The following is a 288,358-nucleotide window of genomic DNA, read 5'->3' on the forward strand; positions in this document are numbered from 1 at the left end:
GAGAGTTAGATTTGGGTGGGGTGTGTTCAAACTGAAATCTAAATTGCAGTGTAAAAATAAAGCAGCCATTATTTACCCTGCACAGAAACAATATAACCCCCCAAATCTAACTCTCTCTGCACATGTTATAACTGCCCCACCTGCAGTGCACATGGTTTTGCCCATCTGCTAACAAATTTGCTGCTACGATCAGATCTGCGTGCGTAGACCCGATGGACGGCTATGTCCATCTCTGAATAAGGCCCTAAGTGTCAACTTTTTAGATACAATTTTGCTGTTACTAAAATACCTTAATACTCTCCGACACCACAATTTAAAAAATAATGTATGGTAATGGTTCCTAATAAACACTTTCTGACCGGCATTCATTATGGTTTGCTTTCATTTGGAAAGTTGCCTGCAGCATTCTCAAGCACTGACACTTGCTAAAATATAATTGCGTATGATGGAAGAACATCAGTACATAACTATGCTGCAGGAAAGCTATGAGAACATGATTTCAATGAACTGATAAACTGTACAGTGTAATGTCACTATCGGATGCTACTGTGCTGTGTAATATGTATAAAGACCACTACTGTGTTGCGTAATGTGAATGACAGACGCTACTGTGCTGTATAAGGTGAATGACGCACGCTATTGTGCAGTGTAATGTGAATGACGCACACTATTATGCAGTGTAATGTGAATGACGGACACTAATGTGCAGTGTAATGTGAATGACGGACATCACTGTGCAGTGTAATGTGAATAATGGACACTAATGTGTGGTGTAATGTGACTAACAGACACTACCATGCTGTGTAATCTGACTACCGGATACTATCGCGTGGTGTAATGTGACTAACGGACACTACCTTGTGGTGTAATGTGACAAACGGACACTACCGTGTGGTGTAATGTGACTAATGGACACTACCGTGTGGTGTAATGTGACTAACGGACACTACCGTGTGGTGTAATGTGACTAACGGACACTACCGTGTGGTGTAATGTGACTAACGGACACTACCGTGTGGTGTAATGTGACTAACGGACACTACCGTGTGGTGTAATGTGACTAACAGACACTACCGTGTGGTGTAATGTGACTAACGGACACTACCGTGTGGTGTAATGTGACTAACGGACACTACCGTGTGGTGTAATGTGACTATCGGACACCACCGTGTGGTGTAATGTGACTAACGGACACTACCGTGTGGTGTAATGTGACTAACGGACACCACCGTGTGGTGTAATGTGACTAACGGACACTACCGTGTGGTGTAATGTGACTAACGGACACTACCGTGTGGTGTAATGTGACTAACGGACACTACCGTGTGGTGTAATGTGACTAACGGACACTACCGTGTGGTGTAATGTGACTAACAGACACTACCGTGTGGTGTAATGTGACTAACAGACACTACCGTGTGGTGTAATGTGACTAACGGACACTACCGTGTGGTGTAATGTGACTATCGGACACCACCATGTGGTGTAATGTGAATAACGGACACTACTGTGCTGTGTAATGTGAGTAACGGACATTACATTGCTGTGTAATGTGACTAATGGACACTACCGTGCTGTGTAATCTGACTAACGGATACTACCGTGTGGTGTAATTAGACTAACGGACACTACCATGTGGTGTAATGTAACTAATGGACACTATCGTGTGGTGTAATGTGACTAACGGATACTACCATGCTGTGTAATGTGACTAACGGACACTACCATGCTGTGTAATGTGACTAACGGACACTACCATGTGGTGTAATGTGACTAACGGACACTACCATGTGGTGTAATGTGAATAATGGACACTACTGTGCTGTGTAATGTGAATAATGGACACTACTGTGCTGTGTAATGTGAGTAACGGACACTACCGTGCTGTGTAATCTAACTGATACTACCGCGTGGTGTAATGTGACTAATGAGCACTACCATGTGGTGTAATGTGACTACCGGACACTACCATGTGGTGTAATGGGACTACCGGACACTACTGTGCTGTGTAATGTGACTAACGGACACTACATTGCTGTGTAATGTGACTAATGGACACTGCCGTGTGGTTGAATGTGACTAACGGACACTACTGTGCAGTGTAATGTGAGTAACGGACACTACATTGCTGTGCAATGTGACTAACGGACACTACCGTGTGGTGTAATGTGACTAGTGGACACTGCCGTACAGTGTATTGTGAATAACAGACACTACTGTGCTCTGTACTGTGAAGGACGGACACTACTGTGCTGTGTAACGTGACGGAAACTATTGTGGTGTAATGTGACCACTACCGTCGAGAGTGTGTGTGTGTGTGTGTGTGTGTGTGTGTGTGTGTGTGTGTGTATGTGTGTGTGGGGTGGGGGCATACTAATTACCTGGCCCCGATAGAGGGGACCAGGGGGCCCAGGTCCGCCTCTATCCCTCCTCCCCTTAACCTGTCAGCAGCAGCAGCTACATTCTGCAGCCAGCACAAGTGTGTGCTGGCTGGGCTGTGGTGATGCAGAGAGGCTGCTGCAACTTAGCAGCAGTCTCCTTTGTCTGTGCGAGGGGTAGGGGGAAGAGTGATCACATTGATCACGCCCCCTTCTGGATTTGCCTCTGGCTGATAGTGCCCCTCAAATCTGCGCTGGGTGCTGAAAATCCTTTTTTTTTTTTTAAACGAATTGAAAAAGGGGGTGTGGCCACACCTCATGCAATTAGGCCACACCCCTGAAAAATTACTTGGGCCCACCACAGCTCTCTCTCTACACCCCTGAATGTGACTATTGGACACTAATGTGCGGTGTAATGTATGTTTTTTACGTGCGCCTTCTACACGCACTGTCCCTATTTTAGACATGGGAAACTTCTGCCATGAGCTCCACAAGGTCTACAACCGGCCCTGTCACCAATTTAGGATTTTTAAATATTATTTTCTATTGAAATGTAACATGCCCCCACATATTGGCCATGCACCTAATTCAGTACGGAAGGGGGGGGGGGGGGGGGGGCAAAATATACCCTTTCTTCGGTCACCATGCACCCGGCTACTACACTGACTAGAACAGTGGTTCTCAAACTCGGCCTTCAGGACCCCAAACAGTTTTTGTTTTCCGGGTCACCTAGCAGGAACACAGGTGTATTCATTACTCACGGACACATTTTAAAAGATCCACAGTTGGAGCTAATTATTTCACTTGTGATTCTGTGCAAGACCTGGAAAACATGTACTGTTCGGGTTCTTGAGATCCGATTTTGAGAAACCTATGGTCAGGGCTGGCCCAAGCCTATTTATTTTAGTAAGCAAATACATTTTTTGGCGCCCTTTGATGGGATAAACTTCTTAAAGGGACAGCGCACACCAAAGGCGTGTGCAACAAAATTAGGTGTGGTCTCACAAGAGGTAGGTCAGACAATTTTACCACAGTCTGCAGTGCCAGATATACATGGGCATGGCCAGACAATCTGCAGTGCCAGATACATATATGCCCCCACAGTGCCAGATACACATATGCCCCCACAGTGCCAGGTACACATATGCCTCCAGTTTATCTTTTGATGTATTACTTATATCTTCTATATTATGTGATTTGTTTTTGATGTCTGTAAAGCGCCTTGAGCCCTGCTGGCGAAAGAGCGCTATATGAATAAAAAGGAGATTTATGGTAAGACTTACCATGGTTAAATCTCTTTCTGAGAGGTACACTGGATTCCACAGGGAATAACATCGGGGTGTAGAATTGGATCTTGATCCGAGGCACCAACAGGCTAAAGCTTTGAATGTTCCCAGGATGCACTGCACCACCTCCTCTATATCACTGCCTCCAGGCACTGGAGCTCAGTTTTGCTAACCAGTCCAATGCAGTAGCAGGTAAAAGAGACGATAGTAGTTAGTCACGTAGAACCACATTCTCACGACAGAAGGTACCAGCGGCTAATGCCATACAAACCCAAAAAAGCTATGTGCGTCAGGGTGGGCGCCCTGTGGAATCTAGTGTACCTCACAGAAAGAGATTTAACCATGGTAAGTCTTACCATAAATCTCCTTTTCTGCAGCAGGGTACACTGGTATTCCACAGGGAATAACATCGGTAATGTCCTACAGCAGTTCCTCATGGGAGGGGACACACTGTAGCGAGCACAAGAACCCGGCATCCAAAGGAGGCATAGGTATCAAAGGCATAGAACCTGAGGACCACGTAGCCGCCTTGCACAATTGTTATAGGGATGCGCCACAGTGGGCCGCCCAAGAAGGTCCAACAGACCGAGCAGAATGGGCCTTGATAGCAGCAGGAGCTGGAAGTCCAGCCTGCGCATAAGCTTGTGCAATCGCCATTCTAATCCATCTGGCCAAAGTTTGCTTATTCGCAGGCCAGCCACGTTTGTGAAAACCAAAAAGGACAAAGAGAGAATCAGTTCTCCTAAGGGAGGCGGTTCTCTTCACATAGATACGGAGAGCCAATACCACATCCAAAGACCGCTCTTTGGAGGACAAACCAAGAGAGTTAAAAGGCCGGAACCACAATCTCTTGGTTAAGGTGGAAAGATGACACCACCTTAGGTAGATAACCAGGGCTAGTTCTAAGAACCGCATGGTCACAATGAAAAATCAGAGAGGGTGACAGACACGAAAAAGTCTGAAACCCATCATTAAATCCGTAAAATACCCTGAGTGAAACCACACCGACAAGGCAGATATATGAACCTTGAGGGAGGACAGACGAAGGCCTACGTCAGGCCTGGCCAACCTGTGGCTCTCCAGATGTTGTGAAACTACACATCCCAGCATGCCCTGCCAGAGTTTTAGCATTCCCTAATAGAAAAACTGTTGCAAAGCGTGATGGGACTTGCAGTTTTACAATAGCTGGAGAGCCACAGGTTGGCCAGGCCTGGCCTAAGTCTAGGCCCTGTTGCAGAAAAGCCAAAAGTTTGGTAGTACTGGACTAATATACATCATAATTCTTAGCCAAGGAATGCTTAGCCTTAGAGAAAGGAAGCATCTTATCCTGTCCTGAAGCTTCAGGACATTCTCTGGCGACAAGAACAAACGTTGGTTGTGTGTGTCCAGTAATGCCCCCAGGTGTACCATGCTCTGAGCAGGGACCAGTGAGGACTTTTCCCAATTGATGAGCCACCTGTGTGCTTGGAGGACTTGGCTGTCAGCTCCAGATGACGGATGAGAACCTCCAGGGAGTTCGCCAGGATCAGCAAATCGTCCAGATACTGCAGGATCCCGAGACCTTGCCGACGTAGAAGGGCCGTAATGACTGCCATGACCTTTGTGAAGATCCGAGGAGCTGTAGTCAGTCCAAAGGGCAAGCCTTGGAATTGATAATGTAGTTTGCCAATAGCAAACCACAGAAACTGCTTATGTGACACGGCAATAGGTATGTGTAGCAGGGACGTGCAGTCAGGGGAGGCAGGGGAGGCAGTGCCTCCCCTGTCATCAGTGATTCAAATAATACAAAGAAGATACTTATGACACATATTCTGTGCCATAAGTATCTGCTTTAGCCTTTGTATTATGTTGATCATTTTTTACCAAGTAAAATCCAGTGTCAATGTGTTCTGGAGGCACCGCTCTCGGTGCCTCCTGCTGTCAGTGATGAAGGGCTGGAAGCAAGGGGCGGGGCCAGGTATCGGTCAGTCATAGCCCATTGAAAAAAAACCCTGTAAGCGGCACCTCCAGAAGTGCCGCTTTGACAGGGGCGTGCTGACAGCCCTTATCATGCAAGCACGCCCCTGTCACTGATCTGATGTGATTGGCCAATTCCGGGGCCAGCGGGGCGGGAGGGGGGGGGGGCACTAATTATTATTATTTACATTACTATGCGCCTGCCCGTCCCCCAGTAACGCATAGCGGCTGCCAAGTGATGTCCGACCTGAGGGGGAAGAACGGCCGCGATTCCCTCTCCTCTCACATGCAACTGACATACCTGCGGTGACAGAAGAGGACAACGATGGGTGCCGGGATGTCTGCGCTGTACTCCCCCAGTGACCCGGAGCACAGAACCAGCAGCAGCCTCTCAGCCTCCCTGGGGCAGATGTGCCCCGGCTCTGAGATCCCAGCTCCCCCAATCTGCAGCAGGCGGCTGGGGATCAAAGACAGCGGGTAGGCAGGAGTCCTCCGGCTCTTAGCATCAGACTTCAGCCGCAGCACCAGTGCCGGATTTAAAGCAGGTTCTGTGGGGATGAATGTACTCGGCACTCTACTCCCATGCCTGGGGGCTCTGCTCCATAATCTTCTAGCCCAGCCCAGGCTGCTAGCTGACTGCTGCTCCGTCAGAATGAAGATGGTGGCTGAGGGCATGATCCTCCACATCACAACAGGGGGCACTGACAGGTAAGGCACTAGCTTCTGGCCCTCTACAGTGTGTTTATGTAAGTTGTTACTGTGTGTGCACACTTTGCCCTCCCCTACCTGTTACAATGACAGCGGCTGTGATGGGGTGCTCCAGCTGGCCTGGCCTTTCAAGATGGCACATGGCTTCACAGAGGCCACCCTCCCTTGTCCCACTGCCCAATGTACCCCGCAAATCATGCCTGCCATGTTTATTTTTGCGCTTCCCACTTCCATGTCATTAAACTAGAACACAACTCCAGGGAGCCGTAGACAGAATATGATAGGGACCCTGAGGGCGGCAGCCTGATCACCCACAGTGAGGACACCATCTGCGACAGCGGCCTGGGTGCCACAGGGTCCTCCATGGTGCATGTAGTTTACAGTGTCGACTCGGTGATCAGGCAGCCCACCCTTAGCAATTTATCACGGAGCATCAGCAGCCCATAGATGGAGAGGCAGCAGTGGTGGTGCCTGAGAGTGCCGACAATCCATGTATCCTGCAGTCCCCATCCCAGCTGCTGCAGCAGGGCCTGTCCTATATACCCACATAGTGTTCTGCAGAGTGGGCATAATTGCCCTGTGCCCATTGCCCTATCACCTATGTCTACCAGCAGGGCCACATTGGTCATCTGACAGTCTGATCCAGTCAAGCAGGAGATACACCTCCTGGCGATGCGTTCTGTGTGCGCGGATTTTGTAGAATTTGGCTGTGTCATGACGTCACTTTGCACAGCAACATATTTGGTGACACATTGGGACGAGGAGCTGAGGAGTTGTGAGTGGCATTACAGCTCTCCTGGTGCTGCCTTCTCCTGCTCTCCCGTCCCCCACTATTTCTCCTCTCTACCTCTCCCACTATTCCTCCTCTCTACCTCTCCCATCTCCCACTACTTCTTCTCTCTACCTCTCCCACTATTCCTCCTCTCTACCTCTCCCATCTCCCACTACTTCTTCTCTCTACCTCTCCCACTATTCCTCCTCTCTACCTCTCCCATCTCCCACTACTTCTTCTCTCTACCTCTCCCACTATTCCTCCTCTCTACCTCTCCCATCTCCCACTACTTCTTCTCTCTACCTCTCCCATCTCCCACTATTCCTCCTCTCTACCTCTCCCACTATTCCTCCTCTCTACCTCTCCCATCTCCCACTATCCTCCTCTCTACCTCTCCCACTATTCCTCCTCTCTACCTCTCCCACTATTCCTCCTCTCTACCTCTCCCATCTCCCACTATTCCTCCTCTCTACCTCTCCCATCTCCCACTATTCCTCCTCTCTACCTCTCCCATCTCCCACTATCCTCCTCTCTCACTCTCCCACTATTCCTCCTCTCTACCTCTCCCACTATTCCTCCTCTCTACCTCTCCCATCTCCCACTATTCCTCCTCTCTACCTCTCCCACTATTCCTCCTCTCTACCTCTCCAATCTCCCACTATTCCTCCTCTCTACCTCTCCCATCTCCCACTATTCCTCCTCTCTACCTCTCCCATCTCCCACTATTCCTCCTCTCTACCTCTCCCATCTCCCACTATTCCTCCTCTCTACCTCTCCCATCTCCCACTATTCCTCCTCTCTACCTCTCCCACTATTCCTCCTCTCTACCTCTCCCATGTCCCACTATTCCTCCTCTCTACCTCTCCAATCTCCCACTATTCCTCCTCTCTACCTCTCCCATCTCCCACTATTCCTCCTCTCTACCTCTCCCATCTCCCACTATTCCTCCTCTCTACCTCTCCCATCTCCCACTATTCCTCCTCTCTACCTCTCCCACTATTCCTCCTCTCTACCTCTCCCACTATTCCTCCTCTCTACCTCTCCCATCTTCCACTATTTCTCCTCTCTACCTCTCCCATGTCCCACTATTCCTCCTCTCTACCTCTCCCATCTCCCACTATCCTCCTCTCTACCTCTCCCACTATTCCTCACCTCTACCTCTCCCACTATTCCTCACCTCTACCACTCCCATCTCCAACTATTCCTCCTCTCTACCTCTCCCACTATTCCTCCTCTCTACCTCTCCCATCTCCCACTATTCCTCCTCTCTACCTCTCCCATCTCCCACTATCCTCCTCTCTACTTCTCCCATCTCCCACTATTCCTCCTCTCTACCTCTCCCATCTCCCACTATTCCTCCTCTCTACCTCTCCCCTCTCCCACTATTCCTCCTCTCTACCTCTCCCCTCTCCCACTATTCCTCCTCTCTACCTCTCCCACTATTCCTCCTCTCTACCTCTCCCACTATTCCTCCTCTCTACCTCTCCCATCTCCCACTATTTCTCCTCTCTACCTCTCCCATGTCCCACTATTCCTCCTCTCTACCTCTCCCATCTCCCACTATTCCTCCTCTCTACCTCTCCCACTATTCCTCCTCTCTACCTCTCCCACTATTCCTCACCTCTACCACTCCCATCTCCCACTATTCCTCCTCTCTACCTCTCCCACTATTCCTCCTCTCTACCTCTCCCATCTCCCACTATTCCTCCTCTCTACCTCTCCCATCTCCCACTATCCTCCTCTCTACCTCTCCCATCTCCCACTATCCTCCTCTCTACTTCTCCCATCTCCCACTATTCCTCCTCTCTACCTCTCCCATCTCCCACTATCCTCATCTCTACCTCTCCCACTATTCCTCCTCTCTACCTCTCCCACTATTCCTCCTCTCTACCTCTCCCACTATTCCTCCTCTCTACCTCTCCCACTATTCATCACCTCTACCACTCCCATCTCCCACTATTCCTCCTCTCTACCTCTCCCACTATTCCTCCTCTCTACCTCTCCCATCTCCCACTATTCCTCCTCTCTACCTCTCCCATCTCCCACTATTCCTCCTCTCTACCTCTCCCATCTCCCACTATTCCTCCTCTCTACCTCTCCCATCTCCCACTATCCTCCTCTCTACCTCTCCCACTATTCCTCCTCTCTACCTCTCCCACTATTCCTCCTCTCTACCTCTCCCATCTCCCACTATTCCTCCTCTCTACCACTCCCATCTCCCACTATTCCTCCTCTCTACCTCTCCCATCTCCCACTATCCTCCTCTCTACCTCTCCCATCTCCCACTATTCCTCCTCTCTACCTCTCCCATCTCCCACTATCCTCATCTCTACCTCTCCCACTATTCCTCCTCTCTACCTCTCCCACTATTCCTCTCTACCTCTCCCACTATTCCTCCTCTCTACCTCTCCCATCTCCCACTATTCCTCCTCTCTACCTCTCCCATCTCCCACTATTCCTCCTCTCTACCTCTCCCACTATTCCTCCTCTCTACCTCTCCCACTATTCCTCCTCTCTACCTCTCCAATCTCCCACTATTCCTCCTCTCTACCTCTCCCATCTCCCACTATTCCTCCTCTCTACCTCTCCCACTATTCCTCCTCTCTACCTCTCCAATCTCCCACTATTCCTCCTCTCTACCTCTCCCATCTCCCACTATTCCTCCTCTCTACCTCTCCCATCTCCCATCTCCCACTATTCCTCCTCTCTACCTCTCCCACTATTCCTCCTCTCTACCTCTCCCATCTCCCACTATTTCTCCTCTCTACCTCTCCCATGTCCCACTATTCCTCCTCTCTACCTCTCCCATCTCCCACTATCCTCCTCTCTACCTCTCCCACTATTCCTCACCTCTACCACTCCCATCTCCCACTATTCCTCCTCTCTACCTCTCCCACTCTTCCTCCTCTCTCCCGTCTCCACTATTCCTCCTCTCTCCTGCTCTCCTGTCTCCCGCTATTTCTCCTCTCTACTTTAATTTTACATACCAGCACTTCTGTTTACTAACGTCAATGACTGATTTACCCCAAAAATGAGTGGGATGTGCATTTGCTATAGCATTTGGCATAACAACTTTATTTGGAGACAGTGTGTATTTACAGCAGACATGTGGGACCATATCCCCACTCCCCTATCTCACCGCACCAGCAACTGAGCTTCCCTAGCTGCAGTGCCTCACCAGCTACTGACCTCACCGCACGCCACTGATGTGTAGGTAAGAATCCTGTATGTCCAGGGATACCATATAATCCTTGGGCTCCAAAGCCAGAACAATAGAGCAAAGAGTTTCCATATGGGATTTGGAAACCATCACAAATTTGTTCAGAGATTTAAGGTTGAGAATGGGATGGGAGAATCCATTCGGCTTCGGAACTAGGAACAGCATTGAATAGTAACCCCTGCCCCTCTGAGACAGAGGCACCGGCATTATCACTCTTGTGTTCAGGAGGGATTGCACAACAAAATGAAGAGTGTTTGCTTTTAACATCTCTGAAGGTATAACCGTCGAGCAAAACCGGCGCGGGGGACGTGTCTTGAAAGAGATGTCGTATCCGTGACGACTTTCCTCACCCAGGCGTCTGAAGTGGTCTGTAACCATACCTGGGTGAACTGCAGAAGTCGCCCTCCCATCCTAGGGTCCCCCAGGGGGAGGCCCACCCCGTCATGCAGCAGGCTTGTCTGGTTTGGAAGCAGGCTGACAGGCAGCCCACGAATGCTTAGGCTTGGGCTCAGAGATTTTGGAAGTGCAAGCCTGTTTCAGGTACACCTGACCCTTTGCTTTACTTGGAGGCCGAAAGGAACAAAAGGAGGTACTTTTAGCCTTCGGAGCCGAAGGATTTGTACTTGGTAGACATGCAGTCTTAGCAGACGCTAAGTCAGCAACAATCTTGTTCAAATCTTCCCCGAATAGTATGTCACCCTTAAAAGGGATCACCTCCAAGGTCTTTTTAGAGTCCAGGGCCACCAACCAGGACCGCAACCACAGAGTCTGGCGAGCCAGACTGGACGTAGTAGATGCTTTGGCCGTCACAACGCCGGCATCACAGGCCGCCTCCTGAATGTAATGTGAGGCTGTGGTAATACATGGTAGACACTGTCGGGCATTATCAGAAACATTAAGAGTTAGCTCTGCCTCTCCATTATACCATGGAAACCGAATATATGCCCTACTCCTCCTCTGCTTCCTCTCCTATTATGAAATGGTTCCATTGGCATGAATACGTTATGGAGGGGGAAGGTTCAGCCCTCATATCGCACCCGGGGAAGACATCCCCTTTACAATTTAGCCTGAATGAGGAACCTTCTACTTCTTGAGTGCTCCATCTCTCAAGCTTTCCCCTTAGGGTTATATTAGGTATTACACTTATAATGCTATCAACTACTTTCCCCCTGAAGCTAGAGACGGAGTAGAATAAACCCTATCGAATTAGCTCTGCACACTTCCAACTGTTAACGTGACTAGGATATCTGAATACCTGCTTAGTGCTATGTTATCTGTTTCATATGTATGTTTCATTTCACTGACGTGTACATCCCACCCCACCCTGTCTTTTTTTTCTGTACCCCCCCCCCTTTCTTTTTGTATTCGACATAAAACCCAATAAAAATTATTGATGTTAAAAAAAAGAGTTAGCTCTGTCTCAACAGTTTGAACCCAAGCTTCAATACTTTTTGCAGCCCAAGAAGCTGCTATAGTGGGTCTATGTATGGCACCCGCTAGAGTGTAAATAGACTTCAAGCAACCCTCCACACGCTTATCCGTAGGTTCCTTCAGAGAGGGGACGGTAGGGACAGGCAGAGTAGAAGAGACCACAAAACGCGCTACATGTGAGTCCACCGGTGGTGGTGTTTCCCAATTCTTACTCAACTCTGCAGAGAGGGGATAACGAGCTAGTATCTTTTTAGACAGGGAGAATTTCTTTGCTGGAGACTCCCAGGATTCCTGATGTATGTCAACTAAATGGTCAGAATGTGGCAAAACTAATTTAGTAACCTTCTGACGTTTGAACTTATCAGGTTTCTTAGACGTATCTGCAGGTTCAGTTTCATCATCAATCTGAAGAATCAGTTTGATGGCCTCCAATGGGTCAGGAACATCAACCTGCATTGTAGATTCCTCATCAGAAGCATCTGCATCAATGTCTGATGGGTCAGTATATACCCCATCTTCATCGGATGAAGTATCCGAAACATGAGTGGATTGTGAGGAAGAAATGGCCTGCTTAGATGACCTTTTCATCCTAGGAGGGCGAGGGTTAGGTTTTTGTTTAACCAAAGACTGGTTTAATTGCTGTAACTGAGTTGACAGAGTATCCACCCATGGCAAATTAACTACAGGGACAATGTAACATAGTAACATAGTATCTAAAGTTGAAAAAAGACAATTGTCCATCGATTTCAACTTATTTGTGGTCTCCTATGCAGGATTATTTTGTAGAAAATTTTGACTGAAGTTGATGACTGCCGTTACGTTTTACCCCTCTTTTTTATAATAACCATAGTGCGTGACTATGCCCCGTAACCCTGGATATCCTTATCCATTAGGAATTTATCTAACCCATTCTTAAAGGTGTTGACTGAGTCGGCCATTACAACTCCCTCAGGCAGAGAATTCCAAACACATATCGTCCTTACCGTAAAAAAGCCTTTACGCCGTATTGTGCAGAATCTTCTCTCCTCTAACCTGAACGAGTGTCCACAAGTTCTCTGTGTTGATCTAACTAAAAACGGGTCCTGCGCAAGATCTGTATAATGTCCCCCTATATATTTGTAAATGTTGATCATGTCCCCTCTTAATCTCCTCTTTTCCAGTGTAAACATGCCTAGTCTTGCAAGCCTTTCCTCGTATATCAGCGTCTCCATAACCTTAATAAGTTTGGTCGCCCGCCTTTGAACCTTTTCTAGCTCCAGGATATCCTTTTTGTAGTAAGGTGCCCAGAATTGTACACAGTATTCAAGGTGTGGCCTCACAAGTGATTTATATAACGGGAGTATAATACTCTCGTCCCTAGCATCAATTCCCCGTTTTATGCATGCTAATATCTTATTAGCCTTCTTTGCTGCAGTCCTACTTTAGGTACTACTGCTTAGTTTGCTATCTATGAGGACACCTAAGTTCTTTTCCAGTACAGAATCCCCTAATTTTACCCCATTTAGTAGGTAGGTGTTATTTTTGTTCTTGTTACCACAGTGCATTACCTTACACTTGTCTGTATTGAAGCGCATTCTCCATTTCGCTGCCCAAGCTTCTAATTTAACTAAGTTGTTCTGAAGCGACTCAACATCCCCCTCCGCATTTATAACTTTACACAATTTGGTATCATCTGCAAAAATTTACACCATGCTCTCTAGACCTTCTGTTAGGTCGTTAATGAAAATATTGAACAATAGCGGTCCTAATACTGAGCCTTGCAGCACACCACTTAGCACTTCAGTCCAAGTTGAAAAAGATCCATTAACCACAACGCGCTGCTGCCTATTATCTAACCAGTTTTTGACCCAAGAGCATATTGTGCTTCCTAGCCCTGATTCTTGTAGCTTGTAGATAAGTCTCATGTGTGGTACAGTGTCGAATGCTTTGGCAAAATCTAAAAAAATTACATCCACCTCTTTACCCTGATCTAGGTTTGCGCTTACAGTTTCATAAAACCCAAGTAAATTGGTTTGACATGATCTGTCCTTCCTAAACCCATGTTGATTCCTTTTAATGACCTTATTGACTTCAAGGAACTTCTGAATACTATCTCTTAGAATACCTTCCAATACTTTCCCCACTATAGATGTAAGACTAACTGGTCTATAATTACCTGGTTCAGCTTTACTTCCCTTTTTGAATATAGGCACTACTTCCGCTATACGCCAGTCTTTGGGAACCATACCTGATATTACTGAATCCTTAAAGATCAAAAATAGCGGTTTTGCAAGTTCAGAGTGAAGCTCCATTAGAACCCTTGGGTGAATACCATCGGGACCTGGTGACTTATTAATCTTTAAATGTTTTAATCGGTCACAGACTACTTCCTCGCTTAAATAAATATCAGTGGGATATTCTCATTATTGAGATTATGTGTTATGCTAGCCATACATCAGACCAACTTTTCTCCAACTCTCCAAACTTCCAACCATCCAACTTGTCTTTTCAACTAAAACAGTGCCCCACACATCTAAACAACTTTTCATCAGTGCTCCACACATTTAACCAACTTTTCATCAGACCAACCAACCTGCCAACTTCTGTCCAACTTGTGATGTCACTGAAGTAAGTGGACAGTGCCTGCCTACAGTACTTCAGTTTTGGGGTTTGCGAGACAGTGAGCCAGCAATTCCCCACGATTCAAAACGGTCTCCCACTCGATGGGCTGGATCCAGCTCCTGGTGAATAACAAAAGAAAACAAAGAGCAACTTGCCCTAAAGTGGTGCACTAATTATATATAATATTAAAATATAACTTTTAATTCTTTATTTTATAAACTTTAGCGAAATATTAAAAACAAGAATAGTGAAAGTTAAGAAATTGAGATTAAAAATGTATTTGCTGCTACATACTGATATTTATTATACATTCTGACTGAGTATTTCTGAGTGCCGTTATTTATCAGCAGAACATAAAGATGTCATTATCTAACCCCCTCGGGATTGCAGCATCATTTGTATTGACAATGGCCCTCATTCCGAGTTGATCGCTCGTTGACGTTTTTCGCAGCGCAGTGATCAGGCTAAAATTCGGCTGTTCTGCACATGCGTATGGGCCGCAGTCCACACGCGCTAAGTACTTTCACACAAAACTTTGCAGTTTTACACATGGCTGAACGACTGTTTTATATCGCTCGAGTGATCGGTGAGTGATTGACAGGAAAGGGGCGTTTCTGGGTGGTAACTGACCGTTTTCCGGGAGTGTGCTAAAAAACGCAGGCGTGTCAGGTAAAAACGCAGGCGTGCCAGTGGAAAACGGGGGAGTGGCTGGCCGAACGCAGGGCGTGTTTGTGATGTCAAACCAGGAACCAAACAGTCTGAAGTGATCGCAAGGAAGGAGTAGGTCTGGAGCTACTCAAACTGCTCGAAAAAAAACCCAGCACTATTCTGCTAACCTTTTGGTCGCACTTCTGCTAAGCTAAAATACACTCCCAGAGGGCGGCAGCCTAGCGTTTGCAATGCTGCTAAAAGCAGCTAGCGAGCGAACAACTCGGAATGAGGGCCTATGTCACTGTGTGATACTCGTTAGTAGCAGATATTAATGCCAATAGTAGTGACAAATTAACTAATACATGCACATGCAGGGTTTTATGAATTTATTCTTCACAGGGTAATATAATATATAATATATAATTAGTGCGAACAGGGTTCATATATAATAAAGGAGAGAGAACATATATGACACAAAGTGAGATATTATTAATAATATTATTTGATCTGATCTAACTGCATTTGATAATAAAATCAATACTTGCAGAAGTAAAAAACAACTTGGAGATGTATGAAATGGTTACATATTTGTAACTGATACAAATCAGTACACCCTGATTTCATATAACTAAATAGAATGGATACATAGTTGCAACACTTGAGCAGTGTATACACACAGAGTACATGTACATGAAACTGGTTCTTTGACAAGCAGGAGACAATCAAGGGGCAAATTCTGACAGCCCATAGGAACTAATAGAAATTGAAAACTCAGATGCAACTTTTGGCTTATCACAGCAAATTTATTGACGGAAAAATACAGTGATACTCAGTGCACAGCAAATACATTTTTAATCACAATTTCTTATCTTTTACCATTATTGTTTTTAATATTCTGCTAAAGTTTATAAAATAAAGAATTAAAAGTTATATTTTAATATTATATATAATTAGTGCACCACTTTAGAGCGAGTTCCTCTTTGCTTTCTTTTGTTATTTGCTATATATAGACTATATTGCCTGTGGTAGCACCCCCTGAATTACAAAATAAATATTCCTAGAATTAAATATTGGGGATTTTGAAGTGATATACACTCACTTGTGTGATTGGTATATGTGCAAACGATTCCAGCTCCTGGTGGCCACTCCTGTTCATCTTCTTCATCCCCAGGGGAGCAGCTCAGGGGGTGCTTTATGTCATGCAGGGACTTCTGCCTGGAGGAGGGCAAGGACTTTGGAGTACTTGAGCCTAACATGACCAGAGGAGATTCTCCTACAAAGGATGGTCTGCTCTCAGTAACCGGGGGCCATTGGCACAGAGCCCGTTGCTTACAGGAGGGTGGGAGAAAACGGGGAGCGGTGACTAAAAATCAGCAGCACCCTCACATCTAGCGATCCCGGTGGTATGTGCAGCAGCTATATGGTAAGGTGCAGATCCTGCCCCCTCTACATCACCTGCAGCCTATCTCCCCACCGTCCTCACATGTACCCCGGTCTACCTGATGTACAGACTCTGAGGGTAACTATCCCGGGTCCGTGTAGCCAGCGCCCCTCTCCCCGTTACAGTAATATTAGTATTCTCATTGCAGGTGGTATGTAGGGGGGGCGCGATCACGCGTGCAGGGGGGAAATGCAGGATTTATAAAGGGGGGTTTCCAGATACAGATATGTGATACATATATATATATATATATATATATATATGTATGAGATGGATAGATAGATAGAGGAACATGACACACAGTTTATATATATCTGCATTGTGACAATCTCTATTACCCGTCTGCTGCCGATGGATGGACTATATTATTGGATCCCTGGCTTGGGAGACCTACAGAGAGCACTGGGGAATTGCAATTCGGCTAATATGTGCCACCCAGACTAATGTGTGTATATATATATATATATATGACAAGAATTACTCTCCCACTGCGCTATTTCAAATAAAACACTAAAATTAATTAATTATATGGCTGCCTGTATCCTCTAAGTTCCCTGTTAGGAGGAACTAAATGTGGAAATATGAAACGAAATAGAGGAGATGGCGCCAAGGGAGTTATATCAACGCCCTACCTAAAAACGGACCCTTACAGTACTCTCCGGATAAATTACATCAGATAACAAATACTAACATAAAAATTTATTAAAACAACATATAAACCCGACACAAATGTTCATAAGTATACAGAGTTGATACATTTACATTTGTCGCACAATTTGAACAATCAGTTTGTAGTGATGAGGAAAAAGCGTAGATATATCACTACGATTTCCTCCTTCTCCTTATTGTAGATTCGGAGGTAACATCAGATAATAGATAGATAAATAACCCAACGCGTTTCGTCTTGTTCCAAGACTTCATCAGGGGTAAAATCTCTTCATTTCAGAACATATTGTCAGCACATAAAAGGTCATTCAAAGATGTATGAACAACGTTTTAATATTTCAATGGGACTTGATTGATACAGCGGGGACCATACCTCATATATCATCAGCTTGAGTCTGACATTCAGATATTCGAATATGGGGAAGATTCATATGTGTATAGAATCTAACTGGTTCGCAAGCATAAATATATATATCATTATACAGAGACTTGGCTGTCAGCACTGCACCACTGGAGGGTCTACCACGTGTTCTAAATTGGTTAGACATTATTCCCATTTGAATTGCCTTCACTCCTGAGTCTCTGAGTGTCAGGTTCAAGCTGCTGACCGACGAGGTTCCTTATGCTTGCGAACCAGTTAGATTCTATACACATATGAATCTTCCCCATATTCGAATATCTGAATGTCAGACTCAAGCTGATGATATATGAGGTATGGTCCCCGCTGTATCAATCAAGTCCCATTGAAATATTAAAACGTTGTTCATACATCTTTGAATGACCTTTTATGTGCTGACAATATGTTCTGAAATGAAGAGATTTTACCCCTGATGAAGTCTTGGAACAAGACGAAACGCGTTGGGTTATTTATCTATCTATTATCTGATGTTACCTCCGAATCTACAATAAGGAGAAGGAGGAAATCGTAGTGATATATCTACGCTTTTTCCTCATCACTACAAACTGATTGTTCAAATTGTGCGACAAATGTAAATGTATCAACTCTGTATACTTATGAACATTTGTGTCGGGTTTATATGTTGTTTTAATAAATTTTTATGTTAGTATTTGTTATCTGATGTAATTTATCCGGAGAGTACTGTAAGGGTCCGTTTTTAGGTAGGGCGTTGATATAACTCCCTTGGCGCCATCTCCTCTATTTCGTTTCATATATATATATATATATATATATATATATATATATATATATATATATATATATATATATATACATATATATATATATATATATATATATATATACACACACACACACACGGGAAGTCCCACACTCTCACCCAACACGGATAGCGGCTGGGGTGCCCATCAAAGCCTGGCTCCGTAAAGGGTCAGACTTATAGTGCAATGCAGAGTTCCTCCACAGTCCGTGGAGGAATGATAGCACTCTCCAGACTTGTATAATAAGCATAAACACAAATTTAATCAAGAGATTGGTTCCAACAGAATTCAAATCTCAAAATTGGAAAGGGCTCACCAACGTTTCGGTCCCATGCTAGGACCTTTCTCAAGGTAGTTTGCCAGTCAACAAATAGTCCAGTGCGACAGCGACAAATCAGCAGCATAGAATTGGAACCAGAAACCCTTTCTGGTTCCAATTCTATGCTGCTGATTTGTCGCTGTCGCACTGGACTAAAATTATCAATGGAAATCAAATTTATTAACCCATGGAGGTCTGGATTTGGAGTCACCCTCAAAATTAAAGTGGAAAAACACACTACAGGCTGATCCAACTTTGATGTAATGTCCTTAAAACAAGTCAAAATGAGGCTCAGTAGTGTGTGTGGCCTCCACGTGCCTGTATGACCTCCCTACAACCCACACAAGTGGATCAGGTAGTGCAGCTCATCCAGGATGGCACATCAATGCGAGCTGTGGTAAGGTTTGCTGTGTCTGTCAGCGTAGTGTCCAGAGCATGGAGGCGCTACCAGGAGACAGGCCAGTACATCAGGAGACGTGAAGGAGGCCGTAGGAGGGCAACAACCCAGCAGCAGGACCGCTACCTCCGCCTTTGTGCAAGGAGGAACAGGAGGAGCACTGCCAGAGCCCTGCAAAATGACCTGCAGCAAGCCACAAATGTGCATGTGTCTACTCAAACGATCAGAAACAGACTCCATGAGGGTGGTATGAGGGCCCGACGTCCACAGGTGGGGGTTGTGCTTACAGCCCAACACCGTGCAGGACGTTTGGCATTTGCCAGAGAACACCAAGATTGGCAAATTCGCCACTGGCGCCCTGTGCTCTTCACAGATGAAAGCAGGTCCTCACTGAGCACATGTGACAGACGTAACAGAGTCTGGAGACGCCAAGGAGAACGTTCTGCTGCCTGCAACATCCTCCAGCATGACCGGTTAGGCAGTGGGTCAGTAATGGTGTGGGGTGGCATTTCTTTGGGGGGCCGCACAGCCCTCCATGTGCTCGCCAGAGGTAGCCTGACTGCCATTAGGTACCGAGATGAGATCCTCAGACCCCTTGTGAGACCATATCCTGGTGCGGTTGGCCCTGGGTTCCTCCTAATGCAAGACAATGCTAGACCTCATGTGGCTGGAGTGTGTCAGCAGTTCCTGCAAGACGAAGGCATTGATGCTATGGACTGGCCCGCCCGTTCCCCAGACCTGAATCCAATTGAGCACATCTGGGACATCATGTCTCGCTCCATCCACCAATGCTACATTGCACCACAGACTGTCCAGGAGTTGGCGGATGCTTTTATCCAGGTCTGGGAGGAGATCCCTCAGGAGACCATCCGCCACCTCATCAGGAGCATGCCCAGGCATTGTAGGGAGGTCATACTGGCACGTGGAGGCCACACACACTACTGAGCCTCATTTTGACTTGTTTTTAGGACATTACATCAAAGGTGGATCAGCCTGTAGTGTGTTTTTCCACTTTAATTTTGAGGGTGACTCCAAATCCAGACCTCCATGGGTTAATAAATTTGATTTCAATTGATAATTTTTGTGTGATTTTGTTGTCAGCACATTCAACTATGTAAAGAACAAAGTATTTAATAAGAATATTTCATTAATTCAGATCTAGGATGTGTTATTTTAGTGTTCCCTTTATTTTTTTGAGCATCGTATATATATATATATATATATATATATATATATATATATATATATATATATATATATATATATATATATATATATAAACATAGAAACATAGAATTTGACGGCATATATATATATATACATACACACACTATATATAGTATATTAGACATATATAAATAAAATATATACACTTATATATATATATATATATATATATATATATAAAACTACATCCCCATCACTGCTGGCAGTACTCCTGGGACTTTTCATAGTCAGTCATTGATAAACTGAGCCACAGCTTGCTCTATATATAGTATATACTGTACTCACATACAGTATGTAGGAATGCATACACAGAGGCATCTCCCTCCTGCCACTGCTACCGCTGCTGAGGATCTGCAGCTCCTGGTACCTGCCTCGTCCGCAGCTGCCTCCACTGCCACAGTCCCGCAGGTCCCGCCTGTGCCTGCCTTAACCCCAGCCGCTGGCCGCCGCCACTGCCGATGAGATCCCGGTGTGACTCCTGAGCGGGGAGCGGTGACTAAACATCAGTGGCACCCTCACATCTAGCAATCCCGGTGGTATGTGCAGCAGCTATATGGTAAGGTGCAGTGACCGCGGGTGGGGTGCCGCGATCGTGGGGGTGGGCGGCAGTGATCTCAGGTGGGATGCCAATGCTGGGGTCCCGGTGTGACCCCTGAACCTGCTCCACAGTACCGCCGCCGCTGCCGGGGATCCTGGGATGACAAAGTCAGCCCAGCCGGCAGTGAGGGTGACAGGAGTAGGTGAACGCTGCTGGCCAGTGTCCGCCTACTTATCGTTCAGTTGGGGGGACAGTTCCCCCTACACCTGAACGATTAGTTGGGAAAATCAAACAGGTTTGATTTTCCCAACTAGTTGGACAGACCGTTTCTGGACGTTTTTTAGCGTGTGGGAGCAAACGGCTGATAATCGTTTGCTCCCACACACTGCCAGATTATCGTTCCAACCAGCCAACTAGTTGGCTGGTTGGAACGATATCCCCCTGATGTATGGCTACCATTACTCCCTGAATTGGATCCTCTCTAGTAAATACTGTTGAAAAAAACTCATTTAGTGTGTCCGCTATGTCATTATCATTTTTGCTTAAGACTCCCAACTTGTCTTTTAAAGGGCCTATACTCTCCTTCTTTAATCTCTTGCTATTAATGTATTTAAATAATTTTTTGGGATTCGCTTTGCTTTCCTTTGCTACTTGTTTTTCAGTTTCTACTTTAGCCGCTCTTATTTCCTTTTTGCTTATTTTGTTACATTCCTTATAGTGCTGAAATGACTCTGCTTCCCCATCAGATTTGTATTTTTTAAATGCTCTCCTTTTCTTGCCCATAAATGCCTTTATCTTTTTGTTAAGCCACATCGGTTTATGATTTTTATTCCTTTTTTTGCTGCTTGTAGGAATAAATTTGAGTGTATTTTAAGCTAGCAGGAATTTTAGTACCTCCCAAACAAACCTTCCCATTCAGTATCCCTGAAAAATACCCTCCTCAGTCACGTGCAATCCGTCACGACAAAAGAGATGGCGCCTGACTGAGAAGTCCGCCCAGTGTTCCAGGAACACAAACCCCTCTTTCCTGCACCAATCCCTAACCCACACATTTACCTCCCTAATCTCCCTCTGCCTCCCTGGACTAGCGCGTGGCACGGGTAATTTTTCGGAGAATATTACCTTAGATGTCCTTGCCTTAAGTTTCTTTCCTATGTCCCTATAGTCTTTCTTAAGGAAATCCCACCTTCTGCTAACTTTGTCATTGGTGCCAACGTGCACCAAGACCGCTGGGTCTTTCCCAGCCCCTCCCAACAATCTGTCTACCCGGTCCGCGATGTGCCGTACACGAGCCCCCGGGAGACAACAGACTGTACGGCGATCACGGTCCCGGTAGCAGATTGCCCTATCTGCCTTCCTGATGATAGAATCCCCTGCCACCACCATCTGAATAGGTACCTCACTATCTTTTATCTCAACTGCGCCAGAGGGACCGCTCCTCTGGATGCTAGAGGGAGCAGTCTCCTCTGGCACCGTCATTTCTTCACTATCATCCTCCGATTCCTCGTCAAGTTGGGCAAATTTGTTCGGGTTTGATAGTTCGGAGATGTCGAGCCGTCCCCTCTTTTTCTTCCTTCTAACTGTGACCAAGCTGGCTACCTGATCATCATCCTCTTCTACCAGTGACCCCTCCCGCAACTCCTCCACCGTTCTGTCTAAACTTCGCTCGAGATTGTGAATCTCCCTCAGTCGCGTAATGGTTTGCTCTAGATCAGTTACCTGGGCTTCCAGGGCAACCGTTCGCATACACCTCATGCAGATGTAATCACACTGGGCCGGTAGCTCCAGGTGTGCATACATCTTGCACGACATGCACTGAGGGAGGTCCCCAATCACAGCCCCTCCCATATTGTTTGTAAGGTCTAACTCCCTGTTACTCTCAAAGAAAAAGAAGCAAAAAGAAAAAGTAGAAGACAAACAATCTCACTTATACAATCATTAAGCTGGTTTATACTTATCTATCTTGTGCGGTTCTTGGTCTTTCACTTTTATGCAGCCGTAGTACTCTCTCCTGCGGCACCGATACTCCACTTAGCAGTTGCAGTTGTTCCAGCTCACTGCACCTCCTTTTCACTCGGCTTACAGCTCCTGCTAAAAAAAGAAAAAAAAAATTGCCCCTCACCCACGCACAAATACAGCCCCTCTGCTACTCCAAGTAAGAGACCCTCTCACTCACTCACAAGGTCACCTTTTTCTGTATTCTAACTCACCTTTTGCTGTTATCAACTCACATACACTTACAAATCCAAGCAGCACTTTAAAATACAAGCCCTTACAATGAGCAAGCTCCAATGAGTCTAATCACTGATTATATAGGCTCAGCCAGCTGCTTTAGTCAGCCCCTCCTCCTCCTGATTACTCACACCTGATTCAACCCCCTCACTCTGGCTTTCTCCTCACACTTTTTTTTCCTTTCAAACCCCCCCCCCCCCCCCCCCAGTACAGATACAAACAAAAAAAACAGTATAGATACAAACAGATTCAGATTAACTTTCTCTCACAATATTACTATACCTATATGGATAGACAGAGAATAATCAGAACCCACCTTTTGCTGTTATCAACTCACATACACTTACAAATCCAAGCAGCGCTTTAAAATACAAGCCCTTACAATGAGCCAATGTGTGGCTGTAATGACACAGGAGGTCCCACAGGGGGCGTAAGTCTCGTTACTAGCGTAGTCAGTAAATTAGAAAAAGCAGCCCAAGGTGGGTTTGGTGTGCCACCGGTGCTGCAGACTGACTGAGGGGTACAGAACCCTGACACCTGGACCCTCAACTGGAATATTTTCCTCAGATAAATCCGTCTCGTCAGCATTGCATGATGCAGGCTCAGCCACGGATCTCCCGCCCTGTGTAGCAGACATTATATGGAAATGTAGCCTTAGGGCGTAACAGTACGATATAGCCAGACACAGTACCTGACAAAAAACCCTGTGGAGTGTGACTGCAAATGCAGAACACAGAGGATTTAAGTGGTATATTTTGAATGAAATACACAGAGAAAAATACAACAGTATATCCTGTGAAACACTATAAATATATAAGACCCTAACACAACTAGCCCCCTCAGGGTACAGAATAATAAGATTTTACTTACCGGTAAATCTATTTCTCGTAGTCCGTAGAGGATGCTGGGACTCAGTAAGGACCATGGGGAATAGCCTGGCTCCGCAGGAGATAGGGCACTTTAAGAAAGCTTTGGATTCTGGGTGTGCACTGGCTCCTCCCTCTATGCCCCTCCTCCAGACCTCAGTTAGGGAAACTGTGCCCAGAGAAGATGGACAGTACGAGGAAGGATTTTTGTAAATCTAAGGGCGAGATCCATACCAGCCACACCAATCACACCGTATAACTTGTGATAAACTACCCAGTTAACAGTATGAACAACAACATAGCCTCGGTTCAACCGATAAACTATAACATAACCCTTATGTAAGCAATAACTATATACAAGTCTTGCAGAAGTAGTCCGCACTTGGGACGGGCGCCCAGCATCCTCTACGGACTACGAGAAATAGATTTACCGGTAAGTAAAATCTTATTTTCTCTAACGTCCTTGAGGATGCTGGGACTCCGTAAGGACCATGGGGATTATACCAAAGCTCCCAAACGGGCGGGAGAGTGCGGATGACTCTGCAGCACCGAATTGAGCAAACAGGAGGTCCTCCTCAGCCAGGGTATCAAACTAACAGAACTTTGCAAAGGTATTTGACCCCGACCAAGTAGCAGCTCGGCACAGCTGTAGTGCCGAGACCCCTCGGGTAGCCGCCCAAGAAGAGCCCACCTTCCTAGTGGAATCGGCCTAAACCGATTTAGGAAACGGCAATCCTGCCGTAGAATGCGCCAGCTGAATCGTGTTACAGATCCAGCGAGCAATAGTCTGCTTTGAAGCAGGGCCGCCAACCTTGTTGGCTGTATACAGGACAAACAGTGCTTCTGTTTTGCAGATCCTAGCCGTTCTGGCCACGTAAATTTTCAAAGCCCTGACCACATCAAGGGACTCGGAATCCTCCAAGTCACGCGTAGCCACAGGCACGACAATAGGTTGGTTCATATGAAAGGATGAGACCACCTTTGGCAGGAATTGAGGACGGGTCCGCAATTTCGCTCTATCCATATGGACAATCAGATACGGCTTTTAGTGATAAAAGCCTCCAATTCCGAAACTCGCCTAGCTGAAGCCAAGGCTAACAACATGACCACCTTCCAGGTGAAATATTTAAACACCACTGACTTAAGTGGTTCAAACCAATGTGACTTAAGGAACCGTAACACCATGTTAAGGTCCCAAGGCGCCACCGGCGGTACAAAAAGAGGCTAAAAATGCAGTACTCCCTACACAAACGTTTGTACTTCAGGAAGCGAAGCCAATTCTTTTTGGAAGAAAATGGATAAGGATGAAATTTGAACCTTTACCGATCCTAATTTCAGGCCCAAGTTCACTCCAGTTTGAAGGAAGTGAAGCAGACGGCCCAAAAGGAATTCCTCCGTAGGAGCATTCCTGGCCTCACATCAGGAAACATATTTTCGCCATATTCGGTGATAATGTTTCAATGTCACTTCCTTCCTAGCCTTAATTAGGGTAGGAATGACCTCCTCCGGAATACCCATTACCGCTAGGATCCTGCGTTGAACCGCCATGCCGTCAAACGCAGCCGCGGTAAGTCTTGGAACAGACAGGGCCCCTGCTGCAGCAGGTCCTGTCTTAGAGGGAGAGGCCACGGATTCTCTGTCAGCATTTCCTGCAGATCTGGATACCAGATCCTCCGTGTCCAATCTGGAACAATGAGAATTAGTCTCACTCCTCTTTTTCTTATTATCCTCAACATCATGGGTATGAGAGGAAGAGGAGTAAACACAGAGACCGACCGGAACACCCACGGTGTCACTAGGGCGTCCACAGCTTACTGCCTGAGGGTCTCCTGACCTGGCGCAATAACTGTGCGGCTTTGTGTTGAGGCGGGACGCCATCATGTCTATCAGTGGCAGTCTCCACCGAATTGCAATCTGTGCTAAGACTTCCTGATGAAGTCCCCACTCTCCAGGACGTAGGTCGTGTCTGCTGAGGAAGTCTGCTTCCCAGTCGTCCACTCCCAGAATGAACACTGCGCTTACATGATTCTCCGCCCAGCGAAGAATTCTGGTGGCTTCCGCCATCGCCACTCTACTCCTTGTGCCGCCTTGGCGGTTTACATGAGATACTGTGGTGACGTTGTCTGACTGGATCAGAACCGGTTGGTCGCGAAGTAGGGTCTCCGCCTGACGGAGGGCGTTGTATATGGCCCTTAGTTCCAAGAAGTGAAGACAAGTCTCATGACTTGACCAAAGACCTTGGACATTTTATTTTCCCCTGTGTGACTGCTCCCCAACCTCGGAGGCTCGCATCTGTGGTCACCAGGATCCAGTCCTGAATGCCGAACCTGCGGCCCTATAGAAGGTGAGCACCCTGCAGCCACCACAGGAGAGATACCCTGACCCTGGGGGAGAGGGTGATCAACTGATGAATCCGTAGATGTGACCCGCACCACTTGTCCAGTAGGTCCCATTTGAAAGACCTCGCATGGAACCTGCCGAAGGGAATGATTTTCCCCGGACTCGGGTGCAGTGATGCCGACACCTGTCTTGGTTTCAATAAGTTCCTGAGCCTTCTCTATCGTAGGTAAACCCCTTTCTGGTCCGTATCCAGAATCATACCCAAGAAGGGCAGACTAGTCATAGGAACCAACTGTGGACTTCGGGATATCGAGAAACTAGCCGTGTTGCTGTGACACCTTCAGCGAAAGTGACACGCTGTTCAACAACTGCTCTTTTGATCTCGCCTTATAGGAGATCGTCCAAGCATGGGATAACTGCGACTCCTTGCTTGCGTAGGAGCACCATCATTTCCGCCAATTACCCTGAAATTGATAATGACAATACTGTACCGCAATTCTCAGGTACGCCTGATGGGGTGGATAAATGGGAACATGAAGGTATGCAGCCTTTATGTCTAGATACACCATCAAATCCCCCCTTTCCAGGCTGGCCATGATCGCTCTGAGCGATTCCACTTTAAATTTGAACCTTTTCCAGTATAGGTTCAGAGGTTTTAATTTTAAAAAGGTCTGACCGAACCGTACGTATTCGGGACTACAGCCAAGGTTGAGTAATAGCCCCTTCCTTGTTGCAGGAGGAGAACCTTGAGCACCACCTGTTGGAGATACAATGTGTGAATTGTATTTAATATAACTCCCCTTCTGGGGGAGAAGCCGGTAGGTCCGATAAGGAAAACCGGCGAGGAGGCACCTTTCGAATAACTTTGTAACCCTGAGAACAATTTTTATTGCCCCGGGATCCACCTGTGAGTGAACTCAGATGTGGCTGAAGAGTCGAAGACGTGCTCCCCCTGGGACGGACTCCCTTAGCGGAGCTCCAGCATCCTGCGGTGGATGTAGTAGAGGCCGGGGAGGACTTCTGTTCCTGGGAACTAGCTGTGCCCCGTGCCCTTACCTCTGGTAAGAAAGGACGCTCCTCATACTTTCTTGTTATTCTGCGACTGAAAGGACTGCATTTGATAATGTCGTGCTTTCTTAGTCTGAGGGAATATAAGGCAAAAGATCAGAATTACCAGCTATAGCTGTGGAGACTAGGTCTGAGAGCCCTTCTCCACACAATTCCTCAGCCTTGTGAGGTAAACCCTCCATATGCCTCTTTTAGTCGGCATCACCTGTCTATTGCATGTTCCACAGGACAAGTCTAGCAGAAATCGACATAGCGTTGACTCTAGAACCCAGTAGACTAACGTCTCTTTGGGCATGTCTTATATATATATATATATATATATATATATACACACACACATACTAGGGTCAATAACATGGCATCCTTATCTAGGGTTTCAACCTCCGCTGATAAGGTATCCGACAACGCTGCTAGAGCGCCAACACCATCGCCGGTCTGAGTAGTGTACCCGAATGTGTGTAAATGGACTTCAAAGTACTTTTACTGCATGCTATCTGCAGGATCCCTGAGGATAGCTGTTAAGTCAGCGCTACCTTTTTGGGTAAACGTGTCAATGCCTTGTACACCCTAGGGGAAGATTCCCATTGTATCCTGGCCCCATTAGGGAAAGGATACTCCCTGAGAATTCTTTTTGGGAAGCTGCAGCTTCTTGTCTGGAGATTCCCGCTCTTTTTCTTCATGAGAGGAGGGAAATTTACCTCAGCTTTCTTCCCCTTAAACATGTGTACCCTTGTGTCAGGGACAGATGAGTCATCAGTGATATGCAAAACATCTTTTATTACAATAATCATATATTGAATACTTTTCTGCCAGTCTTGGCTGTACTTTGCATTATCGTAGTCGACACTGGAGTCAGACTCCGTGTCGATAACAGTGTCTATTATTTTGGATAGTGAGCGTTGTGAGACTCTGAAGGTCTCTGTGACATAGGGGCAGACATGGGTATATTCCCTGTCTGTTCTCTAATATTTTGTAATAAGTTCATCTTAGCACTTAATTTCACATATCCAATCAGGTGTCGGCGTTGTCGACGGAGACACCACATACCCACACAGATTTGCTCCATCTCTTCCTTAGGAGAGCCTTTTACCGCAGACATGTCGACACACACGTACCGACACACTCCACACACAGGGAATCTCTTATCTGAAGACAGGTTCCCCCCTAGGCCCTTTGGAGAGACAGAGAGCGAGAATGCCAGCACACACCCCAGCGCTATATAACCCAGGAAAAAACACAGAATGTTTACCCAGTAGTGCTGCTGTATTGTATAATCGCCAAATATGTGCCTTCCCTCTACTTTAAAACCCTCTTCACCGTGTGTCAAGCAGGGGAGATCGGGGAGCTTCCTCTCAGCGGTGCTGTGGAGAGAAAATGGCGCTGGTGAGTGCTGAGGGAGAAGCCCCGCCCCCTCGTGGCGGGCTTCTGTCCTGCTCAAACTTACTAAAATATGGCGGGGGCTCTTTTATATACATGTACAGTGCCCACCTGTACATGTATATATACTTTTTGCCATAAGAGAGGTGTTATATTGCTGCCCAGGGCGCCCCCCCCTGCGCCCTGCACCCTTACAGTGACCGGAGTATGTGAGGTGTATGGGAGCAATGACGCACAGCAGCGGTGCTGTGCGTTACCTCAGTGAAGCTCTGAAGGCTTCTGCCGCCTGAGACGTCTTCTGACTTCGTTTCTTCTGGCTCTGTGAGGAGAACGGCGGCGCGGCTCTGGGGGTGGACGCCCAGTATGAACCTGTGTTCACACCCTCTGGAGCTAATGGTGTCCAGTAGCCGAGGAAGCAGAGCCTATCTTAGACAAGAAGGTCTGCCCCTCTCTCCTCAGTCCCTCGATGCAGGGAGCCTGTTGCCAGCAGTGCTCCCTGTAAAAATGTAGAAAAAATCCAAACAAAAATGCTTTCTAGGCAGAGAACTCAGGGAGCTCCCTGCAGTGCACCCATCTCACTCTGGGCACAGTGTAAAACTGAGGTCTGGAGGAGGGGCATAGAGGGAGGAGCCAGTGCAAACCCAGAATCCAAAGCTTTCTTAAAGTGCCCTATCTCCTGCGGAGCCCGTCTATTCCCCATGGTCCTTACGGAGTCCCAGCATCCTCAAGGACGTTAGAGAAATAGTGATAGCAAAATGTGATACGCGAAATGGAAACCACACAGCAGCAACATGCACACACAGTCACATGTACAATGCAGAAATTATTACACACAATAATAAGACTGCACTGGACTAGTAATACTACATAAAGCTATGTATGTATACAGATATAACAATGCACAGTAAACACTGGATTTATATCACAGAATACTTGTACTAAATATTCTTGTAGTTATGCACTTGTTCTCAGGGTCGTAACTAGGTGTGTGCTAGCGGTGCCTGGCACTCAGCGCATGTGCACTGTGGGCGCAGGACCGTCAGCAACACCTGCAGCCAGGGTCGGAATAACAGGGGTGTCACAGAGGCAGCCGTATTGGCAGTAGCGGCTTTACCGCTGTGTGGGGAAAGCAGTCGGCAGCTCATAGGGCTATTTAATGAAAGAATCACTTACTTTCCGGCACTGGCAGGCTGTCAGTGCTTAGATTCCGGACAGCTGCCGGGTGCCGCTCTGTCTTCTCTCCTCGCCCGCTCTCTACTCTGCGTTGTGCTGCCGTGCCTGCGCATGACGTCTCACGGCCACACGCTCAAGGAGAGGAGCTGATCAGCACGATGATGGCTTGCAGCGGGCGGCCAGTGGACTGAAGGATACATGGTGATATGCTCCTATGGAAGGCTCAGGGAAGGTGGAGGAGGTCTGGTTGTGGAGCCTGGGGTTCTGGCCTGTGGTAGTAACAGCAGGTGGTCATACACAGCATCCTGCAGCTCTCTCTTCTCTCCTGTCCTGCTCCATTACTATTGCAGTAGCTTTTGTATGTGTATTTGTATATGTGTATTGGTGTATGTGTATCTATATGTGTACTGGTGCATTCAGGGCCGTAACTAGCAGTGCCTGGCACACAGTGCATATGCACTGTGGACGCAGGACCGCCTGCAACACCGTAGTTCCGTGCCACAATATGTGTCCTTGCGGTACAGCCGGGCAGTGCTGTACGCCGGGTGCACTCTGTGCTCCTCTTTCCACACCTTCCCTCTACCACCTGACCACCCCTGAGCGGAGGTTAGTGAGCCTGATCCCATCCCAGCAGCCGGCGCTTACAGCGCAGCCTGGCCCGGACCACCCCTTACCACCCCGCACATGGAGGTTACAGTGTGAGCAGCGGCACGGACAGCAATGCCCGATACCACCACCCGCCCTCACCATGCAGCCTGAGCACCGCCCGGAGTTTACAGTGCAGCCCAACAGGGGATGTGGCTGCTATAGGGCCTGGCCTGTTTCCAGGTTCCGCTGCTCCCCTGCACCCAGAAACCTGTAGTGTCTTCCAGCACTGGATTTTAAACCCCACCAGCTCTCCCCAGAGCTCAGTGCTCTACAGTGCACGCTGCCTGAGCCTGGAATCCCGGGTCTCCAGCCCCGTAGATGACCCGTGCCTGCTCAGGACCAAGGTGATTGTAAAAGGGGACTCTACCTGCCGTAATGTGTAAAAGGGGACTCTACCTGCTGTAATGTGTAAAAAGGGGACTCTACCTGCTGTAATGTGTAAAAAGGGGACTCTACCTGCCGTCATGTGTAAAAAGGGGACTCTGCTTGCCGTAATGTGTGTGACGCTACTGTGAAGCGTAATTTGAATTGGTATTATTTTGTGGCCACGCCCCTATTTTTGATGCACGCGTACTGGCCCTGTTTTAAATAGGGGGGGGGGGGGCGATGCGGTTTCTTGCACACAGCACTGAAATATCTAGTTATGGCACTGCTTGTTCCTAACTAACACTGTCTAAACGACATGTAGAATACTTAAGTGTCCTGTAAATGCACAGCGCTGATGAGGCAGGCGGCTTTACAGAGGAGACAGTGCCCAGTAGTCCCAGATTCAGCGCAGCTCTGTGTAATGGCGCCCAAATGCTGACAGGGAGTGAGGGAGAGAGAGAGATGCAGCTATACTTGCCTACCTGACCCTCTCCATGAGGGAGAAAATGCTCTGCTCCTGGACTTTCCTGGTAATGTTTGATTGCCATCACCTGTGGTGAGCTAGTTAATTGATAAGAAAGGCGTTTCACCACAGGTGATGGCAATCATACATTACCAGGAAAGTCCAGGAACAGAGCATTTTCTCCCTCATGGAGAGGGTCAGGTAGGCAAGTATGCCCGATGTTATTCCCTGTGGAATACCAGTGTACCCCACTGTAGAAATTATTATTATTAGCACAGCACCAGCATCTCCCTGTGCTGATTCCTCCGGTGGCGGCAGCAGCGGGGTAGGAGGCTGTAATGTCTCCCCGCTCACAGCAGCGCACAGACCCCTTCGCTGTGTGTGACCATCTCCCGGAGCAGCAGCTACAGCTTCATGGAGGAGACGGCTCTAAACTCTCGCTCCTCGGTCTCCCAACTGACGCGCATATAGAGTTCCTCAGCGGCAGGTGTCGCTGCTAGGAGCGGGTATCGTCCGGCGTTTCGGATTCTGGTCCGGTCTGGCTTTCACAGAATCCCCACAATTAGAAGCAACCAGCAGCGACTATTCCCTTTCCATTCCCTGCTGCACTCCCTAGCTGCGGACATACACGGCCACGTACTTTGCCAGTTTAATCTCCTTGTAATACCGGCTATGTCTTCAGGGAGAGGGGAGCTGCAGCTTTACTGAGGAATGCAGAGTAGTGTGTGTGTGTATGTGTATCATCATCCTCTCCCACAGCACACACAGCCCCTCCTCCGTCCCACATCAGTCCCTGGGCGCTGCACAGCTCTGCTACTTAGTACTTACCAAACAACAATGTGCCCGACACGCTAGGCTCTGCACGGACCGGGCTCCTACTCTCCTCTCTGCCAGGTTACCTCAGTTGGATTAATAGGTCCGGAGAGAAGCTGCGCCTCCCGAGCCCAACACCCTGCAACTTCATCGGTCTTTGCATCGGAGCGTCCAGGTCCCGCTCTCCCTCCCTTCCTGCACAGCCGCTACCCAGAGCCTGTTACACGGAGTAACTTACAGCCCACACCATGGCCTTTATCAGCGATGAAACGGCGCTGGAGCTGGATGAGATGTCAGAGGATGGGGAGATGATAGGTGAGTTTACTGCAGTCTTTTCACTGCTTCAGGTATAGCCCCCACTGTGTGTATAACTTCCCTTCTGAGTTGTGTGGATGATCCGTGACCGGGGTAGTAGCTGCTTCCCAACACCAGCCGTCAGGGAGTAGTAACTCCTCTAGTAGTAAGAGTAGTTGTAGTTACTATAGTGCAGTTTAGTTTCTTTAGAGTTCTTATCTGCAGCTGTCATACTGTATGCTCCTAGTGTAGTGAGGGTGATACAGATCACACACTGATGGCTGTTGTTAGGAAGTAGTTAAATTTTCAGTAGTTTTAAGACTAAGGGGGACATTTACTAAGCAGTGATAAGAGCTGAGAAGTGAGCCAGTGGAGAAGTTGCCCATGCCAGCCAATCAGCACTGAAGTAACATCTACAATTTGCATACTGTAAAATTATAGAGAGCTGCTGATTGGTTGATGGGGCAACTTCTCCACTGGCTCACTTCTCCACTCATCACTGCTTAGTAAATATCCCCCTTACGGCCCCATTTATCAACGAAGAATAACTCCGGAGGCATATTTTGTTTAGTATCGGTGTGATACAAAGGAAAATGTAGCTGGTATTCATCAATACTCACCAGTGGCGTCCTCTGCTCTCCTGTTTGCAGCCCAATGCTGCCAGCGACAGGCTGCTGAGTCATGCGCTATGTGTGACAACCATTCTGTGCATGTACATGACTCCTTCACCCAGCAGGGACCTGACAATGGGGGGTCATTCCGAGGTGATCACACGTAACAACATTTTGCTGCTCGTGCGATCAACCTGACCCCGTCTTTGGGGGAAGTGTATTTTAGCATAGCAGAGCTGCGATCGCTTGTTCTGCCCTGCTATGCTTAAAAAGTTTCTAGCAAAATATGACCAGCCCTATACCTACTTACCATTTGCAAAGGATCCAGCGATGCAGGTCCCAGATTTGACGTCAGACATCCGCCCTCAAAACGCCTGGGCACACCTGCGTTCGCTGGACCACTCCCGGAAAATGGTCAGTTGACGCCTCTCCTGTCAATCTTCTTGCGGTCGTCGCTGCGACCGCTTTCCTCGTTCCCAGCGTCGGTCCGCCAGGCAACGACGCGCGTGTGCAGTTCTGACCCGAATGCACCGCTGTGAAGAAGTGCAGTGTGCGATCGGGTCGGAATGACCCCCCCCCCCCCCATATGCCCGGAAGGCTTCGCTGAAGCTAGAAAGACTGCTGATCTTTAGATGACGATACCAGTACTGGGGCAAACAGCAGTCATCTTAGTTTAACTCTTTTTGATGACTTCTGAAAGTAGGACATAACCACCTTTGGCTCTCACTAAAGGGGTTATGTATTGGTGATAAATGGGGCCCTTTATTTGTCTATGTATTAAGCCTAGAGAGCTAAGCTTTAGAGATAGAGAGATAAAGTGGATGGAGATAAAGTCCCAGCCAGTCAGCTCCTGTTATTTTTCAAGCACAGCCTGCAATAACATGACAGTTAGGAGTTGATTGGTACTTTATCTCCATCCACTTAGTCCCTTTGGAAAGGCTTAGTACATCTACCCCTGAAGCCAATTATTGGAAGAGCGATCAGAATGTGTTTTTTTTTTAGATTTCTCATTATCTAAGGTTGAGCATGTGCACTACCACCAGGCCCGGATTGGCCATTGCTTCCACCGGGGAGGACCCCGGTGGGCCAATCGGAGTGCGGGGCCGCCTGTCTTGTGTGGCTCCGCCTCCCCCCCCCCCCGCACATGTATGTATGTATGTATGCCACGGCCATCGGCCACTGGGAGAACAGGCTCCGCCCCCATCCCTGCCAGCAGTGTATGTGCGCCGCAGTCACTGGCTGCTGGGACAGCAAGCTCCACCCATCATACTCAGGTGACCCAGCAGAGCAGACAGTGTATGTGTGCTGCGGCCGTCATCATCTGGGAGAACAGGCTGACAGGAAGAGGAGGTCGGCGCGTCAGACCTCAGGGGAAGAGACGCTGCGGCGGCGGTGAGTGCGTGTACAGCAAGAGAGGTGAGTAGTATAAGTCTACTCCAACCTCTGCCTGCACTGTGCTCCTGGGCCACCACTGTAATGTGATGCAGGCCTGTCTCCAGGGAGGGAGGAAGCAGCCAGGGCTCGAGAAATGGGGTCATTAAGTCTGTCCTGATTGCTCCAATTGCACAGATCTCCATGTACCACTGGCACTGCAGCTTGCAGGACATTTTTTTTAAAAACTGACATGCTGCCTGCAGAGCTGCAGTGCCAGTGGTACATAGAGATCTGTCTGGGTAAATAAATGGAGATCTGATTGGGGGCGAGGGGAGCATATGCGCACGCAGGGGGGTTCCGAGTACCTAGAAACCCCCCTGGCCTCAGATCTATCGTGCCGCAGCTTACTGTTTTTTTTATTTTATTTTGTAAAGTCTGCCGTAGCTCTGAGCATCCCTGCGCTGCTGCAGCAGTTGTCTCACAAACGCACTGGGAGGGAGCCGAGGCTAGCTGCTGTCATGAAGGTGGAGCACTGAGCAGGCTCCTCTCAGACTGATCACGTGGTGAGGATAAAGTGTTGGGAGCCTGGCTGAAGCTAGCAGTGCTGTCTCCAGATCAGCGAGGTGATGTGTCTATATGCTGGGGGCGGGCAGATACACATATACCACCATAGTGTATTTAATAATAAATTAAGTTGTCCTTGGCTAACAGGAGTGCGGGGACGCAGCGGGCAGGGGAGGAGAAAGTGAGGAATAAACAAGGTGCCTGTGTGCTATCTATGGAGGTGGGAGGGAAGGAATAGTGCCTGTGCTGTCAGTCTATGGTACTTACACGGACTGACAGCACAGGCACTATTCCTTCCCTCCCACCTCCATAGATAGAACACAGGCACCATGATTTTTTATATATTTACGTAAATTATATATACTGTATATATATAGTAATTGGAGGTTGCACTCACACGGACTTCCAAACACATAACGTTAACTGTTAAAAGTTCCGAAACGTTAAAATCAAACTGTGGCTGCAATTAACGTTATTTGCCTTTTGTTGGTGTAACTCCATGTACATTACATTTTCAAGTATTAATCCGGCCTACTTTGGTATTGGCCCCGCCTACAGTTGATTTGGTGCCGCCCACATGAGGCCACTTTTAGAATTTTTTCCAGGGCCACTTTTGTTTCCCAATCCGCCCCTGACTACCACTTCTGGGAATGAGCTCAACATTGTAAATGTTTTACGTTATTTGCGGCAAAAGACAAACGTTTAAGTTGTATTTTCTTCTAGTCTCAAAAGTCTCGGAAGAAGGGTTGTTAATTAGCCGCCTTTTATTTGAAACATTGACAAACAGGCCCCTTAATATATTGGTTATATTATTAAATTATTACTCCTTTACTTATTCTCTACTAGTAAGCATTGGACCCATCGTACCTCCGGACTGCTGCTACTTCCAGTGTAATTAATCTCCACAAGGGCGTAAGTTCATCCCAGTTGCACTGAGGCAAGTTGGAGTTTGGGTGCCCCCCGCTCCCCTCCCCCTTTAAAAAACAAAAAGGGAAAACAAATCTGGTATGTGTGTTAGTGTTTGTGTGTATAAACACACATGACATACATAATTATAAAGATAGCGCTCTCAGCAGTGAATTGGCAGGACTCCAGCTACGCTATGTTAGTGTCCGGTGGGTCAGAGTCAGACTCACGAGATTCAGCCGCCTGCAGCATACAGAATCGGCATTCTCCTGCAGGTCCCAACTCACAATCCAGCAGCAGCGGCTGGTGCACCGTCACTTGCTGCAGCACAGGCTAAGCGGCACCAGGGAGGGGCCGTCCTGTCCCCTATTGCAGGTGTTAGCAGGGCTCCTGGGGCAGAGATGATTAACTGTGCAGCAGCGGGTGTGCTGCAGAGCTCCACTGGAAGAGCAGCGGCTACACTTGGATAATGTTGTGAACCACACAGGTGCTGCTGTGTATTTGTACCTGTGCTGTAGCAGGTGCAATGTATACACCTACTAATAGGTGTATGTGTGTGTGTGTGTGTTACTGCAGGTCTGCATGAGTTCTATGTTTATGAACTTGTCTCTTCTATACACGATTTGCATTTGCATGACCCTCCCCTCCACTGTTCTGCTTTACTTCATAAGAACACACAGGTGTAAATTCCCTGAGTAACGCCGTTCTGTACTGGCTAGTAGAGGTTAAACTAAAACTAAACTAAAACGTCTCATTATCGTCAGGTTGATGATGTTGTCCCAAGTATTCTGCAGCTTGAGATACAAAGCATATGTTTTTATGATTTACAGTTATGTTCATTTGGATAATATGCGTGTTTATTTTTAAATAGCGCATATAGCAAGATATATACAACTCGAAATAAACCTTTTAATGTGTTTTTATAACACTCACTATACGTTGGTGCTTTTGGTATAATGCGCTCTAATAACTCCTGCAAAGGATTTGTACATTTTAGATTTTTGGTTTGTTTACACTTTTAGTAATAAGGAATAGCCCATGGCAGAGTAATGTCATTAAAATCCATGTCTGCCAATAGCTATCTTTAACTGAATATTATTCATCAGTGTGGAATTCTGGGCTGGACTCCACCTTGGTAATAAGAGCAGAGCTAGAATCTTTACCAAGATCCCGTTATACTGAATCCTAGGATTGTGCTTCAGAAGTTTTATTATTGTTAAGGGCTAAAGCACAATATGTGTGGTTCAGTATGCCAGTTGTTGTTCGGGCATGCCTGTGATTAGTGGTGTAGCATTTGAGTTGTTCAGAGCTTGAAGCCTCATATACTTCCTGTAACTGTTACAGTGTAACATGATAAAATCAGTGTGGTGGAGCTTGCAACATAGCATCATAAAGGTCAGAATGCCTCGCTGAGAGATGGAGGCTGGATGTTTTCAGTTCTGCTCCCATTTAACATCTGGGTTACATTATTATATATACGAAAGTCTTTTGTTTCATGTTCATGAAATATTACAAAATAGCTGATTTTCAATCTCTGATTAAAGTTTGAGATCAATTCTTAAGAAAACACAATGTGATTTTATGTTCTAGTGTATTAATCTCGTCATATCCTATACTCTTTTTGTGAGCATTTCCTGCCATGTATTGCATTAAACCTTCTCAATGAGCTTATCCTATTGAACTCTGCAGATGAGATTAATCATCTGAGGGTGATTAACTTGTGCGTTGTGCGACTGAATATACTATCACTAAAATGCACTAAAAAAAATGTGTAGCAGGCAGGAAAAATGAATTGTAAAATGAGTAAGACAGTGTCACTAAACTCATCTGTGATCTAGCCCTTTGGCGAATTGTTGCTATCTTAACTCCTTGGGGGGAAATGTAATAGGGTGTGACAATCAGAAAGTGAGAGATTTTGTGAGAGTTCTCCTTGTTGTTCTTTTTATTTTTTTAAGTGGCAATCCTTTACATGGCAAAATCAACCCGGTTTTGCCATGTGAAAGGATTGCCACTTAAAAAAAAATACAAAAGAACTCTCACAAAATCTCTCACTTTTTGATTCTCGCATCCTGTTACATTCCCCCCTTGTGTTTACCTAGGGCAGGTTAATCTGGCCATCGTTTCACATTTGTTTGTTATAGGACAAGATACTGCTACAACATTATGGGGTATATGCAATTCCGGGTGAATTGCGGCACTTTTTCGCCCGTTTTTAAATTCGACACAATTCGACCGTCGAATTCCGGCAGGTGGGTGCAGGAATTCAACATATTCAATAAAAAACGAATTCTACAGTCCCGCTGTCGAACAACAGCCGATTTGATGGATTTTGATTAGATTTTTAAAAATGTTTAAAAAACGGTAAAAAAAAACCAAAAAATTTGCGTGGGGTCCCCCCTCCTAAGCATAACCAGCCTCTGGCTCTTTGAGCCGGTCCTGGTTGCCAAAATACGGGGGAAAAAATGACAGTGGATCCCCCGTATTTTAACAACCAGCACCGGGCTCTGCGCCTGGTCCTGGTGCAAAAAATACGGGGGACAAAAAGAGTAGGGGTCCCCCGTATTTTTTGTACCAGCACCGGGCTCCACTAGCTGGACAGATAATGCCACAGCCGGGGGACACTTTTATACCGCTCCCTGCGGCCGTGGCATTAAATTACCAACTAGTCACCCCTGGCTGGGGTACCCTGGAGGAGTGGGGAACCCTTCAATCAAGGGGTCCCCCCCCCCGGCCACCCAAGGGCCAGGGGTGAATTCCAAGGCTGTCCCCCCCCATCCAAGGGCTGCGGATGGGGGGCTGATAACCATGTGTAAAAATGAAAGTATTGTTTTTTGCAGAAGAACTAAAAGTCCCAGCAAGCCTCCACCGCAAGCTGGTACTTGGAGAACCACAAGTACCAGCATGCAGAGGAAAAATGGGCCCGCTGGTACCTGTAGTTCTTCAGCAAAAAAATACCCAAATAAAAACAGGACACGCACACCGTGAAAATACAATTTTATTTCACACATGCCAACACATACATACTTACCTATGTTGACACGCCGACTGCCACGTCTCCAATGTCGACGAATCTGGGGTACCTGAAAATAAAATTATACTCACCTGATCCAGTGTCCGGTTCTTTTATTGTAATCGACATACTTGGCAAAACAAAAAAACGCATTTACCCGAACCAGACGGACTGAAAGGGGTCCCATGTTTACACATGGGACCCCTTTCCCCGAATGCAGAGACCCCCCGTGACTCCTGTCACAGAAGGTCCCTTCAGCCAATCAGGAAGCGCCACATCGTGGCACTCTCCTGATTGGCTGTATGCGCGTCGGAGCTGTCAGACGCGCATCGCACAGCCCCCTCCATTATCTTCAATGGTGGGAACTTTGCCGTCAGCGGTGAGGTCACCCGCGGTCAGCGGCTGACCGCAAAGTTCCCACCATTGAAACTAATGGAGGGAGCTGTGCGATGCGCTGTCTGCCAGCTCAGACGCGCAAAGCCAATCAGGAGAGTGCCACGAAGTGGCGCTTCCTGATTGGCTGAAGGGACCTTCTGTGACAGGAGTCACGGGGGGTCTCTGCATTCGGGGAAAGAGGTCCCATGTGTGAACATGGGACCCCTTTCAGTCCGTCTGGTTCGGGTAAATGCGTTTTTTTGTTTTGCCAAGTACGTGGATTACAATAAAAGAACCGGACACTGGATCAGGTGAGTATCATTTTATTTTCAGGTACCCTGGACGTCGACATTGGAGACGTGGCCAGAGTCGGCATGTCAACATAGGTAAGTATGTGTGTCGGCATGTATGTAATAAAGTTATACTTTCACGGTGTCTGTGTCCTGTTTTTATTTGGGTATTTTTTTTCCAGTAGAACTACAGGTACCAGCGGGCCCGTTTCCCCCGCATGCTGGTACTTGTGGTTCTCCAAGTACCGGTTTGCGGGGGAGGCTTGCTGGGACTTGTAGTTCTTCTGCAAAAAAACAATATTCTTACATTTTCAACAAGGCTATCAGCCCCCCATCCGCAGCCCATGGATTGGGGGGACAGCCTCGGGCTTCACCCCTGGCCCTTGGGTGGCTGGGGGGGACCCCTTGATTGAAGGGGTCCCCACTCCTCCAGGGTACCCTGGCCAGGGGTGACTAGTTGGGTATTTAATGCCACGGCCGCAGGGAGCGGTATAAAAGTGTCCCCCGGCTGTGGCATTATCTGTCCAGCTAGTGGAGCCCCGGTGCTGGTACAAAAAATACGGGGGACCCCTACTCTTTTTGTCCCCCGTATTTTTTGCACCAGGAGCAGGCGCAGAGCCCGGTGCTGGTTGTTAAAATACGGGGGATCCCCTGTCATTATTTTTCCCGTATTTTGGCAACCAGGACCGGCTCAAAGAGCCCGAGGCTGGTTATGCTTAGGAGGGGAGACCCCACGTATTTTTTTTATTATTTTTACCCCATTCCATTAAAAAATAAATAAAAAAATATATATATTTTAAAAATATATAAATAATACTTGTGCCTCCTAAATAGACAAACCAAGTACCTAATCCCTTCTAATATAAATAGATATGCTATTACCAATAAAAAAAAAACACCAAAAAAAACATGTTTTTAATTTTTTTTTATTAGATTCCGCCAGCAAAGTGTGGCGGATTGAAAATGACGAATTTACTGTCTAAAAGCACTGTTGTCGAATTTACAATCTTCAATTGAATATACTTTTGTCGAAATGCCGCATTTGTACCATTGCAGAAGTGTCGAATTTGACAAATGTCGAATTTCAAAAAGTTGAATTTGGAATGGCCGTTTTTTTTGACGAAAAGTACTGAATTGCATTGTCGATTTTTATTTTTTATTTTTTTTTAGGCGCAAATGTCCCGTTTTTCAACATTTTCGGGAATTCTACCGCAATTGCATATACCCCTATGTCATCATAATGATGTGAGATACAGTAAAAGACTGCATTAATAAATAGTTGCTTGTTATGTGTATTTAAAGCATTTGGAAATATTGTCATTTTCATGAACTCTCTCGTGTCATCAAAGTATTAGTTTTTGATAATTTTGTATGGAAAGTCCAAATAATGAACTTTCATTAAATAGTTATTAAAAGCTTATTTTCTTGTGAAATCTCTTTATATATAATATATATAATTTTTTTTTTTTTTAAGTTAAACAAATTTCTATTCTCATTTCCATTCTACTTGCCAGTCCATATATTGGAGGCTTCTGCAGAGGCATTAAAAAATAAGTGCTAAAGAAGACACTGGATGCGTTTGGCATCCCGGCGGTTGGGGTGTTGGGGGTCATGTGACCGACGCTGGAATCCCAACGCCGCTGAAGAGATCTGTGCCGGTTGTGAAGGTTAGGCCAGGGGTGGGAAATTATTTCAGCTGGGGGGGGGCTGCTTAACACTTTCAGTGAATATTTGAGGGCCACACACAAAATATCTTGTATATACAAGATAATTTTACACATAACGACAGCGGAGTCCCCCTTTTTTACACATTAGGCAGGTGGAGTCCCCCTTTTTTACACATTAGGCAGGTGGAGTCCCCCTTTTTTACACATTAGGCAGGTGGAGTCCCCCTTTTTTACACATTAGGCAGGTGGAGTCCCCCTTTTTTACACATTAGGCAGGTGGAGTCCCCCTTTTTTACACATTAGGCAGGTGGAGTCCCCCTTTTTTACACATTAGGCAGGTGGAGTCCCCCTTTTTTACACATTAGGCAGGTGGAGTCCCCCTTTTTTACACATTAGGCAGGTGGAGTCCCCCTTTTTTACACATTAGGCAGGTGGAGGAGTCTCCCTTTTTACACATTACGGCAGCAGAGTCTCTCTTTTTGCACATTACAACAGCAGAGTCCCCCTTTTTTGCACATTATGGCGGCAGAGCCCCCCTTTTTACACATTATGGCAGGCAGAGCCCCCTTTTTACACATTATGGCAGGCAGAGTCCCCCTTTTTACACATTATGGCAGGCAGAGTCCCCCTTTTTACACATTATGGCAGGCAGAGTCCGAGAGAGAGAGGGAGCAAGCAGTTCAAGGCTGGGTGACATCCAGTTGGGCCGCTTGTCATTGCACACTGGTGGAGAACAGCGGTCCAGGCAGCATCGGTTCGCGGGCCGCTTGTTGCCCACCCCTAGTCTACTCTCTGGTCACAGGATTTAAAAGAGAAAATAGTCTCTTCACATATGCAGTATTGATGTCCTCTTCCTGCACTGGTAGCAGACTGATGTATTGTTGTTGAGCTCATCAAGAGGACTGATTAGTCCTCAATGAGACGTGCTCCACATAAATGGATAGTAGTGGGGGACTAAAGCAACAGTGGTACAACAGTGGTATCTGTGGCCACTGGTGGGGAGGTGTGTGACGGGTTTATATTTTGAGGGGATTTATTACCATGTGGGGGGGGGGGTAATGCTACAGTAGAGATCTATGGTCACTGGAAAGGAAGGATAATACTATAGGGGTGATGGGAAAATGCAACAGGAGTGGGGGGATTTTGCTAAAGGGGCATCAAAACTACAGTGGGGTCAATCAATTGCTACATTATAGAGTATTGTTTAGTATTTTTCACTATAATGGTGATGAGGAAGTGCTACAGAGGTAAAGAGATAATGCTACACAGGTCTGCTTGACTGACATGCCCCCAGGGTGACACACACAATCTTACTTTATCTTTACAAAAATAGGGTTGAATACATTTTTAAATGCATATTAAATTCATTCATTAAAAAATGCACAATTTCTAATGAAGTTTTGTAAAAAATATTCGCCAGTTAAGGGGTGCATAAAAACAAGATTGTCACAACTGAGGGTTTAGGCTGACGGGAGGAAGCCTCAGTTGTAGGGGCGGAGATGAAATTAAACCTGGGAGGTTTAATCAGACCCCTGGACATGCAAGTGCAGAATGATTACCCGAAGGTGTGACCATGACAACCAGTTTTAAATTCAAAATAAAAGTTTATTAACAGACTCCGTGTGATAACAAGCAGTATTCAAGGTTTAGCAAAGACAGTGGCAAATAACACAGTTCCTGGAACACATAACCATAGAAGGTTTCTCAGAGCACTGGTAGGTTTAGAACAGATGTAAAAGTCCTTTGATGGAATCACCTTACCAGGCCTGGTTGTAGTAGTAGAAATAGCCGAGGAACATGCCAGTAGTTGTAGCAGGTGAATCTGTAACTTGAGTATGCTGCTGTATCAGCTGGATGGAACCAGCCAGGTGGTAAGACACGGAGTGGATGCTGAGTGGAATCAGCCAGGTGATGAAACACAGGGTGGATGCTGAATGGAATCAGCCAGGTACTAAAGTCACGGAATGGATGCTGGATGGAAACAGCCAGGTGATGAACACAGAGTGAATGATGTGAGATGCTAGTGAGCGTAGAAACAGAATAGCTGATAGATGATTACCGGTGGTAGTGGATACTGCTGGTAAGATAGGATCCGCTGGATCAGCACCGGTGTTTGGTAGAAGCTGGAATCAGTTGAAAGCTGGCTGCTTGGAAGCAGATAGTAGATAGCTGGAAACTGGACAGCCACGGAAGGCTGTAGAGTCAGGCTGCACCTGCAGGATGGAAAGCAGGTGCGGGTCTCTTTGTGGATGCTGGAGACAGGAACTGGAACCTGGAGAAACAAGCCACAGGAGAGAGAGAGACTGGAACAAGGTATGACATTCAAAGCACTGACATCTATCTGGCCCAGACACAGGATACTTATACCTGCTGCTATGCAGGCATTGGCTGGGCAATTATGCAGATTCCAGAGACGGTGGATTGGAGGAATTGGAGCATATGATCAAATCCAACATGGCTGCGCCCATGCTGGAACCTGGAGGGAAAACTGGTTTGAAATTAAATGTGCAAACATAATGATAATGGCGGCGCCGGCCGCGGAGGACAGGAGACGCCAGATGACAGTTATATGCTGAGACACTTGGAGGGATGTGCAGAGTGTTGACACAGATGAGATCCGGACTTGGAACGCTGGGCCAGTCTCAGAAGACACCTAAACGGCAGGTAATGGCGTCCAGATACCCGGATCGTGACAAAGATGAACCTACTTTTCTGTATTTGCTAAACTTTAACAAAAAAAGTGTTGTGAAAATTGTAAAAACGTCTACCCTGTTTCCATCTTAGTGCTATCTTCTTCATTAACTTCCAGCTTTAAAATTCTCTTCCAAAATTTTCTTTACCTTAATTTAATTTAATGTCTTAAATTATCATGAGAGTGAGTGATATCTGGACTCTCTTTGTTTCCGTGTTACCTTTTGTGTTGGATATTTTCATTTCGACTAGTTATGTGTTGTCTAGCAAATGTGCTAGTATGTGTAAAATGTCTCCCATTAAAGTAAAGGGATGAGTTTGGACTTAGCAGAATATTTGGTCAACCAGAGAACTCAAGTCCTGTTGTTGGCAGGGAAGGCTGTTGTAGTACCATAACTAATGAAGTTTTTATTTAAATACCAAACTGTAAAGTCGATCTATCAAATTCCTCTCTTCATGCAGTTCAAACATTTACTCCATTGATGGTGTCAGCTTGAACCACAAAAGAAGGCGTGCGATACCACAACAGAGTGTTTGCACTGTACTTTTGCATTTTTGTAAATTAGCTTTACTGTGTCCTTTCATGCTCAACACCTGGCCCTGGTGTATGATAAACCAGAACATCCTCAGTGCTGGTATGCACCTACACAGAAGATGTTCAAGTTAACTATCTGTATATTACATTTTATTTTTACTTGTTTAATCTTGCAGTGGTCCTGCTGTCATACATTTTAGTTTATTATCTCAAGAACCTACTATAAAGGCTGATTTGCAGAAATAGTGTTAAAAATTGATTTATTTGGGTTCTAGATTTCAGAGATCAGTATAGCAGGTTACTTTTTGTAAGTTATTGTGGAAATTGCCGCAGATGTTTTTCACTGGTTTTACTCGATAAATTCAAAATGAGACAAAGGAGGGAAAAAGTTTTTATGTAGGAACAAGTATAGAAATGAGTAGGCCTATTTACGGAAATATGGTTTCATCTGGTGCATTATTCACTTAATTTCAGTGGACTGGCTCATTAAATGTGAACACTTTTGTCCTAGCTATTAATTGCAATGTGTGAAATGTTGGGACGTACAATAGTGGTGTGTGAGTAAGGTGACATTGCCTTTCTCTAGTCTTCGGGCTGTCTCTATGATTAAACTTGGAATTACTGCATACGTTTACATTGCTTCAATAGACCATGTTTGAACTCCACCTGCTTGTTACATAGCTAGTTTTGTTATAAATCTCAGTACCAGCACAAGGTTTGCATTAGTAATATCAAAGTAACTATTCCCACCTAGAAGCCAAATAAAGGGATCTTTTTGCATAATCTAGTTACATTGAATAAACATACTGTGTAATCTACAGTCTAATCCAAAATGTCCTCCCTGATTGTCCTATTCAAAAGACAATAGTGCACACTGGTGGTGCCATTAGTACCAGCTGCGTAGAGCCCACCATGTACACAGTGCCAAGGCATGAGTCACACACATCATTCTCTCCCAGTGGCTTCAGGCCTGCTGCTGCTGGTGCTGGACTTGTTGATTGGTTATTCTAACACAAGCACATTATTTGACTATTGCCCCCCCCCCCCCCCCCCCCCTGCAATGTCTTATGTTATTACTGGCCAAAGATTTCTACCCACTTGATGCAGATTTTATTAGAGTTTATATAAAGCAAACATGTGTATTAAAGTCAGTCTGCCACCATGATTATTTCATACGCACTCCATAAGCAGCTTTACCCCTTCCTTGCCTAATGTCTCCCAACTGATCTCTTTCTATTAAGCCTTTCAAAGTCATTACGCTTTTACGGTCTCACCTGCTATTTTTTTATTAATTTCTTAGATTGTTTGTTTTTTGGTATATACTTTTTTATTATATGTTATATTATATTATATTTTTATTTTTATATGTACTAAGCCTTGTAGAGTGAATGGAGATAAATCACCAGCCAACAAGCTTCCAACTGACATGTCACAGGCTGTGTTTAAAAAATGACAGTTAAGCTGGATGCACACTGGAGCGACAGGCATTCGTTCCAACATTGCCCGTACAGATTACAATGAGTTTAATGAAGGATTAAATGATCATGTTCCATCCTTCAATAGCATAAACAAGGTCGCAGCACATTAAACCTAGACACCGTCGCTAGCGACCGCAGGAGCACGCAATCTCCCATACACACTGAGCAATGTAGACAATTTGTTGTTACGAAACGCCAAATTCGTCCAACATCGATCCAGTGTGTACCCAATTTTAGGAGCTGGTCAGTTGGTACTTTATCTCTGTCCACTTTATCTCTCTCCAAGGCTTAGTACATAGACCCCATAATGCACTATGGGGAGATTCAGAGATGGATGCAGCTGCGCGTCTGTACGCAGCGTCCGTGTCCATCTGATCTGTGCACTGGCAATAGTGCACGAGCAATCATTACCATGCAATTGCATCCCGGAAGGATGTGTTTGCTTAGTGATTGACAGCCGCGGGTGTCGGGGTGGGGGGTGCCATGGCATTAATAGGCACGGTCTTGACAAAGCAGGTGTGTCCAGACCATTTTTTCGGGGCGGCTGCTTGAGAAAAAAACAGCCTGCCAGCACAGCCAGGCTGTACAGGCAGGGGTTGACCTCAAATCTATGCATTTGCAATTAAATTGCGAACACATTGTGGGGCGGCGCCACACACCTGCTGGGCGGCCTTGCCCTGTGCTTGTCGACCCCTAGGATGTGAGCAAATGGACGCAGATCTTGCCTCGGGAAGCAAGATCTGTGTCCATCTCTGAATAACCCCCAGTGCCCACATAAGCAAAAACCTACAGTCCCCTATGCCACAGTAGGGTCACAACACATTAGCACACAGTGTATGTAAATGCTCTGCTTCCAGGTCATGCCACATACTGTGTTATGCTTGCTCCCAGGTGACGCTCGTCACACACGTATGTGCACATGAGGCAGGGGAGCTGTGACTTAGGGAATTGGTCAGGTCACACACTCATAGCACATGCTAATCTGTTTTGCTCAGTAAGGAGACTGCCTTTATTTTTTTTATTTATCTTTTTCACATATAACTGGCACTATATAGAAAGTGCATTCACTTAAAGGTGAAGTGTTCCCTTTAATTACTAATTCATATTTATGCCAGATTTTAGAAAAACATAACTACTTGTAAAGTCTTTCATCGGTTTCTGTTGATCCTGCGCTTAAAGTTATTGTTCCTCTTGATGTTTACTCCGGAGTTTGAAATTTTGTTGCAAAAACCATACATGCTCAATGCAAAACATTTTTATTGAGGTATCATCAGATAAGTTACAGAAAAGACAAAAGAGGATAAGAAGAAAAAAAAAAACAATGGTACAACAGCTAATATCTTCTTTCACATATACATAGTAGTAATAGGCAACAAATTAAATATATTGAGATCACAAATAAGGTATTCTCTCTTAGCATTACAACTCAAAATTTGTGTCAGAGTGATAAATGGAAAGCGACATACCAGATACGTAGAACACATTTCAGCTCGGACTACTCATTTGAAGCCTGGGAGACATTAAGAAAGAGTAATCGGTGGTTCACCCACAGCAGTTTTTGTCAGGTAGCACGCAGTATTTTTTAAGCTATAGTGGAGTTGTTGTTTGACAAAGATGTAATTTGTCTATATACAAGTCCCACATTGTAAAGAACCGTTCTACCTTCTTTTCTTCTTGCAAAAGCGTGTCTATCCAATCCATCTTAAATATAAAGTTAAGCTTGGATAGAAATAGGGGTATTTGCGGAGGTGTACTATCCAACCAACCCTGGAGTATAGTTTTTCTGCCCGCAGCATTCAGTGCGAGTAGGAGTTTTTTACTTTCGGGAGTTGTTCGTTGGGCAGGATCGATTTATTCCGGAGTGAATGGGACATGGTTAATAAGTTTGGTTTCCGCGTATCTGCGGACAAGGTGCCAAAAATATTTAACCAAGGGGCAAGCCCATAAACAATGAAAAATAGTAAAGAAAGTTAGATGAGGTTGCACAGACTCTTATTATCTTTAAATATGCTCTTTTATGTCATACATAAGTCTCCCATTTCTTAATCCATATAGTGTGTGTGTGTGTGTGTGTGTGTGTGTGTGTGTGTGTGTGTGTGTGTGTGTGTATATATAAAATATAATATAATTTATTTATTAACAGTTTCTTATATAGCGCAGCACATTCCGTTGCACTTTACAATTGGAAATGACAATGATATAACAGCACTGGGTAATAACAAACAGTCATAGAGGTAGGGAGGCCCTGCTCGCAAGCTTACAATCTATAGGGAAATAGGCATGTATACACAAGGATAGATGCTACCTATTGCATAGTTGTTCGCCAGATTGCAAAGGTTCTTGGTGGACTGTATGATATGGTCATACAGCAATAATGAACCGGGGTCGAGAGGAAGGGAAAGTGAAGAATGAGAAGACATGTGAGGATATGTGTGGACTGTACAGAGTGGATGCAATTTGATAGGAAGATTTATGATTGTATCAATGGGAGTTATTTGTAGCATTTATATGTGCTATGTCTGTGGCTTGGTTAAAACCTAGTGTTGTTTTCCAGGTCTCATTTTCATTATTTAATTATGCTCTTTCTGTGCTAGCGGCGTGCGCATCACTGCCTAATAAAGCACCTTCGGTTGTTTTAATCAAAATAAGACCATTTTGATTAAAAACAACCGAAGGTGCTTTATCAGGCAGTGATGCTCACGCCGCCAGCACAGAAAGAGCATAATTAAATAATAAAAATGAGACCAGGAAAACAACACTAGGTTTTATATAAATACTACAAATAACTCCCATTGCTACAATTGTGTCTGACCCAGGAATTAAAGGAGTTTATGTAGCAAATATTTAGTTACAACTTTGAAACACTTGAAATAGTCATATCAACAACAGTGGTTCAGCATTTTAACTCACTTTTAATTTGTTTATACACTATTTTCACTTGCACCATTTTTCGCACTTCTTTTTTACATAATAAAATTAATAAAAGTTATGTTTTATAATTAGTGGTCACTTATCTAACCGGTATTTGACTTCAAGTAAATTTTGTATACAACTGTCCATGTGTGCCCAGAATAGGGAATACTTCCTCTCTTTGGTTCACACTACAAGGAAAAATGTCAGCTGCCTCTTAGTGGCAACGCAAACAAGCGTGGCTTTCCGAGGATCCCATATGATAACGTCTGAGCGGTGACAGGTAAGTATAGTGGTATGTGTTTATGGATAACTCCATATACATGCTGGCCAACAGGGTCTTTTTTGGAAAATAGTAGAGCCTTCTCCAGGGTTGGTATCGATAGGGTCGGGAAGTGGTCTAACCATTTCGGCATTCCTCCTGGTAATTTAGCATTATCCAAAATATCCCTTAAAATATTATAAAGAATTGATATAGCCCTGCGTTAATGTGGCAGAATGGTCAGGAGGGAATCCAGAGAGTTATTCCAGTCTGTTTTAGAGAAATGGTGCAGTACATGTGATACATAACACTGTAATTGCATAAATGCCAGTGGGTAGGAACTCATCTCAGGGTTGGTTAGAGGTCAATTCAGTAAATGTTAGGAGGCGTTCTTGGTCGGTAGAGACAAATGATCGCAGAGTATGGTAACCCGCTGAACTCCAAATATTGAAAGGGTGAGCAGCCTTTCAAGGAAGTTGGGATTACAAAGCAAGGGTAAGTGTAGGGAGTGATATGCATTAAGGTTTTGTTTGTGGTGCAATATATGCCACAGCTACCTGGTTGACCACAATAACGGATTCAATCTTATCGGATTCCGATTATTTCTTGATCATGTAAATGAAGGAAACAACTTAGGTCATAGTTTGGTAAAAAAAAAATAGTTCTAAGGATGTGTCAGTGTAAATCGATGATTCAAGAATCCAATCACACAGGTGGCGTAATATCGCTGCATGATTATAGGTAACTACATAAGAAAAATGTATTCCGCCATTATGTTTTGATTGATGGAGTTTTTTTTTAAGTGATTCTAGCTCTGGCATTTTTCCAGATAAATTTGCAAATTATCATGTTAATAAGGAGGGAGTCGGCTTTAGTCAAAAGTATTGGTAATGATTTGATAGGGTACAATAAACGTGGGATTGCCACCATCTTTAGGAGATAAGCTTTTCCCAAAAAAGATAGCATTAATCAATTCCAAGATTTTACATCCTCGGTGAGCACGAAGATCGCCTTCTTAATATTAAGGCTGTATAATAAATTCAAATTACGAGGCAGTAATATACCCAAGTAAGGAATATGACTTACTGCCCATATGAAAGGGAACTGCCTAGCCCATCGGGTATGTCCAACCATATGTCCCAATGCCATCGTGGTAGATTTGTCCATATTAATATATAGGCCCGAGATCGAGCTAAAGAGACCAATTTTGTCTAAAATGAAGTGGAGGGATATTTTTGGATTGCCAACGTAAAGGAGAATATCATCAGCAAATGCTGAAAGTTTAATTTATTGATGTCCTGATTTAATGCTTTGAAAGGATTGGTCATTCTGAAGAGATCGTAGTAAGGGATCTAGGGCAAGATTGAATAGTAAGGGGGATAACGGGCAGCCCTGTCGAGTGCCTCTCCCCAACTGAAAACGAGGTACCACAACACCATTAATAAATAAGGATGCTGAGGGATTGTGGTAAAGATAATGAATTAAGCCAGTGAACCCTGTGTCACAGTCTCATTTTGCTAATACCGCAAACAAATGCGGCCAGAAGACCATATCAAATGCTTTATGTAATTGTATTGTAACATCGGGTATGTTATGTGCCATTGCAACAGCTGCTATTGCTGTCCTAATTGCTTTAATCGCATGGCGACCCTGAAAAAATCCCACCTATTGGTCTGTCAGTAAGTGGGGGAGAATTGTTTGGAGATGCAAGGACATGATTTTAGCTAGAAGTTTATAGTCCACATTCAATAAACTGATTGCTCTTTATGACGTGACTAGAGTAGGGTCTCTGTTAGGCTTGGGTAAAAGCATCACATGGGCATCGTTGAAAGTAGGGAGTGACACATCGTGGTCCTGAATATTTCTGAATAACTGCAATATAGCGGGAGCAATATGGGGTTGAGGCATGCGGTAGTATTCTCCAGGGAAGCCATTGGGACCAGGCAATATACCATGGGGAAGGTTGGATATGGCCATATTAAGCTCCTCCATGGTAATGTTACCTGCTAAAACATCCCTTTGTTCCGGGGTCAGTTTTGGTAATAAGAGACATTATAAAAAGTGTCTTGTAATGTAGCATCTATAGGTGAAGAGTGGAAGAGAACCTCAAAATGTGATTGGAATTGCGAGACAATATCCTTGGATCATGGGGGTAATTCCAAGTTGATCGCAGCAGGAATTTGGTTAGCAGTTGGGCAAAACCATGTGCACTGCAGGGGAGGCAGATATAACATGTGCAGAGAGAGTTAGATTTGGGTGGGGTGTGTTCAATCTGCAATCTAAATTGCAGTGTAAATATAAAGCAGCCAGTATTTACCCTGCACAGAAACAAAATAACCCACCCAAATCTAACTCTCTCTGCACATGTTATATCTGCCTCTCCTGCAGTGCACATGGTTTTGCCCAATTGCTAACAAAGATCCTGCTGCGATCAACTCAGAATTACCCCCCTAGTGAGCACAACGCCAGTAGATGGGTGTTTTTAAAGCGGTGATGGTGATCTCGATTTAACTGGTTTGGAGAGAGAGGCTAATAGTTTACCCGCCTTATTCCCCCAGTGATAAAACTTGTGTTTCGTATATATTCCAAGGAATGCCGAGCTTGGGTAGCCAGGTGTGTTTCAAGGAGCTGTCTGGTTTCTTTGTAAATGGCTAAAGTCTCCTCAGAAGGATTCAATGTGTATTGTAAAAATGAGTCCTGTATTGTTGTTAGGAGATTGTTATATTCAGTTGCGGCTTCTTTCCTTTTTCTGGAAACATAACTAATGATGTGTCCCAGCATCACCGCTTTGGAAGTTTCCCAAAAAAGGGCCGGGCAGTCCCAATGTTCAAGGTTATCATCTACAAAGTTAGTCCAGTGTTGTATGAGATATGCTTTGAAATCATCTGATTGAGCTAGATAATAGGGAGATCACCAAATAAGTTTGGTAGGATGCATTTGAGGATGGGAAAGGGCCAAAGACATAGGAGCGTGATCCGATATAAGGATATCATGGATATCAAGATGCTGAATGGCCATCATCAGGTCATCTGATATACAAAGTTATCTATTCTTGAGAGAGAGCCATGGGCTAATGATAAGTGCGTATGAGTCCTGGCCGACGGGTTTAGTAAATGCCAAGGGTCTGAGAGGTTTAAATCCTGTCTGAAGGAAGTAAGGTGGTGGTGTAATGGGCCTACTAGTCGTAGAGGTGAGGGAGCTTTGTCCAGGGAAGGATCTTCCACCAAGTATTAAAGGGTAATTGTGTCGGCTTTGCAAAAGGTGTCCTAGGTCCTGAAATGGTGTGTGTTCAAGTTTGGGGCATAGATATTGAGAAGGCTATATTTAGTAAAGATATAAGTCAACATCCATGATAATGTAACAGCCTTCAAAATCTATAGTTTGTGAAAGGATGGATAGTGGATTTTAAAGAGAACAGCTACCCCCCTTGCCTTACGTCTAAATGGGGCAGGGACACACGTGCCAATCCAGGCAGCTATTAATGAGTTCTGCTCAGATGAGATCCAATGTGTCTCCTGAAGGTAGACTGGGGGTCATTCCGAGTTGATTGTAGCTGTGCTAAATTAAGCACATCTACGATCATCTTCCCAGACATGCGGGGAGACGCCCACTCCTGTGGCTGGCTGGGAGTTGCTCGTCGCTGCCCAGGGTCGCAGCGGCTGTGTGTGATGTCATGCAGCCGCTGCGGCCTGCCCCCCACACGGTCCGGCCACGCCTGTGTTGGCCGTACCGAGCCCCGAAAACGGCGGCCAATTGCCGCCCGCGATCGCTAGGTAATGACGACCTTCGGCCGTCTGGCATGCGACGGCTCATGTGCAGTTCTGACCCGATCGCTGCGAACTGTAGCGTGTGATCGGGGCAGTATGACCCCCTATGTCGGGGTGGAAACGCTTAAGGTGGGTAACAACTCTTCTGCGCTTATTAGGCATATTGAGCCCACATACGTTTCAGAACAGGATTTGTAAAGGATTCGGAGGGAGGGAGGTAATAGGATTAGGGGATGGGGATGACATGGCTACTCACCCTCTCTGAGGGGGAGATCAGGCTGCAGATGAGATCCAATACATTGAAAGGGCAGTGAAGAAGTGTAGTGGGTACCATTTCTCCCAGACTTCAGAGCAGAATAAAAAGACATCAAAATTAACATATACAAGTTAAAGAAACAGGACAAAGATAACAAAGAATTAAAGAGTTTGTGGTGACAAACTCGATTTATAAGTAAATACCTCAATACAACATTTTCTACAATTTTTCCAACCATCAAATGATACATTTTATTTAATTTATCCAGAGTTGTAGAAGTGCCTCTAACGGTTGGTACACACTATGCCATACGCTCCATGAGCGATATCGCATAATTTTTCCCCTCCCGGACTGGGCCACCGACATCATAGGGCCTAATTCAGAGTTGATCGCAGCAGCAAATTTGCTAGCAGTTGGGCAAAACCATGTGCACTGCAGGGGTGGGGGGCAGATATAACATGTGCAGAGAGAGTTAGATTTGGGTGGGGTGGGTTCAAACTGAAATCTAAATTGCAGTGCAAAAATAAAGCAGACAGTATTTACCCTGCACAGAAACAAAATAACCCACCCAAATCTAACTCTCTGCACATGTTATATCTGCCTCCCCGCAGTGCACATGGGGGGTCATTCCGACCCGTTCGCTCGCTGCGTTTTAATGCAGCAGAGCTAACGAGTCCCTGCTGCGTATGCGCCAGCGCCGTAGTGCACCTGCGCATGCGGGATGGCCAAAGGCCGTAGCAGGATAGCGATTGCCTCTGCCTGATTGACAGGCAGAGGCGATCGATGAGCGGGAGGGTGCGAAACGGCGGCGTTTGGCCGCTGTTTTGTAGGTGCGGTCCGGCCACGTCTACGGGGGGCGGGCCGCAGTGGCTACGTGACGTCACACGCAGCCGCTGCGGGCCAGGGAGCGAGGAGTGGCTCCGGGCCAGCACGCTAAAGCTGCGCTGGCCGGGAGTTACTCCTGAAATGCAAAGGCATCGCCGCTGTGCGATGCCTTTGCACTTCTGCGAGTGGGACCGGATTGACATGCGGGGCGGACTAGCCCCGTGCTGGGCGTCCCCCCGCATGTCAGGAAAGATGATCGTAGCTGTGCAGAATTTTGCACAGCTACGATCAACTCAAAATGACCCCCATGGTTTTGCCCAACTGCTAACAAATTTGCTGCTGCGATCAACTATGAATTAACCCCATAGTGCATACACACTATGCAATAACGCACGTGATATTGCACAGTGACGTCATGCGGTGGCCGGCCCGAACATGCAGCATCTGACGATATAGTCCGATTGAGCTGCATGTTCTGACCCTGGGAGCGTGCATCAGCCATCGCTGGCAGCATACACACTGGGCAATATTGTAAACAATATCGCTCAGAAGGGTAAAAATTAGCGATATTGTTTATAAAATCGCCTAGTGTGTACCCGCCATAAGTATACTTTTATTATCTATTAATGTAAACATTTTCTTTATATATTTTGTCAGTTCATGAAATGAATATGTTACAATGTAATACAGTACATCTTATTAGTAATCCATTAAAATCACTGGTATAAGGAGAAAGTAATAATATTTCATAAATGCAGCTCATTGGTTTGTTTTTTTGCAACTTTCCCATGTATTTTCATAATAATATAATTTTATGTAAACAATGTAATTTACTTGTGACATGCCGTTCGCTCCAGGGAATACAACTGCATATATTACTTATGCTTTTAGAGCCAACTTTATTGCAACAGCAAAGGTGCATGTCTAGTTAGCGCTTTGCATTACTATTGGGAGGACTATAGACCAACCATCATTTAGACATGATGCCTCTCTGTGTAACATGCTTATGGAACTGCTTATGCATATGGAAAAAACGGTTTCATAATTAGTTTAAGTGAAAGAAACCACAGTATTTGATATATGCTGTCCTTGCTACAGCCCAGAGTGGAGAACTGGAAGCTGGCATAACCTATTATATATGTATATCTTTCTATTCGTATTTCACTGTAGAGAAGTATTTGATAATGCAAATATATTGAGTGGAATTCCTGCCTTAAAAAGAATGGCAGCTATGTGTAAGGGACACATTAGTAGCCAATAGTCAACATGACAGCTTGCTTCGGAGCTCCATGGAATGTGTGTAGATCTCTAGAACTCCGTTTTACAAAAGTGATTTTAAAGGCTAACAATTTTAGTTTTGAGTGGAATTGGGTGATTTGAAAAATACATTGTGTAATATTTTACCTGCTAGTATCTATATATCTGGCAATGCATTCTGTTCTCTTGCTTGGACAGTCCTACAGTATGTCAGGTTATCAAGCCAAACCAGAAACAAGACCTGTTGGAGTAGGTAGAGGAGGAATAATCTCTTAATTGGATCCACAAGGGGCACAGAAGCTCTAACCGCACTACTAAGTAAACTTTGTGTTTTATTTTAGGACACCTAATTTCATGCAAATCTAAAAATGAACTTTTGGGTAATATTAGCTCTTAATATTTTAAAGATTTTTATTATAGTTTGTTATTGTTGGGTTTCCGGGATGTGTTTCCCACACTTGAAAGACACACTGGTAGGTTAATTGCTGCTAATTAAATTAAACCTAGCAATATGGTTAAATATCATTTGGCAAACTACTTTTTGTGGTATATTGTTAAGAATCATAACTGTTAAAAAAAAACAAGTGCTTTATATAAAAAGTCACAAATTACATAAAGAAAAAACAGTTAAAACGTATTAAGAAGTGGTGGGTTGGCGCAGTGGATGTTAGGCAAATGCCGGTACCATGGTGTGGAGGGGCACGACTTCCAGATGCAATGTCTAACCCAGAGGTTCCCAAACTGTGTGCCGTGGCTCCCTGGGGTGCCTCGGGACACTTGCAGGGGTGCCCTGGGTTGGTGGTCCAGGACCAATTCAAATTATTCATGGTCAATGTAATAGGCAAAACCAGTGCTGGTGGCTGCTAGTCATAAAATATGTGGCCAAACAGAAGCAAATCCTGTCCCTCACCTCACAACTGACCCTAAGGATGACCTATAAACGTGATCTGCTTAATGTAATATTTCTTTCTAAATTTCTCAATAAGAAATTTTTGGCCTAGGGATGCTGTGAAAAAAAATTCTGATATTCTAGGGCGCCGTGATTCAAAAAGTTTGGAAACCACTGGTCTAACCCTAACTGACCACGCCTAGTCCTCCTGAATCTACTGTACACGCTTCTTCTTAATAAGCCTTTTAAGACTATAAACATTTTAAGTGTTTGTTCCTCGTCATTTGGACCTTTGTAGATATAGCACTTGTTTTTTTAACATTTCTCAAATTACCCTATTCTAACTGAGCAGCTCATATCACGGTAAACTTCTAGCAGGGGTCATAATATTGTATTGCATATTGGTAAGTATATTTAAGATTCACTGCATTCTTCTTCTGATATTAATTAGTTGTGATAGGAGACAGTAAGGGTCAAACCAATTGTGGGGGTGATGTTTCTGCCCCTGCAAGTAAGTGCGCTTCATGGCAGCATGGACTCGCACAAGGGCTGTATACAAAATTGTGCAAATTCGGGGTGAGATAAGCAACTTTTACCCATCTCCCCATATACATTTAATCAGGTTTTTACGATATAACTGAGGAGTGATCATAGGGACCATTTCCCACAAGTGAAATTGCTTAGTTTTAACTTGTAGAAATTGGTATTGTGCCTTGCAGTATATCTCTTTCCAGTGTTTTCAGTATTATGGGAGTAAATGTTCTTCACTCATACCATCCTCCCTTTTTAGAATATGAGTAATGGAAACATTCTAGACTCTGAATTCATTGTAATTGGATCAGATAGGAGATGTCCAGGACAATGTTTGGGAGAATTACGGCATATAAATGTCAGTTAGAAGATGACTGCAGAGCAACAGATGATACACATGCTGCTCAATTATTGCAGCATATTTGACTTTTGAAATGGAAATACAAATATTTGCATTTGTCCTTAAGGATGTAACTATACAAAGTGACACGAAACTGAACGCATTGTATATAGTGAGATTGTGAGAGGTCTCCGATCCTTACGGAATCCTACACTTCAAGGTATATTACACCCCCTAGATTGTAAGCTCTCTCAAGCTGGGGCCCTCTTTCCTTCTATTCTCTGCTCCCACCCAGGCGCCTTTATGTTTCTTGTACTATAATTTTCTTGGTATTATTGCTTTCATGCTTCTTGAATGCTCAGTATTCTGCTGTTGCATGTTGTGTATTTTGCTACTTGGATATGTACATGTTATTTACTATGCTATGCTTCACTATAGCATTTTTGAATTTTGTGCTGCCTTTAATTTAATAATGAGGATAACAACAAAAAATCAACAAAATAAACCTGAGCCACCAACCTATGTATGTCCACCAAATTTAAATAGATGCAGCTCCTATCTTGGCAATACTATTTTGCCAAATGCACTAAGGAATAAATAAGATAGGTAAAGAGATATTCACCCAGGGAGGGCAATTAATACATTTATTAAAATGTACAATTAAATAATTAAATACAGAGAGCAAAATACACATGAATAAATAAACACAATTTCTGTATCTCCAGTACTATTAATTGATGAAAATATATACATAAAAACATAAGTCCATGTAGTAAACCGTGAGTAAAGCACTTAAATCCTTAAGTTCGCTCACCAATACAAGGTGCACAGTGCTGTATTGTAAACAAACTTGTTAGTATGTCCCGTAGTACGTGTCAGAAAATGGCAGGAGGGCTCTTGAATTTGTTGTTAGTATTGGTCTCTGCACTACGCTCGACCTCCAAATTATAGGCTGTCAGTACGGGTAGGGAGAGTGGCGGGACCACAAGCATACTAGAACCTCATGCAGTCTTGTATAATGAAATAAGCCAGAAAGAGGGAAGGGATGATCAAATCCTCTCTTACCCTCCTCTTTCAAGCCTGCGTTCTCGTGATATGCAGCCACGGCAGTCCCAGTGTGGTAGGTATAGCGCTTGGTCTCAGTGTTTTAAAGGACAGATCAAAGTACCAGTTGCTAGAATCCTGGAGGTTAATAGTCCTTATTGGATTCTCTGCCAATGTTCAAAAGAACGCTGTGATAAATGGGAATGGCTACTACTGTACTAATATCATCACTGGACATTGGGTGGCCAACTTGTTTATAGTATGTTTTCTTTGTTTTGCATCTGCTGCGCGACAGCCCTATAAAACAAGTATTTCAGGAACTAATAATTAGAAGTAGCGTAGTGCTTGTGTTTAACAGTGTTGTTGAAAGATATTAAAGTTACCTAAGAATATATGGATGCATTCCTTTAAGACATTTTGGAAGTGTTATGTCTAAATGTTTTATTGCAAAATAAAAATATTGTTATTGTGGCAATAAAAGGTATGCATAGGTGCATTGTGTTCTTTTACATTAAATTTGCTCGCTTTATCTGCTTGTGAGATGGAGATATAGGCCAATCACCCACCAGCTGTTGAATTTGATTTAGAAAGAAAAACAGAAAGCAAGTGTAGACAGCATATGTAAACTCATAAACATGCAGTATAGCTACTGCTGATATACGGTGGACATGTTTGCATTGTCACAGCAAAGCCAGTGCAGGCTGTTCAGTGCAGCGTTGGAGACTCTGGCCTGATTCAGAAGCGGATGCCGTGCCAATGTTTTCACAGTGTGAGTCACTTTTTGTAAAACCCTAACAGTATTTGCTGACCTTAGCATGGACTTTCTCACTGTTTTAGATGTTCTTTTCCCACGCCACAGCAGAGAGGCAGACGGTTTCCCAAAACTCAGTAACTGACACAATATAAAGTTATAGGGGGTAATTCAGATCTGATCGCTGCCCTGATTTGCTGCCCTGCAATCAGATAGTCGCCGCCTGCAGGGGGAGGGGGAAAATCGCTGTGCAAGTGTGTGATCGCTTCATTGTCCAATATGTTGTCCAATACCAAACTATTTCAACTTTTTATAAACTTGTATAAAAACACTGAAATATAATACCCCTTTCATATCTCCAATGCCGGATCCCACCCGGGAATTGGAAATGGGTCCTTCCCGGGTGGGATCCGGCATTGGAGACTCTCTTACCCCTTTTGCTGGCTTCCAGACCTGGCAATATGCCGAGTCTGTTGCCATAGCAGCGGGGGTCTGAGCTGGCAGCAGGGGTGGAGGTGGAGGCGGCGCTGGGAGATGAGCTCATCTCCGTGCCACCTCTCCCTATCTAGTAAACAGGTCCCGGATTGCATCAACCCGGGAATCCGTTTATGCAGCCAATGACCCAGTATTCAACCTGGGAATAACACTGCTTATAACCCGGGCTGAATTACCGGGTCAGGCGATCCGGGAATTCGGACTTGGCGCATAGTTATACCCCTTTCACATCGCACACTGACCCGTGTTGACCCGGGTTATTTGTGCGGTGTGAAAGGGGTATAAATATACCAACAATGTTCTGTGCCTCAAAATGCTGTAAAGACTTTAATTTGTTAAAAAAAAACATTTGCTAGCATTTCATAAGCATTATTAAATAGAGTAAAATCATCCATTTGACATCTATTCAAAACCTTGTACTTTCTTTATTACCACTAACAGCAACAGACTGGCCCAGAGGGGTACAGGGGAAATCGGCAGTGGACCCCACTGAGTATGGATTCCACCTATAACTTCTAATATCATGTTTCAGACTCTAAAATGAATTATTGTTACTTTATTATATGGTCAATTACCTGGTAGAGCAGGAACATAGATGAATAGACCATGAACTGTAGTATTCATGTTGTCTACTGGCTGTGTCCTCTATAATAGTAGGCCAAGCCTCTGTGGTGGTTGGCCACACCCCCTAAGCATGGGCCCCTACAACTACCTTCCCCCGGTGTGCCCTGTCTTCATGCCCTAGTCCAACACTGGCCACTAATGGCCTTCTACATACCCTCCAACATGACCCGCCCCACTAGGTACAAAATGCTCTGTTTCTGGACTTCCCTCTTAATTTATTATTGCCATCACCTGTGAAGAAACCGCTTTCTTATCATTTAACTAGTTCAACACAGGTGATGGAAATCATAAATTAAGAGGGAAGTCCAGAAACAGAGCATTTTGTACCTAGTGGGGCGGGTCATGTTGGAGGGTCTGCCTCTATATGGTCGTGTTATTTCAGTTGTCACTTTTTGGCGGTCCAAGATGGTTTCCCCACTTTTTCATGCATTCTTCCAGGTCGTAATTTGTAGAAAAGTTGCTGAACCTTGATGCAACTACCACAAATATTACATATTGGCATTTCTATTTGGATTTTGCATTTCTCCGGTACGTGCATTCGTTAAGTGTATGCAAGTTTCATGAAACAAACACCCTTTTACAAACTCTCACCTAATTAGACTGATCCCCCTAAGATTGCACCAATGGAAAAATCTTGTTTTGTTGCATTCAAATTTATTTTCTTTAAGACAAAATTGATATGTATTTACCAAGCGTCAGGTTTTGCTTTTAATAATATTGTCCATTTAAGTTCCCCTTGTAGATGTATTGAAAATCATGTATTATTTGTGATTTATATTTCCTATTAGAAAGCATAATGCACTTAGTGACCTCCCTTATGGTCCTTTCTAAACAAATAATTTCCTAATCTTTTAGCACCTGGCTGGGTAATGAACCTTATTTGACTGGTCATATGTGACACCACATATCTCTGTATAAACACTTAATGCTGAGACAAAAGCAGGAGTCTTGTAGGAGCCATGTTTTCTAAAATAACTCCTATTTCTGGCATTTCTTGTTTGAAACCAGTCTGGTTGGTATTGACTCCCCTCAGCCATGAATTTCCTACATGGGCAATTACATTCTAAAGCCTATAGCGTAATGATATATATATATATATATATATATATATATATATATATATATATATATATATTATAGCAATCGAAATCAGCCGGCACTCCAAGGAATCAATCCTTTACCTGCTCCGGTGCCCTCCCTCAGTCAGCAAGACCGTATGTAGTAGGAAATCACAGCGGCACTCGGCTACTACTAGCAAAAAAGTCTCCTGAGTGCCGCTGTGATTTCCTACTATATATATATATATATATATATATATATATATATATATATATATATATATATTTCTCTAACGTCCTAGTGGATGCTGGGGACTCCGTAAGGACCATGGGGAATAGACGGGCTCCGCAGGAGACTGGGCACTCTAAAGAAAGATTTAGTACTACTGGTGTGCACTGGCTCCTCCCTCTATGCCCCTCCTCCAGACCTCAGTTAGAATCTGTGCCCGGCCAGAGCTGGGTGCTTTTAGTGGGCTCTCCTGAGCTTGCTAAAAAGAAAGTATTTTAGTTTAGGTTTTTTATTTTCAGAGAGCTTCTGCTGGCAACAGACTCTCTGCTACGTGGGACTGAGGGTAGAGAAGCAAACCTACTAACTGCGGCTAGGTTGCGCTTCTTAGGCTACTGGACACCATTAGCTCCAGAGGGATCGAACACAGGTACCTAACCTTGATCGTCCGTTCCCGGAGCCGCGCCGCCGTCCCCCTCGCAGAGCCAGAAGTACAGAAGCAGCAGAAGCATGAAGACATCGAAATCGGCGGCAGAAGACTCCTGTCTTCACTTAAGGTAGCGCACAGCACTGCAGCTGTGCGCCATTGCTCCCGCAGCACACCCGCACACTCCGGTCACTGTAGGGTGCAGGGCGCAGGGGGGGGGGGGGGCGCCCTGGGCAGCAATTAAGGTACCTTTTGGCAAAATAATACATATATACAGTCAGGCACTGTATATATGTTCGAGCCCCCGCCATTTTGTACACATAGAAGCGGGACAGAAGCCTGCCGCTGAGGGGGCGGGGCCTTCTTCCTCAGCACACCAGCGCCATTTTCTCTTCACAGCTCCGCTGGAAAGACGCTCCCCAGGCTCTCCCCTGCAGTATCCAGGTGCAAAAAGGGTAAAAAAAGAGAGGGGGGGGGGCACATAAATTTAGGCGCAAACGATCACAAACAGCAGCTACTGGGTAATCACTAAATTACAGTGTAATCCCTGGGTTATATAGCGCTGGGGTGTGTGCTGGCATACTCTCTCTCTGTCTCCCCAAAAGCCTTTGTGGGGTCCTGTCCCCAGTCAGAGCATTCCCTGTGTGTGTGCGGTGTGTCGGTACGTCAGTGTCGATATGTTTGATGAGGAAGGATATGTGGAGGCAGAACAAGTGCAGATGAATGTGGTGTCACCGCCGACGGTGCCGACACCTGATTGGTTGGATATGTGGAAGGTGTTAAATGATAATGTAAGCTCCTTGCATAACAGGTTGGATAAAGCTGTAGCCTTGGGACAGTCAGGGTCTCAACCCATGCCTGATCCTACAATGCAGAGGCCGTCAGGGTCTCACAAGCGCCCACTATCCCAGATGGTTGACACAGATGCCGACACGGAGTCTGACTCCAGTGTCGATGACGATGATGCAAAGTTGCAGCCTAAAATGACTAAAGCCATCCGCTACATGATTATAGCAATGAAGGATATATTGCACATATCAGAGGAAAACCCTGTCCCTGACAAGAGGGTTTATATGTATGGGGAGAGAAAGCAAGAAGTGACTTTTCCCCCTTCACATGAATTAAATGAATTATGTGAAAAAGCGTGGGATTCCCCTGATAGGAAAGTAGTAATTTCCAAGAGATTACTGACGGCGTATCCTTTCCCGCCAACGGACAGGTTACGCTGGGAATCCTCCCCTAGGGGTAGACAAGGCGTTGACGCGCTTATCTAAGAGGGTGGCCCTGCCGTCTCACGATACGGCCGCCCTAAAGGATCCTGCGGATAGAAAGCAGGAAGCTATCCTGAAGTCTGTTTATACACATTCTGGTACTCTACTGAGGCCAGCAATTGCTTCGGCCTGGATGTGTAGTGCTATAGCAGCATGGACTGATAATCTCTCGGAGGAGATAGATACCCTGGACAGGGTCCAGATTTCGGCCCTATCCATTTTCTTTCAAAAGGAACTGGCTTCACTGCCTGAGGTTCAGACGTTTGTTAAGGGAGTGCTGCATATTCAGCCCCCTTTTGTGCCACCAGTGGCACCTTGGGATCTTAACGTGGTCTTGGGTTTCCTGAAATCCCACTGGTTTGAGCCACTTAAGACCGTGGAGCTAAAGTATCTCACATGGAAAGTGGTCATGCTGTTGGCCTTAGCGTCGGCTAGGCGTGTGTCAGAATTGGCGGCTTTGTCATGTAAAAGCCCCTATCTGGTTTTCCATATGGACAGGGCAGAATTGCGGACTCATCTGCAATTTCTACCAAAGGTTGTGTCTTCGTTTCATTTGAACCAACCTATTGTGGTGCCTGCGGCTACTCGTGACTTGGAGGATTCAAAGTTGCTGGACGTGGTCCGGGCTTTGAAGATTTTTGTTAACAGAACGGCTGGAGTCAGGAAGACTGACTCGCTGTTTATCCTGTATGCATCCAACAAGCTGGGTGCTCCTGCTTCAAAGCAAACTATTGCACGCTGGATCTGTAACACGATTCAGCAGGCTCATTCTGCGGCAGGATTGCCGCATCCAAAATCAGTGAAAGCCCACTCCACAAGGAAGGTGGGCTCTTCTTGGGCGGCTGCCCGAGGGGTCTCGGCATTACAGCTTTGCCGAGCTGCTACTTGGTCGGGTTCAAACACTTTTGCAAAATTCTACAAGTTTGATACCCTGGCTGAGGAGGACCTTGTGTTTGCCCATTCGGTGCTGCAGAGTCATCCGCACTCTCCCGTCCATTTGGAGGCTTTGGTATAATCCCCATGGTCCTTACGGAGTCCCCAGCATCCACTAGGACGTTAGAGAAAATAAGATTTTACTCACCGGTAAATCTATTTCTCGTAGTCCGTAGTGGATGCTGGGCGCCCGTCCCAAGTGCGGACTTTCTGCAATACGTGTATATAGTTATTGCTTAATAAAGGGTTATGTTATGTTGGCATCCATTGGTTGATGCTATGTTGTTTGTTCATACTGTTAACTGGGTAAGGTTATCACAAGTTATACGGTGTGATTGGTGTGGCTGGTATGAGTCATACCCTGGATTCCAAAATCCTTTCCTTGTAATGTCAGCTCTTCCGGGCACAGTTTCCTTAACTGAGGTCTGGAGGAGGGGCATAGAGGGAGGAGCCAGTGCACACCAGTAGTACTAAATCTTTCTTTAGAGTGCCCAGTCTCCTGCAGAGCCCGTCTATTCCCCATGGTCCTTACGGAGTCCCCAGCATCCACTAGGACGTTAGAGAAATATATATATATATATAGTAGGAAATCACAGCGGCACTCAGGAGACTTTTTTGCTAGTAGTAGCTTTTTATTGCCAAACGTGCACGTTTGGCAATAAAAAGCTACTACTAGCAAAAAAGTCTCCTGAGTGCCGCTTTGATTTCCTACTACATACGGTCTTGCTGACTGAGGGAGGGCACCGGAGCAGGTAAAGGATTGATTCCTTGGAGTGCCGGCTGATTTTGATATATATATATATATATATATATATATATATATATATATATATATATATATATATATATATATATATATATATATATATATATATATATATATATATAATTACGCTATAGGCTTTAGAATGTAATTGCCCATGTAGGAAATTCATGGCTGAGGGGAGTCAATACCAACCAGACTGGTTTCAAACAAGAAATGCCAGAAATAGGAGTTATTTTAGAAAACATGGCTCCTACAAGACTCCTGCTTTTGTCTCAGCTTTAAGTGTTTATACAGAGATATGTGGTGTCACATATGACCAGTCAAATAAGGTTCATTACCCAGACAGGTGCTAAAAGATTAGGAAATTATTTGTTTAGAAAGGACCATAAGGGAGGTCACTAAGTGCATTATGCTTTCTAATAGGAAATATAAATCACAAATAATACATGATTTTCAATACATCTACAAGGGGAACTTAAATGGACAATATTATTAAAAGCAAAACTTGACGCTTGGTAAATACATATCAATTTTGTCTTAAAGAAAATAAATTTGAATGCAACAAAACAAGATTTTTCCATTGGTGCAATCTTAGGGGGATCAGTCTAATTAGGTGAGAGTTTGTAAAAGCGTATTTGTTTCATGAAACTTGCATACACTTAACGAATGCACGTACCGGAGAAATGCAAAATCCAAATAGAAATGCCAATATGTAATATTTGTGGTAATTGCATCAAGGTTCAGCAACTTTTCTACAAATTACGACCTGGAAGAACGCATGAAAAAGTGGGGAAACCATCTTGGACCGCCAAAAAGTGACAACTGAAATAACACGACCATATAGAGGCAGACCCTCCAACATGACCCGCCCCACTAGGTACAAAATGCTCTGTTTCTGGACTAGATTTACCGGTGAGTAAAATCTTATTTTATATATATATATATATATATATATATATATATATATATATATATATATATATATATATATATATATATATATATATATTCCCAAATGGACTGGCACTCTCCTGGCTTGTATCTCTAACCTCGGTGCCTTCTGAAGTGATGATGTAGAATTCCAAATAAGACAGCGGCACTCGAGGGTTTGAAAAAGGAAAAATGTATTCAAAAGCGTTTACATGAAGCCGACGTTTCGGGGCTCACATGCCCCTTTGTCAAGGTGTTACACACCTTGACAAAGGGGCATGTGAGCCCCGAAACGTCGGCTTCATGTAAACGCTTTTGAATACATTTTTCCTTTTTCAAACCCTCGAGTGCCGCTGTCTTATTTGGAATTCTATATATATATATATATGCAAAGGAGAAACGGCACTCACGGCTGGATTCAAATGAAGACAATACCACAGCAGTACGTATCTAACGTTTCAATTCTGGAGAATTTTCGTCAGGATACAGATAAACATTGCAAAAGACTCGCCTTATAACCCTCACCAATTGTGTCCAGGTGTGCACGCTGATCGGCCCGGCGGTCCGGAAGCGGCACCCGAAAGTGACGTCACCGCAAATGCGGCTGACATCCGTGCGTCCCATCACCATGGTAACCCGGGAGTGTATACACGGGGAGCTGGGGAGTATAAGAAGTAGCGCCTAACCACACGATGTAAAGCTCATAATGTATTACATAGTGCACTACATATTAATCTATCATATTGTAAACCAATTGACATAAGAAAGGAGTATATATTGAAAGCCTACGGAAACATAAAGTCAGAGCTATACGCAAATGACCATATACAATTAACCCATATACATAGACCTCACTAATTCAAAAGAATTGTATGGGAAAACTGATGATTACTTAAAGCAAGATAAAGGGATCATGTCATTAAGACCGTGAGGGCTGACAGTGTCCAGACGCAGAATCCAACGTGATTCGCATCTTAACAGTGCAGTCCCCCGATCACCCCCCCTCTTCGAAAGGGGAATGTGATCTATCATCCTATATTTTAGGCTAACAAGATTGTGTCTGGCAGTTAAAAAATTACGGGCGACTGGTTGATTACTAAAGCCGTTGGTGAGAGCTAGTCCAATTGAAGAACGGTGAGCTGTCATACGTTCCTTAAATTTACGAGTAGTTTTCCCAATATACGAAAGACCGCAGGGGCACAAGATTTGATATACAACAAAAGTTGAATCACAAGTCAAGTGATGTTTAATGGAAAACTTGGCACCAGAACGGGGATGAAAAAAAGTGTCTACTAGCAAAAAAGTCTCCTGAGTGCCGCTGTAATTTCCTACTATATATATATATATATATATATATATATATATATATATATATATATACAATAAAGCGCTGTGCGGCACTCAGGTTTTGAAGGAATAGTCACCACACTCTGCCTTTCTTCAACGTTTCAATTTTTACTCAAAAAATTGTCATCAGGAAGCAAACAAATAAAAGAAACCACTCACCTTATATCCCCCACCATTGTGCTCGTGTGTCACGCCCGCCCGGCGAGGTCCGTCCGGTGCCTGCGGCGCTGTGTGATGACGTCATCGCGTATTGCGTGATGCACGTCCAAGTGAACCCATCACCATGACAACCCGGTGACACTCTCCTGTAAGCGTATAGACAATACCATATGCTAATAACAGCATGTTAAATACAGTAAAAGACATAACAACAAGAACATGATTATGAGCTGCAAGAGAAAGGAGTGTGAGAGGAAGGAGATATGTTAGTGATCATAATGCCCGGCATGAACAGCTAATAACGTTCATCGCCCATGTCACTGATAGAGATAGTGGGGCTAACAATGCCCAATTACAGATAACTGGAAGTCTAATCCTGGATAATGGATGCACTGTACAAAGAGCTATCCAATAACAAGTACGGGCCCTAATTGGCTCAATATTAATGTATTAATGGCTACCCCTTAGTGATCCTTAATGAAAAAGAATCAGAAAAAATAAGGAGTATTGTTAATATGTGATGAAATGTAAAATATGTACACTATGAATATAGCTGAACATAGAGAGAGAGACACACACTTAAGTAGCTCCGTATGCAGGGTATGCATAATAGACCAATAATCACTAAATTAGAGAAAGATCAAAAAAAGCATGCTAGTGGTAAAGCTTCATTCAGTCCTCTTGGTATGATCACATCCAGTTTCTTGATCCATCTGGTCTCACATCTGAGTAAAGCCTTGTGTCTATCCCCTCCTCTGGTCCTCATTGGTATGTGGTCAATCATTCGATACCGTAGGCTGGCTAAAGAATGCTTCATAGTGGCAAAGTGGCGTGCCACTGGTTGATCACTGGTTCCTTTAGTTAGGGCCGCTCTGATCGCTGATCTGTGTGCCGTCATTCTTTCCTTAAATTTCCTCATTGTTTTACCAATATAACTTAAGCCACATGGGCAGATTATTTGGTAAATCACATATGTCGATTCACATGTTAAATGATGTTGAATACGGATTTTGTAGCCCAAGTGTGGATGACAAAAGGTATCACCAGTGATAAGGTGTTGACACGTCGTACATGTACATCGAAAGCAGCCCATCTTGTGTGTTGGTAAAAAGCTGATACTGGACGGTTTCGTTTTCTAGGAGATATCCGTTTTGACCAAGATATCTCTGAGGTTTCTAGAGCGCTGATAGCAGGGCATGATGTCAGTGTTCTGCAGATTGAGTTTCTTGTCTGTTTGGATAAGGTTCCAATGTTTTTTTGGTCACTTTATTCGCCTCTTCTGAGGCAATATTAAAGACACTCTTCCATGGGAATTTAGATCTTGATATATCTGAGGTCTTCTTCTGTAAGAGTTGGCTTCTCTCCATTGATAACACCTTGGACTTGGTGATGCTGAGAGATTTAAGACCGTAACCTCTCAGAATGAAACGATGGATCAGCTCATCCATTTGGGCTGCTGCTATAGAGGCATCTGTGTTAATTCTATGAATCCTGATCATTTGTGAGTAAGGAAGACCTCGTTTTAACCCTTTAGGGTGGCAGCTCATGTTATGGAGAAATGTATTACGGTCTGTTGATTTTGTAAAGACTGTAGTATTGACGTATGAGTCAATAATGGATATCTTGACGTCCAAGAAGTCAATGGTGTGCTGGTCCATTTTATAAGTAAGTTTCACAGGACTACTTGATGCATTATGCGTGTCAAGCGTATTTTGTAATAGCTTTGATGGTCCTCTCCAGATGATCAAGAGATAATCTATAAATCTTTTGTACAGAATAATGTTAGATGAGATGTTCACGTCTGAAAAGAAAATATCCTGCTCCACATCGAACATGTATATGTTCGCGTATGTAGGGGCCACGGCGGATCCCATGGCACAGCCTCTGTTTTGGAGGAAAAATGCATTATCAAAGAGAAAGAAGTTCCTGGTTAGTACCAGTTCCAGTAAATGCGACAGAATGTCTACATGAGCTGCATCCATGTTCATCGTGTTGGAGAGTACATTGCTTACGGATTTCAGACCCTCATCGTGTGGGATTACCGTATATAGGCTAGACACATCTGCCGTCACTAGCCATACATCCGGGGGTAATTGACCCAACTTGTTTAATTCATTGAGGAGGTCTGTGGTGTCCATCAAGGCATGCGGGTGTTGTTGGACATGAGGTTGCAGCAGAGAGTCTAATAGCACCGAGGTAGGCTGAAACAGTGACCCCCGGGCCAAAATGATCGGTCTTCCTGGGGGGGGGGGGGGGTTTAGCCCCTTGTGAATTTTAGGGACCGTATACAGGATAGGCACCACGGGATGTTCTGGGAGTAGCAGTGCTAAAACTTCTTCAATGATGATGCCAGATTCATTAGCCATCACTAAAGCTTCCTTGAGGTCTTTGGTAAATATTGCAGTTGGATTACCAGTTACTTTGCTGTATACTCCCGGTTCTTCTAGTTGGCGGTAGATTTCGTTCCGATAATCAGTAATGTCCTGATGGACGATTGCTCCGCCCTTGTCTGCAGGACGTATAATTAATTGGGTGTTATTCGACAAGTTCTGAAGAGCAGCACGTTCTGATTTGGTTAAATTATGTTTATAGGTTTTGTTCATTGTAGAGAGATGTTCTGTTTCCTGATCCAATAAACGTATGTAGGTCTTAATGCTGGCATTGTTTGATAATGGATCAAAGACAGACGGTTGTTTAAATTGTAGTAGTTTTTTCGGTATTGTGCTGCTGGTCGCACTCGGATTGTCTATGAAAAATTCTTTGTATTTTAATTTGCGATGCAACTGGTTTTTCGCTACCTGCCATTTTAAGTCATCAAATGGAGCTGATGGTATAAAGGATAGTCCCTTAGATAAAACTTAGATATATATTAGTCTTGGTTTCACCCTGATTTCTGTCTTTATTCCTATTACCATTCTGGTATTCAGCAGAACTGAGTATAGTCTTTGCTTTTCTTCTTGCTTTTTGTAATGGCAGCGCCTTAAGATGATTACACAAGATCACGGCCTGCATTTCCCGCAAAGTAATAATGGGTCTCCTTGTTTTGTTAGTGCAGTGTCACAACACTGAGCGTCAGCTGCTGAGATGGAAGCGCAGAAGCTTCTTACCTGTTAAACTGTCCGCTGCTGATCCTCCATGTTTGCAGTGGGGTGGAGGTGTAGTCCCACTATCCCAAGAGAAGAAGTTTCTGCCTGCCCCTGCTACATACTACATAAAAAGCATTAGAAGGGTCCATCAGCGCGGAGCCTGGAACTCATGTGCTCAGAGCCGGCGCTACCCGCTCAGCAAGGGGATGCAGTGCAGGGAGGCGCCGTGCTGAAGGGAGGCGCCGTCCTGCTCTGCAACCCCGCTGATGCTGGCAGCGTGTAGCGTGGCTCTGTCCCCGCATCCTTCCCAAGAGAGTGGCCTCAGGCCGACGGGTATCATTTTGGGGGCGTGGTCTAATCGCGGGAGGCGTGGCCACGCCCCCTTGTGAAAAAAGCTGTTTTTTCTTTATAACTTTGGCGTGCCGAGCAGGGTGTAGGGTTCGGGGGGAGGAGAACTGATCCCTGAGCCAATTTGAGGGGGGAGTGTGATCACTTCCCCCCCACTACCCAAATAGGCATTGGCTCAGCAGTAGCAGCAGCCGCACAGCAGCACAGCACACTGCAGCATGTGCTGTGCTGCCAAGATGCGTGCTTATGCTGCTGTCCAGTAAGGAGGGAGGGGGTAGGGAGTGCAGTGGACCAGGGCCCCACCGGGCCCTCCATCAGTCCGTGGCCCGAGAAATTAGTACCCGTTCCCTCCCTCTCGGCATAACTGCCGACATCCTACAGAGCCGCTGCTGCGGGGGTAACGGCGCCTCCGAGAGACATGAGGAGAAGGCAGAGGAGGAGCAGCGCCGGAGTTGGGGACCTCCTGCAGGTACTGGGGCAGTGCTGTGGAGGGAATGAAGGATGTACCTGGCATAATATGTATAATAGGCTCTACCTGGCCGCATGTGTATAAGGTGCTCTCCTGTGTGGACACTACTGTGCGGTGTAATGTGACTGACGGACACTACTGTGCGGTGTAATGTGACTGACGGACACTACTGTGTGGTGTAATGTGACTAACGGACACTACTGTGTGGTGTAATGTGACTGACGGATACTACTGTGCGGTGTAATGTGACTGACGGACACTACTGTGTGGTGTAATGTGACTGACGGACTCTACTGTGTGGTGTAATGTGACTGACGGATACTACTGTGCGGTGTAATGTGACTAACGGACACTACTGTGTGGTGTAATGTGATTGACGGACACTACTGTGCAGTCTAATGTGACTGACGACACTACTGTGCGGTGTAATGTGACTGACGGACTCTACTGTGTGGTGTAATGTGACTGACGGATACTACTGTGCGGTGTAATGTGACTGACGGACTATACTGTGTGGTGTAATGTGACTGACGGACACTACTGTGCGGTGTAATGTGACTAACGGACACTACTGTGCAGTGTAATGTGATTAACGGACACTACTGTGCAGTGTAATGTGACTGACGACACTACTGTGCAGTGTAATGTGAATAACGGACGCTACTGTGCGGTATTATGTGAATAATGGACGCTACTGTGCGGTGTAATGTGAATAACGGACACTACTGTGCAGTGTAATGTGACTGACGGACACTACTGTGCAGTGTAATGTGACTGACAGACACTACTGTGCAGTGTAATGTGACAAACGGACAGTACTGTGCAGTGTAATGTGACAAACGGTCAGTACTGTGCACTGTAATGTGACTAACGGACACTACTGTGCAGTGTAATGTGACTAACGGACACCACTGTGCAGTGTAATGTAACTAACCGACATTACTATGCTGTGTAATGTGACTAGCGAACACTACTGTGCAGTGTAATGTGACTTAAGGGCATACTATGCGGTGTAATGTGATGAGCGAACAACACTGAGCAGTGTAATGTGACTAGCGAACACTACTATGGGGTGTAATGTGACTAACGGACACTACTGTGCAGTGTAATGTGACTAATGGACACTACTATGAGGTGTAATGTGACTAGCGAACACTATTGTGCAGTGTAATGTGAATTGGTACTATTGTGTGGCCCCTATATTTTTGGCGCTTCCCCCTGCTGGGGGAAGCTCCATGTGTAAAAGGGTGCTCTACCTGGCGCAAAGTGTAGAAGGGTGCTCTACCTGGAATAATGTGTGACTGGCTCTACCTGGTGCAATATGTAAAAGGGGGCTGTATCTGGCGTAATGTATATAAGGGGCACTACCTGGCGTAATGTATATAAGTGGTAATACGGTGTGGCGTAATTTTGAATAATGTTGACTACTATGTGTCATAATATTTTACAGAGAAAAAAAGGAGGGGAGTATGCTTTGCGCTTGAAACAATATATCAAAAATTAGATGTGCAGTCGGACAAAGAAGATAGACTCAGTACAACTTCAAAATGATAATAAAAAAACACTTTTATGGTATCAATTAAAGCAGAGTATGCCACATATAGAATGAATTAAAATAATGACAGTTTTACAATTTGTTAGATAAACTAAACTGAAAATAAAAATAAACATAAGAATAAAAATAAAACAGTTAAATGATTATATTCAAATGGTGATAATAAAAAAATCACAACACTGGCGTCCCAGTGTATTATTTTGGGTTTGTAATTCCCGCAGGGATAATTGACAGTCTCACAGTCTCAGATATTAATATAGTTCTTTAAAGGAAAGGTGCAATCTGTAATTAATGCTCCCGTGCTGGTTCCTGCGTTAGTGTAGAAACAGGGTCCTCATTAAATGAAATACACGAGGAGTAATAATGTGTGCTTTATTTCCTGTTATAATTACAGCTGGTAGTTGCCGTCTTTCCCGGTAAGGTTTTGTTAATTATAAATATAGCAGCAATGTTCAATTTAGATGGATTTAGCCGCCGTGAACAAACTACTGGGAACGGTTGTTAGGCCCCACAGCGGGGGTCACACAGAACTCACCCGACCAGTGTTTGTACAGCCGTGCGGCAATGATGAATCCAGCGTGCGGCAAAAAGCTGTGACCGAAGCTGTCACGGTTATGCTGAGCTGCGGACTGGGTCCTTTCGGCGGGTATCACCAAGTGAGAAGTGTATCGAGAGTGGGCGTCAACGCGTTTCGTCTCCTAGCAACGGAGACTTCCTCAAGACGGATACTTCCCCTCTCCATGATCACAAATATATACCTGTCTGATTGCTTTCATGGCAATCAGTTGTGGTTAATTGATACTTAAAGTTATTATAAACGATTAAACACAAAATAAGAAACATACTGGAGGTATAAATGTAATAAAATTCATATACAAGTAATATTCTAAGATACTAACCATATGTACTGAGTCAATCTTGTATAGTTTACTAAAATGTAGACTTAATGATTTAATTAGGATCAATTTGGACTTCAATTGTCAAAGTCCATCTGGGTTTTTGTATCACTTAGTATCTGCATGCTTTGTAGCTTCTGATAGTAAACCCACGGATCATGTGTAGATGTTTGTTTTATATTGATATATCAATATAAAACAAACATCTACACATGATCCGTGGGTTTACTATCAGAAGCTACAAAGCATGCAGATACTAAGTGATACAAAAACCCAGATGGACTTTGACAATTGAAGTCCAAATTGATCCTAATTAAATCATTAAGTCTACATTTTAGTAAACTATACAAGATTGACTCAGTACATATGGTTAGTATCTTAGAATATTACTTGTATATGAATTTTATTACATTTATACCTCCAGTATGTTTCTTATTTTGTGTTTAATCGTTTATAATAACTTTAAGTATCAATTAACCACAACTGATTGCCATGAAAGCAATCAGACAGGTATATATTTGTGATCATGGAGAGGGGAAGTATCCGTCTTGAGGAAGTCTCCGTTGCTAGGAGACGAAACGCGTTGACGCCCACTCTCGATACACTTCTCACTTGGTGATACCCGCCGAAAGGACCCAGTCCGCAGCTCAGCATAACCGTGACAGCTTCGGTCACAGCTTTTTGCCGCACGCTGGATTCATCATTGCCGCACGGCTGTACAAACACTGGTCGGGTGAGTTCTGTGTGACCCCCGCTGTGGGGCCTAACAACCGTTCCCAGTAGTTTGTTCACGGCGGCTAAATCCATCTAAATTGAACATTGCTGCTATATTTATAATTAACAAAACCTTACCGGGAAAGACGGCAACTACCAGCTGTAATTATAACAGGAAATAAAGCACACATTATTACTCCTCGTGTATTTCATTTAATGAGGACCCTGTTTCTACACTAACGCAGGAACCAGCACGGGAGCATTAATTACAGATTGCACCTTTCCTTTAAAGAACTATATTAATATCTGAGACTGTGAGACTGTCAATTATCCCTGCGGGAATTACAAACCCAAAATAATACACTGGGACGCCAGTGTTGTGATTTTTTTATTATCACCATTTGAATATAATCATTTAACTGTTTTATTTTTATTCTTATGTTTATTTTTATTTTCAGTTTAGTTTATCTAACAAATTGTAAAACTGTCATTATTTTAATTCATTCTATATGTGGCATACTCTGCTTTAATTGATACCATAAAAGTGTTTTTTTATTATCATTTTGAAGTTGTACTGAGTCTATCTTCTTTGTCCGACTGCACATCTAATTTTTGATATATTGTTTCAAGCGCAAAGCATACTCCCCTCCTTTTTTTCTCTCTAGATTTTAACGTTGCAACCTGGCAAGTTGTTTATGCTTAGCTGCTGAAACATCTCAAATATATAACTATTTACACTATTACAGCGCCGGGTTATCACAAACGGTCTCCGTTTTGTGATCTCTTTCTTTTCATAATATTTTACGCCCATATATTTTATGTCATTTTTTTATGACCCTATATTTATGGATCTTGAGGGGGGGGGGCACCAAAATGTCTAGTTACAGCTCTGAGGATGAGATCGGTCACATTTGTATTTGTAGAAAGGCGCTAAATTGATAGTTTGCAGGAGGGCGCCGAACACCCTAGCACCGGCCCTGCATGTGCTGGCCTTGCGCTATGTTACACAACTTGTGCTTCATCAAAATCCTTTTTTTTTTTTCAATCAAATATCAAACAAGCAAATAATATGACAGAAGTAACTGAAAGTTCAATCTTTATATAATTAATAAGGTTAGATAATTATGTGCATTTGTTTTCACAGCATAGTTTTAGGTCTTTGCTACTAGTTTTCCACATATACAGATCGTATGTGATCCTGGCAGATGGGATGCCGGCGGTTACAATACGGATGCTGGCATCCCGATGTTCACGATCCCAACAGGGGTAAGGTAAGTAGTCTACCTACCCTCTAACCCTAACCCTCCGTTACCACAGCCTATCCCTAACCTCCCACTTAGTGCCTAAATCCACTACCCCCCCCCCCCCCCCCCCCGTGGTGCCTCCTAGCCCTAACCTTCCTTCCCCTCAGCATAACCCTATCCTCCCCTACCCTGCAGCCTACCACTAACCCCCCTCCTCCCACCCGCCCGGGTGGCACCTAAACCTAACCACCCCCTTCCCCGCAGCCAAGTCCTAACCCTCCTGGCTATACTTTCCTTCAGGTTCCCGGCTGGCGGTGTCCCGGCATCGGAATGCTGTGCTGGATCTGGATATTTCAGCTGCCTGGGTCCCGGCAGCAAGGATCCTTAACGTATACTTTACAGACTTCTAATGTATGATAATTAACAGAACTATGTAGAAAACTTCATCTTAAAACTGCAATAGAAAGCATGGGGTGAATTCTGTATGAGCAGTATGTGTACTTGATTGGCCCAGAAAGCCTTACCATGGAAACTCTATTTTAGATTAAGCCTTGCATACAAAACACTTGCCATAGAATATAACAGACACAAGTGGCAAACATATATTGAAACTGGAAGAATTACCTGGGGAATCATGTATGGTTAATAACCCAGAACGTTTTTATGAAAATGCAGATTGAAGCATTCACAATGTGAGGTGAATTTGACCTTGTGTTTATTTATTGTTTCCAGGGAAATAAGTTAGCAGTACCTAATGAAAAGGTTTCCAAGTTCTGTGACTATGGTATACATGTAGTGTATGCACATAGTAGGCATATTTGAGAAAGAACACAAACCCTAATCTATCTATATAATTAAAGAGTCATTCAATTATTCTTGTTTTACATTTTAGTTTCTGATGAAATGGAGCAAACCATATATCCAACATATGGGACTGTCCAAGAAAATGCACCCAGAATTCATACTGCAGAAATGGTAAGTAAATCTATGCATTTATTCAGAGCTAAGCTGCAGAAATATCAGGTGATTCTAAATTAATAGTAAATCAAATACCATAAAAATATTCAGATGCAAAATTCCAGTATCAAATAACCTGATGGTCTCTAGTCGGGATCAGTACTAAATCCCGCTGGACGGGATCTCGGCGGCCGAAATCCCGACCACACAATCCCGACAGGGGTGGCGAGCGGAACGCAGCCCCTTGCGGGCACGGTGCCTCGCTACGCTCGGCACACTAATTTATTCTCCCTCTATGGGTGTCGTGGACACCCACGGAGGGAGAATATGTCGGGATTGTGGCGGTCAGGATTGTGGCGGTCGGGATTCCGGCATCTGTATTTTGACCGCCGGGATCCCGTCCAGCAGGATCTTAACCGCATCCCCTCTAGTCTGCCCCTGTATACACTTACACACTAGGGTTAATTTTTGACAGGAGCCAGTGAATCTACCAGTATATTTTTAGATTGTGGGAGGAAACTGGAGACTTTTAACCAAACAGCCCCGTTCCAGCCACTTAACACCCATTCTCTACTCCCTTCGCTGGCTACCTGTAAAATGGCGACTCGTTTTCAAGATTAACTTACTCACTTTTAGAGCCCTACATGACCAGGGCCCAAGGTATTTGAAGCAGCTTCTGATTCCTTACTGTTCCATTTGATTACTACGATCTGTAGATGAAGGACTACTAAGAGTACCTAGAAGCTTCCTGAATTCATCTGGGGGTCGAGCTTTCAACTTTGTGGCTCTGACTCTATTGAACTCTCTTCCCCGCACAGTCAGAGAAGCCTCCACTCTAGAATCCTTCGAAAATAGACTACATACTTACCTATTTACTCAAGCATTTCACTAATATCTACTGTTATGCTTGTTTTGTATTTTGAGCTGTAAAGACAATTGTAAAGCACTTTGAGGCCTACTATGAGAAAAGTCCAGGTGAGTTTACAGTTAATTTATAAAGTGCTGAACAATGTGAATCCAGAGTAACTGGAAATGCATAGACACTTACGGATTGAATGACACCCACATACATTTGCAGCACTTATATAGCTAAAGGCGTAGATGCAGTTAATAACAGTATCTAGGCTGCACTATGCTCAACCTCCCCCTTTAAATTCTTGTTAATAAGCAGCAGAAGTCGTGAAGTTACTAGCAAACCAGGGCCTTACCCCTGATGAAGACCAACACTGCCTGTTGTCTGTGGCGCTTCCAACGACAGTACCTGGGCCCTCATTCCGAGTTGATCGCTCGCTAGCTGCTTTTAGCAGCAGTGCAAACGCTAAGCCGCCGCCCTCTGGGAGTGTATCTTTGCTTAGCAGAAGTGCGACCGAAAGAATTGCAGAACAGCACCAAAAATATTTCATGCAGTTTCTGAGTAGCTGTAGACCTACGATCACTGCAGATTGTTTGGTTCCTGGTTTGACGTCACAAACACGCCCTGCGTTCTGCCAGCCACTCCCCCGTTTCCCCAGGCAGCCTGCGTTTTTATCTGGCACGCTTGCGTTTTTTAGCACACTCCCGGAAAACGGTCAGTTACCTCCCAGAAACGCCCCGTTCCTGTCAATCACTCACCGATCAGCAGTGCGACTGAAAAGAGTCTTTCGACCTTGTGTGAAACTGCAGCCAATCAGCTCCTAACTGTTAATTTACATATTGGAGCTGATTGGCTGGTTCGTTTATCACCTTCCACATATCACTGGTTTACCACTTCCTTATGCCTTCTCCAGGTTGATACATCTTCCCCAATGTTTGTTATCCCGGCTGAAAACCGTTTGACTAGTATGGTATGAAAAGAGACGCTTCCTCACCTCCTTCGGGCACAGGCACAAATACCATGTTTTATAGCAGGGCAGTTGTTTATAGAATGCTGAGATGTTAACAATTGAATGTATTTGCCTTGCTCATTTCTTAGAGCCAGTGTCAATTACTAGCCTATCACTAGCGGTATAGCATGAACTTTGTGGGCCCCATACCAACAATTTGATGGGGCTCCTATCCCAATACTTCTAGAGAGACACCCGTCTGCAAGAAGTTGTTACTTGTATGCCCCATAATAGTGCCCTAGTTCATTTTCTTAACCACAGTAGTGCCTTAGTTAATGCTTAATGCCAGTACACATTATGCAACACAGTACCCCCAATTCATGTTATGTCACATTACAGTGCCCCCAGTATATTATGCCACACTAGTGCCTCTACTGCATACTGTGCCACATTACTGTGCCCTATAGGGTTGCCACCTCATCCCTTTAATTCTGGACACATATTAATTACACAGGTTCTGTGGCTGATTAAAACCAGGTGAAATGGAGTCTTGAAGTCAGCCTGCCACAGAACCTGTGTAATTAATGTGTCCAGAATTAAAGGGATGAGGTGGTAACCCTAGTGCCCCAGTTCATATCATGTAACATTATAATGCCCTCCAGTTCAATTTATACCACATTACAATGTACAGATCCAGGGGCATAAAGGCAAAAGTTTGTAAGGACTCCTATGTACCACCTAATGGTGAAAAAATGTATATAACACACAACTTTGCCATGGAATGTGGGGCCCTCTCAGCTCTGGGCCCCATTACAGCTGCACTCTCCCTGCACCTATGGCAGTGATGTCCTTGCCTGCCAGCTTTAGGATCCTAGGTTGTGTAAACAGCCAGGTTGTGTAAAACAGTCAATTCTATTTACATATGTATTTGTTAAAGAAATGGCTATCATTGATATTTAACTGAATAAGACAGAATATGAAACTGCACAGAATTAGCAATGTTACAGTATATCTATTGCTTTACCATTACCATGGTTAATATAATTAGTAGCATTTGTACAGTTTTAATAGGACTTTAAATAGTACTGAAAATAGTTTTTAGTTTGCAAATGTCGGGAAGTGATCTCTATGCCAGCACTTTGTAGGTTTCCTGTTTTTTGTCTCTTTTCTGGCTGTTTCATACAATCAGGACGTAACTCCAGTGGAAAATTGTGAGGATTTATGTGAGGATTTACAGCACAATATTGAGCCATGCGTGCTGTAAGTTAAATAAGCAAACTTGTCATTTAAATATGTGTTACTTGTGTACCCTTTTATCTATCACAATAAGAGCTTGTTTTTCTCTCCTCTGTTTTAACAATCCCAGGTAGAATTTAATCAAAACTCTGAATCCTTATACTTTAATGATGATCAAAGGCGGATTGATTACATATTAGTATATGAAGATGAGACGCTGAAGGAGCAAACCAAGAATACAAAGAAATTCTTCTATCTTAAGCAACAGGTATGATAACTATAGTTTTATTTTACTTACATTTTTAATTGACAATAATAATTAACCTAAATAATCTGTTTGACAATGGAAACAGTTTGGGGAAAAAAGAGTGCTGCTGTAATTACTAAATCCAATCTAACAGATATAAGCCAAAGTAAAAATCTTAGATCCCTTTTAAACCACTGCAGATCACACAATGTTGTTTTGTGTGTGTGTGTGTGTGTGTGTGTGTGTGTGTGTGTGTGTGTGTGTGTGTGTGTGTGTGTGTGTGTGTGTGTGTGTGTGTGTGTGTGTTTTGTGGTATCAACACTTATAGAAAGTTTGAAAGAATACTGCTAATTAAATTGGGTGTTTCCTGATGGTATGTCTGGCTTATTTCATACGGTATGCTGTACACTGATCTTGGAGGTTTAGTAGTGGGCTACAAATACTATATACTAATCACTTATTAGGGTATGTAAGTTATTCACATCCCATGGGATTTGTTTGTTATAATATTTCACTACACTTTTTATCACTTATTAAGGATTAATACATTTGGGCCAAAGTGGAGATAGATAAGGAGTGATACAGTACCAGCCAGCCAGCTCCTGTCATTTTTCAAACACAGCCTGTGACATGGTAGATAGTAGCTGATTTGCTGGTCTCTTAATCAATCTCCACTTCATCACTTTTTATGGCTTAATACATCTGGGCCTTCTTATGAGGCAGACTATGGCTTGTAATGTGCTAATTATGCCCTATTCATTGGCTGGCTGCACTCGCTCTGAAATCAAGCATTTGGAAACCCCCTCTGCATTTAGGTAATTTCCTGCATTCCTTAATGTGTTTTAAGGTCACTAGATTTTCCATGTAATTTGTTTTGTCACATCCTGAATCGTTTACACGGCCCATATCAGGGCCGAAACTAGGATTTTCGTCACCCGGGGCAAGGCAGTAATTTGACGTCCGCCCCCAAAAACAACCCCCCCCCCCCCTTCCAAAAAAAAAAAACCCTTGTCAGACTAACATACTTAGATTATGAAAAATTCTGAAGGAAAAAAAAAAGGTGGGGGGAAACTATTGTACAATATTCCCCTATGTGCCTCAAATGCCCTATGCGTCACATGCCCCACTACATGCTCCCCTGTGTGTCCCCATACATTGCACTATATCACTGCGCTATATCATAACACTTCATCACTGCTCTACATTCCCCTATCCACTGCACTGTTTCGATATACTACATCCCCTACAAGCTGAACTACATCACTACACTACATACCCTATATACTACACCAAATCCTCCCATCTGGGAGACAAACGGGAGGTTGACACTGCTACCTGGGAGCACAGTGCCGATAATAAAGTCTGTCTTTAAACTCACCACAAAGCTGCTGTAGTGATACTCGGTGAGAGTTGGAGGTTGTCCAGGCTCTAAGTTTCCACTGTTAAGTGGACAGCTAGCAAAGTGAACCTTTGATTTTTGTAACATCGGTGACTGCACCTGTTAACAAGCATAAGCCTGGGGCAGTGTCTTGTAGTCTGCAGCTTGTTATCGGTTGGTGCTGGGCAGGCAGCCGGGATCATAGCCTGCTGAAAAACACAGCACCAACAGCTCACTTCTATAGCGTGTACGGTGCACCGCACATTAGTCGCAGCACTGCATGGCAAAGACAAGAGTTTAAGACAGTAGCCGGCATAGGAGAGATCCCAGGTACTGAAGCTCACCTGCACAGCATCGGAGGCAGCTGCAGGCAGACAGGTGGGACAGAGACATTGCCCCGGGAGCCATCTGCTGTCTCATTTGAGCAGCACAACACTGCCGGTTAAAAAAAAAAAAAAACCTGTTACTCTGTAACTCCCCAGCGCCACCTCAAATCCTGCACCTGGGGCGCATGCCCCCTTAGGGGCCCCCCCTTAGTTACGGCCCTGCCCATATCATTGTTACACCTAACTAGAGATGAGCGGGTACTCTGATTTACATGGATCTTCTTATTGGCTCTCGGATGTCACGTGTTTTGGTTAGCCAATAAGAAAAATCAAGAAAATCTGAACTGGCGTTAATTCTTGCATTAAGAACCGAGTAAATCCGAACCCTCTCATCTCTACACCTAACACATGGAGACAAAATGTTAATTTTTTGTATTTATTTTACAATTAATTTGATGTGAATGTGAAATAACTACAGCACAATTATTTAACATAGACTGATATGTTTTGCAAATGTTACCTTCTGTGTATAGTGAGTCATTGTTTGATGGGAATCTTTATGGGATTTTCACATATTGTACTTTCCCAGAAAGCTGGGAAACCATTCTTTTAATTGTGGTCTTTGCAGCCAAAAAATATATAAATTGTTATTATTTGCAAGCTTATCAGTAGATTTATGGAATACAGGGAAGGAATGCAAAGAAAAGACAAAACATGGCTGTGGAAAACACTAAGGGGTATATGCAATTAGCGGCAAATCGCGACAATTTTTCGCCCATTTTTTAATTCGACACAATTCGACCGTCGAATTCCGACAAGTGGGTGCCGGAATTCAACATATTCAATAAAAAACGGATTCTACAGTCCCGGCCGATTTGACGGATTTTGATCCGTTTTTAAAAAAAACTGAAAAAACGGTAAAAAAAACCCCAAAAAATTGCGTGGGGTCCCCCCTCCAAAGCATAACCAGCCTCGGGCTCTTCGAGCCGGTCCTGGCTCTAAAAATCCGGGGGGGGGAAATGATAGGGGATCCTCCGTATTTTTAAAACCAGCACCGGGCTCTGCGCCTGGTGCTGGTGCAAAAAATACGGGGGACAAAAAGAGTAGGGGTCCCTCGTATTTTTTACACCAGCATCGGGCTCCACTAGCTGGACAGATAATGCCACAGCCGGGGGTCGCTTTTATACAGCGCCCTGCGGCCGTGGCATTAAATATCCAACTAGTCACCCCTGGCCGGGGTACCCTGGGGGAGTGGGGACCCCTTCAATCAAGGGGTCCCCCCCAACCACCCAAGGGCCAGGGGTGATAGCCTTGAGAAAATTGCAAGAATATTTTTTCCAGTAGTACTACAAGTCCCAGCAAGCCTCTCCCGCAAGCTGGTACTTGGAGAACCACAAGTACCAGCATGCGGGAGAAAAACGGGCCCGCTGGTACCTGTAGTACTACTGGAAAAAAAATACCCAAATAAAAACAGGAGACACACACCGTGAGAGTAAAAGTTTATTTCACACATGTCGACACACACACATACTTACCTATGTTCACACGCCGACCTACGATCAGGTCTGAATCACCCCCCTAGATGGCTATAGCCCTGACAAAGCTTTAGGAAAGCGAAATGCGCATGGGTAGCATTGTACCCGTTCTAGGATCTTAATTATGATTTAGACGTCTCTGAAATTGTTACAGGCTTAATGTAAATTTGTATATCATTATACCACTACCGTTACTGTAGGTGTTGATGGCTGGAGCACCTGTTATTTAACACAATACCCGTGAACATAGTCCAAACAGCTCTCGTGCAAGTGGGGACGCCCACCCGTACCAGAGCAGTTGATATACAAAGCCTGTTAGTGATATATTAAGTATTACATGCAGCAAAAGTGTGGAGGTAGTGCAGAGTTAATCATCTATGTTCGCAAAAGATAATAAACACACATAAAGGGGACTGTGCTTAAAATTTGTGTGCATAAAATCCTGTGTGTTTAACAGGCTAATAAAAGCATTGTACATGATGTAATTACTTGTGTAATAACATTCCATTAACGTCAAACATCAAGAGAACTGTCAGTTATTATCATAGACAGCCGGTATAGCACAGCCCTTTATTTGCTAAAAAAAAGCACCTTACTATTATAAATCATGGTTTAACATGTATACACTTAATCCATCATTTGCTTTCTGAAATAGAGTATCCTTATGATTGATACAAGTAAAGCTATATTTCTCCTAGAGTGCTGATAAAGGAGAGTTAAACTCCCTATAATAAGGCACACTTCTGGATACATGGTTTCACATACAAGCTATTAAAGCAATTATTGAGACAAATGTATCAATCAATAAGAGAACATTCTGCATGTAAACATTTGGCTCTAGGCTTTTAAGCATTAATAGCAAGAGCCTGAAACCGTCACCAGGACCAGTCTCCACAAGATAGAACGGGATACAAACAATAATTGTAATACTTTATTCACTAACACATATACAGTTTTCATCACACTATTCTTGTCACTTTTTTTCTTTCTATTTTCTTTAATACTTCGCTTCACTCAGCCCAATATGAGGCTGAATAGATATTAATATATACAGCCCTACAGGTTTTCAGATAAGGGTGGCATGTTTATACCTAAATTTTAATAAATATAATAAAATTTATTTTAAACAATAAAATTTAAAGGAACGGAGTGCACTCATTCCAATCCGATTCTCTCTTTCTTTGTAAAAATTTCCTAACTTGTTGTTTAATCGGAAAGTAGCACCCACAAAAGTGGTCAAAATTATTTAAGCATTATAGCTTTTCAAAAAAGGACCAACATTCCCTGAAGTCTTACTTGGTTTTTGTCTCTGGTGCGGATTAAAACTTATCTTTCTATTCCAATGTCTGCATACCATGCCACCTTGTAATAGTGAATCCTATTTAAAATTGTGTGGTACAATTTAATACAAGATCTCAGCACATAACGTGTTCCTGTCGGAAAAGAATCTACATAGGGATGACCGCATCTACAGCATCTACATGTGTTGAAAGATTAGTGAAGTGTGTAATGTGAAAAGATGGTAATATATTGGAACAATTGGATAAGTGAGTAGATTTTTCTTGCTTGGATATTGCTCCCATGGTCAGAGCTATATCTTATAAAGGCCAAGGGATTTATTTTACTAGGCAATGCTGTCGTGGGTGATATCAATCGATTTAAATAATAATAACAATAATACTGATCCAGGTACAGTATGTTTTGTGTTTAGTATTATTGCGCCTTTAAATCCAGTGGTCAAAACAACCAAAGATGTAATAGATTTGGAAATTGCCATTGGTAAATTTAAGTTCTGTCTCATACTAAATAGTTTGAATACAAAGTAACTTTTTATAAAACTTAACCGTTCGCCTCAGTAATTAATTACTAATATCATGAATGACCGTTTTTAACACGCATGCCTAGCAATGCTACAATCAAATACAAACTCCATTTGCTCTTATTCTGGCATAATAGCGAATATTACATTTTAGCCATAGCTGCAGCATTGTAGCCAACCAGCAGCTTGCTGGTAGATCATCTTATATTATACTACCTTCAGAGCAGATATTTATGAAGCCAGTGCTCTAGAGCTAAACATTAAATCTGATTTTCACTCTATTCTGTTTGTGATATCCTGTTACTGTATCTGTGTCACCATACCACTGATCTACAGACCTAATTAACTGGTATACTGTGTTGATTCATTCTTGTCCCAATCAGCAACAGAAGTGAAACTAGTCTCGTTCTTAAATATTATTCAGCATTTCTGTAATATCCCTTTTAACCCGGGTTATTGCTGGGTCGACCAGGGTCGAGGTGCAGTGTAAAAGCACCACCTAAAAATACCCCGGGTAGAGCAACCGGGCATTTCCACCTTGGCCACAACCAGTGTTAGACTCTGCTCTGGCCTGGGTCTAAATGCAGTGTGAATGATCCCTGACCGGGTTATCCAACCCAACTTGGCAAACACATCTTATTGTATGTTCCTGTGTCTCCGCTGATGATGTCAGCAGCCAGAGCCCAGGACACACAGGCAGCACACTGCCGACATCAGCAGAGGCAGCATTCTTGCAGTATATGGGTTAATATCACTACAGCCATGTCCAATTGGAGTGAGGAATTGATCAACATCAGGGGAGTGGTAGAAATCTGCAGACAAATGATGGGCACAGTCAAAGACACTGTTTTGTACAAACATATTGCGAAGATGCTGGAATCCTGCGGCTTCCACAGGACCCAGAAGCAGGTGGTTAATAAACTTAAGGCACTGGGGGGAAAAAGAGCTTACGGTCATTATTTCGACAAGACTTAGGTCGACCAATATTGGTCTACATGGTCATTAGGTCGACATGAACAAGGTCGACGTGGAAAAAGGTCGACATGAGTTTTTCAAAAATGTTTATTTCATTATTTGTACTTTTTCTTACTTTACGATCCACGTGGACTACAGTTGGGAACGGTAACCTGTGAGGGGGCACGGTGCACTAATTGGGGTCCTCCGTCACTTTACGGAGAAAACGACACCAAAAAAAGTTTTAAAAAAAAACTCATGTCGACCTTTTCCCATGTCGACCTTTGTTGATGTCGACCTAATGACCATGTTGACCTAGTGCATGTCGACCAATAGTGGTCCACCTAATGACTGTCGACCTAATGACCCATACCAGGAAAAAAGCACAAACACTTATGAACTCAGGGCTACACACTGGTAATCCGTCTGCCATGATTGCTGCAGTACTGTGAGCAGTCCCCACCCCTCCCTTTAGTGACCTTATCTTTGTAAGCCATCCTTAGGGATTTACAGGGCTGACCTGGGTTCTGTGTGAATGAAGCTGACCCGGGAATATGCCGGGTCTAAGTGCTGTGTGAATGGGGTCGGCTCTGGGGCGCAGAAGTGTTTGACGCATATTCAAAATCCCGGTATTGCAGCATGAAAGGGGTATTATTGAGAGTTGTAGCATATCTGTCTATCGGCTTTAACATCTGTGGAGTTTATATAGGTCTGTACCATGATTTCTGGATACTTGAGTTCGCACCATGTGTCCGTTTTAGTGTTTTCTTTATGATATGCAACTACTATTACAGTAAGTCATTCTTGTCTTTTAATATTTTTTGCTTTTTTATTAAAAAATTAAGTTTTGTGATTTGTATAAAGTTGGCTAATGTTTGTTTATTTATTTTAGCCAATTTAATTAAATATTCAGCACTGGTAGATTTTCTATATATTTTTAATGTTAAGTGTAAATTATACATTTCGTTCAGGCTCAATACTATCCTGTTTTAAATATGCTTTCTCACAACATGAGAAAAACTTCTCATTGAAAGATGTGGTTGCTGAACATGGATATATTTAGCTTTAATTATATCATTGTCTTGTATTGCGGTGTACAGTGAAATACCTCTGGGAGTTTTGTAAGTTGTTTTTTTTTTTGTCTCAGTAGTATAATTATCTGAAGGGTACTGCCTTTACCACCATGTAAAGCAAAATGTATCCTATTGCCACCTGTCATCATCTCAAGAGTATTGCTTGAATATACTGTATGTAACGTTATTTTGTAGTTTGAGCATTTTTAAATATACCTTCTTTCAACATGCATGATTTAAAAACACATGTATTTAAATATATAGTCATATGGTTTCCCTGGACTTTGATACACACTAGCACATGTTGAAGTTGGCTTACTAGACAAAGTAACATTTTGCTTAACAGTAGTTGCAGTGTGCATTCACATTTCAGAGTTCTGGTTTGTATGCTTAAACAAGAGCTTGTTTTGAGTAAAATTATCATTTTTATCTGCAGTTCTGACAAATTGTTTTTTTTTTATGTGATATCTAAAAAGGTTTAATTTCAGTGGCACAGAATTGTTTAAAATCATGGCTCCCAGCCTGCCTCCACAGTAGCTTCGTGAACAAGAGTAGTTAACAATATAAATTCCTGATAACAGTCCGATTAATGGAGGCATGATTTGTGTGAAGGTTGTTTGTGAAAACACTAGATGTACAGCATGGTATGCTCAATGTTTCAAGTATTTAATCATACCTTGGGTAATCTTGAATCTGGTACCTGCCAGTGGTCATGATATGCTCTCTAAAACTTGATTGTAAAGTTGTCATACAGTTTATACAAGGTAATGGGAAAAGTACATTGTGTTTACAGAGAACTAGAGGAGCACCCCACCAGGTTTGCCAGGCACCTGGTTTTCAGTAGTCTAAAGATAGATTCAAGGGCTGCCAAGAGAAATCCTGTGCCCCGGAACAACAACTTTTCACTCCCCCTTTCCCCCCCGAGCGGGTGTGGCCACAGCATGTAAATGTATCAATTACTATGTATTGGTAGATGTATATATCTACACAGAAATATTTATATATATATATATATATATATATATGCATATATACACACACACATGCTAACACTAAACACTAATGGTAATGTATGGATGCATGTATTACAGAATATTTATATTGAATTTAAAAGTTGTTAGCAGCTGCACAGTGCTGTGTCTGTTACTCAGTCACAGTTCTCAGCTCAGTGTCGCAGCCTAACTGGTTAGCTCCCGACGAGGTGACCAGCCCTGCTGCTGATTCTTACAACTGAGCTGAGCTGCACCACTTCTTAAACCCACAGGCCACGCCCAACCACCTGCATGCCTGTCCCTCCCAAGTCCCTGCCCGCCTCCCGGAGCCTGCTGATTCTGAAGATGCCGTCCAGAGCCGGCTGCAGAGATGGACTAGCAAGATGATGATGTCATCATCACACGAGATACTAGCAGCAATGCGGCGGCTGAAAGTGGCTGTGAGGGACGTCCACAACAAGGGACAAACGGCCAAGTGACACACAAATTCATCCCCTCCCAGTGGCATGATCCACCGCTTGCACGCCTGCCTGCCCACTGATTTATAATAAAGAAAAAAAAAATTACCCCACCAAAAAAAAAATGGCTACTGGTGTGCTCTGTCCCAGGTCCCCTGGCATGCCGGAGCCCAGGTAATCTGTACCCTCCTCTCTCGACATCACTGCGTGCCATTATAACACTTCCTGCTTTGCCTCATTACCAAGGTAAAGCAGGAAGCAGCTCCCCCCTCCAGTGATGTCCCACAGCTCATCAGCACAGCCATGATGCACTGTGTCTCCTTCCCGGCCGGCTCCTCTGCAGATGCGAGGGATCTCGCTACTCACGTGAGATCCCCCAGCGCAGTCTGGAGCCAGCACCACCACAGCTAGGGACAGCTCTGGAGAGGAAACCTTGGCGAAAGATAAAGTACCAACCAACCAGCTCCTAATTTCCATGTTACAGGCTATGTTTGAAAAATTACAGGAGCTGATTGGCATGTACTTTATCTCTGTCCGCTTTACCGCCATCCAAGGCTTAGTACATTAACTGGATGGAGATAAAAAGGTCTATCTCTCTCCAAGACTTATTACATAGACCCTATAGTTGTTGTATGTGTCTCATATTTACTCTCAGCAGGAGTCTGACTGTGTATCTTGGTAAAGTGTGAGTTGTATTAGGACCTGTGCCGGAGAGTGGTGCCAGCCAGCCAGCTCTACAATTTAGTGGATTATTTCCTTTCCATTTTATTTAATAGAAAGAGATGGTAATAAAGGAGTAGCATATTGTGTTTTATTTTGTTTCAAATCGTCTATGACAAAGATACATAAAAATGTTCTCAATTCAGTATAACAAGTATAACAAGATCGCAGTTAATAACCCAATGCGTTTCATCCTCAGGACTTCATCAGGGGTTCACAATCAGAATCCTGCATAAAGAGTATTCATCATAGAAAATCCTCAGTATAGCAAATAGAGTATTATGAAGATGTCAAATAACAGTTCACTATATGGAATATCAGTGAGACTGAGAATTCTGATTTGTTTCTAATAAATATTTAAAATGCCAGCGTTAATATATGCTGCGGACGCAAGGCTCATCTTATTACCATATACAATAAAAATGCGCTATACGTCGCAAACACTACATCCCTTAAGAGAAAACAAGTACTCACACACATTGTCGGCTGAGGTCCAATGCTCAGAGATGTATATATTTGATACTAAAAGGTTATGCATACAATATAACACATGTACAGTATATATATGGTTACAGAGTTACAATTACACAAGAAGCAGTAGTTTCATAAGGATCAATTACAGCCAGCATACTTCACCCTGTCCCTCAATGCACAGTCCACTCCATCTTTGAATCTGCCCCAACAGCAACAAAAACAAACGGCAAACAGACCTTCTTGGGTGAAGGGTGTCTTCTGTTATTGGTCCAGGGGAGGGTGATCTCTCATTCATGATGTATTATTGGTCAGTTCATATGCAAGCAACGTCCAGCCTTGTAGAGGGGTTAGCCACTAGTTTTTCAGGAAGTTCTTTGTTCACTTTAGAATTGTGGCTTCATATTCCTAGATTTAATCATAACTAAACGTTGCAATGTGCTACAATCTAACCACAGCTATCAAATTAACACATTCATTCCCCTGATCATTTTGACACTAAGCATGATATGTTTATCTTGTTCCGTTCCAATAATATATATATATATATATATAATGATATACTCTATTATATAATTTAATACATTATAATGTCTGGTGCTTGACATGTTTAATTTATGTGTTGTATGAAATATGTGTTGAATATATCTTTGTGGCTTGTCTGTGCGAATGCATATGGTACCGTATATCGCTGTGCACGCTGCGTGTATGCTCACGCACAGCGACCCATCTATTTGGAGTTTGTATTTGCTGTATCTGTAATATTTTTGACTTCGACAAGACTTAATCGGAAAAAAACATATAATTAAAAACAATGCGGTTTGCTGTAGTGGCGCTTCTCTGCAAGTCCAACACTACTTACTGCAGTAAGAAGTGTTAGATTTGCAGAGAAGCGCCACTACAGCACCTGATGAAGTCCTGAAGATGAAACGCTTTGGGTTATTAACAGCGATCTTGTCATACTTCAGAGAAGAATATTTGTCAGAAATTACTATTACCGTACCTCAATTGAATAATGTCAATATGAACTGTTGTATGAATTGAGAAAATTTTTATGTATCTTCGTCATAGACTATTTGAAACAGTATACATTCACTGTCTATTTTATGAATAAAAAATTATTTTATATAATGCAGACCGACCAATGATAAGTTGAGTCTTAAACATACCAGATACCATATAGCTCCCATGGGATTGTTCTACTAATTATATATATATATATATATATATATATATATATATATATATATAATATACAGTGCATCCGGAAAGTGTTTACAGCACTTCACTTTTTTCACACTTATTCTACACACAATACCCCATAATGACAATGTGGAGAAAGCTATTTTGTGATTTTTGCAATAAAAAACTAAGAAATCACATGTACATAAGTATTAATAGCCTTTGCCATTGAGCTCAGGAGCATCATGTTTCTACTGATCATCCTTGAGATGTTCCTACAGCTTATTTGGAGTCCACCTGTGGTAAATCCAGTTGACTGGACATGATTTGGAGAGGCACACACTTGTCTATATAAGGTCCCACACTTGACAGTGCATGTCTGAGCACTAACCAAGCATGAAATCAAAGAAATTGTCTGTAGACCTCTAAGATGGGATTGTCTTGAGGCACAAATCTGGCACAGTGGCATCCATCATCCGTAAATGGAAGAAGTCCAGAACCACCAGGACTCTTCCTAGAGCAGGCCGGTCGTCTAAACTGAGCAATCAGGGGAGAAGGGCCCTAGTCAGGGAGGTGACCAAGAACCCAATGGTCACTCTATCAGAGCTACAGCAGTCCTCTGTGGAGAGAGGAGAACCTTCCAGAAGGACAACCAACTCTGCAGCAATTCACCAATCAGGCTTGTATGGTAGAGTGGCCAGACAGAAGCCACTCCTTAGTAAAAAGCACATGGCAGGCCGCCTGGAATTTGAAAAATGCACCTGAGGAAACAAAGATTGGTCTGATGAGACAAAGATTTAACTCTTGGCGTGAATGCCATACGTCATGCTTGGAGGAAACCAGGCACCGCTCTTCACCAGGCCAATACCATCCCTACAGTCAAGCATGGTGGTGGCAGCATCAATGTACAGAGACCTCCTGGATGAAATCCTGCTCCAGAGTGCTCTTGACATCAGACTGGGGCGACGGTTCATCTTTCAGCAGGACAACGACCCTAAGCACACAGCTAAGATATCAAAGGAGTGGCTTCAGGACAACTCTGTGAATGTCCTTGAGTGGCCCAGCCAGAACCCAGACTTGAATCCGATTAAACATCACTGGAGAGATCTGAAAATGGCTGTGCACCGATGCTTCCCATCAAACCTGATGGAGCTTGAGAGGTGCTTCAAAGAGGAATGGGCGAAACTGCCCAAAGATAGGTGTGCCAAGCTTGTGGCATCATATTCAAAAAGACTTGAGGCTGTAATTGGTGCCAAAGGTGCATCAACAAAGTATTGAACAAAGACTGTGAATACTTATGTGCATGTGATTTCTTAGTTTTTTTTTTTTTTTTTTTTAAATTTGCAAAAACCTAAAAAAAAACTTTTTTCACATTGTCATTATAGGGTATTGTGTGTAGAATATTGAGGGGAAAAAATACATGTATTCCAATCTGGAACAAGGTTGTAACATAACAGAATGTGGAAAAAGTGAAGCACTGTGAATACTTTCCGGATGGTATGTATGTGTGTGTGTATATGTGTATGTATGTATATATGTATATGTATATACACACACACACACACACACACTCATAGATATATAGATAGATGTGTGGCGACGGTGGCACTCCCATGGCAATAATTTGCAAGATGAACAAAGTTGCTTTTACGTTTTGTTTTTATTACAAAGCCATCATCAGGTATTATATATAGATACACACACACACACACACTGGGGGTTTGTTTGTTTTTTCAATTTCAGCATATAACAATAGATACATTATTACAATCCATAATATCAAATATATCACTAATCAAGCAGTAAAACCGGCCACCTCAGCGCAGTATCAGTAAGCCAGCTGCAGTCCATGACTGCTCTGACTACATTGGGACTGGAAGTGGTTTTCTATTGAAGGTGCTACCTGACAGTCATCCACAGGACAATGGGAAGTGTTTTCTTCCTCTGGGATATCCAGACCAGGCTGTGATTAGTAGACAGTGTGCTTCCAGTAGGAAGCTACTCCTTGCCTTTCAGGCAGCCCTATCTGGCTTCTATGGGCTGCAGCCTCTTCTGCGAATGTGCTTGTCCCGGCGCCTGCCAGTTCCATTGCTCAGGCTCCAGGACCCAGCTGCCTCTCTTCTCCAAGCATGGCACGGGTCACGGCAGCCCCCTCCTACCAGAAGGTAGGAGCCGAAACTAACCCCAATTACTGAAAACCTATGTGTTTGTGTCCATTTGCCAGGCAGATTTTATCCATTCCATGTGGAATATGTGGAAGAGCTTCTATCTGGACAGTGAATAAAAGATTGTATTCCGAGCCCATACATGGAGAATGCCACCGCTGAGACTACCTGCATAATATTAATTAATTATTTATTTATTAATTTACGTATGTATTTTTATTTATTTATTTTGCATCCTTTCAGGATTCTAACGTATGTGGCAAGATTGCTCACACGGGCCATAGTGGGAGAAATGAACTAGGTAATTGTTACAAAAAAAAATCCCCATCTAGGCCCAGAGTCTGTTGATTAACAAACAATCCCATATCATCTTTATGATGTTCATAAACCTCTCCACATAAATCATGGTTGGACTCTAATATCCGAAAAGTTGCAGTAGAAATTCAATTAACAGTGGTGGGAAATGTTCCATTCAGTACATTATTCCCATGTTCAATATTTCATGATCAAAGTAATATCGTAAAAAGGTATAAGGAAATGAAACAGCTTTGCGCCTTGGGATCCAGCCATAAAGCAGTTTGGCAATAGGATTATCCCAATGATGCTGCGTTCACCTCTGGATTTTACTGCTAATATAATGCTATGTTAAATTGGGGTGTGGTTCATCAAATCGACAGTGTCTAGGTCGACAATGTTTAGGTCGACCACTATAGGTCGACAGTCACTAGGTCGACATGGATGGAAGGTCGACAGGGTTTCTAGGTCGACATGTGCTAGGTCGACAGGTCTAAAGGTCGACATGAGGTGTTTTTTTTTGTGTCGTTTTCTTCGTAGAGTGACCGGGATCCCAAATTAGTGCACCGCGTCCCCTCGCATGGTGCCTTCACTCCGCTACCGCTTCGCTCGGCACACTTTACCGTTCCAATCGTAGTCCACGTGGATCGTTAAGTATGAAAAAATCCACAAAAATAAAATGTGAAAAACTCATGTCGACCTTTAGACCTAGCACATGTCGACCTATAAACCCTGTCGACCTTCCATCCATGTCGACCTAGTGACTGTCGACCTATAGTGGTCGACCTAAACATTGTCGTCCTAGACACTGTCGATCTTCAGACCGGATCCCGTTAAATTGTACAGTGAGGTCTGTTGCAAATATCATATAGGGAAAAAAAGTATTTGCATATAGGTTTGAAAAATCTTAAATAATTAATAAACCCAGCATTGGTATTGGCATCTAGGTTGACTGTAAAATAGTTTTAAGGCACCATAAAGTATGAAAATAAACTAGTTTAGCTGGAATGTAAACTCAATTAATAAAGGTCAGGAGGAAACATCAAACTAAGGTACATTGGTAAAATGAAATGACATATAGCATACCCCATATTCTCCTGCCTCAATATATAATTGATGTGTGTAAGTTTAGAATATTTCTGAAAATAAGGAGCCACACTACTTTTGACGTATGCTGGGTTATGTGGTCTGTGTGGTATGAAGCAATGTGATACTTCTGCTATTTGCAACACAAAGCACATGTATGAAATCAGGGAAAACCGGTTTGCCTACCTCCGTAATGCTTCTGTGTTTTTACTTTAGACCACTTTGTTACTGTTTTTCTTTATGCCCTAAAACCTGTATAAGGATGTGTTAATTTTCACTCAAGGCAAGTCATACCTGGGTTGCATTATAGCAGTGGTTTCCAAACTTTTTTGAATCACGGCGCCCTAGAATATCAGAATTTTTTTCACGGCACCCCTAGCCCAAAAATTTCTTATAGAGAAATTTAGAAAGAAATATTACATTAGGTAGATCGCGTTTATATGTCATTCTTAGGGTCAGTTGTGTGGTGAGGGACAAGATTTGCTTCTGTTTGGCCACATATTTTATGACTAGCAGCCACCAGCACTGGTTTTGCCTATTATATTGTCCATGAATAATTTGAATTGGTGCTGGACCACCAACCCAGGGCACCCCTGCAAGTGTCCCGAGGTACCCCTGGGAGCCACGGCACACCGTTTGGGACCTCTGCATTATAGTTTAATAACTGAGGTAATATGTATGCTTTTCTGTGGCTTTGTGTATTGGCCTGTAGTTCTAGAACATTTTGTTTAATAAAAAATTTTTTTTATTGTATTGGTCACTTGTACAGGAGCAATGTAGTCCATAATCCAATATGGTGGATCATAAAAGAACAGAGTAAAAACTGCAATAAATATAAAACAAAAAACAGTCTCAGGCATTGTGGCGAGTGGGGTTCTCTTTAGTAAGTATATCAGCAGCCGCCCAGAATAGGGGTATGCCAGCCCCTAAAAGTGAACAAATTGTAAGAATGATCTGGGTTGCACTTAATAATACATAAGTTAACCAATATTAAAATAAAAGATATTTATTAAACTAAAATGGCAATCTAAATAAACCTCCAAAGGGTTATATCAAGAATTAAATCACATTATAATGTACATATTAAACATTAGATGTTCATTTTAAAACACAATTTAAATGTTTAGAATAAATTACCCAGATATGCAATCCAAATGTTCGAGGGTGTTTCTTGATAGTGTGATTGCCACAAGGTTGGTTGGAAACACGGAGTGACCAGTATACCAATGGTGTTATATGAAATTATTAGCCCCGATGTAGTTGCAGCAACAAATTGAATAATTTCGGAGAAAACTAGAAAACCAATACTTGATTGATTTATGGCTGACTGTGCGGCCAGCTGGGTGGTCGGCTATCATCATGCTGCCATTATGATGGACCTTTTGTTTTATGTGGCGGCTTGGAGCTCCATCCACCCCATTGTTAATCTGGCCCTGATCACAAGTCGCATAGGTTGTGCCGTTGCGTCTCTAAAAAAAAAAAAAAAGCCTCGGAAACCAACAGGACATTTCCATTGCCACAAAAATTAAGGCAACACATCTGTGAGAACAATATTACTTTAGGGTTCAGAGTTATGGATAATCCTTAAAAACAACCTAACAAGGCTGGAACGTTTCCAGATGAGGTGCTTATAAAACATACTACAAGTAAAACTAACAGACCGCTGGGGAAATTAAAACATCCAAAAACTATGCCAAGATCAAACCCAATTGCATACTGTACTAAAAGACAGCATTTAAAGTAGTTCAGACATGTCTACATAATGGAGCCTAAAAGAATACCATACCACCTTCTAAATGTCACACGCCTGGAACGATGGAAAATAGCACATGATGCATCAAAGAAAACACGGCTAAAGCATATTGTCCAAGACCTTCAACTATTGCACATCGATGATACAAAGCAAATCGCCCAAAACCAATCCCAGTGGCGTGAGGATATTAGAGATTCCCTGCCTTCTGCTGCCACAGTGGCGGCAAGCTGTCACTACTGGCAATAACGACTATTACGTTTAGGTGATTTGAGGGCTTGATATTCCACTTATCATTGGCAATTAATTACTCTGATCTGCACTAGCATATTCAGACTATTCAATGCAGCTTCAATTTACTAAGACTTAGATTCCAATATCTTTTTATTTTATTCTGAACATGCAGAATCCCACAGTTGCTTATTATCTGGACATACCTGAGACTGCACTGCTGTTCTTTTAGCCATTTATTTTGACAAATATACAAACATACCTGCATTGTGGATGAGTGAGTCACTATGACCAGTGTTTACACTGAGGCTGAATCTGTTTATAGAAAAATATAGCTGTACTAATATTAAACATTTTCCTTTTGTCAGAAATAGGCGTTGAGCTGAATTACAAAGAAGACCTTTCTTTTTGTTGTGAAAATTGGACTAACAAACACACAAGCAAAGCAACTCTACTTTTCATAGCTTGCTCTAATGCATTAAATCTAATAATATTCATTCACAGGTAATTGTCTCAGGCTGATTCACCCCTAATAGCATTTACAAATATCTCAGCATAGTAGTGTGGAGTATATGAACCAACATCCCACCATGCCGAGTATTGAATAGTGCTTGGACGAACGCCAGATTCTTAAAATTATTGCATACAATGTAGCAAGGGCCCCTTTTCAGGGGTATCCGGTCTATAGAGCTACACTAAAAAGGTCTACATTCAATAGGTCGGCCAGTAATGGTCGACATGGTCTTTTTTTTACATTTTTACAACTTTTGCTGCATTTGCTATCCATGTCACAAACTATTACCTTTAGTAACCAGGAAAAAAAAATTGTGTCAACATTTTGACCCTGTCGACCTTTTACTGTTGACCCAATGACTGTCTATCTTTTTAATGTCTGTCTTGTGTATCACACCCCTTTTCCGGCATGTAAGTTGATAAGAGGCACAGAGAGATGCTAATAAAGTTTTTAGCTTTATTGAGAAATATCTCCTGAATTAAGTTATACAACAAATAAGCAAAACACACAATTATGGTATGCACAGTCAACTTTGAGTAAATAAAAATAAAAAGTCAGAAAAACCTAACACATCTTACGCTGTGGTCAGGTCTGAGTGGACCCATGGAAAGCAGAAGATGGAGCACTCCTAGCCTGAAACCTCTCCCTTGAAGAGTGAAATCTGAATGCTGCCTTCCATTCCTTCTCTCTTCTTGTTTTGCTTATTTATTTATGTACTCTGTAAGTGAGCACTGGAAAACCCTTGTTGCGCTATACAAATAAAGACAATCAGAGGTGTAACTAGCGTTTTTGGAGCCCAGGGCAAGTTGTCAAACGATGCCCCCCCCCACACACACACACACATACACATAAAAAAAGAGTATCCCTGTGCGCGCCTCCACAACTGCCACATGCAGAACGTGATGGGAGAGGGTGACGCCAGGGAGAGGGCGACAGTAGTGGGTGATGTCAGGGAGAGGGTGAAGCGGTGGGTGACGCTAGAGAGAGGGTGACAGCGGTGAGTGACAGGAAGAGGGTGACAGCAGTGAGTGACACCAAGGAGAGGGTGACAGCAGTGGGTGACACCAAGGAGAGGGTGACAGCAGTGGGTGACACCTAGGAGAGGGTAACAGCAGTGGTTGACGCCAGGGAGTGGATGACAGCTGTAGATGACGCCAGGGACAGGGTGACTCTAGGGAGAGGGTGATAGCAGTGGGTGACTCCAGGGAGAGGGTGATAGCAGTGGGTGATGCCAGGGAGAGGGTGACAGCAGTGGGTGACACCAGGTACAGGTTGAGTCAGGGAGAGGGTGATAGCAGTGGGTGACACCAGGGAGACGGTGACAGCAGTGGGTGATGCCAGTGAGAGGGTGATAGCAGTGGGTAATACCAGGGAGAGGGGGTGACAGCAGTGGGTGATGCCAGGGAGAGGGTGACAGCAGTGGGTGATGCCAGGGAGGGGGTGACAGCAGTGCGTGACACCAGGGAGAGGGTGACAGCAGTGGGTAATGTCAGGGAGAGGGTGACAGCAGTGGGTGATGCCAGGGAGAGGGTGATATCGGCGGCTGACACGGTGAGGATGACCATGGTGGGTGACGCCAAGGAGAGGGTGACAGCAGTAGTACTGGGTGACATGAAGAGGCTGACGCCAGGGAGAGGGTGACAGCAGTGGGTGACGATGCCAGGTAGAGGATGACAGAAGTAGCATTGGGTGACAGGGAGAGGCTGACTCCAGAGAGACTGTTACAGCAGTGGGTGACGCCAGGGAGAAGGTGACAGCAGTGGGTAACGCCAGGGAGAGGGTGATAGCAGTGGGTGACACTAGGGAGAGGGTGATAGCTGTGGGTGATGCCAGGGGGAGCGTGACAGCAGTGGATGATGCATGGGAGAGGGTTACAGCAGTAGCACTGGTTGACAGGGAGATGGTGGCAGTGAGAAGGAGAGGGTGACAGGAGCAGTCAGTGAATGACCATTATATTGCAATTTAATTTCCTGGGCCCAGAACTGCAGAGCAGATCCTTCTTTGGTATTAACGCTGAGGATCGTGGCGTCAGATCCCTGGCAGCAAGAACAGCCTCAACAGGAACCAGGGTCAGAGGAGAGGGGAGGAGCGGGGATAGTGGCCCTCCTTTAGCCGGACTGTGACAGTAGCAGCTGCTCAAACTACTTGCTACTGGCAGCGCAGAGCAGGCCAGAGATGGGCGGGCGGGCGGTGCAATGGTGTCGGGCAGGTTTCGCCACTAGAGGGCAGCAAGAAAGAGAGAGGGGGGACAAGTAGGAGAGAGGGGGGAGAGGGCCACCATGTACCCCAGATAACACGCTACTAGTGTCATCATAACCCCCATTATCTGTCTGCCATGGACTCATCGGGGTGACAAATGGGCAACAGCAGCCTGGCATTGGCTTAAAGGGCATCTCCTGCCAGCAGCATTTAGCACACAATGTAGCAGGGCCGGGCATTACATTACACATACACTGCTCCATCTGACCCACCGCATCCCTTATCCCCCCCTCCATAACAGACCTGGATGTGCAGTTGGCAGCTCGTTCCCAATTCATATCGATGTCAAGCAGGACCTGCCGACCTCTTGGATTCTCATCCTTGAGCAGCTGCACCACATTCCTAAGTCAGTGATTTTCAACCTTTTTCAATTCGCGGCACACCGAACAAGATCTGAAAATTGCCAAGGCACACCATCCGTACCCCACGGAAAAACAACACACACAAGGGGAAATAAAACAAACCTATATTGGTCCTCAAGGGGAAAAACACACACCCATTGTCCCCAGCAGTAATTAAAATAATGCACTGGTCCCCACAGTAATTCCACACATTGTCCGCCTGTGGTAATGCCACACACACACACACACACACACACACACACACACACACACACACACACACACAGTCCCCCTGTAGTAATGCCACCACACACTGCCCTCCAGTAGTAAAGCCACCACACACTGCCCCCTGTAGTAAAGCCACCACACACTGCCCTCCAGTAGTAAAGCCACTACACACTTCCCCCCTGTAGTAATGCCACCACACACTGCCCCCCTGTAGTAATGCCACCACACACTGTCCCCCTGCAGTAATGCCACCACACACTGCCCCCCTGTAGTAATGCCACCACACACTGTCCCCCTGCAGTAATTCCACCACACACTGCCCCCCTGTAGTAATGCCACCACACACACACACTTTCTGCCATATTGAAAAAGCACTGGCTAGTAAAAAAAAAAAAAAACACTGGTCCACACCTTTTAATGTTCTTTTTCCCCCTCAGCGGTGGGAGCGGCGGGAGGAGTGAGGAGCGGATTCAGTGGAGCGAGATGGCGGCGCGGTGTATATGACCTATGAGTCACACCACTTCGTAGGAGTCACTGGCCGGGCCGCGGAAGAGCATAGTATCACTATTGGGCAGCTCAGGCAGCTCTTCAGCGGGCACGTCACAGTGTATATAGTGCAGACGGCAGCAGCCGGGTCCGGGCAGAAGGCATCTCTGGCGGCGGCGGCACAAAGTGTGCTGCGGCACACTGGTTGAAAAACACTGCTCTAAGCACATTGTCCTCCCCGGGGTCCCACTATGCCGCGGAGGGTGAGCGGAGAAGAAAGACAGGCGCAGGGTGCAGGGATACGCGCTGAATCTCGGGAGCTGGTCTGTGAGAAGCACCCACACTCAGCCGACGGGCGCATCTCCGTGCTGTACGGGGGCAGGGGGGGGGGGTGGTTTCTGGCTCGGACCCAACTGCTTCCTCCTTGTTAACGCGATGTACTACAATGAGTCATTCTAATGATAATGTTGCCTGCCACGGCATACCCTGATAGGCCTGTTATTGCGCCCAGGGCACGCACCCCGCTCGCCCCGCCTTTGTTACGCCTTTGAAGACAATACTAATGATGACAATGTAATTCTGTGTAAAGATATTTTTCCTACACAAATTAGACTTTGGGTCCTGTTTTATTTACTTCTCACCTCTTTGTGGTGAAAATAATTTGTTTATTTATGCTTATTATAGTGGTAAATCACTTTACATCACTATTTAACCATGTTTTGTCACTGTGGCAAAAGCTGTCTACAGGGATAGGAAAGTAATATCTTCAGATTTCCCCTCTCTCCTGCAGACTTGAGCTTTCAGTTTCACTGCTATTTAGGGGAAAATCCTTCAAAATATAGCACTAGATATGGTAATTTATATCATATCTACACTTTATCCTCTCAGAAATATTTTTTGGAGTGTGGAATACAATTATACAGGACCACATGGACCTGGGGCTGAATAAGGTCCAGTACTGAGAAGAGAATGAGCTGTGTGGGTGTGGTCAATGCCATGTGGGTGTGTACACCCCCTACACTCAAAGGCATTACTATAGAGGTGCAGATTGCACCCGGGTGTCACGCTCTGAGGGGGTGAAATTCCAATGTATAGAGAGACAGTGTCTAGGTCAACAGTCATTAGGTTTACCCATATGGTTGACACTGACAAAAAGGTTGACACTGGAAAAGGTTGACAGGTTCAAATGGCCGACATGGCAATGGCTGACACACGTATGGTCAACACAAATTTTTAAGGTTTGTTTTTTCACATTTTTACACCTTTTTCATACTTTACCATCCACTTGAACTATGATTGGGAATAGTAACTGAGGGAGGAGAGCCATACAAGAGGACGTGGTGCACTAATTGGCATTCCCTGAGCTCTGAAGGTGAAAACAACACCAAAAAACAAACTGTGGTGTCAACCATTTCCGTGTTGACCGTTTCATGTGTTGACATTTTGTACCTGTCGACCTTTTCCTGTGTTGACTTTTTGTCAGTGTCTACCTAATACATGTTGACCTTTTTAGTCTATGTTGACCTATTGACTGTCAACCTGCCAACATCAAACTGCCAACTGGGAGCTGGGTGGTGCACTGTTACATTACCCTGCAGCGCCCGGCCTCTGTCATGAGGGGAAGTTGGCAGTACATGGAGAGTCTCCGGGGGCTGTCCAGCATCTTTGGGAATGCCCCCCTACCCCCGTCCGATGTAATGCAAATGAGGGAGTGCCATGAGGTTAAGGCCCCTTCTCATGAGGTCACTCTTTTCAGTCAAATGTGTGGGGGTCTCTGTTTGCCACACCGGGTATCAAGAGTAACAATAACACCACTGTTTCCCTAAATACATAAAAGTAGAAAAAAATGCATAGAAATACAATTTTAATACTATGATTAATGGCCAGCCAGGCATTCTGATGGGCCTGTTTTTATGTGGGGGGCTGGGGCTCTATCCTCCCCTTTGTTAATCTGGCCCTGCAGCTATGATTATTAAAAAAAAAATGACCTGCACAGTTTTCACCATCTCCTTTAGTATGTAGGGCTTTATCTGTGAGTATAAAATATCTGCCAATTTTATGTGCAGATACTGTGGCAAGCATCTCAGCTGTTTGTAAATGTTATTAGCAGATCTAATAAAGTACTATATACAGCTAAGATACAGTTAATAAATTCATAATTAAGATACATGTATCCTACTGGGTGACTATGTGAATCCCCCCCCCCTCCTCCCTCCCCATTTATTTATTTATTTATTTTTCCCAATGTTTCTGATTATAAATGTAATGTAACTATGTGTTCCCTGCAGTGGCGTCGGGACAGGGGGGAAGCATGGGGGTAGCATGACCCCCAAACATGAAAGAGGGGCATGCGCTGGGGAGGGGGAGCACTTACCTCCGGATCCCCACTGAGACTCCCACTTTAAAAGTCTGCCGCCGGCTCCGCAGCGTGCTGCCCCCTGTCCTGTCCTAGACGGTTCTTCACTGTTGCATTACCGGGAGGAGGCAGAGATGTCCCAGCAGGCCCAGCATGGCCATGCGTCCTCCCAGTAATGCATCCCTGAAGAGTGAAGAGCCGACCAGGATAGGAGAGAGCATGTGGCAGCAGGCTGTGGCGCCGATAGCAGCCTTTAATACAGTAGGAGTCTCCGCGGGGATCCACATGGGGAGGAGGGGGTGAATCGGGGGAGCACCAAGATTTATATTCTACTATGCCCCCCCAACCACAAAACTTTTCTGTGCCCCTGGTTCCCTGCAGTGTTAGGTTGGGTTGCTATGCAGTAATTGCCTAGCTAATATCTCAACAGACTTTTTTTAAATGCTTCATGTATGACTACACTGCAAAATGACCGTCTGCTGCCTGACAAAGTGCATTTGAAGTACTTGCTAGTAAGGCTTCCAAAGAATCTCCTTAAATGAAGAAGGACCAAAGAGGCAACAAGCAGTTTACTTTTATATACAGAATACTAAAATATCCTTAATACCTTTTAATATCTTTATTTATATATTGTTTATTTTTTTCTATTTTTTTTTCTAATATACAATCCATTTCTAGCCAGCATGCAGTTATAATAATTATGCACCTGTGTACCTTTGCTATATAGCATAAGTGTCCAGTCTAGTTGGAACCCACAGTCCTCAACAAGGCACGGCACTACAGGATTTCAATAGATTCACTTATATATACTGTCAAAGTCAGAAAAATGTCTCAATGCACGTTGCCATATTTGCACCGCACACTGGTCCGCGCTGCGCGTGCATGCGCTCTCCCGTGGATTCGCATACCCGCAATAACGTGCACTCGCAGGCGCGGGATGCGTATTTACGGTAGAGTTTATGTAGTCGTAGCGTGCGACTCATTCGTTACAAATGTTCACAATTAATGTAGTTTATAGATCATGGTCCCTTTGATAGATTCTGAAAGTTTGGTTAAAATACAATGTCCCAGAGCTGAGGAATCCCTCTTTATATCGTACAAAGGGTCTAACAGGAATCATACAGCAGTGTTTGGTACCCATCGGAAGAGTATTTAATTAGCAATATTCCGGTGTTGGTTTGGAGCGTATTAATCGCTCGTGCGAATAGTTATGGACATAAGAAGTTTATGTCCATTTCTATTAATTACACATACTCAGGTATGCGGCGGGAAACCCAGTTTCCCACCCACCTGAGCTGTTGGAAATCGTCACAGCCCACCTGTATGAATCACCCTATGACCTTTTGTTATGATGCAGGGCCGAATTCCTTCGGCCAATGGACAATGGGATTGTAGGACCAGGAGATTGCATTGTGTGTGGGGCATAAATAGGCAGGCCGACCACATCCAGCTCACTCTCTCATCAACGGTTATCTGCTGATAGCCGGGAGCTGGATATCGAGGCGCAGGCGATCATACCCTTTGTGCGTAAGTTTCTCTCCGTAATCATTGTCTTTCTGTGAGCCAATTTCTCTCATCTCATCTCTCTCTCTCTCTCTCTCTCTCTCTCTATCTCTCTCTGTTCTGTTCTCTCATATCTCCCCTAGACTAGGCTAGTATTGTATTGTATTAGATAGTATTGTACTGTATTGCATTTAGGTCAGTGTAGTATTGTCTTTTTGTATTTATTGTTTAGTTCTGTGGTTAGGAAGTCTCTGTTATATTGTAGTGTATCATTTGTACTGTTATCCCCTTTTACAAGTATATTAGATATAATACAGTTAATAGGCCTTGGAACCTAAACCAGCATCTGTGTATTTTCTATAGTGATAAGTGTTCACTTGAGCGTCGGTGACGCTCAAGCAGCTTTGTAGTTAGTCAGGTTACACAAGGTTGCACTTACACCCTGTACTCACATTAAGGTATTCAGTGTATTTCATTGGTATAAGGTTTTATCATAAAGGTATAGTGTTGTGAGCGTCTGCATCGCTGGTGACCTCCTCGTGGTCTCGAGCGTAAGCTACGCCATAGCGAATCATTACCCTAGACATAACCAATAACGTGTCCTGTGATCGCTGGGCCGTGAGCGAACGTGACGCTTGAGCGTCTCGCCTACGGCTGAGCGATCGTTACGCAACTAGCGTACCATTACGGTACTTCTTAAGTAAACAGCGTACAGTGTTCTTAGCTTCATAAAGGGTTGTTTATACGACAAAGGAATTTAGCATTGTCAATTGCGGGCTCGTCCTATCCTTCTCATATCTGCACTAGGTAGATCAGCAGACATTATCCCTCCAGCAAAGGGTGGGAGGTTGTCTCATAGTGCTGGCGGGATAAGCGTCTGCTTCGCTTAGATAAAGAGTGCTGAAGGAACCCGGTAACCGGAAGTAAGAACAAAACGCTTGTGTCTTTTAAAACTTTTATTTCTCTTCTGTCTTGCGTATACACGCACGCATACATATATCTGCATTTCTGTTTCATTTTTCGTATATCACTATTCCTGTTTGCCAATTTTATAGTTGATAGAAAGTGCTAAAAAGAGATTTGCTGTTATTTCATAGTAGAGGTGATAGTTAAAGTATAGAACAAACACACGGTTTGTCTGAGATACAAGGCAGTCAGTGTGGATTGCGGTAGATGATCAGGGATCATTTACATTGATAAAAATATATTGTGTTACGGTGGATCCTTTGCATTGCGTACACGTGTCGCTAACAAAGACTAGCGTACGCAATCCAAAGGCAGACGCACGCAGCGTTCATTACGCAACGTAGCGTCCGGTTACGCTCACGTAGCTCAAGTCACGAAAAAGTTGAATTAGCGCAAAGCGATAATTAGCGCAAGGCGATAATTAACGCACAGCGGTAGATAACGCGAAGCGGTAAATAACGCAAATCTATTTTTTGGAAAATCTGAAATTTAGTTTAACAGATCCTGCTCTTAATTGGTAACACTTTTGGCCTAAAGACAATTTCTGCGCAGAAATAGATATAGAAACAAAAGTGTACATGTGTTGAGTGAGTGTGTTTTGTATACAAAAGTTTATATAACTTTAAGGTGGAACCAAAAGGAAAGCCGGGTACTCGTCAAGGGACATACGTGTAAGTGACATATACGGTGGCCAGGGAGGCATCCCTGGTTAAATAATATTTGAGCATTAGAGTATAGCGGACCATAAGGTAACAAGACCAGGAGGTCATAAGGTTAACAAGACCAGGAGGTCGTAAGGTAAAAGGTCCGCTATAAAAGTCCAGTGGCACAACGCCTGGGGTGTTGGTGCAGAACCCATATAGGCCATACAAGCTCTGGCTGAAGGAATCGCAGCCGGAAACATAGATTCCATTGATCTTTCAGTACATGACAAGTAGTGCTCGTATACTGAACGATTGGACCGCACGTTATTGTGTGCAGTAGTTAGTAATCTGACCTAATACCATTAGAGTAAAGTGGTCACAAACGCTATCTGTACATTCTGACGTGATTTGTGTAATTTTTTATTTTTGGAAGGGAAGTTCGCTGGTCACTCAGGAACTATCTAACAACCCCAACTTTACTGGAAAGAGTAAGTGTCCTGCGGGTAACCCTCATATGTTCCAGTAAACTAAAGGTTCACAGGGGCCCTAGGTTGGGTCCAGCAGCTCTGGCTACAGTGATTGCAGCACAGGCCAACGTGGGCGAGAAGTAAGTGGGGTACTTGATAAACCACCACCGCCGGCCTGCCCAAGGACATCTTGGTTTGTTTGTAAGGGTTCGCTGAAAGCCTTGATATTCAAGGAGGAATAAGCAACGCCTGCAGATTATGGGGGCCATTTGTTCAGGTAGGGGGCGATCAACCCTGGTTCAGGTTGATTCTGTGAACCGACCAGTTGGGTCGGCACGATATGTAATGTGTGAAAAATATGGAATTCACACCGAATCTTTATGTGATGAATGGGAGAGAATGACTGTACAAGACAGGGACAAATTCCCAAGAATAGGTAGCTTTAGTCCAGAAGTGTTACAAAATTTAAGGAGGAGGATATGTCTCGTAAAATCAACAAAGAGACGAATTCAACATCATGATTGTTTACAGTTATGGCACCAGGAAGGTGAGATACAGAGAGGTTTGGCTCTGGCGGCAGGATCTGGGGCAGTCAGGAAGTTGATTGCCACAGCTCCTCCTCCACCATACATTGCAGGAGAGAAGTTGATTGCGGAGAGAAACGCACTGGGTTGTAAAACACAAACTCTTAGTAACCCTGTAAATGTTAATGATGTTAACCAAATAACTCATGCAAGTATTAACCCGTGCAAGATGTACCCTGTTTTGAACCTTCCTCAGGAGTGTGATCAAGAAGACGATTCAGCAACAATTTCAGCTCTCTCTCTTGCAGCCACCATAGCAGAGACCACAGTAGGCACAGCGACACCCACGAGATTAGTGAAAGCCCCTAGCGGAGGGATAGGTGAGGTCGTGTCAACGGGTAAGTACGGCACCATGCACTACACTGAAACAATTGTACCACAACAAGCAGTAGAATCTACACAGGAAGAGGCTGTTAGAATTGCTCCTGTAAGGGTAATAGCAGTTCCCAATGGAAAAACAGATGTGTCTGGAGCCACTCCCATAAGGAACATTGCCATGTACACTCCATTTTCCAGAATGGAATTAAGAACAATAGTGTCCGAATTTCCTGACCCCAGGAAGGATTTAGTTGCTAGCCAAAAATACATCAGGGATCTAGGTAACACTGTAGAACCCAACAACAAGGATTGGCAGATACTGCTAAGAGCTTGTTTACCTTCCAATGTTGATGCAACTCAGTTTTTAGCTGATTGTGCATTGGATAAAGATGTACCGCTTACAGACGTGTACAACAAGGATAATGTAAAAAGGATAAATTTACAGCTAAAAGAGTATTTCCCAGCCGTTGTTAAATGGAATAAAATATTTTCCATTAAGCAAAAGGAGTCCGAAACGGCAACAGAATATTTTCACCGGGCACTATTAGAAATGGCAAAGTACACTGGTATAGAAGACATTAAGACCAACCCAAACCATCGGGAAGTAGCAGTATCTGTACTGATGGATGGTTTAAAGGAAACATTAAAGACTAGGGTTCAGACCACGCAACCATGCTGGCGAGGTCTGTCAGTGTCCGGCTTGAGAGAGGCTGCTATTGATCACGACAGAAACATCACTAGGCACAGAGAGTCGCAAAGTGATAAGTTGATGTCCGTAAGTATACAGGCGCTGACCACAAGGCAGCCTGCGTATGTACCACCGAATCCTGTGGGTAAGGCAAGTGTAATAACATGTTTTTCTTGTAACAGACCGGGACACTTTGCACGAGAATGTAGAACAAAGAATGTACAAAGATCTTTTCAACCCCCTAGACAACAACACAACACACGACATTGGGAGCAGGGTCCACAGAGGCGGAGTTTTGAGCCACATACAGGGGAAACAAAAAGATATCCCCCAAACAGAGACTGGCATGCCTCTGGTAGTTCCCAGCTAACTCCCTCACAAGTAGTTGCTGCCAGCGGGATTCAGGGAGGTCAGCATACCCAATAGGGGTGTGGCCATACCTGTAATCTGCACCCAGTTAAGTTGATTGCTAGTCTTGGAAACGAACCAGAAATTGCAATCAATGTGGCTGGTAAAACTTTAAACTTTCTTGTAGACACAGGGGCGGCCAAGTCAGTGATAAATTCGACAGTGGGCATGAGAACCACTGGTAGGACAATTCCAGCCATGGGAGTAACAGGAGTAGTCCAGCACTACCCTGTTAGCAAACCAGCCGAGATTACAATAGGGCCTTTGCATACCAAGCATTCCTTTTTGCTGGCTGCATCTGCACCAACTAATCTCCTGGGAAGAGACTTACTATGTAAAATGGGTTGCGTCATTTATTGTACCCCTGAAGGTGTATTCTTGGACATTCCTGAGAATCACGCTCAGGAAGTACGAGACATGTTAGACTCCCCATCAAAATTAATGTCACATTCCATTATGACAAATAGGAATCCATCCCAAGTAGAAGAGATGATATCTCAGATACCAGAGTCACTTTGGACAAAAGATGGACAGGACACTGGATTAATGGCAAACGTAGCTCCAGTAGTTGTGCAAGTAAAAGATGGTAGGATAGCTCCAAAAATCCCACAGTATCCTCTGAAGCCAGAGGTGGAGCTAGGAGTTTTTCCCGTAATAGAGCGCTTGCTACAACAGGGCATTCTAGTAAGAACGTCCAGCACCGCAAATAGTCCCATCTTCCCTGTTAAAAAGAGTGGGGGGAGGGGTTACAGGCTAGTGCAGGATCTAAGGGGGATTAACAAAATAGTTGAGAGTCAGTTCCCCGTAGTGCCTAATCCAGCTGTCATCCTAATGCAAATTCCTCCCACTGCCAAATTTTTCACTGTTATTGACCTCTGCTCCGCTTTCTTTTCGGTACCTCTGCACCCTGACAGCCAATATTTGTTTGCATTCACATACAGAGGAGTCCAATACACGTGGACTCGGTTACCCCAAGGTTTCATAGATAGTCCAAGTATATTTTCTCAGGCTTTGCATGATTGTTTACAGTCTTTCCAACCAGACAGTGGATCAGTATTGATACAGTATGTGGACGATTTATTACTGTGTTCAGATTCACTGGAAGCATCTCTGAAGGATACGAAACAGCTCCTGTTTCATCTTTCAGACACAGGTCACAAGGTTTCCAAAGACAAGTTACAATTATGCCAAACTAAGGTAAAATATTTGGGACACTGTCTAACACAAGGACTGAGACACCTGACCGCTGATAGAATCCAAGCCATTAGAGACATGACACTGCCACAAACCCAGCAACAGATCAGGACGTTTTTAGGAATGTGTGGGTATTGCCGTAATTGGATCCCAGGGTTTTCCATATTGGCGCTACCTTTGCAGGAAATGGTCTCTTCAAACAAACCTGATCGGATTTCGCATACAGACGAATCTGAAACAGCATTTGAGAGACTCAAACAGTGCCTAACGCAGGCACCAGCACTAGGTGTGCCAGACTATGGGAAACCCTTTGAACTATACGGAACAGAAAGTGCTGGGTGCGCAGCAGGTGTACTAACACAAAAACACGGTGATGCCAGCAGGCCAATTGCATACTACAGCGCCCAGCTAGATACGGTAGCGCGATCCCTCCCCACATGCGTAGCGTTGCGGCAATAGCATTGCTAGTGACAAAAAGCGAAGATGTCGTGCTAGGCCACAACCTCACAATCCATACACCGCATGCGGTATCTGCCTTATTGAATTCTGCCCAAACCAGACACGTCTCATCTGCAAGGTTTACAAGATGGGAATTGGCATTAATGGCCCCCGTAAACATCACCATAAGGAGATGCAGCGCATTAAATCCTGCAACATTTCTCCCAGGTGTGCCTGGTCAGACACAAAGGGTGGAAGGTGAGAGTGATGGGGAAGGAGGATTTAATGCAAAGGAAGATACACATGATTGTATGGAATATTTGACCCAAAATTTTACCGCAAGGCCTGACATCAGTGACAATCCACTGGAAGATGCAGAACTCACGTTCTACACGGATGGTAGTTGTCACAGACAGTCAGACTCGGGAGACTTGTGTACTGGATACGCAGTCGTAGATGACCAAGACACCATAGAAGCGGAACCGCTAGGCCCACCTCACTCAGCCCAGGTTGCTGAACTGGTCGCCCTAACCAGAGCATGTGAATTGGCTAAGGGTAAGTCAGCCAATATCTACACCGATTCCAGATACGCGTTCGGGGTAGTCCATGATTTCGGAGCCCTATGGCGGCTCAGAAATTTCATGACGGCAGCTGGTACACCGATAGCGCATGCAGCTCACATAAAAAGGCTTCTAACAGCGATACAGGAACCCGACAGAGTGGCTGTTATCAAATGTAAAGCACATACATATAGCCAAGACCCAGTATCCCTTGGTAACAGCCGAGCAGACGAAGCCGCAAAGCTTGCAGCTGCTACCCCCACACGGACAGACACCACACAGTTGATGGTATTTAATACCATCAACACACAGAAGTTGTGTGAGATGCAGAATCTGTGTTCCACACAGGAAAGAGCAGTCTGGAAGGCAAAGGGATATGGCCAGGAGTCCTCAGGGCTCTGGACGGATGGACATGGTAAACCAGTGGCCCCCAGGGCATACCTTCCATGTCTGGCTGAAGCAGCTCACGGGCTGACTCATCTAGGCAAGGAGGGGATGTGCAAATTGGTAAGAGCATACTGGTGCGCCCCAGGATTCTCCTCTCATGCGAGTAAAAGAGCAATGTCATGCCTTACCTGTCTGAGAAAGAATATTGGAAAAGCAATACCTACAGAACCATCCCATATCCCACCTGCCGGCGGCCCTTTCCAGGTAATACAAATTGACTTCATTCAATTACCCCCATGTCGAAATTTGAAATATGTACTTGTCTGTATAGATGTTTTCTCGAATTGGGTCGAGGCTTTTCCAGCAGCTACAAATACCGCTATGTTTACAGCTAAGAAAATTGTGCAGGAATTTGTATGTAGATATGGTATCCCTAGAATCATTGAAAGTGATAGGGGTACCCATTTTACAGGTGATGTCTTTCAAGGAATGTGTAAGTTGATGGGAATTGATAGTAAGCTGCACACTCCGTACCGTCCACAGGCGAGTGCGAAGGTCGAAAGAGTGAACAGCACTATTAAAAATAAATTGAGTAAAGTAATGGCAGAGACAGGATTGACGTGGCCAGAAGCTTTACCCATTGTTTTGTATAGCATCAGAACCACTCCCAGGTCCCCTCTTAATCTGTCTCCTTTTGAAATCTTGTTTGGTCGACAACCGCATGTCATGATTAACCCTCAGGATGATTTGAAATGTAACAATGAAGTAACTGTAAAGTACTTGATTAACATGAGTAAACAGTTGAGGAATCAAAATGATAATCTGAAGGTGGTGATTCCTGATTTACCAGATAGTAATTGTCATGACATTGAACCTGGGGATTATGTAATGATACGAAATTTTCTACGCTCAGGTTGTCTTATTGATAGATGGGAAGGACCATACCAGGTCTTATTGACTAGCACCACAGCATTGAAGGTTGCTGAGAGAGAGACTTGGGTCCATTCATCCCACTGCAAAAAGGTTGCTGATCCAGAGAAGTCCCGCGATAAGGAACAGACGGTAGAGGTTGTATCACTGGAGTGTCTGTTCCAGGAGGATTGAGGCGGCACCTGAGCCTTGAAAATCGAAAGCAGCTGTCGACTCCCCTCTCCCTTTTTATTGTTTTTCTCCACTTCCCAGCCCCTCTCCCTTAAAATTTCTTTTTCCCCCTCCTCATTCTTCTCTATTTCCTCCTCAAAGATGGACTTGCCCCAAGAGACTGTGATCCGGATTTTGATGTTAACCATGATGTTGACCAGAGCAGTCTGTTCCGGCGAGAGTACCATAGAGGTCGAAAGAGGTTCTGGAATGGGTTCCGATTATGATGATGGAGGTGTAGTTTTCCAAGATCAACCAAACCAACAAGCAAAGGCGAGTATCAGAAAACGATCCGATAGAAGAAATTGTGATGGATTGTTAGCTGAAGAAAATTGTATCTGTAGGCTCTGTGATAATCTGGTTGAAGATGGATGCATAAAGAAATGCCAATCTAGTTTTAATATCCATATAGACCGGCATCCATTGAGTGACTATCACTCCTTAGTGGGTAACGTATTAAACCAAACAGATTGTTGGGTATGCTCTCAAGTACCTCAGGGTCACAGCAAATCAGGGCTAGTACCATTTCCTTTAACGTTAGGGGAGGTACTTGAGCTAAGTGGTGGGAGACCGGTGGACCGGAGGTTTAACATCTCCAGCCCTCCTAGTTTGAAGCTCCACCAATACCATGTGGATAGGTCCCTCTTATGTTTTAACATCTCCAATCCCAGAAAACCGGGAAATTGGGAAGTGTCATGGAGCAACCTTACCATGACCTTTTCACACAGAGCAGATAGAATGCCTACAGATACAGAGCTCGTACGCCACATAGCCAGTAGAGGAAAATCTTTCCGGTATCGATATACCTTAGGAAATAGGATTACTAGAGTTGGAGAGGTATCACCAGGATACTGTGCACATATCGTACAAACCGATACGTGCATTAAGCAGATGGAAGAATTAGGGTCAGGAGATTTCACCTGGAAGGTTTGTAACATGGTCATGTCCTTCTCCGTCCCTTATGTTCTCCCCGATGATGCATATTTCATATGCGGGAGAAAGGCGTACAAGTGGCTTGCCCCAAACTCTGAAGGATTGTGTTACATTGGGAAAGTATTGCCTGAAGTGATGACTGTTACACATGACAAAATGAAGGACATACACCGTGGTGCCCAAGCTCCTTATACTCACACTCATTACGAGCACCGAGTTAAAAGACAACTGTCAGAAAGGTTAGAGCATCCGGCCTCTGATCTTATCCATGAATCCACCGGGATTCAGGTTCTGGTAGCGTTAGATTTCACTCGTACCGCTCGGGGAGTGATGAATTATAAATACATTTCCGCACTCGCCAATTTGTTAGATAATATCACTGAAATGTATGATGACACGTTTAGATACACTGGAAGAGAACTTCAAGCTTACAAAACAGAACTAGTTCAGCATAGGATGGTTCTTAATTACCTTACAGCAGTAACAGGCGGATATTGTGTTACATTGGCAACACAGTACGGCATAAAGTGTTGCACGTATATCACAAATAGCACCGAGGATCCGGTAGAGGTCATAGACCAAAAGATGGACGATATTCTCCAACTAAAGTGGGAATTTCGTCGAAAACACAATCTCACCCTTGCTGCTGTAGGTAATGAGCTGACTGGTTGGGTGTCATGGTTGAACCCGCGAAATTGGTTCTCCGGTTTAGGAGAGTGGGCTCAAGGAGTCATAATGGATGTTGGAAAGTTTCTACTATGTATCTTGGGTGTCGTTATATCGATTGGATTGATATTTAGATGCGGGCAGGCTTTAATGAGGTGCAAACAAAGTACAAAAGTGATGAGCTTGAGGAGTGAGGAAACTGTAATTAACCTGGATTTGATTTATGACCCAATGATAGAAACCAGGATGTGATGAAAATGCGATTATACGGTCCGTTTCTTTCACCTGTTTTTCTGCTTTTCTCCAAGATACAAAGACCCCCTTGGACGAGGAAGCTGACGAGACGAGATGTATACAGACAACGGATTGACCAAAGAAGAAGATTTGACAACTTTAAATATGGACACTTGATGAACTTTGCCATGGATCCCCAGTTTCCCTAGTATTTTTAAACTCACGCTAGCCCAACATTTTTGTAAATCTGATGGCACTGACAAAGCTTGTTGCTCATGCCTAAGGAGCAAAACAGCGCAAAGAAGACGACTCTCAACAGATACCGAACACAACTTCGACGACAGATGTACATTTCCCTGACATAGAATATCATTGCATTTTTCGTAAGTGTTCTTTATCTTCATCTCTACAACCCTCAGGTAACGACACACATAGACGATAGGGAATTCAGGCACAGATATCAGCAACCACATACCTCCCCCATTCATGTATCATCAACTAAAATGTGCATCCCCATTTTGTTACAACCACAGCCGAAATGAGCTCGGTAAAGTTTGACAGCCCATCCACAGACCTGTACCACAGGATAAGAAGGAATTCAAATGTATACTTCGCAATACCTCGAAGCTTGATTTACCACACGTACGGCACGATGATACATGACCCTCCAAACATGGACTCATACACACATGCTTCTGCTTTCTCACTAGGTCATACCCTCTTCACACCTTCTCCTCTCTCCTCCCCTACCCAACCATGGAAATCAATTAACCCCTGACTTACATTTTTCTCCTTAAATGTTTTGTGGCAGTTATTATTGACTGCCAAAGGGTGGACTGTCAAAGTCAGAAAAATGTCTCAATGCACGTTGCCATATTTGCACCGCACACTGGTCCGCGCTGCGCGTGCATGCGCTCTCCCGTGGATTCGCATACCCGCAATAACGTGCACTCGCAGGCGCGCTATGCGTATTTACGGTAGAGTTTATGTAGTCGTAGCGTGCGACTCATTCGTTACAAATGTTCACAATTAATGTAGTTTATAGATCATGGTCCCTTTGATAGATTCTGAAAGTTTGGTTAAAATACAATGTCCCAGAGCTGAGGAATCCCTCTTTATATCGTACAAAGGGTCTAACAGGAATCATACAGCAGTGTTTGGTACCCATCGGAAGAGTATTTAATTAGCAATATTCCGGTGTTGGTTTGGAGCGTATTAATCGCTCGTGCGAATAGTTATGGACATAAGAAGTTTATGTCCATTTCTATTAATTACACATACTCAGGTATGCGGCGGGAAACCCAGTTTCCCACCCACCTGAGCTGTTGGAAATCGTCACAGCCCACCTGTATGAATCACCCTATGACCTTTTGTTATGATGCAGGGCCGAATTCCTTCGGCCAATGGACAATGGGATTGTAGGACCAGGAGATTGCATTGTGTGTGGGGCATAAATAGGCAGGCCGACCACATCCAGCTCACTCTCTCATCAACGGTTATCTGCTGATAGCCGGGAGCTGGATATCGAGGCGCAGGCGATCATACCCTTTGTGCGTAAGTTTCTCTCCGTAATCATTGTCTTTCTGTGAGCCAATTTCTCTCATCTCATCTCTCTCTCTCTCTCTCTCTCTCTCTCTCTCTATCTCTCTCTGTTCTGTTCTCTCATATCTCCCCTAGACTAGGCTAGTATTGTATTGTATTAGATAGTATTGTACTGTATTGCATTTAGGTCAGTGTAGTATTGTCTTTTTGTATTTATTGTTTAGTTCTGTGGTTAGGAAGTCTCTGTTATATTGTAGTGTATCATTTGTACTGTTATCCCCTTTTACAAGTATATTAGATATAATACAGTTAATAGGCCTTGGAACCTAAACCAGCATCTGTGTATTTTCTATAGTGATAAGTGTTCACTTGAGCGTCGGTGACGCTCAAGCAGCTTTGTAGTTAGTCAGGTTACACAAGGTTGCACTTACACCCTGTACTCACATTAAGGTATTCAGTGTATTTCATTGGTATAAGGTTTTATCATAAAGGTATAGTGTTGTGAGCGTCTGCATCGCTGGTGACCTCCTCGTGGTCTCGAGCGTAAGCTACGCCATAGCGAATCATTACCCTAGACATAACCAATAACGTGTCCTGTGATCGCTGGGCCGTGAGCGAACGTGACGCTTGAGCGTCTCGCCTACGGCTGAGCGATCGTTACGCAACTAGCGTACCATTACGGTACTTCTTAAGTAAACAGCGTACAGTGTTCTTAGCTTCATAAAGGGTTGTTTATACGACAAAGGAATTTAGCATTGTCAATACAAATGTATCTACCTTTTTCTATTTAAATGAATCTATTGAAATCCTGTAGTGCAGTGAATTGTTGATGACTGTGGCTTCCAACTAGACTGGACATATATATATATATATATATATATATATATATATATGTGTGTGTGTGTGTCTAGTGGCAATACAATATGACGGTAAATGGCATTAATGAAAAGAAATTGGAAAGGACCAACCTTCTGGAGACGTTTAAAGTTTCTGACATTGCTTCTGTCCTCCCAAAAAGTGTAAAAAGATGAATAGTATCACATCTTGCCATTTGATGTGGGGAAAGTTTCTGACATTCTAAAATATAGCCAAAAAGATATGAATGCGGTTATACAGACTGTCAGACAAAAGGATCAAAGAAAAGTTTGGAAATGGTGGAGGAAGCATAAAAGGCTTTATCTGGAATGTGTTAAAGTGGAAAAGAATGTTGTAATGTTTGAAAACCCCATCAAAAACTGCTTGGCAATTCGTAGAAACCTATAAAGTGCCATAGAGTCAGGAAGAAAAGACGAGACGAAGGGACTTGGATGATGAGACAGCCAGATGACAGACAAGTTTGGATGATGTTTTGGAATGTGGCCCTAATAAAAAAGAATAAAGGGGAATTTCATCATGGAAATGTTTCATCCCATGTTGCTCAACCCAGCAGTTTTGAGCTGGAGAGGGGTGTGTGTGGCAGTATGAAGGTAAATAGCGTAAGTGAGCCATGGATTCGGTGTGGAGAAGGAGAGAACCGCCCACACAGGGAAGAAAAGAGAGGTGGGGGTACACCTAAGTGCTGGAGAGTGCAAACTGTCTGGGTGAGACTGTAACAGCCAGGAGAGGCCGCTGCCTGTGTGTCCAGCCCAGGTGGGGTTGCAAAAGCCAGTCAGGCTGCGGTGGCAGCCAGTGGAGACCAGCGTCTAAACCTACAGGAAGCAAGAAAGACCACCAATCTCTGTGACTGTGCTTATGTTGCTGAGAAGAAGCCAGGCCAGTAGGCCTTGAGTGTGAGTAGACCAGGAAGCACCTTACCTATCAGAGAGAGGACTCATACTGTATGTTAGTAGTTATGTCAGCCAAGCCAGGTCGAAGACTGTGGATATATCTGCAAGAAGCAGGCAAGATTTTGAGAGAGACTTAGGCCCAAATGTATTAAGCCTTAAAAAGCATACCTCCCAACATGACCCTCTCCAGGAGAGACAGAATGCTCTGTTCCTGGACTTAATTCAGAATTGCCATCATCCGTAGTGAAACACTTTTCTCATCCATTAACCTGTTCAAAACAGGTTTTGGTAATCATAAATTAAGAGGAAAGTCCAGGAGCAGTGCATTTTATCCCTCCTGAAGAGGGTCATGTTGGGAGGTATGACAAAGCAGAGATGGATAAAGAATGATAAATAACCAGCCAATCCGCTTCCTAACTGCCATGTAACAGGCTGAGGGGCAGATGTAGAAAGCCTGGAGAAGTGATAAAGTGCAAGGTGATAACACACCAGCCAATTAGCTCCTAACTGTCACGTTACAGGCTGGGTTTTTAAAAATGACAGGAGCTGACTGGTTAGTGCATTATCACCTTCCATTGTATCACTTCTCCAGGCTTCATCTGCCCCTATGCCCCTATGTATGAAAAAGGACAGGAGCTGGTTAGCTGGTACTTTATCACTCTTTATCTCCATTGTATCACTTTTTAAGGCTTAATACATTTGGGCCAAAATTTGTTTGCATACTCTCTTCCCAGTGTAGTGAGGGGTGAAGAAGTGAGAGCATGCTATACATGGGGGCTAGACTGAATGTTATTTTCTGTTTAATTTATGCTGACACTAAAGTTCAATTAATTTATTTTCTTAAAAAGCTGTGTGTGGACCCTGATTAAGCACCTAGACCAGAGGTTCCCATACGCGCTCCTCAAGGCACCCCAACAGTCCAGGTTTTAAATATATGCATGGCTCAGCACTGACTGCAAAATCTAATTGACTGAGGTACTAATTAAGCCACCTGGGGTCAAGCATGCCTATATTTAAAACCTGGACCGTTAGGGTGCCTCGAAGACCGTATCTGGGAACCTCTGACTTAGGTTTATTGTCTCCCCCCCACTGAGTTAATTTCCCCAGATTATAACTATACACGTGTGTGTGTGTGTGTGTGTGTGTGTGTGTGTGTGTGTGTGTGTGTATATATAATTTTTATTTTAATATATATTTACAGTGCATCCGGAAAGTATTCACAGCGCTTCACTTTTTCCACATTTTGTTATGTTACAGCCTTATTCCAAAATGAGATAAATTCTCTTTCCCCTCAAAATTCTACACACAATTCCCCATAATGACAATGTGAAGAAAGGTTTTTGTGATTTTTGCAAGTTTATAAAAAAAAAAACAACTAAGAAATCACATGTACATAAGTATTTACAGCCTTTGCCATGAAGCTCACAATTGAGCTCAGGTGCATCCTGTTTCCACTGATCATCCTTGAGATGTTCCTACAGCTTAACTGGAGACCACCAGTGGTAAATTCAGTTGATTGGACATGATTTGGAAAGGCACACACCTGTCTATATAAGGTCGCACACTTGACAGTGCAAGTCAAAGGAATGGTCTGTAGACCTCCGAGACAGGATTGTCTCGAGACACAAATCTAGGTAAGGGTACAGAAAAATATCTGCTGCTTTGAAGGTCTAAATGAGCACAGTGGTCTCCATCATCCATAAATGGAAGAAGTTCAGAACCAGCAGGACTTTTCCTAGAGCTGGTCAGCCATCTAAACTGAGCGATCGGGGGAGAAGGGCCCTAGTCAGGGAGGTGACCAAGAACCCGATGGTCTCTCTGTCAGAGCTACAGCATTCCTCTGTGGAGAGAGGAGAACCTTCCAGAAGGACAACCATCTCTGCAGCACTCCACCAATCAGGCCTGTATGGTAGAGTGGCCAAACGGATGCCACTCATTAGTAAAAATAACATGGCAGCCCACCTGGAGTTTCCCAAAATGCACCTGAAGAACTCTCAGACCATTAGAAACAAAATTCTCTGGTCTGATGAGACAAAATTTAACTATTTGGCATGAATGCCAGGCGTCATGTTTGGAGGAAACCAGGCACCGCTCATCACCAGGCCAATACCATCCCTAAAGTGAAGCACGGTGGTGGCAGCATCATGCGGTGGGGATACTTTTCAGCGGCAGGAACTGGGAGACTAGTCAGGATAGAGGGAAAGATGAATGCAGCAATGTACAGAGACATCCTGGGTGAAAACCTGCTCCAGAGCTCTCTTGACCTCAGAGTGGGGCGACGGTTCATCTTTCAGCAGGACAACGACACAGCCAAGATATCAAAGGAGTGGCTTCAGGACAACTCTGTGAATGTCCTTGGGTGGCCCAGCCAGAGCCCAGACTTGAATCCGATTGAACATCTCTGGAGAGATCTGAAAGAGGGGCTGTGCCCCGACACTTCCCATCCAACCTGATGGAGCTTGAGAGGTGCTGCAAAGAGGAATGGGCGAAACTTCCCAAAGATAGGTGTGCCAAGCTTGTGGCATCATATTCAAAAATACTTGTGGATGTAATTGCTTCCAAAGGTGCATCAACAAAGTATTGAGTAAAGGCTGTGAATACTTAGTTTTTTATTTTTAAAAAATCTGCAAAAATCACAAAAAAAAACTTTTTTCACATTGTGATTATGGGGTATTGCGTGTAGAATTTTGAGGGGAAAAATTAAATTATTCCATTTTGGAATAAGGCTGTAACATAACAAAATGTGAAAAAAGTGAAGTGCTGTGAATACTTTCCGGATGCCCTGTACTATAATACATACATCCACAAACACTGGCAACTAAAGCAATGTTTAGCATTGTAATCTAAGGAAGATATGTTTGTATTAGTTCTGTATTTTCTTTTTCATAAGCCTATATAGCAGGGCTGGCCAAACCGGTCCTCGAGATCTACCAACAGTTCATGTTTTCCAGGCCTACTGGAGATCTGTAGAATTGTCAGTTAGGAATGAATGCAGCACATCTTAATTAGTAATGACTACACCTGTGCACCAGCTAGGTGGTCTGGAAAATGTGAACCGTTGGTAGATCTCGAGGACCGGTTTGGCCAGCCCTGCTATATAGGATGATGATATCGCTGTGGTGGATACAAATTCTCAGCTATTCAAATACTAAAACATATTATTGTAATAGAAATTAATGTTATAAATACGCACTAAAGTGAAACCTCCTTTTGCGATGGTTACTTGGGGTCTATTTATATTAAGGAGAAAAAGCTATAAATCCTGTGAAAACAGGAGCAAGGTTTTGTCTGTATTTAAGAAGCAAGCTAATATCTCCGCAACACTTTTCATCTTAGGGTGGCGGTAGCAGGTGTTTAGTAAAAGAAAACTGTTTTGTTATGAAAAGTAAAATTTTCTAACATAGATTATTACACTTTTTTGTTTTAATTCCTATTAGTAATGTTCCACAAAAATTCCAGATTCACTACACATACACTTTCTGGTACCAAGATTGGCAAGCGGAGCATTAGAGTCCTCTTGTATGCAGGGTTGGCTGGGTTAATGTAACCACCTCGTTTTAAACCAAAACATTTTTTTTAAATAAACACTCTGGTTTTTTTTTATTATACGGTGACTTAAAAAGCCTACTATATTAAAAAATATTGTGTTTGTATTCAAAATGTTTAACGGGACATGCCCAGTTCTAATACTTAACCGTGTGTCTGTGTGTTTCTCTGAAAAGTGTTTTTACACTTTCCGTTTTGTATTACTATTTACAATTTACTTAATTATAAGTAAATTGTAAATATAATACTATATTAAATTATAAGTAATAAGTAGAACTAAGGGATTACCGAATTAGGCACAATGGGGGTCATTCCGAGTTGATCGCTCGCTAGCTAGGTTTAGCAGCCGTGCAAACGCTATGCCACCACCCACTGGGGAGTGTATTTTAGCTTAGCAGATGTGCGAACGCTTGTGCAGCCGAGCTCTACAAAAACAGTTTGTGCAGTTTCTGAGTAGCTCTGTACCTACTCAGCGCTTGCGATCACTTCAGCCTATTCGTGTCCGGATTTGATGTCATACACCCGCCCAGCGAACGCCCAGCCACGCCTGCATTTTTTCAGACACGTACGTCGCGCGTGCGCATTGCGGGGCATACGCATGCGCAGAAATGCCATTTTTTCACCTGAACACTGCGCTGCGAAAATCTGCAGCGAGCGATCAACTCGGAATGACCCCCAATAAGTAGTGCAAAATCCCTATTTTAAGGTAAAAATGTCGGGATTTGGTTTGGAACCACTGGGCCACCCTCCCCCCCCCCCCCCCCCCTTCCTGAATGACTAATTAGGCACTTAGATGTTTTTAATCATTTTTTTATTGGCCAATAATGACATGTCATTTTTGGGGTCAAGAAATAACTGATAGAAATTGGGGTACAAGGTATAGAAAAAGTATATTGGGGTGCTTAGACTTGCAGGTGGGAGTAATCTGTCCGTTTCCACTTTTTTTTTTAAGTCCCCTAAAATGACCCAAATATGTACTTATACCCATTTGTCTGTACCCGAAATTACAATGAGAGCACTTATTTTGCAGAAAAAAAAGCTTTCTAAAATCTTTCCACATTTAATAAAAAAAAATGCTTATAGCAGCCATTTGACCTGAATTAATTACACCAAATAGTTTTATTATGCCCACTAATAGACTTCTATAATGTTTTCATATAGTCGTTTGGCTTTTTTGGGGGAACAGGCATATTTCCCATTTTCTCCTATATACTTACCTCTTGGGGTGTAGTATGGTATGCCGGCGGCTGGGCTCCCGGCGACCAGCATACCGGCGCCGGAAGCCCGACCGCTGGCATACCGACAGCATGGCGAGCGCAAATGAGCCCCTTGCGGGCTCGCTGCGCTCTCCACGTAGCGCGCCACGCTATTTATTCTCCCTCCGGGGGGGTCGTGGACCCCCAAGAGGGAGAAAATTCTCAGTATGCCGGCTGTCGGGATTCCGTCGCTGGTATACTGTGCGCCGGGATCCCAACAGCCGGCAATCTCTTGCTTTTGGCGGCTAAAATTATCGCACAAATCCAGTTTTCGCCATTTTGGAATAGGATAGGTGCAAAAAATGGGAGTGCTCAGGCTGACAAATTTATTTTCAGGAGAAAGGTGCGATACATTTTGCTGTTATCACGGCTAAGTGAATACTCCCCTAATGCTTAACATTAACTTGTTCTTTTTTTAATTTCATCAATATCTTTGTGTAGTTTGTATGTTTTAATATGTTTACTCTGTTTACATATATTCAGATGTATAGTCAAACAACAAAGAGAAAAGAGGGTTCTTGTGTTGGGGAATATTTAGATGTAATAGGAAAAAACTGGTTTTATTAGAAGATTTAAAAGAAATCAAATCAAAGCCTATTAACTTTGGATTGTTAATGTTAGAAAGCATTCAAATATGGTTGATCAAGGTTTCTAATACTTAGCAATGTGTCAAAGTATTAATATAATAAGCAGCATTAAAAACATTCATCTAAAAAAATGGTTAAAAAAAAGGTTAAAAAAAAAACACAAAACTGTTTATTTGTTGTTGTTGTATTTTGTTTTTAAACTGTTTTGGGTTTTTTTTCCCAATCCTGCTTGTATGTCATATGTAAAATATATATTGTTTTGGTGCTTGTTGAACGAAATATCATAATTTATGAAAAAATTGTCAGCCGGTAGAACGATCTTTTTTTGTTCTATCAAATAGAAAAAGGTTAAAAATCACACAACACTTTAAGACAAAGTAAGTATTTTATTTATAAATAACTAGTTAACTGATTTACAGTATCACTAAGAAGCATAGTATTAAATATGGTATACAAAATTGTAAATGTAAAATTCTTCATATCCACACACAAAACCGAATGCCTCATTTGTACTGAAAACATTTTGAAGGTTTGTAGATGTATTGTAATATATAATTGTAAGATTATGTTTTTTAATGTTAGCTTTTTATTCAGACATGAAGCTCTTTTTTTACCACAGCTTAACAGTTCCATAACTAATATCAAAAGGCTATTGTCCCCATGTACTGATCTATTCCCTCTCTGATGTCACATTGCAGAAAAAGCGACAAGCCTATGAGTCCAATCTTATGAGGAATGGCTTACAGCTAGAGGCTACACGATCTGTGAGTGTCCATATTATTTCTTGACATAAAATGGTGTCAGTGGCATAACTGTGTGTGGTATAATATGTAAGACATTACAGTGTGTGGCATAATGTGTAAGGGGCATTACGGTGCATGGCATAATGTGTCCATACCCCTATTGTCATGTAGCCACTCTTAGTTTTGTGTGACCACGCCCCCTCATGACACTGGACCACGCCCATTCTTTATATCCGTACCACTAAGAAAACATTTCTACTTGCACCACTGCCTAAACAGAAATATAATTGTATGCAGAGCAAATCATTATGAGGATATGTTTTTGATATTTCCTCTATGTGTGTGTGTGTGTGTGTGTGTGTGTGTGTGTGTGTGTATATATATATATATATATATATATATATATATATTGACAGGGATCACGTACACCAATGTAAAAGTTACAGCTGGCAGGTTGGTTTATTCACAGCTTCCAAAACAGGCAGACCTTAGCACAATGTCAGCAGGTTACAGGCAAATCACAGGTTATAGCACATGTCTCACAAAGCCACTCAAACTGTAGATTCAGGACTCCTTACACTAGCCACCCCCTGGCCTATCATTTGGGCAACTAATTCACCATCAGGAGCCCTGTTTCTTGTGACTGAAACCTTTTTAAAACAAACTGACAGGTGTCTGTAATCATGCCTACTGCTGCTCAGACTTGAACACACAAAATACCTGGACTGGATCTCACCTCCAGTAGTTCTATAAGCATGTCAGATTTGTGCTGACCCTGTTTTATATTTTTATATATATATATATATATACATATACAGTGTGTGTGTGTGTGTGTGCATATATATATATGTGCGTGTGTGTGTGTGTGTGTGTGTGTGTGTGCATATATATTTATATATGCGTGTGTGTGTGTGCATATATATATATATATATATATATGTGTGTGTGTGCATATATATATATATATATAATATGAGGCTAGCAGCATACATTTAGGTCCAACAGACGGAGTGCAAGGCTCATACAGGTTACAATACGAACAAACATAGCCAGCAACATCCACTTTGAATAGAAAAAAATACTTTGTATTTATTGCATATAGCAATGAAATAGTGCAATGCATTGCACTTTCTCATATGTCCTAGAGGATGCTGGGGTCCACTTCAGTACCATGGGTTATAGACGGTTCCGCAGGAGCCATGGGCACTTTAAGACTTCTCAAGGGTGTGGACTGGCTCCTCCCTCTATACCCGTCCTCCAGACCTCAGTTTAGAAAATGTGACCAGGCAGACTGGATGCACTCCAGGGGAGCTCTACTGAGTTTCTCTGAAAACACTTATGTTAGGTTTTTTATTTTCAGGGAGAACTGCTGGCAACAGTCTCCCTGCTTTGTGGGACTTAGGGGTCAGAGAAGTAGGAACCAACTTCCTGAATAGTTTCATGGCTCTGCTTCTGGCTGACAGGACACCATTAGCTCCTGAAGGGAACTGAACGCTAGCTGCGGCTATGTGCTCACTCCCACAGCCCGCCGTCACCCCCCTTACAGAGCCAGAAGTAAGAAGACAGGTGAGTGTAAGAAGAAATCTTCAGACATCGTGACGGCTAAAAGGTACCGAGCAGCAGGCAGGAAGGCTGCGCGCCATGCTACCCACACATACACAGGCACTGCAGGGTGCAGGGCGTGGGGGGGGGGGGAGGGCGCACCCTGGGCAGCATGAAACCTAGTAAAACTGGCAAATAAAGGGGCATAAAATGCTGAGGCACAGTCCTACTCCTGCCAGTATAAAAAATTACCTCATAAATGCTGAGGAGAAACGCGCCATTACGGGGGCGGGCCTTCCTCCTCAGTCAGCCAGCACACTGCTCAGCGCCTTTTTCTCTCCTTCCAGGCTGCAGAGAAGAACACTGGTCCTCCTCCACTGCTGAACCAAGTATCAGGGTGCAAAACAGGGGGGGCACAGTGAAATTTGGTACTATATATTGTGTGATTACCATTATAAAAGCGCTGCATGTCAGTGGGCATTTTGTGTTTCACAGACAATTTATTACTGGCGCTGGGTTGTGAACTGGCAAATCCTATCTGTGTCCTTCTGACAGATTTTATTGTGGGTCTGTCCCCTATAAGTCCCGGAGTGTGTGTGGTGTGGTTGTGCATGTGTGTGACATGTCTGAGGCAAGGAGCTCTTCCCCTGAGGGAGACATTTTAGGGACACAGAGTTGTAATGTGGTGGCACTGCCGGCACACCACGAGCCTGAATGGGTGAAAGAATTACGTGATCGTGTGAATCATATCGGTAAGAGATTAGATAAGTCTGAGTCTCCTGCAGAGAGCTTGAGAAAATCATTGGAAGATGTGATTTTTCATAGTTCTGCCTTTTCATCCGCAGGCGACCCCTCTGGGTCACATAAGAGACCATTTGCACAAATAGTACATACTGATGCCGACACGGACTCTGATTCCTGTGTCGACGATAGTGATTCCAGGGGGATAGATCCTAAATTGGCAAAAAGCATTCAATATATAATTGTTGCTATAAAGGAAGTTTTGGAAGTTACGGAAGCTCCTCCTGTACTTCAGGAGAAGGCTTATTTTTATAAAGAAAGAAAAATGAATGTAACTTTCCCTCCTTCTCATGAGCTTAATACTCTATTTGTGGGAGTTTGGGTAAACTCTGAAAAGAAATTTCAGATTCCCAAAAGGATTCAGGTTGCTTATCCTTTCCCGGCAGAGGACAGGAAAAGATGGGAGTCACCCCCCCATATTAGACAGTGCCCTGTCAAGGTTAACTAAAAAGGTGATTCTCCCTGCACCTGGGACGGCTTCACTGAAGGAGCCGGCAGACTGCAAGTTGGAGACTACGTTAAAATCTATTTATGTGCCCAATGGTACGTTGCTCAAGCCCACCATTGCTTGCGCGTGGGTGAGTAGGGCTATCGAAAAATGGTCAGATAACTTGTCATCGGAAATTAACTCGATAGATAGAGACGAGATACTCCTAACGTTAGGTCATATCAAAGACTCTGCTGCATACATGCTAGAAGCCATGAAAGATATTGGACTCTTGGGTTCAAAAGCCGCTACCATGGCAGTATCAGCTCGGAGGGCGTTGTGGATTCGCCAGTGGAATGCTGATGCAGATTCCAAAAGAAATATGGAGGCTCTCCCGTATAAAGGTGATGCCTTGTTTGGAGATGGGCTGGATGCGTTAGTCTCTGCGGCTTCCGCAGGTAAGTCGACATTATTACCTTATGCCCCTGCACCGGCGAAAAAGACACAGCACTCTCACATGCAGTCCTTTCGGCCTAACAATACAAAAAGGCCAAAGGTTCCCCCTTCTTTGCAGGTAGAAGAAGGGGAAGAGGAAAGAATTCCGCAGCATCTTCAGGATCCCAGGAGCAGAAATCAACCCCTGCTTTTGCCAAATCTGCAGCATGACGCTGGTGCTCCCTTGTGGGAGTCCGCTCGGGTGGGAGCACGTCTGAAACTTTTCAGTCAGATTTGGCTTCAATCTGGCCTGGACCCATGGGTCTTACAAATAGTGTCCCATGGATACAAACTGGAGTTTCAAGACGTCCCCCCATGCCGATTTTTCAAATCGATCTTGCCAGCTTCTCTTCCAGACAGAGAAGTCGTAACAGCTGCAATTCAAAAATTATGTCAGGATCAAGTTATTGTCCTGGTACCCTTGTCACAGCAAGGAGAAGGTTTTTATTCAAGCCTTTTCGTAGTTCCGAAGCCGGACGGCTCGGTCAGACCAATTTTAAACCTGAAAAATCTGAATCTCTACCTCAAAAGGTTCAAGTTCAAGATAGAATCTCTGAGGGCAGTGATTTTCAGTCTGGAGGAAGGGGAATTCATGGTGTCAGTAGACATAAAAGATGCTTACTTGCATGTTCCCATTTATCCTCCTCACCAAGCTTATCTGAGAGTCGCAGTACAGGATTGCCATTACCAGTTCCAGACGTTGCCGTTCGGGCTCTCCACGGCACCGAGGGTATTCACCAAGGTGATGGGAGAGAGATGATGGTCCTCCTTCGACAACAAGGAGTCAATATAATTCCTTACCTGGACGATCTCCTGATAAAAGCGAGATCCAAGGAACGGTTGGTGCAGAATATTGCACTCTCCCTGTCAGAACTCCAACACATTTGGATCATGAATTTTCCGAAGTCACAATTGGAACCGACGACAACATTGTCCTTTCTGGGGATGATACTGGACACAGCAGTACAGAGAGTATTTCTTCCAGTAGAAAGGCTCTGGAAATCCAGAGAATGGTCAAACAGATTTTGAAACCAACAAGAGTGTCAATACATCAATGCATTCGGTTGTTGGGGAAAATGGTAGCGGCCTACGAGGCCATACAGTTTGTCCGATTCCATGCCAGAGTATTCCAGTGGGACCTGTTGGACAAGTGGTCCAGATCCCACCTACACATGCACCAGAAGATAATCCTGTCCTCCAAAAACAGGATTTCGCTCCTGTGGTGGCTACACAGTTCTCACCTACTAGAGGGACGCAGGTTCTTGATTCAGGACTGGGTCCTAGTATCCACGGATGCAAGTCTCCGAGGCTGGGGAGCAGTCACATGGGGGAAAGCTTCCAAGGAAAATGGTCAAGTCAGGAAACCTGCCTTCACATAAACGTTCTGGAATTGAGAGTCATTTACAACGGTCTTCTACAAGCGGTACATCTTCTTCAAGATCATCCCGTGCAGATCCAGTCGGACAATGTAACAGCAGTCGTGTACATAAACCGTCAAGGCGGAACGAAAAGCAGAGCGGCAATGGCAGAGGTGACAAAGATCCTCCTCTGGGTTGAAAGGCATGCAAGAGCTATATCAGCAATTTTCATTCCGGGAGTGGACAACTGGGAAGCAGACTTCCTCAGCAGACACGATCTCCATCCAGGAGAATGGGGCCTCAACCAAGAAGTCTTCACAGAGGTGACAAGTCTTTGGGGAGTTCCTCAAGTAGACATGATGGCATCTCATCTCAACAAGAAGCTTCAGAGATATTGTTCCAGGTAGAGAGACCCTCAAGCAATAGCAGTGGATGCACTGGTGACCCAGTGGGTGTTTCGGTCGGTATATGTCTTCCCTCCACTTCCACTGAAACCAAAAGTTCTCAAAATCATAAGTAGAACAAGGGTTCGGGCAATCCTCATTGCCCCAGACTGGCCAAGGAGGGCTTGGTATCCAGAACTTCAGGAGTTTCTTATAGAAGATTCTCTGCCTCTTCCTCCTCGCGAGGACCTGCTGCAGCAGGGGCCGTGTGTGTATCAAGACTTACTGCGGCTACGTTTGACGGCATGGCTGTTGAGCGCCGGATCCTAGCCCGAAAGGGTATTCCCAAAGAAGTCATCCCCACTCTTATTCAGGCCAGGAAAGGAGTAACGTCTAAACATTACCACCGTGTTTGGAGAAAATATGTGTCTTGGTGTGAATCCAAGAAGGCTCCTACGGAGGAGTTTCAGTTGGGACGTTTTCTCCATTTTCTGCAGGCTGATGTGGATGCGAGCATAAGATTGGGTTCAATCAAGGTCCAGATTTCGGCCTTGTCAGTTTTCTTTCAAAAACAATTGGCCTCCTTTTCAGAAGTTCAGACATTCGTGAAAGGGGTGTTGCACATCCAGCCTTCGTTTGTGCCTCCAGTGGCACCATGGGACCTTAATGTGGTGTTGCAGTTCCTTCAATCAGATTGGTTTGAACCTCTACAGGAGATATAATTGAAGTTTCTCACTTGGAAAGTGGTGATGCTTTTGGCCTTGGCATCCGCAAGGCGGGTGTCTGAGTTGGGGGTCTTGTCTCACAAGAGCCTTTACCTGATCTTCCATGAAGATAGGACAGAGTTGAGAACTCGCCAACAATTTCTTCCAAAGGTGGTTTCGTCTTTCCATATGAACCAACGGAGTCAAAGTCTCTTGATGTGGTCAGAGCTTTGAAAATTTATGTCGCAAGAACAGCTCGGATAAGGAAAACAGAGGCTCTGTTTGTCCTGTATGCTCCCAACAAGATTGAGTGTTCTGCTTCTAAGCAGACTATTGCGCGCTGGATCAGAGGGACGATTCAGCACGCTCATTCCATGGCAGGATTGCCGATACCAAAGTCGGTAAATGCCCATTCTAGTAGAAAGGTGGGCTCATCCTGGGTGGCTGCCCGGGGGGTCTCGGCATTACAACTTTGCCGAGCAGCTACTTGGTCAGGGTCAAACACGTTTGCAAAGTTCTTCAAGTTTGACACCTTGGCCGATGAGGACCTCAAGTTTGGTCAATTGGTGCTGCAGGGTCATCCGCACTCTCCCGCCCGTACTGGAGCTTTGCTATAACCCCATGGTACTGAAGTGGACCCCAGCATCCTCTAGGACGTATGAGAAAATAGGATTTTAGTAAATCCTTTTCTCCTAGTCCATAGAGGATGTTGGGCACCCGACCCAGTGCGTACTTTACCTGCAGTAGTTACTTTGTTGTAATTGCACAAGTGTTGTGTTACAATTATTTTCAGCATGTTGCTGCAAATGGTTCATGTCTGTTGGCGTGTGTTATGTTGAATGCCATGTTGTGCGGCATGGTTGAGGTGTGAGCTGGTATGAATCTCACCGTTAAATTAAAAATAAATCCTTTCCTCGAAATGTCCGTCTCCCTGGGCACAGTTCCTATACTGAGGTCTGAAGGAGGGGCAAAGAGGGAGGAGCCAGTTCACACCCTTGAAAAGTCTTAAAGTGCCCATGGCTCCTGCGGAACCGTCTATACCCCATGGTACTGAAGTGGACCCCAGCATCCTCTACGGACTAGGAGAAAAGGATTTACCGGTAGGTATTAAAATCCTATTTCTTCATTGCTATATGCAATAAATACAAAGTATTTTTTTCTATTCAAAGTGGATGTTGCTGGCTATATATATATATATATATATATATATATATATATATATATATACATGCAACATTATGACAGGGACAGTTTGAATTACCTCTGGAAAATAGGTATGTGCCTAAAGGTATGGGACCTTTTACAGCCTTTTAAAACAAAGAGCTGCCATTTATTGTGGCCATTTAGATGTGCTCCTTGATGTACAATTTCTATATGAGGGGTGTGCAATATTTCTTTGGATGCACAAAACGTATTATATTTACAAACAGAGTGAACATTAAATTTTTTCAACATATTCGCCAGAGGAATATATGCAAAATTGCATGCACTCCAACCACTGAAGCGGCTGGACCAGTCCGAAGCAGCTATGTCTTCTACATGCTGAATTAAGGTCTCCACTGCAGCTTCCCGTGACTCAATACAAATCCCACGCATCTTGCGCTTGATTTGTGGGAACATGAAGAAGTCGCGTGGGGCTAGGTCTGAATTGTATGACCAAGCGCCCGGATGCGTTCATGGACCAGAAAATCCACCACTTTCCTGGACTTGTGGGCAAGTGCATTGTTGCGATGGAGAAGGGCACCACGATTGTTTTCAGCAATTGCTGCAGGCATTGGTTGGTGTACCAGTCCCCAGTGACGTCTGCTGCACGAGTGGTACGGTAGCTACATGACCAAACATAGCCACAAAAACAGCCACCATCTGCTTGGCCATGCTGCGCTCATGTTGGAACTTCTGTGGTGTGCTGGGGTTCACTGAGCCGACTATTGTTTGGTCTCGGGGTCGAAAATATAGATCCAGAATACATCGCCACTGATGATCTCCCAGTCAGAGTTTGAGCGACCACCATCAAACCTGGCCAGCATGTTGCAGCACCTAGTCACCCAAGCCTCCTTCTGCTCTCAAGTCAGCTGATGAGGCGCCCAGTGCGCAGAAACCTTGCTCCGGCCAGGCTTTTCATGGAGTATCAAGCAGATTGATCCCAATGAGATGCCTATCTCCTTCTCTAACTGGGCAACGGTCACCCTGGCATCCACATCAACTATGGCTCGCATTGCAGCAATCTTGTCCTCTGTGATGGTGGACACAGGTCAGCCACAGCACTCCTCATCTTCTAGGGGCCATCTCCTACAACAAATTCTGCAAACCACTCACACGCAGTGGCTTGGGACGGTGCTTCCTCCACAAAAGCAGCTTGCAATCGGTCAAAACTCTCCTACTGCCGCAGACCACTCTTGTAGTCATAGAAGTTCATGGCTCTCCAGCAGCCTCCGTTGGGCTCCATAATGAGTGTGTGAAGGAAGTGAACAAGCGGACTTCTTTGGGATGTAGTGCTGCTTATATATGATTCTGAGCCCTAAAATTTTATAAGAACTTTATTTAGAGATTACAGTTCACAACCAGTTAGATTGTGTTTACTCTACCAATGCGCTGCACATCCGGAAACTTATTGTATAGAGAGAGAGATTGATTTTATGGAAAATGCATTGCATTTTGGAGCTGTAAGAGCTGCGTTATGTGCTATAGATCTACGTGGGTACTATTAAGCCCAATGTAAGATGTAGACCTTGCCTCAGAAGTTTCCTGACTGACACTCTATATCTTTCTGTAGGTGGCTGATGACAGACTCGTGTTTGTGAAGGTGCATGCACCATGGGAGGTGCTGTGTACATATGCAGAAGTGATGCACATCAAGCTGCCGTTACAACCCAATGATCTGAGGCAGAAGAAATCCGCTTTTAATTGGTTTAGAAAAATCTTTAGCGTAAGTGAAGCTGTAATTAAACCAGAACAAGAATTCTTCACTGCACCTTTTGAAAAGGATCGTATGGATGAGTTTTATATCCAGGACAGAGAAATCTTTTTCACTCCCGCAACAAGAAGCCGAATTGTAAGTAACCAGAAGCTTTGAACTCTCCCCTTTGTCTTCCCTCCAACAAATATCTTTTCTCCCATGACCTTTGGTGAAGAATTAGCTTTGTTGAAAAAGAGAATATTACTAAAGACCACTGACTGAACATACTATTAAACTGGACCAATCGCGAAGAAATTTTATTTTCTTATATAGTAACATAGTATTTGAGGTTGAATAGAGGCAAATTGCCCATCGTGTTCAACCTGTTTTAAGTTGTGATGATTCTACAAACTTGCTGAATAATGTTTTATGACTAGTTAGCTACTATAACTCATGTTACCCCCGGATTAACCACGTTGATATTTTAAGTATTATGATAGTGCAATTTTTCTCTTAGGCCCGTGGCATTTTTTGTCATCATAAATTGTTGTACCTATATCTGATAAATGAAATAGGGAATTATGAAGCCTTTGTTTGTAAGACCACCTATTCTGGATATTTTCACCATTGAAGATTTCTGACTCTGTAGGTGCACTTCATTCTGTCCCGGGTTGAGTATGCAGTTAAAGATAATGTGAAAAAATTTGGCATTAACAAACTCCTGGACTCGGGCATTTACAAGGCAGCATATCCTCTTCATGATGTAAGGAATTTTCAATGTTTATTATTTCTTTGAACACCATGCACAGTAGTACAGAGATAGTGCTTTTTTCCAGGACTGCTTTGGACTTTTCGGATGTTTCTAGAAGCTATAAGTGCATAGTTTTTCTCAAGGTCTGATTTATTGATTTTTCTTTTCTGTAGTGTAGGTTTAACGTTCCAGCGGAAGACCCCAGATGTCCCAATGAGAGAAATCTGTTGTACAGAGAGTGGGTGCACCCCTGGAGTTTTTACAAGTTACAGCCTATGGATCTTATAAGGTAGGAACAATAGGTTATTGCATTTGCAATTATACAATAGTTATTTCAATTAATTTTTCATCATGTTGGCATGTATACATGGGATATTTTCTAATTGTTGCAGTTAAGCTTAAATATTTTGGCCTTATCAAGAAGTAACTGTGTTGATTTAATCCCTCACATTTGGGGGTCATTCCGAGTTGATCGCTAGCTGCCGTTGTTCGCAGCGCAGCGATCAGGCTAAAAATCAGCATTTCTGCACATGCGTATGCACCGTAGTGCGCACGCGCGACGTACGGGTACAAAGGCATTTGTTGTTTTGCACAGGTTCTAGCGAAGTTTTCAGTCGCACTGACAGTCGCAAGAAGATTGACAGGAAGGGGGTGTTTCTGGGTGTCAACTGATCGCTTTCAGGGAGTGTTTGCAAAAATGCAGGCGTGGCTGGGCGTCCGCTGGGCGGGTGTATGACGTGAAATCCGGACACGAATAGGCTAAAGTGATCGCAAGCGCTGAGTAGGTTCAGAGCTACTCGGAAACTGCACAAACTGTTTTTGCAGAGCTCGGCTGCACAAGCTTTCGCATTTCTGCTAAGCTAAAGTAAACTCCCCAGTGAGCGGCGGCATAGCGTTTGCACGGCTGCTAAACCTAGCTAGCGAGCGATCAACTCGGAATGACCCCCATTGGGCTATGTCTGCCATTGTACAACTAATACGTTAGTTTCACTTCAGGCACTAATATACTGTATAATGCTATAAAAAAATGATTATTTTTGTAAAAACTGCTAGCTGCATGAATTTCCATATTTCATATTATGATACATTAAGAGTTCATTAAAATTACTATGCAAGCTGTGAAAGTGTGCTATATTACATATTGATCAATCATTAATCAGTCGACCGTGTAAATGCATTGTCTGGTTGCTATAGATTACAGCATATTTGTCACATGTACTGTTCAAGTACTTGCAAGTTGACATTGGAATGGCTTCACTTTGTGTCTATTGACCTCTTCTGTTCGCAGCCCATGGAGGACCGAACAGATATAAGCTACTGTAATTATGTTATGTGCGCAGCGCACCCAAATCTACATCTCTCTGCATGTTAGTGCAACATGGTTTTGCCCAATTGCTAACGTTTTTTTTTTTGTTAACAACTCTGCGCAGCTGAGCACATGTAATGAATCTACCCCAGTGTTGTTAAATATGCCCTTTTAGTGTTGCTCCAATATCATACAAAAAAGGAACAGTGGTCTCCTCAGATTCCTCTAATTGCACGTGTTGCTGGTCTCAACGGACAAGTAGAGTGCTGGAGGAAAATATATGAAAGTGTGATTTTCAGCAAATTGGAAAGTGCCAATCAGGGCCGTAACTAGGTGTGTGCGGAGGGTGCACCGCACATAGTGCTGCAGGGTAGGGTGTGCTGTTGGCAGCACTTGTCAATTACCTGTTTTAATTACTTTCACTTTCAGCTTCCCCGCTTTTTGAAGCCCAGCATCTCCTGACCGTCCCTATCTCCTACCCTGACCCCTTCTATGGCTAATACCTATACAGCAAGGCTGTTAAACTCGCGACCCACAAGCCGCATGCTGCCCCTACCGTATCCTTTTGTGGCCCCTGGCCAGGGGTCTTTATGTGGACCGTTGGCAGGGAATTGAGCCAGAACGCTGACCAGGTTAGCGGTGCCTGGCTCCGGCCTCCACCGCGGAATGTAGCCCACCTCGTCCGAGCTCCGTAGGATGACCAGGGGCCGGCTCAGCAGCTGCCACCCCCTAGCCCCAGTGGTGGCAGCAGCAACACCACGGGCAGAAACGGGCTTTGGACAGCAGCAGAGAGCGAGCAGGGGAGTGGGCTGGAGCAGGGGCAGTAGGCTGTGAGAAAGAGGCTCCCGACACAGACCAGCAGCACGGCCCCCAGCACACAAAGCACGGCCAGCGAGCAGGTGAGCGACTCCATCACCTCCTGCCCAGCATCTCACCTGCAGCAGGGTGCAGCTCTGCTCACCTGCCCGGCCTCTTATATCGCCCGGTCCCGCACTTGGCAACCCAATGGTGTCCCTATTAATAATAAAGCGCTTGTTTGTATGTGAACACACACCTATAGGGGGAAAAATTGTTAGATAATACTGTCTACAGCTCTTTTAAGTGTGATGATTAGAGAGTCCACAGATTAAAAGCTTTAAAGGTTCCAATGTATTACCATTGGTGGATGAGTGGGAGTGGAAGCGGGTACTTACAGCCGTTATCTCTCCCTAACACTAGTACCTGTATAGTCATCGGTTCCCGGCTGGTTCCCTCTTGCGGCTTCTCCCCTGCGCCCGTCGGCGGTAAATGCTGGACGCTTGTATGGTAAGCTGTTACCAGCTGGTTCCCTTCTTGCGGCTTCTCCCGTGTGCCCGTCGACGGCAGATATTGGACTTGTGTCCTCCGGGGGCTGTGGCTGGTGTCTCTAATGTGCGCTAATCAACGCGTTTCAGGCGGCATGCCCTTTCTTAAGAATACTTATGTATAAATATCTCTTTCTTGCGACCCACACAAGACTTGGACCTTAATAATTCAGCCCAGTTGGGATTTTGAGTTTGACATGTCTGCTATACAGCATTCATGGACTTAAGATGATAGCTCTTTGTTGTTCAGTCACACTGTCCTTTATTACATTTCGGGATGCTAATGTGCCCGGGATTTGAACCCGTTGCCTATGGCATTGCAGTTGGACATTTTCATTGAGCTATCTGCCCTTGCATAGAAAGCTAGAGAATTCTAAGCTAGAGAGTTCTAACTATTTGAAGCTCACCTTGTACTCTGTGAAGGGGTCATCAGCGTTGCGGCTGAGCAGATCTATGTAGTGTGTGACTGCAAGGGATTTGATGTGTGGCTGCACACTGTATGGATCTGCTCGATGTATGGTTCTGGTTATTTTTTATGGGTTACAGGTAGCTTCATGTAGTTAGAAATTACATGCGGGATCAAGTGGCTCGGTGGGTGGGGTGTTTGGCTGGGATGCATCAGGTTGTGGGTTGGAGTACCTGGTGTGGCAGTATATTGGAATGTATTATTTAATGAGGGGTATCGTGACTGAATGGCGGCGAGCTCTCAGGTCAAGTGCATGAATGTGGTATAAAGAGGATTTGTGTCCAAATCCATTTTCTTACAGTGTTCTATGTGTGTGTGTGTATATTATATATATATATTCACTGAACTCTGAGAGGAGCACATCACCCTTGTTATGGTGATAAACAGCCCAAGTGATAGGCCTTGATACAAGCCGCTCTCTGGTACGCATACTACTTTATGTGTGTTGAAACGCACTTTGTAAAATCATACTACACCATAAGGCGCTTGTTCTTCTCCCCCTGTTACACCTACAGAAATACTGCTATATACCATATAGCACCTTGAAGAACTGAGCAGCCGTCCAGAAGATTAGAAGGTATCTACAAAGGACTAAGCAGCCCGGAATCCCTTTGATCTCTGCCCTGTGGACTGCACCAGGGCAATACAGATATACTGTTTGAGACTTAGCCTGTGAACTATTCCTGATTATAAAATATCCTCACAATTTGACCGAGTGGTAAATACAACTGTCGAACTATAGACGAGCGCACAGATCTATACAATATATATATATATATATATTCAATGTAATGATCTGGCACTCACTGGTATGGCTGGTTATTTGGTCCGGTGCCCTTACTGTTCCTCCGCATGCAGGGGGATGTAAATAGAAGCTGTGTAGTACGGCACTCAGACGCTGGTAGATGAATTGAGTTCAAGCCCTGGATAGCTGTCAACGTTTCAATTTAATAGAAATTTTTTTCTTTTTAATAGAAATTTTTTTCTTTTTTTTTTCAAGACATACACATATGTCTTGAAAAAAATTTCTATTAAATTGAAACGTTGACAGCTATCCAGGGCTTGAACTCAATTCATCTACCAGCGTCTGAGTGCCGTACTACACAGCTTCTATATATATATATATATATATATATTAAGAGAGGAGGGGACCCCTGTGCAGATTCCGCGTGCGCCTCCTCTTCTCCACGGCACCGTAGGCTCCGGCATCGTGCCCGCCATGGTCTGGAGACAAATTTACTACTGCGCATGCGCAGCAGCCATTTTGGAAGTGATTTTTTTCGCAGCTGCAGTGCCTGTCGCTGTACTCCCTGAAAGGTAAGTATAAACAACATGTGTGTGGTGTGGGCCCCTGGACCCAGGGGCCCGTGTGCACCGTGCTCATTGCACCCATGATAGAAATGCCTATGTATATATATTGGGGTTTTTCCAATAGAAATTTCATCAGTACTGTGCCAAATGCCTCTTTCAATGATGTCTCATATTTTTCTAGTACATGCAAGAAAGAGTGAAAAAATACATAGCATAATACTTTTTTTATGAAAAAAAGCACACATCATACAATAAAATAAGGCCAAAGGTACATGTATACAACACTCAAGAATGGGATCAGACAGGCAGTGATTGCAAATGGGTAATTACCAGAAATCTTGGAACTGGGTTTTAATCAATTCCAAATGGGCATAGGAACGATGATATATCCCGGGTAGACTCGCAGGCACTCTGCTCCTTAAGGTAATGTCCTCCTTGCACACTCCAGTCGCCTGATACCACTAATGCGTTTTAACCCCTTTTGGGGTCTTTTTCAAGGTAATGAGTGTTGCTAGTCCATCCAAACAATCCTTACATACCCATAATATCCAATCCCTTCACTTCCCCCTACTGAAAAATACATAGCAGCTGAGGCTGGTCTTGCTCCGATCATAGATCTCCTCTAAATCATGTGACCGTAAACCGTTCCCATCTCCAGGGCAACAGTGTGTTTTTTCTATTAACACTGATGTCACTTGATATTGGTTACGTGTTCCGGCACGGCGTCTATCAGGTGCCATCTTTTATGCTTCCGTAATCTCCATCACTGCATTACCATTCCAATGGAGTTGGCACTGTGACTGCTTCATTTCCTACCCACCTGCTGTCTTGGTGACTTGTATTTCCGTATTCCGGATAGATGTGTGCATGTTGTTATGGCAACAGAAGCAGCCTGTCATTGCTTCCTTTAAACTTGGGATTTTATATGTATTTTATCTGGGCATATATTATATTTGCAGAATTGCTGACATTGGCCCTCATTCCGAGTTGTTCGCTCGCTAGCCGCTTTTCGCAGCAGTGCACACGCTAAGCCGCCGCCCTCTGGGAGTGAATCTTAGCTTAGCAGAATTGCGAACGAAGTTTTCGCAATATTGCGAAAAGATTTTTCTTTGCAGTTTCTGAGTAGCTCGAGACTTACTCTTCCAGTGCGATCAGTTCAGTGCTTGTCGTTCCTGGTTTGACGTCACAAACACACCCAGCGTTCGCCCAGACACTCCCCCGTTTCTCCATCCACTCCCGCGTTTTTCCCAGAAACGGCAGCGTTTTTTGACACACTCCCATAAAACGGCCAGTTTCCGCCCAGAAACACCCACTTCCTGTCAATCACACTAGGATCAGCAGAACGAAGAAAAAACCTCGTAATGCCGTGAGTAAAATACCAAACTTCTTAGCAAATTTACTTGGCGCAGCCGCAGTGCGAACATTGCGCATGCGCAGTTAGCGGAAAATTGCACCTATGCGAAGGAAAAGAACGAGCAAACAACTCGGAATGAGGGCCATTGTTCATTTTATCTGTTTTCTTTCTTTTATTGCATGTTGCAGTTACCTCTCTATCTGTCTCTGCTGCTTCTCTATCTGTCACTGCTGCCTCTCCTCTGTTTCTGTGCCCCTGCTGCCTATCTCTGTCCCTCTGTCTTTGCCGGCACATTCTCTCTATGTCCCTGCTTGCCACTCTCTGTTTCTGTGTCCCTGCTGCCACTCTCTCTGTTTCTATGTTCCTGCTGCCTCTCTCTTTGTCCCAACTGTGTCTCCCTAAGTCCCTGCTGCCTCTCTATATGTCCCTACATTCCTGCTGCCTCTTTGTTTTTATGCCCCTGCTGCCTCTTTCTGTCCCTACGTCTCTTCTGCCTCTCTCTCTGTTTCTATGCCCCAGCTGCCTCTTTCTGTCCCTAAGTCCCCGCTGCATATCTCTGTCCCTATGTCTTTGCCGGAACCCTCTCTCTGTGTACATGCCGCCACCCTCCCTGTCTCTATGTCCCTGCTGCCATTCTCACTCTGGAGACCTGTGTTGAGGGGAGGGGGGGGGGGGGGGGTGCCTTAAAAATGTTGCTATGGGGCCCACAAAGTGCTAGTTACGCCCCTGCCTCTATATAAATATGGGCTCATTCAGAGGTGAACGCTAATGGCATCTCTGCAGTTGTGTAGAATTATGCAAAAGCTACATGAGGTGTATTAAGTAAAAAAAATTTTTTAAAAAAGTAGCCCAAGATTCTGTAATGCGCTGCTGCATCTGAGGGGCAGCACGGGATCATCTGCGTGCATATAGGACATCTAGTAACCCTGAGGTTACTCAGGATGTCGCGGGACCAGATCTGCACGTGTGCAGTGCGGTGTCTGCTCTTGTGCAGATCATTAAACAACAGAGATTTATGTAAATCTATAATCAGGCCCTATATGTGTAACCAATATCTCCCCCTATTAGCTAATAACACTGTTCTGTAACATAACTTTTTTTCTTTTATCTTTGGCCTAATCTGAGCCAGAAACGGCCATGCCATTTCAGGGGCTCCAACGGCACATCATGTCCTACCGGCATTACAACATGGAGGGGCGAGAGAAAACCTGAGATTTGGTTACTACTATAAGTGGGCTCAGCTGGGCATGGGAGAGATGTAGCAAACATTCTAAAGAGTTTGTTGCCCATAGCAACCAATTAGCTTCTAGCTATCATTTATCAAATATATTCTATAAAATGATAGCTAGAACCTGGTTGGTTGCTATGGGCACTGCATGGTGGTCACTGGGATGCTCCTTGGGCATTGTATGGTGGTCACTGGGATACTCCTTGTAATGAATATCTCTCACTGGAATGGTAGACCGAGGCATTGTGACTTATTTATTCTTTTACACCGCAAGGAAAAATGTGAGACCAGTGGGTGTTTAACAATGGATGAGACCCCAGTAAGAATGATCTTTTTTCTAATTACCTTTTACCAAATCATTGCTAATCTTTGGAATTCCCTGCTGTTGGATTAAGTAGTAGTAATCATTTAATGTTTGTACTTGTCACCCTTGTCTGCTGCCTACCAGTGCACTACCTCACCTACTGGTGTGATCTCCACCTACTGTGACAGGATCCTCCTGCTGGTGCTGTGAATGCCTACCATGCTGCATTGGCCTTGCTTACTACCATTGTGGCTAATGCTAACAATTTGCTATTCCCCAATTTGTATTGGACCCTGCTTATAGCTGACTACACATTTGGCGATCCACTGCCGAGCTGCCCGACAGCGGATACGGCCGACGGGCGACCCGGCGGTGGGGGGGGGGGGGGGGCAGTGACGTGGGGAGTGAAGTTTTTTCACTCCCCCCGTCACCCGGCTCCATAGCACAGCATGCTAATATGGACGAGATTGTCCATATTGGCCTGCATGCATAAGCGACCCGGCACCAACGATGAACGAGCGCGGGGGCGGCGCATCGTTCATCGTTGGTGCCTACACACTGAACGATAAGAACGAGTTCTCGTTCATTAATGAATGAGAACATTCATATCGTTCAGTGTTATCTGCCAGTGTGTAGGGCCCATTACTCCAACCTACATGAGGCCACTTTTCATATTTTTCCAGGTCCACGTTAAGTTCCTAATCCGCCCTTGTCTGGCATGGAAGAAACGTGAATGTTAACTCAAAGTAAATGTACCAGTAGGGTATTGACAAGCCATTAGAAAATTATCGGAAGATGGAAACCCTTTTTAACATTATCTTATACTGTGAATTTCTTACTCTGTTTCCAAGACACAGAGATTGTTATTAATTTAACCTGTTAATTAAGTGACACGGAGACATGATATTTTCCAGAAGATGCATCACCCGTGGAGAGAGGTTAATTTCAGTATTTGCCCAAAGTAAATGATGCTTCTAACTACAGGTATCATTTAATGTACTGTGCTAGATAAGTGATTGGATGCTTTGGACATCTCTACTTTATCTCTCTCCAGGCTTGATACATATCCCCAAGAGTGCTATATAAAATATGTCTAGCTGCTGAACAGCAGGTCAGGAGCACCAATCAGGACAGTAGAGTAACAGTCATATCAGTAATAATTTGCGGACCCTGTGAAATTAGCATTCAGTAAAGACGGGAGACTCAGTCAATGAATACATAAAACATTTTTTCATTTGTTACATATAAAAATTTTATTATGTGGAATATTTAAATAATATTTGCAAGACATCTCCAAAAACAGTCAGTTTTGGGGGCTGCCCACAAATATTAGACAGCCCCTGAATGTATGTATTGGGGACTGCAATGGATATTCTAGATATCTGTTGCGTTCCTCCTATTTTGATCACAAAGGCAGCCACCAAAAGTTTCTACGGCAGTTGCTAAACTGCAAAACTCGCCAAGCTCCATAATGCAAAGCATTTCTGAGCTTGGCCCGGCAGCTAATGCCATTTCTAAATGGCGTTTGTAGCCCGTGGGTTACATTATGCAATTCTTCCCAGGATAAGGATCCTTGGGATCCCTCTGCATTACTGTCTGTTCCCACATACGCAGTCTGACGAATGCACGTGTGAAGTAGCGCAGCCTGGGTCTAAACCCAGAAGTAAAGTGATCGCATTAGCGATTATTTTACTACTTATACATTGCAGGGATGGGTATGAGACTGATTATGGTATAAAAACTAGAGATGAGCGGATTCGGTTTTACTCGGTTTTACTCGGTTCTCAAAACCGAATCTTATTGGCTATCCAAAACACGTGACATCCGTGAGCCAATAAGATTCGGTTTTGAGAACCGAGTAAAACCGAATCCGCTCATCTCTAATAAAAACTACACCTCGGGACTCACGAAGAGTCATCCTTCAGCACTCAGGAGAGAAAAACCCCCTTGGGGGGAAACCTCTGAGGAACCATGGCCTCAGGATCGCCCTTCCCTCTGGGCATTAAGAGGTGTACTAATAGGGGGATCAAAATTATATCCCGGCGCATGGGATCCTGGTGATCGTAATACCGATGTCGGGATCCCGATTCCAAAAAGACCGACAGGGGTGAGTAAGTGGTATTTTCCACTCTCCCCACCCCCGAACCCTCCCTGTCTGCAGCCTAACACTAACCTTCCCCTTTGTGCCTAACTCTAACCCTTCCGTGGAGGTGCCAAATCATAACCTCCGTCCCCACTGTCTAAACCTAACCCTCCCCTGCAGCCTAACCACCCCCAGGGGTGCCTAACCCGCCCTACCCTCAGCCAAACCCTAACCTCTCCCCACCCGCAGCCTAAATCTAATCCACCCCTGCCCTTCCCCGGGAGCTATAGGTAATGGGAGGGGTACAATACTTGCCTATACCTACCTCTACTTGCCAAAGGTCAACTGATATGTAGACTAAGAGGAAAAGATGAAAAAACATTGTTAGTGGATGAACAAGCAGAGAGATAAACTAAGAACAGTGGTGTGGTTGTGTAGAGAGAAAAATCTCTCTATGTAAATATGTTACTCTAACGATTAAGGGAGAATGCCTAAGATAAGGATAGTTAACCCAATGGGCCTATTGTTTTTATACAATACACACAATGAGGGAGGATAAGTTCTTTCTTATAGTAATAAGTGGGTACCTTCAGAAAAGAAATTTGACTAGTAAATAATAAAAGCTATAAATTTCTAAAATTTACGGGTCAATCCAATTAGGTATGAATTGCCATTGCTGTGACGTTTCAGCACTGGCAACGGCAGCCAAACTCACACCCTTTGTGGCCAGATAGGGCTGCGGGCACTTTTGAGCGAGTTTGGGCTGCTGGAAAGTGCGGCTGTTGTAAGACAAACTCACGCCTAATTAAATTGACCCCTTAGTTGTTAAATGCGATAAAATAGTGAAATATAATGATGTCATTGTCGGCCTGATTCAGTTGTTAACGCAATTGTTGATTCAATCTTTTGCCATTCGCAATTGCATTGCAGTCCACCCTGAGTGAGTCTGAGCAGTCGTAGGCTGAGCAAGTCTATTAGACACAGAGGACTCTTCAGCAGAACCACAGGTCACAATGACAGTGGGTAATACAGTATATGCATGCTCACGGAAAGGTGTTTGAACAGAACTGACATGCCTGTGTACAGTTAGCCACCCCTGTTACCACCCCACATGTCGACTTACTATAAATCACTTTGCGATGGGATTCTCTATGTGAGCTTGATCGCATCTTGTGCGCAGTGCAGCTTACACGCATGCGCAGTTAAAAAGCATTGAGCCACTTGCGCGTGCAACAGCAGCTTTGCGTCCGCATCTGAATCAGGCCACCTGTGCAGTAAGGAAAAGGACTCTAGGACAAAAAGGCTATGTCACCTATAGTATATGCAATGGGGGAGATGTATTAAGCCCTGCAGAGTGATCAAGTGGAGAGAGATAAAGTACCAGCCAATCCGCTCTTAACTGTCATATTTGAAAAATGACAGACAGTAACGGATTGATTGTTATTTTTTTCGGGCAGCTCGCTGTCACTTTACAAAGTATGGGAGGGCTCAAATTTATAGTTTGCAAGGGTGCGCCGAACACCCTAGAACCGCCCCTGCCCCCACACCATCTGTTTGTCCTATACTGAGCTGCTCCCTTCTGAATGTTCTGTATTGTCCGCTCTCCCCCACCATAGTCTCTGTTTTGTACTGTGCGCTCAATACCCCCCCAGCACACACACACAATTACACAAGTATGGTAACTTACCTTTTGCATGTTATCCTCCAGTCCTTGCTGCCTCTGCGAACCCTCCCGTCGTCTTCAACTGACACTTTGCCGGTCACCCGACACTCTGCAAATCTCTTTTCCAGCACTTTTCCAGATGATTAGCTAAACAACCAGAATTTATTGGTCAAACATACTTTGTGTATAATTGTACTACTACATTTTGTTACATACTTCCAATTTTATTAGAAATGTATCTATTTTATTGACTTTTTAATCCAAAACAAAGATCCTGCCTCATAGAGAACCAAGTTATCTGCTCCAGGTTTTATCTTCACTAGTGCTAGGACCATGTTAGTATCATACAATACCCACACTGTGCAGGTTACAGTCTAAATGATAGAGCTGTTGTAACTATCCTTTATATTAGAGATTATATTATGTGTATAAGGAGCACTATTACTGTTGGCATTATGTGTATAAGGGGCACTACTGCTGTGGGCTTATGTGTAAGGGGCACTACTACTGTGGTAATTATGTATAAGAGGCACTACTTTGTGCATTATGTATAAAGCATTATGTATAAAGGGCACTATTGTGTGGCATTATGTGTATAAGGGCCGCTACTACTATGTATAATATGTGTATAGTGGCACTACTACTGTAGGTATTATGTATATAAGCAGCACTACTACTGTGCGCATCATGTTTATAAGAGGCATTACTATTGTTGACATTATGCATGTAAGGGGCACTACTGTGGGCATAATGTGTATAAGCAGCACTACTAATGTGGGCATTATGTGTATAATGGGCACTACTGTGTAGCAGAACGTGACAGATGCTACTGTGTGATGTAATGTGAATAAGGGACACCACTATGTGTGGTGTAATGAGAATTTTGTGTGGTGTAATTTGAATTGGGAGTACTATTGTGTGGTGACGCCCCTTCTTTGTAAGACCACACTCCTTTTTTCAGGCAGCTCGCTGTCACTTTACAAAGTTAGGGAGGGCTCACATTTATAATTTGTAGGGGGCGCCAAACACACTAGCAGCGCCCTGCCCCCACACCATCTGTTTATCCCATACTGAGCTGCCCCCTTCTGCATGTTTTGTATTGTCTGCTGTCCCCCTCCATAGTCTCTGTTTAGTACTGTGCTCTCAATACCCCCCACCACACACACAATTACACAAGTATTGTAACTTACCTCCTGCATGTTGTCCTCCGGTCCTTGCTGCCTCAGCGACCCCTCCCGTCTTCAACTGACACTTTGCAGATCTCTTTGCCGGTCACCCGACACTCTGCAAATCTCTTTGCCAGAACTTTGCCAAATGATGAAAAAACACACAAGACTATCCTTTAGTATACTACAGGTTGAGTATCCCTTATCCAAAATGCTTGGGACCAGAGGTATTTTGGATATCGGATTTTTCCGTATTTTGGAATAATTGCATACCATAATGAGATATCATGGTGATGGGACCTAAATCTAAGCACAGGATGCATTTATATTACATATACACCTTATACACACAGCCTGAAGGTAATTTTAGCCAATATTTTTATAACTTTGTGCATTAAACAAAGTGTGTCTACATTCACACAATTCATTTATGTTTCATATACACCTTATATACACAGCCTGAAGGTCATTTAATACAGTATTTTTAATAACTTTGTGTATTAAACAAAGTTTGTGTACATTGAGCCATCAAAAAACAAAGGTTTCTCTATCTCACTCAAAAAAGTCTGTATTTCGGAATATTCCGTATTTCGGAATATATGGATATGGGATACTCAACCTGTACTAGTTTAAGTACACTAGAAATAGAAGTACAATCAAATGTCCATGAGTCAACCACTTCTCCAATCTTCCTTAAACCAAACATACTTTAAAATTTTTCAATTTGCTATTTATTTTATTTAGTTTTCATCCCAAAGCAAGATCCTGCCTCATTGAGACTTATCTGGATCCCCTGTATGTGTGCTTGTCCTCCATACTGCCTCGTTATTTCTGTAACGCTACATTTTTATTCCTAAATATGTCATTCCTTCCTGAGCTTCTCCTAATTATGTGCCCTTGTACCTATATTCCCTGTTCTGTCTATTGTGTCTTGCCTTTCAGTTGACTATACTGCACTCTGTCTTCCTTACCATCATACCCTGCTATGTAGGACTCACCTCCTCCTACCTGTCTTCCTGCATGGTGACTGGAAACTTCAGCCGCTGTAGATAGAATGTTACAGGATGAAGCATTGTGACGTCACAGGCTAGTGATGTCACAGGCTAGGTGTCACAGTAACCCGCAGCAAAGCTACCAAGTTACAGCTATCTTACATATACATTTTATGCATCAATTATAACTGGATTTACATGAATTTCTAGTTTAAAAAAAACGAGACTAGTGTAGAAATTGAACTGTATAAGGCAATGTAGTACAGAGTGCCTCAATATATAGGTAAAGGGAAAATATAAGTGAGAGAAATTTCTAGACTAAATCAACACTTATGTTTTATAAGGAAATAAAGCTCTTTATCTAACAGGCTGTATTAATCATTTTCCGTTATAGGTTTGCGTGTGTGTGTGTGTGTGTGTGTGTGTGTGTGTGTGTGTGTGTGTGTGTGTGTATATATATATATATATATATATATATATATGTAAAAGCTACCAACTTTCCTGATTTTTTGGGAGTCTTCTGTCAATCGCTGTTCTGCTGTAGAGCAGCAGTGAATAGACGCTGTGCGTATGCGCGTACAGTGTCTATTCATGGAGACAGAGGGACCGGGGCATGCCAGCAGCTCAGAGAGTGCTACATACTGTACATAATACTTCCGCTGTCTCCGGCGTCCGGCGTCCGGCCTCTCCTGTTATCCTTAGAAGCTAAGCCGTGTGACGTGGCAGCTGCTTCTGGTATCTCCTCAGTGAGAGGCCAGGCAGAGAAGCTTCCTGCAGCCGCAGCGTGCGGCCAGTTCCTCTGGGACTCTGAGGACTGTCCCGCAATGCACTCTTCTTCAGTCCCCCAGAAAGGCTTCTGTAACAAGCTGCACTGTATGTATGGCAAAAGTGCCGCAGTGTAGTGTGGTGGTGCTGCACTGCAGAGGGCTATTTAGTACATGATGGTAGCGGTGTGTGTCAGCCGGGCCGTAACCAGGTGTGTGCCATGTGTGCTCAGCCCACAGCGCATAGGCACGGGCCCAAGTTTAGGTATGGGGAGGGGGATGCGCACACCTTTTTTCTTTCTGGCACAGGGCACCAAAATGTCTAGTTATAGCTCTGGTGCCAATGTATCTTTTTTTCTGCGTTTTACCCTTGTCTTACTATCCAGTGAAAACTGTGCAATCCTTAGCTTTACTTCTTCTACGATACGAAACATTGTCAGGTTGCCAACTACAACACTATTAAACTCCAGTTCATGAGAATTGTTAAAATGGTCTGTTCTGTGGGATCTGACTGGATTGCTAGTAAGTGTTTATGAAAATATAGCTAGCGAATACTTTCATCTGGTCTCCCAGAAACAGTTATTTTCTATTAGTTTTCATCTATAAAATTGTAGAGCTTGAGAGCGCTATACAGGATGTTCTGGTAAATCTTTGAATCACAATATAAGAACCCTGTACTGAGCAGATGAACAGACAATGTGCTTATTTTATTTCCTCCACAGAAAATACTATGGTGAGAAAATTGGAATCTATTTTGCTTGGCTTGGTTTCTACACTCGCATGTTGCTACTGGCAGCTGTAGTGGGACTTGGATGTTTCTTATATGGCTACAAGTCTCAGGAATCCTGCACCTGGAGGTAATCACACAGTATTCACGCAAGGAAACTAAAGCTGGAAATATGAAATGCTCTGCAGAAGGAGATCAAGTTGGCTCATATTTCTTTACTCCTAACCCCCCCCCCCCCTTCCCCCAATCTATATCATAACTAGCACGTTCTTGTTCCCCGGCTACTCAGACAATACAACTCAAGGCACTGGCTAGTATCAGAGCCAGACTTACACACATATATATTAACTTGAGTTTTGACAGTAAAAATGATTAGAATAATACAAAGATTATTAAGTTGTAAATATCTTCTTTGTATTATACTGATCTTGTTTATTGTCAAAACTGTGGAGTATACTGGTGCTTGAAAGATGAGGCTCTGCCTGCCCTGCAGGACAACCATCAGAATTGTGGGACATGGGACTGACAAAATAGACAGGGCCCCACCTGGGGAGTCGGAGCTGTGATTAATGTGGGTGGAGCTACAGCAGGGTTGGGGCATCAATTTGTGCGTAAACCAGTTTTAATTATCAAAGTTTGGATTGGAGGTGGCTGTTATTATTACATATCAATCTATCATATAAATTATATTATATCTAGCCCTGCCTCGGCCACCTCAGTATGATTCACCTCCCTCTCTCTCACACACACACACACACACACACACACACACACACACACACACACACACACACACACACACACACACACACACACACACACACACACATACCCAGCCAGCTACCTCTCACACACATATAGTACCCCATCCACCTCCCTCTCACACACATACCCAGCCACCTCCCTCTCACAAATAAAGATACCCTAGTCCTGCCTCAGCCACATTAGAATGATACATAAATACCCTCATAGCAGCTCCACCTAACTCACACACACACATACACACCAGCCACCTCTCTCTCTCACACATATACCCTATCCATACCTCACTGCTATCAGTCAGAGTTTTTAGAGTGTGCTTGTTCGGTCTGCCACTATCCTGCAGACATAAAGTTTCCTTCTCTTTGGCTACTGTTAAACATGATGCCTCCTTGTTTTCCTATGTATTTGTTAGTCCATATTGTTGGATGTTTTGTCTATTGCATGGTGCATCCATTTTATTGAGGTCATTTCTATACAGATACTCTCATCTGCAGTGACAGAGGCAGGCCCCTTTATCTGTCCGGGCCATGGACAAAGGTCCCGGCATCCCCCTTCCCACTTATTGCGGCCCTGTTTATCTGCCTACCCTGACTGAACATCACTGCTGCACTGAGAATATTTTGTCATTCACATTTGTATGTTTTTGGAGACATCATTTACAGATTTCATTTATTTAGTTTTTTGGGCTGTTAGCTGTAATTATTTTTGGGCTTTGCCCAAAAGCTTTATATATGACGATGTATAAACTTAATTAGGCAACTCTTAGCACAAACCACTTGATAATTAAATGCATAATATGTAACAACTATAATATATTGTTTCAGCAAAGAAGTCTGTGACCCTAGTATTGGAGGAAACATCATTATGTGTCCACAGTGTGACAAGGAGTGTACATATTGGTACCTTAATATCACATGTGAATCATCAAAGGTAATGTTTCCAAAATGTACTGTGGATTTGTTCTATTTACTATTTATCTAGGAATCTGATTTATATGGGAGTTTCAGCTTTATTACATGTGTATAGGGCTGTATGTTATTTCACCCACTTACTGTAACAGTATTTTTGCCAACGTTATGATAATTATGTTTTTTTTCTATTATAATAAAAATCAAGCGCTGTCTTTTTGTAAACTTTCATTTCTCTTACGTCCTAGAGGATGCTGGGGACTCCGTAAGGACCATGGGGTATAGACGTGCTCCGCTGGAGACATGGGCACTCTAAAGACTTTAGATGGGTGTGCACTGGCTCCTCCCTCTATGCCCCTCCTCCAGACCTCAGTTAGATCCTGTGCCCAGAGGAGACTGGATGCACTGCAGGGGAGCTCTACTGAGTTTCTCTGAAAAAGACTTTTGTTAGGTTTTTTATTTTCACGGAGCACTGCTGGCAACAGGCTCCCTGTATCGTGGGACTGAGGGAAGAGAAGCAGACCTACTTAAATGATAGGCTCTGCTTCTTAGGCTACTGGACACCATTAGCTCTAGAAGGTCGGAACACAGGTCTCACCCTCGTTGTTCGTCCCGGAGCCGCGCCGCCGTCCTCCTCACAGAGCCGGAAGATAGAAGCCGGGTGAGTATAAGAAGAAAGAAGACTTCAAAGGCGGCAGAAGACTTCTGATCTTCACTGAGGTACCGCGCAGCGGTAACGCTGCGCGCCATTGCTCCCACACATTCACACACTGATGGCACTGTAAGGGTGCAGGGCGCAGGGGGGGGGTGCCCTGGGCAGCAAAATTAACCTCTAGGGACACTGGCATAGATATATATATACTGCGGAGGCAGTATATTACACAAACCCCCCGCCAGTATAAAGATTTGAGCGGGACCGAAGCCCGCCGTTGAGGGGGCGGAGCTTGATCCTCCAGCACTAACCAGCGCCATTTTTTCCACAGCACGCTGCAAAGAAGCTGGTTCCCCGGACTCTCCCCTGATGAACACAAGTACAGAGGGCACAAAAGAGGGGGGGGGGGGGGCACATTTATTTGGCGCAGTGAGTGTATTATATATATATATATATATATATATATATATATATATATATAGAAAAGCGCTGTACTGACTGGATTTATATTCCAGTGTCCGGTGGCGCTGGGTGTGTGCTGGCATACTCTCTCTCTGTCTCTCCAAAGGGCCTTATTGGGGGACTGTCTCCATATAGATACATATCTCTGGGTGTGTGGGGGTGATGGTACGTGTGTGTCGGCATGTCTGTAGCGGAAGGCTCATCTAAGGAGGAGGTAGAGCAGATGATTGTGGTGTCTCCGTTGGCGACCCCGACACCTGATTGGTTGGATATGTGGAATGTTTTAAATGCAAATGTGTCTTTATGTGTCTTTATTACATAAGAGATTGGACAAAGCAGAGTCCAGGGAAGGAACAGGGAGTCAATCCATGGCTTTGGCTGTGTCACAGGGCCCTTCAGGGTCTCAGAAACGTCCCCTGTCCCACGTAGCAGACACTGATACCGACACGGATTCTGACTCCAGTGTCAACTACGATGATGCGAGGTTACACCCTAGGGTGGCCAAAAGTATTCATTATATGATTATTGCTATAAAAGATGTTTTGCATATTACAGATGACCCCGCTGTCCCTGACACGAGGGTATGCATGTTTAAGGAAAAGAAACTTGAGGTAACCTTTCCCCCGACTCATGAGCTGAACGCTTTATTTGAAAAGGCTTGGGAGACTCCAGACAAGAAACTGCAGATTCCCAAGAGATTTCTTATGGCGTACCCTTTCCCCGCGCAGGACAGGGTACGGTGGGAATCCTCGCCCAGGGTGGACAAGGCTTTAACACGCTTGTCCAAAAAGGTGGCGCTACCATCTCAAGACACAGCAGCCCTCAAGGATCCTGCTGATCGCAGACAGGAGACTACCTTAAATCGATTTATACACATACGGGTGCCTTGCTCAGACCGGCGCAGTAGCAGCTTGGGCAGATATCTTGTCATCTGACATTGACACCCTAGATAGGGATACCATTTTATTGACCTTGGGTCACATTAAAGACGCAGTCTTATATATGAGAGAAGTTCGGCTGTTAGGTTCAAGAGCCAACGCCATGGCTGTTTCTGCTAGGCGAGCCCTGTGGACCCGCCAATGGACGGGGGATGCCGATTCAAAGAGACCTATGGAAGTTTTACCATACAAGGGTGAGGTCTTATTTGGGGAGGGTCTAGAGGACCTGGGCCCTCATTCCGAGTTGTTCGCTCGGTAAAAATCTTCGCATCGCAGCGATTTTCCGCTTAATGCGCATGCGCAATGTCCGCACTGCGACTGCGCCAAGTAAATTTGCTATGCACTTAGTAATTTTACTCACGGCTTTTTCATTGGTCTGGCGATCGTAATGTGATTGACAGGAAATGGGTGTTACTGGGCGGAAACAGACCGTTTTATGTGCGTGTGGGAAAAAACGCTACCGTTTCCGGAAAAAACGCAGGAGTGGCCGGAGAAACGGAGGAGTGTCTGGGCGAATGCTGGGTGTGTTTGTGACGTCAAACCAGGGACGACAAGCACTGAACTGATCGCAGATGCCGAGTAAGTCTGAAGCTACTCAGAAACTGCTACGAGGTGTGTAATCGCAATATTGCGATTACTTCGTTCGCAATTTTAAGATGCTAAGATTCACTCCCAGTAGGCGGCGGCTTAGCGTGAGCAACTCTGCTAAAATCGCCTTGCGAGCGAACAACTCGGAATGACCCCCCTGGTTTCCACGGCTACCGCGGGTAAATCGTCTTTTTTGCCTTATGTTCCCCCACAGCAAAAGAAAACACCACAATATCAGATGCAGTCCTTTCGGTCGCATAAGTCCAGAAGAGGTCGGGGCTCTTCCTTCCTCGCCAGAGGTAAGGGTAGAAGGAAAAGAATGCCTGCGACGGCTAGTTCCCAGGAGCAGAAGTCCTCCCCGGCTTCTACTAAATCCACCGCATGACGCTGGGGCTCCGCTGAGGGAGTCCGCGCCGGTGGGGGCACGTCTTAGACTCTTCAGCCAGGTCTGGGTTCTGTCAGACGTGGATCCTTGGGCGATGGAAATTATATCCCAAGGCTACAAACTGGAATTCGAAGAGGTGCCCCCTCGCCGATTTTTCAAGTGGGTTTTGCCAGCTTCTCCCCCAGATAGGGAAATAGTTTAAGCTGCAATTCAAAAGCTGTATCAACAGCAAGTGATTATCAGGGTTCCCCTAGTCCAACAGGGAAAAGGGTACTATTCAACCCTGTTTGTGGTCCCGAAACCGGATGGCTCGGTCAGACCCATTCTGAATCTAAAATCCCTAAACCTGTACTTAAAAAAGTTAAAATTCAAGATGGAATCGCTCCGGGCAGTGATCTCCAGCCTGGAAGGGGGGGATTTTATGGTGTCACTAGACATAAAGGATGCATACCTTGATGTCCCCATATATCCCCCTCATCAGGCGTACCTGAGATTCGCTGTACAGGAATGTCATTACCAGTTTCAAACGTTGCCGTTTGGGCTTTCCATGGCCCCGTGGATTTTCACAAAGGTAATGGCGGAAATGATGGTGCTCCTGCGCTGGCAGGGAGTCACAATTATCCCGTACTTGGACGATCTCCTGATAAAAGCGAGATCGAGAGATCAATTGATGAAAAGTGTGTCGCTCTCCTTGAGGGTGCTGCAGCAGCATGGCTGGATTCTAAATCTACCAAAGTCACCGACTCTGCTATCTTTCTTAGGCATGATTCTGGACACAGAACAGAAGAGGGTTTTTCTCCCAGTGGAAAAAGCCCGGGAACTCCAGAACATGGTCAGAGACCTGCTAAAACCAAAAAGAGTGTCAGTCCATCAATGCACTCGAGTACTGGGAAAAATGGTGGCGGCCTACGAGGCCATCCCCTTCGGCAGGTTCCATGCGAGGACATTTCAGTGGGACCTTCTGGACAAGTGGTCGGGGTCCCATCTGCAAATACATGAGAAAATAAGCCTGTCCCCCAGGGCCAGGGTGTCTCTTCTGTGGTGGCTGCAGAGTGCTCACCTTCTCGAAGGTCGCAGATTCGGTATTCAAGACTGGGTTCTGGTGACCACGGATGCGAGCCTCCGAGGATGGGGAGCAGTCACACAAGGAAGAAATTTTCAGGGACTATGGTCAAGCCAGGAGGCTTGTCTACACATCAACGTACTGGAATTGAGGGCCATATACAATGGCCTACGACAAGCGGAGTGTCTTCTTCGCGACCTACCGGTTCTGATTCAATCAGACAACGTCACAGCCGTGGCTCATGTAAACCGCCAAGGCGGGACAAGGAGCAGAGTGGCAATGGCGTAAACCACCAGGATTCTTCGCTGGGCGGAAAATCACGTAAGCGCTCTGTCAGCTGTCTTCATTCCGGGAGTGGACAACTGGGAAGCAGACTTCCTCAGCAGACACGATCTCCATCCAGGAGAGTGGGGACTTCATCAAGAAGTTTTTGCAGAGATAACAAGTCATTGGGGACTTCCTCAAATAGACATGATGGCGTCACGCCTCAACAAGAAGCTTCGGGGGTATTGTGCCAAGTCAAGGGACCCTCAGGCAGTAGCGGTGGACGCCCTGGTGACACCATGGGTGTTTCGGTCGGTCTATGTGTTCCCTTCTCTTCCACTCATCTCAAAAATATTGAGAATCATAAGACGAAAAAGTGTGCAGACAATGGTGGTCATTCCGAGTTGTTCGCTCGGTAATTTTCTTCGCATCTCAGCGATTTTCTGCTAACTGCGCATGCGCAATGTTCGCACTACGACTGCGCCAAGTAAATTTGCTATGAAGATTGGTATTTTACTCACGGCATTACGAGGTTTTTTCTTTGTTCTGGAGATCGGAGTGTGATTGACAGGAAGTGGGTGTTTCTGGGCGGAAACTGGCCGTTTTATGGGTGTGTGTGAAAAAACGCTACCGTTTCTGGGAAAAACGCGGGAGTTGCTGGAGAAACGGAGGAGTGTCTGGGCGAACGCTGGGTGTGTTTGTGACGTCAAACCAGGAACAACAAGCACTGAACTGATCGCACTGGAAGAGTAAGTCTCGAGCTACTCAGAAACTGCACAGAGAAGTTTTTTCGCAATATTGCGATTCTTTCGTTTGCAATTTTGATAAGCTAAGATTCACTCCCAGTAGGCGGCGGCTTAGCGTGTGCAATGCTGCTAAAAGCAGCTTGCGAGCGAACAACTCGGAATGAGGGCCAATACTCATTGTTCCAGATTGGCCTCGAAGGGCCTGGTATTCAGATCTTCAGGAAATGCTCACAGAAGATCCGTGGCCTCTTCCTCTCAGGGAGGACCTGTTGCAGCAGGGGCCCTGCGTGTTCCAAGACTTACCGTGGTTACGTTTGACGGCATGGCGGTTGAACACCAAATCCTAGCAGGGAAAGGTATTCTGGAAGAAGTCATCCCTACTCTGATAAAGGCTAGGAAGGAGGTGACGGCGAAACATTATCACCGTATCTGGAGGAAGTATGTATCTTGGTGTGAAGCCAAGAATGCTCCTACGAAAGATTTTCATCTGGGCCGTTTTCTCCACTTTCTACAGACAGGAGTGGATATGGGCCTAAAGTTAGGCTCCATTAAGGTACAGATTTCGGCCCTATCAATTTTCTTTCAGAAGAAATTGGCTTCTCTCCCAGAAGTCCAGACTTTTGTAAAGGGAGTGCTGCACATCCAGCCTCCTTTTGTGCCCCCAGTGGCACCATGGGACCTTAACGTGGTGTTACAGTTCCTAAAATCTCACTGGTTTGAACCTCTTCAAACGGTTGACTTAAAATTTCTCACTTGGGGGGGCGTGGTCTGACTGGTGAGGAGAGCAGACGTGCTTCTGCCTGGCTCCTCTACTCACCTTCACTAATTGCTTTTTCTAGGGTCAGTACCCCCTGTGGACACCCTCCGGGGGCTCCCCTTCCCCCCTGTACCTCACCAGAGCCCATTAGAGTTAGCCGCAGAGCCGGGGAGCAGTTCTCACTGCTCCCGCAGGTTGCGGCCTACGCACCTCCAGAAGCCGGGGCCTCGCGTACTTTCTTTACCCGCGTTTGGAGCTCCATAGTGGGGACGCGGCGCTGGGAAGCGGCGCGGACCCCCCTCTCCCCCCGGGCTGCAGGCACCAGTGGCTGACTCCTCAGGACCCCCCAGAGTGGTCACCTCCCGTGGGCAGCGGAGGCATCTGGCAGTGGGGGACAGCAGAGGTACAGGCGCCCAGGAGACGCGGCGGCCATTTTGGATTCTCTGGAGGAGCTGGATAATAAGAGGTAGTGTGCCTGTGTGCTCTGGGGGATTCTGGACTGGGTCTGCACTGGGTCTGGTGGCCCTCTGGCACAAGTTTGGCTGTGCTCCCACTCTGGGGCCTCTGTTAAGGGATCTGGGCATTACCCTTCTCTGTGGAGCTTTAGAATTTCACTCAGCAGTATCTTCTTCTACTACAACCGCCCCATCTTATGGCCACTGGGTGTAACTGCATGCACTTCTTCCACAGTATACTCGATACATATTACATATTATACTGCAGTCTACATAGGAACGCAGCTTTCCCAGCACCTGCCGTGAATATCGGATGCGTTGTCCCCATGGTGGAATGACCACGCTATTATGATGTGACTGCTCTGAGATAATTCTGCCTCCACCCGACTGCTCCTTTGACATGATATGACAATTCAACCTTCCAGTGGATCCTTCTCTGATTGATATTACTGACGTCTCCTATCTCCAGTTCCTCTATTTGTGCCGGTCAGCTTTATTATGCCTCCCAAGAAATAAAAGGCCGCTAAATCTGATTCCCAAGTGGCGTTCTTTAAACCTTCTCCTCAAGCCGCTAAATCAAAAGAGGTACGGAGTGGCCCCTCTAGGTCTGTTGTCCCTGTGTACTCGTCGCCTCGAGATGCGTCTGCCCCTACCACTGTTACCACATACACCAGCTCTATCGAGGATAGTGACTCGCTTACGGTGGGCGCTATGAAGCATCTCCTAACGCAATTTAAGGATGAAGTTGCGGCTGAATTTAGAGCGACTATGAAGGAATGCCAGAGATCTATTGATGAGATTGGTGGCCGCACCGATCACCTAGAAACGAAAATGGGTGAAGTGGTGTCGTCGCATAATGACCTGATCTCCTCCCATGAACTGCTTCAAAACGAGATCACAACACTCAGGGACAAGCTTTCTGAACTGGAGGACAGATCGAGATGTAACAATATAAAGTTGCGAGGTGTCCCGGAGGCTGTCGCCAATAGCACTTTAAACGATTTTGCAGTTGACCTCTTTAGCAAACTCCTTCCCTCATACCGCTCGGCGGACTTTCTGATTGACTGCATCCATAGGCTCCCCAAAGCCAGGAACGCTCCTGATGGGGTCCCCCGGGACGTTCTTATGAGGGTACATTATTTCCACGTGAAGGAGGCAATCCTGAAAGCTGCTAGACCCTCGGATATTGCTTCGGAGGCTTTGGGCTCACTTCAGATATTCGGAGACCTGTCCCCTGCTACCCTAGCGAAAAGGCGCTCTCTACCCCATCACGTCGGTGTTACGCAAAGAGAACATTCTATATAGATGGGGATTTCCTACAAAGTTGCTTATTTCTCGAGAAGGATCTACTGTCGTTATAACAAACATCGAGGAGGGTAAAAAGATCCTCGCGTCATGGAACGCTGCAAGCTCATCTACACACACCTCTCCCGAACGAGGCCTTCAGCGGGACTGGGCCTCGTCGGCTGCTGAGCTTTGAGAATCGTCTGTTCTACTATACTTGCATTGTTTTTATATCTTTCTAAGCGTTTTGTTATGTCAGGTTTCCTATTTTGCACCAGTTCCTTGGCGGTTGCTTATTACGGGTGTTTATGTAAAGCCGATTTGAATATTGTTAAACTGTTTTCAGGTGATGCCTCGACACCGATGGTTTACTGTTTGTTGTCTGCCTCTGCTGCCCCGTCTGCCGCCCACGTCTCTTTGATAGCTGGGTATTCTACCCTAGAATAATTATTCTCTTTTTTTTAGTCCTGGAGGCTGGCGGTGCTGAGGACCAGGGATAGAGGCCTGAGGAACTGCATCTTGTTGAATTTTAGTTCGGGTGTTGGCAGTTTGACCACTACCCCCCACATATTAATTCTGAGTCGCCATGGTTAGGCGTCCAACCGTGCCCCCAAGAGGGGTTAATGTTATGTTTCCTTTAACTGTTATTCTCCTTTTTCTTATCCTTTCTTTCCCTTTTCCTCTCCATCTATCCGGAAATTGTTGCTCATACTTCCTATATGCCAGCTGGTTGATGGTAATTATGCAATCTTCAATTCTTTTGCAGTATGGTTAACATTGTTTCTATAAATGCAAAGGGTCTTAATTCCCCACATAAGAGGAGGTTAGCACTTAATTATTTTCATAAAATTAGGGCTCAAATCATAGCCGTCCAAGAGACGCATTTTATTAAATCTGCCCCTCCACGGTTTACTAATATGAGATTTCCCCATTGCTATTTGGCCAATGGACCAGCGAAGAAGGCGGGGGTGGCAATCTTAGTGTCTCAACATTGCGCGTTTTCCCTCACATCACAATACTGCGACCCTGAGGGGAGAATTCTAATTTTAGTGGGTACTCTTGAAAATAAAGAGGTGACGATAGTTTCCTGCTATGCCCCGAACACCAAGCAATTAGCATTTTGTAGGAAACTCTGTGCTAAGGTGCAACACTTGGCCAAGGGTGCTCTACTTCTCTTGGGAGACTTTAATTTGACCCATGACCCTTTGGTTGATAACTCTGGCAAGCGGACCTCACTCCAGTCAGCTCCATAGGAATGCAAAGGGCTTCCGTCAGTTATTAGCGGAAAATGATCTTTTAGACCTTTGGCGCGTTAAACACCCAATGGACAGAGACTACACATTTTATTCTCCAGTACATGCCTCTTATTCCAGAATAGACCTAGCTTTAGCAGATAGGTGGACTCTACAGTCCATCCGTAAAATTTCTATTCTCCCCATGTCATGGTCGGATCACTCCCCACTATTCATCGAATGGGCTATTAGTAGTAGAAAGATTACCCCGGCCCCCTGGCGCTTAGGTAAACAAAGTCTTCTTCAGCCAGAGACCAAGCAGGCTATCCAAACCACTATGGATTATTACCTCTCTGAGAACTCTCCTTGGGAGACATCCGTCTTCACATTCTGGTGTGCCCTCAAAGCAGTAACACAAGGTACAGTGATTCAAACAGCGTCTAAACTTAAAAGGGAATATCGTAAAAAATTTGAACAAGCTGAGCTTGCAGTCGCTTCCTTGGAGAGTTCTCACAAGGCACACCCTCATGATAAAACCCTTCTTAAATCATTGCAAGAAGCCAGAGAGGTGGTAAACGTTTTCTATTTAGCGGAATTCCAACGCAACCTGCATAGACTAAACCAAAAATTCTATGTTTATGGTAACCGGGCTGGTAGGATGCTGGCGAGGAAGTTGAGGGGCAGGAAAGCTAAGGAAAAAATTCACATTATCCATTCGGATAGGGGCAGGAGAGTCTATGATCCTGACGAAATTGCGAAAGTCTTTGCATCTTATTATGCCAAACTATATAACTTGAAGGAGGATTCCTCCACTTTTCAACCTTCAGGCACGGATGTTCAGAACTTCCTGGGCAAATTTCCCCTCCCTTCACTGTCACCTGAGTATTGTAGCTCTCTTAGTGCGCCTTGGACTTTAGAGGAAGTCGAAAAGGCTATTGACTCCCTTCCAGCAGATAAGGCCCCGGGTCCCGACGGTTATCCTTCTGGTTTCTATAAATCCTTTAAGGAGAGTTTGGCCCCGGTGCTCTTATCAGTGTTTAATGAAGCCTCAGAAGTTGGACGCTTTCCCAAGGAAATGCTGGAAGCTCGAATCATCACCATCCCCAAACCGGGAATACCTCCCACCTCAGTCCAAAATTTTAGACTAATTGCTCTATTAAATACGGATTTAAAACTTTATGCCAAATTAATTGCCGACCGTATCAGTCCCCTCCTCCCCTCTCTTATCAACCCTGATCAAGTGGGCTTCGTCTTGAACAGACAGGCCCCAGATAATACGCGAAGGGTGATTAATGTCATTGAACATTCTGCCTGTAGAAAAGAACCCCTCCTAGTTCTGTCTCTGGATGCCGAAAAGGCGTTCGATAGGTTGAACTGGGACTTTATGAGATTAACTCTGGACAAATTTGGCTTCTCTGGAAGGATCTTAGACTCTATCCTGGCTCTCTATTCCATGCCCTGTGCGAGGGTCTTTGTTAATGGATGTCTTTCTTCACCCTTTAATATCTCTAATGGCACTCGTCAGGGCTGCCCGTTATCTCCTATTATTTTTGCGTTGGCGATAGAACCCCTGGCTGCTTGCATTAGATCCCGGGACTCGATTAGGGGCCCTATTATAGGGGGCATTTCCCACAAAATCAGCTTATTTGCGGATGATATTTTATTATGTCTTTCCGATCCTGAGACTTCCTTGCCAGTTCTTCATGCCGTTCTTCAAGACTATTCGGATGTTTCCTTTTATAAATTAAATACTAATAAAACTGAGGCCCTCCCACTCAATATATCTCCGACTGTGGTCTCTAGATTGAAGGAATCGTACAAATATGCCTGAAAGTCCTGCTCCCTGAGATATCTAGGGATTAATTTATCCAGTGAAGATAATTTAATTGAATGTAATTATGCCCCACTATTAAAAGCCTTTACGGAGCTGACTGGGGAGTGGATGTAAACTCTTCTATAATAAATTTAACCAGGTCCTGATTAGATACGTGTGGGGAGGCTCTAGGCCGAAAATTGCTAAAAATATTCTTATTCTGCCCAAACAATCCGGTGGGGTAGCTTTCCCTGACATAGAAAAGTACCATGCTGCTTGTCTGTTAAGTCAGTCTAGAGACTGGTTTGACACCTTGTGCCTGAAACCTTGGGTCATTCTGGAAGCTTCTTATTTGAACACTGTTACCCTTCCTGATTTGTTTTGGTTGCCCCCCTCTGCTGCCCAAAGCTTGTCCGGATCTTGCAAGTCTATTAAAACGACCCTAGATTCATGGCATAAACTAGTGTCTTCTTCGGAAGAGATTGTATTACCGTCCCCCTGTCTGTCGTTATCCGCTCTTATGTCATTGATTCCTAATATTTCCCTAGTAGATTGGATTCGGAAGGGCCTCTCCACTGTGGGCAATTTTTTTATAGGTGATGTCTTGATGTCCTTTTCTCAAATTCAAGAGAGATTTGGGATTCGGACCCAAGACTTTTTCAAATATTTGCAGGTGAGAGGTTGGTTACGCTCACTTGCTCCGCATCTTCACAAACCTACTTTTCCGGCTTACTTAAAAAGACAACTGGAAACGCCCTCACATAAATATGGGATTACGTGGTGGTATCAATTTCAATTAACTGACAGCAGACAGTCTAAATTCAAAGCTCAGATTCTATGGGAAAGAGATTTGAATAGATCCTTTACTGATGCAAAATGGGACAGTATATTTAGGTCTTGTTTTAAAGTCTCCAAATGTATTAACCACTCCGAAATGTTCTATAAGCTTATACAGAGGGCCTACTTCACCCCTGAAAGACAAAATAGAATCTGGCCTTCACAATCTAAATTATGTTGGAGGAAATGTGGCTCAACGGGGGATATCTTTCATATCTTCTGGGCGTGCCCACTTATACAACCACTTTGGAGAGTGGTTTTCAGTATGGTTAGCATGATTTTAGGATTCACCATCCCCCTGGACCCATCTTTAGCATTATTTCATTTGTTCGTAGACCACCTCTCTATAGGTGATTGTTACGTCTTGGGGCATATTCTGATAGCCACTAAAGCTGCTATAGCCCAATTGTGGAAATCTGAGAATCTCCCTTCTCAAACGTTTATTCAAAATAAGATTCACAAACATTTTATTTTTGAAACAGCTAAATACTCTTCCTCAGCTAATTCTATTCACCTGAAATGGTTAGGTTGGTCCGACTATAGGGGGAGAGAAGGTAGGCTAACTGTCTATAGCTCTCCAATTGATTTATCTGTGCTTCACCCCACCTAGATTGACCTCTTTAAGAATGTTGTGTTATCAGACAATTTCTTTAAAAAAATATATTTTTTTGTTGGTTTGTGCTAAGCCTCCTTTTTTTTTTTTGGTGTTTTCTTTCTCTTCTTCTTGATTCTGAACGCCCAATGTAACCGATTGTATATTCATCCAACTGTGCGTTAAAAGTGCTTTGATTATAGTAATCATTCCGGACTACCCCTTTGTTCCCCTTTACTCTTTTTTCTGTTCCCCATTTCTGTGTGAAAACATTTTCAATAAAAATCTAATGTTTAAAAGAAAAAAAAAATGTCTCACTTGGAAAGTGGTCATGTTGTTGGCCTTGGCGTCTGCAAGGCGGGTGTCCGAATTGGCGGCTTTATCTCACAAAACCCCCTATCTGATTGTTCATGTGGATAGAGCAGAGTTGAGGACTCGTCCTCAATTTTTGCCTAAGGTGGTTTCATCGTTTCATATGAACCAACCTATTGTGGTACCTGTGGCTACGGGTGACATGGAGGATTCCAAGTCCCTTGATGTAGTCAGGGCCTTAAAAGTTTATGTAGCCAGGATGGCTCGGGTTAGGAAAACAGAGGCACTGTTTGTCCTGTATGCTGCCAACAAGGTTGGCGCTCCTGCTTCTAAGCAGACTATTGCTCGCTGGATCTGTAACACGATTCAGCAGGCTCATTCTATGGCTGGATTGCCGTTACCAAATTCAGTAAAGGCCCATTCCACTAAGTAGGTGGGCTCTTCTTGGGCGGCTGCCCGAGGCGTCTCGGCATTACAGCTTTGCCGAGCGGCAACTTGGTCGGGTTCAAACACTTTTGCAAAATTCTACAAGTTTGATACCCTGGCTGATGAGGACCTCATGTTTGCTCAATCGGTGCTGCAGAGTCATCCGCACTCTCCCGCCTGGTCTGGAGCTTTGGTATAATCCCCATGGTCCTTACGGAGTCCCCAGCATCCTCTAGGACGTAAGAGAAAATAAGATTTTAAACCTACCGGTAAATCTTTTTCTCCTAGTCCGTACAGGATGCTGGGCGCCCGTCCCAGTGCGGACATATTTCTGCAAGACTTGTATATAGTTATTGCTTACATAAGGGTTATGTTACAGTTGATGTCAGTCTTTGGCTGATGCTGTTTTGTTCATACTGTTAACTGGTTGCGTATATTCCATGTTATACGGTGTGGATGGTGTGGGGTGGTATGAATCTTGCCCTTAGATTAACAAAAATCCTTTCCTCGTACTGTCCGTCTCCAATGGGCTCAGTTCGTTAACTGAGGTCTGGAGGAGGAGCATAGAGGGAGGAGCCAGTGCACACCCATCTAAAGTCTTTAGAGTGCCCATGTCTCCTGCGGAGCCCGTCTATACCCCATGGTCCTTACGGAGTCCCCAGCATCCTCTACGGACTAGGAGAAAAAGATTTACCGGTCGGTTTAAAATTTTATTTTTTTATTTACAGAAACTTTGTATTTTTGACAGTTTTGGAACACTTGTGTTTGCAGCCTTCATGGGAATATGGGGTAAGGTTACTTATTAATATTATAATCTGTTATGTACGGTATATGGTGCCACAACATATTCGTGCTGGGAAAATGTAGATAAAACATACAGTACAAGGGGAGAAATCACACTGTGAGACATAGCTAAGTGAAAGTTATTAACAGTAGAACTCTTTGACCCAGTATTCTTTGAAGTGTAAATAGAATGTATTAGAGTCGCTGACTAGGAGTGAGGGCCCACTGGTGACAAGGATAGGGCAGTGTGAGACCAAGAGGGTGGAGGGCCCTGCTCATGACTGCTTACAGTCTAGATAGAAGATGTTGTAGAAGCTCTCATAGTTAGTGAAATGTATTGCTTTCTATAATACAGATATACTGTCTGCCATGTAAAGCGTGGTCCTCTCATCCCAATAGCTGTTAGTGACAGAAAAAAAAAGCAAAAAGACTAGGCTTGATAAAGGAATTACAAATTAAAAGTCACACAGATTTTCTAGCCGCTGTTTAAAAAAAAAGGAGGCTACTCAACCCTTTTAGAAGTACAAACAGTCCAGAAACAATAAAACAGCACATCTTGAAAAAAGGTGTGCTTTTATTTTGGCACAATAATAACACTTATAACACATTTAGTACATATGACAATAAAAGATATCATATTACAACACCGGCCGGTATTAAAATAAAAAAATGATACTTAAAAGATAGTCCATAGTCTGTATCCACTAAATATATTGATTAGATGATGCTATGAAATGCCAATGAGTTAGTCAGGGTTAATAAGCAGCAATCCTTATAAAGCGCTGGTTGCTTAGTATGTTGCTATTTTCCAAATTGCAGCCAGAGTTAAAAAAACGTCCACACAATGCTGTTAGTATGTTACTATTTAACAGGTTGCAGTTGCTGACGAACCCTTCAATTATTAAAATACTGTTGCAAATTGCAGTCACTGACAGTCTATCAAAGTCCAACACGGCTTCTTCATATGTTAATTTTGCTGTTGTGATGGCTCCTCTCGGCTCCTAGTGCTTTTAACCAATTGATGGTGTTATGTCTGGAGTATCCACATAAATAGCGGTAGTACTTACAGGTTTTACTTAGCCATGAACAATTGAATTGGTACCGGGTATTTGGGGTTACCCTTACGCGTTTCTTCATCTCTGTATATGTCAGCGGCTTCCTCCAGAGAAGAGGAAGACACTGACATATACAGAGGCGGAGAAACTCCAGACATGGCACCATCAATTGGTTGAAAGCACTAGGAGTCGGGAGGAACTATCACAACAGCAAAATTAACAGGTGAAGAAGCTGTGTTGGACTTTGATAGACTGTCGGTGACTGCAATTTACAACTTAAATAGTTAAATAGTAACATACTAACAGCACTGTGTGGATGTTTTTTTAACTCTGGCTGCAATTTGGAAAATAGCAACATACTAACCAACCAGCACTTTATAAGGATTGCTGCTTGTTAGTGACATACACTGCTTGCCATAGTACAGATATGCTGTCTGCCATGTAAAGCGTGGTCCTCTCATCCCAACAGTCTAATAATGAGCTATTATTTTGGAAAACTTGGAATGGCTTTTCTTCAAAGGGTGTTCCTTCAAGTATTTATAATATATTCGCAAAAGCCAGAATTTAATTGCTGACATATCACATAATTAGGTAGTAATGGAGGAAAGAAAAGTACTCTCTTGCCTAGGGGGCATAAACCCACTATTAAGTATACAGTAAAACTTAGCTTTTAACTAATAATGTCAATAAGAAAAGGGGTATAATTTTCCTACAAAACAGACACATAAAAACTACACACAGAGAAAGCATAGACATAGACATAATAAACACATTAAAATTGTGTTGCACACAGATGTTTATTAATAATTAACCAGAAGGTTGAAAAACTACTCTCCTGGTTATGAGTGCACACACCAAGTGCAAAATACAGGGCCCCTGGCCACAGTGATACAACTGCAAATATGACTAGGTATAGTATTTATTGGCTCAAAAGTGTTAGGAATATCAGATTTCTGTGAGTCACATCTTCTTGTTACCAATCAGACTGGGTCAATTTTATGCATAAATTCATAGGGTGGGAAAGTTAGGGATCTTCCCACTCCGTAACCCAAGGTAGAAATGATATTTTGGATGATAAATAATACTTGTAGGAACATTCCTAAATTAATATGAAATTCAGCACCAAGATGATAGTAGCCCTTTTAAGTGGATTGTATCCAGGTACACAGTATGTTAATTCAGCCTATTAATATGGCTATGACTTCCACAGATAACTGCGTATTCATGTAGTGTGTGTAATGCAATATTCATATATAGAAAAACAACACAAGATAACATATATATACATGAAAATGCAAGTCAATTCATCAGGCATATATGCATAAAGAGTCTCAAAAGCATACAATATTATTGCAGTGTAGCGTGGCTGTATTCATATGCAGGATGTGTAATAAACCATAGATATGTGGGTACTGCACATGGAGAAGGTTAGATATAGAGATATACACCTTGTTATACCCCTTTTACACTCGCAGGAAAATCCCGGGATATTGCACGTGAACGCGCTTCATCCCGGGATTCTTCTCAGTGTAAATGGGTACATGGACAATTTCCCGGGACGAGCATCCCGGGATTTCATCCCAGGTCAAAAGCAGGGTTGAACCCGGGACCGTCCCGGGAAGCTGTGTAGTGTAAAAGGGTCCGTCCCGGGATTCACTATCCCGGGACTGTTAAAAGGACTTGGATTGGAGCTTTCTTGGGCTCAGAAAAGCTGATGTCATCTTTTCTGAGCCCAAGGCCATTTCTAATGACATACTAATGCATTTGCAGGGATATCCCGGGATCAGTGTAAATGGGGCTGTCCCGGGTCGATCCCAGGTCTTAATGCAGTGTGAAAGGGGTCAGTCCCGGGAATGCATCCCGGGATGCATCCCGGGAGTGACCCGGGAGTGCGAGTGTAAAAGTGGTATAACTGAACCAGTGCTCAGGTCGCTATGCCCCCTCCCTTCACCCTGCACACTAAACATATCACATAATTACCAAACACTTCACACAATGATGTATATAGCAAACCAAATTGTATTTTATTACAGTGGAACGATATCCGCAATAGTTTCCACTGTTAAAGCATTAATGTCTGGGTTTTTTGTTGTGGTGTTTTTTTTTTTTTTTTTAAAGTAAATCCACTAAAATAGAATAATTCACTCTTCGCTGCAGATGAGTGGGTCTTATTGCAACATGTGCAGAGATGTTCCGTGTTACGGGCGTGTTTTGGGGTGTCACTGGTGTGTCTGTGGAAGTGTTTGTGTACACAGATGATCAGCCGCTTACATAGGGGGCCGCACTCGGATGGAGAGACTACACCTGCTATATGGCTGACTGTGATACTGGCTGTGGGCATCTCAGTCCCTGCACATTTGGACACTTTGCTGTACACCAGGGAGGGGCTTTGTAGCAGCATTTGCATAAAGCTACAGACAGGCGCCCGCCAATAGACGTAGGCACGATGTAGCTTTGTCTGACTCAGGAGTCAAACACTCCACAAAACTTCCCATTTTGCTTAAATACCGTTTCTCTATCGTCCTAAGTGGATGCTGGGGTTCCTGAAAGGACCATGGGGAATAGCGGCTCCGCAGGAGACAGGGCACAAAAAAGTAAAGCTTTTACCAGATCAGGTGGTGTGCACTGGCTCCTCCCCCTATGACCCTCCTCCAGACTCCAGTTAGATTTTGTGCCCGAACGAGAAGGGTGCAATCTAGGTGGCTCTCCTAAAGAGCTGCTTAGAGAAAGTTTAGCTTAGGTTTTTTACTTTACAGTGAGTCCTGCTGGCAACAGGATCACTGCAACGAGGGACTTAGGGGAGAAGTAGTGAACTCACCTGCGTGCAGAGTGGATTTGCTGCTTGGCTACTGGACACTAGCTCCAGAGGGACGATCACAGGTACAGCCTGGATGGTCACCGGAGCCGCGCCGCCGGCCCCCTTGCAGACGCTGAAGAGAGAAGAGGTCCAAAATCGGCGGCTGAAGACTCCTGAGTCTTCATAAAGGTAGCGCACAGCACTGCAGCTGTGCGCCATTTTCCTCTCAGCACACTTCACACAACAGTCACTGAGGGTGCAGAGCGCTGGGGGGGGCGCTCTGAGAGGCAAATAAAAACCTTATTAGAGGCAAAAAATACCTCACATATAGCCCACAGAGGCTATATGGAGATATTTAACCCCTGCCTAACTTCAAAAATAGCGGGAGACGAGCCCGCCGTAAAAGGGGCGGGGCCTATCTCCTCAGCACACAGCGCCATTTTCTCTCACAGAAAAGCTGGAGAGAAGGCTCCCAGGCTCTCCCCTGCACTGCACTACAGAAACAGGGTTAAAACAGAGAGGGGGGGCACTGATTTTGGCGATATTGTATATATATAAAAGATGCTATAAGGGAGAAACACTTATATAAGGTTGTCCCTATATAATTATAGCGTTTTTGGTGTGTGCTGGCAGACTCTCCCTCTGTCTCCCCAAAGGGCTAGTGGGTCCTGTCCTCTGTCAGAGCATTCCCGGTGTGTGTGCTGTGTGTCGGCACGTGTGTGTCGACATGTATGAGGACGATGTTGGTGAGGAGGCGGAGAAATTGCCTGTAATGGTGATGTCACTCTCTAGGGAGTCGACACCGGAATGGATGGCTTATTTAGAGAATTACGTGAGAATGTCAACACGCTGCAAGGTCGGTTGACGACATGAGACGGCCGACAATCTATTAGGACCGGTCCAGGCGGCTCAGAAACACCGTCAGGGGTTTTAAAAACGCCCATTTACCTCAGTCGGTCGACACAGACACAGACACGGACACTGAATACAGTGTCGACGGTGAATAAACAAACGTATTTCTCATTAGGGCCACACGTTAAGGGCAATGAAGGAGGTGTTACGTGTTTCTGATACTACAAGTACCACAAGAAAGGGTATTATGTGGGAGTGGAAAAAACTACCTGTAGTTTTTCCTGAATCAGATAAAATAAAATGAAGTGTGTGATGATGCGTAGGGTTACCCCGATAGCAAATATTGGCGTTATACCCTTTCCCGCCAGAAATTAGGGTACGTTGGGAAACACCCCTTAGGGTGATAAGGCGCTCACACGCTTATCAAGTGGCGTTACCGTCTCCAGATACGGCCGCCCTCAAGGAGCCAGCTGATAGGAAGCTGGAAAAATATCCTAAAAAGTATATACACACATACGGTGGTTATACTGCGACCAGCGATCGCCATCAGCCTGGAGATGCAGTGCTGGGTTGGCTTGGTCGGATTCCCTGACTGAAAATATTTTATTCATGTAGAGCATTTAATAGGATGCATTCTATATATATGTATGTGAGATGCACAGAGGGATATTTGCTCTCTGGCATCAAGATAAGTGCGTTGTCCATATCTCCCAGAAGATGTCAGGGACACGACAGTGGTCAGGTGATACAGATCCCATACGGCAGATGGAAGTATTGCTGTATAAAGGGAAGGAGTTATTTGGGGGTCGGTCCATCGGACCTGGGGACCACAGCAACAGCTGGGAAATCCAACCTTTTTTACCCCAAGTTACATCTCAGCTAAAAAAGACACCGTCTTTTCAGCCTCAATCTTTCCTTTCCCATGAGGGCATGCAGGCAAAAGGCCAGTCATATCTGCCCAGACATAGAGGTAAGGGAAGTAGACTGCAGCAGGCAGCCCTTTCCCAGGAAAAGAAGCCCTCCACCGCGTCTGCCAAGTCCTCAGCATGACGCTGGGGCCGTGCAAGCGGACTCAAGGTGGGGGGGTAGTCTCAAGAGTCTCAGGGCGCAGTGGGATCACTCGCAAGTTGACCCCTAGATCGTACGAGTATTATCCCAGGGGTAAAGATTGGAGAGTCGAGACATCTTCTCCTCGCAGGTTCCTGAAGTCTGCTTTACCAACGGCTCCCTCCGACAGGGAGGCAGCATTGGAAACAATTCACAAGCGGTATATCCAGCAGGTGATAATCAAAGTACCCCTCCTACGACAAGGAAAAGGGTATTATTTTTCCACACTATATTGTGGTACTGAAGCCAGACGGCTTGGTGACACATAGTCTAAATCTAAAATGTTTTGAACACTTACATAAAAGGTTCAAATCGAGATAAAGTCACTCAGAGCAGTGATAGCGAACCGGAAAAAAGGGGACTATATGGTGTCCCTGGACATCAAGGATTACCTCCATGTCCAAATTTTGTCCTTCTCATCAAGGGTACCTCTGGTTCGTGGTACAGAACTGTCAATATCAGTTTCAGACGATGCCGTTTGAATTATCCACGGCACCCCGGGCCTTTTTACCAAGGTAATGGCCGAAAAGATGTTTCTTCAAAGAAAAAAGGCATCTAAATTATCCCTTACTTGCACGACCTAAAAAGGGCAAGTTCCAGAGAACAGTTGGAGGTCGGAAGAGCACTATCTAAAGTAGTTCTTCGACGGCACGACTGGATTCTAAATATTCCAAGAATCGCAGCTGTTTTCCGACGATACGTCTGCTGTTCCTAGGGATGATTCTGGACACGGTTCAGAAAAAGGTTTTTCTTCCCGAGGAAAAAGCCAAGGAGTTATCCGACCTGTCAGGAACCTCCTAAAACCAGGAAAGGTGTCTGTACATCAATGCACAAGAGTCCTGGGAAAAATGGTGGCTTTTTACGAAGCAATTCCATTCGGCAGATTCCATGCAAGAATTTTCCAAAGGGATCTGTTGGACAAATGGTCAGGGTCGCATCCTCAGATGCACCTGCGAATAACCCTGTCGCCAAGGACAAGGGTATATCTTCTGTGGTGGTTGCAAAAGGCTCATCTATTGGAGGGCCGCAGATTCGGCATACAGGATTTGATCCTGGTGACCACGGACGCCAGCCTGAGAGGTTGGGGAGCAGTCACACAAGGAAGAAACTTCCAGGGGGTATGGACGAACCTGGAAAAGTCTCTTCACATAAACATTCTGGTACTAAGAGCAATCTAAAATGCTCTAAGCCAGGCGGAACCACTCCTGCAAGGAAAACCGGTGTTGATTCAGTCGGACAACATCACGGCGGTCGCCCATGTAAACAGACAGGGCGGCACAAGAAGCAGGAGTGCAATGGCAGAAGCTGCCAAGATTCTTCGCTGGGCGGAGAATCACGTAATAGCACTGTCAGCAGTGTTCTTCCCGGGCGTGGACAACTGGGAAGCAGACTTCCTCAGCAGACACGATATTCACCCGGGAGAGGGGGGTCTTCATCCAGAAGTCTTCCACATGCTAATAAACTGTTGGGAAAGACCAATGGTAGACATGATGGCGTCTCGCCTCAACAAGAAACTGGACAAGTATTGCGCCAGGTCAAGAGATCCACAGGCAATAGCTGTGGACGCACTGGTAACACCTTGGGTGTACAAATCAGTATATGTGTTTCCTCCTCTGCCTCTCATACCAAAGGTATTGAAGATTATACGGTGAGGAGGAGTAAGAACAATACTAGTGGCTCCGGATTGGCCAAGAAGGACTTGGTACCCGGAACTTCAAGAGTTGGTCACGGACGACCCGTGCCCTCTACTTCTGAGAAGGGACCTGCTACAACAGGGTCCCTGTCTCTTTCAAGACTTACCGCGGCTGCGTTTGACGGCATGGCGGTTGAACGCCAGATCCTAAAAGGGAAAGGCATTCCAGAAGAAGTCATTCCTACCTTGATTAAGGCAAGGAAGGAAGTCACCGCGAAACATTATCACCGCATTTGGCGAAAATATGTCGCGTGGTGCGAGGATCGGAGTGTTCCGACGGAGGAATTTCAACTGGGTCGTTTCCTACATTTCCTACAATCAGGATTGTCTATGGGTCTCAAATTGAGATCTATTAAGGTTCAAATTTCGGCCCTGTCAATATTCTTCCAAAAAGAATTGGCCTCAGTTCCTGAGGTACAGACTTTTGTTAAAGGAGTACTGCATATACAGCCTCCTGTGGTGCCTCCGGTGGCACCGTGGGATCTAAATGTAGTTTTAGATTTCCTCAAATCCCATTGGTTTGAACCATTGAAAAAGGTGGATTTTAAATATCTCACATGGAAAGTGACTATGTTACTGGCCCTGGCTTCCGCCAGGAGAGTATCTAAATTGGCGGCTTTATCTTATAAAAGCCCTTATCTAATCTTCCATTCGGATAGGGCAGAACTGAGGACTCGTCCGCATTTTCTCCCTAAGGTGGTATCAGCGTTTCACCTGAACCAACCTATTGTGGTGCCTGCGGCCACTGGCGACTTGGAGGACTCCAAGTTGTTGGACGTTGTCAGAGCCTTAAAAATATACATTTCAAGGACGGCTGAAGTCAGAAAATCTGACTCGCTGTTGATACTATATGCACCCAACAAGTTGGGTGCCCTTGCTTCTAAGCAGACGATTGCTCGTTGGATTTGTAACACAATTCAACTTGCTCATTCTGTGGCAGGCCTGCCACAGCCTAAATCTGTTAAGGCCCATTCCACAAGGAAGGTGGGCTCATCTTGGGCGGCTGCCCGAGGGGTCTCGGCATTACAATTCTGTCGAGCAGCTACGTGGTCGGGGGAAAACACGTTTGTAAAATTCTACAAATTTGATACCCTGGCAAAAGAGGACTTGGAATTCTCTCATTCGGTGCTGCAGAGTCATCCGCACTCTCCCGCCCGTTTGGGAGCTTTGGTATAATCCCCATGGTCCTTTCAGGAACCCCAGCATCCACTTAGGACGATAGAGAAAATAAGAATTTACTTACCGATAATTCTATTTCTCGGAGTCCGTAGTGGATGCTGGGCGCCCATCCCAAGTGCGGATTATCTGCAATACTGTACATAGTTATTGTTAACAAATTCGGGTTATATTGTTAAGGAGCCATCTTTAAGAGGCTCTTTCTGTTATCATACTGTTAACTGGGTTTAGATCACAAGTTGTACGGTGTGATTGGTGTGGCTGGTATGAGTCTTACCCGGGATTCAAATTGCCTCCCTTATTGTGTACGCTCGTCCGGGCACAGTGCCTAACTGGAGTCTGGAGGAGGGTCATAGGGGGAGGAGCCAGTGCACACCACCTGATCTGGTAAAAGCTTTACTTTTTTGTGCCCTGTCTCCTGCGGAGCCGCTATTCCCCATGGTCCTTTCAGGAACCCCAGCATCCACTACGGACTCCGAGAAATAGAATTATCGGTAAGTAAATTCTTATTTTTTGCCACATCCCCTCTTCTGTGCCTTCCATCTCGCATCTTTCATCCATAATAATGTATTTATTACCCAGTGTTTCCCAACCACAGTCCTCAAGGCAGCTTACAGTCCAGGTTTTAGTGATGTCCATGCTTGAGCGTAGGTGGTTAAATAAGAATAACTCCAGTACTAATTAGGCTATCCTTAAAACCTGGACTGTTAGTGTGCTTTGAGGACCGTGGTTGTGAACCCGTGGTCTAACCCCATACAATTGCTTCATATCCACATTTCTCTTCCTCAGTTCCTTTCAGCATAAATTGTCTTCTCATTTTTATAAATTTGTACAGTATAATCCCCTCTACAGTCTGTTCCCTTTCTTCCACTACTTGCACTTTTACACTGCTGCACATACAGGAATGATGATTAATGGGGCCAATTCAGCATGGACAGCATCCGCATGCTGAATCCCGCCACAGTGTGCGTTCGCACGGCGGAAGGGGGCATTGCAACAGCGTTTCACAGGCGCCGTTGAGGAGGTCACAATCCGGACAATTTAGGCGTGTCTGTGAGGTGGGCCACAGCAGCTGCATGATGTCACACGCGGCTGCTGTGATCCAAAATATGGTGGGTTGCCGCCTGCCTTAGCAGCTAGGCTGCGTAGGCAGAGGGCAACCCTAAACATGCAAGAGCATAGCCGCATATTTGCCGGGGGGCAGGACCTGGCATGTGGGGCGGACTTGCCCTGTGCTGCCCCCCCCAATCATGTCCGTGTAATGGGTTGTAGATGTGTGATTTTTCGCACAGCTACGATCCATGCTGAATTAGGCCCTATATCCACTGGCAGAGCTACCAGCAATGCCGGCCCATCCACTCTGGCGCAATGATGTCCCATTAGGATGTTCAGTTCCACAATTCAGAGCATACAGCAGCATTGCCAGGCCCCAGATTACAGCTGTATCCAGAATGAAGCTAGACATTCTGTAAACCAGGACAAATTATTAGTTTGATCCTAACCCGTAGATGTGAAAATTCTAAAGACTGAAATGTGTGTAGGGCGGGGGAAAACCCCAATTTTTGTCCCTCTACATTAAGGTGAAAGCTCTTGCTGCATCTATTCTGTGGTTCTGGGGTGTCTGTTTGTAAACGGAGCATGCAGGCTCCACTGTCTCCAATCTCAATGATAAGCATCACTGCCTCTACTAACTACCTCACCTACCACAGAAATCATCGCAATGACCGCCATATAATGCAGACAACATCCCAAAGTTTACTACAGTATGTAATACAGACAACATCATAGAAACGGCCATAAAATTCAGAGAACTTCACAGTGACAGCCATATAATGCAGAGTACATCAGTGATCACCATACACTGTAGAGAGCATCACTGTGACTGCCATACAATGCAGAGAGAAACAAGTTACAGCCATACAATTCAGAAAACAACATATAAATATCCCAGTAACAAAGGACATGACTGTAACCCTAGCCACTGACAAAATTAAACAAGCATCTTATAACAGATTAAATAGTGGAGCTACCCTCACTTACTGTTAATTGATAAAACGTTCAGTAACAGAAATTCCTCTTAGATTCTGCATACTGAAACACCTTTGCAGAATTCTGTCTCAAGTAGCAGATGCATTAGCAAGGTAGGACCTGCACCACTGAGCCATGGACCGCAAACTTCTTGGTGTATATTTACTAAAGGTCTGTTTTATTTTAATCGATTTTAGGTTGAATAAAATTAATCTTAATCGATGTCGGGCTTCCAGGGCTAAAACACGCATTTACTAACCTTTCAAAATGAATATTAAAAAATCATCTGTTAGTGTGTTTTAACCCTGTAATCCAACATCGATTAAGATCAATTTTAATCAATGTGAAATAAATTAAAGTCGACCTTTAGAAAATATACCTTCCTGGGGTGACTGGACTAGTCTGGCAGCTGAGTAGCCCACTCCGTCCACCCACATCATTTGTTTCCAATTGTAAAGAACTATGGAAAATGCAGGCACTATATAAGTAACTGGTAATAATAAAAATAAAGAGAGAAAAGGCAAAATGAGATGATACTAGTGGCAAATGCAGGATTTCTAGAGGAGGGTTTCCAAAATGGAGTCCATAATATCCCACTCTATAGAACACTGGAGCAAGTGTGGGAATCCGGGGGAGCAATAGAAGAACCCAGTAATGATCCTGGACATTAATGTAAATATTGGTATTTTTATTTTTATACACTGCATACTGTATGGAAAACAGTATTAATATTTAACACTATATATGCAGAGTACTGCACTTTCTAAGCACACCTTCTCCCACCTCATTGTACGACTCCTGTCTCTTCTTCCTGGTAGCTACTCTGTGATCTAGTGCACTGATTGAGGACTCAGATCCACACACACAGCAAACTTGGTAGAAGAAGCTGCTGCCCCTGGTCATATCCCTTAAACCGCATGATGTGGTGGCAATTCTAGTAATTGTATTATATACTATCTCTATTGTCATAATTTGAGCTCTTGCCAAGAGGAGGGGGCTTCCGGGCAACTGGAAATCCTCCCCCTGCATTTGCCTATGGATACAAAGTGTACATTGTATTTAACTCATTAAGAACCTAGTAAAACTAGGCGGTATGGGAGCCCTCCACTAAGCACCTTTTCTAACACCAGTATGATCCATGTGTTGACAGTTACTTTATTCCTTGAATTTTGGAAGCGCAGACAAGCTGAACTTGAATACGAATGGGACACTGTTGAGTTTTTAGAGCAAGAAGAACAGCCTCTTCCAGAATATGAAGCAAAATGTACCCATGTAGTTGTGAATCCCATTACTCAGGTATATTAGACTGTATGCGTTATGCTTGTGATCTGCATGCTGAATAAACGTGCCCTGTGCAAGTGCTTTATGTTCCCTACCTCTGTGTTTGCAGCAAGAAGAACATGTGCCTTACACCACCTGTGGAAAGTGCCTGAGGATGGCTTTCTGTACAAGTGCAGTGCTCTTCTGGGTAACAATGTTACATCTATTTTTACAACAATTAAAAAATATATATTCATATGTTGCATTTCTGTCTCTGTAATTGTTTGTCTCTAAATATGGGGTTTATGCCTTTTGTTCATTTCCATTTGTTTGTTTTTCCTAAATAGTTTTTCTCTGGCTGGGTCCACAGGATTATCCACAGGATAACATTGGGATATTGTCGAGCGACAGCGAAAATGGCACCAACACGGTCACGAGCTTTCTGGCCTCCCAGGATGCATTAAGGGCCTTCACCATATAGTCCAGCCCCCTGACTCAGTCAGATCAGTTTTTTGCTTGGTGCGGCAGGAAGCCGCATGGTCATAGGGCTGCTGTGAGAGCAGCCTCAAGCTTTTATTATTTGATTTTTATAGACTTACTATATTGTTTTTTGAGCGACTTATCTTAACAGCGTCTTAAACGCATTCTGGAAAGAGTCACTCCAACAACTCCCCACCGGGTCGCAACAACGCTTACCTTCGGGTATCAGTGCTGTCTCGACGGGCGTCTGTGTCGGATGTTCTAGCAGGTCCAGCAGACGTAACCAGGCTGTGGCCGGAGCATGGGGAGACGGTGAGTCTATGGACTTCCTCCTACTAGAGGGGTCAGGACACAGCTACACTGATTTTGGTGGAGACTACAAACAGTGTGTTGTTGCGCCGAACATCTAGAGTGCGACAGCGCTACGCTCCAGGGATCTTAGGCGCCAGGACTAGGTAGAGGCCGCGATCCTGGGAGTTTAAGTCAACAGGGGGATTCAGACGCTCTCCTGGCCGTCCCTCCTCCAAGTTCATGGCCAGTTCCCGCGGGTTTCTCGTTTCATGAACTGAATGACCTCACTTCCGGCTCAGACGCTACCACGGGGGTACTCGGTCGCAGCTTAGACGCTGCGGTTGTGTACACTGGAGTTAAACCCGCCCAGACCGAGTCGCAGGCCTTAGCGTCTGCATACACGTGGAAGTCGCTCAGCGTCCGTGAGCGTCCGTGTCCGTTATCAGTTATCAAGAGCGGCAGTGTACACCAGTAGCGTCTAAATCCACTCAGCGTCTTACGAGCGTATTTGCTTGGATATGGAAGTGTGGTGAGTCTCCCTGTATCCCGCTCCACGGAGGCAGGGTATACAGTACTAAAAATTATCTCTACTTCTTAGTATGCATTGTTCATTTTTAGTACCTATTGCATATGAGACCTGTATATTATTGTGTTTTCTGCATGCTATGTTGAAAAAAGAACCAGTTTAAAACAGAAGTACAATTTTCCTATTTATGTATAAGTTGTTATGGAGGTTGTATTCTCATATGGCAATGTCTAATGCTTTAACATGTGACTGACTGCTAGTATGTGTGCTGACTTTTCTGTGTAATGTCAGTCCTGTTCTGACCCTCAAATCAGGTGCACTGTGGTCAGATTGATCTCACCTCTATATACTGACATATAGGGTGATTTTCAGTCACAAAATTGTATAGTCAATAACCGATTAATACCATGTCTGTGAGCGGCAAAAGTGATGAGGAGAATTTATCAAGCACTCCTACAGCCCTAACATGCTTATCTTGTAAGTCAGGGGTAATTGATATGAATCAATTGGTCACTTATGAGGGTTTGTGTGCAAACTGTTTCGCTTTTCAGCGAAGTAAAAAACAGGACTTGGTTCAACCACCAACAGAGCCACCATGGAATATGTTCACAAAGACTCTATCTTCAGAAGCGGACAGGTTAACTCCGGTATATCACCTCAAGAGTTAGGTTACACTATGAACCCATATATGCAGCTCCCTTCCTATGGTTTGGTTCCAGTAGCCTCTACAAGCAACCAAGGGACAGGTAAAACTAAGACAGATACGTCTGTGTGGCAGACTACACAAGATGATACATCGGATGATGATGATGATACAATAGATTCAACTCCGTATGATGATCAGTCGCAGAGCTTTAGTTCAGAAGATGTAGCTGAACTTATTAATGCTGTGAAGGCTGTTCTCTCGTTGGAAGAGCCAGTCAAGACAGTGTTAAAAGCTAAAGCACCTGTATTTAAACGAACAAAATCAGTGAAAGCTGAATTCCAAGCGTCAGATGAGCTGACGGAAATGATGGATGAGTCTTGGGCAGCGCCCAGTAAAAAGTATAAGATTCCTAAGAGATGGGATTCTTAATATCCATTTCCTGCTATGGATTGTTTGAAAAGAGAAGTTCCTCCAAAAGTAGATGCACATGTTTTGCGACTCGTGCATAAATCTGCTTTACCACTGTCATCTACCTCATTGAATGATGTCACAGACAGAAGGGTAGAGAGCCTTTTGAAAAATATTTTTTCTCTAGTAGGAGCAGTGGTAAGACCTGCTATGGCTTTGGCCTGGGTAGCAAAGGCAATGGGCGAATGGATAGAGGAACTAGAGAATGACATCCCTTCTCCTACTAGGGAGCAAGAGGATCGTTTTTGCCGCTTAAGACAATCTGCCCAGTATTTGGAAGAAGCAGCAATTGATGTAGGTACAGTTGCTTCTAAAGCTTCAGCCTTGACAGTAGTTGCTCGCAAAGTAGTTTGGCTACGGACCTGGAAGGCAGATGCGGAGTCCAAGAAAGAATTGGAAGCATTGCCTTTTGTCGGTAATATATTATTTGGAAAACCGTTATCGGATATCCTAGAATCAGAGGCTGAATCGAAAAAGGTCAGATTTCCGGCTGTTTATAACCCAAAAGGTCAGATTTCCGGCTGTTTATAACCCTAAGTCCAAGGGTTTAAAATTTCGCTCATTTCGTTAGCAAAGCGAAGCGAAAGCTTAAGAGGAGCCTAAGCAACCCCAGTTCAAAACCAGGGGTAGGAAGCAGTGGGCTAGCAAAAAGCCAGCTTCCAAGCCTGAACAGAAACCATCAGCCTGAAGAGACGGGCCTCCGCCTGGAGGATTCCAGGGTTGGGGGCCGACTACTTCTTTTTGCACACATATGGCAACAGTCAACAGCAGACGCTTGGGTGCAGAAGGTAGTATCTCAGGGGTATGGGTTCCCATTCAGGAGGCAGCCTCCTCAAAGATTTTTTTGCACCAGCCCATCTTGTATAGAGTCGAAGGCCAATGCCCTGCAAGAAGCAGTCCAAAAATTACTGCAGTCAGGTGTGATTGTCCCAGTACCTCCATCACAAAGGGGACAGGGGTTTTTCTCCAATTTATTTCTAATCCAGAAGCCAAATGGGTCATATCGACCAATTCTAAATCTGAAAATGCTGAACAGATACGTATGGATCCCGAAGTTCCACATGGAGACGTTACACTCCATAATGTTGGCTATGGAACCGGGAGATTACATGGTATCTCTGGATGTACGGGATGCTTACCTACATGTGCCTATAGCACTGTCTCATCAGTGTTACCTCAGGTTTGCCATCCTCCAGGAACATTTCCAGTTCCAAGCTCTGCCTTTTGGGCTAGCTACAGCACCCAGGGTGTTTACCAAGATCATGGTGGTTATGGCAGCTTGTCTGCCAAACAGGGGATAAGAATATTCCCATACCTAGACGACCTGTTAATCTTAGCACAGTCGCAAGATTTACTGTTGAGCCATCTTCAACAGACGATAGTTTGTTTACAGAGACACGGGTGGCTCATAAATTGGGAAAAGTCGTCCCTGAATCCATCACAGCGGATGGTTCATTTGGGATCCATATTGGATTCAAACCTACAAAAAGTTCTCTTACCAGAGAAAAAGATAGTCAAGGTGCAGGTCATGGCTCGGGAAGCGTTGCAAGCCCAGACAATGTCAGTCCATGCAGCAATGCGACTGTTGGGTCTGATGGTATCAACCTTCGACATGGTGCAATATGCGCAATTCCACTCCAGACCGTTGCAGCACCTTATTCTGACCAAATGGAACGGAAATCATCAGACGATAAAGAAGCAGATGATAAAGATTCCAGTAAACATAAAAAGGTCTCTAGCGTGGTGGCTACAGACAGACCATTTAAACAAGGGGAGACCCTTTTGGATAAAAGAGTGGCAAGTCCTGACAACAGATGCCAGCCTGCAGGGCTGGGGGGCGGTACTCGGAAGCCTATGGTTCCAGGGAAAGTGGACCGCAAGGGAAAGTCGCCTGCCAATAAATCTGTTAGAAATAATGGCCATTTACTTGGATCTGGTTCAGGCAAAGGACAATCTACAAGGAAGACCAGTCCAGATCCGCTCAGACAATGCGACAGCAGTATCACTGACCTGGTTTGGGAGCGTTGTGGACTCGGGGTTTCTTCCGGTGACCGGGAAGAGGAACCGCAACTGGGCCGCAGCAGGGATGGCCGAATGTAAGTTTTTCCTCATGCAGGATTAGGTCGGCAGACAGGAAGCACCCGTGGACGCTGAAGGTCTCCTGAAAGACCGAACTTGAAAGGCGCTGATGAATCAGTGAAGAATACCAGGTGCTGGAGGAACAAACTGCGCTAAAGTGCACTGGGTGCTTGGAGACACTGAGGTGCTTGGAGGCGCGGAGGCGCTTGGAGGTACCGAGGTGCTTGGAGGCACAGAGGTGTTTGGAGGCACAGAGGTGCTTGGAGTATAGAGGTGCTTGAAGGCGCGGAGGTGCTTGGAGACACTGAGATGCTTGGAGGCGCAGAGGCGCTTGGAGGCACCGAGGTGCTTGGAGGCGCTTGGAGGCAAGTAGGTGCTTGGAGGCACGGAGATGCTTGGAGGGACGGAGGTGCTTGGAGGTGCTTGGAGGCACGGAGGTGCTTGGAGGCACGGAGATGCTTGGAGGCACGGAGATGCTTGGAGGCACGGAGGGGCTTGGAGGCACGGAGGGGCTTGGAGGCACGGAGGGGCTTGGAGGCACGGAGGTGCTTGGAGGCACGGAGATGCTGAGAACACTGGAGACTGTGAGATGGAGGGCACGCTGAATGCTGAGAACACTGGAGACTGTGAAACAGGGAACATGCTTGCACAAAGGGAGCACTGAAGTCTATCACTAAGGAGAGACGATACTCAGGCGCCGGGCTCTGTCCGGCGTCCACCTTTGAATTCCCCGCCTTCCTCCGATTGGTGGAGGGGAGCCAGCGACGTCACCCGCCCACCACCCACGTGACAGCCGGACGCAATGGCGGCACCCACGCTCCGGGGAACCGCTGGGAGCAGCGCCGCCAGACGCCGGGACCCAGCAACCACCGGAGGCGGGGACCGCCAGGAGGACCAGCGGGCACGCAGGGGTAAGCGCGGCGGCCGCTGCCCCTGGCGTGTGACAGTACCCCCTCCTCCAGGAGTGGCCCCTGGACACTTTCCGGGTTTCGTTGGATGTTTGGAATGGATGATCCGAACTGGTTGAGGAGCAGTGACTTCGGAAGCTTTTACCCAACTTCTTTCCTCAGGACCATAGCCTTTCCACTCCACTAGTTACTGAAGATTCTTGTGGTAGTAGCGGGAGTCAAGAATCGTTTTGATCTCAAATTCAGTTCCACCTTCGGTCTCCACCGAGACCGGACTAGGAGACACTGACTGGAAACGATTTAAAATGAGAGGCCGGAGGAGAGAAACATGGAAAGAATTTCGTACACGAAAGTGAGAGGGCAAACCCAATTTGCAGACTACAGGGTTTAGGACTTGTAAAACTGGGTAAGGCCCGATTAATCTTGGAGCAAACTTCATTGCAGGCACTTTTAGACGGAGGTTGCGGGTGGAGAGCCATACCCTGTCGCCAACCTTGTATTGAGGAGCTGCTCGTCGTTTTTTGTCTGCAAAGAACTTGTATCGAATGGAGATTTTATTGCGATTAGCTGAACCTTACTCCAAATTTGACTGAAGTGCCGAAGAGTGGAAGTAACAGCAGGAACATCCTCTGAAGGAAGGAGTGGTAATTCTGGAATTCGTGGATGGAATCCATAATTGATGAAGAATGGGGACTCACCAGTGGAAGCGTGATACAGATGGTTATGGGCAAACTCAGCCCAGGGTAACAGCTCCACCCAGTCGTCCTGTGAAGGAGAGAGATAAATGCGGAGAAATGTCTCTAAATCCTGGTTGACTTGTTCGGTTTGCCCATTGGTTTGTGGATGATAAGCAGATGAAAACTTGAGTTTTATTCGCAACGCCGAACAGAGAGCCCTCCAAAACCTTGCAGTGAAATGTACCCCTCGATCAGAGATTATTTCCTGAGGTAACCCATGCAAGCGAAAGTGTTCTCGGATAAATAGTAGAGCCAACTTGGGAGCCGTTGGTAGACCTGTCAACGGAACAAAGTGTGCCATTTTTGAGAAGCGGTCAATAATCACCCAGATGGTATTTCAACCCTTGGAGAGAGGTAACTCGGTAATGAAGTCCATAGAAATATGGGTCCATGGTTTCCTAGGAATGGACAGTGGACGAAGCAAACCGGCAGGGGGCAAACGAGGAGTTTTGTGCTGAGCACACTGTGGACAAGAGTTAACATAGTCTTGTATATCCCTCCTCATGGTGTTCCACTAATATGTCCTTCGTAGAAACTCGAACATTTTCTGGGCTCCCGGGTGACCGGAGAACTTGGATATATGGGCCCACTGCAGTAACTTTGGTCGAAATTCCACTGGTACAGACATTCTCCCAGGAGGAGGTCCTAGAGAAGTGGGGGATGCGGAAATGGAGAGTGGACTAAGAATTAGACTCTTCTCAAAGGAATTCTCTTCATCTGAGGCCGTTAGGGAACGGGACAGAGCGTCAGCTTTGGCGTTGAGAGTCCCAGCCCGGTACTTAATAACAAATGAGAACCGAGTGAAGAAAAGCGCCCATCTAGCGTGACGGGGGTTTAGACATTGGGCAGTTTTGATATACAGCAAGTTCTTATGATCGGTGTAAATAGTTATTAGATGTTTAGCACCTTCCAATAAATATCTCCATTCCTCCAAGGCAGATTTTATTGCCAAAAGTTCTTGATCTCCAATAGTGTAGTTTCGTTCCGCAGAGGAGAACTTCCGAGAATGGAAACCACATGGATGCAACTTTCCATCAGAAGAGTACTGTGAAAGAACGGCTCCAATGCCGACTGAGGAAGCATCGACTTCCAAGAAGAATGGTTCTGTGAAATTTGGCTGTTGGAGTACCGGAGCTGACATAAAAGCTGATTTCAACCGGGCAAACGCTACTATGGCTTCAGAAGACCACAGACTTGGATCGGATCCCTTTTTTGTCAATGCAGTAATGGGTGCAACAATGGTGGAGAATCCCTTAATGAATTTTCTGTACTAATTCGCAAAGCCCAGGAATCTTTGTACTGCTTTGAGAGAGAGAGGCTGAGTCCAATCCCGAATGGCCGAGAGTTTTTCCGGATCCATGCGAAACTCCGTGCCTGAGATAACATAACCGAGAAACGGAATTGAAGGGGCCTCAAAGGTACATTTGGAAATTTTGCCGTAAAGACGATTTCTTCGTAGGCGGGAAAGTACCTCTTTGACCTGTACTCGGTGCTCCGCAAGATTCTTGGAAAAAATCAGAATGTCATCCAAATACACCACTACACTTTGATATAACATATCTCGGAAGACTTCGTTTACGGATCCCTGGAAAACGGCAGGAGCATTACTGAGACCGAACGGCATTACCAGATATTTGTAATGCCCGTCCCTGGTATTGAAGGCAGTCTTCCATTCATCTCCCTGTCGAATGCGTATAAGATTATAGGCTCCTCTCAAGTCGAGCTTCGTAAAAACATGGGCTCCACAAACCCTGTCAAATAGCTCCGTGATTAGTGGCAAGGGATATTTATTCTTAATGGTGATATCGTTTAAACCACGATAATCGATACATGGTCTTAATCCCCCGTCCTTCTTCTTCACGAAGAAGAAACCCGCTCCAGCCGGGGAGGTAGAGGGACGGATGAATCCTTTAAGCAGATTAGACTTAATATATTCCGACATAGCCTGGGTCTCAGGTAGTGACAAGGGATACGTGCGCCCCCGGGGTGGCATCTTCCCTGGGATAAGCTCAATGGGACAGTCCCAGGGTCTATGGGGTGGTAACTGATCAGCCGCCTGTTCAGAGAAGACATCTGCGAACTCCCGATAGATCTTCGGAATGAGTTCTTCATCCGACCTGGAAGACGTACGGAGCAGATAAACAGGTGTGATGCAACTAGAGTGACAAAACGAGCTCCAGGACAATATTTGCGACGACTTCCAGTCGAAGTGAGGGTTATGAATTTTGAGCCAAGGCACAACCCCAGGACAAGATCGTGGGGCATCTCCGGAATCACTAGGAACTCTAAACGCTCTTGATGTAGAGCTCCGACCTGTAGCTTGATGGGCTTTGTACGACTTGTAATAAGACCATTGGTTATTTTGGTACCGTTGATAGCAGTCAGCGTAATAGGTCTTTTGATAGACTGCAGCTCTAAACCCAGCCTCTGAACACAAGAAAGAGAAACAAAATTCCCTGCAGCCCCAGAGTCCAGTAAGGCATTAAGAGGTTTGGCAACTGACTCAGAAAACAGAGATACGGAGAGTAGACAATCCACAGTCGGAGAAGATTTGGTCGTGACCCCCAACTTGACTCCTCCAGAACAAGCTAGGCCTGCCCGTTTCCCGGACGGGATTTACAGAACTTGATAAAGTGATCTGCGGCTCCACAGTACAGGCACAGTTTACCCTCACGACGGCGCTGTCGTTCCTCCGGAGACAGTCGAGATCGGTTAATTTGCATGGGCTCGTCCGGACATGGTACAACCGCTTGCCTAGGAGGAAGAAGCCGAAACCTGGACCGATCCGACTGACTACGGTCACCACCACGCTCCTGCATGCGGAGGTCTACCTTGACGCAGAGTGAGATCAACTCTTCTAGTGGATCCGGCAGATCCCTAGTGACCAGCTCGTCTTTCAGACGGTCAGAAAGCCCGTTCCAAAAGGCGGCCCTGAGAGCGTCATTATTCCAGCGTAGTTCTGAGGCAATGGTCTGGAAATGAACAACGTACTGCCCCACAGAACGGGAGCCTTGACGAACACGAAGCAAATCAGAGGAAGCGGCGGTTGCCCTGCCGGGCTCGTCGAAGATTTTTCGGAAGGACGTGATGAAATTGGTGTAATTGGAAACCAATGGATCAGATCGTTCCCATAATGGAGACACCGAATCCAACGCTGACCCTTCGAGCAGGGAAATAATATACGCCACCTTAGACCGATCCGTAGGGAAATTATGAGAGAGAAGCTCGAAGTTCACCTCGCACTGGTTTAAAAAACCACGGCAATTCTTTGGATTCCCATTATAGCGGGAAGGAGTAGGAAGCTGAAGACGTGACCTGGTACCGGCCGGAGGTTGTACGTTACTGGAAACGGCAACTGGAGCAGTTACGGGTACTGAAACCGGAATTACGGAAGCTAAGGATGCTTGAATTTGATCCAATCGGCCGGACAATTCCTGGAGATATTGCATCGACTCTGTGTTCCGATCCCCCGGGTCCATGTGGCCTGAGTATACTATCACTGACCTGGTTTGGGAGCGTTGTGGACTCGGGGTTTCTTCCGGTGACCGGGAAGAGGAACCGCAACTGGTCCGCAGCAGGGATGGCCGAATGTAAGTTTTCCTCATGCAGGATTAGGTCGGCAGACAGGAAGCACGTGTGGACGCTGAAGGTCTCCTGAAAGACAGAACTTGAAAGGCGCTGATGAATCAGTGAAGAATACCAGGTGCTGGAGGAACAAACTGCGCTAAAGTGCACTGGGTGCTTGGAGACACCGAGGTGCTTGGAGGCACCGAGGTGCTTGGAGGCACAGAGGTGCTTGGAGGTATAGAGGTGCTTGAAGGCGCATAGGCGCTTGGAGGCACTGAGATGCTTGGTGGCACGGAGGTGCTTGGAGGCGCTTGGAGGCAAGGAGATGCTTGGAGGCACGGAGGGGCTTGGAGGCACGGAGGGGCTTGGAGGCACGGAGGTGCTTGGAGGCACGGAGGTGCTTGGAGGCACGGAGATGCTGAGAACACTGGAGACTGTGAGATGGAGGGCACGCTGAATGCTGAGAACACTGGAGACTGTGAAACAGGGAATACGCTTGCACAAAGGGAGCACTGAAGTCTATCACTAAGGAGAGACGATACTCAGGCGCCGGGCTCTGTCCGGCGTCCACCTTTGAATTCCCCACCTTCCTCCGATTGGTGGAGGGGAGCCAGCGACGTCACCCGCCCACCACCCACGTGACAGCCGGGCGAAATGGCAGCGCCCACGCTCCGGGGAACCGCCGGGAGCAGCGCCGCCAGACGCCGGGACCCAGCAACCACCGGAGGCGGAGACCGCCAGGAGGACCAGCGGACACGCAGGGGTAAGCGCGGCGGCCGCTGCCCCTGGCGTGTGACAAGCAGTAGCATACCTCAATCATCAAGGAGGAACTCACAGCAAGAGACTGATGGAAGAAGTAACTCCCATTATAAAATGGGCAGAACTCCATCTCCCAGCATTGTCAGCAGTATTTGTCACGGGTGTACTAAACTGGGAAGCGGATTTTCTCAGTCGACACACCATTCAGGAAACCGAATGGGCACTACACCCAGAAGTGTTTCAGACACTGGTGAACAGATCGGTTCTACCAGATATAGACCTTATGGCGTCTCGTCTAAACAACAAAGTTCCAAGGTACGGATCGAGAACAAGGGACCCAGGAGCGGTCCTTGTAGACGCACTGTCAGTAGAATGGAGGTTTCAGCTGGCGTATCTGTTCCCGCCAATATCTCTGTTACCCAGAGTAGTGAGAAAAATAAAACAGGCAAAAGGAGCAATCATTCTAATAGCTCCAGCTTGGCCAAGAAGGCATTGGTACACAGATCTGTTGAGAATGTCCGTGGAAGCACCGATACTGCTCCCTCAACGTCCAGATCTGCTAATGCAGGGTCCTTGTTGGCACAGTCATTTGGATCGCCTGTCTTTGACGGCGTGGCTGTTGAAACCTCTATCTTAGAGGCTAAAGGATTTTCGAAACAAGTAATCCAAACTATGCTTAGAGCAAGAAAGCCTTCTTCGGCCCGTGTGTATCATAGAATATGGCAAGCCTATATTCATTGGTGTACTGGAAAAAATTTCAATCCGAGATCTTTTAAAGTAGCTAGGATTTTTGATTTCCTTCAGGCAGGATTGGATAAAGGTTGAAAGTTGCTTCCTTGAGGGTTCAAGTTTCAGCGTTAACTGTATGGTTTCAGCAGAAGATTGCTGATTTACAGGATGTACGTACATTTTTTTCAAGGAGTAGTACATATTCAACCTCCATTTGTTCCTCCTGCAGCTCCCTGGGATTTGATTTAGTTCTTAAATTTCTCCATGGTCCTCTGTTTGAACCACTTGAGAGAGCAGATCTTAAGTGGTTAACGGTTAAAGTTCTTTTTTTACTGGCAATGGCGTCAGCCAGAAGAGTGTCAGATTTAGGAGCATTATCATGTAAGTCTCCTTTCCTAAGTTTTTTTCCAGACAGAGCAGTTCTCAGAACGAGATCTAGCTATCTTCCAAAGGTGGTATCAAAGTTTCACCTGAATAAAGAGATTGTAGTCCCAGCTTTTCAGGTATCGGGACTATCTGCGGGAGAAGCATTGCTACGGATTCCATAGAAGAGGATGGCCTGCTAGTAAACAGACGCTGGCGAGATGGCTCCGAATGGTAATATCAGAAGCTTATTCTCATGCAGATCTCCCTATTCCGGCTAATGTCTCTGCACACTCTACATGTAAGGTAGGTCCTTCTTGGGCAGCACAACAGGGTGCTTTGGCAGAACAGATATGTAGGGCATCCACATGGTCTTCCATAAACACATTCATTAGACATTATGCCTTGGATACTTTTGCCTCTCATGACGCAGACTTCGGGCGAAAGGTCCTCCTGTGCAATCAGGAGCGTCCCCACCACTAAAATGGCTTTGGGAATCCCAATGTTATCTTGTGGATAATCCTGTGGACCCAGCCAGAGAAATAGACGTTATGGTAAGAACTTACCGTTGACAACGTGATTTCTCTTATGTCCACAGGTATCCACAGGGATCCCACCCTGACGCATCTGATTTGAGGATCTAGACAATCACTAAAACCTCTTCCTTCTTGTATGGAAGGGTGTGCATATGTGTTCTTATCACCTAAACAGGTCTCTGCCTGATGTTCCTGCCTAAAATCGCTGTGGAAAGAACTGATCTGACTGAGTCAGGGGGCAGGACTATATGGTGAAGGCCCCAATGCATCCTGGGAGGCCAGAAAGCTTGTGACCGTGTTGGTGCCATTTTCGCTGTCGCTTGACAATATCCCAATGTTATCCTGTGGATACCTGTGGACATAAGAGAAATCACGTTATCAACGGTAAGTTTTTACCATAACGTCTATTTTGTTTATATTTCTAGGGTTATTGATTTCACAATATTTATATTTTCAGTGCTCCTTCATAAATATACAATTGTAATAATATGGCACTTATGATACAGGGGGTGGTATAGCTACATAGCTGATTTTCCCAATAATGATTTGTTGGATAATAACAATAGACTGCAATTAGAATACTACTCATGCTGTATTATTGTCACATTCCTGACAACTGCATATCAGGGCCACATTAGCCGTTATGTACTCAGGGCTGAGAAATGATACTAGAACGTTGGGGTCAATATAACAAATACAAAGGACAATAGTAAAACAGAGCACAAAGGTTCTTGTGGTCAGAAAAGTGAGCCAAAAGAAAATCCTTATCTTTACTTGTTCACTAATGGCAATAGTTGAAATACTATATATGTATAGAGAAAAGGGCTTCTGTATAATGGCTGGTAATTGGAAAGAGCTGAGCTGTCATATGGCATTGTAGAAGGAATGAGTACACACTTGAAGCACTATTTTTAGTGGACACATGTATGGCACTAGAGCGATAAATCTGATTAGGACTGTGGGTTACATGTACTTATAGTATGTATATTCTTGTCCTGCCTCCTCATCCACGGTACACCTGCATTATACTCTTTGTAATGATTGTGTCCTCATAACATCACTCAATTCTTTTTTTCTAGACTTCTAAACATCTTTATGTCCTTGTATGGATGAGTGTAACATTTTGTCTCTCCATTTTCACAGATAATGTTAATAGTTGCATCGGTAGTTGGGATCATTGTATATCGACTTTCTGTTTTCCTGGTATTTTCTGCAACATTGCCAAGGAAAATTAATGGAACGGAAGCAATTCAGAAGTACTTGACTCCGCAGACTGCCACCACAGTCACTGCATCCATAATAAGCTTCATCATTATCATGCTCCTAAACATGCTGTATGAAAGAGTAGCCATAATGATCACAGACTTTGGTAAGAATAACAGGAAGAATAAAAGCGGCTTTCTCTTTATTGCTTTAAGACCTTTAGGGGCTGATTCAGTTAGCAGCAATGGTCAGCTGTGCACAGATCTGCCTATGATGGTAGGCTTTATCTTGCTCATTTTCCTGCGCACCTCTGTGGGAAAACTAGCCATGTTGCTGGTCACAATGCGCCAAACAGGAATAGCAGCACATTGTGGGCGTGGCTGAGACGCTAATTGATAAAGTATGATGTAGTGGAGGTGCTTTTAACAACATACTCCTGATTCCACTGTCATATTTCACCTTCTTCTCTGATGCTTTATTCCCTACTGTAATTTTAAACCTGATTGAATTCACTGAGAAGTTCAGTGACCAGATAAAGGCACAGAGCCGAGTGCTTTTATATCGGTCATGAATGTCTGAGGTAACATCTGTTGTTTACAATGATTTTTTGTAGCAGATGTATTACCGCTTTATAACATATTTAATGCACACTGAAATGATGAGATCTCGCTGCTTATACAAATATTATTTGCAGTAATACATTGCCTGCATATTGTGTTATAATGTACAGTATATAAAGTTATACTGGTATATTATTGTGATCACAAAATAGGGATGCCAATTTTACCTGAATACTTCTCAAATAATCACCACCTCTATATGTAAAGTAGCAGAGACTACCTCATTTCCATGTATACAGTGTTATCGTTATTTGCCCCAAGCACGTTATCGGTCTTCAGTCCAGTGGAATCATGTGTCCCCTTTTTGGTGGCCTACATTATTCCATCTCTTTTAATTTCATCTTTAACAGAAAAATTAACAAATGTGTGATATGACTGTCAGAAGAGAAAAACAAGTATGAATCCAAATTCTGGGGCATCACTGATCTTGCTACGGTAACCAGTGAAGAACCCCTTAGTTAGGAGGGTGACTGTCAAGTTATCCCTCCCCTCCAGTTGTTGGGAGTTCACATACTACCTGTTCAGTTTATGTGGTGAGCTCAAATCTAGTCCTTACATAGGGTGCACATGTGGCCTTAATCCATTGGTTCCCAAACGCCATCCTAACGATGCACCAACAGTCCAGGATTTAAGGATATCCATGCTTGGGCATATGTGACTTAATTGGTACCTCTGTCAGTTTGATTATACAATCTGTGCACAAGCAGGGATATCCCTAAAACTGGACTGCCTGGGTGCCTTGAGAACTAAGTTTGGGAACCACTGCATTTAATCCTTTGTTCAAGTCTCATTATTTGTACATTTCATATAAGTCTACATTGTGCATTAACCATGCATTTGTTTCCTGAATTTTTTTAGGCCAGCAAAATAATCTAGTTATGTGTATTTGCCAACCTCAACACTTGCTGATTAATTGGTGATGTTTATTGCATTTACAAACTTCCATGTTAGCTGTATATGGGTCTAAAATGCTAATCAGAAGTAAATACAGACACTAGAATGGCTGTAAAATCAAGCATGCAACAAACCCAATCTATTGCTCTGCATAGAATAAGCTACCATTATGTTTGTGTATTTCATGAAGCAATATGGATGAGATTTAACAAATTCATTATAGTATAATCCTTATTTTTTAATTTTTAGTAAATGTATAATTTGATACCCTGTTCTTAAGTTGATGTTTTAATGTTAATGCTAAACCAAGTTATATTATGAATTACTTACTGTTCTATCACAGAGCTGCCAAGAACAAAGACAGAGTATGAAAACAGCCTTACCACAAAGATGTTCCTCTTCCAATTTGTCAATTATTACTCTTCTTGTTTCTACATCGCCTTCTTCAAGGGGAAATTTGTGGGGTACCCTGGAGATCCAGTATACTGGTTTGGAAGATTTCGCAATGAGGAAGTAAGTTATTTCAGGTTACTGATTTTATAGCGTTCAGGTCAAATTATTCTTTTTGGTTTGATTGGTGGATTCTTAGCCAATTAATGGTACATTCCCGTAACAACATTCCTGCAAATCTGTTTTATGCGACTAGCAGGTAAACGAAATAGTTTATCTTAATTTAGTATTTTGATTGTAATATCCAAATAGTTATAGTTTAAATAAGATTGTCAGTTACAAGTTAATATATGATTAAAGTAAATAGTTTTTTTTCTCCAAACTACACCATGATTCATGAACATGACTCCAATACTTTGTTAATTTGTAATTCCCAAACAATTTATATGGTTTATTGCATGTTTTAAATCAGTTTTCAAATAACATCATTTGATACTCTGGGGTAGATGTATTATCTGTCAGCTGCAGGTGTCGCCGTCCCATTCACAGCTACTGTAGTGGCTGCTACGGTTGCCGAGCTCCAGGCTTTGTGTGAGCTCTCATGCATACGCAGGGGAGACAGCACATCAGCACCAGGCTGATGCGCTGAGGGGGGTCTACCAGGGATCACTTTTTTTTTCACTCCGGCAAACAAGGTGATCATACATCTTGTCGCTAATGCTTCCTGCTTTGCCTTGGTAAAGAGGCGAAGCAGGATGAGTTGTACCGTCACAATCCGTGCCAGTATAATACATCACCCTTAACTATCCCTAAAATATAGGTTTGGTTAAAATAAAGAACCATGTACAGATGGCCCTTAAGTGAAAAATGTTAGATAGCAGTTACATGTGGCTATGCGATCATAGTCAGATTTGGGGGAAGGAGGGGGGGGTACAGGGGATACTGTCAGGGGGCCCCCTGACCGGATCACTCTGACATGACTAGCTCTCCTCTTGTGCAGCAGCAGAACCAGGCAGCCAGAATGCGAGTAGGACAGTATACAGTGCAGGCAGAGACATAGGAATATCAGGTTTCATGAGCTACGGATCTTCCTGACGAGAAGAGAGAGAGGCTCAGGGATCCCAGCTTCTTAGAGAGATACTAACAGATAGTCCTCCTGGGTCCTGTCCCAGTGTGTATGTAGTTCAGAGGTTGCTGCTATTCTTGTATGTGACAAGATAAATTATAGATTTTATTTCTCTTACGTCTTAGAGGAAGCTGGGGACTCCGTAAGGACCATGGGGTATAGATGGGCTCCGCAGGAGACATGGTCACTACAAAGAACTTTAGAATGGGTGTGCACTGGCTCCTCCCCCTATGCCCCTCCTCCAGACCTCAGTTAGATCCTGTGCCCAGAGGAGACTGGGTGCACTACAGGGGAGCTCTCCTGAGTTTCTCTGTAAAAATTATTTTGTTAGGTTTTTTATTTTCAGGGAGCGCTGCTGGAAACAGGCTCCCTGCATCGTGGGACTGAGGAGAGAGAAGCAGACCTACTTAAGTGATAGGCTCTGCTTCTTAGGCTACTGGACACCATTAGCTCCAGAGGGATCGGAACGCAGGTCTCACCCTAGCCGTTCGTCCCAGAGCCGTGCCGCCGCCCTCCTTGCAGAGCCGGAAGATAGAAGCCGGGTGAGTATAAGAAGAAAGAAGACTTCAGAGGCGGCAGAAGACTTCTGATTTTCACTGAGGTAACGCACACACACACACACACACACACACACACACACACACACACACTACAGGCACGGATGGGTGCAGGGGGGGGCGCCCTGGGCAGCAATAAAACCTCTTGGCTGGCAATATGAAGTATATATACTGCAGAGGCATTAGATATACGAACCCCCGCCAGTATTATATTTTTGAGCGGTACCGAAGCCCGAGGGGGCGGAGCTTGATTCCACAGCACTAACCAGCTCCATTTTCTCCACAGCACGCTGCTGAGAAGCTGGCTCCCCGGACTCTCCCCTGTTGAACACGGTGACAGAGGGCTAAAAAAGAGGGTGTGGGCACATATATTTGGCGCAGTGAGTGTATATTGAATACATATATAAAAAGCGCTGTGTATCTGGGAATTGTTTTTCCAAGGTCATTTGGCGCTAGGTGTGTGCTGGCATACTCTCTCTCTGTCTCTCCAAAGGGCCTTTTTGGGGAACTGTCTCCAGATTAGATATTTCCCTGAGTGTGTGGGGGTGTCAGTACGTGTGTGTCGGCATGTCTGAAGCGGAAGGCGCTTCTAGGGAGGAGGTGGAGCAAATGAGTGTGGTGTCTCCGTCGGCAACGCCGACACCTGATTGGTTGGATATGTGGAATGTTTTAAATGCAAATGTGAATTTATTACATAAGAGGTTGGACAAAGCAGAGTCCAGGGAAAATGCAGGGAGTCAATCCTTGCCTTTCACTATTTAACAGGGCCCTTCTGGGTCTCAGAAGCGCCCACTATCCCAAGTAGCAGACACTGATACCGACACGGATTCTGACTCCAGTGTCGACTACGATGATGCGAGGTTGCAGCCAAAGTTGGCAAAAAGTATTCATTATATGATTATTGCAATAAAAGATGTGTTGCATATTACAGATGACCCCTCTGTCCCTGACACGAGGGTCCACATGTTTAAAGAAAAGAAACCTGAGGTTACTTTCTCCCCTTCTCATGAGCTAAATGAGTTGTTTGAAAGGGCTTGGGAAACTCCAGACAAGAAACTGCAGATTCCCAAGAGGATTCTTATGGCGTATCCTTTCCCGGCTAAGGACAGGATATGGTGGGAATCCTCCCCCTAGGGTGGACAAGGCGTTAACGCGCTTACCCAAAAAGGTGGCGCTGCCGTCTCAAGATACCGCAGCCCTCAAGGATCCTGCTGATCGCAGGCAGGAGACTACCTTGAAGTCGATTTATACACATACTGGTACCTTGCTCAGACCGGTGATAGCGTCGGCTTGGGTTTGTAGCGCTGTAGCTGCTTGGACAGATACCTTCTCTGCTGAAATTGATACCCTGGATAAGGATACCATTTTATTGACCTTGGGTCATATTAAAGACGCTGTCCTATATATGAGAGATGCTCAGAGAGACCTTGGCCTACTGGGTTCAAGAGCCAACGCCGTGGCGATTTCTGCTAGGCGAGCCCTGTGGACGGGTGATGCCGACTCAAAGAGGCATATGGAGGTTTTGCCTTACAAGGGTGAGGACTTATTTGGTGAAGGTCTCACGGACCTGGTTTCCACAGCTACTGCAGGTAAATCTACTTTTCTTTTTCATCCACTAGGGGTCACTGGAGTATTCTTGGGATATGGACTGTTCCACAGGAACTAGGCACTGAATAAATTAAAATTTGAGACTACTCCTCCCCTCCATATCCCAGAGTACCTCAGTGTTTTTTTCGGTGCTCACCGAGCAACAAGGCTTGTGGAGTTAGTCCACAATTATTGAATTTTCAAGGCCACATCCCTTCCCCCCTTCCAGAAAGGCTAGGGTCCGGGATAGTGGAAGCTGCTGAAGCAGCTGTGGGTGTCTGGCCTCTCGGAAAGAGCTTCCTCACCACCACGTGCATGACGCCTGCAGAAAAGGCTGACGGAGCTTACAGAAGAAGCCCCGTCATAGCCCTCACCACAGGGTCCAGGTATGTTGAACGGGGCGGTCAGCTCACGCTGCCGCCCCGCTGGATGGGATACTGTGTGTGTGTGTGCGCCGCCTGCCGCTGCCTACAGCCGCCCGCCGCCGCTTCCAGCGCCGCTGTTATGCTGCCTCCCCCGCCGCTCTGAGCCGCGCCGGCCAGTTGATTATGCATAGGCCTCTCCACGGCTCTATGCGGCACGCTCCCCTGCTCCGATGCCGCTTTCGGCTCCCTCTCATCATAGCCGGCCTCCGTGTATAGTGAGGCGGTACACGGAGCATGGGGGGGGGGGAGGCACACTAATAATAAGCATACAGGTCTGATGTTACTATATTCAGGGTTCTATTTTATATACAGGTCTGATGTTACCCGCAGGGGTGAAAGCATGTTCAGGCAGCGCTGCATAAATAGGCTTTTAAGCCTTTGTTAAACAGGAACAAATTATATGTGCAGGGTTAATGCAATATAAGAGGTTTATTAAATCTGCTGACATATTATAAGTCTGCACTTTGTGTTATACTATGAGCATGGGTACATATTAACCATGCTTCTTGTTTTTCCTGTTGTATTTCCAGAATTTCCTGTATTACATCTCTCCACCATTGAAGGCGCAGGGGTGTTAGGGGGAATTTGGGATCAGGCATATTGCTGGCGTGCACTGCACTTGGCCAGATATATATATTTTAGAGACACCTTAGTGCTATTTACTGAGTCGCGCAAGTTGTCTGTCTTTGTATTTTGTATTGTCTGTCTGCATAATGTGTAAGACACCAGCAAAGTCCAAAAAGCAGTTTCACTACAATGTCTGTAAGGGTGTATTTCCGGATGGATCTACCACATGTAAAGTATGTTTCTTTTTCATCCACTAGGGGTCACTGGAGTACTCTTGGGATATGGACGGTTCCACTGGAACTAGGCACTGAACAGTTAAACTTTGACTATATCTCCCCTCCATATCCCAGAGTACCTCAGTGTTTTTTCGGTGCTCACAGAGCAACTAGGCTTGTGGAAGTGGATCCACAATTATTGATTTTTTCTTTGATTATTTTTTTTTTTTAAAACATCCCTTTCCCCCTTCCAAGAAGGCAAGGGTTTGGGATAGTGAAAGCTGCTGTTGCAGCTGTGGGTGTCGGACCTCTCTAAAAAGAGCTCCCTCACTTCCACGTGCAGGACACCTGCAGTAAAAGGCTGACAGTGCTTACAGAGAAGCCCCGTCATTGCCCTCACCACAGGGTCCAGGTATGTTGTTTGGGGCAGTCAGCTCATGCTGCCGCCCCGCTGTGTGGGATTACTGTGTGTGTATTTGTGCCGCGCCGCTGCCCGCTGCAGCTTCCAGCGCCGCTGTGTTAATGTCTCTTCCGCTGTGCTGAGCCACGCTGGTCTTTGGAAGCCGCTCCACGCGGCATATCGTCTGCTCCGATGCACTTCCGGAGGGCGCACAAGGCCGGTCTCCGTGTACAGAGTAGCGGTACACGGAGCACGGGGGAGAGGGGGAGGCACACTTCTTTGAAAGTATGTATGACCTAACACAGAGCCAGCAGCGCTGTATAGATAAGTAACAGGAATATATGCATTTAAGTATAATCTGCTACATAGATTAATGTTTGCACTTTGTGATATTCTGTGAGCATGGGGACATATATAAACCATGCTTCCTGTTTTTCCTGTTTCTTTTCAGAATTTCCTGTACACATCTCTCCACCATTGAAGGCGCTGGGGTGTTAGGGGGATTTTGGGATCAGACATATTACTGGCACATTTGGCCAGAGATATAGAGACACCTTAGTGCTATTTACTGAGTCGCACAGGTTCTTTGTCTTTGTATTTGTATTGTTTTTGTTTTGTTTTTTTGGCATAATGAGTAAGACACCAGCAAAGTCCAAGAAGCAGGTTTACTGCAATGTCTGTAAGGGTGTATTACCTGATGGATTTACCACATGTAAAGTATGTGTTGTAAATTCTGAAACAAATACAATTCCTGCTCCGGTTTCAAATCCCATTTCAACCCCGGACCCGCCATGGGCTATATTAGCAGATGTTTTAGCTGGATTGCAATCAGAGTTGGCCGCGCCTCGGCAGGAGCGAGAGGTGGCAAGATCTGAATCTAGGGTGAGACCGCTAGAACTTCCTGAGGGGTCTCAGCCTTATCAAAGGTCCAGATCTTCTTTGACTAAAGGGGATAAGTTTCATTTTTCCTATAAGCTACCGGCTGCTATGTTAATGTCTGATGATTCTTTGCCAAACCTCACTTTACAAGATATGGGTGAGGAGGGCGAAGTAGACCAGCAGTCAGAGGGTGACGATTTTGACAGGCCAGGTATTGATAATCTCATCAGAGCAGTGCGTCAGTCTCTGAATTTTACAGAAACTGAGGAGCCTCTGACAAATGATGAGGTTGTTTTTACTAAACGACAAAGAACTCCAGTTTGTTTTCCTGTGTCAGAATCTCTTAATAAAATGTTACTAGAAACAAGGAAGAATCCGGATAAACGGTTTTCTGTACCTCACAGAGTTAGGTCTAGCTATCCGTTTCCAGTGTCTATGACGGCTACATGGGAGAATCCGCCGTTGGTGGATTCATCTGTGTCTAAACTTACAAAGAAATTAACCATACCAGTACCAGCTACAACTACACTCAAGGACCCTTCGGACCGTAAAATAGAGGTTATGCTGAAGTCCATGTATACAGCGGCAGGAGTGCTGCTTAGACCTGGGTTGAGTGGCATTTGGGTAACTAAAGCATTAATGGTATGAATAACAGAACTCAGATCTGCCTTAACTGATGATCATCTTATACTTCTCGCTGATCAAATCTGGGAAGTGGCTGACTATTTATGTACAGCTTCTACTGACGTCTGTCAGCTTACTTCTCGCCTTTCTTCATCACTAGTCACAGCACGACGTGCGCTCTGGCTACGCTCTTGGCGAGCTGAGGCAGAGGTCAAAAAAGGAATAGAAGCATTACCTTATGAGGGCGAGAGGTTATTCGGTCCTGAATTGGACAAATGGATTTCTGAGGCCACGGGAGGAAAGTCGGTTTTCTTACCATTTCCTCCAACAGTGCCTAGAAAAAGATATTCTGTACCGGCGTTCAAATCTTTTACACCTCAGTCCTTTCGCGGGTGTGGCAGGGGAACGGCCACACCAGGCAGACGAGGTCGGGGACGTAGTTTCCAACGAGCCAATACCACTCGTCAGGATACTAAAGTCACCGGTAAGCCAGTGGCATGACGGGCTCCCAGCCCATCTCGGATCTCCTATTGTAGGAGCACGTCTTCAGTCATTCCAGTTGGCGTGGCTTCAGACGTCCACAGATGGGTAAATCCGCAATTTAGTTTTAACAGGTTACAAAATAGAGTTCGACTGTCTCCCGCCAATGCGGATTTTCAGGACAGGACTGCCTCGGTCGGACGACAAGAGGGCGATTCTGCAGACTGCCATTCAGTCTTTGCTGGACGCAGCAGTTTTGGTTCCGGTACCTGTGCACCAACAGGGTCAGGGTTATTATTCCAGTCTGTTTGTAGTACCGAAGCCGGATGGCTCGGTCAGGCCAATATTGAACTTAAAGGGCCTCAACCAGTACGTCACTTACTACAGATTCAAGATGGAATCTCTACGATCAGTAATTGCAGGTCTAGAGCCACAGGAGTTTATGATTGCACTGGATCTCAAGGATGCGTACTTACACATTCCGATTTGGCCTCCTCATCAAAGGTTTTTGCGGTTTGCAATACGACAGAACCATTATCAGTTTCAGGCTCTACCGTTTGACCTCTCGTCAGCACCTCGGGTATTCACCAAGGTGATGTCTGTGTTAATAGCTCATCTCAGATCTCTAGGAGTGATAATAATTCCATACTTGGACGGTCTGCTCATCAAAGCTCCGTCTCAACAAATACTCCTTCAACAGGCATTGCTGACATACAATGTTCTGGTTCACCACAGTTGGATTGTCAACTTCAAGAAGTCACATCTAGTTCCGTCCCAACGACTTCAATTCCTAGGTATGATTCTCGATACGGTAGACCAAAGGATTTACCTACCCAAACAGAAAGTACGGGTCATTCGTCATCTGGTACAATTAGTGCTCAAGCCACGCACAGTCTCGGTTCATTTGTGCATTCGCCTCTTAGGCACAATGGTGGCGGCTTTCGAAGCACTTCAGTTCGGAAGATTTCACTCACGTCCTTTTCAACTGGATGGGCTCGCACAGTGGTCGGGCTCACACTTACAGATTCACCACAGGGTAAGGTTGTCTCCAAGGACCAGAGTGTCTCTACTCTGGTGGCTCAGGGTACAGAATCTAACCGCAGGAAAACAGTGCGGCACCTAGAATTGGATAATTCTCACGGCAGACGCAAGTCTCAGAGGTTGGGGAGCTGTAGTTCAGAATCTTCAGCTCCAGGGTCTCTGGGCGGATCACGAAAGATTGCTGTCCATAAATGTCCTGGAACTCCGGGCAATTTACAATGCATTGCGACAGGCAGTGCACATCCTGCAGGCGCAGGCGGTTCAGGTGCAATCAGACAATGCGACGGCGGTCGCATACATCAACAAACAAGGCGGAATGAGAAGCCGCAAGGCAATGCGGGAAGTAGCTCGAATCCTCAATTGGGCAGAATACCACCAGGTCATATTGTCGGCAGTGTTCATTCCGGGAGTGGACAACTGGGAGGCGGATTATCTCAGTCGTCGGGATTTTCATCGAGGAGAATGGGCATTAAATCCAGAAGTATTTCTCATGCTGGTCCAGAGGTGGGGTTACCCGCAGGTGGACTTGATGGCATCTCACCACAATCATCAAATTCCCCAGTATGTATCCAGAACGAGAGATCCAGAGGCAGTGGCGGTGGATGCTCTCACAGTCCGGTGGCCATACAGTCTAGTGTATCTGTTTCCACCGTTTCCGCTGCTCCCACTATTGCTAAAACGGATCAAAAGAGAGTTCGTCACAGTCATACTAGTGGCGCCTCATTGGCCACGGAGAGCTTGGTTCTCGGATCTTCGCGGATTACTCGCAGATGATCCTTGGCCACTCCCACTACGTCTGGACCTGTTACAACAGGGTCCGTTTCTTTACCCCGATTTAGCGCGGCTGCGTTTGACGGGGTGGCTGTTGAGACCGCCCTCTTAAGAAGAGAGGGCATTCCAGAATCAGTCATTCCAACCATGTTACGAGCTAGAAAGCCGGTTACGGCAGCTCATTATTACAGAATTTGGCGTGGCTATATAGGTTGGTGTGTGAAGCTCGCAAATTTCCGACATCTTCTTTCAAGTTATCCCGTCTTTTGTTATTTCTACAGATGGGGTTAGATGGAGGTCTACGTCTATCCACACTAAAAGTGCAGATATCTGCTTTGTCAATTTACTTTCAAAGACGATTGGCTCTTTTGCCATCAGTACACACCTTTATGCAGGGTGTCCTCAGAGTACAGCCTCCATTCATTCCACCTACAGCGCCATGGGACTTGAATCTGGTTTTAGATTTCTTACAGTCTTTTCATTTTGAACCCTTACAACAAGTGGATATTAAATTTCTCACTTGGAAAACAATTTTTCTTCTAGCCTTGGCTTCGGCAAGGCGGGTTTCAGATTTGGGTGCCTTGTCATGCAAGCCGCCATATTTGGTGTTTCATGATGACAGAGCGGAACTTCGGACGAATTCCGCTTTCTTACCAAAGGTAGTGTCATCTTTTCACATCAACCAACCAATAGTAGTTCCTGTGTTATCAGGACATTCTGAAACTCTGGATGTGGTACGCGCTTTACGCGTTTATGTGTCTCGAACGTCCACGGTTCATAAGACGGATACGTTGTTTGTTCTCTATGATGCTGCCAAGAGAGGTTGGCCAGCCTCTAAGCAGACCTTATCCAGATGGATAAAACTGACCATACGTCAGGCTTATCTTCAGGCTAGGTTACAGCCGCCTACTTCAGTAACAGCTCATTCCACACGTTCTGTGGGAACTTCATGGGCAGCTGGTCGGGGAGTTTCTACAACACAGCTTTGCCGGGCGGCTACATGGTCGTCAGTGCACACGTTTGTGCGCTTTTATAAGTTTGATACTTTTGCGGCATCAGCATCTAGCTTTGGCCGTTTAGTGTTACAGGTGCCAAATGGCTCTCCCGCCCACGGGGGAAACTTTGGTACGTCCCAAGAGTACTCCAGTGACCCCTAGTGGATGAAAAAGAAAATAGGATTTTGGTACTTACCAGATAAATCCTTTTCTTTGAATCCATAGGGGGCACTGGACGCCCACCCAGAGCAGTTGTTACCTGGTTGTGGTAAGTGCAGGGAATATTATGGTAACACACTCTTACCGACTGTTTCAAATTAGAAATTCTGTCGGGTTGGTGTCAACTGTTAGTTGTCATTTTTTTTTTTTTTTGTGTCAACTTTATTGTTGTCCATTTTTTTTGTTATATGTATGTCTCCATTGTCAACCTCTATAGCTCCAGTTCGGCTCAGTAAAAAAACACTGAGGTACTCTGGGATATGGAGGGGAGATATAGTCAAAGTTTAACTGTTCAGTGCCTAGTTCCAGTGGAACCGTCCATATCCCAAGAGTACTCCAGTGCCCCCTATGGATTCAAAGAAAAGGATTTATCTGGTAAGTACCAAAATCCTATTTTTGTAAATTCAGAAACAAATACAATTTCTGCTCCGGTTTCAAATCCAATTTCAACCCCGGACCCGCCGTGGGCTATGTAAGCAGATGTCCTAGCTGGATTGCAATCAGAATTGGCCGCCTCTCGGCAGGAGCGAGAGGCGGCAAGATCTGAGTCTAAGGTGAGACCGCTAGAACTACCGGAGGGGTCTCAGCCTTACCAAAAGTCTAAATCCTCTTTGGTTAAGGGGGATAAGTTTAATTTCTCTTATAAATTATCGGTTTCTGCTATGTTACTTTCTGACTATTCTACGCCAAACCTCACTGTACAAGATGAGGTTGAGGAGGGCGAAGTAGACCAGCAGTCAGATAGTGACGATTTTGACAGCCCAGGCATTGATAATCTCATCAGAGCAGTGCGTCAGTCTCTGAAGTTTACAGAAACTGAGGAGCCTCTGACAAATGATGAGGTTGTCTTTACTAAACGACAGAGAACTCCAATGTGTTTTCCTGTTTCGGAATCTCTTAATAAAATGTTACTAGAAACAAGGAAGAATCCGGATAAATGGTTTTCTATACCTCACAGATTTAGGTCTAGTTATCCGTTTCCAGACTCAGTAACAGCTACATGGGAGAATCCGCCGTTGGTGGATTCATCTGTGTCTAAACTTACAAAGAAATTAACCATACCAGTACCAGCTGCTACTACACTTAAGGACCCTTCGGACCGTAAAATAGAAGCTATGCTAAAGTCCATGTATACAGCAGCAGGAGTGCTGCTTAGACCTGGGTTGAGTGGCATTTGGGTAACTAAGGCGCTAATGGTATGGATAACAGAACTCAGGTCTGCCTTAACTGATGATCACCTTATACTTCTCGCTGATAAAATCTGGGAAGCTGCTGACTATCTATGTACAGCTTCTACTGATGTCTGTCAGCTCACTTCTCGCCTTTCATCATCACTAGTTACAGCACGACGAGCGCTCTGGCTACGTTCTTGGCATGCGGAAGCAGAGGTCAAAAAAGGTATAGAAGCGTTACCTTACGAGGGCGAGAAGTTATTTGGTCCTGAATTGGGAGGAAAGTCGGTTTTCTTACCATTTCCTCCAACAGTACCTAGAAAGAGGTATTCTGGACCGGCGTTCAAATCCTTTAGACCTCAGTCCTTTAGCGGGTGTGGCAGGGGAACGGCCACACCTGGTAGACGAGGTCGGGGACGTGGTTTCCAACAAACCAATACCACTCGTCAGGATACTAAAGTCACCGGCAGGCCAGTGGCATGACGGGCTCCCAGCCCATCTCGGATCTCCTATTGTGGGAGCACGCCTTCAGTCATTCCAGTTGGCGTGGCTTCAGACGTCCACAGATTGGTGGATCCGCAATTTAGTTTTAACAGGTTACAAAATAGAGTTCGTCTGTCTCCCGCCAATGCGTTTTTTCAGGACAGGACTGCCTGTGTCGGACGACAAGAAGGCGATTCTGCAAACTGCCATTCAGTCTCTGCTGGATGCAGCAGTTTTGATTCCGGTCCCTGTACACCAACAGGGTCAGGGTTGATAAAGCTAACTATTTATCTTATAACATTCACTATAAAATGGGTAAGAGACTCAGTACGCAATTGGCGTATGGGGTACCGTAAGGGTACGCACTTAGCGTAGCAGACGCTTAGCCGTGGTCGAGACGCACATGCGACACGCTCGCTCACAGCTTAACGCGTGGTGTCGAGCACGCTATAGGCGGCCGACTACCGTAATGCTACGCTACTAGCGTAGCGTATGCTCGTGACCACGAGGGGAACACGAGCTGCGCAGACGCTCACGGGATGACACTCAGTAAACCTTGTATGCAACACAGTGAAAGATTGAGTCTGTACTGTAAACCTTGGTTTTGTAATGTGAGCACAATGCAATGCTAATTAACCTCTATTGTATGAAAGCCTCTTGAGCGATTGAGACACTCTGAATACTCTCAGCAATGTAATAAACACACAATACCTTGCTAAGGTTCCAACACCTTTACTAACAATATCTAGCTATGTAAAAAGGAAAGAAAACAGTTAACAGTTCATACACTACAGGCTAACATCAATATCTAAGCAGAATAACTACACATAAATATACAATATAGTCACAATCTTATACAATAACAGAGAGAGAGAGTATGGCAAATACAAACAGGGAATAAGTTGGTCACAGAGAATAACTTACACACACTGGGGAATGATCGCAGCGCAGTCCTGGTACCAGCTCCGAGTTAGTCAAGATGAAAACCGTTTGTGGAGAGAAGACTGAGCTGGCCAGGCTGGCTGTCCTTATATACACTGCGTACAGTATACTACAAAGGGACCTACAATCTCATTGTTCATTGGACACAGGAATGTCTCCTCGCATCATAACAAAAGGTCATAGGTTAGTTTGAACAGGTGGGCTGTGACTATATCAAACTGCTCAGGTGGGAGGGAATCTCAGAATTCCCGCCGCATGGATAATGAACCGCAAATATAGTAAATGTCCAGAAACTACTAATAGACATAACTATACGCAGGAGCGATTAATCTTTACCTAACCAGCACCGGATTGTTTCTAATAAAATGTTCTTTAGTTAGGTACCAAACACAACTGCTCAAACCCTGTCTGACCCTTTGTACCATGCAAAGAGGAATTCCTCTGTCCAGCGACCAGTTACATTAAACAAACTTACAGTCCTTATTAAGGGGAACATTATCTATAAAATATACTATTTGGTTTTATTATTTAACGTTTGAGTCGCCCGCTAGACGCACACAAACTCTACCGTAAATGCACATACCACGCGCTCGAGCGCATGGCCGAGGAGGCGCCATCACGCAGCTGCGAATATGCGCACGCACAGGAGAGAATGTGCACGTGCAGCGGGCAAGCGCATGAGGTGAATATATGGCAACGTGTAGCATGATATTTTTCCGACTTTGACAGGGTTATTATTCCAGTCTGTTTGTGGTACCAAAGCCAGATGGCTCGGTCAGGCCAATATTGAACTTAAAGGGCCTCAATCAGTACGTCACTTACTACAGATTCAAGATGGAATCTCTGCGGTCAGTAATTGCAGGCCTAGAGCCACAGGAATTCATGATTGCGCTGGATCTCAAGGATGCGTACTTATACATTCCGATTTGGCCACCTCATCAAAGGTTCTTGCGGTTTGCAATACGACAGAGCCATTACCAGTTTCAGGCTCTACCGTTTGGCCTCTCGTCAGCGCCTCGAGTATTCACCAAAGTGATGTCTGTGATGATAGCTCATCTCAGATCCCTACGAGTGATAATAGTTCCGTACTTGGACGATTTACTCATCAAAGCCCCATCTCAACAAATCCTCCTTCAACAGGCATTGCTGACATACAATGTACTGGTTCACCACGGTTGGATTGTCAACTTCAAAAAATCACATCTAATTCCGTCTCAACTAATTCAATTCCTAGGTATGGTTCTCGATACGGTAAATCAGAGAATTTACCTACCCGAACAGAAAGTACAGGTCATTCGTCATCTGGTACAGTTAGTGCTCAAGCCACGCACAGTCTCGTTTCATTTGTGCATTCGCCTCTTAGGCACAATGGTGGCGGCTTTCGAAGCGCTTCAGTTCGGAAGATTTCACTCACGTCCTTTTCAACTGGATGTGCTCGCACAGTGGTCGGGCTCGCATCTGCAGATTCACCACAGGGTGAGGTTGTCTCCAAGGGCCGGAGTGTGTCTACTTTGGTGGCTAAAAGTACAGAATCTAACCGCAGGGAAATGGTTCAGCGCCTGGAATTGGATAATTCTCACGGCGGACGCGAGTCTCAGAGGTTGGGGAGCAGTAGTTCAAAATTATCAGCTCCAGGGTCTCTAGGCGGATCACGAAAGATTGCTGTCTATAAATGTCCTGGAACTCTGGGCAATTTACAATGCGCTACGACAAGCAGTGCACATGCTGCAGGCTCAGGCTGTTCAGGTGCAGTCAGACAATGCGACGGCGGTCGCATACATCAACAAACAAGGAGGAACGAAAAGCCGCATGGCAATGCGGGAAGTAGCTCGAATCCTCAATTGGGCCGAATATCACCAAGTGATATTGTCGGCAGTATTCATTCCGGGAGTGGACAACTGGGAGGCGGATTATCTCAGCCGTCGGGATTTTCATCCAGGAGAATGGGCATTAAATCCAGAAGTGTTTCACATGTTGGTCCAGAAGTGGGGTTACCCGCAGGTGGACCTGATGGCATCTCGCCACAATCATCAAACGCCCCAGTACGTGTCCAGACTGAGAGATCCAATGGCAGTGGCGGTGGATGCTCTCACAATCACGTGTCCATACAGTCTCGTTTATCTGTTTCCACCGTTTCCGCTGCTCCCTCTATTGCTAAAACGGATCAAAAGAGAGTCCGTCACAGTCATATTAGTGGCGCCTCATTGGCCTCGGAGAGCTTGGTTTTCGGATCTCCGCGGTCTACTCGCAGACGATCCTTGGCCGCTCCCACTACGTCCGGACCTGTTACAACAGGGTCCGTTCCTTTACCCCGATTTAGCGCGGCTGCGTTTGACGGGGGTGGCTGTTGAGACCGCCCTCTTAAGAAGAGAGGGCATTCCAGAATCAGTTATACCAACCATGTTACGAGCTAGGAAGCCGGTTACAGCAGCTCATTATTACAGAATTTGGCGTGCCTATATAGGTAGGTGTGAAGCTCGGAAGTTTCCGACATCGTCTTTCAAGTTATCCCGTCTTTTGTTGTTTCTACGAATTGGGTTAGGTGGAGGTCTGCGTTTATCCACACTAAAAGTGCAGATATCTGCGTTGTCAATTTATTTTCAAAGAAGATTGACTCTATTGCCGTCGGTACACACCTTTATGCAGGGTGTCCTCAGAGTACAGCCTCCATTCACTCCACCTACTGCGCCATGGGACTTGAATCTGGTTTTAGATTTCTTACAGTCTTTTTATTTTGAACCCTTACAACAAGTGGATATTAAGTTTCTCACTTGGAAAACAATTTTTCTCCTAGCCTTGGCTTCGGCAAGGCGTGTTTCAGATTTGGGTGCCTTGTCATGCAAGTCACTGTATTTAGTGTTTCATGATGACAGAGCGGAACTTCGGACGAATCCCGCTTTCCTACCAAAAGTAGTGTCCTCTTTTCACATCAATCAACCAATAGTAGTTCCTGTGTTATCAGGAGATTCTGGAACCTTTGATGTGGTACGCGCATTACGCGTTTATGTATCCCGAACGTCTACAGTTCGTAAGACGGATACGTTGTTTATCCTCTATGATGCGGCCAAGTTGGGTTGGCCAGCTTCTAAGCAGACCTTATCCAGATGGATAAAACTGACCATACGTCAGGCTTACCTTCATGCTAGGTTACAGCCGCCTACATCAGTAACAGCTCATTCCACATGTTCTGTAGGAACGTCATGAGCAGCTGGTCGTGGAGCTTCTACGACACAGCTTTGCCGTGCGGCTACATGGTCTTCAGTGCACACGTTTGTGCGCTTTTATAAGTTTGATACTTTTGCGGCATCAGCATCTAGCTTTGGCCGTCTAGTGTTACAGGTGCCAAACAGCTCTCCCCCCATGGGGGAAACTTTGGTACGTCCCAAGAGTACTCCAGTGATCCCTAGTGGATGAAAAAGAAAATAGGATTTTGGTACTTACCAGGTAAATCCTTTTCTTTGAATCCATAGGGGGCACTAGACGCCCACCCAAAGCAGTTTTACCTGGTTGTGGTAGGTTCAGAAAATCTTATGGTAACACACTCTTACCAACTGTTTCAAATTAGAAATTCTATCGGGTTGGTGTCAACTGTTAGTTGTCAGTATCGTTATGTGTCAACTTTATTGTTGTCCGTTTTTGTTATATGTATTTCTCCATTGTCAACCTCTATAGCTCCTGTTCGGCTCAGTAAAAAAACACTGAGGTACTCTGGGATATGGAGGGGAGGAGTAGTCTCAAATTTTAATTTATTCAGTGCCTAGTTCCTGTGGAACCGTCCATATCCCAAGAGTACTCCAGTGCCCCCTATGGATTCAAAGAAAAGGATTTACCTGGTAAGTACCAAAATCCTATTTTTTACCTTATGTTTCCTCACAGCCAAAGAAAACGCCACATTATCAGATGCAGTCCTTTCGGTCACATAAGTCCAAAAGAGTACGGGGATCTTCCTTTCTCGCCAGAGGTAAGGGCAGAGGGAAAAAGCTGCCAGCTACGGCTAGTTCCCAGGAGCAGAAGTCCTCCCCGGCTTCTACTAAATCCACCGCATGATGCTGGGGCTCCGCTGAGGGAGTCCGCCCCAGTGGGGGCACGTCTTCGACTTTTCAGCCACGTCTGGGTTCAATCACAGGTGGATCCCTGGGCAATAGAAATTGTATCCCAGGGTTACAAGCTGGAATTCAAAGATGTGCCTCCTCGCCGGTTTTTCAAATCGGCCCTACCAGCTTCTTCCCCAGAAAGGGAGGTAGTTTTAGATGCAATTCAAAAACTGTGTATTCAACAAGTGGTGGTCAAAGTTCCCCTGCTTCAACAGTGGACGGGGTACTACTCAACCCTGTTTGTGGTCCCGAAACCGGACGGTTCGGTCAGACCCATTCTGCATTTAAAATCCCTAAACCTATACTTGAAAAGGTTCAAATTCAAGATGGAATCGCTCAGAGCGGTCATCGCCAGCCTGGAGGGGGGGGATTTTATGGTGTCACTGGACATAAAGGATGCATACCTTCATGTCCTCATATATCCTCCTCAGCAGGCGGTCCTGAGATTTGCTGTACAGGATTGTCATTACCAATTTCAGACGTTGCCGTTTGGGCTTTCCACGGCCCCGAGGATTTTCACCAAGGTAATGGCGGAAATGATGGTGCTCCTGCGCAAGCAGGGAGTTACAATTATCCTGTACTTGGACGATCTCCTGATAAAAGCGAGATCGAGAGAACAGTTGCTGAAAAGCGTGTCACTCTCCCTGAGGGTGTTGCAGCAGCACGGCTGGGTTCTCAATCTGCCAAAGTCACAGTTGGTTCCAACGACCCGATTGACTTTCGTAGGCATGATTCTGGACACGGAACAAAAAAGGGTTTTTCTCCCGATGGAAAAAGCCCAGGAACTCCAGAACTTGGTCAGGGACCTGTTGAAGCCGAAAAGGGTGTCGGTCCATCAATGCACTCGAGTTATGGGACAAATGGTGGCGTCTTACGAGGCCATTCCCTTCGGCAGGTTCCATGCGAGGACTTTTCAGTGACACCTTTTGGACAAGTGGTCCGGGTCCCATCTACATATTCATCAGAAGATCAGCCTGTCCCCCAGGGCCAGGGTATCTCTCTTGTGGTGGCTGCAGAGTGCTCACCTTCTAGAGGGTCGCAGGTTCGGCATTCAAGACTGGGTTCTGGTGACCACGGACGCGAGCCTCCGAGGATGGGGAGCAGTCACACAGGGAAGAAACTTCCAGGCACTGTGATCAAGCCAGGAGGCTTGTCTGCACATAAACGTACTGGAATTGAGGGCCATCTACAATGGCCTACGTCGGGCGGAGACTCTTCTTCGCGGCCTGCCTGTTCTGATTCAGTCAGACAACGTCACAGCCGTGGCTCATGTAAACCGCCAAGGCGGAACAAGAAGCAGAGTGGCGATGGCGGAAGCCACCAGGATTCTTCGCTGGGCGGAAAATCATGTAAGCGATTTGACAGCAGTCTTCATTCCGGGAGTGGACAACTGGGAAGCAGACTTCCTCAGCAGACACTATCTCCATCCAGGGGAGTGGGGGCTTCATCAAGAAGTCTTTACAGAGATTGCAAGTCAGTGGGGACTTCCTCAAATAGACATGATGGCGTCACGCCTCAACAAGAAGCTTCCGAGGTATTATGCCAGGTCAAGGGACCCTCAGGCAGTAGCAGTGGACGCCCTGGTGACACCGTGGGTGTTTCATTCGGTCTATGTGTTCCCTCCTCTTCCTCTCATCTCAAAGATATTGAGAATCATAAGACGAAAAGGAGTACAGACAATTCTCATTGTTCCAGATTGGCCTCGAAGGGCCTGGTATCCGTATCTGCAGGAAATGCTCACAGAAGATCCATGGCCTCTTCCTCTCAGAGAGGACCTGTTGCAACAGGGGCCCTGTCTGTTCCAAGACTTATCGCGGCAGCGTTTGACGGCATGGCGGTTGAACGCCAGATCCTAGCTGGGAAGGGCATTCCGGACGAGGTCATCCCTACTCTGATGAAGGCTAGGAAGGAGGTGACAGCGAAACATTATCACCGTATCTGGAGGAAGTATGTCTCTTGGTGTGAAACCAAGAATTCTCCTCTGGAAGATTTCCATCTGGGCCGTTTTCTCCACTTCCTACAGACTGGAGTGAATATGGGCCTAAAATTAGGCTCCATTAATGTTCAGATTTCGGCCCTATCCATTTTCTTTCAGAAGGAATTGGCTTCTCTCCCAGAAGTCCAGACTTTTGTGAAGGGAGTGCTGCATATCCAGCCTCCTTTTGTGCCTCCAGTGGCACCATGGGACCTTAACGTGGTGTTACAATTCCTTAAGTCTCCCTGGTTTGAGCCTCTTCAATCCGTGAAATTAAAGTATCTCACTTGGAAGGTGGTCATATTGTTGGCTTTGGCATCGACAAGGCGAGTGTCTGAGTTGGCGGCTTTGTCTCACAAAAGCCCCTATCTGATTTTCCATGTGGATAGAGCTGAGTTGCGGACTCGTCCTCAATTTTTGCCTAAGGTGGTTTCCTCTTTTCATATGAACCAACCTATTGTGGTGCCTGTGGCTACGCGGGACTTGGAGGATTCCGAGGCCCTTGATGTGGTCAGGGCATTGAAAATGTATGTAGCCAGAACGGCTCAGGTTAGGAAAACAGAGGCACTGTTTGTCCTGTATGCAGCCAACAAGGTTGGCGCTCCTGCTTCTAAGCAGACTATTGCTTGCTGGATCTGTAACACGATTCAGCAGGCTCATTCTACGGCTGGATTGCCATTACCAAATTCGGTAAAGGCCCATTCCACTAGGAAGGTGGGCTCTTCTTGGGCGGCTGCCCAAGGCGTCTCGGCATTACAGCCTTGCCGAGCGGCGACTTGGTCGGGTTCAAACACCTTTGCAAAATTCTACAAGTTTGATACCCTGGCTGATGAGGACCTCATGTTTCCTCAATCGGTGCTGCAGAGTCATCCGCACTCTCCCGCCCGTTTTGGAGCTTTGGTATAATCCCCATGGTCCTTACGGAGCCCCAGCATCCTCTAGGACGTAAGAGAAAATAAGATTTTAAACCTACCGGTAAATCTTTTTCTCCTAGTCCGTAGAGGATGCTGGGCGCCCGTCCCAGTGCGGACAACATTCTGCAAGACTTGTATTTAGTTATTGCTTGCATAAGGGTTATGTTACAGTTTTGATCGGTCTTTGACTGATGCTGTTTGTTTCATACTGTTGACTGGTTCATATATTCCAGGTTATACGGTGTGGATGGTGTGGGCTGGTATGAATCTTGCCCTTGGATTAACAAAATCCTTTCCTCGTACTGTCCGTCTCCTCTGGGCACAGTTTCTCTAACTAAGGTCTGGAGGAGGGGAATAAGGGGAGGAGCCAGTGCACACCCATTCTAAAGTTCTTTGTAGTGCCCATGTCTCCTGCGGAGCCCGTCTATACCCCATGGTCCTTACGGAGACCCCAGCATCCTCTACGGACTAGGAGAAAAAGATTTACCGGTAGGTTTAAAATCTTATTTTTTTTCTATGTGTATTTAAGTGTTTAAGTTGTTTTTGTTACACTACAAGAAAACTATACAATTGTCTCTCAATTAGGTGGAGCTATACACAGTACCCAGGCATTTTTAAACTATTAGTTTAAATCTAAAATACACCATTGGTTTAAATGTAATATACACAATCCATAACTCCGAACATGACCCATTCCAGGAGGAACAAAATGCTCTTTACCTGTACTTCCGTCTTGAGTTATGATTGCAATCATCTGTGTTGAAATACTTTTCTTATCAATTAAATAGTTTAACACAGGTGACGCCAATCATATATGAAGAGGGAAGTCTTGGAAGAGAGCAATTTGTCCCTCCTGAAATGGATCAAGTTGGGAGGTATGCACAATCTAATATATATACCACCTTCCCCTGGGCCCCCCTGTCTTAAAATGCCCTGCTAAGGTAAAGACGCGCCATCATTAAGCTCCATTATTGAATACAGACAGGCTACGTATTAAAACCTTTTAAAAGCTATGTAAATTGTGAAAAATAACTGTTTCCCACCCTCAGGCACCTTCTGCGTCACCAAGGGCATGATTGAATGGTAGCCAAAGCTTTTTGACCCCTGGTTATTTGCTCAATCTAGACTCACACATCAGGCCTAGCAGACAAGGAAGCCCTCAATGTCAGATAGTGCTGCAGGACCTAAATACAGTATATACTGGGATCCTGGCAGCCTATTCAAAATGGAATCCTCCTTGATAGGTAACAGTGGTAACAGTTTTTGTACGGGCCAAAATACTTTACACCACTGTCCAAGTTGAGAATCTCAGAGGCAGACAGAGCTATTCAAACGGAAAGATTTGTTACAGCTTCTATAGATAGAGGAATTTTCCCCAAACATGTGTTTGGTGTTGGCAGAGGCAAAGAGCAGTATCTTAAAACATGAGACTTGTTGGGCAGCCTGAAAAATTAAAAATTATTTGCATAAGATAGAGCACATATGGTTTCTACTCCCCCCACACACACATACACCACCACCGTCACCTGGTTGAATGCCTCAACCTATCCTTGTGAGAGAACTTCAGGGATGGAGATCCAATTCTGCCTGCATCTCTCTATGCCCTCCCTACTGCCCTGCATCTCTCTATGCCCTCCCTACTGTTCTGCATCTCTGTATACCCTCCCTACCGCCCTGCACCTCTCTCTATGCCCTTCCTACCGCCCTGCACCTCTCTCTATGCCCTCCCTACCGCCCTGCACCTCTCTATGGCCTCCCTACCACCCTGTACCTCTTTATGCCCTCCCTACCGCCCTGCATCTCTCCATGCCCTCCCTATTGCCCTGCACCTCTATATTCTCTCCCTACCATCCTGCTTCTCTCTATGCCCTCCCTACTGCCCTGCATCTCTCTACGCCCTCCCTAGCACCCTGCGTCTCCCTATGCCCTCCCTACCACCCTGAGTCTCTATGCCCTCCCTACCGCACTGCATCTCTATATCAGGGACGTGCAGTCAGGGGAGGCAGGGGAGGCAGTGCCTCCCCTGTCATTAATGATTAAGATAATACAAAGAAGATGCATATGACACATATTCTGTGTCATATGTATCTTCTTAATATTATTCTGATCATTGCTCCCCTCCTTATGTGTTTGGGAGGCACCGATCGTGGTGCCTCCCGTTATCTCTGGGGATAATATGGGGAGCGGGGGGCGGACACGGGCGGGGACTAGCCATGGGCTGTAAAAGCCCATTGAAAATGTGTGGGAAAGCGGCACCATTAGTGGTGCCGCTTTCCTACAGGGACGTGCTTTCAACCTATGAAAGCACGTCCCTGTCAGTGAGGCTACAGTGATTGGCCAGCGGATCCGTCACTGGATCCGCTGTCAATCACTGTGCGGGCGGCTGAATGCGGCGATTGTGCGGGCGGCGGGATGCGGTGGAGCAGGCGGCGGGTTGCGGCGGCTGTGCGGCGGCGGAAAATTACCTTTATCTGCAGAGTTTGGCAGCGGAGCGGTTCCAGTTTCAAAAATGGCGCCTCAGCGTCATTTTTGAAATTCAAGATGGCCGCCGCGAGCCAATCACGGCTCGCCGCGTCATCGCTCCGCCCCCTCCGGCTGACTTATATAAGTCAGCGCGAGGCGGAGGAGAGTCAGTCCAACGGCGGAGGAGGAGCTGTGAAGAGCTCCTGAAGAAAGAAGACGGCTGAAAGTCCTGGCTGGGCGGCGGCTATGCAAAAGAGCTTAGCAGCCGCCGCCCACCAGGTGAAGACGCTGGAAGCCCTGGGGGGGTGGCGCCCCCCAGGTGAAGACGCCGGAAGCCCTGGGAAGGCGGCGGCCACGCAAAAGAGCTTAACGGCCGCCGCCCCCAGGTGAAGACCCAGTTAAATAAAGCTTCTTTTCAAGACGTGTGGCGTTTTATTTTTATATTTTCTTTACAGGTGGACTATAGGTGCCAGCGGGCCCTTTATGTCCGGGCATGCTGGCACTTGTGGTTCTCCAAGTGCCAGCATGCTGGGGCAGGCTTGCTGGGACCTGTAGGCTACCTGTAAAGAACAATATTACTATTCTTTGCAGGTGGACTACAGGTGCCAGCAGGCCCTTTATGTCCGGGCATGCTGGCACTTGTGGTTCTCCAAGTGCCAGCATGCTGGGGCAGGCTTGCTGGGACCTGTAGGCCACCTGTAAAGAACAATATTAACACACAATGAACCCCGCACCCACCGCCACCAGGGGTGCGGGGCATAGCACTGGGCTATCAGCCCAGTGCTGGTTATTGCTCGGGAGGGGGGACCCCATTTTTATTTTTTGGGGTTCCCACTTTCTGAGGAATTCCAACCCTGGGCTGACTGGCTGGGGGGCAGATTAATGTTATGGCAGGGGGACCCCACACTGAGTGTCTCCCCTGCTATGGCATTACTCCCCCTGGCTGGTTCTGCCTAGTGCTGGTTTTCCTGATGTGTTGGGGGACCACACTTTTTTTTTTCCGGGGGGGGGGGGGCTTGTTAGCTGCCAGTGCCTCCCCAACCTGTGATCCCACCGCACGTCACTGCTCTATATTCCCTCCTTAACGCCCTGTGTCTCTATATTCCCTCCCTACCACCCTGCATCTCTCTATGCCCTCCCTACTGCCCTGAGTCTCTATCCGCTTCCTACCACCCTGCATATCTCTAGCCTTTCTCTACCGCCCTGTATCTCTCTATCCCCTCCCCACCACCCTGCATCTCTCTATGCCCTCCCTACTGCCCTGAGTCTCTATCCGCTTCCTACCACCCTGCATATCTCTAGCCTTTCTCTACCGCCCTGCGTCTGTCTATCCCTTCCCTACCGCCCTGTATTCCTCTATCCCCTCCCCACCACCCTGCATCTCTAAATACCCTCCCTACATCTCTTTATTTCGTCACTACCCCCAGCATCTCTATATTCCCATCCTACCTCCTTCCTGCATCTCTATATTCCCTACCTATCTCCCTGCATCTCTGTATTCCCTGCCTACTGCCCTGCACCATTATATTCCCTCCCTACCACCCTGCGTGTCTGTCCCTGTCTCCCTCTGTCTTTGTCTCTACACTATGTTGTTTAGTATATGTGCCTCTGCCTCCCACTCCACATCCTATGTGTGTCTCTACTCTTCCTCCACTTCCCACGTGTCTCTGCACCATCTTCACTCCACAAGTATACCTCTTCCCCGTCACTTTATTTCTTCCTCTGTGTCACATTATCTCATCTTTTTCCCCTTCCCATCTGTTCCCCAACCACCTCCTCCTATCTGCCAGAATCATTCACAAAATATTTATATATCACTGATCACACCCCCATGTCAGTATCCACACCCGCCGTGCTGGTATACCCCCTGCAGTGGCACATAATAGGCCCTGCAGAAATTTCAGATCCAGGCCCATGAGGACCTTAATCTGGCACTGAACCATCGGTATTCTTCAGGTGGGAAATAGGAGAAGTACATAATTAGAATTTTAATAAACCTCCCCTAAGGGGATGAAAAGGGGGTTGACATAATGACATCATTACTGATGCATGGTTTTCGTTGTGTGAACGATAATGGCCAAACTGACAATTGGATCAAAATTTAGATTGCACCTCAAGTGTGTAGAATTTAATAAACTAAAAAAAAATGGTCTTGTCACTTTTTACTGTATCTGCTACAAGTGCCGATGGTGTAATGGTTAGCATTACTGCCTCACAGCACTGAGGTCATGGGTTCGATTCCCACCATGGCCCTAACTGTGTGGAGTTTGTATATTCTCCCCGTACTTGCGTGGGTTTCCTCCGGGTACTCCGGTTTCCTCCCACAATCCAAAAATATACTGGTAGGTTAATTGGCTCCCAACAAAATTAACTCTAGGATGAATGTGTGTGCGTGTACATGTGGTCGGGAATATAGATTGTAAGCTCCACTTGGGCAGGGACTGATGTGAATGGCCAATTCTCTAATAACTGGTAATAAATAAATAAGTGCTCCTCTGGTAACGCCAAGAACCATGCATTAATATTCACTTACATTAAGACGTCTCAAATTGACAGTTCTGTAGATTTACCAAATTTTTAATAGAAAGCTAGTGTGTGTGTGTGTGTGTGTGTGTGTGTGTGTGTGTGTGTGTGTGTGTGTGTGTGTGTGTGTGTGTGTGTGTATATCATTTTTCTGTAGTGAGTGAAGATCCAACTGTTACAGAATTGTGATAGAAGGAGGTATACAAATTGATGAGGGTGCTTTAGAAAAAAATGCTATATAAATAGAATTATGATGCCGACGATGGTGGTGGTGAATTGGTGGAATTAGTCAGCCAACAACAGATTAGGTGAAGAGCAATTTTCCATTTCAGTTTCTATTTATGATCTTGGTAACAATCACAGAACATGTATTGCTTTGTAATCTTGTTAAACATTAAAGTGACTTTTTAAAATTTTCTAGTGTGATCCTGGTGGCTGTCTTCTCGAGCTAACAACACAACTGACCATTATAATAGGAGGCAAAGCTATATGGAATAATATCCAGGAAATTCTTGTGCCGTAAGTTCTTTTTCTGTAACAAAATGAACTATACAAATAATAAACAGTACTTTATGGAAATATTATACATCTTAATGACCATTTTGCTGTGGATTTTTCTATATGTTATATTTGTAGAAATGGAATAGTCTGGAGCTTACCAATCATACATTAAATTGCACTCACCTTCCTGAACTCTCCGCTTACCTCATAATTCTTCAGTATGTTTATACTGATTGTTGACAGACCTATGGTTTTGGCCAGTCAGTGGCTTATATATACACATGGAGAATGTTTTATTTGGACTTTCTATGCATTTTCGTGCTCTCCATAGCTAGAAGAGGGCATTGATCATGCAGTACTATAATAATAGTGTGCTAAGCATAGTCCCACCTTTTAAGTACATTAGTCATGCTCCTTCTGTAGCAACTATCACTTAATGCACCATCTCATATTCTCTTTTGGTTAGATTCAAAGTGCACCCTTAGGAGTTGTCAGTGTTAAGTGCTCCCATGCTATGGGGTGTATTCAATACCTCTTGCATCCTTTCCGATGGAAAGGATCCGACAGGTCAGTATTCAGTGACGCAGCCAAACCCAACAGGTTTGGCCTGTTCCCGACACTGCCAATCCGACTTTTTTTAAAGTCGTATTGACATTGTCGGAAACGGTGCTAAAACCTATCCGGTTTGGCCGCGCTTCCGACAATACACGCGGCTCGCGGCTGATCCGCGTGTATTCCGACTTGTCGGAAAAAACGGGGCCCTAATGAATAGGTCGGAACCCCTTCAGACTTAAATCTGTCGGAAGCTGCCGTCTTTCCGACAAGATGGCAGCTTCCGATTACAGTCCTATATTGCATTATCTATAACAGTCTGGAACCCCCTGAGGTACCAGTATCAATCTCCTCCTCCAATCAAATGAAAACAAACTTTCAATTACTTTGTTTTCCTCTTAGTTTATTAAAAAAAAGTATAAAAGTGTAATTTAAATTTTGTTCGCTGTCCTAAATAGGGAATTCTAGTGTTCATACAAGTAATACAGTTCTTTTTTTTATTTATTTTTTATCACCTAATAGATGGATAAAAAACATTATTGTACGATGTCGTTCTTCAGGGATAGAAACAATTAAGCCACGGTGGGAACAGGATTACCATTTACAACCCTTCGGAAAATTGGGATTGTTCTATGAATATCTTGAGATGGGTATGTTGTTTGTATACTTTTTTACACACATATTGTTTACCTCAACAAAACAAATTTGTTAATTTACTGTATGTAATTTGTCATCTTGTGCATGTCCTTCATTAAGAATTCTGGGCTAGTGTAATATCTATCTATCTATCTATCTATCTATCTATCTATCTATCTATCTATCTATCCATCCAGAGCTGGCCATAGGCATAGGCAAACTAGGCAATTGCCTAGGGCATTTGATATGCCTAGGGGCATCAGCAGCTTCTGCTGATTAAAACGATATGCGGCATGTCTATATTCTGTGTGTAGCATTTCATATGCAGATGCAGCCACAGTCTCAAGTTCAAGTTCAAATTTATTGTCATCAGCCAAAACAAGTTGACAGACGAAATTGCAATTGTACAAAGCATCAAGTAGTAACAGGCGGCAACATAAAACAAAACATTAAAATGAATCATTCATTTAACATACGTACAGCAGATGGGATAAAACTAACCCTAAAACGATTGGTACGAGTTAACAAAGTACGAAACCTCTTTCGAGATGGAAGTTTGTCAAAAAGCATACTATAAGGATGCGCGCTATCTGATAAAATACACCTGACTTTGCTTAAAACCCTACGCCTATACAATTCATCAAAGCTAGGCAGTGGCATGCCAATGAATTTACTAGCAGTTTTCCTAATCCTCTCTAATGCCCATCGATCTTTTAAAGTGCAGCCTCCATACCATGCCACAATCCCGTAACTGAGAATGCTCTCTATCGAGCGCCTATAAAAATTTAACATGGTCTGTGCACAAACACCTGCTCCCCTTAAACGCCGCAGGAAGAAAAGTCGTTGTTGAGCCTTTTTTACTATCAGTAGCAGGTGCTCAGACCAAGTCAAACATGACGAAATCTGAATGCCCAAGAAACGGAACGAGGTAACCATTTCAACAACCTGATCACCAACAAACACTGGCGATTTCAGCGGCTGCCTTCTCCTAAAATCAATAATCGGTTCTTTTGTCTTCCCGCTGTTTAAGAATAAATGATTTTCATTACTCCAATCGACTAACTTCACAACTTCCGTCCTATACGATAACTCATCGTCATCCCTAATTAACCCTACCACAGCAATATCATCCGCGAATTTAATCAATTTTACTGATGCGTCCGCTGATACACAATCGAAAGTGAACAGCGAATATAAGAAGGGGCTAAGAACACAGCCCTGGGGTACACCTGTATTAATTTGCGCCTCCCCGGACCTAATGCTGCCCATTTTGACCACCTGAGGGCGATTTGTCAAAAATGCTAAAATCCAATTACAAGTAAAACAATCAAGGCCTAATGCAGATAATTTATTAAGCAAAGACACTGGAATCACTGTATTAAAAGCTGAACTAAAATCAACAAATAAAATCCTAACATAAACATTCCTCTCTTCCAAGTGAGACAAAGTAAAGTGCAACAGTGAAATAATCGCATCATCAGTGCACCGATTTTGTCTATAAGCAAACTGGAACGGGTCAAACCCAGCAGAGAAAAAGGAGTTAATATGATTCAGTACCAGTCTCTCAAAACATTTCGTTATAAGGGATGTTAACGCTACACAGTATATAGGCATGCCGCATATCATTTTAATCAGCAGAAGCTGCTTGTGCATTCTAGCCAAATAGCAATGCAAATAAGATGCATTTTCATAAAAAAAGGTGCCCAACGTTAGCATTGTGGCAAGATTTATGAGGACACATCTGTATCCAAGCAGGGTCACAGTGTTAGTGGCAGTGTGAGTGCTGTGTGCGAGTGGGTTGGTTGTGCAGTAGTGTTCGGAATATGTGTAAGGAGCATTATGTGTGTCATGTAACCATGCATTAATAATGTGCAATATATGTGTAAGGGGCACTATGTGTGTCATTATGTGTATAAGGGCATTAATAATGTGCGGCATATGTGTAAGGGACATTATGTGTAAAAAGGCATTAATAAAGGTTGTCATAATGTGTAAGGTGCATTATGTTTATAAGGACATTAATAATGTGTCTCATATGTGTAAGGGGCATTACTCTGTGGCATTATGTGTATAAGGTGCTCTACTATGTGCCGTTGCATATAGAAAGGGCACTACTGTGTCATCTAATGTGAATAAAGAGCAATAGGGTATGGTGTAATGTGAATAAGGAGCAATTCAGTGTGATGAAATGTGAATAAGGGGCAGTACTGTAAGGAGTAACGTTTATAAGGTAAAGTGATACTACTGTGGGATGTAATATGAATTATGGACACTATCGCATGATGAAATGTGAATAAAGTTGCATTACTGTGTGGCGTAATTGGAATTGGGGTTACTATTGTGTGGCCATGCCCCTTGCCGTTTTTGGGCTGAGCGCCAAATGTGCGAACTGTTCCTATTTAAAATATAGGGGGTACAAACCCCAAAATAAGGACTGCTATGGGTGAGGGGTGATGGTGCTGGGAAAGAGGTGCAAGGTGTGAGAGGCGGAACCAGTGGTGGTGCTAGGGGGCACCAGCCAAAATTTTGCCTAGGGCATCATATTGGTTAGGGCCAGCTCTGTATCTATCTATCTATCTATCTATCTATCTATCTATCTATCTATCTATCTATCTATCTATCTATCTATCCCAGCTTATGTCATTTTCCATTTATGGTCAGTTGTTTATTTGATCAGTGGCTGAGCACACTCCTAGTCACTGTCTCACACTGAGTTGCCATTAATCTGTAATACTTCTAGATGATATTACACCTACACTGCCTCTTGTAAGATAAATCTAAACGGACTTCATATGATTTGGTCAGGGCCGAAACTAGGATCTTTGTTCCCTGGGACAAGGCAGCAATTTGGAGTCCCATCCCGTCCCGTCCCGTCCCCCCACATAAACACACACACACTTTACAGCGGTCTTTGCCCCCCCCCCCCCCCCCATCCTTTGTAAACTCCCCTATTGGGAATGAGGTGAACTATCCCCCCCACTCTCTGCAGGGCTTCATGTGGAGGGCATCAAGGGAACACCCCTGCAGTCAGATCCCTGACCCACAGAGCTTGCACTCTAAGGAGGAGAAAGGGCCAAGCAGGTGGCACACAGGACATGGCAGAGTGGTCACTAGCAGAATGTAGGGCATTGGCAAGCTATGTACCACGTAAGATATGCCCCTCACAGTCTCAGTTGCAATGGGAGGTCACTGTGTACCAGGAGCTGCCTGAGTCACCCAGAGGTATGCAAGCAGACAGGTCATTGTTGATGGGTGAAGTATTGTGAGGGGGAAAGAGAGGGCTCTGCCTTGAGCACATACTGTCTAGGGAGCAGTGTACAGGACGCATACCTCCCAACTCTCTCTTTTTGCAGGACTGGCCCGTTTTTGGGGTCTTTCCCTCCCACGGTCCGCAGTGTCCTATGGTGGGGGGCAGTTGGGAGGTTCCCTATCACTCGCTGCTCTGCTTAGTGCAGAGCAGAGCTGAATAGACACTGTGCACATGCGCACAGCATCGATTCCAGTAAGCCAGACGGACTGGTGGCATGGCCAGCAGCTCTTGGAGCGCTGCCTGTGCCCCTACTGTGACAGAAATGGTGTCCCTCCTGTGTCACAGTTGTTTTAACACTCCCATCTTCTCCCAGAGCCGACGCCAGCGAACCGGAAGTGCCCACAGCCACTTGTGGCTCCTTTAGTTTTCCTATGGCAGTTCCGTGGTACCGCTGCCACCTGCCAGCAATGCAGCACGGATGCCCTGTTGGTCCTTTTCACTTCAGTTGCACCACTGACTGCCTGCAGTGAAATCAAACTTCCCGCGTCCGCTGCTGTCTTAGTCTCTGCTCAAGCATGATGTCAACAAGATCCTTCTGGCAAAGGGGGAATAGCCATTTTGTTGTGGTCATGCTTGCACTAGTATACATAGGATAGAATTACTTAGTATACAGAAACACCAGAGCGCTGCTTAGCTGGACTGATCCATCTGGCCATCTGTCCTCTTGGCATACACACACACACACACACACACACACACACACACTCTCACTCTCTCAAATCCACTGCACGGGACAAGTCCCCCCCTTTGCCACCCCTAGTTGCTCCCCTGATTTGATCTCCATTCCTGTGGACTCTGGGCTTTTGTTCTACCAATTGTTGCTGTTTATTTAGGTTTCTGTTCAGAAGTTAATGAAGATATGCTATTCCTTATAAAGGTATTGGAGGTCCCATCCTCATTATGTTATATTATGCATTTTTAAATTTTGCATAAATCCCGGCTGACCTAATATTCTTATAATCTATAGTACAGGACATATTATTACTTCTATTCATCTGCTGGGTGGTTTGTCAAAGGAGGAGATGGGAAGTTTGCAGTACATTTGTAAATGTATTGATTGTCTCCAGTTATGTTATTTGTTAGTAGCCTGTTCCGTAGCTGCCCGTGTCCAGCTTTTTACTGGCGTGCCACACCAATTACATCTATTTTCTCCTTTTCACCCTTCTATAAAAGTTTTTGAACTAAGTTATGTTAGAAATGTCATCCTCCTTGTGCAACCACATAATGCGATGCACTCAACAAAAGGTGGAAGGATGGAGAATGTGCGCTGAACACAGTTAGTGGTCTGTGGTGTTGGTGGGTATGAGGTGCTGGAGAAATGGACAGAACGCTGACACCTTGCGGCTAATGGATTACCTCCCCTTATATTATCTGTTGTGCATTCTATAAGCTCATCATTTACTGTGTATTTGGTAGCGTCTCTTAGTACTGATCCCGTATAGACTGAGGGCAAAATAAGCCACTTCATAGTGGCTGTAGTGTGGCTTGCTCTGAAAATATATATGTAAATCAGTAGTAAAGGCCGTTGGCCTGACCCTGAAGAAAGCTAAGGCAGTTCACCCATTACTGTATGAAAGCTATGATTTTAGTTTTATTCACATCTGGGAGGAAAGCGATTAAAATACCGCTGGTTGGACACAGTGCGGACACCCGAATGTAGACTAGCGGTAAAATACTGACGCAACAAGCTATTCTACTTCTGTGGGTGTCCACGACACCCATAGAGGGAGAATATAACCTGTGTTGAGCGCAGCGAGTCACCGTGCCTGCAGCGTAGCGAGCCTGCAAGTGGCTTTCTAGCGCTCACCCTACTGCTGGCATACTGGTGGCCGGGATGCCGCTGTCGGTATACTGATGACTGGCATCTCATTCTGAACCCATCTGAGATGATAACTGGATGTTATAGTTGCACAATGTACTGCTATAGACTGCTCATTAAAGTCATCTGTATTTATCTCTGCATCTGACAGTTATCCAGTTTGGATTTGTTACCCTGTTTGTGGCGTCATTTCCGCTCGCCCCTCTTTTGGCCCTTGTGAATAATTTATTGGAAATTCGTGTGGATGCATGGAAACTCACAACTCAGTTCCGCCGGATGGTACCCGAAAAGGCGCAGCACATTGGAGCCTGGCAGCCAATCATGCAAGGAGTAGCAATACTTGCTGTGGTGTCAAATGTAAGTTAGTATTTGTTACGTTTTTTTTATAACATCGTAAAGGAAATGTCATTTGAATGCACAGAGATCTACACTGATTAGGCTTTGCCAGGCTTAAGGTGCATACACACTTAGCGATATAGGGGTCTATTTACTAAACCTTGGATGGAGATAAAGTACCAGCCAATCAGCTCCTAACTGTCATTTTTCAAACACAGCCTGTGACATGTTAGTTAGGAGCTGATTGGCTGATACTTTAGCTCCCTCCACTTTATCTCCATCCAAGGCTTAGTAAATAGACCCAATTGTAAACTATATCACTCATTTTTCCCTCCTGCGTGTATGCAGCCAATGACGAGCTGCGCGCGGCCCTGCAGCTCGTTAACGACCCTCGGTCCCGGCCATGCATGCAGCTTAATTTGGGCTCATCGTCCAAAGCTGCATGCTCTGGCTGGCTCCGGCATGACGTCACTGTGTAATATCGCTAGCTGTATGCCTGCCCAGGAGGGGAAACACTAGGCGATGTCGCTCACTGAGCACATCGCCCAGTGTTTACCCACCTTTAGACTTGCCTGATTTCTCATTTAGTTCAGTCATTCAATAGGATGCTGTAACAATGTCTGCTGTTGCCGGGAGATGAGCTGTGATGCAGGAAGTATTCATATGGATTATTCTTGTCATTACTTATTTACTTCTTTTTTTTTTTACAAATTGTCATTAAAATACACTTATATTTGCATTTCTTTAGCAACCTTTTCCCATCAGCAAACTGAACATTTGTTGGTTTTACCAGATTTTCTCTTTTACTGTTATTGCTCAGCGTGCAACTTTCATAAGGTGTGTATGTATATGCAAATACTATAGTGTATACATAGTATAAAGTAGCAATAGCAACACAAAAATGAAGCAGCACTAGTGTGCCAAATTGCACCCATGTGCTTTATTTTCATGGCCAGTCTCCGCCAGAACACAGGAGACATCTCTCTGGACACAACAACATAGGAATAACATCTGTGGCTAGATGAAGTGTGTTTTCATTTAAATCATAAAATCTAAAACTACACTTCAGGGCTGACTCTGAGATGGGAGCAAAGCCATAAAAAAAGCAAGTAACTTGGCACCTGGACAAACCATGTTGCACTGCATGGAGGCCAAATAATAATAATTTTATATATATAATCTTAATCTTATATCCTATAGATTGTAAACTTGCAAGCAGGGCCTTCCTACCTCTATGTCTGTCTGTCTTTGCCCAGTTTTGTTCTATAACTGTTGTTCTAATTGTAAAGCGCAATGGAATATGCTGCGCTATATAAGAAACTGCTAATAAATAATAAATAAATATATAAATTAAATAGTGCTGCCTTTGTATGTAGTCCACATGTGCTGGACAGCTTTATTTGTTCACAGCAATTTTAGGTTTGAGTTTGGACATGTCCCTCTCGCATCTAACTCTCTCTGCACATGTTACATCTGCCCCACCTGCAGTGCAACATGGTTTTGTCAATGTGCAAAGTTAGTTACACTTTTTTTTCTTTGCTCCCAACTTAGAATGGCCCCTATTATACAAAAGATATACGTTTTTGATTCATTCACCCTTGTGTTACAAATGGGATGCTGGCAGCTGGCATTCTGGCAGTGGAAATCCCCAGCACAAGGATCTCAACTAGCAGGCAGAATGCCGACGCCGGAATCCCAACATAAGTATGGGGACTCTTAAGGTAAAGCCATGGGGGCTTAAGTTTAGGCTCTACCGGGGAGGTTTGGGTTAGGCTGTTGGGGGGGAAGAGGGTTGGGTTAGTCTGCGAGGAGGGGGTTAGGGTAAGACACCATCAGGGAGGGTTAGGCTGCTGGTGGGCAGTGGGGTTCGGTTTAGGCACCAACGGGGAGGGTTAGGGTTAGGCTGCAGTTGGGGGAATGTTAGGGTTAGGCTGTGGGAAAAGAGGAGGGTAAGTATACTTACCCAACCCCTGTCCTGATTCTCAGCATCGGGATGCCGGTGTCTTTTGACTGCTGGCATCCCAAAAGCCGGTCACACGTATCACACCCATTACAAACATATAATAGCCCTGTATTAGTTTGTTTTTTGTGGGTGTTTTTCTATTGGATTTTAGGTAGTGGTGTACTTGCCCTCCCTTTTGAAACATTATCAGGGTAAATACCCAATTGTCCATGGAATTGCATGGTAATCGTTGCGAGCTAACCTCTTGCTTCCTTGGACATAAAGGTGAACTTGTTTGGCTGGGCTTAGCTGCAGAAGAACTATGAATCACTGGAACTCCTATATTTTGAGGACAAATCAACTCTGTATATTGTAAAAGTAACTTATAGATGTAAGCAGTATGCAAGGTTGTTCTTGCAGTGTAAAAGCGTGATCTGAGTCTGAAATGAATCAATGTTGCACTAATTTTATGACACTCAACAGGATTAACTGTGTAATGATCAGTCTCATCATTCAGAAATAGACTTGTTCAAGAACCATCCATACTGTATTTATTGAACAATTTCCCTTTCATCACCTGAAAACATCACTAATCTCAATTGAATGGCAAGATTGTTTTAATGTAACAAGAAACTTATTCAAATGTTCCACTTCTTTTGTTCATTACGCTGCATCCTAATTTTTGCCTCTTCTGTATTTTAATATTGTAGGCTATGATTATTGCCTTCACATCAGATATGATACCTCGATTGGTTTATTACTGGTCTTTCTCTGTACCACCCTATGGTACACATACTTCTTATACCATGCAAGGATACATTAATAATACACTTTCAGTCTTCAACATATCAGATTTCAAAACTGAAAGCAGACCGGTTCCACCACCTTGGTTTGGCACTCAAACTACATGCAGGCAAGTACTGACTGGACTTCCCTAAGCTAACATTACAAATGTATGCTTCACTGAGACTGTATGTCTAACAGCTTATCATAAAAAGAAAACCATTGTAGCAGAAGGCGAGAACGACTGGCAGTGAAACGTTTTTGGTTTATACAAATGTAGTTTATCCGATTTTTATTTTTAATAAAGTAATGCATACAAGCCTCTTGATTTTACATGACAATGACAATTTCTGGGGCTTGTTTACCTCTCTAGCATATAGCTATTTTATTATCTAGAAATGCATAAACTGTTAAGTATTCTGTACAAGCTTGTCAGTCATTGACGTTTTCCAAGTGTAGGCTTGGAAAGGAAAAATAATGCTCATACAGTATTTGTTAGAATATGATATATTCAATTCATTATTAACACCGGTCAACACAAATTTTGAGTCTGGGCCCTGCATACCTGATTTTTATTTCTTCCACATTACTAATTAAAGAAAAAATAGTTTTACCTGAAAAAGTTTGCTTTTGTTGCCATCAGAATGAAATTACAGATGTTAAGAAAATTTACCTATTTTCATAACTTTATTGTAAGTAAAAATAAAACAAACTTTTTTGTTTTGAATTTGAATTACTTTTATTTACAACTTTAAAAAAAAAACTACTGTAACACAATTTATATAAAAAAAAAGTTTACAAATTAATATTTTTCGTATTTCTTCAGTGATTGTATGGACTTTCTCATATTAGACTCCAAATATAATCCCCCATCATACTCTCATTGTAGTGCCCCTGATAACGACGAAGTCCATCATATCTTGATGAAAAAGTTCACCTTGCTCTTCCGAATAAATTGTCCAAGTCTCATTTGTTACATGTGCAGTGGTCTATTTTGCAGAACTACAGCTATATTATATGTACAATTATTCCAGTCTGTATTAATAAAAGGTTTACAGTTCCAGAAATCTCATAGTCTGTGCATTGGACAAGGTTTAGCTATCTAAATAGTTAAATAGTTACACACTGCTTATGTGTAATGAGGGTCAGACTGCTTATGTGTAATGAGGATCAGAATACCACTTGCTTTCCCCCCGCTTGTCCCCTCCCTTACTTGCTAAAACACGCTTCTCCTTATATGGTCATTCAAAAACTTTAATATATAGTTGTCATTGCAAAAGGGACAAAAGCATTTTTTTTTTCTAAAAATTAAGGTTTTGGTTATTTTTCGATATAGCGAATGAGAAAATAGTCATTAAAATAAAGACTCAAATTTTTTTCTATTTTTGTTGACCAGTGAAATCTATGCTTGGACCCCTAACTTCATGTAGCTCTATCCAGTCACTGCTGTCTACTGATGTTACCTAGAAATCTACTTTATATATTAGAAGTAAGAAATAAAAGTTGCTCTATTTAACATAAAATGCATATACCAATATGTAGAATTACAAAACATTAAAAATCCAAGATTTTAATATTAAGGCAAACTAATTTCTTCCAGGTGGCTGATATAGAGGTGAATAGAGCTTGAGTGTTTCACACATCGCATGTGCCAAAGGTCGGACGCATTTAGGTCGCATCTAGACTTATAACTAGAGGGGTGTAATGGGACATAGTCATGTAGGATAAATTCAGTGACAGAGTGAAGACAGAAATGCAGAATGTACAAACCTGGGTATGGGAGGATATTTTACATTTAATTAGGATAGGTGCAAGTGCCCACTGATGAAGATGACTAATAGCAAACCAAGTATGTAGAGTGTAAGAAAGGATAGTGAGACCTGCATTCTGTGTGCACAGTAACTGGATTTTTACTGTGTAAGTGTCCGTTTGTTTAACCAAGGACAAAGCTTAAAATTTGCCCCTGAACTTTAATAAATGTGCTGAAATCTAAAGCTAGATATAAATTAGAGGAAACTTTAAGCATTCTTGAAGATTATACACCTGCAGGAGGTATACAAGATGCAATGTATATCCTTCATAGAGTTTATTTTACTCCGTTGGGTCTCTGGAAAATGGGTGCTCAAATAACTCTAATGGGGATATTCAATTGTTTGAAAAGTCAGTTGGGTGTCTGTTTTTTTCTCCTATCCAAAAGACAGGAAAAAACAGACACCCAACTGACTTTTCAAACATTTGAATTCCCCCCTAAATGTCCTAAGTGTGGGGATAACAGTTGCTCTTTTTGGAACCTGTTTTGGGAAAATGTGATGATATGCAGTTTTTAGGATGAGGTATGAGGCTGTATTCAAGATTCTGTGCCTATGTTACCTGTTCGGGACCCTAAGATTTGCTTATTTGGTGTGACTCTGGTGGAAATAATACTGACTTTATACTTATGTGTTCAGCCTAGTGACACTAGCCAAGGTTATAATATCCAGTGGATGGATTGCAGTGGTATCTCCGGTATTAAATAAATGGAAGCAATTAGTTAATGAGATTATTATTACTCATGAGTGCTTCATATATATACTAACCAAGGGACTCTGCCAAAATGTCATAAAAAAGGGGCGCCATAGTGTAATTCCAGATATGCTTGTTGCGCAAGTGACAGGTGTAAGTGGGGTGAGGGTGGCCCTGGAACTTGACCATTCATGCTTCAACTTGAGTTCTACTTCCCTACCTTGTTTACTATTTAATGTGGTGGTAGTCACGGGCTTTTTGGATTTGTTTCTATGGGGGTTTATATGTACTTTATTTTTCATTATGCTTTTTCCCTCCTTATTAGATGTTATAAAATTTTACATTTGTATTATGAGTCAACAATAGTGTGAATCTTGTGTCTGTGACAGTATCTTAATTTATGTTAACTGCTTTCGCTCTGATGTACTATCGGTGTGTGTTTTCTTTTTCTTTTTCTTTTTGTCTTAATTGTTTACAAAATAAAATATACTTGATTCAATAAAAGAAAATATTAAACTAATCCCCATAATACACTATGGGGGGTATCCAATTAGCCACAATAATTTAATGGGTCTGAAAACGGGAGTAGCCTCGAGCGTTTTCTGACTTTTTCCATATTTGGGCTATTATAAAACCAAACAAAACATTTTTGCGCCCGTTAAATGTTTTGCTTTTGCGTGTTAACGCATAGAATCCGTGATAAATTCACGGACGTATGTGTTAACACTGCTGGCATCGAGAAAAGAAACTTGTTAATGGGTTTTTTGTTTGTTTTTTTGAGCCCTCTGAGGTCCCCCCCCAAAAAAAAATCCCTGATAACAACAGCTAGCGGTCTGCATTCTGGGCTAATTGGATAGCCCCAAAGTATTAGTTAGCCCACGGTAAATTCACTGTTGCTAATTAACTATCCCCTATATTACAGTGGTGATAATAATAGTAATAATAACAAAAATAATAATAATAATAATAATAATAATAATAATAATAATACAGTATTCGTCCACTAAAAAAAAAAAAAAAAACTATACAAGTCTGAAAAGGCATAGTGCACAGTATAATTCACTAGTCTGAGAACGGCCCTCCATGCCCTTTGTTGTTACATCCACATTTATTTGGTTTATGTTGTTTTTTTGTATACTTGGTTTTCCTTATTATCTGCTGCTGATGAGCTACGTGAGGCATTGCTAATCAACAACGATAATATTAATTTCAAAAATCATAACTTTATAGCTTCTTGCTAATATATCACACATCTTTTCAGTTTACTATGTATTACTAATATTTTGAACATCCGTATACTGTAGGTTGTTTCTTACTTGTACATTTTTAATTCTTAATAAAATACTGGATAGGTACTGTTGTATTATGCCCTGCTAAGAACAAATAAACATACCCATCTTTGCTGTATAGATGTTAAAAGAAAAACTGCCATTGTTCTTTGCTTATATGTGTGCTAAACTTTGCAAAGCAAATCCTGTAGATAGTTTGCTTAAGGCCTTTACAAAATGACTTGCACATGTTATTGTCCTTTTACCAATGCTTTAAATATTCCAGCTGCAATGACACTGTGTTGTACCAGTAAGTTATTTGCTCCATCTTGTGGCGATTATGTGATACTGCATAAGATACTCATTTTTGTTGTTGTAATTAAATGTTTTCCAGATACCGTGATTTCCGATATCCCCCAGGCCATGAGCACCAGTATGAGCACAGTATATTTTACTGGCATGTTATTGCTGCCAAACTCTCTTTTCTTATTGTTATGGAGGTAAGATTACAAAATAATATAAGTGCACTTTATTTTTCTTTGGCGTTTATAATACAATTACAAGTTAACACACCAAGCAGTTGTTAATATGCATTTTGTATCAGAAGACTGTCCATTCTATCAAGTTAGACTTAGACTAGTCCGAACTGGCGATTGTAATACACAATTAGACAAAATAGTTTTTGCACAGTCTGTATAAACATTCCTTCTGAGCTTGAGAAGAATAAATGTGAGGGGTTGTTTCACATTCAATAATCTGATAAAAGTTCTAACAATAACACATTGATCAATTAACAAATCTCTACATGTCCATGTTGGTTATAAGCATTCAAGCAAGCTTTGTTTTCACACATACGCAAACACACACACACACACACAAACACACACTAGCTTTGTAATGGGGCCCATACATCTGCCGAGTATTGCCCCAATTCCCTTTTTTGGCAGGGTTGGGGATTCAGGATATCCAAGATGTTGGAAGTCCCCGATTTCAACCACTAACTGATCTCCCAGATTCCCCAGCGTAGAATGGCACCAGAGAATTGCAGCGCTGATGTATGGCCACATTAGTGCTTACTAATGATTTACTATTGATATTGAGAAAATTGGGAGCTAAGTGATTCGATGGCAATAACCCTGGTGGCAGTGCGCACACGCAGGTACCGTCCTGTGCATGCGCGGCCACCAAATGCGAGTGTTCACTTACTATTCCACCAATTTCTGTGTCACATTTACGGTTTCATCTGTTTCTCCTTCCATTCTCCAACTTAATTCTATGATTCACCTGTCTTCCACAGCATATTGTCTACTTTGTCAAGTTCATTATATCATACATAATCCCAGATGTTTCTGATGAAATCAAAGACAAAATCAAGAGGGAGAAGTACCTCATTCAGAAGCTTTTACACGAGAGGCACCTGAAAAATACAAAAAAGCAAATGGGAAGTTTGGCTGAGAAACTCCGGAAAGGCATGGACATCATTGCTGTGAACAAATCAGACTAGCTCTCTACGGGTCTAAGTTGCACAAGCCAAGTACATTACAGAGTACAATCATTTGGTTAAGACCTTATACAATGCAAGTGTATGGAATGGTGTCCAAGAGGAATACATCTATGCACTAAATACTTCTCAAATTATTTCTTTACAATGTAATTTTTCATTTAAAAAATGTTTTCAATCATGGAAAAAATATCCTTAAATATTTTATACTTGTATTGCATTGTGCTTACAGGTGCTGTACAATAGCCAGTGTACCTTAATGCGTGATCAATTCTGTTACCTGTTGTCCAGAAGGCTAATATTTCATATACTGATGTTTGGAAGTGCCACTATGAGGCTTAGGATTGGTTCCCTAGTGGCCACCAAAGTATTTGGGACTGTCCCAGCCACTTGCGTCCTCCCAACCTCCCTGAACACTGCCACTACCTGTAAGCGGCATCCGTCCGATATAGGCATAATTTTGCACGTCAGAAAGAATTGTTTATATTCACTGTTCAAAGTCATGATTTATGTTTGCGTAACATAAGGATACCTGCATGACCTTTGTGCCTTAAGCAGTGGACTATTTGCAATGAAAAGGGAAGATAGTTATATTATGAAAAGGAAAACCACTTTTTAGCTACAAATATTGCCTTATAAGCCTTTTATGAAGAAATATTCCTATTGTCTGTGCCACTATTTCAATGTCCCAGCTGGATCTGTGGCATGACTCTGTACCTCTTCAACTAGCTTACACATTTCCAAGCAGTGCCAAATATAAATGATATAAATGTAATTCTGAACATAAACAATATGGTAAGTTTTTTGTAAGCATGTTGACTCGTGTTCCGTTAATTGAAAATCTCCAAGATACCTTTATGAACAAATCTGATTAAAAAAATGCACCGATTAAATGATATCTTGAAATTGTAGTCTAAGGGCTCATACATTCACCGCAGCTGGAACACCTATGCAAACAGAGACCATAATTCCTATAGTGAAATGGATGCTAATACACATTGGTAATTATCCAGAAGCTTTGTGGTACATTAATGATACTTGTTCTGATGACCTAGCTTGCGCTGATCTTAGTACGAGCGCATGTTGATTTTAAGTACCATTACTGAAACTTACAGGGGTACTGAGAAATACAAAAACTGTGACTCTTTAGCCATTTAACATTTCAATTTATATTGTAGTTTTGTGTATTATACTTATAAATAGTTAGAAGCAGATACCAACTAAAATGAGAACTAATCGAAAATGCAAAAATAATTTTTTCATATTCATATACATAAATCAGTTTCCGGCATCTTTCAGTAGACAGGTGTGCGTAACATTTAAAAAAAATGAAATGTCTCCAAAAGTACAAATTAATTTATATCCTCTATTAGTTCCAACCTAATTCTGAAGAATTATTACTTGATCTATTGCTTTAATGTTCTATTAGTAGGTGTTTCATATACTGTAAACACAGTTACAAGTATTAGTGTAGGATGCTGGTCATTAAATACAAGAAGACTTCCGGTTGTCCCTCTATAAATATCCAATAAAAATCTGCATTACTGCAATATTTACACAAGGTTGTTGTGACACTGAACCAGTGAAAACAGTTGCTGCAGTTATTTCCTTGTGTGAATGGGACTCTGGTATCTTGCATGAAAGATCTATTCACATTTTACATCCTTTCATTTATGGTATAGCATGCTGTATAGTAATAGAATATTTATATATAATTGCTAATATGTAATGCAGTTTTAAATAAATTTAACCCATGATTATTTTAAATAGCTATCTCAATCAGAGCTCATTTTCCTGTGATCTTAATATTTAATTATAACCTCTTCATGCTACATTTAATAGTTCTTTTCAGTAGACTTTTATACAATAGCAAGTTAAATGCATGTACACCATGACCATCCAATTATGTTACATGGGGGCAGATGTATTAAGCCTGAAGAAGTGATAAAGCTGTGATGAGTGCAAGGTGATAACGCACCAGCCAGTCAGCTCCTAACTGTCAATTTACATATTGGAGCTGATTGGCTGGTGCGTCATCACCTTGCACTTATCACAACTTTATCACTTCTCCAGGCTTAATACATCTGCCCCTTTATTCCTTAATTACAGTCCAGAATAATGTATTGGCACGAGCATTATCTATAGAAACCCATTTATGTATATTTAACAAGTTGAAGTCACAAACTTCACGTTTTTTACATGTTCCCTTGAAAAAACCTCACCTCTAATAGACCTAACTTTTAAAAGGGACAATACGTTTCATAAACGATGTGGTGCTGTTTAATAAACCTAATAACACACCCATTACACGTTATTTAGCTTTGGAAGAGCTATGTACTTCTGTGGGATTGCAGTCCAACAAGAAATGTGCGTGACTTGAGCATTACTTCAGAATCCAGCCTTAGGACCTCACCATTCATGAGCATCAATGGCACTCCAATCAGGAACATTTGCATAAACTACAATAGTTTATTTGCACATCAATAGCAATGTTTTTAATCTGTATTATAGCCTTTGTCAAGCTTGTTATCTTTCTTGTGAATAGTGATGTAACTATTTAGAAATCTTATTAATAAGGAACTTAAACAGTTGATACAACTGATTGTACAAAATTTTGAATAGTTTTAGGCATTTCTAATTGTTTACCCTGTTTTGCCAATAGCCTTCTTGTTTTTAAATAAATCTACAATGTTAGTGATATGTAAGCACTTATCACCAGTGAACTGCAAGCATGTCATTGCAGCTGGATTGGATTTACAGTACTTTGGAGAAATCCATCATAGGATAATGACATTGTTTTGTTGCTGTTATTTGTAATGCTGAATAGCTATATTATTTACACTAAAATAAGACTGTGGGCAATATCCAATTAGCCCTGATGCAATTACATAAAGTACTGCTACCAATAGATATCCCCCTATTTGACATTGGGATAGTATACTCTTTATGAGAATTGTTCATTAATTCTGTATAGTTGCATCCTCTGATATAGGCTTATATTAAACAGCAGCCATTTGGTTTTACCCAAGGACCAAATTGATTTTTATAGTGGTAAAGTATGTATTGTTGGTATAAATTCCTCTGTTTCCAAACTGGTTGCAACTAATGTTTAAAGAACATTAATTACAACAGGGGCCCTTAGCCATTTGCACCAGGGCCCATTTCATGCCTCTTATTAAAACTTCATAACCGATGTTTCACTTTTTAATTAGTGATATAGGGGGTCTGTTTACGAAGTGGTGAGAGATAAAGTACCAGACAACCAGCTCCTGTCATTTTTATAAAACAGCCTGTAACATGGCAGTTAGGAGCTGGTTGGATGGTACTTTATCTCTCTCCAAGGCTTTTGTACATAGACCCCATATTTTTTAATTCAGTTACAGATGTCTGATTTACAGATAAATGAATGGGAAAAAAGGACAATTACACAGATCGTTGCTTAACAAATTCCTTGTCAAACAGCACTTTCATTAATGAGTGATATTGCTGCTCTACTTTCACCATGTACTTCTTACATCTATGTATAAGTACTGTATAATTGCCATTTCAATTAATTAGAAATAAATCCTCCTATTTTTCCCCCCCAACATTTTCTCATTATTTCCTTACAATTATAGTCCATGTAAAGCTATGTGCCCACACTAAGCATTATCACAGAATATCTTTATTCCAGTATGTTTTTTTCATAAATGAATTTGAGAGACAGAAGCTCATATAAATAATTAACCTTAGTCCAAATGTTGTCACTGGTGTAGATAGATACAGGGCTGTGAGAAAAGCTAATGAAAGGAGCAAATTACATACCTTGGAAGCGGGTGTGATAGATTATCCTAGCGTTTGGGATGCCGGCGGTCACATGACCAACTGTGGCATCCCCAATCTTACAATGCCAATAGGTTTGGGACTTTAGTAACACACTACACACACACATACACATACACACACACCCTAACCATAACCCTCCTCGGTGGTGGCTAGGGCAAAATCTAGAGGGCCTAACCCTAACCACCCCCCTAATGCCGAACCCTAATACCCACACTGATACTTACCGTTGGGATGTCGGCTTTTGGTGTCCCGGCGCCGGTATCCTGAGTGGTGTCAGGATTCCGGCGTCGGTCACATCCCCTTGGAGGGGAGATTTCTTTCATGGTGGACTTTATTTTTTTCTTGTGTTTACTGCTGTTATTATTATTCTATATTATTATTTTTTCCTCCTTCCTAGTAAAAGTACATAGTTAGGGCTCCACCCCTGGAAGCCTCACCAAGTATAGTCAGGGGGTCACCACATATTGTCAGGACCTCTGTCAATCATTTTCAGTATTGAGGAACTCTCTCCATAATATGTGATAACCAAATCAATGTTTTGAAAAATCACAGGAGCTGGTTGGTTGATACTTCATTGGTACTTCATCTCCAGTCACTTTATTTCTCTCCAAGGCTTAGTACATAGACCCCTTTCATACATGTAAGTTCCAGGAACCTGCAGCAAATGTAAGGTGAATGACGCCACCAAGTACTAAGTTTTTGATTACAGTGGAATCCACTTTATTTCTTTGGAGAACTGCCTGGGAGTTTCATCATATCATTATAATCTATAATAATTTGCCATTTATGTGAAAAATTATTTGAAGGATTATATCTGGAAGTGAAAAACTAGGTTGAACTCTTCCCCATCAAGCCACACCCCTATATTTTTGGCGCGTACCTACGGCATGCACTGGCTCTATTTTAAATATTATGCAGGGGGGCGCCAATACTGTCTCTTGCATACAGCGCTAAAATGTCTAGTTACGGCACTGTGTCCAGCAGCTCTACTCTGTGCCTTATACTGCATGATGTGGCGGCATCTCTAGTAATAGTATTCTATACCATTGTTATTGTTGTCATAGTTTGAGCCACTTGTGAAGAGGAGAGGGGTTTCTGGGCAACTGGAACCCGCCTGCATTTGCATTGGAATTATGGCATGCAAATATTCCAAACTACAGAAAAATCTGATATCCAGAATACTTCTGATCGTAAACATTCTGGATATGGGAGACTCAACCTGTATGTGTATATTTTAATGGAACATATAAGATTTTGCTTAGTGTCTCCTATTTTGGCCTTAAAATTCATTTTATTTACTACAATGTTTATTTCGGCTGTAGTGAAAATTAAATTAGATTTGTCATACTATAAGAGAGATTAGGAACCTGTGAATGCATGCACAGTTAAATGAATACTCATTGTTACGTAAAAGCAAAAATGTCCTTTTATAAATGTATGTTTTTAAGTTTTATTCTAGCTACAACATAAAAATTTCAATCGATTTGTCAAATCCAATTTGATATTAGTTGCCATTTAATATGACCAGTTTTACAGACAGCATAGAACTAAACACATAAAAAAGACTAAAAAAGAAATTACAGTTTTTAGCAGAGTTTACCAACTTTCCCCACAAGATCCTGATGTGACTGTAAATGATAAGAGATTAGTGCCAAGACTCCGTAATTCTTCTGCAGCAGCTAATCTAAATAATGCCTAAAGCCGTTTAGCAGGAAGGAGTTTTCCGTCTGAGTTTCCTAATAATGGCGTGTGTGTTAGAACTGTACAATGCCATTATGCTTTTACTCTGGTGAGTTTTTCAAAACTGCCTGACAGGAAAGGCATAAAACCAATTAGCCGCGGTCTGTTTTGTGCACAATTACTTAATATAATGCTCCAATTTATATAAGAATCAATAGACCCATAATGAGTAGAGAGGTCCTGCCACTCTGTACTTACAGTACCTAGGGAAATACAGAGGGATTTCAATTTCTAGTTGTTATTTTATTAATATGCTCCTTTTACATTAAGAGGCTTATGTGCATGATGCATGACGCATTGCATTCTGAATGCGATGTGTCCAGCCACTCATCCCATTTATGTTGGCATTTATTAACACTGTATACATGAACATATTAACATCCCGATGAGATCTGTCCTTTGCGATGTGGGAACTTACGGGTTTAGGACCTGGTTGCCCATCTGTGCATGTGTCGTATGAAGCACGCACAGTGGGGGGTGCTGAGAGGGATCCAGTCAGAGGAAAATACCCATAGGCTTCTGAAGGGTAAGTCCTAAAGATGCATTACCCACCATTTCCAAGCTCCGGAATGTATTGCATTCCGGACCTTGGTGCATATGGGAAAAGTGGGCAAATCTCCAAAAACTGTATTTTTTTTAGGTCTGCTGCGTCCAGCCCAATATCTGTAATTAGATGTCAACTTTACTATTTTACTGGCTCCTCTGAGTATGCTAATATAACAATTATTGTTAAATTGCCGCTTTTGCTATTGCAACTATGAAATCAAGAAGTGTTTCCTACAGCATATGCCACAGTAAAGTGCTACTTCTGATTATAACATGCAGGGTAGTTCTGTAGTATTTGTAATACTGATTAGTCCTCTCGAGTGGTGATTGTACTTAATAAGATCCCTAAATCTGGCAAGTACTGTATGTGACCCCTCTTCAGTGACCACCCTTAAGAAGGCAGACACTTAAAAATCTTTAAATCAGAGCTATGAGATTATTTTTTAAATGAATCTCTTACGAGTTTAGGGACTGTATGGTCACGGAGGGATTTTAGCATTGTGCATGAAAGCCATGTGGAAATGTTACTAGGCAGGCTTTAATGCAAGCTTTCTACATTTTACATAGCTGAGCAATTTTAAATAGATACTTATTGGGTGTCAGGTCTGTTCATGGATCTAATTACCCTAACCACACAGTTCTGGAAATGTCACCCAATCTCATGTTCTGGTTACTTACAGGAGAATAAACAGTGATGGCATTTATACAACACATGCAGTTCAGTTTATCGTTACACTACTATAATTGTATATTATATATGTATTTATGTCTGTAAGGGTTACTCTAGATGAGACCTGTGTTATATGTGAAGGCATAATGAAGATTGAAGGTTGATTTGAAATGTGATTCAAAATGTATGTATTACCATTTGCATATTTTATTGTGCAAGTAAACAACATTTTTTGTTAAAGACATTTATCATTGGTTTATAATAAAGTATTTGATATATAATGGCTTTGGTGTTTCTTGCAGAAGTAAAATGAAGCAACTGTGAGTTCAGTAATATTTAATGTTACATTACTTCTCTTGCTATGGTGTACTGTAAGTGTGCCCTGATAATGATTGGTTTCCAACAGGACGTACAGATAAAGGCGGTCTGGCCACAGAGATTAGTATAACTGTGTATGGGAATATATATACATTTAGCTCTTGTACATACAGTGCAGGAGCAATTACCGGACAGCTTTTGTATCAACCCCTGTATATCTAATACCATTCACACCTAGGGCTGCCATCAGAAATTGTGGGGCCCGGGACTGACAAAATAGTCAGACCCCCCCCCCCCCACAGGGAGGACAGAGGACGACACATCTGTGCACACCAAAGCAGAGCCTTAAGTACACATTTTGGTGGGGTGTGGTATGGCTGACCGATGGTCTCCTGACGCCGGGATCCCTGCAGCATACTAACGCTGGGATCCTGGCGGAGAGGGGCGAGTGCATCAAGACCCTTGCGGGCTCACTGCTCTTGCCAGGATGCAGGCTCGGTGGCGACCGGGTTCTATTCCTACTCTATGGGTTTCATAGACACCCACGAGTGGAAATAGTCCCTGTTGGTCGGCATGCCGACCGTCTGGATAGTGAGGGGGTGGGATTTTGAGGGAGGTCATGTGACCGTCTGCTGACCGCCGGTCACATGAATACCACCCATTTTGGTGCCCTGTGTGCATTTTGATATTATTATTATTACATTTTATTTATAAGGCGCCACAAGTGTTTCGCAGTGCCGTACAAAGGACAGTACAGGGAGACAAAACTTAGCATTACAGTAAATAAATAATAAAAATAAAGTACAGATAACAAAGAGCACCACAATTCTGAAAAACATAATACAGCTAAGATGTAAGTAGCGAAGGAGTAATCATCGTACTACTTGGGGCTGGCAGCCATAGATAGAGATGAGCCTTTACCAGCAGGAGAAAAAGCGGGTAAAGATGGTCGCTGAGTAGGAGAGAGCTGCAATTGAAATGTGTTGAGATGAGGGCTTTGACCACAAGAGGAAAGAGGGCCCTGCTCTGAAGAGCTAACAATCTAGTGGGAAGGGGCAACAGACAGATGACATGAGGTGCAAGCGGGAGGTAGCCTGATGGCAGTATGTAAGCAAAGCAGACATGTTCAAGGCATGAGGCAGGGGGATGGAGGAGAAGCCTCAGGACTAGGTTATGCATCAGAAGGGTATTCTTTGATGAACAGGTAGGTTTTTAGTGCCCATTTGAAGCTTTGCAAGGTCGGGGAGAGTCTTTAGGGGGCGTGAAGGGGTGCAGCACGGGTAAAATCTTGAACTAGAGCATGGGAAGCAGTGACCAGGACAGAGAAGAGGCGACGGTTTTTGGCCGACCATAGGGGGCAGGAGAGAGTATGAAGGAAGAGAAGGTTGGAGATGTAGGGAGCAGTGGAATTAGAGATGGCCTTGTATGTGAGGGTGAGGAGTTTGAAGAGGATTCTGTAGGGGAATGGGAGCCAGTGTGGATTTTGTTAAAGGGGAGTGGCAGATGTGGAGCGGTGGGACAGAAAGATGAGCCTAGCTGCGGAGATGAGGACAGATTGGAGGGGAGCAAGATGGGAGCTGTCACTGACCTGGGTTGGGAGTGTTGAGAACTTGGGGGTTCTTCCGATGATCCGGAAGAGAAACCACAGCTGGGCTGGAGCAGGGATGGCCGGATGTAGGTTTTCCTCGTGCAGAACTCAGCCGTTGCAACCGACGTGTAATGCTAAAGAATTAGTTGCGGCCAAGACTTGGGGGCGATGCTGAAGTACACTGAAGAGTGAAGAACTTGTGAGCGATGTTGAAGAAATTAATGAAGATTTGAGAACGATGTTGAAGCACACAGAAGAATGAAGGATTTGTGAGCGATGCTGAAGAGATGAATGAAGGTTTGAGAACGATGTTGAAGCACACAGAAGAATGAGGAACTTGTAAGTGATGCTGAAGAAATAAATGAGGATTTGAGATTCAGTGTAACTCTGGAAGTTTGGGAGACGTTCCACTTAGGGATACCCTGTAATACTGGAAGCACAGGAGGTGTCCCTCTGAGAGATACACTGTAACGCTGGTTACGCTGAGAATGTCCCACTGAGTGATACACTGTAACGCTGGTAGCACAGGGAAGGTTCCACTGAGTGAAACGCTGGTAGCACGGGGAAGGTTCCACTGAGTGATACACTGTAATGCTGGTAGCACAGGGAAGGTTCCACTAAGTGATACACTGTAACGCTGGTAGCACAGGGAATGTCCCACTGAGAGATACACTACAACGCTGGTAGCACAGGGAGGGTTCCACTGAGTGATACCCTGTAATGCTGGTAGCACGGGGAAGGTTCCACTGAGTGATACACTGTAATGCTGATAGCACAGGGAATGTCCCACTGAGAGATACTCTGTAGCGCTGGTAGCACAGGGAATGTCCCACTGAAAGAAACTCTGTAACACTGGAACACAGGAGACGTTCAGCTTGAGAACACGCTGAACGCTGCTAGCACTGGTGATCATTGGAAAGACGATACTCAGGTGCCGAGGCTCTGTACGGCGTCTGCCTTTGAACTTCCCGCCTTCTCCCGATTGGCGGAAGGGGCCGATGACGTCACCCGCTCAGCACGCTCTCGTGGATGCCGGGCGCAATGGCGGCGCCCACACCCTGGGAACCCGCCGGAGGCAGCGCCAGCAAGATGCGACGACCCGGAGCCCACCGGGGGCGACGACCGCCGGGAGACCCAGTGCACCCCGAGCGGTAAGCGCGGCAGCTGCAGCTCCGCGAGTGTGATAGTACCCCCTCCTCTAGGAATGGCCCCTGGACACTTTCCTGGTTTCATTGGATGTTTAGAATGAAAGATCCGGATTAGTCGGGGAGCAGGGACTTCAGAAGCTTTGACCCAGCTCCTCTCCTCAGAACCATAACCTTTCCATTCAACCAGATACTGTAAATTCTTATGAAGATAACGAGAGTCAAGAATAGTTTTGTTTTCAAATTCTGTTCCAGCTTCAGTCTTTACCAAGGTTGGGCTAGGCGACTCCGAATGAAATCGATTCAAAATGAGAGGACGAAGGAGAGAAACATGGAAAGAATTTGGTACCCGAAAGTGGGAAGGCAATCCCAATTTGCAGACAACAGGGTTCAGGACTTGCAAAACGGGGTAAGGACCGATGAACCTCGGAGCAAACTTCATAGCGGGTACTCTTAAACGAAGATTGCGGGTAGAAAGCCATACCCTGTCACCAACTTTTTATTGAGGAGCTGCTCGCCGTTTTCTATCCGCAAAGAATTTGTAGCGGCCAGAGATTTTCTTGAGATTAGCATGAACCCTACTCCAGATTTGACTGAAGTGCCGGAGAGTGGAAGCTGCAGCAGGAACATCCTCCAAAGGAAAAATTGGTAATTCTGGGACTCGTGGATAGAATCCGTAATTAATGAAGAATGGGGGCTCACCAGTGGAAGAGTGGTACAGATGATTATGGGCAAACTCGGCCCAGGGTAACCGTTCCACCCAATCGTCCTGTGAGGGAAAGAGATAAACGCGGAGAAAAGTCTCTAAATCTTGATTGACACGTTCAGTTTGCCCATTGGTTTGTGGATGGTAAGCAGAACTTGAGTTTTATTTGTAAGGCTGAGCAGAGAGCCCTCCAAAATCTTGCAGTGAACTGTACCCCTCGATCAGAGACTATCTCCCGAGGTAACCCGTGCAGGTGGAAGTGTTCACGAATAAATAGTAAAGCCAACTTGGGAGCCGTTGGTAAACCGGTCAACGGAACAAAATGTGCCATTTTTGAAAAGCGGTCAATAATCACCCAGATGGTATTGTAACCCTTGTAGAGAGGTAATTCGGTAATAAAGTCCATAGAAATATGGGTCCAGGGTTTCTTAGGAATGGACAGTGGACGAAGCAACCCCGCAGGAAGCAGACAAAGAGTTTTGTGCTGAGCACATTGAGGACATGAATTGACATAATCTTGTATATCCTTCTTCATGGTGTCCCACCAATATGACCTTCGTAGAAATTCACACATTTTTTGAACTCAAGGATGACCGGAGAACTTGGAGATATGAGCCCACTGCAGTAACTTTGGTCGAAATTCAACTGGTACAGACATTCTCCCAGGAGGAGGACCCAGAGAGGTAGGAGCTGCTGAAATAGAGACTGGACTGAGAATTAAGCTCTTTTCAAAGGAATTCTCCTCATCCGAGGACATTAAAGAACGAGACAGAGCATCAGCCTTAGTGTTAAGAGTCCCGACCCGGTACTTAATAACGAACGAGAACCGAGTGAAGAAGAGCGCCCATCTAGCTTGACGGGGATTCAAGCACTGGGCCGTCTTGATATACAGCAAGTTCTTGTGATCTGTGTAAATAGTAATTAGGTGTTTAGCACCTTCCAATAAGTACCTCCATTCTTCTAGGGCAGATTTTATTGCTAAAAAGTTCCTGATCTCCAATGGTGTAGTTTCGTTCAGCAGGAGAGAACTTATGAGAATGGAAACCACATGGATGTAACTTCCCATCAGAAGAGTACTGTGAAAGGACGGCACCGATGCCTACTGAGGAAGCATTGACTTCCAAGAAGAATGGTTTTGAGAAATTCGGTTACTGGAGTACCGGAGCAGACATAAAGGCTGATTTCAACCGGGCAACCACTTCTACAGCTTCGGAAGACCAGAGACTTGGGTCAGACCCCTTTTTGGTTAGGGCAGTAATGGGTGCAACGATGGTAGAAAATCCCTTAATGAATTTCCGGTAGTAATTTGCAAAGCCCAGGAATCTTTGTACCGCTTTCAAGGAGAGAGGCTGAGTCCAGTCCCGAATGGCAGTGAGTTTCTCCGGATCCATGCGAAGCTCCGTACCCGAGATGACATAACCGAGGAACGTAACCGAAGGAACCTCAAAGATAGATTTGGAAATCTTGCTGTAGAGACGATTCCTTCGTAAGCGAAGAAGTACTTCTTTGACCTGTACTCTGTGCTCTGCAAGACTCTTAGAAAATATCAGAATGTCATCCAAGTACACCACTACGCTTTGGTATAACATATCTCGGAAGATCTCATTTACAAATCCCTGAAAAATGGCATTACCAGATATTCGTAATGCCCGTCCCTGGTATTGAAGGCCGTCTTCCATTCGTCCCCCTATCGGATACGTATCAGATTATATGCTCCTCTTAAGTCAAGCTTAGTGAAGACGTGGGCTCCACGAACCCTATCAAATAGCTCAGTAATTAGCGGCAGAGGGTATTTGTTCTTAACGGTGATATCGTTTAAGCCACGATAATCAATACATGGTCTTAATCCCCCGTCCTTCTTCACGAAAAAGAAACCTGCTCCAGCCGGAGAGGTAGAGGGGCGAATGAATCTTTTCTGTAGATTAGATTTGATATAGTCCGACATAGCTTGGGTCTCGGGTAATGACCGGGAATATGTGCGTCCCCGGGGCGGCATTTTCCCTGGGATAAGCTCAATGGGACAGTCCCAGGGTCTATGGGGCGGTAACTGATCGGCCGCCTGTTCCGAGAACACATCTGTGAACTCCCGATAGGCCTCCGGAATGAACTCCTCATCCGACTTGGAAGATGCACGGAGCGGGTAAACAGGAGTGAGACAACTAGAGTGACAAAACGAACTCCAGGACAATATTTGTGACGATTTCCAGTCGATGTGAGTGTTGCGAATTTTAAGCCAAGGTAGACCAAGAACAAGATCGTGAGGCATCTCCGGAATTACTAGAAACTCCAAATGTTCTTGATGCAGAGCTCCGACCTGCAGCTTGATTGGCTCTGTGCGACTTGTAATAAGACCATTAGATATTTTGGTACCATTGATGGCAGTCAACGTTATAGGTCGTTTGACAGACTAACTGTAAACCCAGACTCTGAACACAAGAAAGAGAAATAAAGTTCCCTGCAGCCCCAGAGTCCAGCAGGGCCTTAACAGGTTTGGCTATAGACTCAGAAAACAGAGACACGGAAAGTAAACAGTCCACCGTCGGAGAAGATTTTGATGTAACCCCTAACTTGACTCCTCCGGAACAAGCTAGGCCTGCCCGTTTCCCGGACGGGACTTGCAGAACTTGATAAAGTGATCCGCGGCTCCACAGTAGAGGCAGAGTTTACCCTCACGACGGCGCTGTCGTTCCTCCGGGGACAGCCAGGACCGGTTGATTTGCATGGGTTCGTCCGGAGTCGGGGTAACTGTTTGCTTAGACGGGAGAAGCCAGAATCTGGATCGATCCGACCGCCTACGTTCGCCACCTCGTTCCTGCATGCGAAGATCCACTTTGACACAGAGTGAGATCAACTCTTTTAAAGGATCCGGCAGATCCCTAGTGACCAGCTCGTCCTTCAGACGGTCAGAGAGCCCGTTCCAGAAAGCGGCCCTGAGAACATCATTATTCCAGCGTAGTTCTGAGGCAATGGTCTGGAAGTGAACCACATACTGTCCCACAGAACGGGAGCCTTGACGGACTCGAAGCAGGTCCGAGGAAGCAGCGGTCGTTCTTCTGGGCTCAGCAAAAATCCTTCGGAATGACGCGAAGAAATTAGTGTAACTGGAAACCAATGGGTCAGATCGTTCCCACAACGGAGACACCCAATCCAACGCTGAACCTTCAAGCAAAGAAATAATGTATGCCACTTTGGACCGATCCGTGGGGAAATTGTGTTAGAGAAGTTCAAAATGCACCTCGCATTGGTTGAGGAAACCACGGCAATTCTTTGGATTCCCATTATAGCGAGAGGGAGTGGGAAGCTGAAGGCGTGACCTGGTTCCGGACGAGGATTGAACATTACTGGAGACGACTGCTGGAGCGGGTACTGGAGCAGGAGCCGGAACTACTGAAGCCAGGGAGGCCTGAATTTGATCCATGAATGAAGATTTGAGAACGATGTTAAAGCACACAGAAGAATGAAGAACTTGTGAGCGATGCTGAAGAGATGAATGAAGGTTTGAGAACGATGTTGAAGCACACAGAAGAATGAGGAACTTGTAAGTGATGCTGAAGAAATAAATGAGGATTTGAGATTCAGTGTAACTCTGGAAGTTTGGGAGACGTTCCACTTAGGGATACCCTGTAATACTGGAAGCACAGGAGGTGTCCCTCTGAGAGATACACTGTAACGCTGGTAACGCTGAGAATGTCCCACTGAGTGATACACTGTAACGCTGGTAGCACAGGGAAGGTTCCATTGAGTGAAACGCTGGTAGCACGGGGAAGGTTCCACTGAGTGATACACTGTAATGCTGGTAGCACAGGGAAGGTTCCACTAAGTGATACACTGTAACGCTGGTAGCACAGGGAATGTCCCACTGAGAGATACACTGCAACGCTGGTAGCACAGGGAGGGTTCCACTGAGTGATACCCTGTAACGCTGGTAGCATGGGGAAGGTTCCACTGAGTGATACACTGTAATGCTGATAGCACAGGGAATGTCCCACTGAAAGAAACTCTGTAACGCTGGAACACAGGAGACGTTCAGCTTGAGAACACGCTGAACGCTGCTAGCACTGGTGATCATTGGAAAGACGATACTCAGGCGCCGGGGCTCTGTACGGCGTCTGTCTTTGAACTTCCCGCCTTCTCCCGATTGGCGGAAGGGGCCAATGACGTCACCCACTCACCACGCTCTCGTGGATGCCGGGCGCAATGGCGGCGCCCACACCCCGGGAACCCACCGGAGGCAGCGCCAGCAAGACGCGGCGACCCGGAGCCCACCGGGGGCGACGACCGCCGGGAGACCCAGCGCACCCGGAGCGGTAAGCGTGAGTGTGAGATGGCCAGTGAGTGGATAAGTTTAGTTGCACTCTGGGAGAGAAAAGGCCTGATGCAAGCAATGTTGCGTAGCTGGAACCGACAGGATTGCGCCAGCTTGGATATGGGGTGCAAAGGAGAGAAAGGAGTCAAGAGTGATGCCCAGGTAGCGGAGTTGGGGAACGGGGGAGATGATGGCGTTGTCATCAGTGATAAAGATATTGGTAGGGGGTGTTGCTCTGGCTGGGGGAAAGATAATGAGTTCAGTTTTGTCCATATTGAGCTTCAGAGAGTGCTCAGACATCCAAGAGGAGATGTTGGAGAGGCAGCTGGAAACCTGAGAGAGGACATAGGGTGACAGACCAGGATAGGTAGAGTTGTGTGTCGTCAGCATAGATGTGGTATTGAAGGCCAAAGGAGTTAATGTGCGCACCCAGGGAAGAGGTGTACAGGGAGAACAGAAGGGGACCTAGGACAGAACCCTGAGGGACACCAAAAGGAAGGATGTGAGGTGGTGCTGGAGGCAGACACAGAGAGGTAAACCAGTCAAGGACAGTGCTAGAGAGGCCAACATTTTGGAGTGTGCGGAGGAGGAGAGGATGATCCACAGTGTCAAAGGCAGCAGAGAGGTCCAGAAGGATGAGCAGAGAGAAGTGGCCCCTGGATTTGGCCGAAAGCAGGTCATTGGTGACTTTCACCAGGGCAGTCTCGGTGGAGTGGGCGAAAGCCAGATTGTAGTGGATCAAGGATGGAGTTGTCAGAGAGGTAGCTTGTGAGACGGCAGTAGACCAGTCATTCAAGTAGTTTGAATGACTGATCTTCAATAGCCTAAGGAATTGTGAGATTGGTAAGGGTTCATTCAATTGCTCCGGATGATGGCTCAGTAACGTCTTCCATTTGCATGGTTTACTATACAGGGTAGTCCTCTCCCAGGTTTAGAAATGGTCACATCCAGAAACTGTATACTGTGAGCTTCAACCTCATAGGTAAGTTAGTACACGCTTATGTCAAAGATTGATATATTTCAAAAATTAACTTTAAGATAAAATATTAAAAGTTAATTTTCAAACTCTTTTCATTTTTTCTCCATTGTATATTCACTTCCCTACGACTCGGTGAAGCATCAAAGGAGAGAAATCCACAAGGACTCTGTGACATGACTGATCCAAAGAGTGCCTTGTTTTCTGGCCAGTCACAAGCTGGAACAGGCACTTTTGGATTAACAACAGGGAAGGCGGTGTGTTGCCTTGGGGCTTCCACAAACTGAGCTTGTACACAAAAATCCACTAGTAGCATGGGGAGAAGTCCAGATAAGGGAGTCGAGTAGGTAACTTAGTGTCGAAGTCGAAAATATTAGACCCACATGCACCACGTGCAAACACCACACAGAGTGGCCTCCGTGCATGTGCTTGTTCTGCCTTGCGTGTGCATACTCGCACATTACGTATATTGGCTCACGAAGTCCTGCGTACAGTTAAAGATCAGAATTATCCTGGATCTCCTCCAAATATGTGAACTGTGGCGAGTAACCTCAATCAGCCAAAACATGATTGGTATCTCCCACAGTCCCTCCATTTCCAACCGCTAAGCCGCCCCCCAACTGTTTCTATGGGAGCTGCTATGCAGTGGCATTTGCCAAGATCTGGAATACAAAACTTTCGGTGAAGAATGGTGTTAGCCTGTAGTAGCCTATGGGCTACTGCACCAGGGATCCTTTTGGAGATGGCTTTTCCAGATCCCTCTGTCAGCCCACACTGATGCGTGCACCGCTGGCGGCCGTGCATGCGCAGTACATTTACGGCTGCTGAACCAGGCAGCAGTGTTCCCAGCAAGAACTTTTTTTTACTAAATTCATGTGAAAATATTCTTTCTAACGTTGCAAATTTAGGCATAAAAAGTTGATCACAGCAACGTATAAAAATGGGGATTGTGATAAATATACCCCAAAGTCTTTATATTTTGTTACCATTATTATAGAATTAATCTTTACCTATCCACATTATTCTGGTTTGACCATAATGAAAATTTCAAGTGGACTTATAGTTCTACTCTCCTTCCGTTTATGATATATACACATGGTGCTATGTATGATTGTAAATGAGTACACTGTACTTTACTATCATTTTTTTATTACATCTGATACCAGCACCCAGCAATGAGAGGGATAGTCAGGCAGCTCCTTGGAGTTACATGTGTCCACATGTTTCAGATGGTTGTTACCTAGAGTCCTGCACTACTATCTCACAGGATGGACAGGTAAGATGGGAGGCACACTTCATTCTAGAATAATAAGAAAATATGAATGGTAGGACTGTAACGTTTCATTTCTGTTTCCCATCGTATTATTTGGAGAGCTCCCAATGATTCTGATCCAGGAGACCCCCTCTCTGTACATCTCGCCAATAATAAGGGCTGCCCATGAAGCAGACCACAGACCACACAATTTATATGGAAAAGCTAACAGATAAAGAAATAAGGAGTTGCAGAAACTATGGTTGCCCTTTCAGCTGTGGGTCCCATTGCAGCTGCACCACCTGCAAACACAGTAGTTATAGATTTTAAAGAATGATGGATAAAAACTATTGGAAAATGGTTGTTAATGTGATTATCTGACTTTCTAATTAGAGTTAGTAACACATAGCCTATAAACTCGAATAAAAATACCATAGATAAACAGATATCTGTCTTAACAATTCTTTAGTTCTAGGTTAATTAGCAGGGTTATTGGAACACTAGTGACGTAGTCTCCACAGCACTGTTTTAATCTTTTCACTTGTGTCATTAATCTAACATAATGCCAGCTAAATATGCAATGTTTACATTGCGTATAAGGGCCCTCATTCCGAGTTGATCTCTATATGCTGTTGTTCGCTGCGTAGCGATCAGTTAAAAAAAATAGCAAAACTGTGTATGCACCGCAATGTGCACACGTGGCGTACGGGTACAAAGAGCATTGTGGTTTTGCACAGGTTCTAGCGACGCTTTCAGTTGCACAGCCGATCGCAAGGAGATTGACAGGAAGTGTGAGTTTCTGGGTGTCAACTGACAGTTTTCTGTGAGTGTTTGGAAAAACACAGGCATAGCCGGGCGTTTGCTGGGCGGGTATCTGACGTCATTACCGTGTCATTCGTCGCAGCAATCATCGCACAGAATAAATAACTACAGGGCTAGTCTTGTTCTGCACAAAATGTGTTTGCAGCTGCTCAGCTGCACAGGCGTTCATACTCCTGCTATGCTAAAATACACTCCTCCGTGGGTGGCGACTATGCGTTTGTATGGCTGTTGAAAGTAGCTAGCGAGCAATCAACTCGGAATGAGGGCCAAGGAGAGGTGTCTGAAGTTTGGCCGTCTATAGTACCCAAGTTCCGTTACTATAAACATCATTACTACAACTAATATACCAGGTTTTCCACTTCTCACAGGTACATGTCAGAAATGCCAATACTTTACTATTTACTATTTATAATTCCTTTGTGTAAAACTACAATATATTATATGAGTACAGACTGATGAAAATCAACTGAGTATTTTAGTAAACAACCACTAGGTGGAGATCATTGCCATGTAATTCTTTTAGATTGTATCTAGTGTATATATTGATTAATAACAGGAAAATGTAGAATAAATTACAATGCATGTTTAAATGACTCATTTAGGAATACCAAAAATATTCCCAAATGCAGTATTTTTTGCCACTCACAGTTGGGTAGGGAAATAGTTATACTTTGAAGAAAATATAACATCTGATGTCCGAGGAGCTTATTTAAGAAGGTAAATATTTCTGCCATGTCAATTATCATCTGTTGATGCAAATATTTGCAGTGATAACAGATAAATTACCATGGTTATTTATCATTTATGTCATGCCGGGGCAGTACATCTTTACTCAATTAAACGTTCCTTCACTGCTTGCTTATTGCAGCTGTGAAAGCCATGGCTGCTCATGTCTAGTACAGCTGTTGAACAGGCATCCAAAGATCTGTCTCCAGCGGAACTGTAGTCTATAGGCTACAGCGGCTAAATGTCATTGAATATGGTGTTAGCTACTGTATCAAGGCCAAGCTCCAAAAACCTAAGCTTTTCACAGCTCCGTAAATTGGCCAAGACCTGCTGGTTACATTGCTGAATGCAGGAGATATATTTCATGGTAAATAGCAGGGATTCCTAAATCATCCAGAAAGTGCGTGTTGGGCGGGATGTAATGAAGTCCAAGTTCAGCGGCCGTGTGGGATGCAGGCCAAAGTTGGACTTTTTTAAATGGGACAATTATCTGTGTCACCTCTGTCTGTCCCTTTAGAATATAAGCGCTCATGTGCAGGGCCCTCAACCCTCATGCGCTTATCCTTCTCTAACTTAAACCATCCTCAACGGCACCTAATCCTGTGGTTTTCTGCTACGCTGATATGTATGTCAGTGTTTATTTACCCTGTACTTGTCCTATATTGTCTTCAACTGTAAGCCACTATTGTCCTGTTTCGAGTTTTCATTTATGTACTCTGAAATTGGGCGCTGCAGATCCCTTGTGGCGTAATATAAATATAGGATGATAATAATAATAATTTATAGGGCTTAACCATGCCTTGTAAACGATTTCTCTTTAAAAAAAAGTCTAAGTTTGGCCTGCATCCCATACGGTCGCCAAACTCAGGCTTCATTACATCCCAGCCGTTGTTTGGTTACATCACATTAATAATAAACCCCAAAGCTGATTGTTTTTTGTTTGTTTGGGTTTTGTTTTTTTTGGGGGGGGGGGATTAACACATCAGGGGCAGATTATTGATAAATAGGCCCCCAAAACTCTGGTTTTGATTTTCCTGGGGGAGATTATCAAGTCAGGGGTAGATCAAGAGAGGGGACCCTAATGCGCTGCGGGACACTTGGTTTACTGATTTTTTTTCTCTGCTTCTTATCACTCTAAACATAGAGGTGTGTTATTCCTTATTAATCGGTCTCTTCATTATACAGTTCTTGATAAATGATGTGACTGAGGGTAGATATTTATGAAGTTATGTCTAGAAGGGGAAATATACACGATTGCCACAGTTTATGCTCCCACTGGTCCCACTAATGAATTCTATACCGATTTATATGCTAGATTACAGGACTAGGCTGAGGGACACGTTATATTTGGAGGAGATTTTAATACCATCCTTAACCCCCTGCTTGATAAATATGGGGTATCTATTTGCACTACTCCATCGTCTGCCCTCTCCCTACTTCTTTCCTCATTGGATTTGTCTGATCCCTGGCGGTTTCAGCATCCTGTAGAAAGGGAATACACGTTTTATTCTCATCCTCGTCACACCTCCACAAGAATAGATTATTGTCTCATTCCCACTTCTCTTCTTTCTAGGGTTTACCGGTCTAAAATAGAAAATATTGCTATATCCAATCATGCCCCGACCTGGTTCATGTTATCTCTCTCTTCCCCTAGATCACTCTCCTTTCATTGGAGATTCCCGTCCTACCTTGCCGATTCCCCTGATTTCAAATTCTCGTTAGAACAACATTTTTTGAAGAAGATATAAATCTATTTTGGGCCACTTCAAAGCCAGTACTTTGTGGACATGTTATAGCATATGTTGCCGCTAAATGCAAAAAATAGAACCAGAGGCTGCAGGACCTCAGTTTAGCTATTTCTACCTCCTACTCCGCTATGCTAACCAACAACACTCCAGACACTCAACAAATTTACACAGACACTAAGGCTATGTATGATACGGTATGCGCTGAAAAGGCTCAATATTAGTAACATAGTAACTAAGGTTGAAAAAAGACAATTGTCCATCGAGTTCAACCTATTTATGGTCTCCTATGCAATCTTATTATAGGACTAGTTATTTTTATGTTAGGACTAGTTATAGTAACTATAATGCGTGCCTACGCACTATAACCCTGAATATCTTTATCCAATAGGAATTTATCTAACCCATTCTTAAAGGTGTTGACTGAGTCCACAGTTACTACTCTCTCAGGCAGGGAATTCCAAACAGGTATTGTTCTTACTGTAAAAAAACCTTTTCGCCTCAATGTGCGGAAACTCCTCTAACCTAAGCGAGTGACCACGTGTCCTCTGTACTGATCTTATAGAAAACAGGTCCCTCCCAAGCTCTGAGTATTGACCCCTTATATATTTGTAGATGTTGATCATGTCCCCTCTTAGTCTCCTCTTTTCCAATGTAAACATGCCTAGCCTTGCAAGCCTTTCCTTGTATTCAAGCATCTCCATGCCCTTGATTAGTTTGGTCGCCCGCCTCTGAACCTTTTCTAGCTCCAGGATATCCTTTTTGTAATATGGTGCCCAAAATTGCACACAGTATTCAAGATGAGGCCTCACTAGTGATTTATATAATGGGAGTATAATACTCTCGTCCCTTGCATCAATTCCCCGTTTTATGCATGCTAATATCTTATTAGCCTTCTTTGCTGCACTCCTACTTTGGGTACTGCTGCTTAATTTGTTATCTATGTGAACCCCTAAGTCTTTTTCCAGTACAGAATCCCCTAATATTACCCCATTTAGTATGTAGGTGTTATTTTTGGTCTTGCCCCCACAGTGCATTATCTTACACTTGTCTGTGTTGAATCTCATTCTCCATTTTGCTGCCCATGCTTACAGTTTAGTTAAGTCGTTCTGAAGAGACTCAGCATCCCCCTCCGTATTTATAACCTTACACAATTTGGTATGGTCTGCGAAAATTGATACCATGCTCTCTAGACCTACTGTTAGGTCGTTGCTGAAAATGTTGAACAAAAGTGGTCCAAGTACAGACCCTTGTGGCACACCACTTAGTACTTTAGTCCAATTTGAAAATGATCCAATGACCACAACGTGCTGTTTCCTATTATCTAAACTGACCCAAGTGCATATTGTGCTCCCTAGCCCTATTTCTTGTAGCTTGTAGATAAGACGCATGTGTGGTACAGTATTGAAAGCTTTGGCAAAGTCTAAAAAGATTATATCCACCTCCCTACCCTGATCCAGGTTCACACTTACTGTTTCATAAAAGCCAACTAAGTTGGTCTGACATGATCTGTCCTTCACAAATCCATGTTGGTTCCTTTTAATGATCTTATTTGCTTCAAGGATCTTTTGAATACTGTCCCTTAGAATACCTTCCAATACTTTCCCCACTATAGATGTAAGACTAACTGTTGCTATACGCCAGTCTTTGGGAACCATACCCGATTTAACCGAATCCATGAAGATCAAAAATAGAGGTCTTGCTAGTTCAGCATGCAGCTCCATAAGAACCCTCAGGTGAATTCCATCGGGACCAGGTGACTTCTTAATCTTTCACTTTTTTAATCGGTCACAGACTACCTCCTCACATAAATAAGCATAAATAAGCATTTAGCAGTGGGACATTATCTTTGTTGAGATTTTGTGTTAGACCCAGCATTTTGTCCTCTCTGGTAAATACCGTTAAAAAAAAAACGTCATTATCATTTTTGATTAAGACTCTATTGACTATCAAAAGAATTGTTCTTTCCGATGGGGTAATAAAGCCGGAAAATTACTATCTGTAAAATTGACTCTGACAGTGGCCAACTGACCTCTACATCTACAATAGCTGCATAATTTTTAGAATATTATACAAATTTATACACTGCTTCCCCAGACAACCCATCTTTAGGTATGTAGTTTATACGGCAAGCTGATGCGTCGCTGTTGACTGTCAAAGAAAGTGAGACATTAGTTGACCCCGTTTCTGAATCAGAATTGCGCTCTGCCATAGGCAAACTGGCCAAAGGTAAAGCCCTGGGCCCAGATGGCCTAGAAGCTGAATACTATAAATTGCTGTCCCCGCATTTATTACCATATCTTTTATCTTTGTTTAACTCCATATTGTCTGGCAATAAACCCCCACCTAACTTTAATCAGGCACAAATCGTGCTGCCTAAACCAGGCAAAGACTTCATACTAGTTCAGTCGTATCGACCAATTACCTTATTGAACTAAGACCTTAAATTATTAACCACCATTGTAGCGCAACGTCTGCAAGCTCTACTTCCAAAATTGTTGCATCCTTCCCAGACAGGTTTTGTAAAAGGCAAGTCCTCAGTACATAACATCTGACAAGTTGTGGCTGCTTTAACTCATTCCTTATCTAATCCATTTGGGTAAAACTTTATTAGTTAGTTGTGATGCTGACAAAGCGTTTGATAGAGTATCTTGGACGCACTTGCTTAGGGTATTTCATTTGTATAACTTTGGCACTGGATTTATTTCCTTTTTTCGTAGACTGTATGATTCCCCTAAAGCATTCCTTACTATTAATGGTTTACATATGGCTGTTTTTTCCCCTTTTCGAGGTACTCGGCGGGCTGTCCTCTTTCCCCTCTCCTTTTTAATTTAGCCCTGGATCCTTTGATCCAACGTTTTTACCTATATGCCCCATGGCGAGGCGTTGTACTGGGCTCCAACACCTTAAATATCTCTGCATATGCAGATGACTTACTATTGTATTTTTCCAATCCCCAGGAGGAGTTTCCAGTTTTTTAAAATCTTTTAAATAACTTTGAGAGCGTCTCTGGATTTCTAATAAATAAATCAAAGACTAAAGCTTTAGCCTTACATACCGGTGCTTCCGAAGATTGGTCATCTAGTTTCCTTTTTGTTTGGCTGCCTCCTCATTACAATATCTTGGCCTTAATATCCCAGTGAACCCAGCAGACCTGTATAGGCTTAACTTCCCTAGGGTGATAACACGCATGTTGTCAGACTTTCAATCTTGGCGTCATTTACCACTATCATATATTGGTAGATGCCACCTCATTAAGTTGATTTCCTTCCTTGATTTACTTTCTTCAAATGCTTCCCTTGTTGCTGAAGGACTCTGATTTAAAGATACTGAACTGGGCAATTAGCATATTTATTTGGGCCGGCAAAAAGCCCAGGTTTTCTTTGTTTAAACTATGTCAAGCTGTTACTTCTGGTGGTATAAATTTGCCTTGTATATGGAGTTACTCACTAGCAGCAAACTACAGATATGCGGTGGATTGGATTGGTGCCACAAAAATTATGCAATTCCTGAGTTGGAACAGGCCTTTTGTCCTACTGTGGCTTTAACTATCATATTACACATGAAACCCTCTAACTTCCCCTCCACTATATCCAACAATTTACTGCTGACACTACCTGCATGGCCTGGCGACTTTCTTGCCCCCGTTTGGGCATTTCATCATATAACACCATCTTTCTCCCACTTCCTCATGTCCCCAATAGGGGCTCTACCACACATGCCTCATGGCAAAGGGGTGGACTCTGACTGGTTCATCACGCTCTACACACGGATGGTTCAAAAATGCTGTCCTTTTCCCAATTGATGGGAAAGTATACTTTATTTAATATACCCCTATTTTCATATTTTCAAATGCGAAGTTACGTTTCTAGTGTGATGTCCCTCTCTGCTACTGCCAATGTCCACAATCACATAGATTCCTTGGTCAGAACGTCAGGTGATAGGGTCTGCTCCACATCATTATTATATTTCTACATCAAACGAAAGCTTAATTTGGACACTTTACAAACGGGTATGGCCAAATGGACCATAGACTTGCCTACCATTTCTCTTAACTCACTTCTTACTGCGTTCTCTCGCCTTAATAAGACATTAGTATCCTCTTCATATGTGGAAATACAATATAAACTCCTACGCAGAGCATATTATACCCCGAAACTACAGATGATGATAGGTGCCTCCTCAGATTCACAATGCTTTAAATGCACCGTTCCTGATGCTGATCTATTTCATTGCATGTGGAGCTGTCCTGAGGTTCACAAATGTTGGTTAACAGTGTGTACGTACTTAAAAGATGTTTATGATATTCTTTTCACCCCCACTCTGGAATGGGCTCTGTGGGACATATACAATACCCCGGTACAGACTAGACCACATTTGGGACAATGATTACTGGTGGTTAAACTTGCGGCAGCTGTGAGAAAAACCATACTGTTCTAATGGATCTCTTCTGATACCCTGAAACTGTCTTTCCTACTTATTTCACATGGACTGGGTAGAAGTGTCTCTTGATAAGGTATAAATAATATATATTAGGCGCTAAGTTTGTACTATCAAATTTAAATAGTAATTGCAGCTCACACAAGGAGGATCTGGAAGTCCTCCTGAACAAAGGGAACTGTCCCTATACACAAATTTAAAACGTATGAGCGCACAAATATTCAAAAGTGGTTAATTAGGCTGCTGGTTTGGTAAATAAAATATATTTTTATTAAAAGAACAGCAAACTAAATAAACATTCATAGATATAAAAACATCATGCTGGAAATCGCAGAATAATTAGTATCATACTTATAATCACTGCATGAAATTCAATAGATACCCCCGCATTAGCCAATTGGACTAATAATTAATTTAAAGCATGCATGCTTAATTGGTTAGCTGGTTAGTTAGTTGGACCAGTAATCAGTCCCAGTATACAGTCCTGGTTGTTAGTAACTGTTAATCCCTCCAGGGATTTTGTTATATTGATGTTAATAATTAGTTTGGTTAGATAGACAGAAATGTCCCTGGGTATATATGTCAACACAGTCCTTTTAAGATAGTGAAACTTTCTTCTGGTGATATTTCTGTGCCAGTTTATTCCATATAATGTAATATTGAGAGATTTACATAACCACTTAGTAACCCATCGTGGCACTCATAGGGGCACTGCTTACCCTCCACTCTGCGGCGGTATTGGTGTCCACGATTGGGTTGAGGCACTGTATAGCTGGAAAGTTTCCTATCTGGCTGAGGCGGTGACACGCTGCCTGCGTGTAGCTGGGAGCGCTTGGCCGCGTGTCGCGGCTTCCGGGTTGTGCAAAGCTTCCGGCTTACGATGCGCTCCAGCTGCGTTCCACTTGACGTCGTTAGGGTCACCTGACGCGTTTCTCCGCCTTTTGTGGGTGGCGGTTTCTTCAGAGGTTTTTAGAGGTCTAGATGTGCGGTCACTATTTATCCCCCTCAGGGATATTCCTCATTGGTTGCAATTAAGATCGTTATTAATAGCATCTGTATCGTCCTTCTCAGGGATACCCTGATTTTACCAGCCATATCCAATTAACTAAACCACTATTATGTATATATAAGATACGATTAGATTTCCTCTTTTTAAAAAGACAGAATTAGTATAAAAATAAATATAAACATATACATAAAAATTTATTATTATTATCACTCATGACCACAATGAGATGTTCTAATGTGCAAATAGCATTCAATTATGTATATACGTATATACCTAATTAGATTCAATAATGAATATTCTATTATCTTTTTTATTTATTTATTTCATTATGTGTATATATGGAACACTAATTGGAGAAAGATATATGTAATTTTTAACCTAGTTGGTTAATAAAATAGATAATTCTTTTTTATTAGTTTAGTATCTAAAATATAGACCCATATATAGGGAGAAGTAAACACATAATATTAATATAAACAGACACATAAAAAATGCTCAGAATACTGAAACTCCATAATAAAATAGAATATATATTTTTCCGATAGGATTCTTCTATATAGAGCAATATACATATAAATATGGAGTCATAAGAAGAGAGAGAAGGGAAGAAGAGACAGAGGAAGAGAGCAGGAGAGATATAATATATTCATATATGTAAACCTGTGGAAAAGAAATATATAGAGATCTCTTTATCTCGCTCTAGGCAAGAATTTTACACTAACTTAATAATATTATACTACAGGTATATATTATATCCAGAGATGTTTTGCCATATCTAACGACTTTATTTTATTGTTTTACATATAGAATCAATTTTGAAACATCAATGTCTAAAGTATGCAATATAAGGGCTATATTGCGGATGGTAGTTCTTACTGATGAAATTATTTATCCTAATGTATGTGTTCCCAGAATTCTAAGGAATATACATCACATAAGGAATATAACTAGACAAAGGGAGAGAAGAAGAAATGAAGAAAAAGTGAAGAAGAGATATAGAGGATGTAGGGGAGGACGATTACAACAAAAAAGAAAAAAGTCAAAGGAACATATAAAAGATAAGGGAATCTTTAATTTGTCTTCTAAAGAATTAACAATAGCAGAGAAAAAAACTATTAAATAAAGGACTAAAATATGCTCCCGCAAAAAAACCCAATTTATTTGGACTGTTTGTGGATTTAAACAGGTTCACTAGGAACCTATGTCGAAAACGTTATTTTGCTAGTAAAAAATTAAAAAAGATACCTGGAGATCAGGACTTAATGCCTATATTTTTAGATGAAGAAGATAAGGGTGCAATAAATATTTTGGAGGAGTTAAGATTAGAGAGTGCGACCGGGGGGACTGTCCAGTTGTTTAATATAGATAAAACTCAGGAAAATGATAAAAATAAAAAATTTTTTAAAAAGAAATCAGATTTCTACCCTCTACAGTTCAAGGGTCCCTCCATAGAGGGCTTCTATAATGTAACTATGGAGGATTTTAGGAAATTATGTGAGACTGCAGAGAAAGAACCTTTAAGAGATAATCTATTTTATGATGAACGAAAAAATAAAGTCGTTAGATATGGCAAAACATCTCTGGATATAATATATACCTGTAGTATAATATTATTAAGTTAGTGTAAAATTCTTGCCTAGAGCGAGATAAAGAGATCTCTATATATTTCTTTTCCACAGGTTTACATATATGAATATATTATATCTCTCCTGCTCTCTTCCTCTGTCTCTTCTTCCCTTCTCTCTCTTCTTATGACTCCATATTTATATGTATATTGCTCTATATAGAAGAATCCTATCGGAAAAATATATATTCTATTTTATTATGGAGTTTCAGTATTCTGAGCATTTTTTATGTGTCTGTTTATATTAATATTATGTGTTTACTTCTCCCTATATATGGGTCTATATTTTAGATACTAAACTAATAAAAAAGAATTATCTATTTTATTAACCAACTAGGTTAAAAATTACATATATCTTTCTCCAATTAGTGTTCCATATATACACATAATGAAATAAATAAATAAAAAAGATAATAGAATATTCATTATTGAATCTAATTAGGTATATACGTATATACATAATTGAATGCTATTTGCACATTAGAACATCTCATTGTGGTCATGAGTGATAATAATAATAAATTTTTATGTATATGTTTATATTTATTTTTATACTAATTCTGTCTTTTTAAAAAGAGGAAATCTAATCGTATCTTATATATACATAATAGTGGTTTAGTTAATTGGATATGGCTGGTAAAATCAGGGTATCCCTGAGAAGGACGATACAGATGCTATTAATAACGATCTTAATTGCAACCAATGAGGAATATCCCTGAGGGGGATAAATAGTGACCGCACATCTAGACCTCTAAAAACCTCTGAAGAAACCGCCACCCACAAAAGGCGGAGAAACGCGTCAGGTGACCCTAACGACGTCAAGTGGAACGCAGCTGGAGCGCATCGTAAGCCGGAAGCTTTGCACAACCCGGAAGCCGCGACACGCGGCCAAGCGCTCCCAGCTACACGCAGGCAGCGTGTCACCGCCTCAGCCAGATAGGAAACTTTCCAGCTATACAGTGCCTCAACCCAATCGTGGACACCAATACCGCCGCAGAGTGGAGGGTAAGCAGTGCCCCTATGAGTGCCACGATGGGTTACTAAGTGGTTATGTAAATCTCTCAATATTACATTATATGGAATAAACTGGCACAGAAATATCACCAGAAGAAAGTTTCACTATCTTAAAAGGACTGTGTTGACATATATACCCAGGGACATTTCTGTCTATCTAACCAAACTAATTATTAACATCAATATAACAAAATCCCTGGAGGGATTAACAGTTACTAACAACCAGGACTGTATACTGGGACTGATTACTGGTCCAACTAACTAACCAGCTAACCAATTAAGCATACATGCTTTAAATTAATTATTAGTCCAATTGGCTAATGCGGGGGTATCTATTGAATTTCATGCAGTGATTATAAGTATGATACTAATTATTCTGCGATTTCCAGCATGATGTTTTTATATCTATGAATGTTTATTTAGTTTGCTGTTCTTTTAATAAAAATATATTTTATTTACCAAACCAGCAGCCTAATTAACCACTTTTGAATATTTGTGCGCTCATACGTTTTAAATTTCTCTTGATAAGGAACACAAAGCAGAGAAATTCTTTAGCATATGGTTGCCCCATGTCAAATCCCTGTCCCCTACTCTCCGTGACACACTACAGTCTGCAGTGTCTATGACCTCATGGTACAACCTCAAGGTACTCACAGCTGGTCACCCTCCATTTTAATACTGTCATCTACTTATACACTCTTTCACCTTTTTACTGGTTACCTGATTGTTGGAAGTATATTCACTACAGGATATATCCTCTTGATATGTAAATCCGGTGTTCTCCCTCAGTTTTATTTATTCATTTGTTGCAATGTCATACTGTGACTTCTCTGCCTGTTCTACTGTTTGTATCCTTTTTATATGGACTCTGTGTTTCTACAGTATGTGCAGTTCTCCAATAAAATATGTTTGGAAAAAAAATATATTGTGTACAAGTTACCTTCAGGCTGTGTGTATAAGGTATATATGGAACATACTGTAAATGCATATTCTCTTTAGACTTGGGTCCTATCCCCAAGATATGTCCTTATTAGAGATTTTGCTGGTTTTGGTTCTAATTCGTCATCCGTTTTGGTTTTGCCAAAAACCGCCTCACTGGTTTTGGTTTTGGATCTGTATTTCTTTGTTCCTACAGAATTTTAACCTCAATAACATTCAATTCCAGTCAACTTTGACCACCTCACAGCTCACAATATTGTTTTCATCCAATTTAGGCCAAAGGCTGCAGTGAGCTGGCTGGTTACTAAGCGTCAGAGCAGCGGCACAAACACATGGCAGTTTATAGCACATCTATGAAACATTGCCACACAGTAGTGGCAGAAATGAAAAGTGGTGCAAGATGGAATTGTGCTTGGGCCTTTCAACCCACCTTTATGTTTGATATTAAAAAGGACATGCACATTTAACAAATCAAGCACTTCAGATACGGGGATTGCCACTTTTGTGCTGAAGTGCTTGGTTTGTTTGGCCCCCCCACAAAACAAGCTACCAATGGGCTTAAGGCATCTAAGCTAAAAGCTCTACAGTGCCAAGATGTCATCATCATTACCATCCTCACCTGCACCAGTGTATACATTTGGGCCTATTCAGCGTGAGTTGTAGTTTTGCGAGAAATCACAAAACTACAACTCATTTCTCTAGCATGCGGGGGGCCGCCCAGCACATGGCAGAGCCACCCCACATGCCTGGCCCTGCCCCCCCACCCCCCCCCCCCCCGTTTAAATGCGAGCACATTGCTATACAGTGATGTGCTCACATCTTAAGGGTTGCCACCTGCCTGCGCAGCCTAGCTACAAAGGTAGTCGCCTTGGCAGCCATGTTTCAGGTTGAAGTGGCTGCATGTGACATCATGCAGCTGCTGCGGCCCACCACGCAAACAGTCTGGACCAGCCTGCATTGTCTGGACCATGCCCCCCAATGCAGCAATGCCACCCCCAAAACAAGGCGTTGACACCCCACCTACCCCACGAATGCCTCTACCTGCCAGTCAGGCAGAGGCATTTGCATAAGTGAGATTCCGCCACATCTCACTGTGTGCGCATACCTCACAGGGGCATTAGTATGCAAACACATCACTGATGTGGTGAAAAAGGAAATAAGAGAAAGCTCCCATGCGCCCAAAACAGGGTATGGGTCGGTGGCTGTACTCAACTTAGGTCGACAGTTATGAGGTCAACCATGGAAGGTCGACATGCATTAGGTCGACAGGGACAATAGGTCGACATGGTCATTATGTCGACAGGTCAAAAGGTCAACAAGGGTTTTTGCACTTATTTGGTGTCGTTTTTTTTTTAAAGTGATGGGAAACCCCAATTAGTTCACCGTGTTCACTCGCCATGCTTCGGGCAAGGTTACTGTTCTCAATTGTAGTCCACATGGATCGTCAAGTATGAAAAAGTCCCCCCAAATTTTTTTTTTAAACAACTCATGTAGACCTTTTAACCTGTCGACCTAGTACATGCCAACCTAATGACCTAATGACCATGTCGACCTATTGAACATGTCGACCTAATGCATGTTGACCTTCAGTGATCGACCTAATGACTGTCGACCTAAGTTGTGTCGACCTAACGACCGTATCCCAAAAAACAAAGCAGCCCAGAATACAAAACGATAGTGAGTGTCACCTAACACCCTACACCAAAGTACATACACAGAAAAATCACCAGTGGATCCACAGGCGTTAAGCTGTAATCTATAAACACTCAAAAAGACCTAAAATCACTTAAGTTATAGTAAGTTAGATAATGCACAATTATATTGGATCTATGGTTGCATTGTGATTTTCATATCAGAACCCAAAGTGTTGGTCTACAAACATAAGTAGACAGAGATCGTTTCTGTTAAAGCAGATGTAAAACCTCTTCCACATGTTCCTTTATCCACGCATCATCCCCTCAGGTAAATGGTAAGCATGGAAAAACAATGGGAACCTCCAATGATATGATACCATTTTATTAAAAAATACAAATTCACATAAAACAGGGTTTAGATTGGTCTCTCACCATAGCATATTGACCACAACACAGGTAGACAACAAGAGCAAGATAATAGATGATACATCTTGCGTCCCTGGAATTACACTGCCCATCTGTTCAGGTACGTGCCAATCGTCTCCCAACAAAGGTCCTTTCTACCAACTGGTTTCGAAACCCCAATGGTGTCTTTTTCAATATGTGTTCCATAATGTATTAGGCCCATTATCCTCACACAATATCAATTCATCCCCACTGTCACAATAGAACAACATATATTGTGACAGGAATCACATAGACCAGATAAACGTCACCAGTTTCTTTATTTCTTTGTTAGGCAGGACAGTGAAGGGATCTTTTAGCATAGCAGTGCAGGTTTACATAAGTACAGGTGCAAAGCAGTAAAGGATCACATCAGTACAAGTTCATAGCAGTACAGGATCACATCAGTACAAGTTCACAGCGATACAGGTTCACCTTAGTACAGGTCCAGTGGCCCTAACATCCCCACACCCCCTTCTGGTTTGCTAGTCACCATCAGAAGCCTTATTCCATTGTGCCTGGAACCCTTTTAAAAAACTCTTACAGGTGCCTGCAATCAACTGCTTCTCAACATTTAACAGCTTGAAAACCTGGCCTGGATTCTCAGTAGCCACAATGCTACAGTTCTAAATCAATGATAAATCTGTGATGTCTCTGCCACAATCCTCCCCCCTTAGCTTCAACCACCCTGGTGATGCTTAGATTTCCGCCTCGCCTACATTTGTTTACTTTGTATACTTCTTCACCTTCCTCCTCCTCCCCTGATTTCGCCACAGGGTTGCTAGGAGGATCAGGACCCACAAACTTTCTAGAAAGAACATCTGCATTGAGGTGCTATTTCCATGGACAATGCTGCACCTCAAATTTGGACAGCCGTAAGGCCAAAAACCAGAGAGTCACACGAGCATTCATCTCTTTGTTTGTGTGCATCCCCTGTAAGGGTGTATGGTCAGTAATTAGCTAGAATGTTTGCCTCAACAAATAGTATCTCATTGATTCTATTGCCCATTTAATCGCCAAGCACTCCAGCTCCATAGTTGAGTACTTGCATTCTCTGGGCAGCAATTTACGGCTAAGGTAGAGAATGGGTTTCTCTTCCCCTTATACCTCTTGGGATAGGACTGTCCCTAACACTGTCCCAGAGGCATCTGTCTGCAAAAGCAATCTGCTTTCTGAAATCAGGAGCTTGCTATATAGGCTTTGTGCATACAGCTTGCCTTAAATAGAGAGAGACTGCAACACTGCCTCCACCTTTGGAATGTGCGACTCCCAGTCAGAGCTAAAAATGACAATGTCATCTAAATACGCTGCTACGTATTCCCTGTATGGTCAGAGCCATTTATTCATAGCTCTCTGGAAAGTTGCAGGGGCGCTGTGCAAACCAAAGGGCAGCACTTTATACTGGAACAAACTCTCTGCGGTAGAGGAGTTTGTCTTTGCTTGGCAGCTTCCATCAGAGGAATTTACCAGTACCCCATTGTTAAATCTAGCATGGTGAGATACTGGCTTGTTGCTACATTTTCTACCAGTTCGTCAACTAGTACAACGGAGTATAGGAATCAAACTGAGAAATTTCATTTAACTTTCTGAAGTCATTACAGAATCTCTAAGCTCCCGAAGGCTTCGGCACTAAAACAGTGGGATTATTCCATTCACTGTTTTGACTCCTCTGTGACCCCTAGGCGCCGCATGTCTTCCACTTCCCATGGTACTCCTGCCCGTTTGGCCTCAGGTATACGATATGGCCTTTGCTTTATCACCACCCTGGGTGACGTAACAATCTCATGCTGTATCATCTGTGTTTTCCCTGGGAGGGGAGACAACACATCCTGATACCGAGCTAAGTTTACAACTTCTTGTTTCTGGCTAGGACTCAAGGTGCCTTCATTGGGCACCTGACATTCTGGGATTTTCACGGCCACTAAAGAGGACTGACTGGCACTTTATTAGCAAGGCTTCAACAAATTCACATGGTAGACTTGTGCCTCTTTCCTTCTACCCTCCTGCCATACCTTATAGTTCACAGGTACCACCAGCTCTATGATCTCATAAGGACATCACCATTGGGCATACAGTTTACTTTCAGTAGTATGCACGAGTACCATCGGTAATGTCATAACTGCATTTTTGACGCTATTGAGCACTTTCCATATGTTCATTCAGGAGTGGCGCAATGTGCCGTAGACGGCCATACAATTGGGACACAAACTAAATGATGTTAGGCTCTTGGGACGATTGCTGTTCCCACCCATCATTTAATAGATCTAGTATCCCTCTAGGCTGTCTACCATAAAGGAGTTTGAAGGGCTAAACACCAGCTTAGAATACTTCTCGAAATTCAAACATTAGATAAGGTAAGAGTAGGTCCCAATCTTGCTTCCCCTGTGACACCATCCTTTTAATCATCTGCTTAAGGGTTTGGTTTAAAGGATTTGACCAAGCCATCTGTCTGCGGGTGGTAAACCAAAGTGGTAATTCTATCCACAGGCAACACAGGTCTTTCATTAATTAGACACAAAAGGGGTACCTTGGTCCATCAGGATATCCTTTGGTATTTTCAGATGGGTATACAGCACCAAAACTCCTTGGCAATAGTGCTAGATTTCATATTATGTAGCGGTATGGCCTCTGGGTACCTGGTGGCATAGTCCACCACCACCACCACCAAACATATTAATGCCCATGAGCAGATTTTTCCACTGTCCTATCAGATCCATACCACTTCACTCAAAAGGCATGAAAATGATAGGCAGGGGAACCAAGGGCACCCTAAATTCTGTCTGGGATGCAGTGTTTTGCCACACTGCACATTCCTGACAATATTTTTTTACTGCAGCCTGAATGACTGGCCAGAAGAACCGTAGCTGGATATGCTGGAGCGTTTTCTCCTCCCCTAAATGTCCACCCCATAAATGCGTGTGAGCCACCCTCAATACCAGCTGCTCGTGTTTCAAGGGAACCAGCAACTGGTCTACCCTTTTACCTTTCAAATAAGTTACATGCAAACAAATTGTTTTTTACCACAAAGTAAGTTACACCTTCATGTGGTAAAGCAGAGATTACCTTACCATTTACCACTACCACATTTTCAAAAGCATTGGACATGTTATCATCGTTCTGTTGATCTCGTACAAAGTCCTGCAAAGGCACACTGTCACCAATGGGGGACCAATGTGTCTCAGTCTCACTTTCCACTTGCTGCTCATAAGAGAGGACTTTACAGTCGCACAAACTTGGCCTCTAGTAGATCTTGGCCCCTGGGACAGCTCAGCCTCTGTCTGCCAATGTCATGCCATGTAACCACCTCTTGTAAGAGTGGGAAGTCCTGGCCCAGGATTAGTGGATAAGGAGGTTTAATCAACACCAGCAGGTGCACTCGTGGGCATTCTACTATGTCCCCAGGTATACACAGCACCTTTACTGGGGGTAAAACCTGGTCAGATCCGGGGAGAACCAGGTTTAGCAGAGATGATGGACAATATACTGCCAGTATCAACCAAGGCCAAGATATCCCAGCCTTTAATCTGTTCCATCAGACAAAACAGGGTGGTTTCAGCTGGGGAAATACTTCCAGCCGCCATGCTGACTACAGGTCATTTTCCCTGCGCTACAATCCATTGGCTAACCCTGCTTTGGGCAGTACTGCCATACATGACCAGGCTCACCGCACTCAAAATACATGGCTGGAGGCGGGTTGTTTGGATTAACAATGGGAACCTAGGTTCTGAGCTTAGGTACTGGATGTAACCCTTGCTTGGCTTTATTCAACTTTAAGAGGGGCAGGTACCTCTCAATCTCCACTGTTAACTTCTCAAATGTCTGGGGTCAGCCTGCAGGGACCAGTGTTGTACACTACGGTCTAATACCCATATAGCTTGGTCTACAGCCACCACTTCCATTACCCGCTGAGCAGAGTTTTTTATCTGGCTGTAGCCAGGCTTTGTTCAGTTTGGCCAGTTTTATCAGTTAGATCCTCTGAGGTTCAGAAGGGTTCAGCCGTCACTCATGAAATTCTTGGGCTTTGCTGGGTCCCATCACCCCAATTCTGCATAGTATAGCCTCCTTCAAGTGAGTATAGGAGCTGGCCTCAGACACCTTTAAATCAACATAGGCTCTCTATGACACCCCTGTGAAATAGGGAGCTAATCTGACAGCCCACTCCTCCTCAGGCTAATTTAACCATGCAGCAGTGCGTTCAACGGTGCTCAAATATGCTTCTATGTCATCTGCCGGGGTAAGATTTTGTTGAACCTCTCGCTCCTGCACACCTTTTCTTAATTCTGTTAATTCAGTATGCACTAACCAGGGGCGTTTCTACAGAGGAGAGGGCCCGTGTGCACCTCCGGGTGGGCCTCCTCCTCTGAACGGCGCTGTAGACTCCGGTATTGTGCCGGAGTCTACTGTGCACGCGCAGGTCTCCAGAAACATTGCGCCCGCCATGATCGGGAGACCAATTTGGCTCTTGGCATGCGCGACGGCCATCTTGGTGGTGATTTCCGCCGCGACCGTAGCACCCGGCGCTGGACTCCGGAATGGTAAGTATTAAAATGGGTGCAGTGTGTGCGGTGTGGGGCCCCCACTAGACCCAGGGGCCCATGTGCACCGCACACATTGCACCCATTATAGAAACGCCAATGGCATTAACTGAATCAGAGTTTGCTGCCCAGCAATCTGCGTCTATTGCCCAGCTGCTAAATCAGCCATTACTTTAAATAAATTTTCACTTTTCCCCTGCTTCTTCACACTGGATAAATTTAGCAGACTTAATTTAACACTTTCTGGTGTGCAAGTTCCACTGACCACTCCACCACAAATAAACAAACTTGCTGGCTTTCAAGCCAGATATGAAAAAAAAAAAAAAAAGCAACCTTGTTTAACCTGCAAAATACTGTTGTTTTACTCACTGATCCAACTGCCAGACTCTGCTTTCTCTCGAGTCCTTTGCTGCGTAGTAGCGTCTAGCAAGGGTCCCTGTTCGGGCACCAAATGTGAATCACATAGACCAGATAAACTTCACCAGTTTCTTTACTTCTTTGTTAGGCAGGACAGGAGAGGGATCTTTCAGCATAGCAGTGCAGGTTAACATCAGTACAGGTGCATATTAGTACAGGATCACACCAGTACAAGTTCATAGCGATACAGGTTCACCTTTATACAGGGCCAATGGCCCTAAAGTCCCCGCACCCCCTTCTGGATGCTAGTCACTGTCAGAAGCATTATTTCTTTGTGTCTGAACCATTGGCGTATCTATAATGGGTGCAGTGTGTGCGAGGCACACGGGCCCCCAGGGTCAAGGGGGTCCCACCCCGCACACACTGCACCCATTTGTTTAATACTTACCTCTCTGGAGTCCCCCGTCAGAGCCATCCCTTCTCAGCAGCATAATAGAGTTTGAACACTAGGGGGAACAAACACTATTGCGCCTGCTGAAAACTTTGGAAAGATGGCACGGCGGCCATTTTTCCAGAGTTTTGCGCAAGCGCATTAGCAATATGTTCGTGAAAATGGCCGCCGCGCTGTATTCCCGGAGGTTTACACTTGCGCAATAGAGTCTGTTCTCAGACTCTATTTCCGCTGCGGCGAAGGATGGCACCGCCGGGGGACCCAGGGGAGGTAAGTATTGAAACACCTGTGTATCAGTCAGAGAGGAGGGGGCCCCTGAAGCAGAAGGCTGCACACGGGCCGCACACTAATGGGAACACTTAAACAACACAATGTAACTCCAAGTCAATCACACTTCTGTGAAATCAAACTGTCCACTTAGGAAGCAACACTGATTGACAATCAATTTCACATGCTGTTGTGCAAATGGAATAGATAGAAGGTGGGAATTATAGGCAATTAGCAAGACACCCCCAATAAAGGCATTGTTCTGCAGGTGGTGACCACAGACCACTTCTCAGCTCCTATGCTTTCTGGCTGATGTTTTGGTCACTTTTGAAAGCTGGCGGTGCTTTCACTCTAGTGGTAGCATGCGACGGAGTCTACAACCCACACAAGTGGCTCAGGTAGTGCAGCTCATCCAGGATGGCACATCAATGCGAGCTGTGACAAGAAGGTTTGCGGTGTCTGTCAGCGTATTGTCCAGAGCATGGAGGTGCTACCAGGAGACAGGCCAGTACATCAGGAGACGTGGAGGAGGCCGTAGGAGGGCAACAACCCAGCAGCAGTACCGCTACCTCCGCCTTTGTGCAAGGAGGAACAGGAGGAGCACTGCCAGAGCCCTACAAAATGACCTCCAGCAAGCCACAAATGTGCATGTGTCTACTCAAACGATCAGAAACAGACTCCATGAGGGTGGTATGAGGGCCCGACGTCCACAGGTGGGGGTTGTGCTTACAGCCCAACACCGTGCAGGTCGTTTGGCATTTGCCAGGGAACACCAAGATTGGCAAATTCGCCACTGGCGCCCTGTGCTCTTCACAGATGAAAGCAGGTTCTCACTGAGCACATGTGACAGACGTGACAGAGTCTGGAGATGCCAAGGAGAACGTTCTGCTGCCTGCAACATCCTCCAGCATGACCGGTTTGGCAGTGGGTCAGTAATGGTGTGGGTTTGCACTTCTTTGGGGGCCGCACAGCCCTCCATGTGTTCGCCAGAGGTAGCCTGACTGCCATTAGGTACCGAGATGAGATCCTCAGACCCCTTGTGAGACCATATGCTGGTGCGGTTGGCCCTGGGTTCCTCCTAATGCAAGACAATGCTAGACCTCATGTGGCTGGAGTGTGTCAGCAGTTCCTGTAAGACGAAGGCATTGACGCTATGGACTGGCCCGCCCGTTCCCCAGACCTGAATCCAATTGAGCACATCTGGGACATCATGTCTCGCTCCATCCACCAACGCCACGTTGCACCACAGACTGTCCAGGAGTTGGCGGATACTTTAGTCCAGGTCTGGGAGGAGATCCCTCAGGACACCATCCGCCATCTCATCAGGAGCATGCCCCGGCATTGTAGGGAGGTCATACAGGCACGTGGAGGCCACACACACTACTGAGCCTCATTTTGACTTGTTTTAAGGACATTACATCAAAGTTGGATCAGCCTGTAGTGCGTTTTCCCACTTTAATTTTGAGTGTGACTCCAAATCCAGACCTCCATGGGTTAATAAATTTTATTTCCATTGATAATTTTTGTGTGATTTTGTTGTCAGCACATTCAACTATGTAAAGAACAAAGGGGCAGATGTATTAACCTGGAGAAGGCATAAGGAAGTGATAAACCAGTGATATGTGCAAGGTGATAAAGGCACCAGCCAATCAGCTCCAATATGTAAATTAACAGTTAGGATCTGATTGGCTGGTGCCTTTATCACCTTGCGCATATCACTGGTTTTTCACTTCCTTATGCCTTCTCCAGGTTAATACATCTGCCCCAAAGTATTTAATAAGCATATTTCATTCATTCAGATCTAGGATGTGTTATTTTAGTGTTCCCTTTTTTTTTTTTAGCAGTATATATATATATATATATATATATATATATATATATATATATCTTGTATTAGTGTATGTTGTTGAGCACATTGTTTGCAACAGTGAGTGACTCAATAAATCATTTATTTTTATTTTACATACATAAACTGTTTTGTTTGTCATATATCACCCACCATTACCATTCCATTGGCAATGTTTAATTTTTGTTGGTCTTGGGACTAGCTGACATGAACAACCTGTTCACCATCAGGGCAGCTTAAGATACAAAAAAATGTTGTGGCACTGGCAGTGGGAAGGAAACAGAGAGATGATTTATGGACACACTTCAGTTATTGTAAAACTGAAAGTAAGACACAGTGTATAATTTCCAATGAAGATGAGATGCTGTTCAGATTTAAGATGGCTGGAAAAATCACTACAAATTTGAAGAGAAACTTGAAGATAAGCCATCCAGCAGATTGATTCAATAACATAATATTGCCCAAGAAAAACTGTCATATTGCGATAGGTGGGCACAGCAATGTTGGCCATGGGTCAGGAGGAGACTGTGGAAGTGCAGAAAGAGAAAATATGAGAGGTTTTGTGTGGGCCATGTAGGGGATGTAATTAGATAGCTTATGACGGTTATGTGGGTGATTTCAGAATTTGATAGCTTTGCCTGAACTTGATGAGATGAGATTTCAGGAAATGCTTTAACTTGAAGGTTTGGATACTAGTAGTAGAGTCTTATTGTATGTGTGAATTAGAGTTTTTGCAGTATCTTGTAAATATGTATATATTTTAGATATGTTTTTAGATGTAATCTGCAACTGTAACATGATTTTGATATTGAAACATATGTGCGGAACAAAAGGACAGTTGAGAGTCGCCAACCAGGCAGTGAGCTTGTGGAGTTTATTGTAGAGTTAACAACAGTTCTGTTCAGGCATTCAGTGAAGCAGACAAATACAGATAGTGATAATAAATCTGGGTGAAAACACTGCCCACATAGACTGATTATGAAGTAATTCAATAGGCTGTTCAAATAATAGAAAGCACGTTTTTAATCCTTGAGATTCTGGAGACTATTGCTGTACAGAAAAAAACAAGCAGGGAAAAATATTAACAACAAACAACTCTTTCGAATGTGATTGCTTTGGCTTCAAAGTACCATCCAGATGCAAAAAAAAAAAAAAAAATCAAACTAAGGAGATAGCTCTACCCTTGTGGATAGGTTGTACTGGTATGCCAGCTCGGACAGTGGAGGACAAAGACTTAATTCACATGATGAAGGTTGTTGATAGGAGACTGACCATCCCTAAGAAAAACAAAATTAGCAACCTCATTGATAGCATTTATAAGGATGAAAGAAAGAAAAAATTAAAGATAGAATACCAATGCATGGAAAATAATAATTGGTCTAGACATTGGGACAACCAAGGGACATAGTGCTTCCTACCTTGCTATACGTGCTTCTTACTTTTGCACTGTGCAGAACTAACCTGAACACATATTAATCAGTCTTTAAGAGATCTCCACTCCATGTACTGTTCATTCCATCAAGGTTCTGTTGACCAATGCACTGAAATGTGGGGATTACCAGAAAACAAGATTCTTACAGTCATCACAGATAATGGGAGAAACATGGCTGCATTCAGACTGGAGGAAGAGGAACTAAGCTCTGCAGATTCAGTAGAGGATGAGGAGATTGAGAGAGAACATGAAAATGAGGATGCAAGGTAATAATTTCAAATAAAAATAAATTTTCAAAAATATTTTCATTAAAATAATAATGAAGTCCTCTGCATATTGGAGCAGAAACCCTATTTTGTTCACACATTACAGTTGGTCATCAACATGATTCACAAAGAAGTCTCTGTTGCATGTCTCTTGGAATAGACGTTGTCAGTTTTTCAGGTCTTCAGTTGCAATGGAGACTCATCACCAGCTTTGTGAACTTACTCTAATATAAGATTGTGTGACAAGATGGTCCAGCACATTTCAAATGGTTTCGCGCATTCTGCAGGTGAAGAAATCTGTGGTCCACATTGCAGATGAGATGGGTTTGCTTTGTCTCCTGCCAAGTGAGAGGACGAAATTTACTGTTGTCTTGCTGCCCTTTGCTGGCCATAAAATAGCAGTTCAAAGTGATACAATGTCTCTATCTTTGATTGTTCCAGCCCTACTGGACTTGATTACTCACCTCTCCAAGTTCTCTCTAGTATCAGCTCACAGAGACCTGCGTGGACTGGCAGACAAAATGAAAGTTAACCTGGAATAATGTTCAGCTGCTTCCTATTTCCCAATGAGGCAGTTCTCTTGACTTGCAGTTGCTGCTTGTTTTCTTGACCCAAGTTGCTGGAGATGGACTCACTGAAAACACAGATGATGGAATCCATGAACTTTTGGAAGAAGAAAAATTTGTCCTCCTCAGTGCATCAACATACACAACATGGGGGGATGAGTTGAATAAAGATGATGGTTATGGGCATGCATCATTGAAGGATGATGTTGAAGAGGTGCCCTCAAGAGTAAAGCGACCACAATTTATGTTTTGTCCACCAAGTCAGCATATTCACTGTCAAAACCACCAAGGCCAGTGCGCAACAGGAGATAAGGAAATACAAAGATGAGCTTTCATCTCAGAAGATCTCATATTTTGAACATGGGATGGACTTTTGGTTGGCACTGAGCTCAGTGTTACAGGGGACCTGACAAGGGCTCATCACAACAGGGCAAGGGTCATCTTGGAGAGAAGTGCCTTCCTGAAATTAAACAGATACTGTAAGTAAACTGGGTTACGTTAACTGTAAGTTATAAAAATTACACATATTAGCTATATATTATGCCCCTTAAAGCTTATTTGTTTGTACTTACTTGTAGTAGAGCAGTAATCAATCAGCCACTTTGTATTTTTGTTAAAAAAAATTAATACTTTAAAAAAAAAAAAAGTTTTTCAAGCCTCTCTGGCCCTATATTTACTTGCAGCACATTGCAATGATTGCATCACAGGCTCTTGCCAAACATATGTGTAGTGTTACAGGGCACCTCACAAGGGCCATTGCAACAGGAAAGGCGTGTGCTTTGTCCCAACACATAAGCCCAGGCCATAAGCACTGCTGCTGGTTACAGTTTGTTAGGTTTTTTATATATTTAAATAAAATGACAGTCATTATCATCAAGCTGATGATGGTGATTGTCTCAGCACGATACACAACACAATATTACATGTTAGCTGCAACTTTTACATGCATATCCAGGTAGCAGAATTGCAGTACTCTAAATCAAGGCAAATTTTAATATTTACAAAATGGGCTGGACTCTTGGTAAAAAAAAACTTGTGAAAATGTTCACCTCCTATACTCCAATTGTACTAAGCGTGTTTGGTGGGCAGTGTTGGACTGGGGCATGAAGGACCACCGGGGAGAGGAAATGGTAGGGGCCACTGCTTAAGGTTTGGCTAACCATTATAGATGATATAGGCACTGGGATACCCTTGACTGCATATTTGCTACCTATCCTCGTTAACTCATATTTGTGAGTGCGAGGTGTCGCACACTATTTTAGATGACTTAGCCTGAAGGATAACATGGATACTACAGTGCATGTTCCTGTTCTATCAGGTAACTGACTCTTTAATAGTGTAATAATGTAGTTTTAGGAAATGTTGCAATTATTGGTACTAACATTACTGCCTGCTGTCCAGACTGGCCAGCCGATTCTCCAGATATGTCAATCTGAGAATCGCCACTAGTGACTTATGGTTACCTCAGCATGTGTGGTTAATGAAAACCCTGTAACTGCCACCGGCAAAATAAACACAAAACAATGTATGGATACCAGACAGTATTTTGTAGCTATCTGTATCCAGAATTATTAATTGCACACCAACTTACACTTAGGTACATAGCTTCATCCTCGAGGGCTCACAGATTCACCAAGAGATATGGAGAATACGCTAGAATTAATAATATTTTAATTCAAACAAAATAATCCAAGTTATGATTATAAAAAAAGATAATTACAAATGGACAGGAGATATAGTACATATAAATCTCAGTAAAATAAACAGGGCTGATATTTCTGAACCTAGTACATACACAAAGAACTGTTCCTATGTGAGGGGACTTCACAATTTAGAATGATTCATTTCCAGATCTCATGCTAAAGCCCCAAAGAAAATGAACCCACAACATTCAGAGATAAGTGCAATTATACTTTCAGCTGCACTCCCCCCCCCCCCCCCCATAACCATTTTGTTTTTGAACTAGCGCAATGCTGGACACTGGTCAACTGGTCATTTATGGGACCAGTCTGTCTTGCAATAAACAGGGGAGGAGGAGTTAGCCCAGATAGGCATGACGTTCCAATCCTTCCTGGAGGTGAAACTTTCATACATTTGTTGAATATCTTCCCGACCTGGTCTGGTTGTTGGAAGCTGAATGTTTTCCTTTCCTCCATTTTTTAATGCTGGTGTCTGGATAAGAAATCTTTATCTAGTTTCCTGAATCCAGGGCCATGAGCCCTTTCTCCCAGGTCTGTGTATACATAGGACCACATATAGGACACATGCTATTACCATCTAGGTGAAATAAAACTATTTCTTTACATACTCTTACATGATACAAAACTGATGCTGCTGACAGCGTGTAATGCAATAACTTCCAAATGCAATGTTGGGAAAAAATTAATGGTAAAAACTAATTTTAGAACTTTTTTTGTATTGTCCTTTTTGTGTTTAACTAAAGATTACTAATAAAACATTCCACAGCTCACACACATTAGCAGCAGCAGTAGACCCTGAGATAGGAAGACACACATCACAGGAGTCAGGCAAGCTTTATTGTCTACTACCAGGGGACCTACAAGGTTTTGCTGACAGTCGGCAGCAATAGCTGATGAGCCTGGACAGAAGTCATGCTAGTGACTGAGGCAAATCACTGTCCTTGCCTAGAAATTCTTTGGCAGAACCCTGGCTGCAGTGATGAATCCAACAATTTTTTTGTTTTTTTGTTTTTAGATTGAAATTTATTTAGAATTTTTGAATTTTTTCTTATACAAATAAAAAAATAAATGAATTGTGACATCTCTTTTTGCCTCTTTTGATGCATAGGCTTTTCATGTCCAATTAAAATCAAATGTGAATGCATCAGATTTCTTGCGTATGATGGAAAATCTGGTCAAAAGATGACCCCTATCACCAAGCATGTAATGTTATTGTTGACCTGGAAGTACAGGAACCCTTGCATGCACTACAATTCAGATGTGTTTTTTTCTGAACAGATGGATCTGCACAATAAAGACTGTTTATTCCAAAATTACTCACTGTGGTTATTTGGATATTGTGCTTATCTATACAGGTGAAAATTAGAATATTATGCAAAAGTTCATTTATTTCAGTAATTCAACTTAAAAGGTGAAACTAATATATTATATAGACTCATCATATGCAAAGTGAGATATGCCAAGCCTTTATTTGTTATAATTTTGATGATTGTGGCTTACAGCTTAAGAAAACCGTAAATACAAAATCTCAGAAAATTAGAATATTACATAAAAGCAATAAAAAAAGGATTTTAAATACAGAATGTCAGCCCTCTGAAAAGTATAATCATGCATATGTACTCAGTACTTACAGCTTAAGAAAACCCTAACAAGCTCCCTGAAATGCTTTATCAAAAGTAGACAAGTATGCTGAGGTTATAGAACACCACTTTATCATTTGGAATAAATGAACGAATGAATGAAAGAAAGAATATAACTTTTAAATAAACCTTCCCTTGTACATAACTGGAGCTTTTCTGCCTATAGATGTCCAATGTGCTTGTGCCATTTACTGAGTTCCCAGCAGAGGGAAAGCGTTCCTTATAATGCAGACAGACAGCCTCAAGGAAAACCACCAGGAAACAGGCTCCATCTGTTAATCAGTAGAGAAGTTGCATTCTCAGAACAAGGTAGGGAAATGACTGCTCTGCTAGAAGCTATTATTACTATAAACACAACATGACATCAGTTATAGCGGTATTATATTCACTAAAATGTGAAGAGTGGGATAAATGATGGAAATACAGTATAGCAATGTACTGCAAGATACAGTAATAGTGACGTTGGATCAGCTTGCTGGTATTACATTTTTAACCATAAAAAATGTAATTATTTTATTTTTTGTGATGATGATGATGATGAGGATGATAGAATTAGGTGAACACCATTAATAGTTTTACTAGGTGAGTAATGACACATTTTGGTGTACAAAATATGAAGAAAATATATATTTATATATCTTTTATTGTATCACTGTCTGTAACAACATCTTTCTTTTATCATTTCTTTCATGAACCCTTTAGTATTGATAGAACATGTACAGTACAACTAACCTGCTGTGCTCCCCGACAGCCTTTTGCTCAAACAAGGTATTAGAATATTTTAGACTGATTACTCTCTCATAATGCACAAATGCATCCTGGCTGTCGGGATGCCGGGGGTCATGTGCCGGAACACCGATAGCTGACATCCCGAAGGTGAGTATCGGGTTATGGGGGGAGCTGGGGGGGTTAGGGATAGGCACTAAGGGAGGGGGGGGGGGTTTGGCACTAGGGAGGTTGGTTAGCCCTAGCCACCACCCCCAAGGCTTAGCCATAGCTGGCACTCCCAGGGGGTTAGCCCTAGCCGCTACGCCCCAAGGGTTTGGTCTAGGGTATGGGACAAGGTAGAAATACTTACCCTCTCCAAAGTTGGGATCTTGAGTGTCGGGATGCTGCGGTTGGTCATGTGACCACCGGCATCCTGTCAGCCGGGATTTCATATATATTCCTGCCACACAAACCTCAGCATAAATACCAAACACCAATATTGGCACTAGAACATACAATACAAAATTATTAATACATTTAAAAATTATTATATAAAGCAAATTACCTATGTATCTTCCAGCACAACAAACCCTTATATGAAAAATGATTGTTTCTGGATAGTAAATACCATTGCTAATCTCCTAAACCATTTACATATACTGTATTTATACTTAAAAATGTCTCATAAAGAAATGAATTAGCTTTTCAGCTTTAGGGTGGTATCTTATTAGCAGCGGTAATTTACCGTGGCCAGTTTCGCTGTCGGTGCTATCCAATTAGCCCCGATGCAGGCACTAATCAGGAATTTTGAGCCAGGCAAAACCAAACCCCCCCCAATAAGTATGCATGTTTTACCTGAAAATACATAGGTCCCTGACTTTTCATGGATCCTGTTTTGTTGTGTGAAAACCGTTAATTTTTCGTGTGGAAAAATAGGATAGGGATAAAAAAAAAAATCTGATAAAAAGAGTTGCCCTGAGTGTGCAAATCTGATCCCTCAATGTTGAACAAAGCAGGGCCAGGGATCACAAGAGAGCTGAAGGTTAACACCATGATTAATGAAACATTGCAACTTATACAAAATTTACAAATTTTTCTGCAACCTCACATATTCTGAAAGTCTGCTTAGGAACAACAGCATTTCAAACACGCTCCACACTCCCCACAAATAATCCGATGCCAAACCTGTGCTATACTGTATAAGTGGGTGTGATACATTTTACCGGCATTTGGGATGCCGGTGGTCATATGACCAACAGCGGCATCCCGATGGAGAAGATCCCAACAGGGGTCCGGTAAACATACTAATCTTTCCCACCAACCCCCCTAACCCTCCCTCCCCGCAGCCTAACCCTAACCCTCCCTGGTGGTGTGTAATCCAACCCTCCCCCCTTCCCGCAGCCTAACCCTCTCCCTGGGTTGCCTAAATCTAACCCCCCCCCCTCCTCGTAGCCTATCCCTAACCCTCTCTTCCCCACAGCCTAACCCTCACCCACACGGTGGTGCCTAAACTAAAATCCCCCACCCCCGTGGCCTATACCTAAGAGACCCTGACATACTTACAATCGGCATACCGGAGGTTGGGATTCCGGCATCAGCATTTCCAGTCATGTTGGAGTTCCGGCATCTGCATTTTGCCTTTGTGTCGGGATTTCGGCCCTGGGATTTCGACTGCTAACATATCGAACAACGCCATGCTTAAGTATTCTCTATAAGCAAGATGCAGTGTTTTCAAATTTACTTCCTGTAACCTAACAGAATGGAAAATTTACATGATTTTCTCAAAAAGGAGTACCAAGTCTGGAGAGGTGACACATAAATTATATATTCAAAAATACTCTCACCGGAGCTCTTAGTCTCAGGCTTAGTACATAGACCCCATAAAACCTAGATAACAATTGTTTAAAAAGAAAATTTCTAAAGACATTACTAGCAACAATATTACAGAACAGATATCTGCTCTATTCAGTTATAGAGTCTAAAATAACATAACGCCCCAGACGGTCAATAATATTAGAATGAACATTGTCATGTAAACTTTTTTTTTTTATGAGGATGACAACACCCCAAGTTTAGAATTATAGGTAATTGAAGGGAAAAGGGGAGCAGGAGACCTGACACAGGTTTATCAATAAGGGTGTGAATAAATTGCTAAGAATATATTGTTCCACAGTGTGATATAAGTACCATGGTTTTATCCAGTGGAATTCCACTTAGTAATGTCTCAGGTGGAGGTGCTCCCCTGACAGTATGGTGAACCTACAGTATATACAAGAAGGGGCAGAAGAAACTATCTTTTTCTGGTGGCACTCTTATAGTTATAAAATGTAACTTGTATTACTGTACTTTAAAAACAATAATAAGAATTTACTTACCGATAATTCTATTTCTCGGAGTCCGTAGTGGATGCTGGGGTTCCTGAAAGGACCATGGGGAATAGCGGCTCCGCAGGAGACAGGGCACAAAAAAGTAAAGCTTTACTAGGTCAGGTGGTGTGCACTGGCTCCTCCCCCTATGACCCTCCTCCAGACTCCAGTTAGGTACTGTGCCCGGACGAGCATACACAATAAGGGAGGCATTTTGAATCCCGGGTAAGACTCATACCAGCCACACCAATCACACCGTACAACTTGTGATCTAAACCCAGTTAACAGTATGACAACAGAAAGGGCCTCTTAAAGATGGCTCCTTAACAATAACCCGAATTAGTTAACAATAACTATGTACAAGTATTGCAGATAATCCGCACTTGGGATGGGCGCCCAGCATCCACTACGGACTCCGAGAAATAGAATTATCGGTAAGTAAATTCTTATTTTCTCTATCGTCCTAAGTGGATGCTGGGGTTCCTGAAAGGACCATGGGGATTATACCAAAGCTCCCAAACGGGCGGGAGAGTGCGGATGACTCTGCAGCACCGAATGAGAGAACTCCAGGTCCTCCTTTGCCAGGGTATCAAATTTGTAAAATTTTACAAACGTGTTCTCCCCCGACCACGTAGCTGCTCGGCAGAGTTGTAATGCCGAGACCCCTCGGGCAGCCGCCCAAGATGAGCCCACCTTCCTTGTGGAGTGGGCTTTTACAGTTTTAGGCTGTGGCAGGCCTGCCACAGAATGTGCAAGTTGAATTGTGTTACAAATCCAACGAGCAATCGACTGCTTAGAAGCAGGTGCGCCCAACTTGTTGGGTGCATACAATATAAACAGCGAGTCAGATTTTCTGACTCCAGCCGTCCTTGCAATGTATACTTTTAAGGCTCTGACAACGTCCAACAACTTGGAGTCCTCCAAGTCGCTAGTGGCCGCAGGCACCACAATAGGTTGGTTCAGATGAAATGCTGATACCACTTTAGGGAGAAAATGCGGACGAGTCCGCAGTTCTGCCCTATCCGAATGGAAGATTAGATAAGGACTTTTATAAGATAAAGCCGCCAATTCAGATACTCTCCTGGCAGAGGCCAGGGCTAGTAACATAGTCACTTTCAATGTGAGATATTTCAAATCCACCTTTTTCAATGGTTCAAACCAATGGGATTTGAGGAAATCTAAAACTACATTTAGATCCCACGGTGCCACCGGAGGCACCACAGGAGGCTGTATATGCAGTACTCCCTTGACAAAAGTCTGGACCTCAGGGACAGAGGCCAATTCTTTTTGGAAGAATATTGACAGGGCCGAAATTTGAACCTTAATGGATCCCAATTTGAGACCCATAGATAATCCTGATTGCAGGAAATGTAGGAAACGACCCAGTTGGAATTCCTCCGTCGGAACCCTCCGATCCTCGCACCACGCTACATATTTTCGCCAAATGCGGTGATAATGTTTCACGGTGACTTCCTTCCGTGCCTTAATCAAGGTAGGAATGACTTCTTCTGGAATGCCTTTCCCTTTTAGGATCTGGCGTTCAACCGCCATGCCGTCAAACGCAGCCGCGGTAAGTCTTGAAAAAGACAGGGACCCTGCTGTAGCAGGTCCCTTCTCAGAGGTAGAGGCCACGGTTCGTCCGTGAGCATCTCTTGAAGTTTCGGATACCAAGTCCTTCTCGGCCAATCCGGAACCACTAGTATTGTTCTTACTCTTCTTTGCCGTATGATCTTCAATACCTTTGGTATGAGCGGCAGAGGAGGAAACACATACACTGACTGGTACACCCAAGGAGTTACCAGTGCGTCCACAGCTATTGCCTGTGGATCTCTTGACCTGGCGCAATATTTGTCCAGTTTCTTGTTGAGGCGAGACGCCATCATGTCTACAATTGGTCTTTCCCAACGGTCTATTAACATGTTGAAGACTTCTGGATGTAGACCCCACTCTCCCGGATAAAGATCGTGTCTGCTGAGGAAGTCTGCTTCCCAGTTGTCCACGCCCGGGATGAACACTGCTGACAGTGCTATCACGTGATTCTCCGCCCAGCGAAGAATCTTGGCAGCTTCTGCCATTGCACTCCTGCTTCTTGTGCCGCCCTGCCTGTTTACATGGGCGACCGCCGTGATGTTGTCCGACTGAATCAACACCGGCTTTCCTTGCAGGAGAAGTTCCGCCTGGCTTAGAGCATTGTAGATTGCTCTTAGTTCCAGAATGTTTATGTGAAGAGACTTTTCCAGACTCGTCCATACTCCCTGGAAGTTTCTTCCTTGTGTGACTGCTCCCCAGCCTCTCAGGCTGGCGTCCGTGGTCACCAGGATCCAATCCTGAATGCCGAATCTGCGGCCTTCTAATAGGTGAGCCTTCTGCAACCACCACAGAAGTGACACCCTTGTCTTTGGTGACAGGGTTATTCGCAGGTGCATCTGCAGATGCGACCCTGACCATTTGTCCAACAGATCCCTTTGGAATATTCTTGCATGGAATCTGCCGAATGGAATTGCTTCGTAAGAAGCCACCATTTTTCCCAGGACTCTTGTGCATTGATGTACTGACACTTTTCCTGGTTTTAGGAGGTTCCTGACCAGATCGGATAACTCCTTGGCTTTTTCCTCTGGAAGGAAAACCTTTTTCTGAACCGTGTCCAGAATCATTCCTAGGAACAGCAGACGAGTTGTCGGGATTAAATGGGATTTTGGAATATTCAGAATCCACCCGTGTTGTCTTAGCACCTCTTGAGATAGTGCTAAAGCTGTCTCCAGCTGTTCTCTGGACCTTGCCCTTATTAGGAGATCGTCCAAGTATGGGATAACTAATACGCCTTTTCTTCGAAGAAGAATCATCATCTCGGCCATTACCTTGGTAAAGACCCGAGGCGCCGTGGACAATCCGAACGGCAGCGTCTGAAACTGATAGTGACAGTTTTGAACAATGAACCTGAGGTACCCCTGGTGTGCGGGGTAAATCGGAACGTGTAGATACGCATCCTTGATGTCCAAGGATACCATAAAGTCCCCTTCTTCCAGGTTCGCTATCACTGCTCTGAGTGACTCCATCTTGAACTTGAACTTTTTTATGTAGAGGTTCAAGGACTTCAGATTTAGAATAGGCCTTACCGAGCCATCCGGCTTCGGTACCACAAATAGAGTGGAATAATACCCCTTTCCTTGTTGTAATATGGGTACTTTGACTATCACCTGCTGAGCGTACAGCTTGTGAATGGCTTCCAACACCCTCTCCCTTTCGGAAGAGACGGTTGGTAAGGCAGACTTCAGGAAACGATGAGGAGGATCCGTCTCTAATTCCAACCTGTACCCCTGAGATATTATCTGCAGGATCCAGGGGTCTACCTGCGAGTGAGCCCACTGCGCGCTGTAATTTTTGAGACGGCCCCCCACTGTCCCCGAGTCCGCTTGAGAGGCCCCAGCGTCATGCTGAGGTTTTTGCAGGAGCCGGGGAGGGCTTCTGTTCCTGGGAAGGAGCTGCCTGTTGGTGTCTCTTCCCTCTTCCTCTGCCTCGTGGCAGGTACGACAAGCCCTTTGCTCTCTTATTTTTGTAGGAGCGAAAAGGCTGCGGTTGAAAGGTCGGTGCCTTTCTCTGTTGGGGAGTGACTTGAGGTAAAAAAGTGGATTTCCCGGCAGTAGCCGTGGCCACCAAGTCTGATAGACCAACTCCAAATAACTCCTCCCCTTTATACGGCAAAACCTCCATGTGACGTTTTGAATCCGCATCGCCTGTCCACTGTCGTGTCCATAAGGCTCTTCTGGCTGAAATGGACATAGCACTCATCCGAGATGCCAGTGTGCAAATATCCCTCTGTGCATCACGCATATAGATAAATGCATCCTTTATTTGTTCTAACGACAGTAAAACATTGTCCCTATCTAGGGTATCAATATTTTCAATCAGGGATTCTGACCAAACTACTCCAGCACTGCACATCCAGGCAGTTGCTATAGCTGGTCGTAGTATAACACCTGCATGTGTGTATATATTCTTTTGAATAACTTCCATCTTTCTATCTGATGGATCCTTAAGTGCGGCCGTCTCAGGAGAGGGTAACGCCACTTGTTTGGATAAGCGTGTGAGCGCCTTGTCCACCTTAGGGGGTGTTTCCCAGCGCGCCCTAACCTCTGGCGGGAAAGGGTATAATGCCAATAACTTTTTTGAAATTATCAACTTTTTATCAGGAGCAACCCACGCTTCATCACACACGTCATTTAATTCTTCTGATTCAGGAAAAACTGTTTGTAGTTTTTTCACACCATACATAATACCCTGTTTTACGGTATCTGTAGTATCAGCTAAATGTAACGTCTCCTTCATTGCCAAAATCATATAACGTGTGGCCCTACTGGAAAATAAGTTTGAATTTCTACCGTCGTCACTGGAATCAGTGCCCGTGTCTGGGTCTGTGTCGACCGACTGAGGCAAAGGGCGTTTTACAGCCCCTGACGGTGTTTCACGTAATTCCACAAATAAAGGCATCCATTCTGGTGTCGACCCCCTGGGGGGTGACATCTGCATATTTGGCAATTGCTCCGCCTCCACACCAATATCGTCCTCATACATGTCGACACCACGTACCGACACACACCGCAAACTCACAGGGAATGCTCTAATGAAGACAGGACCCACTAGCCCTTTTGGGGAGACAGAGGGAGAGTCTGCCAGCACACACCACAAAGCGCTATATATACAAGGGATATCCTTATATTAAGTGCTCCCTTATAGCTGCTTTAATATATATATATATAGCCATTAATGTGCCCCCCCTCTCTGTTTTACCCTGTTTCTGTAGTGCAGTGCAGGGGAGAGACCTGGGAGCCGTTCTGACCAGCGGAGCTGTGACAGAAAATGGCGCCGTGTGCTGAGGAGATAGGCCCCGCCCCTTTTTCGGCGGGTTCTTCTCCCGCTATTTTTCCAGTCAGGCAGGGGTTAAATATCTCCATATAGCCCCTATGGGCTATATGTGAGGTATTTTTAGCCTTGTATAAGGTTTATATTTGCCTCTCAGAGCGCCCCCCCCCAGCGCTCTGCACCCTCAGTGACTGCCCAGTGAAGTGTGCTGAGAGGAAAATGGCGCACAGCTGCAGTGCTGTGCGCTACCTTATGAAGACTGAGGAGTCTTCAGCCGCCGGTTTCCGGACCTCTTCACGCTTCAGCATCTGCAAGGGGGTCGGCGGCGCGGCTCCGGGACCGGACTCCACGGCTGGGCCTGTGTTCGATCCCTCTGGAGCTAATGGTGTCCAGTAGCCAAGCAGCAAATCCACTCTGCATGCAGGTGAGTTTACTACTTTCCCCCTAAGTCCCACGTTGCAGTGATCCTGTTGCCAGCAGGACTCACTGTAAAGAAAAAAAACCTAAACTAAACTTTCTCTAAGCAGCTCTTTAGGAGAGCCACCTAGATTGCACCCTTCTCGTTCGGGCACAAAATCTAACTGGAGTCTGGAGGAGGGTCATAGGGGGAGGAGCCAGTGCACACCACCTGACCTAGTAAAGCTTTACTTTTTTGTGCCCTGTCTCCTGCGGAGCCGCTATTCCCCATGGTCCTTTCAGGAACCCCAGCATCCACTTAGGACGATAGAGAAAAGTATTGTAATCACATACAGATAGACAAACATCACATATAACATATAGTTGTATCAATAGCAGAGATAATAAATTCTCTTGCTGCAATAAATGCTTCCAACAGACATCACTGATAATTGAGAAAGCTTGAGCAAAATAATTATATTTCAAAACTGGTACCATATTTTCAAGGTCTCATAGATAATTCCTATTGATACAGTAGGTAACACAGTTCACAATGCAGATACTGTATATAGCCGGTAAAGAATAATAATGACTCCAAACAACAATCACCAATGAGTCCACAGAACAGAATATCTCACAAAATTGCCAAATAGTTGATGATATCAGTCCTTAATGTCAATATTGCTGTTATCACATATCACATACAATATATCACAATATCACATGCAATGTAGGGGTGTGTTGTGCAGGATAAAGGTACAACTCCTTGCATGAGTGGAGGAGTAGTAACAGGCAACCTTGTATTTTGACACTGATTGGGGCAGCTGCTGCTCACTGTGTGCAGGTGCATTTATAGTGAGTGAGCGTGTCCCACAGTGTCACAGGGTTTGGAATGAGGATAATTTGGTGCTTCTGCTGTTGTAGTGTAACGACCTGAGTGCCCTGTTGTATTCAGCGCAGGGGACTCAGTAGAGCATTTCCCATAATGAGAGAGTGCCGACGCAGAAGATGATAGAGTGTCAGAAAAGATATAGAATAAAGACAAACGGGCTGCCCTCAGAGTATGCTACTTCCCTGCATATGCCACTGGTATTGGTGCAGGGTGAGCGATACCCTGACCTATTGTGGTGTGTGTGGGAAGAATTATAGGTGTCAGCTGAAGTACCTTAAGTATCAAAGGGGTTATGCAGAGTTGGTTGCAGATTTTGCTATGTTAGCAAAATCTGCAACAACTAAACGCACAGGGCAAGGCCGCCCAGCATGAGTGGCGCTGCCCTGCGATGTGATCGCAATTCAATTGTGATCGCATCGCAAAAACTTCAAATACAGGTTGACCCTGCCTACGCAGCATAACTGGAGGAGTATCCACAGAATTATAATACAAATCACAGGAGCACCACCATGATTCAAGAAAACAAACTAAAATGAATAAAAACATACCATACTTGTACTCTAAGAGGGTCATTTACAAAGCTCCAACTATCCCCTGTTCACTGCAAAACCTACATTTCCACAGAGGTGCTTTGCTTTACAAAGCAAGATGGGGGACTTTTTGGGATGAGTACAAATGTTCTCAATAGAGGGGAGGAGCTGGGAAGGCACAGTACAGGGTAGGAACAATTGCTGCACAGTGGGTTCCTTTTGTGCCATGAGATTATAGAAATAAAATAAAGGGGATTAGAGGATTCAGTTTTAAGGGCTTTCATTGCTCCTGAAAACAAAGGGAGAATGGAGGATCCATTTTTTTAACCCATATAAAAGCTTGGTGTCTGTCCAGCTTCAAGTAGAAATATAATAAAGTCCCAATTTTAAACACTGCTTGGAATTTATATTCAATCTGCAATTGAATAGCCTTGTTAACCATACAATACAATGATAATTTTACTGATTTATGAAAAAATACAGACAATGTAACTTCCGCTTCTCAGAGCATGTTTCCTTCAGACTGTGCATAAGAGAGCACTGTGTATTTCTCTTAGGCACACTGAAGAAAGTAGAGTACTAATGCCTTTCAAAAACACTGTCTAAGTTTGGGCCTAATTCAAGGTTGATTGCAAAACAACATTTTCCTCTAATGGGCAAAACCATGTGCAGTGCAGGTTGGGCAGATATAACATGTGCGATTGTGCAGAGAGAGTTAGATTTGGGTTGGTTATATTGTTTCTGTGCAGGGTAATACTGGCGGGTATGGGTCATTAGGTCGACATGAGTTTTTTTAACTTTTCTTTGGTGTAATTTTCTTCGTAAAGTGACAGGGAACCCCAGTTAGTGCACCGTGTCCCCTCGCATAGGAAAGGTGCCTCGCTCCACTACCTCTGCCCTTGGCACAGGTTACTATTCCCAATCATGGTCCACGTGGATCGTAAAGCTTAAAAAAAGTTCAAAAAATAAAAAAATTATTTTAAAAATTCATGTCGACCTTTTTCCATGTCGACCTAGTACATGTCGACCTAGTGACTATGTCTACCTAGTAACCATGTCGACCAATAGTGGTTGACCTAATGACTGTCGCATACCTCCCAACATGACCCTCTCCAGGAGGGACAGAATGCTCTGCTTCTGGACTTTTCTCTTAATGTATGATTGTCTGCACCTGTGTTGAACAGGTTAATGGACAGGAAAGGTGTTTCACCACAGGTGTGTGCAATCATAAATTAAGACAAAAGTCCAGAAGCAGAGCATTCTGTCCCTCCTGGAGAGGGTCATGTTGGGAGGTATGCTGTCGACCTATCCCATACTGGCTGCTTTATTTTTACACTGCAATCTAGATTTCAGTTTGAACACACCCCACCCAAATCTAACTCTCTCTGCACATGTTTTGCAATCAACCTTGAATTAGGTCCTTAGTACATAACTTCTTTCACCCTACCGCACATTGGGGGTAATTCAGACCTGATCGCTGCTGTGCATTTTTCGCACAGCGTGCGATCAGATCTGAACTGCGCATGCGTATGCACTGCAATGCGCAGGTACGACGGACCGCAGCAACGGAGATCGCCGGTCAGTGATGGGATGGTGCGATAAATCCGATAGCACGGGCGTTCGCAAGGTGATTGACAGGAAGACACCATTTGTGGGTGGCAACTGATCATTTCCAGGGAGTGCCCGGACAAATGCAGGCGTGTCAAAGCGTTTGAAGGGAGGGTGTCTGAAGTCACCTCTGGCCCTGATCAGCAAGAAGCAATCGCAGCGGCTGAGTAAGTCCTGGGCTGAGCAGAGACTGCACAAAATCAGTTGTGCAGCTCTGCTACACATGCGTTTGCACATTTGCACAGCGAATTCACCCTCACCCTGTAGGCGACGACTATCTGATCGCAGGGAAGCAAAAAACGCTGCCCAGCTATCAGGTCTGAATTACTTCTTCTTACTTCTTTAGCACAGGATGCATTATACAATAATGAATTTATAGAGGGAAAATTGCTATTCGAGAGAAGAAAACTAATGATACAAAATCAGTTCCACAAGAAAGTGATAGAGGATTTACCTTTGTTGTCATTGAAGCCCAAAATGTGTTGATCTTGGAATGATGTTAACTTTATAATATACAGCAGGCCTGGCCAACCTGTGGCTCTTCAGCTGTGGTGAAATTACAAGTCACAGCAAACCCTCCCACAATCAGTTGGTAAAGCATGTTGGGACCTAGGGAGTTGATCGCAGCAGCAAATTTGTTAGCAATTGGGCAAAACCATGGGGGTCATTCCGAGTTGTTCGCTCGCAAGGCGATTTTAGCAGAGTTGCTCACGCTAAGCCGCCGCCTACTGGGAGTGAATCTTAGCATCTTAAAATTGCGAACGATGTATTCGCAATATTGCGATTACACACCTCGTAGCAGTTTCTGAGTAGCTTCAGACTTACTCGGCATCTGCGATCAGTTCAGTGCTTGTCGTTCCTGGTTTGACGTCACAAACACTCCCAGCGTTCGCCCAGACACTCCCCCGTTTCTCCGGCCACTCCTCCGTTTTTTCCGGAAACGGTAGCGTTTTTTCCCACACGCCCATAAAACGGCCTGTTTCCGCCCAGTAACACCCATTTCCTGTCAATCACATTACGATCGCCAGACCGATGAAAAAGCCGTGAGTAAAATTCCTAAGTGCATAGCAAATTTACTTGGCGCAGTCGCAGTGCGAACATTGCGCATGCGCATTAAGCGGAAAATCGCTGCGATGCAAAGATTTTTACCGAGCGAACAACTCGGAATGAGGGCCTATGTGCACTGCAGGTGGGGCAAATGTAACATGTGCAGAGAGCGAGTTAGATTTGGGTGGGTTATTTTGTTTCTGTGCAGGGTAAATACTGGCTGCTTTATTTTTACACTGCAATTTAGAGTTCAGTTTGAACACACCCCACCCAAATCTAACTCTCTCTGCACATGTTATATCTGCCCCCCTGCAGTGCACATGGTTTTGCCCAACTGCTAACTTTGCTGCTGCGATCAAATCTGAATTAGGCCCTATGTTTGGTAGTGTCACAACAGCTGCAGAGCCACAAGTAGCCACGCCTGATATACAGTATAGCATCTGCTATCCCTGAGTTTCATCTTCTCATGAGTTCACATCCATTCATTTGAATTGGACAACTGTCATTTGCTCCCATCCATTCATTTGCTCCCATCCATTACCAGATTTTCGTTCCAACCAGCCAGATTGGAAGATAAATCTTTAGGTGTATGGGCACCTTTAAACATGACTTACGGTTATGCAAACAACAAGTGCAACCAGCATACCTATGTGCCATTTCTATTTCCTTAACCTCGAATATGCACACATTTTATGACATAACATAGTAGTATATAAGGGGCCTATGTACCAACCAGCTCCGGTCATTTTACTAACACAGCCTGTAACATGGCAGTTAGGAGTTTGGTTGGCTGGTACTTCATCTCCGTCCCCTAGTAGGGGGTCCATTTACTAAGCCTTGGATGGAGATAAAGTGGATGGAGACAAAGTACCAGCCAATCAGCTCCTAACTGCCATGTCACAGGCTGTGTTTGAAAAATAACAGTTGGGAGCTGATTGGCTGGTGCTTTATCTCCGTCCGCTTTATCTCCTTCCAAGGGTTAGTAAATAGACCCCATCTGATCTCTGTCCACTTTATCTCTCTACATGGCTTCGTACGTAGACCCCATAGTGTTCTGTATTTTGAGCCAGAGGTGGACAGAAATGTTGTATTTCTGCACAGTAGTTGTGCGCAAATATGTAAAATCCACAGGAGGAGTCTCGTATATAAAAAGCCACTCACTGCCGGCTGCTGTAATTGGCTGCCATTGGTCGCAGCATCGGAGATCTGAGTAACCCTCAGGTTACTCTGGATGTCCGGCAAAACTATGCTGCCTGGGCCATTGAAACTGCACAGGGTGGAAATGGAGATATCTTGCTCTCCAGGACCTTCTGTCATATATCAAGGGGTGTGGGTCAAGCTCATAAGTATTTCAGATAGGTGAAAATGCATTAAAGTCTGAGTTATAAATTGTCATGTTGAAAGATTTCTCTGTATCCAGAGACAAGATTTTCAAGGTAATTTTCCAAATATTCAGAATATGAATATAGTCAATGGCTCTCATTGTGTTGTCTCTTGGCTGATGGTAGGGGATAAAACCTACTTGAGGGAACCAGTGAGGGCAGCACAGAGTTTAGGCAGTAAGTAAGGATTCTGGTGTACAATGTAATATTATTATTAAGCAGGACACAACTGTGGTTACCATTCCCCTGTGGTTACCATTCCCCTTTATGAACAATGGTGATACTAGCTTCCAGGGAGTCTCTATACCAGTGATTCTCAAACTCGGTCCTCAGGACCCCAAACAGTTCTCCTTTTCCAGATCACCTAGCAGGAGAACAGTTGTATTCATTACTCACCTGAACCTGGGAAACATTCACTTTGTGGGGTTCTAAGGACTGAGTTTGAGAACCTGTGCTCTATACCATGAGTTTAATTTGAGATTGTAATTAAGGAGTGTGCAAAGTCAGTGAACCAGAATGTCAGTATTTTTTCTCATAAGCAGCGAGAATCCATCAAGCCTGGGAGCCTGGGGCACTTTCTGGTCCCAAACAAACAGCCCAGTCTTATCCAAGGTGATGTCTTTCCTAAGTTTATTAGCAATTTGGGGTAATACTTTTGATAAGGCTGGCCAGTACCAGGATAGTCTTATTCGTTCTCTCTTGATGCTGCTGAGTCATAGTACTGGTAGTCTGGTGAAAACTGTAAAGATTAAGATAGTACTTTTGGAATTAAGGGGGATATTTACTAAGCTTTGGATGGAGATAAAGTGGATGGAGATAAAGGGGATCCTTCTGACCCAATCGCACGCTGCAGGTTATCGCAGCGGTGCGATTGGGTCAGAACTGCGCATGCGCTGGTGCCGCAGTGCAAAGTACCAGCCAATCAACTCCTAGCTGTCATTTTTCAAACCCAGCCTGTGACATGGCAATTAGGAGCCAATTTGCTGGGACTTTATCTCTATCCAAGTCTTAGTAAATAGACCCCCTAAGAACTGATTTTTAAGTGTTATACATTAAAATCACAGTGAAATCATGGATGGAGAGCAGGGTTGCAGGTTGAAAATTTAGAGAAGAGTTTGGTGGGCAGTAATTTATTGGCCCTTTCACCTTTTTCGTAGTAGCACAGACATTTGAATTTATTAGCTAACCTCGAAGTGGCTTTAGGGAGTTGGGGGGCTAAGAAAGAGGTCA

At 44.2% G+C, this 288,358-nt stretch overlaps 1 protein-coding gene across 1 annotated transcript; it reads left to right on the plus strand.

Annotated features, from left to right (window-relative positions):
- Positions 1–31,670: 31,670 nt before the first annotated feature.
- Positions 31,671–230,760, plus strand: ANO6 (anoctamin 6). Its single transcript, XM_063927350.1, has 20 exons — positions 31,671–32,431; positions 76,184–76,266; positions 79,417–79,554; positions 122,677–122,742; positions 131,205–131,483; positions 131,977–132,090; positions 132,252–132,367; positions 146,781–146,915; positions 148,372–148,477; positions 161,990–162,050; positions 173,903–174,048; positions 174,143–174,220; positions 187,245–187,470; positions 189,162–189,331; positions 214,082–214,179; positions 215,236–215,363; positions 220,630–220,835; positions 223,467–223,669; positions 227,704–227,809; positions 228,607–230,760. Exons 1-20 carry the CDS (start codon positions 32,365–32,367, stop codon positions 228,811–228,813), a joined length of 2,733 nt encoding a protein of 910 aa, XP_063783420.1. The 5' UTR covers positions 31,671–32,364; the 3' UTR covers positions 228,814–230,760.
- Positions 230,761–288,358: the final 57,598 nt, after the last annotated feature.

The sequence above is a fragment of the Pseudophryne corroboree genome, chromosome 6, assembly GCF_028390025.1.
Source record: "Pseudophryne corroboree isolate aPseCor3 chromosome 6, aPseCor3.hap2, whole genome shotgun sequence".
Taxonomy (NCBI): Eukaryota; Metazoa; Chordata; class Amphibia; order Anura; family Myobatrachidae; genus Pseudophryne; species Pseudophryne corroboree.

Coding starts and splice junctions, on each gene's coding strand:
- ANO6 (XM_063927350.1), top strand. CDS start 32,365: ATGGCCTTTATCAGCGATGAAACGGCGCTGGAGCTGGATGAGATGTCA. Junction 148,478..161,989: donor TCACATGTGAATCATCAAAG/GTAATGTTTCCA, acceptor TTTTATTTACAG/AAACTTTGTATTTTTGACAG. Junction 227,810..228,606: donor CTTTTCTTATTGTTATGGAG/GTAAGATTACAA, acceptor TGTCTTCCACAG/CATATTGTCTACTTTGTCAA.